General features: G+C 43.7%; 1 protein-coding gene across 3 annotated transcripts; it reads left to right on the top strand.

The window, feature by feature from the left end:
- Positions 1–43,648: 43,648 nt before the first annotated feature.
- On the top strand, positions 43,649–203,805 carry LOC309551306 (cytochrome P450 2C18-like). Of its 3 annotated transcripts, none has more exons than XM_082251839.1 (10): positions 43,649–43,762; positions 49,325–49,521; positions 52,800–52,962; positions 67,308–67,457; positions 74,564–74,724; positions 78,031–78,207; positions 79,736–79,877; positions 97,817–98,001; positions 114,889–115,030; positions 118,038–118,463. In XM_082251839.1, the coding sequence occupies exons 2-10, from the start codon at positions 49,339–49,341 to the stop codon at positions 118,214–118,216; spliced, it is 1,482 nt and encodes a 493-aa protein (XP_082107965.1). In that variant the 5' UTR covers positions 43,649–43,762; positions 49,325–49,338; the 3' UTR covers positions 118,217–118,463. The 3 variants fall into 3 exon arrangements, with proteins under 3 accessions (XP_082107965.1, XP_082107964.1, XP_082107966.1); XM_082251838.1 differs by lacking the exons at positions 49,325–49,521; positions 52,800–52,962; positions 67,308–67,457; ... (4 more) ...; positions 114,889–115,030; positions 118,038–118,463 and adding exons at positions 155,705–155,901; positions 175,365–175,527; positions 180,700–180,849; ... (4 more) ...; positions 202,522–202,663; positions 203,493–203,805 and having other exon boundaries at positions 43,660–43,762; XM_082251840.1 differs by lacking the exons at positions 43,649–43,762; positions 49,325–49,521; positions 52,800–52,962; ... (5 more) ...; positions 114,889–115,030; positions 118,038–118,463 and adding exons at positions 149,974–150,051; positions 155,705–155,901; positions 175,365–175,527; ... (5 more) ...; positions 202,522–202,663; positions 203,493–203,805.
- The last annotated feature ends 12,037 nt before the right edge of the window (positions 203,806–215,842 follow it).

Here is a 215,842-nt window from a genome sequence, read left to right as displayed (position 1 = left end):
TGGATGAAAAAATCAATGAAGGGAAGTCCATGCATGCAGTCCCAGAATATGAGGAGATGATGTCAGTGGGTGTATCCTTACAGACCCCCAAAAAAGCCTTCACCACACCACTGTGTGCACCCTATAGTGGGGACACTTACCAGAACCAATCTGTATAAAAGCAGAATATAGTAAGCGGGAATGCCTTTAACACCTTGCTCCTCTGCGTAGAAAACACCAACAGGGACCGCCAGCAGGTATCTCATGTAAATCCCCTCATCGGCATATATAACATATGTATGGGAAATAAAAAAGCAACATAGCGTAGTCCAGCTAAAACATGTATGCCTTTATTCCCAACTACAACCCTTCAAATAATGCACTTACAAAATTACAATTTCTTTAAGCATGTCAGCAAACATGTTTGCTGACATGCTTAAAGAAATTGTCGAGTCCATGGTACCCGCCACTGGGCTCCTGCTGTGTATGATCATAGTAGGAGCGAGCTGGCGGTGGTGCGTATGCGCATCCCCTACTTGGAAGAGCCAGATCCCATATATATATATATATATATATATGTGTGTGTGATCCAGTGCAGAGGTGCCACCCTGTAGCAGTAAAGCTTCTATGAGTAGAGATGGCCTTGCGGTTCTCCCGGCGGTCGGTTCCCGGCGAACTTTGCTTGTTTGCTACCCACCAAATTTTCGGACACATGGCGTCGTTCGCGGCGGCCATATTTGTTTACATTGGGGAGAACTTTGACCCATGACACAGCCGTCAGGTGGAACGGGGCAGCCAATTGAAACATTCCAGCACATGGACAGTCCCCCTACCCTATAAAAAGACCTGACCTGGTGGCCATTTCACATTCCGTTTTCTGCCAGTGTAGGGAGAGGTCTGCTGTGCTCATCAGGGAGAGTTTGCTAGACACATATAGTGCTGTGAAGATCCACAAAAGTCCTTTCCAGGGCTGGTATTTCGGTATAGGTCTTCTACAGTCTCTTTTTAGGTTAGGGACAGGTATCCAGTGGTTGCTTTAGGGGCAGTTAGAGATCGGCTTCAGTCACGAATCGCTCTGTCAATGTCCACAAAAGTCCTTCTCAGGGCCGGTATTTCGGTATAGGTCTAGTATATTTTGAGCTTAGGGAGAGGTATCCTGTGGTTGCTGTAGGGGCAGTTAGAGATCGGCTGCAGTCGCACAGAAATCGCTTTGTCAATGTCCACAAAAGTCATTTAAAATGCTCCAATGTCGTTTTAGGGTCTATTACAGTCTCTTTAACATAAGGGCCAGGTATCCTGAGGTTGCTTTAGGGACAGTTAGATATCGGCTGCAGTAGTACAGAAATCGCTTTGTCAATGTCCACAAAAGTCATTTAAAATGCTCTGATGTCGTTTTAGGGTCTATTACAGTCTCTTTAACATGAGGGCCAGGTATCCTGTGGTTGCTTTAGGGACAGTTAGATATCGGCTGCAGTCACACAGAAATCGCTTTGTCAATGTATGGGAAATACATTTTGAAGAGACAAAGCAAAACCTGGCTGGCTAAACCGTAATGTTAAAAAATGTATTAAGGGAAAAAAATTGGCCTTCAAGAATTATAAATCAAAGGGCACAGTATCGGCTTTCAAGCAATACAAGGAGGCAAATAAGAAATGTAAATACGAAATCAAAATGGCTAAAATCAGCTTTGAGAGACAAATAGCGGAGGATAGTAAAAAGAACCCAAAGAAATTCTTTAAATATATCAACAGCAAAAAAACTAGGGCAGAGCATATTGCACACATAATTAACGATGATGGGAGGATGGTTACAGAGGACACTGAAAAGGCAACCGTGCTGAATGCCTTTTTCTTGTCAGTTTTTACTCAGGAAAAGGAGGGGTACACTGACCATGACTGTATGGTTAGTAGTAATACACAGGACTTGCCGCTATGGCTAACAGAGGGGGAAATTAGGGAAAGGCTGGATAAAATTAACACAAATAAATCACCAGGCCCTGATGGCGTACATCCGAGAGTACTCAAAGAACTTAGTAAGTCTATATCTAGACCACTGTTCCTGATCTTTGCTGACAGTATTATGACAGGAAATGTACAAGGGGATTGGAAGAAAGCTAACGTGATACTGATATTCAAAAAAGGGCAGAGACATGTCCTGGGAAATTATAGGCCTGTCAGTCTGACATCGATAGTATGTAAACTTCTGGAGGGGATGATAAGGGACTATATCGAAGAGTTTGCTAAAGACAACAACATCATCAGCAGTAACCAGCACGGGTTTACAAATGGATGTTCTTGTCAAACCAATCTCTTAACATTCTACGAGGAGGAGAGCTGTGAGCTAGATAGGGGGAGACCAGTGGATGTGGTGTACCTGAATTTCGCTAAGGCGTTTGATACAGTTCCCCACAAGCGCTTAATTTCTAAAATAAGGTCTGCAGGCATCGACCGCAAGGTTTGCTCTTGGATACAGAACTGGCTAAAAGGGTGTGTCCAAAGGGTGGTAATAAATAGCGCATACTCAGACTGGTCTGAGGTGGTAAGTGGGGTCCCCCAAGGCTCAGTCCTGGGACCAACCCTGTTCAATTTATTCATAAATAGCATTGAAGACCGGATCAGTAGCTCTATATTAGTTTTTGCAGACGACTGGAAAAAATTGGGCAGGGCAATAACTGCACAGCATGAAGCAGATATCCTACAGAATGACCTGGACAAAATAACAGAGTGGGCAACGACATGGCAAATGAGGTTTAATATGGAGAAGTGTAAGTTTTTACACTTAGGGACTAAAAACATAAAAGCACAATACACTTTAGAGGGGGAACCTTTGGGGCAATGAAAAATGGAGAAGGATCTGGGAGTCCTGGTAGAGGATAGACTAAGCAATAGCATGCATTGTCAAGCGGCAGCTGCCAAAGCCAGCAGAATATTAGCATGCATAAAGAAAGGGATGTATTCCAGAGATAAAACTATAATCCTACCACTTTATAAAACTCTGGTCCGACCAAATCTGGAGTATTCTGTCCAGTTCTGGTCGCCGTTCCTCAGGAGGGATGTGTTGGAGCTGGAGAAGGTCCAGAGAAGGGCAACTAAACTAATTAGGGGATTGGAGGACCTTAATTATGAAGAGCGTCTGCAATCGCTTGATTTATTCTCCCTGGAGAAGAGACGCCTGAGAGGGGACATGATAGCAATTTATAAATATCTCAATGGTGATCTCAGCATAGAAAAAAAGCTATTCAGTTGGAAGGACTGCATGAGGACTAAAGGGCATACAATGCGTCTGGAGGAGAAGCGTTTTAACGTCAGGCAATGAGGGGGGTTCTTTACTGTTAGAGCTACAAGATTGTGGAATTCTCTACCACAAGAGGTGGTTTCTGCGGGAAGAATGGTGGCTGTCAAAAGACTCTTAGACGTACATCTCAAGAATCAGAACATCCAGGGGTATGCAAGATGATTACGGCCACACACACCTACACAGGTTGAACTGGATGGACTATTGTCTTTATTCAACCTCACCTACTATGTAACTATGCAATGTCCACAAAAGTCATTTAAAATGCTCCAATGTCATTTTAAGGTCTATTACAGTCTCTTTAACATTAGGGCCAGGTATCCTGTGGTTGCTTTAGGGGCAGTTAGATATCGGCTGCAGTCGCACAGAAATCGATTTGTCAATGTCCACAAAAGTAATGTAAAGGGCTGCAAATTTTTTGTTATTGCTGTGCAGTGCACTAAAAAGGGGGGGGGGGGGAGGGGGGGGTAATCCACAGTATAATATACTTAGTAGAAAGCATATTATAGTGGATTAGTACTATTATTGTGCACTGTGCAGCATTGTGACAGGTGTGGTGGTGAGACTGAGCGTTTCTGCAGCAACACTACACACAGTGACAAAAGCACTTATAATGTATTATAACTGGTGTGATAGACCAATCCCCCCTCCCCCATGCCACATATTGAAGTGGGGTGTTATCTAAATAAACTTTTTCAAGTGTATGTGTGTCATGCAACAATATTGCCTAGTTTGCTGAGTGAAGTCTGGTACACACTGCGCCAAACTCACTGGCCAATTTTTTGAACTGCTACACCAATGCCACATATTGAAGTGGGGTTTTATTTAACAGTATAACTTTCTAAGAGTGTATTTTAGTCCTGCAAACATTTGGCCTCTTTTGCTGTGTTAACTCTGCTACACACATTGACAACAGATACTGGCCAATTATTTGTAGAACTGGTGTAATAAACCTGTGTGCCCCCCCCAATGCCACATATTGAAGTGGGGTGTTCTCTGAGTAAACTTTTTTAAGTGTATTTGTGTCATGCAACAATATTGCCTAGTTTGCTGAGTGAAGGCTGGTACACACAGCGCCTAACTCACTGGCCAATCTTTTGAACTGGTGTGCTACACCAATGCTCCCCCCAAATGCCACATATTGAAGTGGGGTGTTCTCTGAGTAAGCTTTTTCAAGTGTATTTGTGTCCTGCAACAATATTGAGTAGTTTGCTGAGTGAAGTATGGTACACACAGTGCCAAACTCACTGGCCAATTTTTTGAACTGGTGTGCTACACCAATGCTCCCCCCCAATGCCACATATTGAAGTGGGGTGTTATTTAACAGTATACTTTTCTAAGATTGTATTTTAGTCCTGCAAACATTTGGCCTCTTTTGCTGTGTTAACTCTGCTACACACAGTGACAACAGTTACTGGCCAATTATTTGTAGAACTGGTGTAATAGACCTGTGACCCCCCCACCCCCCAATGCCACATATTGAATTGAGGTGTTATTTAACAGTATACTTTTCTAAGATTGTATTTTAGTCCTGCAAACATTTGGCCTCTTTTGCTGTGTTAACTCTGCTACACACAGTGACAAGAGTTATTGGCCAATTATTTGTAGAACTGGTGTAATAGACCTGTGACCCCCCCACCCCCCAATGCCACATATTGAATTGAGGTGTTATTTAACAGTATACTTTTCTAAGATTGTATTTTAGTCCTGCAAACATTTGGCCTCTTTTGCTGTGTTAACTCTGCTACACACAGTGACAAGAGTTATTGGCCAATTATTTGTAGAACTGGCAGACTGACAGACCGGCAGTTAGGGAGGAGAAGCAGGCAGAACTTGCATTGCAGAAGAGGTAGAAAGCAGACTGCAAATGTATCAGGAGCGAGCCATCAACCATGTACAGTCACATCTGGCGCTCCCAGGACGCGGGCACATGGCTCCGCAGTGTAGGCTTTTATTAATGTGTCCGTTGCTGACACCAGTGTTGCCATCTGCAGCCTTTGCAGTCAACACATAAGTCGCGGTAAGCCCAACACTCACCTAGGGACAACCGCCTTAAGAAGGCACCTGAAATCCCATCACCAAGCCCAGTGGGAGCAAAACTGTCAGAACCCACAAAGCCACACTCCATGCTCTCACCGCCCAGCCTCTTCTCATTCTCCTCCCCCTTCTCCTTCTCCTTGTCCTGTCTCCTCACAGTTGTCCAACACTCCACCTTCCATGATGCAGTCGTCACGTTTTTCTGGAAAAAGGCAGGCTTCTGTGGCTCAAATGTTGGAGCGTAAAAAAAGGTGTCAGTTCAACCTATGTGAGCTCATGTTTGCGGCCTAAACAGCCCGCCACCAACTTGTGTATACTGTGAACGCCTACAGTACCTCTAGCAATCATATACTACGTTCTTTACTGTCAGTTCAACCCATGTGAGCTCATGTTTGTGGCCTAAACAGCCCACCACCAACTTGTGTATACTGTGAACGCCTACTGTACCTCTAGCAATCATATACTACGTTCTTTCCTGTCAGTTCAACCCATGTGAGCTCATGTTTGCTGCCTAAACAGGCCGCCACCAACTTGTGTATACTGTGAATGCATACTGTACCTCTAGCAATCATATACTTCATTCTTTGCTGTCAGTTCAACCCATGTGAGCTCATGTTTGCGGCCTTAACAGCCCGCCACCAACTTGTGTATACTGTGAACGCCTACTGTACCTCTAGCAATCATATACTACGTTCTTTACTGTCAGTTCAATCCATGTGAGATCATGTTTGCGGCCTAAACAGCCCGCCACCAACTTGTGTATACTGTGAATGCCTACTGTACCTCTAGCCATCATATACTACATTCTTTGCTGTCAGTTCAACCCATGTGAGCTAATTTTTGCGGCCTAAACAGCCCGCCACCGACTTCTATATACTGTGAACGCCTACTGTACCTCTAGCCATCAAAAACTAAGTTTTTTGCTGTCAGTTCCAACCATGTGAGCTAATTTTTGGAGCCTATTTGAGTATACTTTTACAAGTGTATTTGTGTCCTGCAACAATATTGCCTCTTTTGCTGAGTGAAGTCTGATACACACAGTGCCAAACTCACTGGCCAATTTTTTGAACAACTGGTGTGATAAACCAGTGGCCCCCAATACCACATATTGAAGTGGGGTGTTATCTGAGTATACTTTTACATGTGTATTTGTGTCCTGCAACAATATTGCCTCTTCTGCTGTGTTAAGTCTGGTACACACAGTGCCAAACTCACTGGCCAATTTTTTGAACAACTGGTGTGATAAACCAGTGGCCCCCCAATAGCACATATTGAAGTGGGGTGTTATCTGAGTATACTTTTACAAGTGTATTTGTGTCCTGCAACAATATTGCCTCTTCTGCTGAGTTAAGTCTGATACACACAGTGCCAAACTCACTGGCCAATTTTTTGAACAACTGGTGTGATAAACCAGTGGCCCCCAATACCACATATTGAAGTGGGGTGTTATCTGAGTATACTTTTACAAGTGTATTTGTGTCCTGCAACAATATTGCCTCTTCTGCTGAGTTAAGTCTGATACACACAGTGCCAAACTCACTGGCCACTTTTTTGAACAGCTGGTGTGATAAACCAGTGGCCCCCCCAATAGCACATATTGAAGCTGGTGTTATTTAACAGTATACTTTTCTAAGATTGTATTTTAGTCCTGCAAAAATCTGGCCTCTTTTGCTGTGTTTACTGTGCCACACACATTGACAGATACTGGCCAATTATTTGTAGAACTGGTGTGATAAACCTGTGGCCCCCCAATACCACAGATTGAAGCGGGTGTTATTTAACAGTATACTTTTCTAAGATTGTATTTTAGTCCTGCAAAAATCTGGCCTCTTTTGCTGTGTTTACTGTGCTGCACACATTGACAACAGATACTGGCCAATTATTTGTAGAACTGGTGTGATAAACCTGTGGCCCCCCAATACCACAGATTGAAGCAGGGTGTTATCTACACAGACACATGTATAATTCCATATATATATATATATATATATATATATATATATATATATATATATACATACATACATACACACACATACATACATACATATACACACACACCATAGTGAGAAATATTATGTCACTATAGATATAGGAACAGGTTCACATACAGGAAGTTTATAGAATAGGCGAACTGACATGTACTAGGCAGGAAGTGCACGTGTGGGAAAGAACTAAAGAACACTCAACTTGGACACCAGCTAGATAGTCGACAGACCCCCACTAGCTAACTGAGAGATCGCGCATATTCAAATGTGTACATTTTCACACACACACACGTTACCTTGCAGATGAACACCACAACAGCGGGAGTATAAAGTGATGGTGCCATGTTGCTCAGAATTGCGAGAGGAACTGTACACATTCCGGAAACGTGTGCACCGGATAATAGGGTCGTTTCCGGTTGATTTTGGAAATGGGAGCACGCATTTTAAAATGTTAGCAAATTCGCAAACTAAAGTAAACATTGCCTATACACAATCAGCATGTCTAACAAACATTGCAAAAAAACATAACATACATTTGTGGAGACCAAAATACATTATTTATACACATAATCAATGTTTTATGAAGACATTTGAAACATGCCCACCCACCACCATCAATGTTTATTAAAAACTGAATACACAGCTCAAACATTTCCCAGGACATTTTTTTTGCCCATTATCAAAGCCTGAAGCCACACAAATGTTACATATTTTATAACATTAACTTGTTAGAAAATTTACAGCATATACATCAACAAAGATCCAAGAAAATTCAGATACATGTGCAGATTGACTAACCAATACACAATTATGTTAAAACAAACAAATACTTAAAGAGATTCAAGTATTAATTCCCACAAATACAGGCCTGGGCTATGTGTCTTTAGACATAACAGACAACACAGCCAAATCCCACCTCCCACCTAAAAATAACAAAGGCCACCAAATTTTTAACATAAAGCATGTCCCACGCACAATATATTGGACCTGTTGCCAGGCCAAATCTCCTCTTATGTCTGAGTGTTTTTGGATACTAGAAACCACACACCCAGGAGAAAATTTAACTGTGTGTGTCCTGGAAGCAAAACAACATAAATGCAAATGCTATTTCGAGGAGGATGTAAGAGGAAGGATTTGCCAAGCTTTGGAGCATGCGTGGTTTATCCAAACACACACTAAATCGTTTAAGTGTTCAAGCATGCTCAGTTGAAAAAAAAAAAGGGAAATAGAGAGAGAGACATAAAAAATATATATGTGTATGTATGTATGTGTATATATGTTTATATAGAGGTATGGAGGAGAGGGAGAAGAAGGAGGAGGAGAGGGAGAAGAAGGAGGAGGAGAGGGAGAAGAAGGAGGAGGAGAAGAAGGAGGAGGAGGAGGAGAAGAAGGAGGAGGAGAGGGAGAAGAATGAGGAGGAGAAAAAGGAGGAGGAGAAGAAGGAGGAGGAGAGGGAGGAGAGGGAGAAGAAGAAGGAGGAGGAGGAGGAGGAGAGGGAGGAGAGGGAGAAGAAGAAGAAGAAGAAGAAGGAGGAGGAGGAGGAGAGGGAGGAGAGGGAGAAGAAGAAGAAGAAGAAGAAGGAGGAGGAGAGGGAGAAGAAGAAGAAGGAGAGGGAGAAGAAGAAGAAGGAGGAGGAGGAGGAGGAGGAGAGAGGAGAGAGGAGGGAGGAGGGAGGAGGAGGAGATATTTTTTTGTTTAAAGTTGAACAAAACATTTCGGCTTTGAAATTATTTGGGGGGTGGGGGCATTTCTTTGGGAGTTCAAAGTTGTTGTTTCAATGAAGATTGAACATACAGCTAAGCCAATAATCATGCTCATCACTCATAAACATCCTTAATAATATTGGCGTTGCTATTACAGGCGTTTTTATGGGCGTTTATGCTGGCGTTTTACAGGTGTTTTTACAGGCTTTTTTTGTGCAGGCGTTTTTAGATTGAATAGAGACCAATGAAAAACGCCTGTAATCTGCCCAAAAAGAAGCTCATGTACTTTTTTGAGCATTGGACGTTTTGCTCATGGCGTCAAAACGCTAAGATGTGAACAGGGGCCATTGAAATGCATAGGATTTGTCTTGTTGGGCGTTTTGAGAGCTGATCCTAGAGCAGAAAAACTACCCCAAAACGGCCAAACACGCCTACATGTGAACGTAGCCTAATAAGTTTTGAGTTGTAAGGACTGAGAAATAGCACAATAATTAGAGAGTCTGCCTTCCTGCTGTAGGTTTGTGAGTATGAATCCAGAATGAACCCCCTGTATGGGCAACAATCGGAGGTCTTCAACCCTCCAAATGTTAGCATCAATACTTTTGCTATTGTTTGACATAGGCATGTGTATCACCAAACTCTTAATATAAACATTACCTAAATAAAAAAATTGCCACATAAAGTCAATATCTAGCAATATTGATAGATAGAGCTATATTTGTTTACCATATTTTGCTAATTAGCCAAGTATGGGGATTAGGGATGATCGAACAGTTCGGGTCGACCATCGGTTCGACCCGAACATTGACTGTTCGAGGTTCGGCCGAATTTAGAACTTTTTGCTGAAAAAGTTCGGAATTCGGCAACCAGAACCAACCAAAATGCAATGGGCCAGGAAATGGGCTTTAAAAGCCCGTGATTGGACCAGAACCATCAGTAAAAGCCAATTGAGGGGGCAGGAGAATGCTAGGAATGTGATTGGAGTGACTAGGGGGTCCAGAGGCCAATCAGTGAATACGCCCCCCAGTATATAAGATAGCCCCCGGCAAATTTCTACCATTTTAATACAGGGACATGGAAGAGAGTGGTAGCAGTTCTGTTACTTCTGCGTCAAAGTGTCATTTAGCAATTATTAGTGTGAGGAAAGGGATATCTAGTGTAGTAAGGGTGCTATTTTCCACTTTAGTTAGCTTCAAAAATAAAGTTTCTGTACGGAAAGTGTTAAGTGTATGGGGACCATAGTGTAGTGTAGGGTTAACTGACACTGACTGCTATGGCAAGGTGACAAAACCCTTCCATTTCAGGGTGACCGCTATAGAGAAAAGATCGTTTTCTCTTATGTGACTTACAGAGCAGTGATATGGCTTCTCCCCTGTCAGCCTGCTTTTTGCTGCAGGCGTTTACAGGGCTTTTTTGAGGACATGTTTGGAGTCAGGCATGACATCTTAACTTGTGTATAGGGGTATATATACACACAAACACATGTATGTATATATACACCTACACATATATTTGTGTGAAAATAGCAGAACCCTATGCTTGCTCTAATGAAATAATTAACAGGCATATGGCTCCGCTCCTATCACACCTATATGTGTGTATGTGTATAATACATATAAGTGTGTGTGTATATATACCCCTATACAGAAGTTCAGATGTTTTGCCTCCCTCCAAAGACCCCAAAAAATGCCCAAAAAAACGCCTGCGCCAAAAAAACGCCCAGGTGTGTTATTGCAGGCTTTTTTTTGGCCATGTTTTTGGGGTCTTTGGAGTCAGGCAAAACATCTGAACTTCTGTATAGGGGTATATATACACACACATTTATGTATATATACACATATATAGGTGTTATAGGAGCGGAGCCATATGCCTGTTAATTATTTCATCAGCGCAAGCATAGTGTTCTGCTATTTTCACACCTATATAAGTGTAGGTGTATATATACATACATGTGTGTGTATATATACCCCTATACAGAAGTTCAGATGTTTTGCCTGCCTCCAAAGACCCCAAAAAAATGCCCAAAAAAACGCCTGCTCCAAAAACAAAACGCCCAGGTCAGTTATTGCAGGCTTTTTTTAGGGCATTTTTTGGGGTCTTTGGAGTCAGGCATGACATCTGAACTTGTGTATATTGGTATATATACACACACATGTATGTATATATACACCTACACATATATAGGTGTGAAAATAGCAGAACACTATGCTTGCGCTATTGAAATAATTAACAGGCATATGGCTCCGCTCCTATCACACCTATATATGTGTATGTGTATAAATACATATAAGTGTGTGTGTGTATATATATATATACCCCTATACAGAAGTTCAGATGTTTTGCCTGACTCCAAAGACCCACAAAAAATGCCCAAAAAACGCCTGCGCCAAAAAAAAAAAAACGCCCAGGTGTGTTATTGCAGGCGTTTTTTTTGGGCATTTTTGGAGGCAGGCAAAACATCTGAACTTCTGTATAGGGGTATATATACACACACACTTATATGTATTTATACACATATAGGTGTGATAGGAGAGAAGCCATATGGGTGTTAATTATTTCATTAGCACAAGTATAGTGTTCTGCTACTTTCACACCTATATATGTGTATGTGTATATATACATATAAGTGTGTGTGTATATATACCCCTACACAGAAGTTCTGATGTTATGCCTGCCTCCAATAACCCCCAAAAAATGCCCAAAAAAACACTTGCTACAAAACCGGCAAGGTGTGAAAATAGCAGAACACTATGCTTGCGCTATTGAAATAATTAACAGGCATATGGCTCCGCTCCTATCACACCTATATATGTGTATGTGTATAAATACATATAAGTGTGTGTGTGTATATATATATATACCCCTATACAGAAGTTCAGATGTTTTGCCTGACTCCAAAGACCCACAAAAAATGCCCAAAAAACGCCTGCGCCAAAAAAAAAAAACGCCCAGGTGTGTTATTGCAGGCGTTTTTTTTGGGCATTTTTGGAGGCAGGCAAAACATCTGAACTTCTGTATAGGGGTATATATACACACACACTTATATGTATTTATACACATATAGGTGTGATAGGAGAGAAGCCATATGGGTGTTAATTATTTCATTAGCACAAGTATAGTGTTCTGCTACTTTCACACCTATATATGTGTATGTGTATATATACATATAAGTGTGTGTGTATATATACCCCTACACAGAAGTTCTGATGTTATGCCTGCCTCCAATAACCCCCAAAAAATGCCCAAAAAAACACTTGCTACAAAACCGGCAAGGTGTGAAAATAGCGGAGCCATATCCCTGTTCTATAAGTGACCTAATACAAAACAAACTTTTTTTTTTCTGTTTCTGGACATGCTACAGAGCTGAAACTTCACAGGTACACTTTTTAGACCCCACAGACACTAAATCCAAAGAAATCTCATTTTTTTTTCAATAATTTTTTCAATAATTGGCTCTCTATCAAAAATGACAATTTTTAAGAACTTTTTTTTGTGTGATTAATAGTCTCTGGGGCATGACCCAGAACCCTAGGCACTTTTTAGGGGCATTTATTGGGTTTTAGGGCTTCAAATGGGGTTTTCTGATTAACAAAGTTCTGGTCCCATTGATTTCAATGGGGTTCTGAAATCCGGGCCGAACTTTCTGAAAGTTCTGGTGTTCTGGTCGAACCGAACTTTTGAAAAGTTCGATCATCACTAATGGGGATATACCTGCAGTAAAATGTGTTATAAAATGCTAAAGCTTTGCCATACGTCTTTCCCAATTAAATATTTTGTGGGATACCCTAGATAATGTGGAGGTTCGATGTAAGATTGTTCGAGTGAAATATGGTTGAGCAGGAAAGGTGTCTAGAACGTGGTAATGTGATGGTGTTTACTAAGGAATCACTTGCTAGAAGTATGTGCATGTTTTTCAAATCCGCCAGTTCATTCCATTTTACATGGGCGATACAGCGGATTTTACGTTCGCATTCAACATACCGCGTGCTCAAGTTTGTGAAAGCGTAACTTTTTGAGCCTAGTTGGCGTTGCGCATGCGCATATGAGCTCTCTTGCAGCTCGGGACTTGTGTAGCTATTTTTACTTTCTACACTTTTGCAGAAATCTCTCTTTCTAGGTCAGTTTTTGACACAGTTTAAAATCATTCATCACCAAATGATCTCCCACACCTTCCACAGTGATTTGGGATTTTTGGGGGTACTCAAAAAAATTTGGCAAAACATTAGACCAGCTTTTAGCTGACCTGTTTTTAAGTCGCGCTCTGACATTGTAGCATCTTAATGAATCTAACACTATACATTATTGGCCGCCGGCGGTATGTTGAATACCAATTTCATACGTTAAAATTCGCCAGTTCGCAAAATCCCAGCGTTAGCCAAATAGCGGTACTATGAATTAGGCCCTTAATCTCTGAATACAGAAAGGTTTCTTCACAGTAAGAGCTGTGAAAATGTGGAATAGACTGCCTCCAGAGGTGGTTCTGGCCAGCTCTGTAGATTTCTTTAAAATAGGCCTGGATTCTTTCCTAGGTGTACATAATATAACTGGATACTATAATTTATAGAGTTGATCCAGGGAATATCCGATTGCCTCTAGGGGGATCAGGAAGGAATTTTTTCCCCTGCTGTAGCAAATTGTAACATGCTGTGCTGGGGTTTTTTGCCTTCCTCTGGATCAACTTTGGGTACGGGATTGTGTATATGGGATTGTATGTTTTTTTTTTTTTTTTTCTTTTGTTGGTTGAACTGGATGTACTTGTGTCTTTTTTCCACATTGACTAACTCTGTAACTATGTAAAATGCAAGCATTTGGGACCCATTGGGACACTTCTTTAGAGATTTTTTTTATAAGGGAAGGGACCTCATTTGTCAAGAAAGCTGAAATCTTTAATGACATAAAGTGTTACTAAACCCAGGAGCCTGCATTCACTATATCTCCCACAGTACACAGAACATGAAAATGCAATTATTTTAGTAAATATAAACTTCTAAATACCTTTTCTAATCAGCGGTATATAGCAGTCTTGTGACATCTATCAGTGTCTGGTAAAGCTCGTAGGAGGAATTTTCATTCTGCTCTGACTGTCCTTTGAGGCTGCATGACCCCTGAATTTCTTTCCAGACAGTGCTGATTGGCTCTTTGCTGGTCACATGCAACCTTTACCAAAAAATCTCTAGCAATACATACCAAATTGAGCAAGTGCAGATTATCCCCAAGGCTCTGTTCTATCAGGAGATGTATTGGGGACTGTGGAAGAAGGGGACGATCATAGAAGACAGGATCAAAAAGCCTTTTTTTAAACACAATGTGCAAGAATAACTCCTTGGGTACCACGGTGAGTATACCAAGCATGCTTAACTGCATATATAGACTGATTTTACTGTTGTGGATTAGTAACACTTTAGATTAACCAATAAAGGGTACCCATTAAAAATCCAAGCTTTATTTCAAACAGTGTATTAATACAGCTAAACTTTGTTTGTATGTTTTTTTCAAATACATAACTACTTATCAAACAAAGTGTTGAGGGTTTTCCTGCCTGCTACTTCATTATGTTGTGATCATATTTTAGTAGAGTTTTATGATGACTTTTTGTGTATCAGATTAATGGAATTAGAAGCCTGGCTATGGGAAAAATCACAGAGTGTTTAGGCCATTTATTTGCTCTGCCTGCTTATCAGGGGAGTGGCAGGCAAAACCTAGTTGCTCTTCTGACTGGTGGAGTAGACGGCAGAGCAACTCTGGAAAAACAGTGTCCGTGAGTACAGGGAAGCTTGCCAAGGGGTCTGCCCAGGAAGAGGACCACTCCAGTGGATAGAGTCAGTGGACGGGTGTCAGCACACACAGGCAGTGAAAGTAAAAGGGGGTGCCAAGTTAGAACCCTGAAGAAAATAACTAAAGCAGGAACCTTTTAAACTATCTTCACTTCAGTGGCAGGGTGAAGGAGCGGCCTTGCCGCACACTACAGATAGTTGTCTTCAAGATTGTGCATAATTCATAGTTGGAGTACCCTACTCATCCCATCTCCTATCCCAGTTCTAAATAAAAACACAAAAACCAACATCCCCTGGATTGATTATTGACTGAGCCAAGGACTTTCAATGTTGTTTGTCTTCTACCAGTTGCTAAGCGTAATCCATAAAGTGTAATTCTCAGCAGTCCTCTAGGAGGCAGTGCTACAGATATACTGTGAGACACATGATGCACATGCCACCATTGGACCTGTAGCAGCTCTGGGCCTAGCGTGTGCTGAATTTGGTGGTGCAGAGGTTCCTTAGAAATTACCCCGATATGTCAGAGCTGCTGTAGAAAGTGCGGGCCATCTGTGTGAACTTTCGGCGTTCTCACCCTGCTGCTGCTCGCCTATCAGTGCTGCAGCGTAACTTCGGCCTTCCCGCTCACCGCCTCATATGTGACGTGCCCACAAGGTGGAAATCCACCTTGCACATGCTGGCCAGACTGTGCGAGCAGCAGCAGGTCATAGTGGAGTTTCAGCTGCAGCACGCATGCATGAGTCGCTCTGCAGAACAGCACCACTTCACCACCAGTAACTGGGCCTCCATGCGAGACCTGTGTGCCTTGTTGCGCTGTAACATATGCAGACTAGGCTGCAATGTAATCTTTTTTCCCTAAATGGGTGTTTATTGAATAGTGGAATAGAACAACAGTATCCAACGAGTGTATCTCACAGTAAAATATGCAGACTAAGCCGCAATGTAATATTTTTTCCCTAAATGGGTGTTTATTGAATAGTGGAATAGAACAACAGTATCCAATGAGTGTATCTCACAGTAAAATATGCAGACTAATCCGCAATGTAATATTTTTTCCCTAAATGGGTGTTTATTGAATAGCGGAATAGAACAACAGTATCCAACGAGTGTATCTCACACGTACAGATACAGACTAAGCCACAATTTAATATCTTTCTGTCCCCTAAATGTTTTTTTTTTTTATTGCAATGCGCAATACAACAGTATGCAATGGGTGTATCTCACTGTAACATATGCGGACAGGGCCGCAATCAACTTTTTTTGTCCCTAAATGTTTTTTTTTTTATTGCAGTGTGCAATACAACAGTATGCAACGGGTGTATCTCACTGTAACATATGCAGACAGGGCCGCAATCAACTTTATTTGCCCCTAAATGTTTTTTTTTATTGTAATGCGCAATACAACAGTATGCATTGGGTGTATCTTACTGTAATATATGCAGACAGGGCCGCAATCAACTGTTTTTGCCCCTAAACGTTTTTTTTTTTTTTTTATTGCAATGCGCAATACAACAGTATGCAATGGGTGTATCTCACTGTAACATATGCGGACAGGGCCTCTATCAAATTTTTGCCGCTAAATGTTTTTTTTTATTGCAAGGCGCAATACAACAGTATGCAATGGGTGTATCTCACTGTAACATATGCGGACAGGGCCTTTATCAACTTTTTTTGCCGCTAAATGTTTTTTTTATTGCAAGGCGCAATACAACAGTATGCAATGGGTGTATCTCACTGTAACATACGCGGACAGGGCTGCAATCAACTTTTTTTGTCCCCTAAATGTTTTTTTTTATTCCAAGGCGCAATACAACAGTATGCAATGGGTGTATCTCACTGTTACATATGCAGACAGGGCCACAATCAACTTTTTTTGCCCTTAAATGTTTTTTTTTATTGCAGTGCGCAATACAACAGTATGCAATGGGTGTATCTCACTGTAACATATGCAGACATGGCCGCAGTCAACTGTTTTTGCCCCTAAACATTTTTTTTTTTTTTATTGCAATGCGCAATACAACAGTATGCAATGGGTGTATCTCACTGTAACATATGCGGACAGGGCCTCTATCAAATTTTTGCCGCTAAATGTTTTTTTTTATTGCAAGGCGCAATACAACAGTATGCAATGGGTGTATCTCACTGTAACATATGCGGACAGGGCCTTTATCAACTTTTTTTGCCGCTAAATGTTTTTTTTATTGCAAGGCGCAATACAACAGTATGCAATGGGTGTATCTCACTGTAACATACGCGGACAGGGCTGCAATCAACTTTTTTTGTCCCCTAAATGTTTTTTTTTATTCCAAGGCGCAATACAACAGTATGCAATGGGTGTATCTCACTGTAACATATGCGGACAGGGCCTCTATCAAATTTTTGCCGCTAAATGTTTTTTTTTATTGCAAGGCGCAATACAACAGTATGCAATGGGTGTATCTCACTGTAACATATGCGGACAGGGCCTTTATCAACTTTTTTTGCCGCTAAATGTTTTTTTTATTGCAAGGCGCAATACAACAGTATGCAATGGGTGTATCTCACTGTAACATACGCGGACAGGGCTGCAATCAACTTTTTTTGTCCCCTAAATGTTTTTTTTTATTCCAAGGCGCAATACAACAGTATGCAATGGGTGTATCTCACTGTTACATATGCAGACAGGGCCACAATCAACTTTTTTTGCCCTTAAATGTTTTTTTTTATTGCAGTGCGCAATACAACAGTATGCAATGGGTGTATCTCACTGTAACATATGCAGACATGGCCGCAGTCAACTGTTTTTGCCCCTAAACGTTTTTTTTTTTTTATTGCAATGCGCAATACAACAGTATGCAATGGGTGTATCTCACTGTAACATATGCGGACAAAGCCTCTATCAAATTTTTGCCGCTAAATGTTTTTTTTTATTGCAAGGCGCAATACAACAGTATGCAATGGGTGTATCTCACTGTAACATATGCGGACAGGGCCTTTATCAACTTTTTTTGCCGCTAAATGTTTTTTTTATTGCAAGGCGCAATACAACAGTATGCAATGGGTGTATCTCACTGTAACATACGCGGACAGGGCTGCAATCAACTTTTTTTGTCCCCTAAATGTTTTTTTTTATTCCAAGGCGCAATACAACAGTATGCAATGGGTGTATCTCACTGTTACATATGCAGACAGGGCCACAATCAACTTTTTTTGCCCTTAAATGTTTTTTTTTATTGCAGTGCGCAATACAACAGTATGCAATGGGTGTATCTCACTGTAACATATGCAGACATGGCCGCAGTCAACTTTTTTTGCCCCTAAATGTTTTTTTTTATTGCAATGCGCAATACAACAGCATGCAATGGGTGTATCGCACTGTAACGTATGAATGAAAAACTGAAAAATAATTGTCCCCTTAATTTGTGCTTGTTGAATAGCAGATCTGAAATACAGTGTCTGTCTAAACGCTGTAAGTCACAGTAAAATATAAAGAAAAAACGTTTTTTCCTTTTTAAAATACAGATTAAGCAGACACATATGCACTGAGGTTGCAGGAAATGCCCGCTACACACCGCACGCCTAACAGGTTGGATACTGTTGTTGTTCTATTCCGCTATTGAATAAAATCAAAAACTCATTTGAATAAAAAACTGAAAAATAATTTTTTTACCCTAAATTCTGTAAAATAATTATTTTCCCTCGCATTGGCGCTTTTTGAAGAGCAGGTTAGAAAAGCAATGTCTGTCTGACATACAGTCTTTAAAGTTAAATATGAAGGAAATTTTTATTTTTAAATGCAGATTAAGCAGACACATATGCACTGAGGTTGCATGAAATGTGCAGCACCGCATGCCTAACAGACTGATAACATTTTTTGGTTTCTCCTTTCTCCTCCTCACTTGGCTCAGGTCAGGGCATAAAGATCGTGCACTGCACCCCCACACAATACAATCAATGTAGATCGCTGTCTAATTAAAGCAGATTTTTCCCATCCTATGCTTTCCCTACAAGCAATCTCTCCAGCCTGGCCCTACAGTAAACTCGTATCTCTCCCTTCGGGCAAAAAGATTGTGCACTGCACCCCACACAATCAAATCAATGTAGACCACTTTATGATAAAGCAGATTGTTCCTATGCTTTCCCTACAAGCAATCTCTCCAGCCTCGCCCTACAGTAAACTCCAATCTCTCCCTCAGCAGCGGCAGCAGTCAGGAACCTGTCCCTAGTATAGTTATAGCAGAGTGACGCGCGGCGTTGTGTGACTCCAGCTTATATAGAGTCTGGGTCACATGCTACACTGGCCAATCACAGCCATGCCATTAGTAGACATGGCTGTGATGGCTTCTAGGGCACACTAGTTAAACGCTTGCTGATTGGCTGCCTTGCACCTGTTGAAAGCGCACCAATAAAACCGCCCCAAAACATAAAATAACGTTACCGAACAACGGACAGTACCCGAGCATACAGTGAAATGTCTGGGTTCTGGTCCGGGTACCGAATACCCAAAAGTCCGGTATGAACACGAACAATACAGTCCGGGTTCACTCAACTAATGCGTCTCTACAAATTTTGAGGCCAGAACAAGTACAGGCGATAGAAGATTGGGTTGCTGACAGTGCCTCCAGTTCCTTCACATTGTCTCCCACCCAGTCTTCTGCTGAAAGGTCAGAGTTGCCACCTGCAGCCGATGTCCATCAATCTTTTATCTCACCCCCTTGCAAATCAGCCAAGCAGTCTGAGCCCCAAGTCATGCAGCAGTCTCTTCTTCTTTTTTTATATAAATCTTTTTATTAAATTTTCATCACAGAAACATTGACAACAGGGGAATACAATTCCCAAGGTAAACAAGGAATGCAAGTAATACTGTATCACATAACAGATGCAAACATAGCATTAGTTGAATTAATAACAATGAGTAGAAACGTAACTATATTCATGAACCTGTAGTCATAGGACTTCTTTCAAGGGAACCAGATAACACACAAAGTAAAAATCATCCTAGCTGCCACTATATGTCGTCAAAAGCATATCACAGTAAAAGTATACCCCTTTGTTAGATTAAACACTTCCGATACCCCCACGACCCAGGAAAGGACACCCCCATTGGGATCCATACTGTGTCCAAGCCTGGGCCGCCAGGGCCCGGCCTGCTAGACTTGAAATTCTTCAGTAGATACGGGGCGGGTTTATGATCTATCAAGCCAAGAAATCCAAGGTTGCCAGAGCTTAGTCATACGGGCAGTGGATTGATTTTTCAGGGATAGAGATCTCTCGTAGGAGAAATTGGTAGAAACCGTGTCAATCACTCCCTTGAATGGTGGCGTCTCTGCCAGTCTCCAAGATCGAGCTATTAGTAGTCTTGCCGCCAGTAAGCAGTGGGTCACAGTATGTCGCAAATCATAGTGAAGGTGCTCACCTCCTATGGATAGGAGGGCCATACCCGGGTCTGGGTTGATACGAGTGTTAGTCACGTCTGAGATTAAGGAGAAGGTGGCCTGCCAAAATGGTTGTATATGGGGACATTGCCAGAAGATGTGGAAGAGAGTACCTACTCCTCCACATGCTCGCCAACATTTACCGTCATTATTCACGTCAAATTTATGAAGCCTGTCTGGTGTGAGATACCAACGAAGCGAGAGTTTCAGAGTCAGTTCCCACAGGTTGGAGTTACAAGTCGATGAATATATTAATCTCAGTGCCTCTGTCCATTGTTTGTCCGTGAATTCCATCCCCAAGTCCCTCTCCCATTGAACATGGGGGAGTGACCTGGAGAAAACCGATTTTTGTTGTAGAATATTGTAGAAAGTAGTGATGCCCCTGACCCTGGGGGGTGAGACAGAGGAAAGAAAGTTCCAAGCCTGAGTCTGGATTTTCAATGGCCATTGTGGAATAGAAGACAAGAAATGGCGTGTTCTAAGGTGTAGGAAGAAGTCAGCATCGGGGAGGTGATATCTAGCTTGCAGGATATGGAAAGGGAGAGCTATACCGTTGTCATAGAGATCATTGATACTGTTTATGCCTCGGGATTGCCAAGATTTGAAACAGGAATCCGGTATTAATGAATGGAGGGCCGATATAGGTATTGGAAGGTCTACAGTATCTAGGCCTACTTCGTTTTGGGATACCAATATTTTCCAAGCGGTAGCCGAAGCCACCATAGGGGGAGGAAAATGGGAAGGAATTTTTGTCCCTAAGGACGTAGCCATCAGCCACGCCGGGAGGTCCGATCTGCTACAGTAAGAGGCCTCCATAGTCCGCCATAAAGTATGAGATGAGGGATCAAACCATTCATGGAGCTGAGTCAGGATAGAGGCTAAATAGTAGTCGTAAATATCCACCATTCCAGCCCCCCCCTGAGATCGATGTTTAACGAGTCTAACATGAGCGCATCTAGGTCTCCTACTCTGCCAAATATAGGAGGAGATAAGTGATTGAACTGAGCGAAAGAACGTTTTTGGGACTGGGATCGCCACGGTCCTGAAAATGTAAAGGAGTTGTGGAAGGTACATCATCTTAAACGCTGCTAGCCTCCCTAGCCACGAGAAACAATGAGATTGCAAGTGTTTAAGGTCAGCTTGAAGTCGGTCACGAGCAGGGATGTAGTTATGTAGGAAGAGTGTTTTCGGGTTCGCTGTTAGTTTAATGCCGAGGTATGTGATAGTGTGTTCTGCCCACAAGTAAGGGAACTGAAGTTGCAACAGTGCACTAGTAGAAGCATCCACACCAACATTAAGAATATGCGACTTGGTTTCGTTGACCTTATACAAGGATACTTCCCCAAACCATTGAAGGATCTTTTGGATTTCAGGCAGGGAACCAGTAGGATTAGCGATCATGAGGATAACATCGTCTGCAAATAGACTTATTTTATGTTGAACACCCGCTATCTCAATCCCCGATATACGAGAGTTTGATCGAATGTGTTCAGCTAAGGGTTCCATAACCATATTAAATATTAGGGGCGATAGCGGGCACCCTTGCCTGGTGCCGTTGGTGATTGTAAAAGGGGTGGAGATCGCATCCGGAGTGCGGACCATTGCCGAAGGATTCGAGTATAAGGCCATTATGGCGCCATACAGGAAGCCATGAAATCCAAATTTGCGCAGGACTGCTGATAAAAAGCCCCAGTGGACCCTGTCGAACGCCTTCTCTGCATCCAAAGACAGGAGCAGAGAAGGTGTTCCGTTGTTCCGAGCGTGGTGAATGGCATTGATAACCCTCCTTGTTGCGTCAGAAGCTTGGCGACCTTTAGTAAAACCTGATTGGTCCTTGTGAATAATTGTCGGGAGGATATGAAGTAACCTGATAGCAATAATTTTAGCGTACAATTTTGCATCCATGTTCAGGAGTGAGATTGGCCTAAAATTTTGTGTCTGAGTGGGTTCTTTCCCAGGTTTAGGTAAAGTCACTATCATGGCGCTAAGCATTTCCTTTGGGAAGGAGGAGGAGGTAGCAGCAGAGTTGAATACTTTAGTCAAAAGTGGCGTGAGTAGATGAGAGAATGGTTTGTAATATTCCGCCGTGTACCCGTCCGGGCCAGGGGATTTCAGGTTGGGAAGGGATGAAATTGCTGTACCAATTTCCAGCTCAGTGAATGGCTGATTAAGGACCTCCAATTTGTCGGGGGGAACTGTGGGAAGATTTATAGTACCAAGAAAGGCGGCAATATCTGCCGGACAAGGTTGGTGACTACCCGGATCAGCCCGGATATTGTAGAGGGATTCATAGTACGCGCTAAATGCGTTAGCGATAAGATTGGGCTTAAGAAGCTTTTCTTTAGAGTGGGGATGGTAAACGAATGGTATTCTAGCTTTAATCCTCTGTCCCTTAATCCGAAGGGCCATGGCTTTAGAAGCCTTTTGCCCAGTGGAGTAAGAAGTCGTTTTCCATTTCTTAAGGGAGTCGCTATATTTTTCTAAAAGCATGGTTCTTATTTCCTGTCTAAGTGAGAAGATTTTATTGGTGAGGTATCCTGAAGGGTTTTGCTGGTTTTGGGAATCAAGAGAAGAGAGTTGTTTTGTCAACTCGTCCATACGCTGCGACCTCCTTCTCCTCTCTCTAGCACCTATTTGCATAAGCACCCCCCTCAAAACTGCCTTGTGGGCATTCCACACTACCAGCGGGTCTGAGTCATCCAGTAAATTATCCGATAGGTAATTCTGCAAGTGTTGCTGCACTTCTGACAAGTAGGTGGGGTTTTTTAGTAGATGATTATGCAGCCTCCAAACAAATGGAGATTGGGCATGCTGACCTAGGGTCAGCGTGGTAGTCAAAGGTGAGTGGTCAGACCAGGTAGCAGTGTGAAGTTCCACCGAGGACACATATTCCAACATTTTTCTGTCTGTTATACACAAATCTATACGTGAGTATGTGCCGTGACGCGGGGACAGGAACGAAAAGTCCCTCTCCGACGCATGACAGCACCTCCACACGTCATACATTTCCTGAGACCAAAGATATTTCGACAGAGAAGCATTAGGACGTTTAGGTTTGGCCGTTGAGTCCATGTTACTGTCAGGAGTGAGATTAAAATCACCACATATGAGGAGATTCCCAAAATCAAGGGCCTTAGCTTTGGCCACTACTGATCTAATGAACGAAAGTTGGTGTTGATTCGGGGCATATAAGTTCACGATGGTAAAACGTTTACCCAAGATCGTGCACTGAAGTATGATGTATCTCCCCTTGGGGTCAAGAATATCGGCATGGTGGTGAAAGTCTATGGAGTCTTTGACCGCAATAAGAACTCCCTTCCGCTTCTTCTTGCAAGATGCTAGGTACATGTATGGATAATTTTTATGGGTGCACTTCGGTGTAGCATCCTGTGCAAAATGTGTTTCTTGAATACAAAGTATGTCTCCCTTCAGAGATGAGGCCGTAGCCCATAGAGATGACCTCTTGGCAGGGTGATTCAGACCACGCACATTCAGTGATACTATGTTAATGGACATGGTAAGTGATGAGGTTGCAATAAGACTTCAGTGTGAGAAAGGCACCAGTGAGCACGTTATGTGGAGAGGGTGATCTCCAAAGAGTTGACAGTACCTGAAGGTCCAGTGCTCATGTAGAGGCGGCAAGCTACTTGGATGTGAACTTTTTGCGGTCCAGGAAAAAAGCAGCCACTGGCGGGTTTCACAGAGGTTCGGTATCTCTGGGTTATCTGGTGATGATAGAAAATGTCTCAGATGTAACGACCAGCAGGAACTTCCGATATGTTCAGATGAGGATGGAAGATGTCTCTACTCTGCAATAAAACACGTAGGGAGAGAAAACAACAGAACAAGTGGAAAAAATGTGAGCTTGCGTTCAAAAATGACAAACTGGTAACAGGTGAGAATCAGCAAGTGGTATCCTGGGTCAGGCTTGCTGATATAAACAGGGGGTAAATCCACCTCTGGTGGAAACAAAGGTGCACAGAAATCATTCAAAAGTGGGCCGGCCGGGCCATGTGTTGCTCAGTATGGGGAACTCAGTAGAGTCACGGTGTGAACCTTTGCCTGGAGCTGCTATGATGATGCCCCTGGGATGGAGGCGGGGTACGATGTGGGAGATCCGGAGGGCCCCTCGGAGGGTCGGGGATAATACCCCAGGAATGGAGCAGTTTCATCCCTCCTTCCATCGTAGAAATAGTATGAGGTATCCCATTGTACGTGACCAAAAGGGTAGCTGGGTGGCGCCATTTATAAGTAACTTTGTGGTTCGCCAGGGCCTTGGTAAGTGTTTTAAGCTGCCTGCGTTGTTGCAGCGTGTGCTGGGATAAATCGGCGAATAGCTGTATTTGCGAGTAGGGGGCTGGAAGAGTGCCCAGTGCTCGGGACGCTTGCAGGATTTGCTCTTTTGCAGGATAGAAATGAACTCTTAAGAGGACATCCCTGGGAACTGAGGCTTCCAGAAACTTGGGTTTAGGCAGTCTATGTATCCTGTCAATAGTGAGCTCAATAGGGGTTAGTGCAGGCACTAGAGAGGAGAACAGGGCGGTAGCATATTGCTGCAACTCTGCAGGGGGAATATCTTCAGGAACTCCCCGTATTTTAACATTATTGCGGCGAGAGCGATCTTCTAGATCTGCCAGCTTGTTTTTGATCCATATATTGTCATCTTTCTGTTCAGTATAAGCGTCCACAAGATCGTTAATAGTATCTGTACAGTCCTCCATTCTCTGTTCCATGTAGTGCACCCTGCTCCCCACACTCTTCATTTCCAGTGTAAATCTATCCATAATAGAGGATAGGTTAGTCATCATTGAGGATTGAAAAGAGATAAGCATGCTCTTTAGGGTAGTGTCCATGACAGGTTGCCCTGTAGTAGGGAAAGCTGATATGGAGGACTGCAGGGATGATAGGGAGTGAATGGAGTAAAGGCTGTTACTCACTGTGGATCCTGAGCTGCCATGATCATCCATCCTCATCCTCGTTTTGGCAGGACTCCCCGAGATCGGCGTCGCTGTGGCGGAATCCGGAGGGGAAGGAGGTGGGGGTCCATCTGCCGATGAAGCGGGGTCAGCATCAGGGAGATCTGTGTACGCCGCCGGATCGTTGCGGCCTGCTGGCGCGGCGGCGCCATCTTGGATCCTTCCTGCCTGTGAGGGCGGCCTGGAGAAGAAGGCCGTGAGCTTCGTGGGGCCCCGATTTTCTTTCCTCTTCCTGGTGGACATTGTCCCAGGGCTTCGGGGTATCAGAAGAGGTAAGTGGTAGCGCTGTGGCGATCGATAACTCCCCGTTTTTTAACGAATTCCCGGCCGGTCCCAGAGAGCTATCGGCTCAAGCAGCCATTCAGCAATGCGCGCAAGCCACGCCCCCCGTCTCTTCTTCTTTTTGATGACTCTGTTAGCTTGGTTTCCTAGGGCCATCCACCTAGCCCTGCCTCAGAAGTGGAAGAGATTGAGTGCGCCGATGCCCAACCACTTATGTCTCAAGATGAGTACAGGAGCACAAACCAAGCCATGAAGTCCAAGGAATTGTATATAAACCTCCGAGACGGGATTGTATTGAGGCACAGATCTAGGGGGAAGGGTACAGAAGCATCTGTGGCCTCCATTATTCGTAACTGGACCCACCAGGACTCTTCCTAGAGCTGGCCGCCTAGCTAAACTGCATGATTGGGTAAGAGGGGCCATTGTCAGGTGACCAAGAACCTAATGATCACTCTGACAGAGCTCCAGCCTTTCTCTGTGGAGAGAGGAGAACCTTCCAGAAGAACAACCATCTCTGCAGCACTCCACCAATCAGGCCTGTATGGTAGAGTGGCCAGACGGAAGCCACTCCTCAGAAAAAGGCACACGACAGCCTAGAGTTTGCCAAAAGGCACCTGAAGGACTCTCAGAACATAAGAAACACAATTCTCTGGTCTGATGAAAGATGAACACTTTGGCCTGAATGGCAAGGGTCATGCCTGGAGGAAACCAGGCACCACTCATTACCTGGCCAATACCATTCTGACAGTGAAGCGTGGTGGTGGAAGCATCACGCTGTGGGGAATTTTTTCAGCGGTAGGAACTGGGAGATTAGTCAGCATTGAGGAAAAGATGAATGCAGCAATGTACAGAGGCATAATTGATGAAAACCTGCTCCAGAGCGCTCTGGACCTTAAACTGGGGTGGAGGTTCATCTCCCAAAAGGACAATGACCCTAAGCACACAGCCAAGATAACACAAAGCAAGGTCCATAAAGACATGGGTCAGCGAGTCTGGGGTGGAGGAACTTGACTGGCCTCTACATAGTGCTGAATTTAACCCGATAGAACACATCTGGAAATAATTAGTGCGGAGACTGCAAGACAGTCCTTCTTGTCCAACATCAGTGCCTGACCTCACAATAGCACTTCTGAAAGAATGGTCAAACATTCCCATAGACACACTCCTACACCTTGTGGATAGCCTTCCCGGAAGAGTTTAACCACTTTAGCCCCGGAAGGATTTGCCCCCTTTCTGACCAGGCCCTATTTTGCTATTCGGCACTGCATTACTTTAACGGATAATTGCGCAGTCGTGTGACACTGTACCAAAACAATGTATTTTTTTCCCCCCACAAATAGAGTGGTATTTAATCACCTGTGCGATTTTTATTTTTTGTGCTATAAACAAAAAAAGAGCGACAATTTTGAAAAAAAAAAAAATCAATATTTTTCACATTCTGCTATATATTTAAAAAAAAAAATTAAAAATCAATTTTTTTTTAGCATTTTAGGCTAATTTGTTTTCTAATACATATTTTTGGTAAACAAAATTACAATAAGCGTATTTTGATTGGTTTGCGCAAAAGTTATTGTGTCTACTAACTACGGGAAAGATTTATGTAATTTTTATTGTTTTTTTTTTTTTTACTAGTAATGGCGGCAAGCTGCAATTTTTTGTGGGACTGCAACATTGTGGCGGACAGATCGGACTCCTAACTCACATTTTTTTACACTTTTGGGGGGACCAGTGACATTACTACAGTAATCAGTGCTGAAAAATATGCACTGTTACTGTAATAATGACACTGGCAGGGAAGGCGTTAATACTGGGGGTGATCAAAGGGTTAAATGTATGCCTAATGCTCACTCACTTGTGTGTTTGTGGTGGGGGGGGAGGCGAAGCCGCTTCCCCTCCAGTCACGTAGTACTACATGACTGCACCCAGGGGAGCCGCACTGCCGCGGTAATATTACTGTGGGTGGTCGGCAAGCGGTTAAGCTGTTATAGTTGCAATGGATGGGCCAACTCAATATTAAACCCTACGGACTAAGACTGGGATGGCATTAAAGTTCATGTGCGTGTAAAGGCAGGTGTTCCAATACTTTTGGTAATATAGTCGTTTTTTTTGTTTTTCATTTTTTTACATTTGCAAAGATTTCAAACCATCTTCTTTCCCATTGTCATTATGGGGTATTGTTTGTAGATTGAAGAAAATAATGAATTTAGTCCATTTTGCATAAAGGCTGTAACATAACAAAACAAACATAGGGTCAACCCAGTAGTACTGCCAGAAATGCAGCTGTACAGGCCATAGACTGTATTTTCACACTACCTGTTTGCCCTAGCTGGTATTTAAGTCCAGAATGTTTTGCTAAAGACTCTAAAAACTGGTAAAAACAGTCATATATATTATGATACGGTCTATTAATTATCACTATGTTAGAGTTGTTTACTTATGTCGAAGATGTTAGGTGTTATTTTCTGTAGTTAACAAATGGAAATTTCTTGCACTCTCACTGCAGATTTTCCAGGTCAAGCAAAAATAGCTTCACGTGATGGGACTACTAGGTAGTTAAGGTAAATTCGGCCGACAACAAAAAGGTAGAGTATTAGGTGGTTATGCTGTATTTATTGATAACCTACCATGGGTATTCCACCTTAAAAAAGGACTGAAGTAATAAGATGTTCCCTAGTTCTCCATCAACCCTCATCTTCTCAATAACCTTCACAAACCTGCGTTGTAGAGATTTACTAATTGGTTGGCTATATGCAACAATATCTCACCAGGTGCATGAGCGCTCTGGACCTGGTGGGAAACTGTGACATAACTGGGAGTAGATGTCGCAGGGAGGATGGTTCCTCCAGTAATTGGATTACTACTTAACCTTGGCTCCCAATGGCTATTGTGAGATGGGGAATGGAAATGGTTCTAATACTAAATCTGCATATGTCGGGGACGACATAACATTTTGTGGGGGAGAGTGTAAGGGAAGTCAGGTACCCCATAAAAAAAAAACGTAAAAAAAAAAACGAACTAACCACCAGTAGATGGCAGCAAATAGTTCAACTGCAAGCAAGGCATGGGAGGAACTACAAGTTAGACTTTTTGTTCGTGGGGGAACAGAATAACAGTTGCTGTGCTGTGTCTCTGAAGACTGAAGGTTATTCCATGCCATTGCAGGTAAGAGGGAGTATATTTAGGGCTGTAAACAGGGCAAAATTAATTTAATTTACATCCCTGTGATTAGTAAAGGATGCTGTCACTACTGTGTGATTAAATAACACACTGCACAAATGTTAGTGCAGGCATGTCCAACCTGCGGCCCGGAACCTCAGGCAATGCGGCCCACTGCCCCCTGACAATTTTTGCTGGGGAGGAAGGAAGTCCGGTCGGGGGCAGGGCCACAGCAGCTTCCAACTAACGGTAGGCAGAGGCTGCCTCAGAGAGGGGGGGGGGGCATGTGCAGTGTTTCTGATTCCTACCACCATGACCACTTCAAATCACTGAAGTGGTCATGGTGGTTAGAGTGTTCCTTTATTATCACTCAGAAGAAGTAAACCTCTGTATACTGATTCCATTTCATTTGATCATCCTCTAGTTGTGTTAAATTAGTGCGGGGTCCGCGGTGGCGCGGGAAGGGCACGGCAGCATTTTTTTTACTTATATACCTTAACTATAGTATACATTTTATATGCGGCCTGAGAAGATTTCTCTACACTCAATGTGGCCCAGAGAAGCCAAAAGGTTGGACACCCATGTGTTAGTGGGTCACACTGTAGCATCACATGACTACAGTGTACCAGGAATGTGGTTATTATGGTGTTATGTTTTTATATCTCATATTAGATTGTACTATGAGACCACTGTGATGCAGAAGGATTAACAACATATCAGCACATGTTTAATTGGTTATTATTTTCTATGAGGACGTTATTCCTGTATATCAGAATGTTGATATTATTATATATATAGATATGTAATAGTATGTATGAACAGAATAGCACTTGCTGTTCTGTGTCTCTCAGACCAAAGGTCATGCCTCATGTCATGTCATTGCAGAAACGTTTTCAATAAAAATAATTCTGGTTTCACCCAGTCCGATCCCTTCGCACATTGGAATTATTGACCATACTTTCAGCATATGTGCAACATATAGAAAACCTGAACTGACAGCTCTTTGGATCGTATATTGAGAGTTGACAGCAACAGATTGCAAATGCAAATAGCACACTTGAAATGAACTCTGGACCTTTTATCTGCTTCCTTGTAAATGGGATAATGAGGGAATAACACACACCTGGCCATGGAACAGCTGAGCAGCCAATTGTCCCATTACTTTTGGTCCCTTAAAAAGTGGGAGGCACATATACAAACTGTTGTAATTCCTACACCGTTCACTTGATTTGGATGTAAATACCCTCAAATTAAAGCTGAAAGTCTGCAATTAAAACACACCTTGTTTGTTTCATTTCAAATCCATTGTGGTGGTGTATAGAGCCAAAAAGATTAGAATTGTGTCGATGTCCCAATATTTATGGACCTGACTGTATAACTAGAATTACCACAGTAAGAGGTAGAGTGAGTTTACTTCAACACATTAAAATACGTTACAATATGTTTTCTATTTTAGAACAAACTTTAGGGTCCTTTCACACGGGCTTTGCAGCCGGCGGACTCCGTTTTGCTCAGCGGGGATCGATCCGCTGATCCCCCTGAGCAGGCGGATGACATATCTATCTCCGCTCTGTGTGCAGAAACAGACCTGTCAGATCCCTGCTCTCCTCTATGGGAGATTGGATGAAAAGCAGACCGCCTGTCCATTTTCATCCGATCCAATATGATCCTCAAGACAGATAGAAAATAGGGTTTCCATCCATCTGGGTTTCACGGACAGGATCGGATCGGATAGCACCGGGTGTCAGTGGACATGTCACCGCTAAAATCCACTGCTCTGTAGGAGTGCATGGAGCTTCCGATCAGGTCCCCCTGAAAAACTGACAGGCGGACCTGATCGGAAAGCCTGTGTGAAAGGACCCGTAGGCAGATAGAAAAGACACAAATAAATGCATCACTTTATTTATCAAATGTATTTTTATATGCAAGCAATAAAGTATCTGAATTTTATTTATATTCACCTTCTGCAGTCCCTTGTGCAGCAGATCTTAGACTGGTAGAGGGAGAATCGGCACAAGGTGCTAATGGACATGCTGATAGGATTAGAGAACAGAGTGACATAGAGATGAGCTCATCAGTCTGCTGCTTCTCTTTTCACTTTCCATTCACAGGTTTGGGAAGGTACAAGATCTGTAAGTGTTACCTAACTACAAATCTGCATGAACACACATATATTGCCTTTGGTAGTGTCAGGAAAGGAACATTCATGTGCAAATCTGCACAAACCTAAGTAGGCGCACATGCACAAGTGGGTTCCTCAACACCTATTGGCACCAGAAGGGCTATTTAAACTGCACTAGTGCGCTGTGTCAGTGATGTTTGGTCTACTCTGTTTCTTCGATCGCGATCCTACCTTTGACTCTGTCTGAACGCCACCTGTATTGTCCCCTGGTTTGTCTCTGGATTACGCCCCTACCCGCTCCTTCTGCTCATCCATTCTGCTTTTACTTACCTTGGCTTGACTCCTGACTACTCTCCTCCCTGCCTCCTGAACCTGATCTTCTCACTAGTTGCTGACCCGGACTGTCTGACCTACCAGCAAGAGACTTACTAGGCACTCGTGCCACTCTGAGCTCCGTTGTTCTCTGTCATCTTACCAGGGACTCCAGAGCCAAGGCTTTAAGAGACGCCTTTCTCAACATTTTAGGCTCCACCACCAGGTACGTTACAGGTAAGCAATACAAATTCTATTTATGTGTTTAGCAGTTTGCCTTGAATTCAACTCTAAATGTAAATCATAAATGACGCACAGATATTTCATGTACTGTATGTGTAAGTATAAAATTAAAAAAAAAAATGTAAAAAAAAATAATTTTTATTTGCTCCCTTACCCTGGGAATAATAACTCAGCAGGAAAGTGGCTTTTTCAGCTGTTGTTCCCACCCTGATTAGTGAATTTTGCTCTGAAGTGTAAAACTCTGACATGGAAAATGAACAAAGCATAGCCTTAACCACTTTACCACCGGAGGATTTTGCTGTCTTCCGTCCAGGCCACTTTTTGCGATTCGGCGCTGTGCGACTTCAACTGACAATTGCGCGGTCGTGCGATGCCGTACCCAAACGAAATTTACGTCCTTTTTTTCCCACAAACAGAGCTTTCTTTTGGTGGTATTTGATCACCTGTGCGATTTTTACTTTTTGTGCTATAAACAAAAAAAAAGCGTTTATTTTGAAAAAATAACAATATTTTTAACATTTTTTTATATGAAATTCCCCCCAAAAAAGATGTAAAAACCAATTTTTTTAAAAATTTTTGGCCAATTTGTTTTCTGCTACCTATGTTTGGTAAAAAAAATCGCAATAAGCATATTTTGATTGGTTTGCGCAAAAGTTATTGCGTTTACTAACAAAGGGAAAGATTTCTGTCATTTTTGGTGTTTTTTTTTAACGCGTAATGGCGGCGATCTGCGATTTTTTTTGCGGGACTGCGACATTGCGGCGGACAGATCGGACCCTTGACTGACATTTTTGACACTTTTGGGGGTACCAGTGACATTACTGCAGTAATCAGTGCTATATATATGCACTGTTACTGTAAAAATTACACTGGCAGGGAAGGGGTTAATTTTATTGGAGAGGGAGGGGTTAATGTATGCCTGGTGCTTACTGACGTGTAGGGGGGGAGGTGACTAAGTGAGTCATGGACAGATCGGATGTCCAGCTATGCTGAACACTCCGATCTGTCACTCCCTGTCACTATGGAGATCCGCCCGCTTGTGTTTACACAGGCGGGCGGATCTCCACACTAGATCCCCGGCGATCGGGGCAGAGCAGCGGCGATCGCCGCTGCTCCTCCCCTGGCCCGACTCCCGCTGTGAATGAAAACAGCGGGAGCGAGCCTCCGGCGGCGCGCAAGCGCCGCCCAGAAGGGGGAGTGTCTGACGACGTAGTACTACGTCGTCAGACGATAACGAGCCACTCTGCCGCAGTAATATTAATGTGGGCGGTGGTAAAGTGGTTAAAAAGTGTGTATTTTGCCTCTATTTAAATGCAGAGTGTGATTTCTGTCTGCTCTGTCATTCCTGTGCTATTTGCATGAGCCACTTCTAAAGCCTAGTACACACGCAACGAATTTCCGCCGACCGGTCGTCCGTTTTTTGTCCAGAGTGTGTGTCTGTTGGTTGGAATGTGCTCTAGACTGCACACAAATTTTCCCGCACGACAGAATTCTACTTCAGAAGTGATGTCATGTGTTGGTTTGCTTTCTTTGTGTTCTTTCTTCTCTGAGCATGCCCAGTCTTGCTCATAAGATTTTTCCTCATCGAAATCTGTACTAACTGCATGAAAATCGGATGTGTTTTGACGGAGGACAAAAATTTTATAGCCTGCACACCAGGATTTTTTTGGCCGAAAAGTCGGAGTCGGTTGTCGAGAGCACCATACTAACAAGCCGAAAATCGGCAGATCGGTCGTCGGACGAAAATTCCCGGCCAAATTTCCACTCGTGTGTACGGGCCTTAACAGTCTATGTTGACCCCATGCAATCCTAGGAGATGGCCTCGCCCCTTCTGCAACAAATGATTGATAGCCTTAGCTGTGCACATCTATCAAAATCTGTAGGGGGATGTCCATTCCCTCCATTTAATTGTCATATTACACTCAGCTCTTTGCTCCGTGCTGTGCAGAGCTTGACACCAGATCCCCACCCCTGTCTTTTGAAGCTAAGAAATACTGTGTAAATTCCTGGACCTTGAACTGATGTAGAGAATAAAGATAGAAAATTAGAAAATAGAGAAGTAGAGATAAACTGGTACAACTTATGCTGAAGAGTTTGTTTCATCAATGTATATCACCTGAAGCAAGCCACTGCAGTGGGTATATGTACAGTAAGGATTTACAACCACTTTAACAAAACATCACATATTAAAGAATGCTGAAGTCCCCTATATTGCTTTTTCTATGTTTAAGAGGTGACATAGTCCATTTGTCTAGCCTGGGATCTGTGGTGCCACAGAGCACTTGTGTATACAATGCACTAAACCGTATATTCCATTTCAGCTATCAAATAGTGCATCAGTGTATTTTAGTTAAAAAAAAGTGGTCATCCTGATCCACCAAGCCTATTTTACACCGCCAAAATATATATTTGACATTTCTGGGGTGAAATAGAGAATCCGTGTAATTTTGGGGGAAAAAAACGTATTTCTTGTCCACAAAACAGTTCTGCATACACCGTCCAAGGACACATTTTATATTTCTGCAGGGAAATAGTGCTTCTTTGTTTTTTATAGAAACAAAAATTGAATTCAAGGTCCACCAAACAGTCTGAAATACCCATTCCAACCACCTATTTTACATTGCTGCTATGAAATACAGCATAAGTGTATGTTTTTTGACCAAAAAGTGGTAATCCTGATCCACAGAGCATCTTGAAATACACCGCTTAAATACAGATTTCACATTACAGCTGAGAAATATTGCTTTATTCTTTTTTGTTGGAAAAAAGCAATATTCTTGCTTCACAAAGCAGTTTTACATACACGGTATAAATATCTAATTTAAATTTACAGCAGTAAAAAACTGCATTTTGGGTTTTTTATTTAAAAAAGCCGTGTTTTAGGCCGAAAAAACAGTTGTGCATCCGGCGTTTAAAGAATTATTTCCAATATATAGCAGTTCAATACTGCATTTGCGAATTTTGGTGTCCAAATCTGTTCTCTGGGTCCCCAAATCTGGTGTCCATACATAGTATAAATGTATACTGTTAATGTACAGCAGTTAAAAACTGCATTTTGGGGTTTTTATTTAAAAAAGCCGTGTTTTAGGCCCAAAAAAACAGTTGTGCATCCGGCGTTTAAATAATTATTTCCAATATATAGCAGTTCACTACTGCATTTGTGAATATTGGTGACCAAATCTGTGTTCTGGGTCCCCAAATCTGTTGTCCATACATAGTATAAATATATACTGTAAAGCCCCGTACACACGTACCGATGGTCGGCATACAAATGTTCCTCTTTTCTCCCCGGGATGTCGGTGTCTGTTGAAAAGTGCAAAGACAGCACAAAGACAGCACAAGAATTTTGTCTGCAGACTTCAGCTGACTGCAGAAGTGATGTCATGTAATGGTTAACTTTCCCTGTGTTTTTAATTTTCTGAGCATGCCCAGTCTTGCAAATCTGCGGTCTGTCGGCCGAATTGTGTACTGACAGGCGAACAATCGTCCGTTCTGGTGTCGGCATACAAAAATTTTCATGTTTGCACGAAAGACTTTTGTCCGCGGATTGTGCGCAGACATCTGTCGGAGGCACCATACTAACACGCGTACAATCGGCAGATCCTTCGTCCACCGACGTTTGTATGCCGACGATCGGTACGTGTGTACGGGCCTTTAATGTACAGCAGTTAAAAGCTGCATTTTGGGGTGTTATTGAAAAAAGCTGTGTTTTAGGCTGAAAAAACAGTTGTGCATCCGGCGTATAAATAATTAATTTCAATTTACAGGAGTGAAATACAAATTTTCTGTATTTTATTACAAAAATACTTGTTCTTGTTCCAAAAACCACTTGTGCATACAGTGTACCAAAACATTTTTTACATTTCCGCATAGAAATTGAGAATCAGTGTATTTTGGGCACAAAAAACATTATTCTGGGTCCACAGAGCATTTTTATGACACGGGCACTGCCTTAGCGAACGCAATTGTCGACTACTGCCAGGTAAATTGACACCGGAGAGAGACCAATCTTTCAGCTTGGTGGGTGAACGCAAATAATGAGGAGAACATCAAATAAGGGACGTGGGCATGGTCGTGGTGGTGGAGCTCCTGTTGCTGGTAGAGGATGTGGCCGTTCAACGTCAACTATGGCTCCAAGTCAAACACCTTCCTCTGGTGCGAGTAGGCGTCAGAATCTGCAGCGTTATTTGATAGGCCCAGAACATGTACACGCGATAGTAGATTGGGTGGCTGACAGTGCCTCCAGTTCCTTCACAGTATCTAACACCCAGTTCTCTGCAGAAAGCTCAGGGTTGGCACCTGCAGCCTATGCCCATCAGTCTTCCACCTCACCCCCTTGCAAATCAGCCAAGCAGTCAGAGCCCCAAATAATGCAGGAAAGTCTTATGCTTTTTGATGACTCTGTTGGCAGGGTTTCCCTGGCCCATCCACCTAGCCCTGCCCCAGAAGAGGAAGACCTTGAATGCACTGATGCTCAACCACTTTTGTTACAGGATGAGGACATGGGAATACCGCCAAAAAACGTCTCTGATAATGACGAAACACAGGTGCCAACTGCTGTGGCGTTCTGCAATGTGCAGACCGACGAGGAGGGCAGGGGTCATGAATGGGTGGAAGATGATGTGGAGGATGATGAAGTCCTAGACCCAGACTGGACTGAAGGTCGTGCTAGTGAGGCGTGCAGTTATGAGGAAGAGGTGGTGGTCGCACAGAGGCAGCGCCTGCTACTGTCCACTGCACCCAGGCATTAAGCACACCAAGGCCTGCTGCAAGGAGTTCATTGGCGTGGCAGTTTTTCACACAATGTCCTGATGACAAGATACGAGTGGTTTGCATGTTGTGCCATCAGAGCCTGAAGCGAGGCATAAACGTTCTTAACCTGAGCACAACCTGCATGACCAGGCATTTACATGCAAAGCATGAACTGCAGTGGAGTAAACACCTTAAAAACAAGGAACTCTCTCATGCTCCTCCTGCTACCTCTTCTGCTGCTGCCCCGGCCTCTCCCTCCACCTCTGGCGTCACTGTGGCACCTGGCAACCAGCAAACAGAGGATTTTCCACCAACACCACCACATACAACACCATCACCAAGCATCTCCACCATGTCACATGGCAGCATTCAGCTGTCAATCTCCCAAACATTGGAATGAAGGAGGAAATACCCACCTACCCACCCTCGAGCCTAGGCCCTGATTGCCAGCATTTCAAAATTACTGGCCTTTGAAATGCTGTCATTCCATCTGGTGGAGACAGACTGTTTCAAACAGCCGATGGCGGTGGCTGTCCCCCAGTACTTTGTTCCCAGCCGCCACTACTTTTCCAGGCGAGCCGTCCCTTCCCTGCACAACCAAGTGGAGGATAAAATCAAGTGTGCGCTGCGCAACGCCATCTGTGGCAAGATCCACATAACCACAGATACGTGAACCAGTAAGCACGGCCAGGGTCGCTATATCTTCCTAACTGCACACTGGGTAAACATAGTGGCGGCTGGGCCCGAGGCGGGTAGCGGTGTGGCGCATGTCCTTCCACCACCGAGGATCACAGGGCATTAATTGTTGCCTCCTGTTGCTTCCTACTCCTACTCCACATCATCCTCCTCCTCCTACTCCTCTTCTACCTCCCCCACATCTGGTCATCGAAAGAACCTCACCCCCAAATTCAGCACAGCCCAGGGTAAACGTCAGCAGGTGATTTTAAAACTCATGTGTTTGGGTGACAAACCCCACACCACACAGGAGCTTTGGAGGGGCATAGAACAGCAGACTGATGAGTGGTTGATGTCGGTGAGCCTCAAGCCCGGCCTGGTGGTGTGTGATAATGCGCGAAATCTCGTTGCAGCTCTGGGACTACCCGGTTTGACGCACATCCCTTGCCTGGCGCATGTGCTGAATCTGGTGGTGCAGAAGTTTCTTAAAAACTACCTAGACATGTCACAGCTGCTGCTGAAAGTGCGGTCCGTATGTGCACGCTTTCAGCGTTCTCACCCTGCTGCTGCTCGCCTGTCTGCGCTGCAGTGTAACTTTGGCCTTCCTGCTCACCGCCTCATATGCGACATGCCCACCAGGTGGAACTCCACCTTACATATGCTGAAGAGACTGTGCGAGCAGCAACAGGCGATAGTGGAGTTTCTGCGGAACAGCACCACTTCACCATCAGTGACTGGGCCTGCATGCAACACCTGTGTACCTTGTTGCGGTCCTTGGAATACTCAACCAACATGGCCAGTGCTGATGACGCGTTGTTAGCATGACAATACCCCTTCTATGTCTCCTTGAAAAAAATATTACGGCGATGATGGAAAAGGATGCGGCACAGGAGGAGGAGAAGGCGGAGGAAGAGGGGCCATTTCACAGGGTTTCAGGCAGGTCATACAGAAGTGGCTCAGAGGGTGAGTTCCTGCACCAGCAGAGGCCAGGTACACTTGTGGACAGCCAGGGCACACTTCTGGAGGAGGAGGAGGATGAGGTAGAGGAGGAGGAGGAACCAGTGGCACCCTACGCAGCTTAGGGCCATCACTGGAGCGTGGCTGGGGGGATACGGAGGACACAGACGATACACCACCTACAGAGGACAGCTTATCGTTACCTCTGGGCAGCCTGGCACACATGAGCGACTACATGCTGCAGTGCCTGCATAATGACCGCAGAGTTGCCCACATTTTAACTAGTGCTGACTACTGGGTTGGCACCCTGCTGGATCCCCGATACAAGGACAACGTGCCCACCTTAATTCCCGCACTGCAGCATGATAGGAAGATGCGCGACTACAAGCGCACATTGGTAGACGCGCTGCTGAGGGCATTCCCAACTGACACAGGGGGACAAGTGGAAGCACAAGGCGAAGACAGAGGCGGAGGAGGAGGAGGAAGAGGTCGCCAATGCAGCTGTCTTACGTCTGGGCCACTTTTTGCGATTCGGCACTGTGCTACTTTAACTGACAATTGCGCGGTCGTGCGATGCCACACCCAAACGAAATTTACGTCCTTTTTTTTCCATAAACAGAGCTTTCTTTTGGTGGTATTTGATCACCTGTGCGATTTTTACTTTTTGCGCTATAAACAAAAAAAGAGCGTTTATTTTGAAAAAATAACAATATTTTTAAAATTTTTTTATATGAAATTCCCCCCCCCCCCCCCCCCAAAATGTAAAAATCTAATTTTTTTTACATTTTTGGCCATTTTGTTTTATGCTACCTATGTTTGGTAAAAAAAAATTACAATAAGCGTATTTTGATTGGTTTGCACAAAAGTTATTGCGTTTACTAACAAAGGGAAAGATTTCTGCCATTTTTGGTGTTTTTTTTTTTAACGCGTAATGGCGGCGATCTGAAAATTTTTTTTCGGGACTGCGACATTGCGGCGGACAGATCGGACCCTTGACTGACATTTTTGACACTGTTGGGGGTACCAGTGACATTACTGCAGTAATCAGTGCTATATATATGCACTGTTACTGTAAAAATGACACTGGCAGGGAAGGGGTTAATTTTATTGGAGAGGGAGGGGTTAATGTATGCCTGGTGCTTACTAACGTGTGTGGGGGAAGGTGACTGTGTGACACAAGGACAGATCGAGGGTTCAACTATGATGAACCCTGCAATCTGTCACTGCCTGTCACTTAGGAGATCCGCCCGCTTGTGTTTACACAAGCGGGCGGATCTCCACACTCTATCGCCGCTGCTCCTCCCCTGGGCCGACTCCCGCTGTGACTGAATACAGTGGGAGTGAGCCCCCGGCGGCGCAGAGAAAGGGGAGTGTCTGGCGACATAGGTCTACGTCGCCAGACGATAACTAACCACTTTGCGGCAGTAGGCTCAACGTGAGCAGACGGCAAGTGGTTAAAATCAGACTCCTGAGAGTCAAACACGCTTTTGGGAAAATCACAGCTGCCTGATGTTCCTTCCTGTCACCGCCTCCACACACTCTCCAGATATATGAGGAATCCCGTGTGAAAAGAAAGAGATATCTAGTGCTCTCTGCTTTAAAATAGGCTATTTATTCTCATAAAACAGATAGACATCCACTCACATTTCAAAGCACTTTCAAAGCAGTGCAGGCTTTCAGCACATCAATAACCTCGCCTGTAGCCAGGCTCCATCCCCGTACGCGTTGCGTCAGAGACTTCTTCAGTGGGGGAAACGCAAAATAGGGCCTGGTCTTTGAGCAGCCAAATCCTCCGGGGCTTAAGTGGTTAAAAGGAAGCAGGCATGGATTCCACAGGACTTGTCCGTACCTTGTGCAGCATAGATATTTATAACTGCCTCGCCCTCAACCATACATTCTTGTACTCCAGGGCACTTATTTATTGAATCCTCTTTTTTTAATTGTATCATTATTTTGGGGGCAACCCCAAGTTGAATGAACCTCTCCTCTGTCTGGGTGTCAGTGGCCTAAAATTCAGTTAATCGCTTGCTGCTTTGGTGCGTGACATTAACCTCTTTTTGCTGTCAAATTACCTCTCCTCTGTCTGGGTGTTAGGGGCCTAAAATTCAGTTAATCGCTTGCTGCTTTGGTGCGTGACATTAACCTCTTTTTGCTGTCAAATGACCTCTCCTTTGTCTGGGTGTCAGGGGCCTAAAATTCAGGTATTCTTCTGCTGCTTTGGCGGGTGACATCAAGCCTGATTTTCTGCTATGGGACCTCTCTCCTCTGTCTGGCTGCTGGGGCCTAAATAACTGACAGTGGCCTTTTCCATTGCTGGGTGACATAAAGCCTGATTTTCTGCTATGGGACCTCTCTCCTCTGTCTGGGTGTCAGGGGCCTACATAAATGATAATGGCCTGTTCCATTGCAGGTTGACCTGAGGCCTGTGTTGCTGTTACGTGACCTCTCTCCTCTTTGCGGGTGCCATGATCCTGAATTAGTGAATGAGGCCTGTGGCACTACTAGGTGAAATCAATACTGTTTTGGCATGATTGTAACTCTCCTCTTTGTGGGTGCCATGGGTCTGAATCTGTGAATGAGGCCTGTGGCATTGCTGGGTTAAATCAATACTGTCTTGGCGTGATTTTAACTCTCCTCTTTGTGGGTCCCGTGGGCCTGAATGTTTGAATGAGGCCTGTGGCCCTGCAGGCAGACATGATTCCTTCTTGGCTGTGATGACAACTTCAACTCCCCTGTATATTTGCCATTGGCCTGAGTCTGTGAGTGTGGTCTGTGACACTGCTGGCAGACATGAATCCTTATTGGCTGTGATGTGAGCTTCAACTCCCATAGCATTCCCACCTGACGCCACCCCAACCTCCTATTCCACCTCCTCCTCCAAGTTGCTAATTGATATTGGTTAATTTTTATTTATTTTATTTTATGTAATTTCCCTATCCACATTTGTTTGCAGGGGATTTACCTACATTTTGATGCCTTTTGCAGCCCTCTAGCCCTTTCCAGGGCTATTTTACAGCCTTTTTAGTGCCCAAAAGTTTGCGTCCCCATTGACTTCGATGAGGTTCGGGATCAAGTTCGGGTTGAGTTCAGATCCCGTACCCGAACATTTTCGTGAAGTTCGGCCAAACTTCTCGAACCCGAACATCCAGGTGTCCGCTCAACTCTAGTTGTAAACCCTTTTATATACCCAGTGAAATGAGTGGCCTTTGGTGATATAGAGAAATAAAACAAATCCTCCTACATAAGTTTTGTCTGTTTATCTTGAGCCATTTCTCCTGTAGAGCCTTCTAAAGCACACAGATCAAAGGATTTTTCTCAGCTCCAGCAGATAGTGGGTGAGGATATGACCTCACACACACTACTTAAACAAGGCTCCTTTCACACATCTGGTCCGTTCAGTTCATCAGTTCAGTCACGTCAAAATGTATCTGTTTTCCATCTGTTTTTCATCCATTTTTCATCTGTTTTTCTTCCGATTTTCGTCTGTTTTTATCCGTTTTTCATCCATTTTTCATCCGTTTTTCATCAGTTTTTTTTACATCCTCTACCAATGCAAAAACTGATGAAAAAATGGACCGTTTGTCCGTTTACATCTGTTTTTCGTCCGATCCGTTTTTTTTGACGGATGAAAAATAGGGCATTCATCCGTTCCAAAAAACGGACATTGAGGGAAGCGGATGAAAACGGATGTTAACGGATGATCATCTGTTGTTACATAGAGATGCATTGATGTCCGTTTTTCATCTGTCAACGGATGGATGAAAAACGGACAAATGGACGTATGTGTGTACGTATGTGTGAAAGGGGCCTTAAAATTCATGGAGGTCTGGTCAGTAAAATTTTCTTCCAGCAGAGGTCCTGATCACATGTTAGTGCTATGATCTTGACCCTTCACATCACACCCCCCTTCTCCTTCTAAGGTAAGTTCACATCTCTGCAGTTGGGGAATATGTCCCAAATCACTCACGTTCCCCCATGGCACCCCCATGCATTGGCACCTGCGGTGCACTTTCACACTTTTTGTAACTGCTGACTTTTAATAAACACAAAAACGACTGGAACTCCAGTGGTGGTAAAGTGATCAGAATTTATTTAGGCTCCTTTCACACGCAACTTTTTTTGCCGTGATTTGCTGCGATTTTGACACAACCTTTACTGGACTTGAAGCAATGCCTGGTCTATGGACCTCAAGTCAAATCAAAGTTGGGCCAAAGTAGTACAGGGACTACCTTGAAGTCGCTGTGACTTGAAGTCACACAGATATGAATGGTACTCTTTGGAAATTATGGGGTACGACTTGTCATGTGACTTTGTAGTCCCAATTCACAGGACAAGTGTGAAAGGGGCCTTATTCATGCAAAACCTTTATCTTAAAAGGAAAAAAAAATTCTCTAACGTTTATGAAGTGTGAGCTGGAGTTTTACTTCCATTTGTAAGTGGTACTTAATCTGCTAGTATATTTAACAGTCCACTACCCTCCGACAATGTTGTCTGCTGGGCCTTCTCTGCTCAATCCTCCAGAGTTGTATCTCACTAATACCGGAGGTGTGTTACTGGCCTGATCACCAGGTAAAAACAGAAGAAAAAAAGCACAAAAAAAAAAAAAAAACTAATGCAGCCACCACACCTAATGACTGGTAAGCATTTTTGGTTCTGAGTTTAACCACTTACCGCATAGTAACGTACCGATACGTCGGTACACTTTGCGGGGTTATACCGGGATGATGCCTCTAGTTAGAGGCATCATCCCGGTACCTTGGTTTGAAGCCGATGGTCGGCTTTCCGTCGGTAACGACCGATGCGGCTCGGGAGCCGCTCGATCGTTACCCGGGGGGGGGGGGGCGGGAGGGGACGTTCCCCCCCCTCCCGCCGCCCACCGGGAGCCCCGAGCACCCAGCCGGCATGTCCGCCGGCTGGATGGAGTCCCGATGAATGCCGGAAACGGCATCGATCGGGGTCTCCGATGACGTAACCCGGAGGCGGCGTCCATGACGTCACTTCCGGGTTACTGTGCTGAAAAAGGCGGCAGTTTTGAAAAACGGCTGTATGCAAAAATGCCGTTTTCGGCATTTTGCATACAGGGAAGTGCAGTGGAGGGGTCTAGGGTCTTTTAGACCCTCGATCCCTCCATAAAGTGTACCTGTCACTACATATTGGTGTCACAAGGGATGTTTACATTGCTTGTGACAGCAATAAAAGTAATACGATTTTTTTTTTTTTATAAACTGTAATAAAGTTTAAAAAAATAAATAAATAAATAGGAAAAAAAAATTTAGCCGCCCCCGTCACTGTTAGCTCGCGCACAAAAAAAAACGTATACGCAAGTCGAGCCGCGAATTAAATCGCTGTTCAAACCCCACATCGCCGCGATCGTCAGAGCGTGGACAATAATTAAAAAAAAAAGAGCTACACTCTACCTCTAAACTGGTAACCGTTAAATAAATTTAAAGCGTCGCAGATTGAGATCTCTATTGACCGTAGTTTGTCGCCATCCCACGGGGGGGCGCAATTTTAAACCGTAACATGTTGGGTATCTATTTACTCGGCGTGACATCATCTTTCACAATATACAAAAAAAATGGGCTAACTTTACTGTTTAGTATTTTTTAAATGCAGTGAAATGTGATTTTTCAATTTTTTTTCCATAAAAATTGCGTTTTAAAGACCGCTGCGCAAATACCGCGTGACAAAAAATTTTGCAATGACCGACATTTTATTCTCCAGAGTCTTTGCTAAAAATATATATATATATATATTGTTTGGGGGTTCTAAGTAGTTTTCTGGGAAAAAATACTGGTTTTAACTTGTAAACAAAAATTGTCCGAAATAGGGCTGGGGCTTAAGTGGTTAATACCATCCTAATAAAGTGAACACTGTTAGATAAACTTTTCAGTAGCAATACAACATACTTGTGTTGTTTTTGAACTCGGTTGACTTTACTCTTCTAATCTGAGGGTGGAGCAAAGCCGTGACCTGTGCTATTAAAGCCAAGTAACAACCGACTTCAGCTCATTGCAGTTTAAGCATTCAACCAGGCTAATGAAAACGAATAACTGGCTCTGCCACCAAAGAAGAGAGAAGACCACAAAACTGACACAGTAAGTAACTGCTGAATTTTTAGGACTTATTTTTGACTCTGATGTTTTTTTTTTTTTTGGGGGGGGATTAATTATTTAAATCTGAATTCTAAGCAAACAGCTAAAGATACAGAAGAAATATGAAATACATAGACTATATTACGAAAAGTATTGGGAAGCCTGCCTTTACATGCACATGAACTTTATTGGCATCCCAGTCTTATGCCTCGTACACACGCATCGATTATTGGCCGGGAATTTTCAGCCAACGTCCGATCGGCCGATTTTCGGCTTGTTATTCGACAACCTGCTTTCGACAACCAGCTCCGACTTTTCGGGCTGAAAAAAATCTGGTGTGCAGGCTATAAAATTTTTGTTGGCCGATTTTCGTGCAGTCAGTACAGATTTCGGCAGACAAAAATCTGATGAGCAAGACAGGGCATGCTCAGAGAAGAAAAAACACACGGAAAGTAAACCAGCACATGACATCACTTCTTAAGTTGATTTTTGTTGGCCGAGAAAATTTGTGTGCAGTCTAGAGCACATTCCAACCAACACAACAACACTGGACAAAAGACGGCCGATCGGTCGGCCAATAATCGTTGCGTGTGTACGAGGCATTAGTCCATAGGGTTCAATATTGAGTTGGCCCACTCTTTGCAGCTATAACATCTTCAACTCTTCTGGGAAGGCTGTCCACAAGATTTAGGAGTGTGTCTATGGGAATGTTTGACCATTCTTCCAGAATCACATTTGTGAGCTCAGGCACTGTTGGAGACAGTGGCGGCTGGTGCTCAAAATGTATGGGGGGGCGCAAACAAAAAAATGTAATAGGCATTGCTTTGCGGCAAAAAACGCGGTAAAAAAATTGTGTGACTTTGAGGTCACACAAGTGTGAAAGGGGCCTTCAGTAATCAAGGTACAGTGCCTTGAAGAAGTATTCATAGTCACCCCTTGAAATAATCCACAATTTGTCATGTTAACTTACAACCAAAAATGTAAATGTATTTTATGTGATAGACCGGCACATAATTGTGAAGTGGAAGGAAAATTATAAATGGCTGATTCTGGGCAGTGTCCCCCTCCCCCCCCCCTTTGAGGGTACAGTAGTAAGGGAGATAATGCATATGGAGATGAGGGACGTATAGATATGGGGGGGGGGGGGTTGTGATTTATATGAAGATAAGGGAGTGCAGTAAGGGAAGTATGGAGATTGGAAGGTATATAGATATATATCACTATATCACTATATCACTAAGAGGTTAAGGAGTTGTATATTGCAATGAGGGGGTGCAGTGAGGGGTAATGTATGGAGAGAGCTGTAAGATTAATGTATGACAATAGGTGGGGGAAAGAGCAGGAGTTAATGATGTACACAGATGGGGGGTGGTGCAATAAGTGGTAATTCATGGAGATGGAGGTGAGTAAGGGGCTAATGTATATAGAGGTGCAGCAAAGGGTTAATGTTGTACACAGATGGAGGGGGTGCAATATGTGGTAATTCATGGATTTGGGGTGTGAGTAATGGGTTAATGCATTGAGGGGGGTGCAGTATTGGGTTAACGTCATAGGCGTGCACAGTCTATTGCATTAGGGTATGCACCCCAAACACACATGCTTGTATGTATATATATATATATGTATATATATATATATATATATATATATATATATATTTATGTATGTATATATATATATATATATATATATATTTATTTATTTATTTATATAAATATATATATACACACTATATTGTCAAAAGTATTGGGACACCTGCCTTTACACGCACATGAATTTTAATGGCATCCCAGTCAGGAGTGTGTCTATGGGAATGTCTGACCATTCTTCCAGAAGCGTATTAGTGAGGTCAGGCACTTGATGTTGGACAAGAAGGCCTGGCTCGCAGTCTTCGCTCTAATTCATCCCAAAGGGGTTCTATCAGGTTGAGGTCAAGATTCTGTGCAGGCCAGTCAAGTTCCTCCACCTCAAACTCGCTCATCCATGTCTTTATGAACCTTGCTTTGGGCACTGATCTAAATTATTTGGTGGAGGGGGATTATGGTGTGGGGTTGTTTTTCAGGGGTTGGGCTTGGCTTAGTTCCAGTGAGGGGAACTCTTAAGGTGTCAGCATACCAAAACATTTTTGACAATTTCATGCTCCCAACTTTGTGGGAGGAGTTTGGGGATGACCCCTTCCTGTTCCAACATGACTGAGCACCAGTGCACAAAGCAAGGTCCATAAAGACATCTACTTAGCATGGGTGGTGGAAAATGAACTTCAAGTGCAATAATTTACATTATAATAGTAACTAAAACATATACAATTAAGTGTAACAATCTAAAAAATAAAAATTCTAAAGTTCTCTACTGGTGTGAACCTTTCAACTAAAAAGTTTTTGCACTTAAGTTAAATTGTATGGCAAATAACTGTAGATAAGATTTGAAAAAGATATATGCCTTATTTTCCTTTTGATGTGTATTACATGTGAAATCACATATCTCTGGAATTATTGCACTTGAAGTTAATCTGTATGGCAAATATCTATAAGAGGAGTCTCCACCTTGGTGTTTATGTCTTGTTTTCAGTTTGATGCGTGTTTTATGTGCAGTTACATATTACAGAGACAGGTATTATGGTAATATTTAACTTTATTAAGACTTCCATACATTAGAGCAGGGGTGTCAAACTCATTGTGGGCTGCATCAGCAGTGCGGTTGCCCTCAAAGGGCCGGTTGAAGCTGGGTCGCACTATGTACAGAGTGCAGAGTTCAGGTTTACATCAGGATTATTCTACGTACAGAGTGCAGGGTTCAGCAGCGCGCTATGTACGGAGGGTAGGGGTGCCCTACGTACAGAGAGAAGGGTTCAGGAGTGCGCTGCATATGGAGTGTGGGGTTGTGTACGGAGTGCAGGGTTGCATGCAGAGTTTTGGCGTGCGCTGGGTATGGAGTGCGGGGTTCAGGAGTGCGCTGCATATGGAGTGCGGGGTTCAGGAGTGCGTTGCGTGCAGATTGCGGGGTTGCGTGCAGAGTGAGGGGTTGCGTGCTGAGTTTTGGCGTGCGCTGGGTACGGCATATGGAGTGCAGGGTTCAGGAGTGCGCTGCGCATGGAGTGCGGGATTCCGTGCGAAGTGCGGGGTTGCATGCAGAGTTTTGGCGTGCGCTGGGTATGGAGTGCGCTGCATATGGAGTGCGGGGTTGCGTGCGGAGTTTTGGCATGCGGGGCTCAGGAGTGCACTCTGCTCCCATCCTCCCACCTGCCTCCACAGCCCTAACCACCCTACCCCTGCCCCCCCATAAAAAAAGCAAAAACTACTCGCAACTGTGTTTTCTCATACCTTCCTATCGGTCCCCTCTCTGGTACAACCCCTGCCTGTGTATTGGGCAAAAAGCCCGCTCTCAGGGTGCAGCTCGCTGACAGAGAAAAAAAAAAAGGCACTGACACTAATGGCCGGCGCCGCTAGAGGGACTGAGGAGAGAGCAGGAGACTGGCCGGCCGGGCGGGCATGCGCACAGCTCAATCATCCGGGAGCGTGAGACGTCTCCTTGCAGACCGGCCGCGCATGCGCACAAACACAGGTGGCACCGCTAGGAGAGGGATCGTGAGATGTCTCCTTGGAGACCGGCCGGCCGCGCATGTGCTAAGAGGGTGCCGGAGGATGTATTATTTGCTTGACAGTGACACAGAGGTGGCAGGCAGCCGCGGGCCGCATGAAAAGGCCCGGAGGGCCGGATTTGGCCCGCGGGCCTTGTGTTTGCCACCCATGTATTAGAGGCTCCACCATTAGTGTGTTAGCGCTGCACATTTTTTTTTTGTGGTGTGGGAACACCTAATAGTGCTTAGCAGAAAGCCTTTTACTGACACTTTTTATTTTACCAGTAGTTTTTTGTAAATGGTTGTGTGGTAATTACCAATTATACAAAAGATTGGCATGTGGCATTAATTAACATCAACCGATTTCCATTGTGCCCAACCAGGCTAGCCCCCCCATGGACAATGTGCTTGGTTACTGAGTTCATCTCCTCATCCCTGCACTCAGTGCACTCATGGGCATTGATAGGCAGCACTGTTGGGCACTGAGTGGCAGCACTGATAGGTGACACTGATAGGGACTGATAGGCAGCACTGATGGGCACTGGTTGGCAGCACTGATTGGCACTAATGGGCACTGATTGGCAGCACTGATGGGCACTGATGAGGCTGCACTGATGGGCACTGATTGGCAGCACTGATAGGTGGCACTTATTGGCAGCACTGATGAGAACTGATAGGCGGCACCGATAGGCAGCACTGATTGGCAGCACTGCTGGACACTGATTGGCAGCCCTCCTGGGCACTAATAGGCAGCATTGGTTGGCACTGATTGGTGACACTGATAGGCAGCACTGATAGGCGGAACTGGTGGGCACTGATAGGAGGCACTGGTGGGCACTGATAGGTGGTACTGATGGGCACTGATGAGGTGGCACTGGTGGGCACTGATAGGTGGCACTGGTGGGCACTGATGAGGCCGCACTGGTGAGCACTGATAGGTGGTACTGATGGCCACTGATGAGGTGGTACTGATGGGCACTGATGAGGTGGCACTGATAAGCGGCACTGGTGGGCACTGATAGGCGGCACTGGTGGGCACTGATAGGTAGTACTGATGGGCACTGATGAGGTGGCACTGGTGGGCAATGATAGGCGGAACTGATAGGCACCACTTATGGACACTAACAGGGGAGAGGGGGAGTTTCACATTCAGCATATAGTGAGGCTTGCAAGAGTTGCTCAGTGTGTGTGATGCTGTCATGTAATGTAACTGCTTGCAGGGAGAAAGACCAGCTGTCAAAACTCAGCGGTGATGTCGGGGGTGTGCGGGATCGAGCAGCTGTCAAACACCAGCCAATGATTGGGCTGCTTAAGAAAGGGGCAGAGCCACATAAACGAAGCTGCCACCCAGACCCCATCCCATTGGCTGGTGTTTGATAGTTGCTCGATCCCGCCCACCCCCGACATCACCGCTGAGTTTTGACAGCTGGTCTTTCTTCCTGCAAGCAGTTCTACAACCTTCTAGCTGCCAGTGTCCTAACAACCAATGAATTCAGTTGGTAAGGAGCACAGCACAGCATCCTTGTTTGCCCCTCACCTGTTCCTTTTCATCAGCACTGGGTTCATATTAGATGAGTGAGGGAGAGAAACTGAGGGAGAAGAGAAACACTGGATACTAGTCTGTACCAGTGTGCAAATGTATGTTTGCTTTGGAAGAACAAATTACCTCTAATGTTGGGTGTCCTAGATGTCCTACATTTTTAAATGGGGTACCTCGAGATTGTGCATAATATTAAATGGTGCCTTGATTTAAAAAAGGTTGAGAATCACTGGGTTAGATTATGCTATGAGATGAGAAAAGCACTTGATCATAAATGAAAATTTTTACAGGTTTCTGCTTGAACTTGGGTATTTATTGGAGGGGCTTGGGTTGATCATAGGTAGGGTCTATTTCTTCAAAATCTATTTAACCCAGCAAATATTACCAACTGTGAGAAAACCTTCCTTGTAGCACTAAATATGAATGTTTCATTTGTTTTTTGCTTCAGATATCGCCAGAGACATGTTTTCCTTGGACCCTGTGACGATTCTTGTCTCTGTCGTGGTCATCCTATTCTTGGCCAAAGTTTACAATGACCAGAAGCAAGAAAAAAGCAAAAACCTCCCTCCTGGACCCAGACCTTTCCCCCTCATCGGAAGTATGCACCTAATTGACCTAAAGAAACCCCACCTATCCTTTATGGAGGTATTCTGTTATTTCTCCCTAAGGTCTTAGTATCCTGCATAAAATTCATATTTATATGATCAAAACACCTTGTCATGCTTGACTTAAAGGGGCTCTGCCAGAGGGGTATAAAAAATGACATCAGCGCTACCTGGGAAAGAGGAAGGTTTGTACTTACTTGTCTGGTTTGTATAAAAAAAAAAAATATTCCCCTTGCTAACTTTAACCAAACGTGAAACCAAAACCCGTGTTTATTTATTGCCGTTATGCAACGCCATGTGTTCACACATTGAATAAATATATATATATATATATATATATATATATATATATATATACATATATATATATATATAGTGCAGCACAATAACCTAAATCATATAAAATAAATCAGTGTCAATTATATATACTGTAAATAATTATAGTCACACCCCAATAGAAAATATCAACAACTTAATTTAAAACTACCAACATAAAAAAAAATCATAATTACAACTCCTGTGTCTACATGAGGGAGTCACAATGCATGTGACAAAATGGGTAGTAGCGATGTCATCACACATGAACCTGAAACCAGAAGTATATCGTTTTTAATACCGATGTGATGTTGCGTAGGGATGATCGAACGGTTCGAGCCGACCATCGGTTCGACCCGAACATTAACTGTTCGAGGTTCGGCCGAATTCCGAACTCTTTGCTGAAAAAGTTCGGAATTCGGCAACCAGAACCGACCAAAATGCAATGGGACAGGAACTGAACTTTAAAAGCCCGTGATTGGACCAGAACCATCAGTAAAAGCCAATTGAGGGGGCAGGAGAATGCTAGGAATGTGATTGGAGTGACTAGGGGGTCCAGAGGCCAATCATTAGTGAATACGCCCCCCAGTATATAAGATAGCCCCGCCAAATCTCTACCATTTTAATACAGGGCTGTGGAAGAGAGTGGAAGCAGTTCTGTTACTTCTGCTCTCAAAGTGTCATTTAGCAATTATTAGTGTGAGGAAAGGGATATCTAGTGTAGTTAGGGTACTATTTTCCACTATAGTTAGATTTAATAATCTAGTTTCTGTAGGGAAAGTGTTAAGTGTAAGGGGACCGTAGTGGAGTCTAGGGTTAACTGACTCTGACTGCTATGGCAGGGTGACTAGACCCTTCCATGTCAGGGTGACCGCTATAGAGAAAAGATTGTTTCTCTTAGAACTCTTATAGAACCGGATAGTGGCTTCTCCCCTGTCACCCTGTTTTTTGTTGCAGGCATTTATAGGGCTTTTTTGACATATGCCTGTTAATTATTTCATTAGCGCAAGCATAGGTTTCTGCTACTTTCACACTTATATATGTGTATGTGTATATATACATACATGTGTGTGTGTATATATACTCCTACACAGAAGTTCAGATGTCATGCCTGACTCCAAACATGTCCTCAAAAAAGCCCTATAAACGCCTGCAACAAAAAGCAGGGTGACAGGGGAGAAGCCACTATCCGGTTCTATAAGTGTTCTAAGAGAAACGATCTTTTCTCTATAGCGGTCACCCTGACATGGAAGGGTTTAGTCACCCTGCCATAGCAGTCAGAGTCAGTTAACCCTACACTACACTACGGTCCCCTTACACTTAACACTTTCCCTGTGTGTGTATATATACCCCTACACAGAAGTACAGATGTTATGCCTGCCTCCAAAGACGCCCAAAAAAACACCAGCTACAAAAACGCCCAGGTGTGTTTTTGCAGCAGGCGTTTTTTTGGGCATTTTTTGGGGGTCTTTGGAGGCAGGGAAAACATCTGAAATTCTGTATAGGGGTATATATACACACACACTTATATGTATTTATACACATACACATATATACACATACACATATATACACATATAGGTTTCTGCTACTTTCACACCTATATATGTGTATGTGTATATATACATACATGTGTGTGTGTGTGTGTGTATATATACCCCTACACTGAAGTTCTGATGTTATGCCTGCCTCCAAAGACCCCCTAAAAATGCCCAAAAAAACACCTGCTACTAAACCGGCAAGGTGTGAAAATAGCGGAGCCACTATCCTGTTCTATTGCAATTCTAATACAAACAAACTTTTTTTTTCTGGTTCTGGAAATGCTACAGAGCTGAAACTTCCCAGGTACACTTTTTAGACCCCCCGACACTAAATCCAAAGAAATCTCATTTTTTTTTTTCAATATTGTTTTCAATAATTGGCTCTCTATCAAAAATGAAAATTTTTAAGAACTTTTTTGTGTGATTAATAGTCCCTGGGGCATGACCCAGAACCCTAGGCACTTTTTAGGGGCATTTATTGGGTTTTAGGGCTTCAAAATTGTGTTTTTTGATTACCGAAGTTTGGGTCCCATTGATTTCAATGGGGTTCTGAAATCCGGGCCAAACTTTCGGGAAGTTCGGATGTTCTGGTCGAACCGAACTTTTGAAAAGCTCGATCATCCCTAATGTTGAGGAGACCTATTAAGGTGGGAATGCTGTATTCAAGTATTCTATTATTTTTTGTGTTAATGTGCACTTTAGTTGTGAGGTTTTATTTTTTTTTGTGGCAATATGTTTTTTTTTTCTTAACATACTGCACAATTAATTTTTTTTTTATTTTTTTCTGAGCAATATTAATTAACAAAGTGGTGTTTGACATCCTTGCATCTGATTTACTAAGAGAAGTATCCTTTACACATCTGGAGATGTTTGTGGATTTGTGGTGCCCGCGTTAAAGGGCATGGTGCACACTGATCTATTTAATGTATAGGTCCATATTTTGAGGTAAGCAGGTGGTGTGATTGGTGACGGAGCACTTGTAGGTGGTTTGCAGATTCAGAAATCATGTTTATTGCACTTTACTGGGAATATAAACGCATGCCCTGTACTGCATGTCTATGTCATTTTTAGCACCTGTACAGGATTTATACTTTGCCATCCTTTCACTATCCACAAACAAGAATTCAACCTTTGCTTGCGCATGCTTAGCCCTGCTGTAGGGGAGGAATTTTTACTCTTTCTGGAGTCAGGCTTTAAAGTAAAAACTTCACATAGAGGATTTTTTTCAGCTTTGGATTTGGGAAGAATTAGAATGTTTGGCAGATTCTTATTACCGTCTGTAGAGCTCAAAATTAAAAGATATGCGGTGCTGATGAAGCTCTTAAAAAGAAAGTAAAGCCCCATGACTTGTAATGATGTAGGTTAGCCATTTAATGACAATTTATTTGCTTATTTTTGTAATTGATATGTTTATTTTTTGTAATGTATTAACCCCATTTCGTATTCTCTGATGTACTTGCAGTTGTCAAAGCAGTATGGTCCAGTATACACCATCCATTTAGGAATGTCAAAGATGGTTATCCTGTGTGGATATGATGCTGTAAAAGAAGCGCTAATCGACCACGCAGATGAATTTGCTGACAGACCAAAAATGCCATTGTTTTATAAGTTGGAAAAGGATCACGGTAAATATTTCTCATTTTCTTTAAATGTAAATTTTGTCTTAGAGGATCTTGTTCAAAAGCAATGTAAACATTTTAGTAGGATCTTATTTTTAATAATATTATAATAATTATTATTATAATACAGGATTTATTTAGCACTAAACAGTTTGGGCAGTGCTTACTAATCTGAAGGGAGACAGTACAATAACAATAAAAAAAAAAATGCAAGAGGGTTACGAGGGCCCTGTTCATAAGATCTAATAGGTGGGGAAAATGGTAAAAAAACTTTACAAATGTGGGTGTTGAGCTTATGGAAGAGTTAGAAGTTATAGGCTTCGCTGTAGAGATGAGTTTTCAGGAATCACCTAAAGATAGCCAGAATAGGAGATAGCTGGACAGAGAGTTCCAGAAGATGGGAGAGGCCCTAGAGACATCCTAGAGAGGAGCATGGGAGGAGGAGACAAGATAGATTGCCAGCAGTAGGTCTTGGGAGTAACAGAGAGGGCAGGTTGGGTGATATTTGGAGACAGGATTGGTATTTAGCTTGGGGCACAGCTGTGAATGGCTTGTATGTTGTTGTTAGTATTTTGAATTTAAATCACTGGGCAATTGGAAGCCAGTGGAGGCACCACTGCATTGTATGCAGTTGGGGGACATTTGTAGAGTGGCCCCATTTACTTGAATAATACAGAAAAACTGGGCTAACTTTACTTTACTTACTTTTTTTTTTTTTTAATTCATAAAAGTGTTTTTTAGTTTCAATATTTCTTTATTAATGCATTTAAAGTGATACAATAACAAAAGGATGAGAAGAACAACCAAATGTGAAGCAATAACGATGGCTGAGATTACAAACAAGTATCAGTGTATCAAGTATCAGTGACATGTCTGCATATCAATATACCAGTTAGTGCGTTTAACTGCATATAATCCATGGTAACTAACCGAGATTAACAAAATCACCTGTTATAGATCATAATAGGCTAGGTAAGGCCATCAAAGTGATAAGTAGGTAAAAACAAAGTGAGGAGGTGGGGAGGCAGGAAAGAGGTGGTAAGGAGGGTGGGGGGGCAGAAAAGGAGAAAAAAAAAGAGGGGGTAGAATGAGGGGGGTTAACCCAGTCAATAAGGGAGTAACAATCGTAATCCTATGATGTTATATTGGTATTACAAAAATACACAGCAGTCTTACAGTATAGAGGGATCATAGATATCCTTTAATAGAGTTTGACTGTACATGTAGTATTGATTAGTCAGGAGTTTCATTTGTCTTAAGGTTTGTGGCGGCTAGTATTTTTTCCATCTCACATTGGTGGTTGAGGGTGGTGATAGTGTCGCTAGGGGAGGGTGGATTCTGATAGTTCCACAACCTAGTAATGGTAAGTTTTGCCGTTAATAAAAGTTGTGTGATCACTAGGGATGATCGAAATTTTGAAAAGTTCGGTTCGACCAGAACACCCGAATTTCCCAAAAGTTTGGTTCGGATTTCAGAACCACATTGAAATCAATGGGACCTGAACTTCGGTAATCAAAAAACACAGTTTTTAAGCCTAGGGTTCTGGGTCATGCCCCATTAACTATTAATAACACAAAAAAAGTTCTTAAAAATTGTAATTTTTGATAAAAAAGCCAATTATTGAAAAAAGAAGAGAGAGATTTTTTGATGTTGTGAAGTTTCAGCTCTGTAGCATGTCCAGAACCATGAAAAAAAAAAAAAAAAGATAATTTTTCAGTAGAACAGGGATGTGGGACCCTCCTTTAACACCTATATGATCTTTTTTTCTGGTTCTGTACATGCTACAGAGCTGAAACTTCACAGGTACACCTATTAGACCCACCAGACACAAAATCACACAAAAAAAGTTCTTAAAAATTGTCATTTTTGATAAAAAAGCCAATTATTTAAAAATTAAAAAAAAAAAAAAAGAGATTTTTTGATTTTTATTTATTAGTGTGAGGAAAGGGATATATAGTGTAGTTATAGTGCTCCTTTACACTTAAGTTAGCTTCAAAAATTTAGTTTCTGTAGGGAAAGTGTTAAGTGTAAGGGGACCGTAGTGTAGTGTAGGGTTAACTGGCAGTGACTGCTATGGCAGGGTGACAAAACCCTGCCATAGCAGGGTGACCGCTATAGAGAAATGATCATTTCTCTGAATTGCTTCCGCACACCCATATGGCTTCTCACCAGCCAAGCATTTTTTATGCTGCAGGGGCTGCCACTGCCAGTGCTTTTTTGAGGACATGTTTGATGTCAGACATGACATCTGAACATGTGTATAGGGGGTATATATACACATATATGTCTGTATATATACCCCTAGATATATATAGGTGTGATAGTAGCAGAAATAAATTCTTGCGCTAATGAAATCATTTACTGTAATATATTTCTGCTACTATCACACCTATATATGGCTAGGTGTCTATATACATATAATTATGTGTGTATATATACCACTATACACAAGTTCAGAGGTTTTGCCTGCCTCAAAAGAACCCAAAAAAATGCCAAAAAAACGCTAGCGTCAAAAAAAAATGCCCAGGTGTGTTTTTGCTGGCATTTTTTGGGGGGTTTTGGAGGCAGGCAAAACATCTGAACTTGTGTATAGTGGTGTATATACACACATCCATATATTTATATACACACCTAGACATATATAGGTGTGATAGTAGCAGAAATATATGCTTGCGCTAATGAAATCATTTACAGTAATATATTTCTGCTACTATCACACCTATATATGGCTAGGTGTCTATATACATATAATTATGTGTGTATATATACCACTATACACAAGTTCAGATGTTTTGCCTGCCTCAAAAGAACCCAAAAAAATGCCAAAAAAAAAGCTAGCGTCAAAAAAAAAATGCCCAGGTGTGTTTTTGCTGGCATTTTTTGGGGGTTTTGGAGGCAGGCAAAACATCAGAGCTTGTGCACAGTACCACTATACACAAGTTCAGATGTTTTTCCTGACTGCAAAGAACCCAAAAAAATGCCTGCTTTGAAACCGGCAAGGTGTGAAAACCGAGGAGAGAAGCTAACCCCCTGAGCTGAAAGTTTTCTAATACATACAATCCTTTTTTTTTCTGGTTCTGGACATGCTACAGAGCTGAAACTTCACAGGTACACATTTTAGACCCCCCAGACACAAAATCACACAACATTTTTTTTCTAAAAATTGTCATTTTTGATAAAAAGCCAATTATTGAAAAAAAAAAAAAAAAAAAAAAAAGATTTTTAGATTTTTACTTTGGATTTCAGATCTGGGGGGTCTAAAAAGTGTACATGTGAAGTTTCAGCTCTGTAGCATGTCCAGAACCATAAAAAAAAGATTGTTTGTATTAGAAAACTTTCAGCTCAGGGGGTTGGCTTCCCTGCTGTAACACCTTGCCGGTTTAATAGAAGGCATTTTTTGGGTTCTTTGCAGTCAGGAAAAACATCTGAACTTGTGTATAGTGGTACTGTGCACAAGTTCTGATGTTTTGCCTGCCTCCAAAAACCCCCCAAAAATGCCAGCAAAAACACACCTGGGCATTTTTTTTTTGACGCTAGCGTTTTTTTGGCATTTTTTGGGGTTCTTTTGAGGCAGGCAAAACATCTAAACTTGTGTATAGTGGTATATATACACACATAATTATATGTATATAGACACCTAGCCATATATAGGTGTGATAGTAGCAGAAATATATTACTGTAAATGATTTCATTAGCGCAAGCATATATTTCTGCTACTATCACACCTATATATGTCTAGGTGTGTATATAAATATATGGATGTGTGTATATACACCACTATACACAAGTTCAAATGTTTTGCCTGCCTCCAAAACCCCCCAAAAAATGCCAGCAAAAACACACCTGGGCATTTTTTTTTTTGACGCTAGCGTTTTTTGGCATTTTTTTGGGTTCTTTTGAGGCAGGCAAAACATCTGAACTTGTGTATAGTGGTATATATATACACATAATTATATGTATATAGACACCTAGCCATATATAGGTGTGATAGTAGCAGAAATATATTACTGTAAATGATTTCATTAGCGCAAGCATTTATTTCTGCTACTATCACACCTATATATGTCTAGGGGTATATATACAGACATATATGTGTATATATACCCCCTATACACATGTTCAGATGTCATGTCTGACATCAAACATGTCCTCAAAAAAGCACTGGCAGTGGCAGCCCCTGCAGCATAAAAAATGCTTGGCTGGTGAGAAGCCATATGGGTGTGCCGAAGCAATTCAGAGAAATGATCATTTCTCTATAGCGGTCACCCTGCTATGGAAGGGTTTTGTCACCCTGCCATAGCAGTCACTGCCAGTTAACCCTACACTACACTACGGTCCCCTTACACTTAACACTTTCCCTACAGAAACTCAATTTTTGAAGCTAACTTAAGTGTAAAGGAGCACTCTAACTACACTAGATATCCCTTTCCTCACACTAATAAATAGCTAAATGACACTTTTAAAGTAAAATGAACAGAACTGCTTCCACTCTCTTCCATGTCCAGTATAACAATGCTAGGAATATGGCAGGGGCGATCTTATATACTGGGGGGCGTATTCACTAATGATTGGTCTAGGGACCCCTAGTCACTCCAATCACATTCCTAGCATTCTCCTACCCCCTCAATTGGCTTTTGCTAATGGTTCTGGTCCAATCACGGCTTTTAATGCCCATTTCCTGAAGCATTGCATTTTGGGCGGTTCTGGTTGCCGAATTCCAAACTTTTTGGGCAAAAAGTTCTAACACCAAAAAGTTCTCGAACACCCAATGTTCGGGCCGAACCCATGGTCGACCCGAACCGTTCGATCATCCCTAGTGATCACTACTCTCGATATGGGTGGTATCTCAAGGATAGTCAAGTGCAGGATGGCTAGTTCAGGGTTAAGAGTAATGTGGCGGGCAGAGATCGCAGATATTATAGGGGATCTTTGTTTTTTGAAAGAACGTATATATTGAGGTTGGGAGCTCTAAATATAAAGGCAAGGGACATTTATGTAGAAATGATCGGATTTGGAGATATGTAAAGTGAGCAGTTGGGGGCAAGTGATATTAAGAGCTAAGATATTCAAAGGGGTGCAAGGATGCATCTTGGAACAGATCTTTTACTAAGGCGATCCCTTTGTTTAGCCATATCTTTATGTCAATACAAGGTATGATATGAAATGCTGAATTACCGAAATAGGGGTAGGAATTTTACACACCGCCCCTGTGTTAGTAGTGACAAGGGGGAATTCTGACCAGATCTTGTATACGGCTTGTACCGTTGGGGTAGTAGCGGTAGGAGGGGTGGCCCCCAGTTTGGTTGCTATCAGAGAGGTCTTGAGGTCACCCTGAGAAATGCAATTGGCTTCCATATCTGCCCATATTTTATGTTGGGAAGGTGTCCACCAATATTTTAATTGGTCTAAAATGCAGGCTTTATAGTAAGTCATAATATTGGGGGACCCCATTCCCCCATATTTCCTATGTTTAGTCATAATGGTGAAGGAGGATCTGGGAGGTTTCTGGTTCCATATATATTGAGTGAAAAGTTTTTGGACATAGGCAAGATATTGATGTGGTAGGGGAATCGTCAGTGTACAGAATAAGTAGAGAAGCTTACAGAGGAGTAACATTTTCAGAGTTGCTATTCTTCCTGCAGTGGAGAGATATTGGGTTTTCAATTTGGATAATTGTTGGGGTAGGATGTCCAAGAAGGGCTTGTATTTGTATTTGTAAAGTTGGGATGTATGCAGGGTTAGATGGATGCCTAAAAATGGTAGGGAGTGAGGAAACCAACAGAAAAGATAATTCTTTATTAGGGAAGATTGCATGGGTGAAGGGACATTAATACCTAGGATTTGCGATTTTGTGGCGTTTAGTTTATAGTAGGACAAAGCACTAAAATTATTTAATACTTTTTGTGTCTCATGTAAAGATGTTAGGGGGTTAGAAAGCATAACCATGACATTGTCAGCAAAAATACTTATTTTGTGTTCTATACCCATTATAGAGAGACCCATAATTTTAGAGTTGGTTCTGATGCTTTGCGTCAATGGTTCCATAAGGAGTGTAAAATTAATTGGGGATAGGGGGCAGTCTTGTCTAGTAACATTTGTTATATTTATTGACTTAGAGGAAATCCCTGATGTGAGTACACTGGCTGATGGGCTAGAGTAGAGGGATAGTATGGCCGTCTGTAGCCATCCTCCAATCCCAAACTCGCAAAGTACCGCCTTAAGATATCCCCAATAAACCCTGTTGAACACCTTCTCCGCATCCAGAGACAGGAGCAGAGAAGGCGTCCCAGGGATCCAGCCCTTAAGATGATGTTAATAAGAAGCCTCATGCCATGAGGGGCCTGTCGTCCCGAGACAAAGCCCACTTGATCAGGGAGAACGAGTTGTGGCAGGATGGTTTGTAGTCTCATTGCTAGCAATTTGGCAAAGATCTTTACGTCTGTGTTGAGAAGGGAAATAGGTCTGTAGTTCGTAGGATTATTGGGGTCTTTGTTAGGCTTGGGGATTGTTATGATTATGGCTCTCAACATTTCAGAAGGGAAGGCACCAGAGGAGGAGGCAAATTTAAAGAAAGATTGTAAATAGGGGGCGACTTCTGCACAAAGGCATTTATAAAATTCATTGGAGAAACCATCATCTCCAGGAGATTTATGGTTGGACAATTTATTGATGACTGAACAGATATCTTGCACTAAAAATCGTTGGGATATTGAATTTAGTTGGTCCTCTGTAAGTCTAGGTAATTTGATTTTGTTTATAAAATGTGTAATGATCTCTGGGGAGGGTTGGGGTTTAGAGTCATCAGTGCAGAGGTCATAGAGGGACTGATAATAGTCCTCAAAAGCATTGGCAATATCTTTTGGAATGAATAAGGTGGTATGGGTGCGGGGGTGAATGAGGGTAGCTATTTTCTGTTTAATTTGGTTAGCCTTGACTCTTTTGGCCAACCAGGCTGTTACCCAAGCCATAATTATTGGCTTTAAGAAACTTGAGGTGATTCTCATACTTTTACAACAGTAGGGACCTCAACTCTTGTCTATGTTGAAGGATATCTTGAGTAAGCTGAGGAGTCAGGTTGGTCTTGTTCACATGTTCTTTTAAAGTGATAGATCTGAGCAAGTCTTCTATCTGCCTCTCCCTCTGTTTGCTAGCACGAGAAGCCATTTTAATCAGGACTCCCCTCATATACACTTTATACGTATTCTATAAAGTAAACATGTTCACCTCTGGGGTATCATTATACAGGAAAAAAATGTTATGATCTTGCACAATATTTTGGTACAATTGATTGTTCTCCAGTAGGGAAGTGTTTAATTTCCAATGTAGAGGAGGAGACTTGCAAAGTTTATCGTCAAATTCCAGTGTAACCGGGGCATTTTGTAAGGATCTTTTGTCAGTTGAGAAAAAATCTGTGGGGAGGAAAGAAAGGTGTAGTCCCTTTCCGACCCATGAAAACAGTGCCAGACATCATACAACTCATTTTTTAGAAGCAGTGGAACAATAGAATGGATAGGCCTCCCAGAAGGGTTAGAGAATTTCCAAATCAGAGCTTAGTACCGTGTTGAAGTCTCCTCCGATAATCAAGGTTCCCTTTTTTTCCTCAAAGGTCTTGGTTAGCAGCAGTGCCAGAAATTTTCCCTGTTTGTATTTGGAGCGTAAATATTAAGCAGTGTGAAAACCGAATGTTTTTTTTTTCACAAATAAGAAGTATGATGTACTGTCCTTGTGGATCTTGGATGATGCGTATGAGAACCCTGCATGCTTTTTTAGGGCCGTTGGCCAGGTAAAGATGTGGAGAATTTCGGAGATTGAAACGCGGGCACTTCTGAGCGGCAAAGTGGGTTTCCTGTGCAAAAAGTATTTCTGCTTTTAGAGAACTAGCTTCCTTTAGAAGTGCTGCCCGTGTATAGGGACTATTTAGCCCCTTAGTGTTCATAGAAACAATCTTTAGAGGCATGGTAGGTGTTGGGCATCTGTTGAAATGTTGGTGTGGTGAAGAATCTGAAGGAAAGACAAATAAGAGCAAGGACACCTATTCATTGTCATCAAAGCCGGTAGCCATAGAGTAGAGTTGCAGTCCATCCTGATGTGCGTAGGGGACCCAGCTGGCAGATCTGTTAGTAGAGACGATGGCAAGGTCCTAGCTTGAAACCAATCCTGGTAGGTCTGCGTCCAAGATTATTGACTGGGGGGAAGAATGGAAACTGGGAGAAAAGGAAAGCAAAAATTAGAATGTCCTAAAAAATTCCTGACAAATTGCAGGCAAATGGGCAACTAGGGCTGCTAAGATGTCATGGGGGGTAGAACAGGGTGACAGTGCAGTGCACTGAACCAAAGAACACTTGAATTAACTGTTGAGCTCTCTGTGCCTCACATCATTACAAATCTTGTAGACATGGTAGGGAGAAGCCTACTGGAAAGTGTAAGGACCAGGTCAGGTCCATTCTGATGGTAAACGTTCCGGTGGCGGAGTATTAGGAGGTTGTGCATTGGGGGGGGGGGGGGAAGCAATTGCCACTGCTTAAAGAGGTGGATGCCCTTTTCCACACTATATAGGATGTGTCTAGTCTTACCATTCCAGGTGACAAGTAGTTTTGTGTCAAACCCCCAATTGTAAATGATATTGTGGTTGTGCAAATTTTTTGTAAGGGGCGCAAGCTTCTTTCTATTTTGTGCCGTCTGTTGCGAAATATTGGTGTAAAGGGATATCCCCATAAATTCACCTGGTACTGCTGGATTTTGTTTTCTTTCACGTGACAGTAGTGAATGTGTGCTAATGTATCCCTAGGCGCTGTATCTGGTAGAAATTTAGGTTTGGGTGTGCGATGGGCCCTGTCTACACACAGTTCAATATCACTGGTATAAGATGGTATAAGGGCCTTCATGAGACATTGGACAAAATTAGTCATCTCACTGGGGGGCAACCGATTCGGGTATCCCCCTAAATTTAATGTTCCACCTTGAACGGTCCTCCAGGTCTGCTACTTTATTTTGGAGGTGTTGTAGCTCAGACTCTTGGTCAACATAAGCGTCCACTAAATCATTATGTGCAGAATACAGATCTGGCATTTTTGCTTCCAAATGTTGAATTTTATCAGAGTGGGATTGAACAGTATTGGTTAACGGGGTAAAAATACCAGATATATCAGTGAACAGTGTTCTCCTGAGGGAGAGGAGCATATTTTTCATTGTATTTTCGTATATGGTATGATCAGTAGCTGGAAATTCCCCTATCAATGGCTGCAGTTGGTCAGCCTGCAATGAGGCCTGAAAAAGTGCACAGCCCAGAGGAGATCTCTTCTCCCTCCCTGCATTGCCTGGTTTTAGCTGGACTGTGGACAGAGGGGAGATCTCCCCCATATCCTGATGGCTGTTGGACTGCCCCCCTAGTGCTGCATGAGCAAGCTGTGAACGGGCTGTGTCGATGGAGCTGGGGCCCGCGCCATCTTGCCTACCTTGTAGTGAGGTGGCCGGGAAGAAGTCTGTCAGATGCTGAGGTGGGTTATTAGCCTTCCGGCTAATAATTACACTCTCCAGAAGAAGCGCTACAGCGCGAACCATGTAGAGAATCCTGTAATTTCCTAGTGAATACACCGCCACCACTGGAACTACACCATCAAAAGCCTGTATTACCGCATGACTCTAGTTCAGGCTAAAGGGCTTCTAGTGGTTTTCAGCATATTGGTACCATGTGGTATGATGGGGTTCACCTATGATCAATTGAGCTTATTGTTTGTTGCATATTACTTTTAAAAAACAATGCTCATTTGCATATGTATTCTGTGGAAAATAATTTTTAAGCTGTTTTGAAATACAAATGTATATATTTTTAAGACATAGTGTCCTAATGTTGTGCCAGTAAAGTCAATTTTTTGTGCAATAGCATTTTTTTAGTTTCCCTATATGATAGGATGTGGCACGGTCACATGTTGGTGTCCATAATGCCATCTTGTGGTGACACCGGATACACACACTTTCTGCTCCTAAGGTTGTTGGGGACTGAAAACCATCTCTCAAGGCTTGACGTATGTCTTCCTCTGCTTCAATGCCTCCAAAACTGCCAGAATCCTCCACCTCTTTCTCCCTCTCCTCTTGTGTGTTCTGTGGTGTCTCAAGAATGGTGTCTGCATAAAGCAGACCTTGAGGAGAAAGGAAGTCCTCCTCTTCCTCCTGCTATTCTGCCTCAACTGCCCTGTCCATAATGCTCTGCAGAATATGCTCCAGCAGGATAGGAAGAGGGATAGTGTCACTGATGCATGCATTGCTCATCATCCTTATCACCTGTTCAAATGGTGACAGTACAGTGTCTGCATCCTTTATCAGCAGCCATTGGCGTAGGGAAAAAAAGCTGCACTCTCCTGAGCCTGTCTCTAAGCCGCCATACTCACACAAGTACCCGTTGATGGCCCTCTGCTGCATGTGCAGCTGCTACAGCATTGCCAAAGTCAAGTTCCAACTGGTGGGCATGTCACAAATCAGGCAGTTTACAGGCAGGTTGAATTCCCACTGAATTTCAGTCAGCCGGGCCTACCCCTGCAGAGCTGAAAGTATCTCTGCTCCAGTGTGGCTCTTGACTCCTAAAGAGACCAGCTGAATCACAGCATGACATCTTTTAGCCTGACTCATTGAATACCCCCTGAATGTTTAGGGAGTGCTGGTGGTTCATAGGACAATTCAGCAGAGGAGGGCATGGAGGAGGAGGGAGAGGAGCTGAAAGATCTCACATCATCACCACCAGCTGTATGGAGACATGGTGGAAAAACAAGCTCCAGCATTGAGCCCTGTCCTGCACCCTCCCTAATTGCAAGCAGAGTAACCCAGTGTACTGTGAATAAAATATATTATGACCATGCTTGCTGGACCAAATGTCAGCAGTAAGGTGGACCTTGCTGCAGACAGCCTTGCCCAACGATGCCAAAACATTGGCTTCCATCTGGTGGTAGAGAGCTAGAATGGCCTTCTGTGCAAAGAAATAGCAACTGGGAACATGCCATTGTGGTACAGCATATTCTGCATAATCACAGAAGGGGCAGAATCCACCAGATGGAAAGGCAGGTGTTGTAAAGTCAGAAGTTTGGACAAGCTGTAATTTAGATACTAGGCATATGGGTGTCAGGGAGTGTATTTCTTTTTTTTTTGTAGCAGCATCTTGGGCTGATAAATTAGCCTACTATACTCTACAACTGGTAGTGTGTTGCTGGCACACCTGGTGCAAGGACCTGTGACACCCTTTGCTATGCTATCATCCCTGTCATTGGAGGCTGCTGAGAGGTCGACATGAAAGGTGAGGAGTGAAAGGAGAAGAACTGTGTCTCTTTTGTGTGGCTTTCAGGTGCTCTTGCCAATGGACTGAGTGGTGGGAGGTTAAATGCCATTGCAAGCATGTGGTACCCAAATGGCTGGTGTTTTTGCCACGCTTGATCTGCTTGTGGCAGAGATTGCAAATGGCATCAGTGCGATCAGCTGAACATGTGCTAAAAAAAGCCCACACAGCTGAGCTGTGGGAAGTGTTGCCTTGTCGCCTCCTCAAATGGTGAAGTACAGTGCATGCCTCCTTTATTAGAAGCCATTGGCATGGGAAAACAAACCCAAACTCCCCTGAGCCTGTCCTTGTGCCATACTTACATAGGTACCCGTTGATGTCACTCTGCATGTGCAGCCTCTGTAGCATTGACAAAGTTGAGTTCCACCTGGTGAGCATGTCACAAATCAAACAGTTTATGGGCAGATGGAATTACCGCTGAATTTCAGCCAACTAAACACTTGGATGTGCATGACCACCTAAAATGGCTAAGGGCTTTTCTGGGCCAAAGATAACAGCTCTGGAAGCGGCCCGTGAGATAACAGTTCTACAATACTGATGGAATAGGGCACCTACTCTTTACTGTTCCATGATGGCTGCTTCGGCAGGACATCCTGCCTTGTTGGGGTTGTGGCTCCCCCTCACTTTCCTCCTCTACTCTAATCAGTACCAAAGTCACTTCAGTGACCTCATCATCATCATCCTCCCCTCCATCCTCATCATCACTGGAGCCAACTTGTCCATACTCTGCTGCTGGGGGAACACGAATGCCAAATTGGTGTTCATCAGTGTTCTTCCCTCTCTGTAGGCTCATATTACTTCCTTCCTCAACCTCAGAACCAACATCAGAATCAAGTAATGCAGGTACTGCAAGTATGGAAGGAGTATCTGTTGAAAAGGAGGCAGAATAAGCCGCTCTGGCAGCTGCAGTGGACTGCACACTAGTCTCAACTTTGGTGATAGAGAATGAGGAGGATTACGATGGAGAGGCTGCTGGCCCCATCATAGTGGAATTGGAATGTCTGCCTCTCCTTGTTGGCCTCCTAGACATGATGGGGGGGGGGGGTGTTATTACCCAAATTTAATAGATACTGAGAGTGTGCAATTGGATGCACTTTATTCAATGAAAAGTGGTGTTTGGTGCACTTTAAATTGAGGACTGCCACTGACAGAAATGTAAAAACTATAAAAAAAAATGTAAAAATAAAAAAAGGGGGAACAACAGCGTTGCAATCAGAAAAACTGCAGCTGAAAATTTAAAAAAACGGGGCAGGCACCGGATGACAAAAAAAAAAAAAGGGGGGTATACAGCACTAACTGTTATGTAATGTTGTGTTAAAAACACTGCACTACACTAACACTACACTATGCTCACAGTATACTGACACTACATTAACACACTGTACTATACTTACACCATACTCAAACTACACAAACCACAAACACTGCACTGACACACTACACTGACACTCACAGTATATGCTCTATCTATCGCCACTCCAACAACACACTTCAAAAGGTTCCTGTGGGAAGGAACCTTTTATAGAGTGGGGTGGGACTATGAGCACTGAGACATGATTGGGCAAAGTCTTCATGAATCTGTCCAATCATGGTTCTGACTATGCTCTTTGCCCTGATTGGGCAAAGCCTTGCAGCTGTCCAGCAGTCAGGTGGATCGCTTTATCCAATTAAGGCCCTAGAATGTACTGTGCCGCACGCAGTGAATTGTGGGGCTCTCAGCGGGTGAATATCCCACCGAGCGTCTCGCAAATTTGGGTGTTCGAGCCGAACATTTGCTCTGATCGAACTCTATTTTTAACACTTAGTTTCGATTTAAGCTAAGTTTGTATGTGTAGAGGGTACTTGTTTATAGCATGGTATTTTGTTCACTGTCTATATTTTTTGGCACAGTTTGCATTTTTGATTCTGAACAGCTATCATGTGACAATGTGTCAGGTAGGATAGTGCAAAAGTGATTATCACAATTTACATATAGGGCACCAGTAAGCAAAGATTCACTTTGTAATTCCCCAGTATATAATTAGGAGAGTTCTCTGGCCACTCTCCTTTTATAACATAGGTATTGTAATAACAATGCAAACAAGAGTTACTTTTAACAATCTAATATAAGCTTACTTAAAAACTTAATGTTGTGAGTGATGCATGTCTTCTGGCAGTCCACAACTTTCTGGATTCCCTGCATGCTTTACAGCTTCTCCTCTGCTGCTTAATTTAAATTTGAAGGACTATATATCCCATGGTACCTTTCTGCCTGCAAGCAGTGATTCCTGTACTAACTTCGCCTCCTGATATTCCTCCTCCTAGCATCTCTGTAGTTCAGAAGGCAGGCTCTATGAAATGTGTGACACAGCAGTGCATACTTACAGGGCATAGTGACTACAAGTTACAGAATTTAAGGAAGTAAATGAGTGAGGATATTCACAAAGTAAGTTTACAAACTTCAAAATTGTTTAGATTGATAGGAGTAGGCTAGAAATAATCAAAATATAATGTGGAAATAAATAGACGATTTTACATTTTACCTGTAGATACACGTTCATAGGAATTACCAAAGTGAGATTTTATGGGACAGATCCTGCATCACATAATCTTTTATATATTTACAATAGGATGAATGTACCCAACAGCTGTCAAATACTATATGGACAGTATCAGTAAAAATCTGATTTAGTCTGCTGGAAAATTTGCTGCAAAGAGCTCTCCATTCTTTTCTTACAAAGTGTAAGCGTTACAATAGAAGTCATTTTCCTTTTTAGGAACAATTGTGGCCAAATGTCAAAGAATGTTGTTTTCAATGTGTGAATCGTGGATGAATTTTCAGTAATTTGACTTGATGCATTGGGTGAATGGTAACCAAAGAACTGTTGGCACAATATGAGCAAATGAATAATCAAATTGATAAAAATACCCCATATTGTTTCTACACATATTTATGGATTCACAAATTTTGGTGGGAGGAGATGTATGATAACACAGCACTCTATTAAACTTCTAGGTAGATTATTCTCATATGTATTGACTTCTTTAGGCATCGTCTTTTCCAATGGAGAAAACTGGAAGGCAATGAGAAGATTCACTCTATCAACTCTACGAGATTATGGAATGGGGAAGAAAGGTATAGAAGACAAGATTAACGAGGAAGCTGAATGCTTAGTGCAAACTTTTAGATCCTATGGAGGTAATTTATTCTTATGTTCCTCTCGATTCAATATATATATATATATATATATATATACATACATACATACATAATATATATAATATAGTATCTCACAAAAATGAGTACACCCCTCACATTTTAGTAAATATTTTATTCTATCTTTTCATGTGACAACACTGAAGAAATTACACTTTGCTACTATGTAAAGTAGTGAGTGTACACAGCTTGTATAACAGTGTAAATTTGCTGTCCCCTCAAAATAATTCAACACGCTGACATTAATTTCTAAACCGCTGGTAACAAAAGTGAGTACACCGATAAGTAAAAAAAAATGTCTAAATTGGGCTAAAAGTGTCAATATTTTGTGTGGGCACCATTATGTTCCAGCACTGCCTTAACCCTCTTGGGTATGGAGTTCACCAGAGCTTCACAGGTTGCCACTGGAGTTCTCTTCCACTCCTCCATGACAACATCACAGAGCTGGTGGATGTTAGAGATCTTGCGCTCCTCCACCTTCCGTTTGAGGATGTCCCACACATGCTCAATAGGGCTTAGGTCTGGAGACATGCTTGTCCAGTCCATTAACTTTATCCTCAGCTTCTCTAGAAAGGCAGAGGTCGTGTTGGAGGTGTGTTTGGGGTTGTTATCATGTTTGAATACTGCCCTGCATTCCCAGTCCCTTAAGGGAGGAGATCCTGCTCTCTCACACTTTTCTTTGTACTCCTCACTAGTGGATGAACATCTGATGGGACGGTTCGCGAACGCGTTTGCTCAAACTCGCTCAAAAGATTTGCGGTGGGTCCCATTCATTTTGATGGCAGGCGAACATAAAAAACCTCCAGGTCATATTTGAAGCCACAAAATACTTACTAGCTGTGCACACATAGTCCCACAACATGGACACTGACATACCAGAAGTATTAAGTGAATCTGCGATCGACAAGCATTCTTTTTTATCTGCAAAATTTAGTCAATTCAGGAGTGCATGAAGGCCATGGAGGAGAGGCAACGCTAGGCTATGAAGGGGGTGCAGGAGATGATCCTGCTATTGGAAAAGTTGCCATAAAAAATATGTTTTTTTTTTTTATAAGTTATATAAATTGTTTATAGTTATAACGTGTATTTTGTTTTTTGGAATATTGCTCGGTTTTAGTGTAATAGCTAGTAGGGATGATCGAACGGTTCGGGTCGACCATCGGTTTGACCCGAACATTGACTGTTCAAAATTCGGCCGAATTCCGAACTTTTTGCGGAAAAAGTTCGGAATTCGGCAACCAGAACCGACCAAAATGCAATGGGACAGGAACTGGGCTTTAAAAGCCAGTGATTGGACCAGAAACATTAGTAAAAGCCAATTGAGGGGGCAGGAGGATGCTAGGAATGTGATTGGAGTGACTAGGGGGTCCAGAGGCCAATCAGTAGTGAATACGCCCCCCAGTATATAATATAGCCCCGCCAAATCTCTAGCACTGTAATACAGGGGCTGTGGAAGAGAGTGGAAGCAGTTCTGTTACTCCTGCTGCAAAAGTGTCCTTTAGCAATTATTAGTGTGAGGAAAGGGATATCTATCTAGTGTAGTTAGGGTACTATATACCACTATAGTTACAGTAGATTCAATAATCTAGTTTCTGTAGGGAAAGTGTTATGTGTCAGGGTGACCGTAGTGTAGTGTAGGGTGAACTGACTCTGACTGCTATGGCAGGGTGACCAAACTCTTCCATGTCAGGGTGACCGCTTTAGAAAAAAGATTGTTTGTCTTAGAATTGCAGTAGAGCAGGGATAGGGCTCCCCTACTTTCACACCTGGCCCTTTTTGTTTCAGGCATTGTTTGGGCTTTTTTGTGGACGTCTTTGGAGGCAGGCATGACATCTGAACTTCTGTGTAGGGGTATATATACACAAAAACATATATGTATATATACACATACACACATATAGGTGTGAAAGTAGCGGAACCCTATGCCCGCGCTAATGAAATTATTTGCAGGGATGGGGTTCCGCTCCTATCACACCTATATGTGTGTATGTGTATATATACATATATGTGTGTGTGTATATATACCCCTATACAGAAGTTCAGATGTTATGCCTGCCTCCAAAGACGACCAAAAAATGCCCAATAAACGCCTGCAACAGGCGTAAGTAAGTAAGTGTAAGAAAAGAAGTAAGTGTCGGCCAGTACAGGCCCCAAAAAATAGCCAACAGGCGTTCACCTGATAGCAAAAAACGTTGTATTCTGTGGCTGGAGGTACATTAGGCATTCACAGGATACAGAAGTAAGTGTCGGCCATTACTGGCCCCAAAAATTAGCCAACAGGTGTTCACCTGACAGCAAAGAACTTTGTATTTTGTGGCTGGAGGTACATTAGGCAGTCACAGGATAAATAAGTGTCGGCCATTACAGGCCCCAAAAATTAGGCATTCAACAGACATAAAAGGCCTTTTATGCCGCTTTATTTACCTAACACAAGGACCATGAATTGTTATGGGCTGTGGCAGATATTTGTGGCCTGTCATGAGGAATTTGAATCAAACATGGTCTACTGGTCACATGTGTTGAATGTGAGGTAGTCAACACTGTCATGAGCTAGGCGAGTGCGCTTATCGGTCACGATGCCCCCGCTGCACTGAACGTCCTTTCGGACAGGACACTGGATGAGGGGCAAGCCAACAGTTCCATTGCAAATTGTGCAAGCTCTGGCCAGAGGTCAAGCCTGCCCACCCAGTAGTCCAGGGGTTCATCACTTCTCAGAGCATCCACATCGGCCGTTAAGTCGGACATGTAGTCAGACACCTGAATAGGACTAGGAGAATCAGCGCTATGGAGAATTGAAATAACACGGCTGCTGCCTACCTCAAAAATAAAGACTGTGAAGTCAGTATTTAAATATGTAAGGGGTGGTGAGGTACTTGGCGCTGCCAAGAACTATATATGATAATGCAAGGCGATTCTCACAATCTGATTGGCGTAATAAATATACAGAGATATACTGTAAATATATGTGACTGATAAAAATGAGGACTATAAAAATAAATATATATAAAGCACACTCAATATCAATACTTCATATGGATGTAAAACAACTAAAAGTCACCATAAAAACATAAATGTCAATATAAATATAAAATACAATAGTTCAAATCCAAATCCATATAAAAGTATAAAGTGCAATAGTGTTAAATAGATAGGTGGTCACAACAAAATATATACATATATATAAGAAAAGTGCTCCGTAGTGAGGATGGCCAGAATTGGCCTGAAAACTTTATATAGTGGCCCGGAAGAATATTGTATAGATAATATCGTAATTCAACCAGGTGAAAGTGATGCCAATAGAAAGCAATAAGTGATATCAAAACAAAGGGAGTAGAATCTCCACAAAAAAATTGTTGACAGTGCAGGTCCTAGATTGGACCTGTGAAATAAATAATCACAATAGTAGTGATGATGGTGAATATAAAACAGAAAAGTGCTGAGGTGCTAAGGGTCCAGGCTAACAGTAGTTAGTCATAAGGACCTAGGAACCATATAAACCGTGTATATGGTCCCAAAAAACGAAAATTTTAACACAATAAAACTATCAGCTAAAAAAATAAAAGAAATATATAATAAGCATAGTTCATATGAGTAAAGTTCATATAAAGGTGGAAGTGCAAGTTCAACAGGGGGTTCTTGTAGTGATCCAGGTGTCTCTGTGCTGGACATCCTCCCTCAGTCTCCATGCTGGGTGAGGAAGAATGTGCTCCCCCTTTTTCCTATCTTTCCCGCACTCACCGGAAATCGGCACCCCTGCAGGGGTAACCCACGTATAGGTAGCAGAATATGCTCTCAAATAGAGATCAATCCTATTAAAGCATTATCATATATAGTTATTGGCAGCGCCACGTACCTCACCACCCCTTACATGTAGTCAGACACCTGTCGGTCTTGGCGTTCCCTGATGCTGGATCCGGAGCACAGCTGTCGATGAGTCAGTTGAAAGAATGATCTCATATCAGAAGTGACCAACACATCTTCAAAACGCCCTCTTCTTGCAGGCGCTGTTGGATTGGTACCCGCAACTGTTTCTCTGTGAGTGGAAATTCCTCTGCCAGCGCACGCAAAAGCAGAATGCAGCATTTCTCGAAGCAAGGCCTGGAAGTGCTGCATTCTGACAGCCCTCTGTGATGGTGGTAACATTTCTGCCATTTTTTGTTTGTACCGGGGGTCTAAGTACGTTGCCACCCAGTACTGGTCCTTGCCCTTTATGCTTTTTTTACGGGGGTCCCTCTTAAAACACTGGAGCATGAAGGCCCCCATTTGCACTAAACTGGAAGCGGTGCAGTGGCCTGCCTCCAGCTCATCATCCAGGATAATGTCATCCTCGTTCTCCTCCCCCCATCCACAGACAACACCAGGGATCCCAGAAAGGTTTAAAGCATGCTCTTCTTGCTCCTCCTCATCTTCCCCCGGCACCATCCTCCTCTGACTCCTCTTCAGACTCCTGTTGTTGACTTGCTTCAGATGGAGTAGTCCCCCCGGGAATTCATCCAGCATTGCGACTTCCTCATCTTCCTCCTCCTGCTCCTCAACGGCTTGATCAATGACATGATGCAATGCACGATCCAGAAAGAAGGCATAAGGTACAATGTTACTGATGGAGCCCTGGCTGCGACTGACCAGTTTGGTGATCTCATCAAATGGCCGCAGAAGTCTGCATGCGTCCCGCATTAGCAGCCACTGGCCCGTTGGAAAAAACCAAGCTCCCCAAAACCTGTCCTGCCACAGAGTTCGTACAGGTAGTCGTTAACTGCACGTTTCTGCTGGAGCAGCATATCAAGCATATACAAGGTTGAGTTCCAACGTGTCAGACAGTCACAAATAAGACGTCTGACGGGCAGGTTGTGTCTCCACTGAATGTCAGCAAGGCGAGCCATGGCTGTGTAAGATCTTCGGAAATGGGTCGAGATTTTCCTGGCCTGCCGCAAGACTTCCTGGACCCCAGGGTATTTGACAACAAATTTTCCCAGTAACGTTTGTTACTGTTTAGCAGAGGGAACGCAGCAAAACAGGCAGAATTTCTGTAGTACCCAAATACACTATTATGAAAGTATATTGTTAAATAACAACCTGCTTCAATCTGTCATTTTAGGGGGCCACTGGTCTATCACACCAGTTATAATACTTTTTTCCAGTAACGTTTGTCACTGTGTGTAGCAGAGGGAACGCAGCAAAACAGGCAAAATTTATGCAGTACCCAAATACACTATTATGAAAGTATATTGTTATATAACACCCCGTTTCAATCTGTCGTTTTGGGGGGCCACTGGTATATCACACCAGTTATAAAACTTTTTTTCCAGTAACGTTTGTCACTGTGTGTAGCAGAGGGAACGCAGCAAAACAGAAAAAAAAAATCTGCAATACCCAAATACACTATTATGAAAATATATATAACACCCAGCTTCAATCTGTCATTTTTGGGGGCGACTTGTATATCACACCAGTTATAATACTTTTTTCTAATTGCATTTGTCACATTTTGTAGTTGTAGTATCGCTGCAGAACCGCTCACCAGTCACAATGCTGCACAATACAAATCCACTATAATATGCTTTCTATATTAGAAAGTATATTATAAGTGTATTACGTCCCTATATACTGCACACCAAACAATAGTACACCTATACCAGTCCTTAAAAGGACTTTTGTGGACCTATTAGCTAGTGATTTGTGTCACTAACAGTCTGTCCCTGCTCCACACAGCAACCTCTCCCTACACTGACAAAAGACAGAATGTAAAATGGCACTCAGATCAGGTCTATTTATAAGGTAGGGGGTATGACCATGTGCTGATGGATGTGTCATGGGTCAAAGTTCTTCACAATGTAAAAGAATATGGCGGTCGCGAATATCGCCATAGGTTGCGAACGAGCAAAGTTCGCCGCAAACCGACCGCTGGGCGAATCGCAAGGCCATCTCTACTCCTCACCTGGTTGCTGCCACACACACTTGACACCATCTGAAACAAATAATTTTATCTTGGTCTAATCAAGCCACAGGACATGGTTCCAGTAATCCATGGCCTTAGTCTGCTTGTCTTCAGCAAACAGGATTTTGAGAGAGATGATCCCCAAGCAAAACATGACTTAGTACTTGGTGGACAAGGACAGTGGTAATACGTTTCTTGTAAATGGTTACCAGGTTTGCACACATCTCAGGATGGATTTTGGGCCATTCTTCTTAAAAGATCTTCTCTAAATCCTTAAGGTTTCTTGCAAGATTTTGGCCAAATCCAAGTTTCAGCTACATCCATCCATTTTCTATAGTATTGAGGTCTGGAGACTGAATAGGCCACTCCATGATCTTAATGGCTTAATGTGCTTCTTCTTGAGCCACTCCTTTGTTGCCTTGGTGGTATTTTTTGGGTCGTTGTTAAGCTGAAAGACCCATCCACAACCCATCTTCAGTGTTCTGTCTGAGGGAAGAAGGTTCTTATCCAAAATTTTACAATACATGGCCCCGTCTATTTGCCCCTCAATGGTCTGTTACTTTAGAAGAGAAACTGCCCCAAAGCATAATGTTTCCACCTCTGTGCTTGACTGTAGGGATGGTATGTAGGCTTATAGTTCGCATTTTTCTTCCTCCAAACACGGTGATTCCCCCTCCTCAAGAAGGCACATGTACAGTCATGCCAATGAACTTCTAAATGATTCAGAGAAGGATTGGGAGAAAATGTTGTGGTCAGATGAGACCAAAATTAAGCTCTTTGGTATTAACTCGACTCCCAGCATTAACCATGCACACATAGGTTTTTATCAGCGTTTTTTGACAGGGGTGCTTTCCTTCTGGATAAAAACTCTCAGAACTAATGGGTTTGAAGAGGAGTTTGTTAAGCTGTAAAAATGCTCTAACCCTGAAAAACGCTCACAGAAAGCGTGGCTATTCTGTGTTTATCTGTATTTTTGAGGCATACGTTAATGTGGGTGTATAGTTTTGCTAAAAACACAAATGCTAAAAAGTGCTAATGCAAAACGCATCAAAACTCACATTTTAACACCGCATTCTACAGCTAAAGCTTCTGCCATGTCCAGTTTGCATGAGGCCTTAATGTTGTTCATTTTTCTTTTCTCCTTTTATTTTAGGGAAGCCTTTTGATAATCAGATCATCCTTAATGCTGCTGTAGCTAACATAATAGTTTCCTTGCTGCTAAATAACAGGTTTGAATACAACGATCCAACCTTGTTGAACCTCATGAACCTTGTAACCGAAAATATAAGACTCTTGGGGACACCTATGGCCAGGGTAAGCTTTTTGCCTATTCATATACTGTATTTGTGTCCAGGGGAGGTCACCTACACCAGTTGAAAGTATTGTATCATGAGGATGGAAGAACAAAATACATTGTAGTCAAGCACACAGGATGGACACCTTAGCATTAGGTGTCCTGGATTAGAATGTTGCTATTATATGTAGCACTGCTCCTGTAGGAACTGCTGTGTATGTATCTACTTTGGGTGTCCCTCCGATTATCCTGTTGCCAGATACTGGGTATTTTCACACGCTACCAGGTGCGCACACACACACTTTCGCTCGTTGTCTTCAATGACCAGTTTAGGGGATTTGTTTTGTTGTTTTTTTGGAGAACTTGGATAGGAGAAGGGATTAGTGGGATACTCCAAATTTAACTATGTACAGGTGAGGACAACTCTCACTTGGCCTCATTTATAGGAACTGAATAGCAGATCTTCTGCTGGCCCATACAGCACTTGCATGGAAGAATATGTCCTTTGCTTGTGTTAGCAGCAGACTCAGTGAACTCTGTATCTTCAGGACACTAGCTAGTATCCCCTTTAGCTTACACTCAGCCCGCTTACTTTCTAGCACCCAAAGGGGGATTTTAACAGCAACAGTCTCTAGGATCCCTGTGGGAAGTCTGTACTCGCAAGGCCCTGTCTGCAAGTCACCATCCTCTGTAGTACCAGACGAGATCCATGGACATCCTCCCTCAGTCAGCCCTCAAGAGTCCCTGGGTTTCAGCCTCTCTGTTTCTTGCCCTCAGGTCGACCACCTGGGGCCGCATAACAGCCTACGCTGGGGAGAGGCAACATCCCCCTTCCCACCTGGACTCTGCTCTCCAGCCAAATACCAGGAGCCACATGTGCACCGCAAATATAAGTACAGTCACCCAGCATGCACCAGTGCACCTCACATGCTTATTGGCCAGGGCTGTACAGATATCCCCTGCTCTCATCTGCATGTTTTTTTCCCACTGTCCAACAAACTACACTACTATTGGATCAGTATGAAACATCAAACCAGGATGAGCAGCATCAGAGCACACTAGGCAGGTCCTATCTAAGAATCACACCTATCTCTTAAGCAGACAGTTCCTAGATTTACTCGGCTGTCCTCCTGTTAAGCATGTAGCAGGATTTCCAGGTATTCGGCCTGATGTGGGTCTGCCGTGGTTTACCGGAAACGCCAGCAGCCCCTTTAAGCTGAATACCCAAGTGTGAGATTTGAGTCAAAGACCAGTCCGGCATCTTTGGTTTGTTTTGTTTATTTTATATTGGGGATGGGAGAAGGGAATGAGTGGGATACTCCTCTGGCTCAACTAGGTACAAATGGGACACTTTGAAGAAAAATGCCTTTCAGCGCTGTCTTGACGCCAGCTGGATGCTGACCAACACTTGCTGGCGCTTGAAAAACACTGACTTGCTGAACTGTACTTGAACTGACACTCTGGTTAGCTCAAAAGTCCCGAACACTACTCCCTCCAGTCCTTGCTGACTGAGGTAGCTTCTGTATACTGCTTCTGCTGCTGCAACTCTCAACACTGTACACTGCACGCTGTACACTTTAACACTTTAGGGCCCAACCACTGGCGCCCCCTCTACACTTCAGGGTCCTCTCACTAGGCACCCCCTCTACACTTCAGGGTCCTCTCACTAGGCACCCCTCTACACTTTAGGGTCCTTTCACTAGGCACCCCCTCTACAATTCAGGGTCCACACACTGGCACCCTGTTGGCTCTTCAGGGTCAACACTGGCACCCCCTTTACACTTGCTCCTGCACCGGCTAGCTAGCTCCTGGATCCCTACGACTTCTCTCTAGGCAGGCCCCCAGGGGCAATTTGCAGTACTCACGAACTGGGAATGCATTCCTGAAACTTGACCCCTCTCAGCTCCGCTGGTCCTCTGGACACCGGATCCTCTTTGCAGCTCAGCTCAGCCCTCGGTCCCCACAGGCAAGCTGCCCGGGACACCCGATTCTTCTGACAGGAGGAGAGACAGCCGTACCCTCCCTCCTGGGACTCTGCTCCCCACCAAAGACGCTGCGTCATGTGCTCCCCTCAGACTTATACCCACTCCCAGAATGCTGTGCGGCAGAATCTGTCTTTCTGGGGTAGATACAGGCATGAGTGTGCCATTTGCTGGGTTTCCTCCACTGTCCAATGAAACATTGCAAGAAGGTTGGGACTTTGAATGGAAGACATGGCTTGATATAACAGATTAGTCACATTTATTGATACATATAAAAGAAGTTTTATTTTTTTCTTTTATATGTATCAAGTTTTATTTTATACTTCTTTTATATGTATCAATAAATGTGACTAATCTGTTATATCAAGTCATGTCTGTCTCTCATTCAAAGTCCCAACCTTCTTGCAATGTTTCAATTGATATTAGGGATGGAGGCGCACGGCCAATCCCACCGTGCGCTTCATCTAAAGTCCCGCCCTCCCCCCCTTCTATACCACTGTCCAATGAGAACCCTCTCATGGAGCACAGTGGGGAGACTCCCCAATCTCAACAGCCACACCTGGGAGACATGACAGCCCAGCTGAAAATCATGGCCCTGCTGATAAGCAGACAAGGCCCACTATACTTTACCTAGCACCTACCTTGTAGGGTGCTACAAGCATAGAAAACAAAAACTACGTACACCTACCTAGCACCTACCTAGGAGGGTGGTACATATAGATAGGGTGAATTATCATACCTCTATGCCTCAAAAATATCATCTCTCATTAAGGTTTATTTTTTTTTGCCATAAGCATTAGACATCAGGCACATCCATAAAATTCAGTTTGCAAAGCATACTCAAGTTTCTAAAAACAGTTTCTAGCACTGCCGGCATGCTTGAAGCGGCCCTATGTAAATTGAGACAGAGGTGAAAAGGAGGGAGTATTTCTCTTTGTAGCCATTCAGCAGTTTGTGCAATGCGATCTCGCTAGCATTCGTTGCCTGTTTCACAACACAGAAGATTTTTTTCTTGCTTTGAGTTTACTACCTGTTTGCTTCAAGTTATACATATGAAATATTCACAGGTGATATTGTACATTTACATTTTTAAAAGAAAAAAAAAAAATAATATATATATATATATATATATATATATATATGTATATATATATATATATATATATATATAAATGTGTGTGTGTGTGTGTGTGTGTGTGTGTGTGTGTGTGTGTGTATGTATATATATATATATATATATATATACACACAGTATATGTATAAATAAATATGTACAAGGACAATATTTAAACATTTAAAAGCGCTATGCATTCCCTTTAAGGTGACCTTCTCTTTCTTTTTCAGCTGTATAACATGTTCCCTATGTTGATAGAGCCTCTACCAGGAGCCCACCACACAGTTACTGAAAACGCTGAACAACTGCATGATTTTATTAGACAAACATTTACCAAGCAGAGGAAAGACCTTGATGTAAATTATCACAGAAATCTTATTGATGCTTTTCTGGCAAAACAGCAAGAGGTGGGGATGACAATTTTTTTTTATTATGAAATGAATTGCAGGAGGGCACATGCATGCTTTTGATGGGAAATTGCAAAGGTGTTGGTGCCAGGCGCTACCACACAGATTAAAAATGTGCGTTTAAAACTGTAAGGTAAAAATGTGCTGTGCGTTTTAAACCATAGGTGCTGTGCGTTTTAGACAATGCGTTTAAAATCATAGGATGGGCATAAAAATGTGTTGTGCGTTTAAAAACATAACATCATAGAAGGTGCATATAGTGCATTCAATAAAACCATATAGTGTCGCCACTTGGGTTTGTACAAAGTGCTTAAGTGCTTGCTGTGAGCCAGTGCAATGAGTGCTCAGTTAAATACTACTGTAATAATGTTAACTGAGCACTCATTGCACTGGCTCACAGCAAGCACTTAAGCACTTTGTACAAACCCAAGTGGCGACACTATATGGTTTTATTGAATGCACTATATGCACCTTATATGATGTTATGTTTTTAAACGTATTGTTTTAAAACGCACAACACATTTTTATGCCAACACCTTTGCAATTTCCCATTTATACACTGCCTCAGAGGCAGGTTGGCAGCAGCTTACACCACCATTTTATAGCTTACTATTCGTACTGAAAACTCCGTAGCGCTGGCATAATACTCACCCCCTACATGCATGCTTTCAACTAGAATGGCATATTCTAGGTCCATTCTGTACTACCCAGGCAAAACTTCTTTCTGCTCCACCCTGCTAATCAAATAGGAAATTTCCCACCTATGCATCTGCAAATGGACATAAGAAAAAGCAGAAAAAACTACTTTATGGAATGTGACTCATTAGTCACGCGGCCCTCCAAAATACTGCCCAATCCACCATCTACTGCAGTACCGGGGTACCGTGCTTCTATTGAAGACAGCATGCTCTAACTCCTCTTGGTTCTGTGCACCCTAATAGTTGGTAACCTACTACTGAAATTCAAGACCATAGTTTGAGAAGAGGTGTGCGCAGCCTCCTGCAAGCAAACCTCCAATGGAATGCCTTGAGCATCTTGGCTCCTCCAGATCTTAAAGCATAAGTTCACCTTTTGAAGCATGTTAAACTTTAAACCCATGTTTAGGGTGTAAGGTGTAACAAGCTCCAGCAGTCCCCCTGCATTCCCTTAGCCCCCACAGACACCCAGTGGCATTCAACCTGGAAAACAAAGGATGCACTGTGTTACCAATGTATCATGGGTATGGCGCCCTGCATTCATTATGTAATGGTGTGAGATCAGTGCTGATGTCATCACATTAGTATCGCTCCCACCATCACTGAAGAACACCTAAAAGAGAGAAGAAAGGAAGAGGACCCTGTGGCTTTACATGACTGAACTGAAGACTTCTAGTAGAGATACGTATAATATTAAATAGCATAAAATACAGCATGTGGAGTCTTTTGGAGGGGTAGGGGCAATGAGCATGGAGTTGGGATTTGAATGTACATGCAACTGATAAAGGAATAAGGCAATAAATGCTCAGATATATTTTTTTTCCATATTTCAGGGAAAGCCAGAATCTACACTGTATTATCATGATGACAACCTAATTGCCCTGGTGGCCCAACTGTTTGCTGCTGGAATGGAAACTACATCCACCACTCTCAGATGGAGCATCCTGATCATGATTAAATACCCAGAAATTCAAAGTAAGAAAAATGAATATACTAGTGGCTCTGCTAATTCTTTGATCTGTTCGTGACTATTTTAAATTCATAGCATTCAAGGCAATTATGATCTTACTGATTTATATAAAAAGTCACGTATAATTATTTTTATATATTTTAAAAAGAATAAGCACATAGGCTTGGTGGGGTGGGCTAAGTGAATAGAGCCCAAACCTACTAAAACTACCACTAAAGGCAGAAGGTTTTTTTATCTTAATGCATTATGCATTAAGATAAAAACCTTGTATACGCAGCAGACACCCTCAGCCCCCCTAATACTTACCTGAGCCTCAGGACTCTCCCTTCAATCAAAGTTAGTGAGCCAATGAGTAGAGAGAGGGGGCGGGGCAATGTCTGAATGGACACACAGAGCAGTGATTCAGCTCCAGTGCCCCAATAGCTAGCTGCTTGCTGTGGGGGCACTCGGTAGGAGGGAGGGGCCAAGAGAACCGGCAGAGGACCCGAGAAGAGGAGGATTGGGGCTGCTCTGTGCAAAACCATTGCATAGAGCAGGTAAGAATGACATGTTTGTTATTTTTATACAAAAAAAAAAACAGGACATTAATATCACTAAAATCACAGTAGAGCCTTCTTAGAACAAATATGTCTACATGTGTTTTTTCATCATAAATTCTGAAAAGAATGGGTTAATTCCTCATTTTAGGATACAAAAAGTGCTCACTTCCGTGGATTTTTTGACACTCATTTTAGGATAGTCGATCTTAGAAAGACACTGGGGTTGATTTACTAAATGCAACTGGACTGTGAAGTTTGCAAAGTGCAGTTGCTCCAGAGCTTAGTAAATGCATGAAGGCTTCCCTATGCAAAGAATACCCAATCACATGCAAGGAAAACTATAAAAACAGCATTTTTGCTTGTACATGATTGGATGATGGAAGTCAGCAGAGCTTCTGCTCATTTACCAAGCTCTGGAGCAACTGCTCTTGAAGAGTACAACTGCACTTTACAAAGTTCACAGTCTATTTGCCTTTAGTAAATTAACCCCACTATCTCATGGCTCTCTAAAACCTACTCCATAGAAGCTATGCATTGCACTGGTGATGGTCATCTAGCCTAAAGCAGCTATGTGCAGTTTGAAATAAATGGCTCTAAATTATTAGTCTGTATCTGTATAATAAATAAGCGGTCCTGGATGTACAGAAGTCAAGGGCTATAAAGGAATTGGTTACATAGCTTTTGCAACTCTCATAACATGAGGGAAAAAAACATAGTTTTAGGGGTTTGTAATGGTGAGACATGTACTGTAAATGCCTTCTGTATTAAAGCGGAACTACTGTATAGTGCTTGCTAAATGGGGAGTAATATTACTTCAACTTTAGGAAGACAAGACTCTGATGAGATTTGATTATTTTTGCATATATGAATATGGAGTAGTTGGGAAGGCAAGGACTTTAATGGCACAAAAGTATTAAAAAAACAATTTCATTAATAAATTCTTAAAAAAGGGAAGGGTTTGTACAATAAAATGTAAACATTAAGCCTTGAGCAAGGCACAGATAAATCACTACAACAGTGGTGTTGATTGATATTTGGTACAGTATAGCAGAATATACACAAAACTCTTAATAACAGAGTATGAGTGGATACATCACATCAAAGAGATCTGGTGAAGGGTGACAGAAGATGAGACTGCTGTCCATCAAGATCGGTTGATGCTGTATTCAAGTATTCACATTGCTCATATTCACATTGCTCGACATGTTTTGCTACAATTAGCTTCGTCTGGAGCTTATAATAAGGTATTCTGTGTAATAAAGATAAATAATTAAGAAAACAGCATAGTGTGCATTCAGTACATATCTGTCAATCTTTACATAATAAGGTTATAGCCATACATTTATACATATGCTTAGATACCACATGATCATAACACAGAGATTTGCCATATAATTTTGCCAGGACCAACAAGGGAAAATGGGCTGGAAAGCACGAGGGACCTGAATGAGGTCATATGTGGGGGTCCACCCAGTAAGAATTTATATAGACCATAAACTTGGCCATATCAGCATCTGGAAGTGCAGACACAATTCAGACCTGATAGGGTGGAAAGTGATAAATATTTCACATACCTGTATGATACTGTAGAGGACAATGGCGCTGTAGCGCAGGGTAGAACTAACGAGGAGGGTGACGTGAACCGAAACAGGAGCAGGTAGAGTATGCAACAGTATAAGACCTTCTCCACATGGAAGATCGCATCTAGGGGTTAATAGATGCTTAGCTGACATCTACATTGAGAGATACAGATGTATGAGTTAGTAATCAGGTGCGTAATAAAAACGCATGGGAGACACCCTGGGTGTGACTAGAACATGTAGAAAGTTTGATGAGTACCAAACAAAGAAGGGGTTAAAAATATCATGCAAAAGGGTCAGCCTCAGAACAGTAAGATATAATAGCCACCGAATAGTGCCTAAGTAGTAACTCAGGTAGATACCCAGGTAAGCCAGCATTTGATGAAAAGTAAGACAGCTTGAAAAAACAGCAAAATGAATTGTTGAAATATAACAATTTAACGCTCACCAGCCAGCAACAACAGAGTAAGTAGAGGAAGCAAATACAAGCTAGAGATCCAATTTAGATGATAACCACTAAAGGGAGGATACAAAGTTATATAGAAGGCATCAACAGGGGTTTTTTGAAAACAAAGTTATATGCCAATGCGGGCAAATCATTAGGATATCCTTCCCATGAACAAAATGTGTCCTACCGTGCATAGGCTCCTGTGGAAAAACGAACACCCTCCCCGGATGGGGAACCGCCGCTAATACTGAGAACAGGTAATGCTGGCCCTTAAGTAGCGTGGATCCCGGGCGGCTCGTCAATGAATGATGTCACCGCCCCGGCCGCTCCAGTCACGTCAGGCGCAGGGTGCACCCACGGGACTAGCGGGCGGCAGCCGAAGTGGATACGGGCAAACACTCTAGGGCAGAAAGTGTCCCAAATGTCCACCCACATGCCACAGGAAGTCCCGACTCAGAAAAGCGGAACTATCCTGCGGCTTGTCTGGCCGCACATAGACCAAAAAGAAGAGGCCACTCTAGCCATCCCACACAGCGCCCCCAGAGGTCCCGACAGGCAATTACATGAAAAATTGTACATAAGCAGACTATAAAGTGATGTATACATATCAAAAGTAACCTGAAAACAAGAGACAAAAATAAACATTAGTGTTGTACATCTTTGGAGGGGGCCATGGATATGTATCAATAACCCATCCATCAAGTAAGCCTGACTACATACTTAGGTCAGTTCGCACAATGAAAAGGAAGATAAAAGATAATCCCAATAAAATGAACAAACGGCATGGGAGGAAAGGGGAAAAAAAAAAAAGACCAAGGAACGCAACCTAGCCTAAAATAGGCGATGATTTGTTGCAAAGTCAAGCTAATGGTGAAGTGATACTTCATATAGTGAAAAAAATAGATACATACGGTTCAGGGGTAGTCTGAACTGAATATTATCAGGGTGGTACAAGAAAAGCTCTCTACATGAAGAACACTGATTCGGACCGGGCCTAATAGGTATGGAATTTACAAAAATGGCTTATAGGTTTGAGTTTCATTGATCCCAGGTCGGTGAGTGGCATTGAGGCGCTCAATCCAAAGGGACTCCCTTTGGAAAATGCGTCGGTCCCAGTTGCCTCCCCGGGGATCTTGTGGAACAATTTCAAGTACAAAAAAGCTGGCTTTTTTGGTATTGAACCTATGGTAAAGGTGCAAATGTCTGCTGAATGGGGTGATCATCTTACCGCCAGCTGAAAAGTAGACATGGTCATTGATTCGTTGGCGGAGCTGGCGTATGGTCTTACCCACATAGAATGTGCCACAGGCACAGTACATCAGGTAGACCACCCCTTATGTGCCACAGTCAGCTCTGAATTTGGGAACCAATTTCTCGCCATTGGGAAGTGAGAAACTGGTTCCTTCTACCCAGGGACATAGGGCTCAAGTGAGGCATTTATACGTCCCCCTGGTAATGACCTGGTGGATTTTACTCGTTCATAATGGCTCGAAGTAAGTTGGTCTCTCAAAGAGGTCGTACGTCTAAAGACAATTTGTGGGGACTCGTGGATGTATTTACTGATGATAGGGTACTCACACAGGAGGTGCCAATGTCGTCCTAGAATTGTTCTGAGTGTGCTTTGATGGCTGGAGTATTTGGTGACAAATTTCACCGTAGAGTGTGAGGGATTCGATCAAATTGTAAAGAAAAGATTGTTCCTGTTCTGTGCTAGAGCGCGGTTATATGCTTTCCGAAGCATGCTTTTCGTGTACCCCCTAGATAGTAGGCGGTCACGAAGTAGACATGCTTGTGTTTTGAAATCTTTTTCAGAAGTACAATTACGTTGAAGTTTAATGTACTGTGCGTACGGTATACTTCGGATAAGTGCGGGGGGTGGGGTGGGCGCTGGAGGCATGGAGGATTAGCACTCTTTATCTTCCCCTTTATGTGCTCAGATTGCTGCTATCTGATTGCACATTTTCTCTCAATGTTTGCATATATGACAACTGATAAAGATTTACATTCCCTATATTACATTATTATTATTGTTGTTGTTATTATTATTATATCTTTTTTTTTAATATATATTTATACCAGATAACTAATAGATAAAAAGCCTGAATTTAGTCTTTAACTCTGACATGTCTCGCCCTATTAGATGAATAAAAAGACAAAGCCAGGGCAGAGTGACAGTGTCTACCAGTAGCACACTACAATCCCCCCCAATCACACACACACAAAGCACGAGTGAGCCAAAAATCACCTGCTATAGAGTAGCATTCACCATATGAGGACTGGTTGACTCTATTGAAGCTCAATACCTTTTGTTTTAAGGTGGGCGGCAATTGCACACAGTGGTGGATTGCCCTTGGGATTGAGCAGCAGCTTTTCACTACTGTTTTGAATATCACTGGATCACAGCACTTTATATATAAAGTGTTTTTCCTGACAGACTCCATTGCAGCATACGTTCAGGTAGCCCTGCCTCCTCTCCTACCCTATAGGACCCCACTCCCATAAATCTTTGCTCCTTTTCAGCATCCATGATCCATGATCCTTTTTCGTCCTCCTCTGGAAGCACATGGAGGTGCGTTCCTACCTTTTGGATTTCATCGGGTCTGGCACTGTGTGACCGCGGACCGTGGGTCGCTGTTCCTCCACTAAGCCTTTTGCTCTTAGCAGGGTATTTTGGTCTTGTTTCCCCCTTGGTGAAGGCCGTAAGGGAGGCACTTGACTGGGAGGACCCCGTGGTCTCTCCCCCTAAACAGAGAAAGTTTTCAAACAATTAAGTAAGGGACATTTGAATTTCCCGTTCTTGGGAGAATTGGGTGAGATCATCACCGAGGAGTGGAGCAAAGTGTCGATGAAAAACTCCATGCTCTCCAAGATGTCGAAGCTCAACTTGTATAAACAGGAAGAAGTCAAGCATCTGGAGTCACTGTCTTTGGTGGATGTGGCGGTGATGAGGCTTGTTAAACATGTGACTCTCCCTCTGGAAGATATGGTGTCCTTCAAAGACCCCTTGGAGAGGAGAATTAATTCAGATCTCAAACAGATCTATCTTACAGCGGGTATGGCCTGCAAGCCAGCCCTGGCTCTAGCTACAATGTCAAAGGCTATGGAAGTCTGGATCGACGGCCTCAATGAACCCTTCAAGGAGTTCTCAGAGGAAGCGGCTAGGTGCTCCCCGATTCAAGAACTTAGGATGGCCACAGGATTCCTGGGGGAGGCATCCATTGACATCATCCGCCTTCTGGCCCGAGTTATGTTATCTTCTGTCACCGCCAAGCATGCCCTCTGGCTTCGGCCTTGGGTGGCTGACGCTGTGTCCAAACAGGTATGGTGTCGGATTCCCTTTGAGGGTTCTTCCCTCTTTGGGACTAAGCTGTATGCCGCTATAACTTGGGCCACGGGTGGTAGGTCGGGGTTCCTTCCTCAGGATAGGCGCCCGGGTACTCAGAAGCGGGCTCCCCCAAGTTGTTCTAGGGAGGCGCGTAGCTACAAACCTGGCAAAAGCTTTGGAAGAAGCTGGAAGTCCAGGCAGTCCTCCTTACAGAAAGCCTCTAAAGGAAATGCATCCAGCGATAGGGAGGCTACTAAGTCTTTTTGAGATTGGGCCCGGCCGGGCATCCCGAATGGGAGCTCATTTGCTCTACTTTCGGGGTGTCCGGACGGCCTCAATCCAGGATCCCTGGACCATCAGTACGGTCTCTCAGGGGCACTCCTGGACCTTCAACAACTTCCCCAAGTTCAGGTTCATTCCCACGTCTCTTCCTTCTTTGGCAGAAAAAAAACAAACTCTCTTTCTTATGTAGAATCCCTGCTAATCCAGGACATCGTGGTCCCTGTGCTGGAAATTGAAAAGGGACAGGGTGTCTATTCACCTCTCTTCATGGTCCAGAAAAAGAATGGCACCTGGAGGCCCGTGATAGACCTTACATACCTCAACATTCGCAAAGAAAAGTTCAAAATGGAATCTCTATTTACGATCCAGCAGTTGGTCCAGCCGGGAGATTGGCTAGCGTCCATAGATCTGAAAGATGCCTACTTTCATGTTCCAGTTGCAAGGACTTTTCAGCAGTTCCTCCGCTTCGCCATCAGACGAGCCCACTTTCAGTTCACTTGTCTCCCCTTCAGGCTTTCAACGTCGCTGCGTACGTTTTCAAAAGTATTGTTGGCGGTAGTAGCCTTGATCAGGGTCAAGGGCATCCGGCTGCATCACTATCTGGACGACCTGCTCCTCCTGTCTCAGGACAGGTCTCAGCTTCTCGAACACTTGAGTCAAGTGATCTCTGCTCTACAGGAGTTGGGGTGGATCCTAAACTTTGAGAAAAGTCACCTGGTGTCCACACAATCTCTTGTGTTTCTAGGGGCACAGTTCAACACGGTGGAAAGCACTATCTCCCTGCCCGCAGAGAAAATCCCAGTGATTCAGGACAGGGTTGTTGGTGTTGATCTGGCTCCCTTTTCCTCCCATCTCACTGTCCGGCAGTGCCTGAGGATAGTTGGGACCTTGGTAGCCACAACCCCCATAGTGAAATGGGCGTTATGGAAATTGCGGCCCTTCCAGAGAGGTTTTCTCCAGCAGTGGATGTCAGGGGACATGGCTCAATTAATCTTTCTAACTCCAACCATGAAGGGGTGCCTCCCCTGGTGGTTGCTACGGGAGAATATCCTCAACTGTCATTCCATAGCCCCTGTCTCATGGGTCACAGTAACCTCGGACGCCAGCAATATTGGGTGGGGAGCCCACTGCCTGTCAGAAGTGGCACAGGGCAGATGGCCTGTTCCCCCCCCCCCCCCCCGTGGAGTAGTCTCCAATGTCTTTGAGCTTCGGGCTGCCTTTGAGGCAGTACAACCCTTTCGTCATCTGATTCAGGGGACTTCGGTGATGCTCAGGCTGGACAACACAACCGTGGTGGCCTATGTGAAAAGACAGGGAGGAACTGTCCTTGCTCCGGTAGAAGGAGCCAATTATGTCCTTGGCACAGAAAAACCTGTCCAATCTATCGACAGCTTATGTTCCGGGAACACAAAATGTGGAAGCAGACTTTCTCTCTCGGATCAGACTCGACAACAACAAGCGGTCTCTCCATCAGGAAGTTTTCGAGTGGGCTCTGTCTCTGGGGTTCTCTCCGGAGGTGGACCTCTTTGCAGCCCCTTGCAACAAGAATCTTTCAAGATACTACGCAAGGTTTCTGAGATCCCCGGTCCTTCGGGGTGGATGCTCTTACAGACCGCTGGGAATTTCGCAGAGCCTATGCCTTCCCACCAGTCCCAATTATTCTTCAGTTTCTCCGGAGATCAAGGATGGAAGCGGTGGAGGTCCTAGTGATAATCCCATACTGGCCCAACAGGCCCTGGTTCCCTCTGACACTTCTCAGCTAACAGGATCTGATCTCCCTACCTCCCAGGCTGGATTTGTTGTCTCAGGGTCCTACCCTGCATCCATGCCCAGCGCGTCTGCACCTCAAGGTTTGGCTCTTGAGAGGGGGAGGTTGGAGGCCTTGGGATGTCCAGTAGAAGTGATTCCCATGCTTCTGAATGCCAGAAGGTGCAGCACTAACAGGGTCTATGAGAGAATATGGTCCAAGTTCTCTAGCCATCATCCTCCTAGGCCCGGCCCTGGGGAAGTGCCTATGATCCAGGACATATTGAGTTTTTGCAGTCCGGCCTGGATCTGCCGCTGTCAGTCAGCTCGCTTCAAGTACAGGTGTCGGCCATTTCAGCATTTATGGGAGTGTCGTGGGCCAAGCATCCGCTAGTCCGACAGTTCTTTAAAGGTGCAATTGGTCTTAGACCTTTTGCAGGGCGCAGGAATGGGACCTGCTGCTAAAAAGCCATACAAATTTGAAATTGCATGTACTTGTCATGCAGGTTCCAAAAATTGGCCTTTGGTGTTGTTGGTGCCTGAACACCATAACCAACCCCTCAGTTACTCTTGCTGGGCGCAGGAATGGGAACTGCTGGTAAGAATTCCATACAAATTTGAAATCGCATGTACTTGTCACTTGTCATAGAGGTGCAGAAAAATTGTGCCTTGGGTGTTGGTGGAGCCTGAACACCGCAACTCCTCACAGTTACTCTTGCTGGGCGCAGTAACGGGCCCTGCTGGTAAACATTCCATACTAATTTGAAATTGGCAAAGATCAAGTGTTCTATGTGTTCTTATCAGTGATCTAGTGGGGGCGCTGTGCTGTCATCTGACCTGGCCGAGGTTGGGTGGCGGCTATGCAAACTGGCTGGAGAGATAGGGCCCTAGAAGGTTAGTATTGGCAGAAACTGAAACTGAAATTGAGCCTTGGTTGCTGGTGGTGTCTGAACACTGCAACCCCTCGCAGTTACTCTTGCTGGGCACAGGAATGGGACCTGCTGGTAAGAATTCCATACAAAATTGAAACTGCATGTGCTATACAAGTGCCAAATATTGGGCCTTTGCCGTTTGTGGTGCCTGAACACCATAACCATGCTCTCACAGTTACTCTTGCTGGGAGCAGGAACGGGACCTGCTGGGAAGAATTCCATACAAATTTGAAATTGCATGTGCTATACAAGTGACAAATATTGGGCCTTTGCAGTAGGTGGTGCCTGAACACCGTAACCAAGGCCTCGCAGTTACTCTTGCTGGGCGTAGGAATGGGACCTGCTGGTAAGAATTTCATACAAATTTGAAATTGCATGTGCTATACAATTGCCAAAAATTGGGCCTTTGCCGTAGGTGGTGCCTGAACACTGTAACCAAGGCCTCACAGTTACTCTTGCTAGGAGCAGGAATGAGACCTGCTTGTAAGAATTCCATACAAATCTGAAATTGCATGTGCTATACAAGTGCCAAAAATTGGGTTTTTGCCGTATGTTGTGCCTGAACACCGTAACCAAGGCCTCGCAGTTACTCTTGCTTGGAGCAGGAACGGGACCTGCTGGTAAGAATTCCATACAAATTTGAAATTGCATGTACTACACAGATGCCAAAAATTGGGCCTTTGGTGTTGGTGGTGCCTGAACACCGTAAACCCTCACAGTTAGCAGGGCACAGGGACAGGGCATACGACATTTAAATTGTATGCACCTGTCATACAAGTGCAGAAAAATTAGGCCTTGGGGGTTGGTATTGACCTAAACCAAAAACATTGTTGGAAGCTAGCAGAATCAAGGTAGAGGAATTGGTTCATTTTGATGAAAGTCCGCTGGTCAACAGAGTCTGTGGACAGACGCACTCTTTTGTCCGTCACAAAACCTCCAGTAGCACTGAACATCCATTCTGAAAGCACGCTGGAAGCAGGACAGGCCAGTAGCTCCATTGCATATTGAGCAAGTTCTGGCCAGTGGTCCATCCTCAAGACCCAGTAAGCCAGTGGATGCGCAGCTGGAAAGGTCTCCAAGTCTGCACTTGCACCTAGATAATCATGCACCATTTGATGGAGACACTGGCGAGGGTTGCTTAAACCTAACAACGTTCTCCACCGCTCCTCCTTTGGCTAAACGATGCCTCAGAAACACGTTCGGAGAATGTTGACCTCCCTGTGTCTTGAAAGGCGGTACACACATTTTTTTTCAAGGCCTCCTTAAGATGTTTCATCCTCTGCTCCCTCTGCGAAGGCAAGATGAGCTCTGCAACTTTGCCCTTGTAACGTGGATCAAGAAGGGTTGCCAACCAGTAATTATCCCTCTCCTTAATAGCACAAATCCTCGGGTCCTTTTGCAGGCTTTGCAGAATCAGGGAGCCCATGCAACGTAAGTTGGAGGAGGCATGAGCTTCTGAGTCCTCTGGGTCACTTAGGATGACATTGTCAGCACGAGCAAACTCTCCCCAACCACATACAACTCCTGGGGTTTCTGGGGAATCAAAACCATCCCTGGAAGACTGCTGTATGCTATCCTCTTCCTCTACATCCATGCTGCCGAAATCCTCATCCTCCTCCAGGGTCTTTTGTGGCCCTGCAGGAATGATATCTGCATAAAGGGGGCCTTGTGAGGAAAGGAAGCCTCCTCTTCCTGACGCTGTTCTGCTTCGAGTGCCCTGTCCATGATTCCATGCAGCGTGTGCTCCAGCAGGTAGACCAGCGGGATAGTGTCACAGTGATGGATGCATCGTCCCGCCTCCGCCTCCTCAAATGGTGACAGGATAATGCATGCATCCATAATCAAAAGCCACTAGTGTGGCAAAAAAAAGCCAAGCTCCCCCTGACCCTGTCCTTCTGCATATTCACACAGGTACTCATTGATGGCCCTCTGCTGCGTGTGCAGTGGCTGCAGCATTGTCAATGTTGAGTTCCACCTGGTGGGCATGTCACAAATGAGGCGGTTGGTGGGCAGGTTGAATTCCCCTTGAATGATAGATAAGCGAGCACTGGCAGTGAACGAACGGCAGAATTGGCCACAGACTATTCTGGCCTGCCTCAGGAGATCTTGGAAGTATCTGGTCAAGAAACGCTGCACCACCAGATTCAGAACATGTGCCAAGCATGGAACATGTGTCAAGTGTCCCTATCGGAGGGCGGAGAGAAGGTTGGTGCCATTGTCGCATACAACCATTCCTTGCTCAATCTTTCGTGGCATCAACCATCTCTGAGCCTGCCCCTGCAGAGCTGACAGAATCTCTGCACTGGTGTGACTGCTATCCCCTAGACAGACCAACTGAAGCACAGCATGGCTTCTTTTAGCTTGCGTAGCCACTTGAACGCATAGGGAGCACTGCTGTGGCAGAACCAACACTAGCTTTTTGGAGGCGTGGTGACAAAACAAGCTGCAACACTGAACCCTGTCCTGCATCCTTCCCAGCAGAGTTACCCAGTGCACCGTGAAAGAAATGTAACGTCCCTGTCCATGCCTGCTGGACCAAGAGTCAGCAGTAATGTGCACCTTCCTGCTGACCGCTTTGTCCAACAAGGCCAAAACACTACCTTCCACATGACGGTAGAGAGCCGGAAGGGCCTTACACGAAAATAAATGCCTTTTTGGGACCTGCCACTGTGGTGTAGCACATTCCACAAATTTGCGAAAGGGAGCTGAGTCTACCAGCTGAAAAGGCAGCAACTGTAATGCTAGCAATTTGGCCAAGCTAGCATTAAGACGCTGAGCATGTGGATGGCTGGGACAGTATTTCTTTCTATGGTTCAAATATACTGGGGTAGTGAAGTTTGCCTGCTGCTCAAATCAAGCAGTGGTGTACTGCTAACAGATTGGGTGCAAGTATCTGTGCCATTCATTGCTATACCATCATCCCTCTCAATGCTGGTATTTGAGAAGGCATGAGGTATAGTAGGGTTAGATATCGTAGATGAGGAGCAAGGTGATGTATGCTTGTTTTCATCTGGTGCCTCTTTCAGGTGCTGTTGCCAATGGACTGCATGGCAGGTCATCAAATGCCTTGTCAAGCATGTGGTGCCCAAGCGGCTGATGTTCTGGCCACGCTTGATCCGCTTTAGACAGATTTTGCAAACAGTAACACTGCGGTCTACTGCACAGATGCTGAAAAAAGCCCACACTAATGACCTTTTGGAGTCCACAGGGATTTTCCAGCACCCTGCACCTGTGGAGCTCTGTGATGTGACGCAATAGGTTGGCTACTGCTATGGCGCAATAGGTTGGCTACTGCTATGGCTCAATAGGTTGGCTACTGCTATGGCGGCCCCTGGAGCACATCCTGCCTCATTGGAGCTGTGCATCCTCCTCATCCTCCCCCTCCTCCTCCTCCTCCTCCTCTATTATGTCAGGCACCCAGGTACAGTCAGTGAACTCATCATCCCCTCCCTCCTCGTCAGTGGGGCAAACTTGGCAATATGCTTCAGCTGTGGCAACATGACTGCTGGTTTCTTGTCCGTCATTGTCACCCCCTCTCTCTAGGCTCATGTTATTCCCTTCATCAACCTGGGAACCAACATCACAGCTTTCAAATTGCTGCGCATCCTCCAGGAGCATGTCATTGGCACTATGATTAAATAGTTCAGGTGACTCCTCCATGCATGATGGTGGGGCAACTGAAGGAGTAGCTGTGGAGAAGGAGCCTGTGGAACGAGCCACTTTGGCAGCTGCGGTGGAAGGCAAACTACTGGGAGTGTGGGTGTCAGAGGAAGAGGAGGATGAGGACGGCTTATTGATCCACTCCACCAACTCTTCCTCATGTTGTGGATGAATAGCACGGGCAGCACCGGAAATAAAGGACGGGCGTGCCTTGTCTGCAGAGGATGCACTATGTCAACTGTGATCACTTTTCACAATGGACACAGTGGCCTGTGAATGTCGGTCTCTCCTTTTCAGCCTTTTGGACATGATGTTGATACAGATCAATATAGGGTATACGCAACTGACCAATAGATACTCAATGACCTGATATGATGTAATTGAGATAGCCCTATAGATGAGCTGTGGTGGTTATAGATGTATGCAAGTGACCAATTATCAATACTCTCACTGATATCTGATGTAATTTATAATCCTATAGATGGATGATCTGTGATGCCTATAGAATGTTCCACAACTGAGCAATGGTTACTCTGGCTGATATCTGAAGTGATCTCTATTCCTAGAGGTCTGTGATGCCTATAGAAAGTTTCACAACTGAGCAATGGTTACTCTGGCTGATATCTGAAGTGATCTCTATTCCTATAGGTCTCTGAATATTATAGAATGTTGCAAAAACTGACCGATGAACAATACTGTGACTGGTATCTGATGTAAAAAAAGAAAGCTCTCCCTACCTCACACAGGAACCTGGCCTTCCCTACACTGCTGCTCACTCACTGGCGCTATACTGTCTAATATGATGTAAAGGAATAAATCTCTCCCTACCTCACACAGGAACCTGGCCCTCCCTACACTGCTAGGAATGTCTCTCTGCACTGTCTGACTCAAAAAAAAACCTACTCTCTCCCTGCCTGAATCGCCTTCCTGTCCCTGTCTCATCGCCCGCACAATGACACTACACGCTGCGACTGCGCGAGCAGCCTTTATGTAGTGTGGGGCGTGTACTTGGCCCCTGAGCCACGATTGGCTAAAGGCAGCCTGCATTTAGTCCAATCATGGCAGAGATCATTTGATTGGCCAAAGCATGAGGTCAGGGTGCATGCTTTGGCCAATCATATAATGCGCTGCACACGCGGCACGCGTGCAGTGCATTATGGGAAAATCGAATTTCCCACTAAGAAGCACATTTGTTCGTCATTCGAAGAACGATCGAATGACAGATGTTCCAGTCGAACATATGCTCGACACAAACTCGAAGCTCATCCCTATTTACTATCTTTACTCTGGAGTTTGATACATTTTTTTACTGTGGAGATTTGTAAAGTGTTCACAGTTTTTTTTCTTCTTTGTTTATATGTGCATTTTTTGTGCTGATTTTGTTTACACTGTATATATATATTAGCATGTACTGTATATGTTATATGGATTTTTATTTTTCAGTGTGATGAATATTAACCACTGCCGCACGACTATTTACGGCGGCAGTCAGCCCCTCACAGGCAAAGTGACGTAGGGGTACGTCACTAGCCTGTGAGGCTCTAGGGGGCGAGCGCACGCTGTCAGAGACGCGCTCCCGCCCGTTCACGGACCACCCGTGCTTGTGACCGGTGGACCCGATGTCTTCCGGCCACTCGCGATCGTCCGCTGTGAAGGAAGAAAGGCAGGCGGCTAATGTAAACAAAGCCGCCTGTCATTCTCCCCTGTGTAACTGCAGAGATCATACGGTCCTGCTATGCAGGATCGTATTTCTCTGTTGTTACACAAACAGCCACATCCCTTCACAGTTAGAAGCACGCCCCTAGGGACACACTTAACCCCTCCTTCTCCAATAAAGTTAACCCCTTCCCAGCCAGTGTAATTTTTACAGTAACAGTGCATATGTATAGCACTGATTACTGTAGTAATGTCACTGGTACTCCCAAAAGTGTCAAAAATGTCAGTCAAGGGTCCGATCTGTCTGCCGCAATGTCGCAGTCCCGCAAAAAAAATCGCCACCATTACTCGTTAAAAAAAAAAAAATGCCAAAAATCTTTCCCTTAGATAGTAAATGCAATAACTTTTGTGCAAACCAATCAAAATACGCTTATTGCGATTTTTTTTTACCAAACATATGTAGCAGAAAACAAATTGGCCTAAAATGTTAAAAAATTTAGATTTTTACATTTTTTTGGGGGGAATTTCATATAAAAAAATGTGAAAAATATTGTTATTTTTGAAAAATTGTGGCTCTTTTTTTGTTTATAATATTCACTTTATTACCTCACCAGATTGAGCGCCGTTCCATTTATCTGTATTTCGGTACAAAGCAAGGTATATTCATCAATCAATTTGCACCCCTTCTCCATGTCCCCGCTCTATTAGATCTCTCGCTCACTCTAACATTCTGTTAATATACAGAACCAGAGAGGTCCAGAGTCCCCTTAGTTATATGTATAATCTTGCTGCTATGGGAACTGCTGCGATCAAAGTGTTTGACAGATGTTCCTTCCTACAGCTGCCGTTTTGGATGCAGCTATAATGGGGACATTGGCTTACTTTTATATGCTTCTAAACCTATGAGTAGGCCTTTAGATGTAAACAAAGCCTCTGATTGACAGGCTTATTGCCAGCAAGCATACAATCAACAAAGCCGAGATTGGACAGACAGACCAAGTAGAAGTCCCATACAGGTCTTTGGCATTCTTCCAGACTATTGAACAACCTATCTGACATGTCTCTATTGACTTCAGTTATTTTCAGATTCAGGTTCAGATTTTTGACAATTTGTGGCATTTTCAGCCAAACTACTGCAGACAAGTGAGGACAGTTTGAACAATACAAATTCCAATTCCGCATGTACCATTTTTGCTTTCAGGACTCCTCTTGTGCTGTCCTCTTTATCTGAAATTTAGTTAATATGTCTTCAGACATTCATAGACAAGCCACGTTTCTAAGCACATTCATAAGAACCAGCTTTGTATAAGGCTGGGTTCACACTGATGCAAATTGGATGCAGGTTTTCCCCGCATCCAATTTGCATGACAGGATAGTGTGACTGGCTCTCAATGGAGCTGGTTCACACATTAGGAAAGGGTCCTGTGCGTCTTTGGTCCCATTTCAGGTGCAAATTCAGGCAAAAATGTGGACTTGAATCGATGAACAGGGGCGCACCGGACCCCCTGCTGTGACCCACAGCTGCATTAGTGTGAACCCAGCTTAAAAGGCTATACGCTTGATAATACACTTTCCCTCCTACCAGTTCATCCATCCAGAAATCTCCCACTGATACAGAATTTTTTTACAATTTCTGCATCAAAACCTCCTCTTTCCCCATTGTATCCATCTGTTTTCTTTTAGATCATGTGTTTTCATTGCTTGGGTTCCCAATTCTGTTATATACAGTATCTCACAAAAGTGAGTACACCCCTCACATTTTTGTAAATATTTTATTATACCTTTTCATGTGACAACACTGAAGAAATTACACTTTGCTACAATGTAAAGTAGTGAGTGTACAGCTTGTATAACAGTGTAAATGTGCTGTCCCCTAAAATAACTCAACACACAGCCATTATTGTCTAAACTGCTGGTAACAAAAATGAGTACACCCCTAAGTAAAAAAGTCCAAATTGGGCCCAAAGTGTCAATATTTTGTGTGGCCACCATTATTTTCCAGCACTGCCTTAACCCTCTTGGGCATGTAATTTAGAAGAGCTTCACAGGTTGCCATTGGAGTCCTCTTCCACTCCTCCATGATGACATCACGAAGCTGGGGGATGTTAGAGACCTTGAGCTCCTCTACCTTCCGTATGAGGATGCCCCACAGATGCCCAATAGGTTTTAGGTCTGGAGACATGCTTGGCCAGTCCATTACCTTTACCCTCAGCTTCTTTAGCAAGGAAGTGTTTGTCATGGAGTTGTGTTTGGGGTCGTTCTCACGTTGGAATAATGCCCTGCGGCCCAGTATCTGAAGGGAGGGGATCACGCTCTGCTTCAGCATGTCACAGTACATGTTGGTATTCATGGTTCCCTCAATGGACTGTAGCTCCCAGTCCTGGCAGCACTCATGGTGCCCCAGACCATGAAACTCCCACCATACTTGACTGTAGGCAAGACACACTTGTCTTTGTACTCCTCACCTGGTTGCCACCAAACATGATTGACACCATCTGAACCAAATAAGTTTATCTTGGTCTCATCAGACCACAGGACATGGTTCCAGTAATCCATGTCCTTAGTCTGCTTGGCTTCAGAAAACTGTTTGCGAGCTTTCCTGTGCATCATCTTTAGAAGAAGCTTCCTTCAGAGATGACAGCCAAGCAGACCAATTTGATGCAGTGTGCTGCATATGGTCTGAGCACTGACAGGCTGACCCCTCCACCCCTTCAACCTCTGCAGCAATGCTGGCAGCACTCATATGTCTATTTCCCAAAGACAACCTCTGGATATGACGCTGAGCAGGTGCACTTAACTTCTTTGGTGGACCATGGCAAGGCCTGTTCTGAGTGGAACCTGTCCTGTTAAATAGCTGTATGGTCTTTGCCACTAGGCTGCAGCTCAGTTTTAGGGTCTTTGATATCTTCTTATAGCCTAGGCCATCTTTATGTAGAGCAACAATTCTTTTTTTTTCAGATCCTCAGAGAGTTCTTTGCCATGAGGTGCCATGTTGAACTTCCAGTGACCAGTATGAGAGAGTGAGAGCGATAACACCAAATTTAACACACCTGTTCCTCATTCACACGTGAGACCTTGTAACACCAACAAGTCACATGACATGGGGAGGGAACATGGCTAGTTGGGCCAAAATAAGGACATTTTCACTTAGAGGTGTACTCACTTTTGTTGCCAGCAGTTTAGACATTAATGGCTGTGTGTTGAGTTATTTTGAGGGGACAGTAAATTTACACTGTTATACAAGCTGTACACTCACTACTTTACATTGTAGCAAGGTGTCATTTCTTCAGTGTTGTCACATGAAAAGAATTAATAGAATATTTACAAAAATGTGAGGGGTGTACTCACTTTTGTGAGATACTGTATGTATATCTGTTTTAACTATTTGCAATAAAAACAGAGGTTTTGGTTGAATACATTTGCAAATATATGTGGAAAGCTCCTCTGCAGTGTAGTATCTAACTTTAATTTAACATAGCTCCCATCTTAAGACAGAGCAAAGAATAAATTGAAAGCAGATATTCATGGAAGGGAATGTACAGGCCTAGAAGCCCAGTGTAACTGATGTTTTTATAGCATAAATTTGCAAATAAATGTGGAAACCACACTGCTTTGTCAAGGTCCCTCTTCTTTTGTTTTGTTTGTTATGTATTATGTATGCCATGATGTTGATATTGTTACCAATGTACTGTATGTCTTTTTGTTGTAAACTGTTGCAGAACACATTGTCAGTATACTAATCAATTCTAATCATTTATTTTTTTAATATTTAACAGAAAAAGTGCAAAAAGAAATTGAAAAAGTTATAGGCACAGCACAACCAAAGCTAGAACACAGAAAGCAAATGCCCTACACTGATGCTGTTGTGTGTGAAGTTCAGCGCTTTGGTGATATCGCCCCAGCTAACGTTCCACATGCAACAGCTTGTGATGTCACATTCAGAGGCTATTTGATTCCAAAGGTGAGTTACTAAAATATGTTGTGTAATATGTGTCTTATGGTAATAGATGTGAGTCAGAAAGAGTTGGGAGAAACCAGCCCTTTAGCTACATATGAAAAAACAAAGGAAGAGGTTAATCGAACCCCACATATATTGGGCTTTAAAATGGGACCCATAAAAACAAATGTAGCACTGCCTCCATGGGAGCTGCTTAGATTGGATTCCCCTGGGTTACCCATAGCAACGACTTGTAAATTCTTAGCACTTTAAGTCCTTGGCTCAGTCAGTAAACAGTCCAGGGGATTTTTTTTTTTTGTGTGTTTTATTTGAACTTGGATGGGAGAAGGGATGAGTGGAATACTCCGACTTGAACTATGCACAATGCAAGGCCGCTGCTTCACCTTATCACAAAAGTGAAAATAAATTGACTGTTCCTGTTTGAATATTCTCTTCAGGGTTTAACAACTCAGCACCCCTGTCATGTACCTGGGTGTCCTTGAACCGGGAGCTTCCCTGTTCCATAGCTTGCAGCCTTATCTGCTGTGTCACAAAGAAGCTCTGGAGTTTGTGCAGTGATTTTCCAGCCTGTTGCTTTACTTTTGGACTCACTAGCTCCACTTGCTGCAAACAATGTACAATTTAACCCGCTGTGATCAATGTACCATTTACTCAGCTTTCAAAAAGCAGCACTTCCTGTTTCTCAATGCCTGTTTGTTTGGAATATCTTCCTGTTCCTGGGTGTGCTGCTTGCTCTTTGATAGACTTTCGTGTATGAACTTTTGCCTGTATTCTTGACAGTTTTGGGGTAGTTACTCAAAAAATTTAACTAGTTACTTCTGTAAATTGTAAAGAGATAACTTTACTAGTTACTGCATTTGGAAAGTAACTTCACTACTTATTACTTTACTGTCCTCTTTCTTAATTGACCGTGTAGAAGAAGATACATGACACTCTTTCTGCATAGAGTTTATTGTATAAACACAGGCTTTGGGAAACATGAGAACAAAACCTGAAAAAACAGAATAAAACATAAAGTGCAACAAAAAGTCATAAACTTCATCTCTCTCTATTCTTCGAAATGACAATTGTATGGCACGGCATGGGTAACGCAGGAAAGCGCGCTCCTATAGCCTAGTAAAGTAATTTAGTTACCTCCTATAGCCTAGTAAAGTAGTGTAGTTACCAATATTAGTATTGTAACTAGTTACATTACTTAGTTACCAAAAAAAGTAATGTAGTTACTGTAATCAGTTACTTTGTAACTAGTTACCCCCAACACTGATTCTTGACCCCTCTTCAGCCTGCCGAATCTGTACTTCACCGCCAGCTTGTGTATGACTTCTGCCTGCCTGACCATTCTTTGGATTACGTTTGGATACCGATTTGCCCGATCTGTTGCCGGGCCTGATCCCTGACTACGTTTTCGTCTGAATCCTCAGCACTCAAACTCCACTTCGGACTTTACTTAACAGGTACCTAACATAACAAATGGGCCATAATGTCAGTGGACCCTGCTGAGATTGTTAAGGCGCTTACGCATCAGGGACAATTGATTGGAGCTCATGAACAGCATATTTCTTCTCTGGACGCTAAGCTAGATGAACTTTGTGCTATGCTAAAATCCTGTTTGCCTGGCTTCTCTGTATCTGTCCAGACTCCTGCTCCAATCCAACCCACCTCTTCTGTGCCCCTCAAACTTTCCTTACCTGAAAAGTTCGGTGGTGACACCGAGGACTGCAGAGGTTTTTTAAACGTTTGCCGTTTGCACTTCCGCAACAACCCTGGGGCTTTCAGTACTTCTTCTGCCAAAGTGACATTTGTAATTTCATTGTTAAAAGGGAAAGCCCTAGCATGGGTCTCTCCTGGAACGCAATGATCCTGTGCTGCAAGATGCTGATAGATTTCTGGCTTCTCTTCAGACAGTATTTGACAAGTTGGATAGAGCTTCTGCAGCCGAGTGCTCACTTTTGGACATACAACAAGGTAACAGGACTGTGGCACAGTATGCTATTGAGTTCCGTACCCTGGCGGCTGAGACCAAATGGGACTCAGGGGCATTACGTGCAGCTTTCCGTAAAGGTCTTACAGATCGCATTAAGGATGAATTGGTCTATAAGGACTCCCCAGAAGATCTTGAAAAATTCATAGAGTTATGTGTTCGTCTGGATCTCTGGTATCATGAAAGGTGCCAGAAGAGACTCAGAACTCGTAAGCATCCAAGGCCGGTATATCGCTTGGCCCCTAACTTCCAAGCACCACCTCAGCCTAAACCTGAAATTTCTGTTGAATCCAAGTCGCCTGTGGAACCCATGGAAGTCAGCCATCTCCACCTCTCAGAATCGGAGAGACAGAGGAGGCGTGCATTGGGCTTATGCTTATACTGTGGACTTAAAGGACATTTGCTATCTGGTTGTCCAGCCCGTCCAATAAAAGGCAGGGTCTAACCAGTGTCGGAGGAGCTGGGTTACACCTTACAAATACTTCCTCCAAAACCAAGATTACTGTACCCTCAACTTTCCACTTAGCCTCTAAACTTGTCTCCTGTGAGGCTTTTGTAGATTCGGGAGCCGCTGGTATATTATTCTTGGATTACAATTTTGCTAAAGAAAATAACATCCCATTTGTTTCAAAGTCTAGACCCCTGAGTATTCCCACCCTGAATGGACAGCCGTTGGGAGATGGCCTTGTCAAGTTTGAGACCACCACTATTACCCTTCAGGTAGGCGCACTCCAGAAAGAGGAAATCATTCTGTCTCTTATTGATTCCCCACTTCTGCCTTCTCAGGAAACTATCAATATCCTGGCTAATCAGCGAATTTGCGCATTGGCGCGAATGAGCATGCGCGCCCAAACACGGGCAAACGCAGTCAGGAATGTGCGTGCGCCAATGCGCACGCGCGTACGCCATGTGTAATGGCGCTTGCCGCCAAACGGCCTATTTAAAGCCAGCAGCCACAACAACTAGTTGCTGGATGATCAACAGCCTCCCGTTTTCCCTGTGCCTTATAAACCTGCTGATCTTGACTTCCTGTTGCCGACCCGGACTGTTTGACTTGCTTCTCCTGGCTCCTGACCCCTTGGCTTGCTCTTGGATTCCTGTTGTCTTCTCCAATACTTGACCTCGGCTTGGCTCCTGACTTCGCTCCAGTATTCTCCCAGTCTGTTCCTGTTTGTACCTTGTAACTGCCTGGCTTGCCAAAGTGTTCCGGACCTGCTTGGGACTTCACAACTAGTTGGTTCCTGCTTTCATCTGGTCATCTCAGCCGGTAACCCGTGCTACTTCGGGCACAGCACTCCCTGTCCCACTTCCAGGGGTGCTCTGCACCTAGCCGCAAGGGGGAGCCCTCTCTACACTCCGGCTTCGGATCATGTACGTGACAGTATCATCCAGCCATGACAGAACCCGAGAGAGGTGCCTCCCCGCTGGAAGCCCTGTGCCAGCAGGTTACAGCATTAACCCAGGCGGTGAAGAATCTTCAAGATGGTTACTTCCAGCTGGAAGGTCGTCTACAGTACCTGACTACACCATCTCTGGCAGCAACTCCAAATCCACCCGCTGCAGTCTCCACCTCCGCTCCTTCAACTCAAGGACAGTCAGCTCCCACTCCTACTATGATGGCTCCACCTCCTGAACCAAGAGTTCCTATACCTAGCCGCAAGGGGGAGCCCTCTCTACACTCCAGCTTCGGATCAGTTACGTGACATGCCTGTTATCCTTGGCTACCCTTGGTTACAACAACACAACCCTTCCTTTGATTGGGTAAAGGAACTCTTGGCGGTCTTCCTGTTATTTGAACTGTTTATCTCGACCCACAATACTTTCTGGTTGTCTGTTGGCTTCCGCGGCCATCCCTCCTACCTTGCCTCATGAATACCATGAATTTGCAGATGTGTATTGCAAGAAAAAGGCGGAGGTTTTACCTCCACTTCGTTCTTTTGAAGGTGCGATTAATCTGATCCCTGGAGCACCTCTTCCCAAAGGAAGGGCCTATCCCCTGTCTCTGCCTGAACAAGAGTCCATGGAGGAATATGTAAAGGACAACTTGGAAAGAGGTTTTATTCAACCCTCTTCTTTTCCAGTAGGGGCAGGTTTCTTCTTTGTCGAAAAGAAGGATGGGGTCTCCGACCATGAATAGACTATCGAGGGATAAATCAGATCACTATAAAGGACTCCTTTGCCTCTTATTCTAGAGTTATTTGATATGCTTAAGGGAGCCGTTCTCTTCACCAAACTTGACCTCAGAGGGGCTTATAATCTGGTTCGAATTAGAGAGGGGGACGAGTGGAAGACAGCTTTCAACACCCGCAATGGACCCTATGAGTATCTGGTTATGCCATTTGGACTCTGTAACGCTCCTGCTGTCTTCCAACGTTTCATGAATGACATTCTTCATGACTTCAGTAACCGTTTTGTGATAATCTATCTGGATGATATCTTAATTTTTTCCAAGACTCACCTTGAGCACCGCTCACATGTAAGGCAAGTATTACAGCGGCTGAGAGAAAACCACCTTTATGCAAAGATTGAGAAATGCAGTTTCCATCAAAACCAGATATTTTTTTCTTGGATACTTCATAAATAGTGTCGATTTCCAAATGGACCCACAGAAACTCTCTGTTGTCTTGGAATGGCCCCAACCAACCACTTTGAAGGGACTCCAAAGCTTTCTGGGGTTTGCAAATTACTACAGGCGTTTCATCAAGTGTTTTGCCTCCATAGCTGCCCCCCTTACTGCTATGACTAGGAAAGGCACCAATTGCAAACTGTGACCCTCTGAAGCAGAATCAGCTTTCCAGCTTTTAAAGGCAAGGCTCCAATTCTTCAGCATCCAAACTCTGATCTCCAATAGGGATGATTGAACGGTTCGGATCCACCATCGGTTTGGCCCGAACATTGGGTGTTCGAGGTTCGGCCGAATTTAGAACTTTTTGCCCAAAAAGTTCGGAATTCGGCAACCAGAACCGACCAAAATGCAAACTGTCCAACCTGTGCTGCTAATAAAGTACCTCGCACATTGCCTGCTGGGCTATTACAACCGCTTCCTGCACCTCGCCAGCCTTGGACCCATTTAACTATGGACTTCATTACAGAATTACCCAAATCTGATGGCATGACTGCTATATGGGTTATAGTGGATCGCTTTTCAAAGATGCCCCATTATGTACCACTCTCTGGATTACCTGAAAGTGGAAGCTCTGTCTACTGTGGGGTTGATTAGCTCTGTGGTGGGCGTGGATGACCCCTTGGGGGGATTCATTATACAGGGAGATAGCCGAGAAGTGGTTGCAAACAACAGTATGGTTTATTCATGCAATTTTTCTTCACCAGACTGCAAGCTTCAAAAACAGTATAATTCAAAATAAACATAAATAAAATAAATTCTTGCCACTGTGGGCGGCTACCTTCTCACATACAGGAACCTACCTACGGAGTCTGTCTCCAACCTACTGTTGGGCAAACTTTGCTGATCCTACAGCAAACACTCAATAGTCCATGTTTTTTCTTCACACAACAAATGTCCATTGAACATGTCCCTTTTCCTCTTCACATTGAACATGTCCCTTTGCTTGTCTCTTCACATAGCAAACAGTTCATTTATTTCTTCCACATAGAAATAGTTCATTTTCTCACCTTGAGAAGTCTTCAATCTTGATTAATTTCCCCTTCACACAGGAAATGTCCATTGGTTTCTTTTCACAGAGAAACGATCCAAAACCTCACCTTGAGTAGTCTTCACACTTTTTTACCCTCCTCAGCGCACATCGCTCCAGGAGGTCTTCCCCTCCTATGCTCACACAGCTTCAGGGGGCACCCATCTAATTGTCCTCCGCTACCCACACGGCGTCAGGAGGCAGCAATCCTTCTCCCAGGCTCTCACAGCGTCGGGAGGCACACATCTGACTGTCCTCCTCTCCCCAGCCCACACAGCGTCAGGAGGCAGCAATCCTTAGACTTCCTTTGGACAAATTATAGAGGCCTTAACTTCCTCATTCCGAACAGCTGAAGGCCTTTCAACTTCCTTAAGCCGTTCTGGCTATCTCTGCAGCCGACACCCTATAGTAATTGGTGAATTTTCTAAACCAGGTGGAAATGTATCTCCTGTCTGTGACTACATCCACAGATTTACCTGATTTCCTGTCACATACCCCCCCTCTTGTTTCAACCCTAGGGTTGGGACACATATTTCCAGGCACGCATGTGTCAGGCACTGCTCTTGCCTCTCACTGATAAGCCTCTTAGTATCTTCAAGCTTCAGGATGAAACTGTTTCTGTCATCTTCATTGACAGATTTCTCATAAATGCCACACAGTTTGTCTCTTATCTCATATACATCTTCTTCAACTGCGTTTTTGCCATTTCGTTCCTTCTCAAGTTTGTCCTGCATAACCGTCTGTCCTATCCGCCATGGAGGACCGTGATCCATAGGCAACTCAATTGTGCTAGTCTTAACCGCCTTAGCGGTAAACCCGAGCGTGACTCGGGGTAGGAATTTTCTGCTATTAGCGGTATCCCCGAGTCACGCTCGGGGTCAATGGGCAGAGCGTGCAGACAGCGCAGCGGAGCTTCTCTTACCTTATCCTGGCGATCCAACGATGAGCTCTCATTGCTGTGACCGCCAGCGAGATCTCCGCCGCTCGTCTGTCGGTAGGAGGACTTCCTAGTTCCGTTCCCTGCAGCAGCAATGCTGCATGGGAGCGGAACTAGGGAGGGAAATTCAAAAAAAAAAAAAAAAAAAACGTTGCACAAAACACATAACACATTTTATATTATATATATGCATATATGTATATGCATATATGTATATGCATATATATATATATATATATATATATATATATATATACATATGCATATATATATATATATATATATACCTATATACACACACACATATATATATATATATATATATATATATATATATATATATAAAATTATGTTATTGATTCGATTATAATTCATGCGTTAATATAGCGCATGAATTATAATCTAATCAATAATATAATTTTATTATATATATTATATATTAAATAATAAAATAATATTATTGATTCGATTATAATTCACTTGTTTGTGTTTCAAATTTATCACATCTGGGATGTCTACTAGAGACTTGTTTTGGTCAGGTTTAAGTCAGTAATTACTAAGAATTGTAGGCCTATAATACATAACGCCAAATTTCCATGAAAAGAATTGTACCGCTTTTGGAACAGAATTCCTGACAGAATCATACCGCCAGGGAGGTTAAAGTCTTCAACATTCTTGAGCCGCCTCTCTCTGCAATCAATAAATGATTTCCACAAAACTTTGAGAACCTCTGCTTCACTTGTCTTTGTTCCAAGAAATGCCTTCTTGAGCTTGGCTTGCTCTAAGATGCTGTGCAGAAGGCCTTCCATTTGCGACAACAGGCGGTCACACATTTCTTCAAAGTGACCCTTGTTCCTTTTTCCAGAGACATCATCAACTTTCCTTCCACCAACACATGGGTCAAAGGCACCAACACAGTCTATTACAGGTTTCTTCAATGCACCTTCTGCTATTGCACTACTTTTCCCTTGTAGCTCCTTTTCTTTATCTGAACTCCACATGGAATGTATCTCAAGATCACGATCAAACTTCTGCCACCTGTCTTTTACCAGTTCCATTTTGGAAATATTCCCTGAAAGGCACTTATTCATTTGCTTCACGTTTTCACCAACAGCCTTAGTTTTCTCCACTAGGTGGTGTTTGCTTTTTTCTCCAAGATTTATATCACTTGCCTTAGTTTTCTCCACTAGGTTTTCAGCCTGAACTGAGAAATCATCACATTTCTTACACAGCTCCTTTGTTTGCTGAAGCTCTAATGATACATTTTCCAGTGCTTGAAGTTTTTGAAGGAACTGTTTATTCCAGAGGGGTGATTCAAGCAACATGTCATCAAATTTCTGATACTCACTCAGGACAGACCCCAAAACATTGATCCTTTTAAAAACTGCATCAGGCACACTATCCCCTCTTTGGGACAGATCCTCTGTTGCCTGGAATTCCTCTTCAAGTTCTTCCAACTGAATCTTCACCTCTTCTACTTGCTGTTCTAAGGCTCGCTTAGACTTTTCTAGCTCCTGAACGCTTTTCACAACATCATCCTTGGAGCTGACCAAATCTTCCATTTCTGTACGCAGCTGTTTGTTAACTCTTTCTAGTTCAACCTTACACTCTAGAGCTTCCTCCAAGGAGCGAGCCAAGAACAGGGCTTTGCTCTCTTTATCACGCGCCTCCGCTTCTGCACGGTCGCGTTCTTCTGCATATTTTGCCGACACAGTCTTCTCCTCACGAAGCATCTGATCAGACTTCTTTTTCACATCTTCAACACACTCTAATGAACCAACGCTTTCTTCCATGCATTTTTTCATATCCGCTATCTGAGCTTGCAATGTTGCAACTTGCTCTGATAGGTTTTTCTTTGCTTCCTCCTCCTCTTTTAATTGTTCCAGGACACCATTTTTCTCATCTTCCATTTGTTTGAGCTTTGTGCTAAAACTCAGCCTTTGACACCTCTCTTCCTGTAAGAGTTCCTGAGTGTCTTGCAGCTGCGATTCCAAGATAGAGAAATCTTTGGCAATTTCTCTAGATTTGCTGTCTGCTTGAGAAAGCTGATTTGTGACATTGTCCAACTCAACCTGCAGTCGGTTTACCTTCTCTGACAGCTTAGCACACAATCGGTCACCTTCTGACACCTTGACTTGCGATTCCTGCAGCTGTGCCTCTACTTTTTTTTCTTGTGTTCAGAATCTCCTTTTCCCTGCATAAGAGCCTTCACCTCATTGGCTAGTTCCTGGGAATGAGAATGTAATTCTGCCACACAGGCTTCTTTCTCCTTTAACTGCTGCTGGACACGTTGGGCTTCATCTTTCCAACTTTCACAGTCAGCACGTAATTCATCTACCACATTGCTCAAAGTGGTGAGCTCATGCACAGTACTCAGTAATTTAGCCTCTCTCTCGTTTTTCTCCTTGTAGCTGAGAGACAATGTCGTTTTCAGAGCGACATTCTGTTCCTGCACATCCTGCAGGTCTATTTTTGTAGCTTCCAAAGACTGAAGACTTTTTTCCAGCTGATTGCGCAACTCCAACATATCACCCTTACTTTGTTTCTGCAAAGTCTGAATTTCAATTTCCTTTTCCATGAGGATTGTATCTTTCTCCATTATAGTCTCTCCACGTTTTTGCAACTCGGAAAAAAGAAGAGCAGTGGATTCTTCCCACTGTAACACCTGAACCTGCAAGTTTCTATGCTCCATCCTAAGCAACTCCAGGGTGTGTTCCTTTTCTTCCATTTTCCGTTGCAAGGCATCCATCTCAGCCCTGCACACATACTCGGTTTCCTCCAAACCGATGGCCTCCATTGGCTGCTGGTGTCTGTTTCCAGCCTGCCATGCTCTCTTGGTGAGCCTTTTGTTGAGCTGCAAAGCTCCGCTGAAATATCCGCATTTGCCTCAGTGTTGCTAGGGACAACAACCTTTCTCTTTAGCAGATTCTGTTCAGGCATGGGCGGGGCCCGTTCAGGTGGTAACATCCCCTCCATCCATAGAATTCGGTCTCTCATTTCAGCTATCTTTGCATCTTTCAGGCGTTTTGACCGCCCCATCTTCAATAACTCCACAATAAATTTTTCACAGTCCAGCAAAACATTTTGAGACCACTGTCTCTTCAAAGCAAGTAGCTTTTCTCTTTCTTGCAGGATCTCCTTTCCTGCGCACACAGTTTGTGCAGTCTCATGCACCAGACAAAGTTCATCAAAAATTTTGAGACCACTGTCTCTTTAAAACAAGTAGTTTTTCTCTCTTTCAGGATCTTCTCTCCTGCACACACAGATTTTGCAATCTCATGCACCAGACAAAGTTCATAGAACATATGCACTTCTTTGCAGGGATCTCTGCTTCTGCCCTCATCCTCCACCATATGTGGGGTTGATTAGCTCGGTGGCGGGCGTGGATGACCCCTTGGGGGGATTCATTACACAGGGAGATAGCCGAGAAGTGGTTGCAAACTGGTTGTTCATGCAATTTTTCTTCACCAGACTGCAAGCTTCAAAAACAGCATAATTCAAAATAAACATAAATAAAATAAATCCTTGCCACTGTGGGCGGCTACCTTCTCACATACAGGAACCTACCTATGGAGTCTGTCTCCAACCTACTGTTGGGCAAACTTTGCTGATCCTACAGCAGACACTCAATAGTCCATGTTTTTTCTTCACACACAAATGTCCATTGAACATGTCCCTTTTCCTCTTCACATTGAACATGTCCCTTTGCTTGTCTCTTCACATAGCAAACAGTTCATTTATTTCTTCCACATAGAAATAGTTCATTTTCTCACCTTGAGAAGTGTTCAATCTTGATTAATTCCCCCTTCACACAGAAAATGTCCATTGGTTTCTTTTCACAGAGAAACGATCCAAAACCTCACCTTGAGTAGTCTTCACACTTTTTACCCTCCTCAGCGCACATTGCTCCAGGAGGTCTTCCCCTCCTATGCTCACACAGCTTCAAGGGGCACCCATCTGATTGTCCTCCGCTACCCACACGGCGTCAGGAGGCAGCAATCCTTCTCCCAGACCTTTCCTTTTCCACTACTTCAGCCTTCATCTGGTGTACCAGCAGCAGATCAACGGGTGAAGAATATCTTGCTACACTGGAAAAAGATTTGCTTATTGCTACGGAAGTCAGCAGGCAGATATGAACGTTTCTCCAACAGACGACGACGTCATATACCTCCATATGCGGTGGGGACAGAGTTTGGCTGTCTACCAAATACATAAGACTGAAGCAACCCTCTACCAAATTAGACCCTCGATTCATTGGTCCTTTTAGGGTAATTGCTAGAGTCGGACCAGTCTCCTATCGTTTGAAATTGCCCTCCTCACTCCGGATACACCCTGTGCTCCATGTTTCTCTCCTTAAAAGGGCAATCTTCAATCGTTACTCCAGAACTCAAAAACTACCTCCTTCTGTTCTTGTTGATGGACAACATGAGTTTGAAGTCTCTAAGATTCTGGATTCTAGAAGGCGGGGTTGTGGCCTACAATATCTGGTTCATTGGAAAGGATACCCCATCACAGACCGTTCCTGGGTTCCAGCTAAAGATTTGCATGCCCCTGCTCTCATCCAAGACTTTCATGCCTCTTTTCCTTCTAAGGCTCGCTAAGCCCCCGGAGGGGTCCATTGGAGAGGGGGTCCTGTCAGGTACCTAGGTGTCCTTGAACTGGGAGCTTCCCTGTTCCATAGCTTGCAGCCTTATCTGCTGTGCCACAAAGAAGCTCTGGAGTTTGTGCAGTGATTTTCCAGCCTGATGCTTTACTTTTGGACTCACTAGCTCCACTTGCTGCCAGCTGTAAACAATGTACAATTTAAACAGCTGTGATCAATGTACAATTTACTCAGCTTTCAAAAAGCAGCACTTCCTGTTCCTCAATGCCCGTTTGGAATATCTTCCTGTTCCTGGGTGTGCTGCTTGCTCTTTGATAGACTTTCGTGTATGAACTTTTGCCTGTATTCTTGACCCCTCTTCAGCCTGCCGAATCTGTACTTCCCCGCCAGCTTGTGTATGACTTCTGCCTGCCTGACCATTCTTTGGATTACGTTTGGATACCGCTTTGCCCGATCTGTTGCCGGCCTGATCCCTGACTACGTTTATGCCTGAATCCTCAGCACTCAAACTCCACTTTACCTAACAGGTACCTAACAACTCCCTTTACTATCACTGCCCGTGTGCTGAAACCCGTCCGCTGACTCTAGGCACTGGAGTGGTCCCCTTCCTGGGCAAGCTTCCCTGTACTCACGGACACTGTTTTTCCAGAGTTGCTCTGCCTTTACCTCCTCAGTCAGCTGCACTGGACCTCTAGGTTCAGCCACACCACTGATTTACTAGGCCGACTGCCTGTGACCACCTTTCCTTCCTTGCAGGAGGAGAGACAGCCGTCAGCCTCCTCCTGGGACTTCCTGCCAAAGACGCCCTGTCACATGTGCCCTTTGCTTTTATGCCCAATCCCAGGATGCACTGCGGTTGTGCCCTCCCACTGGAACAGCCACAAAAGCCTGTGGGTCACTGTCTGGATTTCCTCCACTGTTCAACAGGCTCCCTTATTGGATACAGTGGGGACACTCCCCCAGACCAAGTGAATCATACATGGACACATGCAACAGGCAAAACTAGAAATCCTGCTCCCTGATAAGCAGACAGAGCAACTATGGTTTTCATGCTGCTTTCCTGTTAAGCAGAAATGCCAAAACCATATCTACTATCTAGCACCTGACTAGGAAGGTGCTACACATAATACATACAGTGATATAAATAACGGATAAAAAGTGCATAATGTGCCAACATGTTTTGCGGCCTATATATTCCGCTTCTTTGGGGCTTCTGCCATCCGTATACACTTCACAGACATCTAATACATACCTTTTATCCTTTATACATTATTGATGTCATTGTATGTATTATGTTTTTATGGGCCCCATGTCTGCTCATGGCCCTACATACTAGGAGGTTGTTTATATATGACTATGGATAAATGCATTTTTGTACTTTTCTAATAAGTTATTGATATGATTGTTCTTTCATTTGGGAGTCGCCATTTAAAAGCCCAATATATGCGGGGTTAGATTAACCTCTTGCTTTCCGGTTTTTCATATGTTGTGTAATATATTGTGATAGGACAACAGGCTGACATACAGTAGTAAATTTAACCACTTGCCAACCGCCACACGACTATTTACTGCAGCAGTCAGCCGCTTACAGGTGAAGTGACGTAGGGGTACCTAGCTCGCCCACGAGCCTGTAGGGGGCGAGCACGCGCCGGCGGCAGCGCGCTCCCACCCCACTGGTTCCCCGGGGAGCCAGCGCCTGTGACCGGCGGCTCCGATGGCCGCCGGCCACTCGTGATCTCCCACAGGAGAGGGTGAAAGACAGAAAGTAATCACAGAGGCTATGCAATCCTGCTATGTAGGATCGTATGTCTCTGTGAATACATCACAAGCCATGCCCCCCGACAGTTAGAATAACGCCCCTAGGGACATACTTAACCCCTTGATCACCAGTAAAGTTAACCCCTTCCCTGCCATTTTGACAGTAACAGTGCATATTTATAGCACTGATTACTGTAGTAATGTCACTGGTACCTCCAAAAGTGTTAAAAATGTCAGTTAGAGGTCCGATCTGTCCGCCGCAAAGTTGCAGTCCCGCAAAAAAAAATTGCAGATCGCCCCCATTACTAGTTAAAAAAAAAAAACAATAAAAAATTACATAAATCTTTTCCGTAGTTAGTAAACGCAATAACTTTTGCGCAAACCAATCAAAATTATGCTTATTGCGATTTTTTTTTTTACCAAAAATATGTAGCAGAAAACAAATTGGCTTAAAATGTTAAAACATTTTGATTTTTACATTTTTTTTTTGAGAATTTGAAAAATTTGAAAAATATTGTTATTTTTTCAAAATTGTCGCTCTTTTTTTGTTTATAGCGTAAAAAATAAAAATCACAAAGGTGATCAAATACCACCAAAAGAAAGCTCTGTTTGTGGGAAAAAAAGGATGTCAATTTCATTTGGGTACGGCATCGCACTACCACGCAATCGTCCGTTAAAGTCACGCAGTGCCGAATCGCAAAATAGGGCCTTGTCTTTGAGCAGCAAAAATCCTCCGGGGCTTAAGTGGTTAAAAGTAATACCGGGGAGTCATTTTTGGTAGAAAAATGGTATCTGAAGGCTCACAGTGAAGGAAATGAAGTAAGCTTTAAAGTAGAACTATAGGCAAAACTTTTTTATTTTTTATTTTGTATAGAGCAAGGAAGTTATAGCCTTTGTAAGATTTTTATTTCCTATCTGTGTCCCATTGTGGAGATTTCCCTTCACTTCCTGGCCCATAGCCAAACAGGAAGCAAGTGGAAATTACTGCAAATTAACCACTTCAGCTCTGGAAGGTTTTACCCCCTTAATGACCAGGCACTTTTTTGTGATTCCGCACTGCGTTACTTTAACTAACAATTGTGTGGTCGTGCAATGCTGTACCCAAATATAACTTATGTCCTTTTTTTCCCACTAAATAGAGCTTTCTTTTGGTGGTATTTGATCACCTCTGCGGTTTTTAGATTTTGAGCTATAAACAAAAAAAGAGCGACAATTTTGAAAAAAAAAACAAAACCATTTTTTTTACTTTCTTCTATAAAACATTCCCAATAATTTTTTTTTTTTTAATCTAATTTTTTTTATAAGTTTAGGCCAATTTGTATTCTGCTACATATTTTTGGTAAAAAAAATCCCAAAAAGCGTATATTAATTGGCTTGAGCAAAAGTTTTAGCATTTCCAAATTATGGGATAGATTTTTGGACTTTTTATTTTTATTATTTTTTTTTTGTTTTTATTAGTAATCAGCGATTTAATTATTTTTTTAGCGGGACTGCGACATTGCAGCGAACATATCAGACCCCTAACTGAAATTTTTAACACTTTTCGGGGAGACCAGTGACATTACCCCACTTCTGGACCGGAAGGATTTACGCCCTTAATGACCAGGCCGTTTTTTGCGATTCGGCACTGCGTTACTTTAACGAACAATTGCGCGGTCGTGCGACACTGTACCCAAATAAAATTGATATTTGTTTCCCCCACAAATAGAGCTTTCTTTTGGTGGTATTTAATCACCTCTGCAATTTTTATTTTTTGCGCTATAAACAAAAAAAGAGTGACAATTCTGAAACGAAAAAATATATATATATATATTTTTCACTTTCTGCTATATAACATTGTTGATCAAGGGGTTAAATGTAAGCCTAAATGTGCTTGCTAACTGTGGAGGGCTTTGTGATATATATATATACATATACTGCTCTAAAACAATGAAAGGAACACTTTGTAAACACCTCAGATTTCAATGTCTATACTGATATGGACTGTGTAATGTGTTAGGAACGAAAGGATGCCACATCGTTTGATGGAAATTAAAATGATCAACCTACAGAGGGCTGAATTCAAAGACACCCCAAAAATTAAAATGAAAAAAATGATGCAGCAGGCTAGTCCATTTTTCTGAAATTTCATTGCAGCAACTCAAAATGGTACTCAGTAGTTTGTATGGCCCCACGTGCTTGTATGCATGCCTGGCAATGTCGGGCCTGCTGCTAATAACACAACAAATGGAGTCCTGGGGTATTTCCTCACAGATCTGGACCAGGGCGTCACTGAGCTCCTGAACAGGCTGAGGTGCAACCTGGCAGCGCCGGATGGACCGAAACATACTGTCCTAGAAGCGTTCTATTGGATTCAGGTCAGACAAGAATGGGGACCATGCATACTCTTGCCACATAGATCTGGAATTGTCGTGCAATGGGAGGAACCCAGGATCCACTACACCAGTGTAGGGTCTGACAATGGGTCCAAGGATTTCATCCTGATACCTAATGGCAGTCAGGGTGCCATTATCTAGCCTGTAGAAGTCTGTGCATCGCTCCATGGATATGCCTCCCCAGACTGTCACTGACCCACCACCACCCCGTAATGCTGAATGATGTTACAGGCAGCATAACATTCTCCACTGCTTCTCCAGATCCTTTCATGTCTGTTACATGTGCTCGGGGTGAATCTGCTCTCATCTGTGGAAAGCAGGGGGCGCCAGTGACAGACCTGCCAATTCTGATGTTCAATGGCAGATGCCAATCAAGCTCAACAGTGCCGAGCAGTGAGCACAGGGCCCACTAAAGAACTTTGGGCCCTCAGGCTACTCTGATGAAGTCTGTTTTTGATTGCTTGGTCAGAGACATTCACACCAATGGCCTGCTGGAGGTCATTTTGTAGGGCTCCGACCTTCTATGGCCCTATCCAGCTCTCCAAGAGTAACTGCCTGTCTCCTGGATTCTCCTCCATTCTCTTGAGACTGTGCAGAGAGACACAGCAAACCTTCTGGCAATGGCACGTATTGATGTGCCATCCTGGAAGAGTTGGACTGCCTGTGCAACTTCTATAGGGTCCAGGTGTCGCCTCATGCTACCAGTAGTGGCACTGACCCTAGCCAAATGCAAAACTAGTGAAAAACAACCAGAAAAGATGAGTAGGGAGAAAAAATGTCAGTGGCCTCCACCTGTAAAACCATTCCTGTTTTGGAGGTCGCCTCATTGTTGCCCATCTAGTAAACCTGTTGTTAATTTAATTAACGTCAAAGCAGCTGAAACTGATTAACAACCCCCTCTGAAACTTAACTGACCAGATCAAAATTCCAGGAGTTTAATTAACCTTCCTTGCGGTATTCCCGAGTGTGCCAAGAGCGGTAACCCCGAGCCACACTCGGGGTACCGCTAGGAAGATCACTGGATCCTGTAAGAGAGGGTACTCACCTTGTCCCCGGTATCCAGCGATGTATCCCGGCAGTGTGCGGTGGCTGGAGCTTCCTCCCGATGCTCTGTGCCCCGGCTTCTGTCTCCTGCAACGTGACGCTCGCAGGGGGCGTGGAACTGGCGGCAAATTCAAACAGTAAAACACACAAACACACTGATATATTTCAAAACAAAATAAATTCACATATATATATACACATACTTGAACTTATTTATAGTCATTTATTATATTATAATTTATGATTTTGTGTTTCAAACTTTATTATACTCGAGATGTTATAAAAAAGAACGCACAGTAAAAAAAAAATCATATGTAAATAGTTGGTTTGGGCTGCTCATTCTTAAGAATTACATGCAAAATAATGGTACCGCTTTCAGCACCTAAAATCGGAAAGAATCATACCGCCAGGGAGGTTAGCTTGATGCTATACTCTGATTAAAAAGTGTTTCTTTAAATTTTTTTGAGCAGTTTATATAAATAATATATATATATTTTTTTTTTAAAATTAACATCTAGTTTGTAATTACTTTCTTCTAGGGAACCACTATTGTTCCATTGTTGTCCTCCATATTGAGAGACAAAGCTTACTTTGAAAAGCCTGATCAGTTTTATCCAGAACATTTTCTTGATGCCGAAGGAAAGTTTAATAGGAATGATGCATTCCTACCCTTCTCAGCAGGTAACTTACAACAGAACTTTCCAGACAGAAACATAGAATGAACCTTTAAGGATAACATATAGGGTTTGTCATTCCAAGCTGTGTGCAAATGTGCAGTCTCTAGAGTTCTGTATTCTATTCTGGCTTCTCTATCTAGTGAGTCAATGAAGAAAGTGTACAATTCAGAGTTTTCTCACTTTACTGGCTGATGGTCCTAAAAACCTGCTTAACCACTTCCATACCGGGCCATTATAAAATGACGCCGGCAGGAAGTCTTTACCGATCCGGGCGGACGTCATATGATCTGGGGTGAGGCTCGTCCCTCGGACTGAGCCCATCCCCGATCAAGGTAAGCAGCCAATGAAATTGGCTGTTTACCACGTGATCGGCTGTCAATCACAGTCACTAGCCGATCAAAGTACCTGTCATTAGCCCATCAAAGTATCTGTCACTAGCCCATCAAAGTATCCAAGTACCTGTCATCAGCCCATCTGGTACTCTGATGACAGGTTCTCGGGTACTCTGATGGGCTGGTGACAGATATTTGGGTACTCTGATGACAGGTACCTGTCATCGGAGTACCCAAGTACCTGTCATCGGAGTACCCGAGTACCTGTCATCGGAGTACCCGAGTACCTGTCCCCAGCCCATCAGGTACTCTGATGACAGGTACTCAGGTACTCTGATGGGCTAATGACAGGTACTCGGGTACTCTGATGGGCTGGTGACAGGTATTCGGGTACTCTGATGGGCTGGTGACAGGTATTCGGGTACTCCGATGACAGGTACTTGGGTACTCTGATGACAGGTCCTCGGGTACTCTGATGACAGGTACTCTGATGGGCTGGTGACAGGAACTTGGGTACTCCGATGGGCTGGTGACAGATACTCGGGTACTCCGATGACAGGTACTCAGGTACTCTGATGACAGGTACTCGGGTACTTTGAGTACCTGTCATCATAGTACCCGAGTACCTGTCATCATAGTACCCGAGTACCTGTCATCAGAGTACCCGAGTACCTGTCTCCAGCCCATAAGAATACCCAAGTACCTCTCTGAAGCTCATCAGAGTACCCAAGTACCTCTCTGAAGCTCATCAGAGTACCCAAGTACCTTTCTGAAGCCGATCAGTGTACCCGAGTACCTGTCTGCAGCCCATCAGAGTACCTGAGTGCCTGTCTGCAGTCCATGCCTCCTAGATTATGTGTTGGGGTGTTTGCTTTCCAAAATGGTGTCATTTTGTGGGGGTTTCCATTGTCCTGGGGTTCCAGGGCCTTCAAAAGTGTGATTGATTGTAATGAAATTATATTATGCCCCTAGAACATGAATGTTGAACATGAATAGAATGTGGTATCACCATACTCAGGAGGAATAGCAGAATGTATTTTTGGGTGTCATTTTTGCTATGTACATGCTATGTGTTAGAAATATCTTATAAATTGACAACTTTGTGTAAAAAAAAAAAAAAAAAATTCTTTCCACATTTTCCAAAAACCTGTGGAAAAAAATGACATGTTCAAAAGACTCATTATGCCTCATAGAATATACATTGGGGTGTTTGCTTTCCAAAATGATGTCATTTTGTGGGTAATTCCCTTGTCCTGGTGCTCCAGGGCCTTCAAAAGTGTGATGGGTCGTTAGGAAATTATATGTGTAATTTATGCTCCTAGAACACCTGACGGTACTCCTTGCATGTTGGTCCTCTGTATGTGGCCAGGCTGTGTAAAAGTCTCACACATGTGGTATTGCCATATTCAGGAGGAGTAGTAGAATGTATTTTGGGGTGTAATTTCAAGTATGCATATACTGTGTGTGAGAAATAACTTGTTATTTTGACAATTTTGTGTTAAAAAAATAAATACAATTATTTCTTCATTTTCCCAAGAATTGTGGGAAAAAATTACAGCTTCAAAAAACTCACCATGCCTCTTACTAAATGCCCTGGAATGCCTACTTTCCAAAAAGGGGTCATTTGGGGGGTATATGTACTGTCCTGACATTTCAGGGCCTCAAGAAATGAGATAGGCCGTCGGTACATCAGGTGTGATCAATTTTCAATGATTGGCCCCATAGCTTGTAGACTCTATAACTTTCACAAATAATAACCACTAATTTGGGTTATTTTTACCAAAGATATGTAGAAGTATAAATTTTGGCCAAAATTTATGAAAAAAAATACTTATTTGCAAAATTTTATAATAGAAACTAAAACAATTTTTTTTTCAAAATTTTCGCTCTTTTTCACTTATATCGCAAAAAATAAAAAACCCCGTGGTGACTAAATACCACCAAAAGAAAGCTCTATTTGTGTGAAAAAAATGATAAAAAATTTGATTGGGTACAGCGTTGTATGACTGAGTAATTATTATTCAAAGTGTGAGAGCGCTGAAAGCTGAAAATTGGTCTGGGCAGGAAGGGGGTGTAACTGCCCTGTATGGAAGTGGTTAAGCACCTTATTGCATACTCATTTAAATAGGCATGGCCATTAAACCCATGGTGTCTGTATGAACATTATGTTTGGATAGCCATCCTCTAAGAAGTGTAGTATAGTCACACCTCGCCTATGATAGTGCAGACACTGGAGTTGCCTATCCAATGTCTCTGTTGATTTTCTCATTTGACCCAAAGTACCACTGATCTGTGAATGTTTACAGCATATGTAAAAGTAAACATTTCACAAACCTGGACAATTAAAACAAACCATATGGTGAAAAAAAATTACATAAACAGAGATAGCCTTAAAAAAAACTGCACTACAATACTTGAGATTGGTCCCACACCCTTTTTGAGCCTCTATTGGTCAGGGAGACTGGCCATTACAGTAAAGGACCAAAAGGAACGTTCCAGAGGTGGGATGGCATGGTCCAAGTACAAATTTTACATTAAAATTTGTGATTTTTTTGGGTAACATTCAGCTGCCTGTATTATGTATTTATGTGTAGCATGGCCAGCATGAAGTACACATTGCAATTTTTTTTTTTGATCAGAAATGTTTTCAGCAAGTCTCATTTATGTTTTTCTTCTTAGGTAAGAGAAGTTGTGCTGGGGAAAGTTTGGCCAAAATGGAACTGTTCCTCTTCTTCACCACACTGCTGCAAAACTTCACATTCCAGGCTCCACCTGGAACTATTGTGGACCTCACTCCTGCACTGAGTTCTACAAATGCTCCTTTGCCTCAGGAAATCTGTGCTATACCCCGAAACTAAAATCTTCCTCCAAGACAATTTGTTGGCGTGCTTCTTCATCCACACAACAGGAGTGACAGCAATATCGTCATAACAAATGGTGTGAAGTATCCAAAAACAAGACTATGTTGTCTCTCTGGATATTGTTGTACATTACCAGAACTGTTTTTTGGAAAATATGATTGTTGCAATAATTATTGGATTTGCTGTGGACTGTTGTCATACTACAGCATAGCTGGACAAATTTTGGAAACTGGATGGCCAATGCGTCTGGAAAATACCAGCTGATGCCTAACTTTTTTAACATTTATTATTAGCTGAAAGGTCACACAGAAGATGGAGAGAAATGTATAAGATAATAACATCTTAACAACTTAAACAGTACACTTAAGCATTGACATTTTTGTTTTATGTTTTGTAAATATGTGTTTTTATTATGAGGACGTGCTTAATTCTCAAAATCTCACCTAAATTAAGGTGATGCTATTCTTCACCACCAGCCCTCTAGGAAGCACACCATACATCCAAGAAGGCTGTAGGGCCATAGGTGCCAAACTCTTGCACTATTTGCTGTTTGCCTGACTGCTGCTGTTATGTCTAAGGCGCCTGAGCAAATGTCATCAGCTTCAAGAAAGCAGTAAGAAAAAGCTAGTCATTGATGACATAAAAAAGTAAATGGTGGCACGGGACTGGAAAGCCAGGAGTGGACAGTGAAATGGGATCTGGAATTGTTTTTTACTACTGGGCCAGTATTAAGTCTTTAAAAGTTAATAGATAAAAGTGGATTTCATAATCCCAGATAGCAAGCAGTTTCTGCTGCAAGTTTGAAAATGACTTGCTAAGCTATTGTTAGACTTGCCAGGCTTCACAAGTTTGTGGCACAATTGCAGCAAGTCTGCATTGCATGACTCCAGATCAACTTTCTTTGCAAAAATTCTGCAAGTTCTGATTCAGTTATGTTGTACTAAAGTCATCCCACCACAGGGGTCACTATGACTGAATTTTCATGCTGTAGACTTGCAGAGCTCTTGGTGTAGACTCATCACTGCAACTTTGCTCTTGCAAGAGACTTGCCGTGAAAAGTTGCTAATTGGAAAAGTGTAATCTAGAACTTGTGCTTCAAATGCTCTGCAAGTGCACAATTGTGCCAGTGAAAATTTGCAGCAAGTTAACAGACTTACATTTCAACACTGTCCCAAATGTGTTATCTGCGATGCTGGCATTTAAAAAGAAGTGTAGGTGGAAGGTACTGTTTAACCTTGAAGATGCAGAAGAGACAGGCTGAGAAATGTTAATTATATTTCCTTTTACCCATCCACAGTTTATAACACTAGAAGGATTCCATGGGATTTTCTGCCCTCTGAGATATATTTCTCTCTCTCTCTCTCTCTCTCTCTCTCTCTCTCTCTCTCTCTCTCTCTCTCTCTCTCTCTCTCTCTCTCTCTCTCTCTCTATATATATATATATATATATATATATATATATATATATATATCACACTTGAGACCTTGTAACACTAACGAGTCGCATGACACTGGGGAGGGAAAATGGCTAATTGGGCCCAATTATGACATTTTCATGTAGGGGTGTATTCACTTTTGTTATTAGTGGTTTACAGTGGCGGCCGGTGCGTTGGGGGCGCAGGGGCGCCGCCCGCCCTATCCATGCGTCCGGCCCCCTAATCTACATGCGGGGCACCGGACGCATGAACTTCAATGTTTTTTTTTTTTTTCTGAAGCACGTGATTAGAGCCAGAGGCTTTAGTAGGCTTCAGAAAAGGGTGGACCCGGGGCGCAGAGCAGTGCGCCCCGAGCCCACCCATTGTGTGACAATAGCGAATGAATATTCGCTATTGTCACATGGATCCTCCTCCTGGCCAATCAGGAAGCGGGTCCGAGACCCGTTTCCTGATTGACCGAAAGGCGAAACCTTTGACATTGACCAAGTCGGAGGACTCTGGAGACGCGAAGGACTGAGGAGAAGCCGCTGCTGCATCAGGTAAGTGCACTGACTGGTCTCCCTGCACGCTGTGGTCTCCCTGCACGTCTGCATTGAAGGGGCACGCTGTGGTCACTCTACATTGAAGAAGGCACGCTGTGGTCACTCTACATTGATGAGGGCATGCTGTGGTCACTCTACATTGAAGGGGACACGCTGTGGGCACTCTACATTGAAAGGGGGCACGCTGTGGTCACTCTGCATTGAAGGGGGCATGCTGTGATCACTCTACATTGAAGGGGGCACGCTGTGGTCACTCTACATTGAAGGGGGCACGCTGTGGTCACTCTACATTGAAGGGGGCATGCTGTGGTCACTCTACATTGATGGGGGCATGCTGTGGTCACTCTACATTGATGGGGGCACACTGTGGTCACTCTGCATTGAAGGGGGCACGCTGTGGTCAATCTGCATTGAAGGGGGCACGCTGTGGTCACTCTGCATTGAAGGGGGCACACTATACTTTGATAACTGAAGGCCCCTTTCACAATTTTGTGACCTCAAAGTCATGCAATTTTTTGCCGCAAAGCAATGCTTATTACATTTTTCTGTTTGCGCCCCCCAAAATTTTTTTAGCACCAGCCGCCACTGGTGGTTTATACATTAATGGCTGTGTCTGGAGTTATTTTAAGGGGGACAGCAAATTTACACTGTTATACAAGCTGTACACTCACTACTTTACATTGTAGCAAAGTGTCATTTCTTCAGTGTTGTCACATGAAAAGATATAATAAAATACTTACAAAAAATGTGAGGGGTGTACTCACTTTTGTGAGATACTATATAGATATATATATATATATATATATATATATATATATATATATATATATATATATATATATATATATACTTATATACAGCTGCACCCTTTGGAATGATATGGATTTCTGCACAAATTGGTCATAAAATGTGATCTGATCATCATCATCTAAGTCATAACAATCACAGTCTTCTTAAACTAATAACAAACAACAAATTAAATGTTGCCATGTTTTTATTGAACACACCATGTAAACATGTTCCCCAGGTCAGGACCCAGACCCCCATACACTTTTTTGGGGCAATAACTTGCATTTAAGCATTCAAAATGAGGCCGTTTGATTTTCGATGTTCGAATCCCATAGACTTCAATGGGGTTCGTTTGTTTGAACAAACTTTTCCTCTGTTCGCGGTGTTCTTGTGCGAATCAAACCGGGGGTGTTCGGCTCATCACTACTCTTCATAATAAAATGATAATAATTTCAGGCAAGGCATAGATGAGGTGCTACTGAATTAGAGGTACCCATAGGCAGTTTGAAGATGCTGCTCTTAGATACCACTCTTAGTTTTAGATAGTATGGAAGGAAGGTTCACTTTAAAGATCCATTTACACTTTGCCATTCTTGTCGATTGCCTTAATGCACATGCAGGAATGTGAGCTGTGTCATGCATTAATATGCATTGTGATAAGGCAGCTTATTAATTTTTGCTAACCGCCATTCCATTTTGCTAACAACCAAAACAGACAAAAAATTACATGCAGCATTTTTCCCGACACAATGCACTGCAACAGACATTGGTGCCTTACAACCCGCTGTGGTGTGCTGCAATGCGCGTCAAAGCTTCATTGCCTCAAAATGAATAGTGCTGAAAACTGCAAATGCATGTAACTTTACAACAGTGCATCATAAAAGTGGGATTTGGTCTTAAGTGTCAGTTGAATCGTGCATGAACCCATACTCGAAGATATGCACATGCACACATACAATACGTTAGCATACAGACATTTTTGTGCCTATTTGTCTATTTAAAGCTGTGCAGGAGTCCAGAAGATCACTAAGTGGTCACCTGTTCCTGTTACCTGTGACCTGATTCCATGCATGTTTCTGTATTCTGACCCTGCTTGTTTGATTCCCCTTGCACCTCAAACCCTGTTGCTGACTCTGGCTTGTGACCCAACTTCGTCTCCTGCCTGCTATTCTGGTATCTTTTCGGTTTGCTGAATACTGACCTTGGCCTGGTCCTGACTCTGCTTTTAGTGCCCAAATTTATACCTCTGCTGCCTGGTTGTTGCTGACTTCTATCTGCTTGACCACACATCTAATATCCTGCATGTGCCAGTTGCCAGTTTTCCTGCTTCACATTCTTCAGTTATTCACCTGCTACAGTGTCTCCCGGCAAGGATTTCCTTCAGGCACTCTGTGCCCTGTTATACCCTGTAATAAATTCCAGGGAAAATAGGACAGGAGGTGTAAGGGAATAGTGATCGACGAACATCGGCCTGGGCGGTTCGCGAACGTCAGCCGCAAATTTTCTCAAAAGTCCGCGAACCGCAAGTTTGTGGCGGGCCCCATTGACTATAATGGGAGGCGAAATGTAAAAACCTTTAGGTAATATTTGCAGCCACAAACGACGTACAAGCTGTGCACAAATAGTCCCAGCACATGGACAATGTCATAACAGAAGTATTGCAATTGAAAAAGTTGCCCTAAATTTTTTTTATTTTATTTTTTTTTTACAGCAAAAAATTATTATTTTTTTTTCATAAATCAGCCAGAACTGACAGCAGCCGGTAAATACATGTCTAATACATATAGGGTCCATTCACACATCTGTAAAATGGGTCCGCATTCATTCCACAATTTGGCAGAACCTTTACAGACCCATTGTTTTTCATTTCCAGTCTGAAAAATTAGGCATTCACAGGATACAGAAGTAAGTGTCAGCCAGTATTGGCCCCAAAAATTAGCCCACATGGGTTTACCTGACAGCTAAAAATGTAGTATTCTGTGGCTGAAGGTACATTAGGCATTCACACAGGATACAGAAGTAAGTGTCGGCCTGTATAGGCCCCAAAAATTAATGAAAATGCCTTTTATGGCGCTGTATGTAGCAAAAGGACCAGGAATTGCTGTGGGTGGATGGCGGTCTGGCGGATATTTGTGGCCTGGCATGAGGAATTTCAATGAAACATGGTCTACTGGTCACATGTGTTGAATTCCTCAGAGATCCATGCCTGATTCATTTTTATAAATGTGAGGTAGTCTACACTGTCATGAGCTAGGCGAGTGCGATTATCGGTCACGATCTCCCCTGCTGCGCTGAACGTCCTTTCGGACAGGACACTGGATGGGGGCAAGCCAACAGTTCCATTGCAAATTGTTCAAGCTCTGGCCAGAGGTTGTAAGAAGAGGCTTGCTGTTCAGAGTTGTGTTTCTGTTCAATCCCGCCGGGACTTGGCGAATGCGCGAACGCGCGCACGCGCGCACGCACGCACGCAAACATGCAACATGACAGATGCTGGCGCCAAATAGGCTATTTAAACCCAGCCTTTGCTCAGCTCCAGTGCTGCTTTGTCTTCAGCCTTGTTGACCTGAACCTGCTACCTGTATCCTGTTTACCAGTACCAGACCCGGCTTGTCCTGACTATCCTCTGATCTCCGCCTGCACCGACCTCGGCTTGTCCCTTGACCTCCGCTCCAGTCTGCTCCTTCTGGCTCCTGTATGACCGTTTGGCTTCTGACCCGGCTTGTCTCACTACGCTCCTGCCACCAGCACCTGTTGCCTGCATACCTGCTCTGGACTTACCCGGCTATCCTTGTCTGTGGACTTCAGCCTGCTTCCAGCTACATCTGGCACTCGTGCTACTCTATACTCGGCACCTCCTGTCTGCACTATCAGGGGTCCCGAGTCAGAGGCGTAAGAGAGGCCTTCCTCACCGTTCAGGCTCACCTCCAGGTACGTGATAGAGGTCAAGCCTGCCCACCCAGTAGTCCAGGGGTTCATCACTCCTCAGAGCGTCCACATTGGCCGTTAACCCGATGTAGTCGGACACCTGACGGACACCTTTTTTTACTTGCAAAAGTTTTTTATTTCCAAATTAGGAACAAAAAACAATCAAGAACGGGTAACACATTCCAAACAAAGTGATAAAATAATAAATGTCCAGCCCCCCCCTTGTGGTAAGAAAACGACATGAGCACAAGGACGTTACAGAAAAATAAATAGATCTCAATGAAGAATAAACCTAGTGAGCCCATGACCAAGGTAATTGTCCAAGGGCCCTCTATATCAAATAAGAGCATAACAACAACAGTGAGTGAAAAGTCTTCATTGCCCGCTGTAATCACATTAGGGTGGCATCCCGCACTCCAACACTAACTGGTTGGTTCGGGCACCATAGGACTGGGCATAGGTGATACCTGTGAGATAGAAGGATAGCACGAACCAGGCAAGATACAAGTAAGGAGGGAAAGAACAGAAGAAACTAAGATAAAGAAGGAGTAAAGAATGTAGGAAAAGAGAGAAAAGTGTGATGCCGGAGTGGAATTAGAGAAGGGGGAAAAGAAGAGAAGACCCCAAAAAGAAAAGGAAGGAGTCCCCCCCCCCAGAAAATGTAGCTATGGTGAATGTGGGGTGATATACAGACATCAGGGCTCCCAGATTGTGTCAAATTCAGCCTGCTTGTCCCGGAAAATGCAAACTATCTTCTCCTGGGTCATGATCCAGGAGATCTTTTTCTTGGCTGCCGCCACAGAGATCGAGGGTGACTTCCACGCTCGTGCTAAGGTGAGTTTCACTCCCAACAGCATAAAGTGAAGCAGTTTCAAGCTGGGTTTCGGACCCTTCACTAGAGCGCTATTAAGCAAAGCAACTTCCGGAGATTTGGGAATTGCCAGCCCAGTAACTTTACGTAGCATGCTAAAAATGTTATTCCAAAAGCCTCGGATACGAGGGCACTCCCACCAAATATGAAGTAGGGAGCCCTGAAGTCCACAATCACTAAAACACAGGGAATCTGTTCCCGGGTACATTTTAGCTAGGCGGGTGGGTACAAGATACCAACGGGTAATAATCTTAACATTTGCTTCTATCAGAGACATGTTCAAATATACCTGTAAATGCCCTCTTAAAGATGGAGTTCCAGACGTCTGGCTCCCACGTCAACTCGAGATCCCGTTCCCATGACAGGGCATACTGGGGCTTCTCAGGCGAATCGATTAGGGCCCTGTAGATCAGCGAAATACCACCTCTCTGGACATGAGCTTGCGAGCACCAGCCTTCATATGATGTGGCCTGGGGTTCAGTGTCTGAACCTGCGACCAGGGAGGATAGAAAGTGTCTAATTTGATGAAGCCTGAAGTTCTCCGTAGGTGGCATGCCTAGTTTATTAATACAGTGTGTGACTGACAACGGCCCGCTGGGAGACAGGAAATGTCCTATCCTGAACAGCCCCTTGTCAGTCCATCATTGTAAAGCTTTTATGTTCATTCCCAGTGGGAAATCTGGATTGTTAAATACATGTGTCAGGGGTTTGTGAGCCGAAATGAGGGAGGGGTGTTTGTATAAGCTGTCACAAAGAGCAATAGAATGAGACAGGGTGGGTGACAATATAGGGGGTCTCCAACGAGGAGGAGACCAAACTAGGTAGTCTATGGTGTGGTTGGGGGTTGCTTGTCTTTCCATGTCAACCCAGTCAGGTCTACCACCCATGGCGTAGATGACCGAGAATTGCGCCAGTTGGGCCGCATGGTAGTACTTCCATAGTAGTGGTACCCCCAAGCCCCCCTGAAGTCGGCTTCTGATGAGGACCGTCCTCGGAATTCTGGGACCCTTATTACCCCAAATAAATCATGTGATGTTAGACTGAAGCTTTTGAAGTTTTGCCTTAGCTAGAGGTATGGGGAGGGAGCAAAATAAGTACAAGATCCTGGAGAGGAGGTTCATCTTGACCGAATGAACTCTTCCCAGCCAGGAAATGTTCCATCTACTCCAAAGTTCCATTTCATCGGATAGTTTTTTGAAAAGAGGAGGGTAGTTGGCTTGATATAGGGAATCAATGGAGACAGTTAAATTGACCCCAAGATACGGGATGGAAGAGGTGGCCCAATAAAAAGGGAAATGTTCCTGGAGAGTGTTTAATAGAGCGGGAGGAAGACTGACGTTCAGTGCGATGGACTTTGATAGATTGACCTGCAGGCCTGAGGCCTTCCCAAACTTCTCTAAGAGCCTGAGTAGGTTGGGGGCAGTAATAAGCGGGTCAGAGAGGAAGAGGAGAAGGTCATCTGCAAATAAGGCTCACTTGTGCTCCCGACTGCCACAGGTGATGCCATGAATTTTGGGATTACTTCTGATTGGAATAGCTAGCGTTTGGATAGCTATCGCGAAAATTAGGGAAGAAAGCGGGCAACCCTGTCTAGTACCTCGAAAAATCGGGAAAGCTTCCGAATAATGACCCTGCAGATTTACCTGTGCCTTAGGAGTGGAGTAAAGGGCCGCTAGAGTGTTTAAAAAGGAGGGTTCGAAACCCCATCTGTCTAGAATATCAAACACGTATGGCCACTCTACGGTATCAAATGCCTTTTGGAGGTCCAAGGAGAGGAGGAAGCCCTGCTGGGCTTTCCCACCATCCCAAGGAGCCCCCAAAAGAGAGATGATGTCCACAGCCCTGCGGATCTGATCTGGGCCCTGCCTGCCCGGCATAAATCCCACCTGGTCCTTATGGACATAGCGACCTATAAAGTCTGCAAGCCTATTGGCCATAACTTTCGTCATGATTTTTAAATCATTATTGATCAAAGAGATTGGTCTATAATTTTTAACATCGGAGGTGTCATTGCCAGGTTTTGCGATTACTGAAATGTACGCTGTGTTGGCGGAAGCCTCTATTTGCTTTCCCTCCCGGAGGGAATTGAAAAAGCGGGCCATATGCGGGGCAAACACCGGTCCAAACGTCTTATAATAGCCAGAGGAAAATCCATCCGGGCCAGGGGCAGATCCCTTTTTCAAATTTTTGATCACATCCAAAATTTCAAGATCAGAGATAGGGGATTCCACACTAGCCCTGTGGGCTTTAGATATAGTAGGGAGTGTCAAGCCATCCAGGAACCCTGTCCTGGCCTGATGGGACTGTCCCTGTTTAGATGTGTATAGCTGGGAGTAGAACTCATTAAATGCTGTCATAAGTTTTTGTGGGTTCTGAGTCAGGATGCCCTCCGAAGTCCTATTTTTAGGGAAAGCAAAAGTTCTAGGACGGGGAGATAATTTGGCTGCTAATCTAGGTCCTATGTTGTCATTATGGTAGTAAAATTGAGCGTTAGACCATCACAGGCTTTTTTCAGCCCTCGTGGTAAGGGCCATATTAAGGGATAAACGACTAGCCTCCAGTCGCTAATGTGAGGCTAATGTAGGCCTACTCCTGTGTGTCCTAGATAATTCCTGGAATTCCTGTTCGAGTTTGGAGACATCAAATTGGTTCTCCCGTTTGAGTTTGGCTGCCAACTGTATAAGCTTCCCCCGCATAACTGCCTTGTGTGCCGCCCATAAGGTCTCAGGAGATACGTCTCCCAAGTCATACAATTGGAAATATTCAGCAATATCTTTTTCCAACATGTTGCAGAGAGAGGGATTGCTGACTAATGATTCGTCCAGACGCCATCTAAACACCCCCATCCCGGTCTTGTGAGGTTAAGAAATCCAAAAGAACCATGGAATGGTCCGAAAGTGGGGAATCTTTAATAGACGCCTTCACTGCAAGGGGAACGTCTACTGAGGACAGGAAGATGTGATCAATCCTGGCAAATGTGCCATGAGGGGCAGAGAAATGGGTATACTCCCTGGAGGAGGGATTAAGCTCCCTCCATATATCTATGAGTCCGAGCGAGTGAAATTGTTTGGCTATAGTGAGACCGCGTTTGGGCGGACAAAGGTCACGTGCTCGCCTGGGGCTGGATTTGTCCAGCATTATGTCAAAGGATGTGTTTGAATCCCCCCCTAAGACAATTTTGCCCACAAGGTATTGAGCAAGTGTAGCCCACATGGAGACGAAGAACTGGGATTGTCCCTGGTTGGGAGCATAATATGAAACAAAGGTGTACTGAGTCCCTTCCAAAGTCCCTGATACCAGGATATATCTCCCTTCCGGATCCCTGACCTCTGACGTGGGTGAGAAGCCCATATGTTTAGAAAAAAAAATACCTACCCCCTTAGTCTTAGTCCCTGCGTTGGCCAGGAAAAATTGAGGGAATTTAGAATGAATGAATTTAGGTGTGTAAGACACAGGAAAATGGGTTTCCTGAAGCAGAAGTACGTCAAGTTTTTGGGAGTGGGCGTGTTGAAAATATTTCATTCTTTTAATGGGAGAGTTCAGGCCCTGAACATTGTAAGTGGCTATCTTAAGGGGAGCAAGAGAAGATTTACTTACAGCCATGTGTCCAGAGAGGAGGAAAACGCCATAGGAAACACTGACCCACCTGTTGACATAATCAGGAACACCGACTTGACCATCAGCAAACCATCAAACCTATTAAGGGATTCCACTCCAGCATCTAAGGAAAGAAGAAGCAGATGTGAGAAAACAGAACAGAGAAGAAGAAAAGGGGAAGAGGCTAGCCAACCCAAGGGCCCCTGGAGTAGTAAAGCCAGGGGGACCCCCTCAACCCCAGAGTCCTGGACAGGCCAGCCTAGTCCCAGACAATACGTGAGAATTTCTGACCGCATTGAATGCGGACAGACGTCTGACTCCGCACAGGGCAAACTGCACTGCATGGGGTCAGAGGGAAGCGCAAAGCTCGCGCCCCAGACCATTCCAGGCTCCAAACACAATATAACATTAGAAACAAAAAACAAGCATAACAGTCGACCCCCAACCTCTGCAACAAGTAAAACCTATAAAAGTAAATTGACAACCGGGCACAGAGGAGAGTGACGGTAAAAGGTGTCCCCTCCGGTAAACCCGTAGAGTTGAGGGGGGGGGGCCCCGGGTGGAGATGAAATACCCCTAAAGGGGGCAGCCGCCAAGCGCACCCGACCCCGGAACCACCCATCAACTCCCCGCCTTAGGGCGATAGTAAAGTAGGGACAGGGGGAGGGGGGGGGGCTAGCCGCATAATATCCTCCTTCACCTTGTAAAAGTGGGGTTTACCCACAATATCCCTGGGAAGATTATCTTTCCTGGGCGAGTGAAGGGCCCTGTGAGCCCTGTCCAGCTCAAGCCTATGTTCCGGAATGTTAGGAATGAGTGAGGCTATGAATTCCTGAACTGCAGCGAGGACATCTTGAATAGATTCGGGTAGCCTCCTGATGCAAAAATTGTAGCGCCTGGAGCGGTTTTCGAGGTCATCAATTTTAGAAATTGCTGCATCCAGGCGGTCATGAAGATCCTGAATACAGTCTCTGTTTTGGTTGGTCCTAGAAATCGTTTGATCCATTTTGGACTCCATGATTTAAATTCTGGTGCCCAGGTTTTGCAGGTCTGCTTGAATGGTGTGAGTAATTTGTGAGGCTGTTTGAGAATAGCCATCTGAAAGCATTTTAGAAAAGGCTGACATCATGCCATTAAAGTCCATAGAGGAGGCAGGGGGTGTGAGGCCTGAGAATGTAGAAATAGCAGGGCTTCCCTGTAGGCCTCGGGCAGGGGTGTGCAGCATGTCCCCCATCGATATTTCAAGGAGTGACTCCATGGAAGCTGGCGACGGGGCAACTTGTGGGATAGTACTCACAGACCCAGCAGAATGTGGATGGGCCGATGGATGTCTCCCTGTAGAGCTGTCCTCCATCCCCGCAGATCTGGACTCCTGGTCCTCCGGTGTGTGTGGCGCCATCTTTGATAGGCCCGAAGCCTCCGCTCCGAATCCCGGGGTGCGGGAGAGGTCCCTGCGGGCCTGTGAATGCCTAATGAACCTTCAGTCACAGAATACTACGTTATTAGTTGTCAGGTAAACGCATGTGGGCTAATTTTTGGGGCCTATAGTGTCCGACACTTACTTCTGTATCCTGTGAATGCCTAATGAACCTTCAGCGACAGAATACTACATTCTTAGCTGTCAGGTAAACGCATGTGGGCTAATTTTTGGGGCCTATAGTGGCCGACACTTACTTCTGTATCCTGTGAATGCCTAATTAACCTTCAGCCACAGAATACTACGTTCTTAACTGTCAGGTAAACGCATGTGGGCTAATTTTTGGGGCCTATAGTGTCCGACACTTACTTCTGTATCCCGTGAATGCCTAATGAACCTTCAGCGACAGAATACTACATTCTTAGCTGTCAGGTAAACGCATGTGGGCTAATTTTTGGGGCCTATAGTGGCCGACACTTACTTCTGTATCCTGTGAATGCCTAATTAACCTTCAGCCACAGAATACTACATTCTTAGCTGTCAGGTAAACGCATGTGGGCTAATTTTTGGGGCCTATAGTGGCCGTCACTTACTTATTTATCCTGTGAATGCCTAATGAACCTTCAGCCACAGAATACTACATTCTTAGCTGTCAGGTAAACCCATGTGGGCTAATTTTTGGGGCCTATAGTGGCCGACACTTACTTCTGTATCCTGTGAATGCCTAATGAACCTTCAGCCACAGAATACAACGTTCTTAGCTGTCAGGTAAACGCATGTGGGCTAATTTTTGGGGCCTATAGTGTCCGACACTTACTTCTGTATCCTGTGAATGCCTAATGAACCTTCAGCCACAGAATACAACGTTCTTAGCTGTCAGGTAAACGCATGTGGGCTAATTTTTGGGGCCTATAGTGGCCGACACTTACTTCTGTATCCTGTGAATGCCTAATGAACCTTCAACCACAAAATACTACATTCTTAGCTGTCAGGTAAACCCATGTGGGCTAATTTTTGGGGCCTATAGTGTCCGACACTTACTTCTGTATCCTGTGAATGCCTAATGAACCTTCAGCCACAGAATACAACGTTCTTAGCTGTCAGGTAAACGCATGTGGGCTAATTTTTGGGGCCTATAGTGTCCGACACTTACTTCTGTATCTTGTGAATGCCTAATGAACCTTCAGCCACAGAATACTACGTTCTTAGTTGCAGAGATGTATAGTAACTAAGTAGAACTACTTCACAACTGTACTTAAGTACCGAAAGGCGGTATCTGTACTTTCCTAGAGTAGAATTTTTTTTATCCTACTTCCACTTTTACTTCACTACATTTTTTCAATGATTTCAATACTTCTACTCCGATATTTTTTTTTAGTGCCGCATAGTTACTCGTTACAATTATAAAAATTACCACTGCCAGAACAGTAGATGGCAGGTTTCATGAAGCTCAAAACGTGTGTATTATCAGCGCATACGAAAATAAAAGCTACTGTATGTATAAATAAAAGCTGCATTTGAAATAATAAAAAACAATATGATGTTCAAACTTTTGACTTCTTTCTTTAATAACTACATAGCACAGTACTTTTACTTTTACTCTCAGTACTTGAGTAGCAAAATTTAAAAAAAAAACTACTTGCAATACTTAAGTACAAAAAATGTTGAATACTTTAGTACTTCTACTCAAGTCACTTTTTGATCAAGCACTTCCACTTCTACTCAAGTCACTTTTTGTTCGAGCACTTGTACTTTTACTCAAGTATGGGTTTTGAATACTTTATACAACTCTGCTTAGTTGTCAGGTAAATGCATGTGGGCTAATTTTTGGGGCCTATAGTGTCCGACACTTACTTCTGTATCCTGTGAATGCCTAATTAACCTTCAGCCACAGAATACTACGTTCTTAGCTGTCAGGTAAACGCATGTGGGCTAATTTTTGGGGCCTATAGTGGCCGACACTTACTTCTGTATCCTATGAATGCCTAATGAACCTTCAGCCACAGAATACTACGTTCTTAGCTGTCAGGTAAACGCATATGGGCTAATTTTTGGGGCCTATAGTGGCCGTCACTTACTTCTGTATCCTGTGAATGCCTAATGAACCTTCAGCCACAGAATACAATGTTCTTAGCTGTCAGGTAAACGCATGTGGGCTAATTTTTGGGGCCTATAGTGTCCGACACTTACTTCTGTATCCTGTGAATGCCTAATGAAACTTCAGCCACAGAATACTACGTTCTTAGCTGTCAGGTAAACGCATGTGGGCTAATTTTTGGGGCCTATAGTGTCCGACACTTACTTCTGTATCCTGTGAATGCCTAATTAACCTTCAGCCACAGAATACTACGTTCTTAGCTGTCAGGTAAACGCATATGGGCTAATTTTTGGGGCCTATAGTGGTCGTCACTTACTTCTGTATCCTGTGAATGCCTAATGAACCTTCAGTCACAGAATACAATGTTCTTAGCTGTCAGGTAAACGCTTGTGGGCTAATTTTCGGGGCTTGAAATGGCCGACATTTACTTCTTTATCCTGTGAATGCCTAATTTTTCAGACTGGAATTGAAAATCAATGGGTCTGTAAAGGTTCCGCAAATTGTGGATTGGATGTGGACCCATTTCACAGATGTGTGAATGGACCCTATATGTATTTGACATGTATTTACCGGCTGCTGTCAGTTCTGGCTGATTTATGTAAAAAAAAAAAAAAATGTTGCTGTAAAAAAAAAAAAAATTGTTTAGGGCAACTTTTCCAATTGCAATACTTCTGTTATGACATTGTCCATGTGCTGGGACTATTTGTGCAGAGCTAGTAAGTGTTTTGTGACCTAAAGGTTTTTAAAGTTTGCCTCCCATTAAAGACAATGGGGCCCGCGACAAACTCGCGGTTCGCGTACTTTTGAGAAAATTTGCGGCTGACATTCGTGAACCGCCCCGGCCGATGTTCGTCCATCACAAGTAATTAGTGTTAAAAATATGCACTGTTACTGTAATAATGACACTGGCAGGGAAGGGGTTAATACTGGGGGTGATCAAGGGGCTAAATGTATGCCTAATGCTTACTGACTTGTGTGTGTGTGTGTGTGTGTGTGTGTGTGTGTGTGTGTGTGTGTGTGTGTGTGTGTGTGTGTGTGTGTGTGTGGGGGGGGGGGGGGGGGTTCTGTGACAGGCACAGAGATCGCAGTTTCAGCATAGCTGAAAATGCTGATTTCTTTCTGTCTGTCTCTGAGAAGATCCGCCTGCTTTGTTTACATAAGCAGACGGGCCTTCTCTACGTTTTCCGGACGATCGGGGGAGGAAGGCAGCAATCTAAACACAGCGGGAGCGCGCCGCCAGAGTCGCTTCCCCTCCAGTCACGCAGTACTACGTGACTGGACCCAGGGGAGCCGCACTACCACAGTAATATTACTGTGGTCGGTTGGCAAGTGGTTAAGCTGTTATAGCTGCAAAGGGTGGGCCAACTAAATATTAAACCCTATGGACTAATACTGGGATGCCATTAAATTTCATGTGCGTGTAAAGGTAGGCGTCCCAATACTTTTGGTAATATAGTCCTTTTTTTTTGTTTTTAATTTTTTTACATTTGCAAAGATTTCAAACAAACTTCTTTCCTGTTGTCATTATGGGGTATTGTTTGTAGATTGAGGAAAATAATGAATTTAGTCCATTTTGCACAAAGGCTGTAACACAATAAAACAAACATACCATAACAACAGCATAACAGAATGTGGAAAAAGTGAAGCACTGTGAATACTTTCCGGATTTATTCTGTTCACCAGCTTGCATCACTGGAATATACCTTTAGTGATTGGCCAATAAATATTACCCCCCACATTGTATCTTCTTACACTATTACTGGGAACACTCCCAGCAATGGAAACAACAAGAGCAAGCAAACTGTCCTGGGCTTAGGAAAAACTAAACAACCCCAAAAAACATAAATAAAGCTCAGGCTTGTTACAGCTTAGTGGTAACCACTAAATTTAGATTAGGGCATTAATGGCGAATCTTAGCACCACAGATGTTTTGGAACTACATTTCCCATAATGCTCACCTACACTGAAAAGTGCATGAGCATCATGGGAAATATAGTTCCAAAACATCTGTGGTGCCAAGGTTCGCCATCACTGGACTAAGGACACTCCAGTTTAAAGTGATTGTAAAGGCAGAAGGTTTTTTTTATCATAATGTATTCTATGCATTAAGATATAAAAACCTTCTGCACAGCCCCCTCAGCCCCCCTAATACTTACCTGAACCCATCTCTATGCAGCAATGTTGCAGGATTCTCTTACCTGCCCGGGACTCCCCTCCTGATTGGCTAAGACAGCAGTGCGGCTTGATTGGCGCCTGCTGCTTTAAATCAAAATCAGTCAGCCAATCAGGAGAGAGGGGGCGGGGACGGGTCAGGGCTCCATGTCTGAATGGACACAGGGAGCTGTGACTCAGCTTGGGTCCCCCTATAGCAAGCTGCTTGCTGGGGGTGCACTCAACAGGAGGTAGGGGCCAGGAGCTTAGAAGAGGGACCCAAGAAGAGGAGGAGTCAGGCTGCTCTGTGCAAAACCAACTGCGCAGAGCAGGTAAGAATAACATGTTTGTTATTAAAAAAAAAAAAAAAAAAAATAGTCTTTAGAGTCCCTACATCTTATTACTTTCAACAGGAACCATATATCTTTTGATGTTTATGCAGTCTTGAATAGGGTGAACCTATGGCTGGGTTTGAACCTAGGTTCAGGCTGAACTTTGGGATTCAGATGAACTTTAGCCCATTTAGCTTCCTGCTTGGTGGTATTTTTTTTTCCCCATAAGTATTTGTATTGAAAAATTCAATGAACAGCGTGCAAAAAAAACCCAGCCAGTACAGAAGGTGTCAAGTCATCAATAACAATAGCACGGTGACAAAGTACAGTAAAGCATTCAACCTGTGTAAAACAGACACACAAAAAAGAAAAAAAGAAAAAAAAAAGGAGGGAAAACCAGCAAATTTGGGCATGGTCAATTGGTCATACATCCAGGCGATGGAGACAACATACACGATGTAGCAAGACAGGATATCAAGGATCGTAAATGGTGGTAGGGATGCAGAGTAGAGAACCCCACAGCCAACCTACTGAATAACGAGTAACAGGATTTATGTGCCACAGAGGCACAATCAAAATGTAAAGGTTAGCCAGGTTGATCCAGTACTTTGGAGAAATACGATCGCTATGAAGCGGTGTGCCTAGAGTGTGGGAGGATCAGACCTTGGAGTAGCCTGCAAAGTATAATATGAACCCAAGGATGAGGCACAGAAGAAACATAAAAGAGAGAAGAAAGAAGAGTAAGAGAGTTAAAGAGAATCTGCAGATGGAGACATGGATAAAGGAAAGAGAGAGGGAGGAAGGAAGGTACAAGGGAGAAAAGAAAAAAAAAAAAAAGGGGGGGGGGGGAGGGTTAAAGCAGGAGGTAAGATTGGGAAGCAGGAAGGAGTGAGGACCCCCCTCCTCCCCCCAACCGCACAACAAGCAGGAGCACCCAAGTCCGCACAAGGCCACAAGTCAGGTTGAGGGAGACAAAGACTCAGTTCGTTAGAGGACATTACAATTTTGTAAGCATCCGCTTCTTTGAAACTGATCCAATTGAACCATGTGACAATAAAGTTTGAGAAATCGCCATGAGAGATACTAATCAGTTCCTCCATATTTTCAATATGGTTTATTCTCCGAAACAATTCCAGCAGTGATGGAATCGATTGCGATCTCCAATGACATGGCACGCAGAGTTTCGCTGCATTCAGCACGGGTTAGGGGAGGCTTGGTGGTATCTTTACCACTTGTATATATGACAGCTTCCCGCTGTCCCTGGTTCTTAAGGAAACCATGGGTGCATGTCCACAGTGTCTCTGAGAATCACTAAGGACACAAGGAATTCCTGCTCCTTTTAAGCAAGGGGGCGGTGACATTGCTGGCAAAATTTAGACAATGATGTCACTATTATCCCCTTCCCTTCTCTTATATAGCTGATGACTTCTCTTTAGTGTTGAGCGAACACGGACTGTATTATTCGGGTCCGTACCGGATAATTGGATTTTTGTTACCCGGACACGGACCCAAAAACTTTACTGTATGTTCGGGTTTAAAATCTGTGTTCGGTAATTTTATTTCCTGTTTTGTATGTAATGGCGTGGTTTTAATGGCGGGCTTTCAACAGCCAATCAACAAGCGTTTAACTGGTGTGCCATAGAAGCCATCACAGCCATGCCTACTAATGGCATGGCTGTGATTGGCCAGCTGAAGCATGTGACCCAGGTCTTTATAAGCTAGAGACACAGCGTGCTGTGCGTCAGTCTGTTCTAGTGTAGGGAGAGAGCACACACAACGGTGCTGGCTGCTGCTGATTAGGGACAGACAGGGAAAAAAAACATTGTGCCCGAAAAGAATGCAGGGACAGGTCGGAGTGTAGGCAGGGAAAGATAGAAAAGCATTTTAGGGACAGGCTGGAGAGAGGAGGCAGGGAGAGATTAGGAGACACAGGACAGAACAGTCGTCCGTTAGCGATCTACATCGATTTTGCTGTGTGGGGGGTGGTGCAGTGAACGATATTTTTGCCCTCACTTGAGCCAACTGAGGAGGAGGAGGGAGAAAAAAAAATATTTTTATCAGTCTGTTGTGTGCAGCGTTCAGCTATATTTTACTACAGAGTGCTGTTTTAATCTGCTATTTAAAAATTACAAATTTAAAGGGGAATTTTTTTATTTTTTTCCCTTCATTGCCTGCTGCTGACCGTGACATAAAACATAAGACACTGCTGTGTTCACATGTGCTTTTGAAAAATCACCAATTTTATATACTTTTTTCTATTCCGCTATTCAATATACACCTTTTTGGGGTGAAAAAAATTAAATTGCGGCATAGTCTGTATCGGTACGTGTGAGATACACCTTTTTATATACTTTTTTCTATTCCGCTATTCAATATACACCCTTTTGGGGTAAAAAAAATTAAATTGTGGCATAGTCTGTATTGGTACGTGTGAGATACAGTTTTTTATATATTTTTTTCTATTCCGCTATTCAATATACACCCTTTTGGGGTGAAAAAAATTAAATTGCGGCATAGTCTGTATTGGTACGTTTGAGATACACCTTTTTATATACTTTTTCTATTCCGCTATTCAATATACACCCTTTTGGGGTGAAAAAAAATTAAATTGCAGCATAGTCTGTATCGGTACATGTGAGATACACCTTTTAAATTTGTTTGGCGCATCTTCCACCGCCGAGAATTGCAGGGCGCTTCAGTTTGCCTCCTGTTCCGAACTCCTCCAACTCCTCTTCCTCATCCTCCCTTCAGGGTACAAAAAATTGTAATCGGGGCCTAGTCTGTGTTTGTACGTGTGAGATACACCGTTTTATATCCTTTTTTCTATTCCGCTATTCAATATACACCCTTTTGGGGTGAAAAAAATTAAATTGCGGCATAGTCTGTATCCGTACGTGTGAGATACACCTTTTTTATATACTTTTTTCTATTCCGCTATTCAATATACACCCTTTTGGGGTGAAAAAAAATTAAATTGCGCCATAGTCTGTATCGGTACGTGTGAGATACACCTTTTAAATTTGTTTGGCGCATCTCCTTCCACCACCGAGGATTGCAGGGCGCTTCAGTTTGCAACCTGTTCCGAACTCCTCCTACTCCTCTTCCTCATCCTGCTTTTAGGGTACAAAAAATTGTAATCGGGGCCTAGTCTGTGTTTGTACGTGTGAGATACACAGTTTTATATCCTTTTTTCTATTCCGCTATTCAATATACACCCTTTTGGGGTGAAAAAAATTAAATTGCGGCATAGTCTGTATCGGTACGTGTGAGATACACCTTTTTATATACTTTTTTCTATCCCGCTATTCAATATACACCCTTTTGGGGTAAAAAAAATTAAATTGTGGCATAGTCTGTATTGGTACGTGTGAGATACAGTTTTTTATATATTTTTTTCTATTCCGCTATTCAATATACACCCTTTTGGGGTGAAAAAAATTAAATTGCGGCATAGTCTGTATCGGTACGTGTGAGATACACCTTTTTATATACTTTTTTCTATTCCGCTATTCAATATACACCCTTTTGGGGTAAAAAAAATTAAATTGTGGCATAGTCTGTATTGGTACGTGTGAGATACAGTTTTTTATATATTTTTTTCTATTCCGCTATTCAATATACACCCTTTTGGGGTGAAAAAAATTAAATTGCGGCATAGTCTGTATTGGTACGTTTGAGATACACCTTTTTATATACTTTTTCTATTCCGCTATTCAATATACACCCTTTTGGGGTGAAAAAAAATTAAATTGCAGCATAGTCTGTATCGGTACATGTGAGATACACCTTTTAAATTTGTTTGGCGCATCTTCCACCGCCGAGAATTGCAGGGCGCTTCAGTTTGCCTCCTGTTCCGAACTCCTCCAACTCCTCTTCCTCATCCTCCCTTTAGGGTACAAAAAATTGTAATCGGGGCCTAGTCTGTGTTTGTACGTGTGAGATACACCGTTTTATATCCTTTTTTCTATTCCGCTATTCAATATACACCCTTTTGGGGTGAAAAAAATTAAATTGCGGCATAGTCTGTATCCGTACGTGTGAGATACACCTTTTTTATATACTTTTTTCTATTCCGCTATTCAATATACACCCTTTTGGGGTGAAAAAAAATTAAATTGCGCCATAGTCTGTATCGGTACATGTGAGATACACCTTTTAAATTTGTTTGGCGCATCTCCTTCCACCACCGAGGATTGCAGGGCGCTTCAGTTTGCAACCTGTTCCGAACTCCTCCTACTCCTCTTCCTCATCCTGCTTTTAGGGTACAAAAAATTGTAATCGGGGCCTAGTCTGTGTTTGTACGTGTGAGATACACAGTTTTATATCCTTTTTTCTATTCCGCTATTCAATATACACCCTTTTGGGGTGAAAAAAATTAAATTGCGGCATAGTCTGTATCCGTACGTGTGAGATACACCTTTTTTATATACTTTTTTCTATTCCGCTATTCAATATACACCCTTTTGGGGTGAAAAAAAATTAAATTGCGCCATAGTCTGTATCGGTACATGTGAGATACACCTTTTAAATTTGTTTGGCGCATCTCCTTCCACCACCGAGGATTGCAGGGCGCTTCAGTTTGCAACCTGTTCCGAACTCCTCCTACTCCTCTTCCTCATCCTGCTTTTAGGGTACAAAAAATTGTAATCGGGGCCTAGTCTGTGTTTGTACGTGTGAGATACACAGTTTTATATCCTTTTTTCTATTCCGCTATTCAATATACACCCTTTTGGGGTGAAAAAAATTAAATTGCGGCATAGTCTGTATCGGTACGTGTGAGATACACCTTTTAAATTTGTTTGGTGCATCTCCTTCCACCGCCAAGGATTGCAGGGCGCTTCAGTTTGCCTCCTGTTCCGAACTCCTCCTACTCCTCTTCCTCATCCTCATCCTGCCTTTAGGGTACAAAAAATTGTAATCGGGGCCTAGTCTCTGTTTGTACGTGTGAGATACACCGTTTTATATCCTTTTTTCTATTCTGCTATTCAATATACACCCTTTTGGGGTGAAAAAAAAATAAATTGCGGCATAGTCTGTATCGGTACGTGTGAGATTCACCTTTTAAATTTGTTTGGCGCATCTCCTTCCACTGCCGAGGATTGCAGGGTGCTTCAGTTTGCCTCCTGTTCAGAACTCATCCTACCCCTCTTCCTCATCCTCATCCTGCCTTTAGGGTACAAAAAATTGTAATTGGGGCCTAGTCTGTGTTTGTATGTGTGAGATACACCGTTTTATATACTTTTTTCTAATCCGCTATTCAATATACACCCTTTTGCGGTAAAAAAAATTAAATTGCGGCATAGTCTGTATCGGTACTTGTGAGATACACCTTTTAAATTTGTTTGGCGCATCTTCCACCGCCGAGGATTGCAGGGCGCTTCAGTTTGCCTCCTGTTCCGAACTCCTCCTACTCCTCTTCCTCATCCTCCCTTTAGGGTACAAAAAATTGTAATTGGGGCCTAGTCTGTGTTTGTACGTGTGAGATACACCGTTTTATATACTTTTTTCTATTCCGTTATTCAATATACAACCTTTTGGGGTGAAAAAAATTAAATTGCAGCATAGTCTGTATTGGTACATGTGAGATACATCTTTTAAATTTGTTTGGTGCATCTCCTTCCACCGCCGAGGATTGCAGGGCGCTTCAGTTTGCCTCATGTTCCGAAGTCCTCCTTTCAATATACACCCTTTTGGGGTGAAAAAAATTAAATTGCGGCATAGTCTGTATCGGTACGTGTGAGATACACCTTTTAAATTTGTTTGGCGCATCTCCTTCCACCGCCGAGGATTGCAGGGCGCTTCAGTTTGCTTCCTGTTCTGAACTCCTCCTACTCCTCTTCCTCATCCTCCCTTTAGGGTACAAAAGATTGTAATCGGGGCCTAGTCTGTGTTTGTACGTGTGAGATACACTGTTTTATATACTTTTTTCTATTCCGCTATTCAATAAACACCCTTTTGGGGTAAAAAAAATTAAATTGCGTAATAGTTTGCATATTTGACTGTGAGATACACCCGTGCGATACTGTTGTTGTTTTGTTCCGCTATTCAATAAACACCTTTCTAGGGCAAGATCATAAATTACAGAAATATGAGGAGAACGTCAAATAGGGGCCATGGCCTGGGTCGTGGTGCTGCTGGTAGAGCTCCTGTTGCAAGGAGAGGACGTGTTCGATCTGTGCCAGCTACACGCACAAGTGAAACACCTTCCTCAAGTGTGAGTAGGCGACAGAACCTGCAGCAGTATTTGGTAGGGCATCATGTGCCTCTACAAGTGTCGAGGCAAGAACAAGTACAGGCGATAGTAGATTGGGTTGCTGACAGTGCCTCCAGTTCCTTCACATTGTCTCCCACCCAGTCTACTGCAGAAAGGTCAGAGTTGGCACCTGCAGCCGATGTCCAACCGTCTTTCACCTCACCCCCTTGCAAATCAGTCTGAGCCCCAAGTCATGCAGCAGTCTCTTCTTCTTTTTGATGACTCTGTCAGCAGGGTTTCCCAGGGCCATCCACCTAGCCCTGCCCCAGAAGTGGAAGAGATTGAGTGCAGCAATGCCCAACCACTTATTTCTCAAGATGAGTACATGGAAGGACCATCGCAGCACATCTCCGATGATGACGAAACGCAGGTGCCAACTGCTGTGGCACTCAGAATTGTGGAGACCGACAAGGAGGGCAGGGGTGAAGACTGGGTGGAAGATGATGTGGAGGACGATGAGGTCCTCGACCCAACATGGAATGAAGGTCATGCAGGTGACCTGAGTAGTTTGGAGGAAGAGGCGGTGGTCGCACAGAGCCACCAGCACAGCAGAAGAGGGAGCAGGGTGCAGAAGCAGAGCGGCCGTGCCCTAGACACTACACCTGCTACTGCCCAATGCAGCAAGGGACCGAGCACACCAAAGCCAGGTCAAAGGAGTTCTCTAGCGTGGAAGTTCTTCAGACAATGTGCTGATGACAGGACACGAGTGGTTTGCACGCTGTGCAATCAGAGCCTGAAGCGAGGCATAAAACCTTCTCAACCTGAGCACAACCTGCATGATCAGGCATCTAAGTGCAAAGCACGAGCTGCAGTGGAGTAGACACCTTCAAAACCAAGAAAGGTCTCTGGCTCCTCCTGCTTCCTCTTCTGCTGCAGTCTCGGCCTCTTCATCCACCTCTGTAGTGATACCGGCACCTGCCACCCCGCTAACAGAGGATCTGTCAGCAACACCACCACCTGGGTCACCAACCATCTCCACAATGTCCCGTGGAAGCGTTCAGCTTTCCATCTCCCAAACACTTCAGAGGAAGAGGAAGTACCCCCCTACCCACCCGCGATCCCTGGCCCTGAATGCCAGCATTTCAAAATTCTTGGCCTTTGAAATGCTGTCATTCCGTCTGGTGGAGACGCACAGTTTTAAAAGCCTTATGTCAGTGGCTGTCCCACAGTACATCGTGCCCAGCCGCCACTACTTTTCCAGGCAAGCCATCCCTTCCATTCACAACCAAGTGGGGGAAAAAATCAGGTGTGCACTGCGCAACGCCATCTGTGGCAAGGTCCACCTAACTACCGATACGTGGACCAGTAAGCACGGTCAGGGCCGTTATATCTCCCTAACGGCACACTGGGTAAATGCAGTGGTGGCTGGGCCTGGGGCGGATAGCAATTTGGCGCATGTCCTTCCACCACCAAGGATTGCAGGGCGCTTCAGTTTGCCTCCTGTTCCTAACTCCTCCTACTCTGCTTCCTCATCCTCTACCGCCTCCTCATCCGGTCAGCGTAACACCTTCACCACCAACTTCAGCACAGCCAGGGGTAAACGACAGCAGGCAGTTTTAAAACTTGCCTGTTTGGGGGAAAAACCACACACTGCGCAGGATTTGTGGAGGAGCATGAAACAGCAGACCGATGATTGGTTGCTGCCAACGAGCCTCAAGCCCGGCCTGGTGGTGTGTGATAATGGGCAAAATCTCATAGCAGCTCTGGGCCTAGCCGGTTTGACGCACATCCCTTGCCTGGTGCATGTGCGTAATTTGGTGGTGCAGAGGTTCCTTAAAAATTACCCCGATATGTCAGAGCTGCTGCAGAAAGTGCGGGCCGTCTGTGCGCACTTTCGGCGTTCTCACCCTGCTGCTGCTCGCCTGTCATCGCTGCAGCGTAACTTCGGCCTTCCCGCTCACCGCCTCATATGTGACGTGCCCACAAGCTGGAACTCCACCTTGCACATGCTGGAAAGACTGTGCGAGCAGCAGCAGGCCATAGTGGAGTTTCAGCTGCAGCACGCACGCGTGAGTTGCTCTGCGGAACAGCACCACTTCACCACCAATAACTGGGCCTCCATACGAGACCTGTGTGCCTTGTTGCGCTGTTTTGAGTACTCCACCAACATGGCCAGTGCCGATGACGCCGTTGTCAGCTTAACTATCCCACTTCTATGCCTCCTTCAAAAAACGATTCGGGCGATGATGGAAGAGGATGAGGCACAGGAGGAGGAGGAGGAGGAGGAAGAGGGATCATTCCAAAGCTTTCAGGGCAGTCATTCACAAGTGGCTCCGAGGGTGGGTTCCTGCACCCACAAACGCCAGGTACACAATTGTCCAGCAGGGGCACAGTTCTGGAGGATGAGGAGGATGAGGAGATGGAGGAGGAGATGGAACCATGTTCACAGCAGGGTGGCACCCAGGCCAGCTCATGGCCATCACTGGTGCGTGGCTGGGGGGATACAGAGGACACAGACGATACACCTCCCACAGAGGACAGCCTTTCGTTGCCTCTGAGCAGCCTGGCACACATGAGCGATTACATGCTGCAGTGTCTCCACAACGACCGCCGAGTTGCCCACATTCTAACTTGTGCTGATTACTGGGTGGCCACGCTGCTGGATCCCCGTTACAAGGACAACGTACCATCCTTAATTCACTCACTGGAGTACAAGCGCACGCTGATAGACGCTATGCTGCTGGCATTCCCACCTGACAGCCGCGCCACAGTGGAAGCACAAGGCCAAGGCAGAGGAGAAGGAGGAAGAGGTTGCCAATGCAACCAGGGCACCGCCAGCACCTCAGAAGGCAGGGTTAGCATGGCCTAAATGTGGAAAAGCTTTGTCAGCACGCCACAACAAACAGCAGCACCAGCAGCTCGTATGGAATGTCTTAGCAGGAGGCAGCATTTCACCAACATGGTGGAGCAGTATGTGTGCACACGCCTACATGTAGTGAATGACGGGTCTGCCCCCTTCAACTTCTGGGTCTCCAAATTGGGCACATGGCCTGAGCTTGCCCTTTACACCTTGGAGGTGCTGGCGTGCCCTGCAGCCAGTGTATTATCTGAACGTGTATTTAGCACGGCTGGGGGCGTTATCACAGACAAGCGCGGCTGCCTGTCCAGAGACAATGTGGACAAGCTCACATTCATTAAAATGAACCAGGCATGGATCCCACAGGACTTTTCCGTACCTTGTGCAGAATAGAGATGGATACCGACCTTACCCAGCCATTGTTAATATTTTTGATCTTTCTCACTATTTTGGTGTGTACCCTAATTTAAAATGACTAAAAAAAAAGAAGCAGTGTTGGCTACCTCCTCCTCCTCCACAACCGCTTCCACCTACACCGCCACATCCACCGCCACCTCAACCTCCCTCCCAATGGTGTATTTTGGTTTGGTGCTGCCCAAGGCAAGAATAAAAATGCCCCCCCCCATGTAAATCTGCCCCACTCCTTTTTTAACGGATGTGACTCCCTCCAAAATTGAAGGACTACAAGTCCCAGCATGAACCTCTGAGATCTCATGAGAGGGGGGGTGCGAGGGGGTGGGAGAGGGAGGTGGGTGAGGGAGAGAGAGAGGGGGTGGGTGAGGGAGGGAGAGAGAGAGGGGGGATGATAGAGAGAGGGGGTGAGGGAGAGAGAGGTGGGGGATGAAAGAGGGAGGGGGTGAGAGAAAGAGTGAGAGAGGGGGGATCAGAGAGTGAGAGGATGAGAGTGGGGATGAGAGAGAGAGGGGGAGATAATAGAGAGAGGGGGGATGAGAGAGAGAGCGAGAGAGGGGGGTGAAAGAGAGAGAGAGAGAGAAAGAGAGGGGGGATGAGAGAGAGGGGGATGAGAGAGAGAGGGGGGATGAGAGAGGGGGGATGAGAGAGAGAGGGGGGTGAGAGATGGGGATGAGAGAGAGAGCGAGAGAGGGGGGGTGAGAGAGGGGGATGAGAGAGAGAGAGAGAGAGGGTGATGAGAGAGAAATAGAGAGGGGGTAAGACAGAGAGGAGGGGAGAGAGAGAGGGGGGTGAGAGAGGGGGGGGGTGAGAGAGGCGGCTCTAGCAACCAGTGGACAATAGAGTCTCAGGTGGAGTGGGGGTGGCTTTTTTGCTGCCCCCCTGAAAAGTGCTTCCCTAGGCCTGGGCCTTGTTAGCCTAGGCCAAAATACAGCACTGCTCCCTCCTACTCCATATGGGCCTCGTCCTTCACAGATGAAGAAAATTGTTTTATTTTTCTGTTTGTTTTGTTGTTTTAAGTTATTTCCCTATCCACATTTGTTTGCAGAGCACTTGACATGGTCTTAACTACATTTTGCTGCTATTTGCAGCACTCTAGCCCTTTCCATTGGTTTTTTTAGAGCCATTTTAGTGCCTGAAAGTTCAGGTCCCCATTGACTTCAATGGGGTTCGGTGTCCGGGTAAAGTTCGGAAAAAGTCCGGGTCACGGACCTGGATTTTTTTTTTCAAGTTCGGCCGAACCCGCCGAACACGGACATCCAGGTGTCCGTTCAACTCTACTTCTCTTATATAGCTGATAACTAGCTTGGGGAGCTGTCATTCAGCTAGTGTTACCATCAGGAATGGTCGCATACACCGGGCCATTGGGTGGGGGGTTTTGCTGAGTTGGTGAGTGATGGGCTTTGTGATTGAGAAGGGATTTACAATGAGGGAGATTTTTAAATAAATGACTTGTCAAACTTTTGGGTTGTCTTTGTTTCTAGGTTACAACATTTATTTCTTTATTTTTGTGAATGAGTAGGGATACCATGTACCTCCTACTCATTCACGTGGGGGGTAAGTATCTAAGGCACCCTTAGTATTACAGAGGGCTTTAAGATTCCAATATGCCCCCCACTCATAGACCCCCCATAACCACCAGACAAGGGTTGTTGGGTAAGATAGATGCCCTTGACCTCATCCACATAGTAGACATAGTCTGATATAATTATTCAACAAAGATAAAACACGGAAAATATGAACTGCATGGAAAACCCTAGAGTACTGGGTTAATTTAGAGTTCTGTTGGTCAATGGAAGAGTTCTATACACGTCTTGTCACTGTGTGTTTAGCTATGAGGCTGGATTGGACCTCTAAAGTGTCAGTGGACCTTTATAGAGTCATGTATAGAGAACCTGAACTGACTGAAGTTTTGCATTTTGTGGACAGCAAACTGAAAAGAAAAAGGAGAATAACACAAGTCCCGGTATGTTCTGCCAACTGATGATTATCAGCCTGAATATTGGCAGGACAATTTTGCTGTCTTAATTGCCCAATAAAAAAGGCAGAAAAGAGTTCAGGCGAGTTTTTGCTGATGATAATATATAACTAGAATTACCACAGTAAGAGGTAGAGTGAGTTTACTTCAACACATTAAAATACCTTACAATATGTTTTCTATTTGAGAACAAGGTTAAAGCCAAACTTTAGGGTTCTTACACACGGGCTTTCCGCCCAGGCGGACTCCGTTTTGCTCAGCGGGGATCGATCCGCTGATCCCCCCCTGAGCAGGCAGATGACATATCCATCTCCACTCTGTGTGCAGAAACAGACCTGTCAGATCCCCGCTCTCCTCTATGGGAGATTGGATGAAAAGCAGACCGCCTGTCCGTTTTCATCCAATCCGATATGACCCTCCAGGCAGATGCGCGAGTGGGTTCCTGAGCGCCCATTGGTGCCAGAAGGGCTATTTAAACTGTACTAGTGCAGTATGTTAGTGATGTTTGGTTTACTCCGTTTCTTCGTTCCCGATTCTACTACCTCTGACTCTGTCTGAATGCCCCCTGTACTGACCCTAGGCTTGTCTCTGGATTACGCCCCTACCTGCTTCTTCTGCTCATCCGTTCTGCGTTTACTGACCTTGGCTTGACTCCTGACTACTCTCCTCCCTGCCTCCTGAACCTGATCTTCTCGCTAGTTGCTGACCCGGACTGTCTGACCTACCAGCGAGAGACTTACTAGGCACTTGTGCCACTCTGAGCTCCATTGTTCTCTCTCACCTTACCAGGGACTCCAGAGCCAAGGCTTTAACCACTTAAGCCCCGGAAGATTTTACCCCCTTCCTGACCAGGGCCTATTTTGCGATTCGGCACTGCATGACTTTAACGGACAATTGCGCGGTCGTGCGACGCTGTACCCAAATGAAATTGACGTCCTTTTTTTCCCATAAACAGAGCTTTCTTTTGGTGGTATTTGATCACCTGTGTGATTTTTTGATCATGCTCTATAAACAAAAAAATAGCGTCAATTTTGCAAAATTAACAATATTTTTCACATTTTTTTTATATGAAATTCCCCCCCCAAAAAATGTAAAAATCAAAATTTTTTAACATTTTCCGCCAATTTGTTTTATGCTACCTATGTTTGGTAAAAAATCGCAAAAAGCGTATTTTGATAGGTTTGCGCAAAAGTTATCACATTTACTAACAAAGGGAAAGATTTTTGTCATTTTTGTTGTTTTCTGCTACCTATGTTTGGTTAAAAAAATCACAATAAGCGTATTTTGATTGGGTTGCGCAAAAGTTATTGCGTTTACTAACAAAGGGAAATATTTCTGTCATTTTTGGTGTTTTTTTTTTAACGCTTAATGGCGGCGATCTGCGATTTTTTTGCGGTACTGCGACATTGCGGCGGACAGTTTGGACCCTTGACTGACATTTTTGACACTTTTGGGGTTACCAGTGACATTTCTACAGTAATCAGTGCTATATATATGCACTGTTACTGTAAAATTACACGGGCAGTGAAGGGGTTAACTTTATTTGAGAGGGAGGGGCTGTGTGTGTCCCTAGGGGCGTGATTCTAACTGTGATTGGCTGTGGCTTGAGCTGTAGGAACAATGATCAACGGTCCTACATAGTAGAACCGTATGATCATTGTTTCTACACAGGGGAGAATGACAGGCGGCTTGTTTACACTAGCCGCCTGCCTTTCTCCCTCTCCCCCGACGATCGCTGAGTGACCGGCGGACATCGGGTCCGCCGGTCACACGCGCGGGGGGGTCCGTGACCGTGCGAGAGCGCGCCGGCGGCGGCACGTGGAAGCTCCCCAGAGCCTCACAGGCTAGTGACGTACCGATACGTCACTCTGCCTGTGAGGGGCTGACCGCCGCAGTATATGTACTTGCGACGGTCGGCAAGCGGTTAAGAGACGCATTTCTCAATGTTTCAGGCTCCACCACCAGGTACATTACAGGTAAGTAATACAAATTCCATTTATGTGTTTAGCAGTTTGCCTAGAATTCAACTTTAAATGTAAATCATAAATGATGCACAGATATTTAATGTACTGTATGTGTAAGTATAAAATAAAAAAAAAATAAAAACACTACTTGAATTAAAATTCATGGAGGTCTGGTCAGTAAAATTTTCTTCCAGCAGAGGTCCTGATCACATGTTAGTGCTATGATCTTGACCCTTCACATCACACCCCCCTTCTCCTTCTAAGGTAGGTTCACATCTCTGCAGTTGGGGAATATGTTTCAAATCACTCACGTTCCCCACCCACAGAGAAATATGCTGCACTTTAGCAGACACATAAGGTTGCCATTAATTCCTAATGGCACCCCCATGCGGTGCATTTTCGCACTTTTTGTAGCTGCTGACTTTTAACAAACACAAAAACAACTGGTACTCCGCTTTAACACTGGCAGGGGTGGTAAAGTGATCAAATTTTATTTAGGCCCCTTTCACGCGCAACTTTTTTGCCGTGATTTGCTACGATTTTGACATGACTTTTACTAGACTTGAAACAATGCCTGTGTAAACTTGATGTCTATGGACCTCAAGTCAAATCAAAGTCAGACCAAAGTAGTGCAGGGACTACTTTGAAGTCGCTGCAACTTGAAGTTGCACAGATATGAATGGTACTCATTGGAAATCATGGAGTACCACTTGTCATGTGACTTTGCAGTCCCAATTCACAGGACAAGTGTAAAAGGGGCCTTATTCATGCAAAACCTTTATCCCAAAAGGGAAAAAAAAAATCCTGTAATGCTTATGAAGTGTGAGCTGGAGTTTGGCTTCCATTTGTTAGTGGTTCTCAACCACTTGCCGACTGCTCACTAGAGCTCTACTGTGGCAAAGTGGTTTGTTATCGTCAGCCGCCTGGAGGCTCGCTCCCGCTTTATTCAGTCACAGCGGGAGTCGGGCCAGGGGAGGAGCAGCAGCGATCGCTGCTGCTCTTCCCCGATCGTCGGGGAATCGAGTGTGGAGATCCGCCTGCTTGTGTAAACAAAGCGGGCGGATCTCCTAAGTGACAGGCAGGGTCAGATTGCAGGGTTCAGCATAGCTGAACATGCGATCTGTCCCTGTGTCACTCAGTCACCTCCCCCCACACACGTTAGTAAGCACCAGGCATACATTAACCCCTCCCTCTCCAATAAAATTAACCCCTTCCCTGCCAGTGTCATTTTTACAGTAACAGTGCATATATATAGCACTGATTACTGCAGTAATGTCACTGGTACCCCCAAAAGTGTAAAAAATGTCAGTCAAGGGTCCGATCTGTCTGCCGCAATGTCGCAGTCCCGCAAAAAAAATCGCAGATCGCCGCCATTACTCGTTAAAAAAAACCCACCAGAAATCTTTCCCTTAGCTAGTAAACGCAATAACTTTTGCGCAAACCAATCAAAATACGCTTATTGTGATTTTTTTTTACCAAACATAGGTAGCAAAAAACAAATTGGCAAAAAATTAAAAAAAATTTTGATTTTTACATTTTTGTGGGGGGGGGGGGAATTTCATATAAAAAAATGTGAAAAATATTGTTATTTTTTCAAAATTTCCGCTCTTTTTTTGTTTATAGCGCAAAAAGTAAAAATCGCACAGGTGATCAAATACCACCAAAAGAAAGCTCTGTTTGTGGGAAAAAAAGGACGTAAATTTTGTTTGGGTACGGCGTCGCACGACAGCGCAATTGTCAGTTAAAATAGCACAGTGCCGAATCGCAAAAAGTGGCCTGGACGTAAGACAGCAAAATCCTCCGGTGGTAAAGTGGTTAATCTGCTAATACATTTAACAGTCCACTACCCTCCGAAAATGTTGTCTGCTGTACCTTCTCTGCTCAATCCTCCAGAGTTGTATCTCACTAATACAGGAGGTGTGTTACTGGCCTGATCACCAGGTAAAAACAGAATAAAATAGCACAAAAAAAAAAATGCAGCCACCGCACCTAATGACTGGTAAGCATTTTTGGTTCTGGGTTTAATACCATTCTAATAAAGTGAACACTGTTAAATAAACTTTTCAGTAGCAATAAAACATACTTGTGTTGTTATTGACCTCGGTTGACTTTACTCTTCTAATCTGAGGGTGGAGTAAAGGCGTGACCTGTGCTATAAAAGCCAAGTAACAGCCAGTTTGAGCACATTGCAGTTTAGGCATTCAACCAGGCTTATGAAAACGAATAACTGGCTCTGACACCAAAGAAGAGAGAAGACCACATAACTGACACAGTAAGTAGCTGCTGAATTTTTAGGACCTCTTTTTTGACTTTTTTTTTTTGGGGGGGGGGGGTGTCTTCTTATTGGCTCACTGACTTTGATTGACAGCATCAGAAGCCAATGGCACTTCACTGCTGTCTCAGCCAATGAGAAAGGAGAGTCCCAGAGAGCCGAGCATCTCATTCAACATTCTTGGATCGAGATGGGGCTCAGCTAAGTATTAGGGGGGCTGAGGCACGCAGAAGGCCTTTTATCTTAATGCATAGAATGATAAGATAAAAGACCTTCTGACTTTGCAACCACTTTAAGTGAAACGTATAGGTTTTATTCCTCCTCCAGCTTGTGACTGGACAGTGAAAGGAAAAGCAGCACACAGATGATTTCTCTCTCACTCTGCTTTCTCCTTCAATCATCATGCTCATTGTAAACACATGAGCACTACATTACAACTTACTGGCCTTTTCTGCTGCTTCTCCCTCTTCCAGACTGAGCTCTGCTGAACAGGGGTTTTCAAGAGGCTCATACCAAGTCAAATTCAAGTACCTAAATAGATTAATTTAAAAAAAAATACATTAAATGATGTATTAATGAATACAGTGCTCCATTCATTTGTGTTCAAAAGGAAGCTACAATGACGCGTATTTATTTTCATTTAAGCATTGTTGTTGTGCTTTGTTCTGTGTGTTTTTATTGCTCACCTTTTATCTTGTGGTGAAAGGGCTGCTTCAAAGGATTTACTGTGTGTAATTCATTTTCAATGTTATCCAAATGAAAATACCTCCCCGTTGTACAGGTTTTTTTTTAGTTTTTTTTGCTTTTTTTTTTTTGTTTTTTACTTGCTTTTGCAGTCACAAACATATCTTGTTCCAATTAACATCCTAGTTACTACTGTATACATATGTCAGATATTTTGTGCAGATTCTAATTTTTTTCCCCTTTATGAAAAGTCTGAGCATTTAATTAATTTATTGTATGGTTGTCGTTCAAAATGTTGCTTTTCCATTGCTGCCCTGCAACCTGTAGAGATCAGGTTTACTGTAAGTCTGTATGTGTTACGTCACAAAAGAGGCTTCGGCCATGGGTTATATTCATTGCTTTGTGCTGTGCAGACCGAGGTACTCACTTCTATCTGAATATGCATCTGGGGCCTCAAGCATATATAACCAGTGGTGGGATTCAAAAATTTTAGTAACCAGTTCCGACTTTCCCAGCAGAATGACCAGCGTGCCCCCTTTCAATGCACAGTGACCAGCGTGCCCCCTTTCAATGCACAGTGACCAGCGTGCCCCCTTTCAATGCACAGTGACCAGTGTGCCCCCTTTCAATGCAGATAGACCAGCGTGCCCCCTTTCAATGTACAGTGACCAGCAAGCCCCCTTTCAATGTAAAGTGACCAGCGTGCCCCCCTTTCAATGCACAGTGACCAGCGTGCCCCCCTTTCAATGCACAGTGACCAGCGTGCCCCCCTTTCAATGCAGAGAGACCAGCGTGCCCCCTTTCAATGCACAGTGACCAGCATGCCCCACTTTCAATGCACAGTGACCAGCGCTGAGTGCCCCCCTTTCAAGGCACAGTGACCAGCGTACCCCCTTTTAATGCACAGTGACCAGCGTGCCCCCCTTTCAATGCAGAGAGACCAGCGTGCCCCCTTTCAATGCAGAGTGACCACAGCATTGCCCCCAATTATTGCAGAGTGCCACAGCATTGCCCCCAATCATTTCAGAGTGCCACAGCATTGCCCCCATTCATTGCAGAGTGCCCATAGCATTGTCCCCAATCATTGCAGAGTGCCACAGCATTGACCCAAATCATTGCAGAGTGCCATGGCATTGCCCCCAATCATTGCAAAGTGCCCACAGCATTGCCCCCAATCATTGCAGAGTGCCCACAGCATTGCCCCCAATCATTGCAGAGTGCCACAGCATTGCCCCCAATGATCATTGCAGAGTGCCACAGCATTGCCCCCAATGATCATTGCAGAGTGCCACAGCATTGCCCCCAATCATTGCAGAGTGCCACAGCATTGCCCCCAATCATTGCAGAGTGCCACAGCATTGCCCCCAATGATCATTGCAGAGTGCCACAGCATTGCCCCCAATCATTGCAAAGTGCCCACAGCATTGCCCCCAATGATCATTGCAGAGCTCCACAGCATTGCCCCCAATAATTGCAGAGCGCCACAACATTGCCCCCAATGATCATTGCAGAGCACCACAGCATTGCCCCCAATCATTGCAGAGCGCCACAGCATTGCCCCCAATCATTGCAGAGCACCACAGCATTGCCCCCATTAATTGCAGAGCGCCACAGCATTGCCCCCAATGATCATTGAGTGCCACAGCATTTTTCCCAATCATTGCAGAGCGCCACAGCATTGCCCCCAATATTTGCAGAGCGCCACAGCATTGCCCCCAATAATTTCAGAGCACCACAGCATTGCCCCCAATCATTGCAGAGCGCCACAGCATTGCCCCCAATAATTTCAGAGCGCCACAGCATTGCCCCCAATAATTTCAGAGCGCCACAGCATTGCCCCCAATAATTGCAGAGCGCCACAGCATTGCCCCCAATCATCGCAGAGCGCCACAGCATTGCCCCCAATAATTCCAGAGCGCCACAGCATTGCCCCCAATAATTGCAGAGCGCCACAGCATTGCCCCCAATCATTGCAGAGCACCACAGCATTGCCCCCAATAATTGTAGAGCGCCACAGCATTGCCCCCAATAATTGCAGAGCACCACAGCATTGTCCCCAATCATTGCAGAGCGCCACAGCATTGCCCCCAAGGATCATTGCAGAGCGCCTACAGCATTGCCCGGAATCATTGCAGAGTGCCAGCATTCCCCCCGCGAGACCAGTTTACTTACCTCGCGGACGGTCATCACGGCAGCTTCTTTTCAGTCCCGCCTCCCCAGGTCTCCTCAGTCCTCCTGCCTCCTAGGCCAATGGCACAGCGTTTGCCTTTCGGCCAATCAGGAAGCGGGAGGACCCGCTCCCTGATTGGCCAGGAGGAGGATTTTCATTCACTATTGTCACAGAATGGGTGGGCTCGGCCTCAGGGCGCACTGCTCTGCTGCTCCCCGGCCGCCAGCTTAGAGGGATCAGCCGGTTCTGCGAACTTGCAGAAAGTTTGCAACCGGTTCCATAGAACCGGTGCGAACCGGCTGAATCCCACCACTGTATATAACCACTTCTGGACTGGAAGGTTTTCCCTCTTAATGACCAGGCCATTTATTACGATTCAGCACTGTGTTACTTGAAAATTGGGTGGTCATCTGATGCTGTACCAAAATAAAATTGTTGTCCTTTTTTTCCCACAAATAGAGCTTTCTTTTGGTGGTATTTGATCCCCTTTTGCGATTTTTATTTTTTGCGATATAAACAAAAGAAGAGCGACAATTCTGAAAAATAAAAAACAATATTATTCACATTCTGCTATATAACATTCCCAATAAAAAAAATGTCAAAATCTAATTTTTTCATCATTTTAGGCCAATATGTATTATGCTACATATTAATATTTTTACATATAAAAACAAAATTCCAATAAGCATATTTTGATTAGTTTGTGCAAAAGTTATCATGTCTACAAACTAGAGGAAGGATTTATGTCATTTATAATTATTTATTTATACTAGTAATGGCAGCAATCTGCGATTTTTAGTGGGACTTCGACATTGCGGTGGACAGATCGGACCCCTAACTGACATTTTTGACATTTTTGGGGGACCATTGACATTACTACAGTAATCAGTGCTATAAATATGCACTGTTACTGTAATAATGACACTGGCGGGGAAGGGGTTAACTCAGGGGAGATTAAAGGGTTAAATGTGAGCCTAGGGGGTGTTTTTTAACTGTGAGGGGGATGGGCTTGTGGGATCAACACAGAGACCTGTGTCCCTAAATAGGAGGATCACAGGCGCTCTGTGCTGATTCCTGAGAGGACAACGGTCTGCTGTGTTTACAACAGCAGACCGCCGCTCTCTCTCTATGGGGAGAGATTGCGGATGCGCGGCAGCAATCACGGCCGCTGGCCACCATGAGTCAGCTTTCCTGCTGGCTAATGGGGTGCTAGCTCGATTCGAGCTGCGTGCATGCGCCCCCAGGAGTGCTCACGCAATCTGCCAGCCTGCTGCAGTATATCTGCAGCCAGTGGTTGGCAAGTAGTTAATTAATTTATTGTATGGTTGTTGTTCAAAATGTTGCTTTTCCATTGCTGCCCTGCAACCTGTAGAGATCAGGTTTACTGTAAGTCTGTATGTGTTACGTCACAAAAGAAGTGCCAGACATAGGTTATATTCATTGCTTGGTGCTATGCAGACTGAGGCACTCACTTCTATCTGAATCTTCATCTGGGGCGTCAAGCATATTTAAAGAACACCTGGTGCTTTGACCTGCATTGGTTGATTCAACCTTTTTGTACCAGGATGCCTTGAGGCTTCTTCAGGGGTGCCTTGAGGCTTCTTCGGGGGTGCCTTGGCAAAATGCCTAAAAATTGCACACAAACCAGTGGGTGGATTGAGCCTGCCTTTCAGTTACACAAAACCACAGGTTTTCATTGTGCACCATTACAACCTTCTACAACCTTCTAGCCGCCGCCATCCTAACAACCAATTAAGAAGTCAGTTGACAAGGAGCACAGCATCCTTGCTTGCCCCCCCCCTGTCCCTTTTCATCAGCACTGGGTCCACATTAGCTAAGTGAGGGAGGGAAACTGAGGAAGAAGAGAAACACTGGATACTAGTCTGTACCAGTGTGTAAAGGTGTGTTTGCTTTGGAAGAACAAATTACCTCTAATGCTGGGTGTCCTAGATGCCGGGCTGCTATTAGAAACTACCTGGCAGCCCCCCCTCCCTGAATTTATCAAGACAATATTTTCACTAAAAATACACTAAAATATTATTTTTTTTTAATGTTAAAAATGTTTACAATTATTTTATTTTACAATTTTTGTTAATTATTTATTACAATGTTTAATTGTTTTATTTTTACAATTTATTATTTTTTTACAGTACAGGGAAGCCAGTAGTGCTGCGGGGGGGGGGGGCTTCACAGTGAAAGGGGGGCACATGGTTATGGGAGACTCAGAAGCAGGCAGAACAGGGAGGGGGGTGGGTGTTAGAGAAGCAATTACAGGAATGATGCCCTGTGTCTGTGTCTCTTCCTGCAGCAGGTGAAAGCTGGCAGGAGGGGGCGAAACTGGCTTTCAGCTGCTGCAGAGAGCTGCACAGGGTTTCCTTCTGTAATTTCCCCTCCTCCCGACAGCAACGATTCCCTGCGCTGTTGGGGCCCCCCTGTGTGCCTGGGCCCCCTCTAAGAGCACTGGTTGGTCCACCCCCCCCCCCCCCATCAGCGGCCCTACCTAGGTGTCCTACATTTTTTAATGGGGATGCCTTGAGATTGTGCATAATTTTAAAGGGTGAAAAAAGGTTGAGAAACACTGGGTTAGATTATGCTATGAGATGAGAAGAACACCTGATCATCAATGACAAACGTTTACAGGTTTCTGCTTGAACTTGAGTATTTATTGGAGGGGCTTGGGTTGATCATAGGTAGGGTCTATTTCTTCAAAATGTGTTTAACCCAGCAAATATTACCAACTGTGAGCACACCTATCTTAGTAGCACTAAATATGAATGTTTCATTTGTTTTTTGCTTCAGATATCGCCAGAGACATGTTTTCCATGGACCCTGTGACGATTCTTGTCTCCATCGTGGTCATCCTATTCCTGGCCAAAGTTTACAATGACCAGAAGCAAGAAAAAAACAAAAACCTCCCTCCTGGACCCAGACCTTTACCCCTCATCGGAAGTGTGCACCTAATTGACCTAAAGAAACCCCACCTATCCTTTATGGAGGTATTCTGTTATTTCTCCCTAAGGTCTTAGTATCCTACATAAAATTCATATTTATATGATCAAAACACCTTGTGATGCTTGACTTCAATGGGCTCTGCCAGAGGGGTATAAAAAATGACATCAGCGCTACCTGTGAAAGAGGAAAGTTTATACTTGTCTAGTTTGTATAAAAAAAAAAAAATATTCACCTTGCTACCTTTAACCACTTCTGGACCGGAAGATTTTCCCGCTTAATGACCAGGCCATATTTTGCGATTTGGCGCTGCGTTACTTTAATGGACAATTGCGCGGTCGTGGGACACTGTACTTAAATAAAATTGATGTCCTTTTTTTTCCACAAATAGAGCTTTCTTTTTTTATAGAGGAGAAGTCCTCTGCGACTTGCTCCAGCAACGGTACATAGTTATGTTGATAGAGGTTTTCGGTTGGCGTAGTCAATTGGATACCCGGGAACTTTATGGATGTCGAGCCCCAGTCGCAGGGAAACACGCGTTTGAGCATCTCCAATTCCACAGAGGAGACATTAATTTGGCAACGCTGAACATTTACTGGTATTGATCTTATATAACGAGACTGCACTATACGTTGCTAAGATTCGCTTAGTCTCCACCAGGGAATCGGAGGGATCAGATAAGGTGAGGATGATATCGTCCGCAAACAACCCCAATTTGTGTTGCAAAGGACCTATAGTAATACCTTTAATCAATGGCTTGGATCTAATGGTTTCTACTAGGGGTTCAATAGCCAGGGAAAACAGGATAGGCAACAGTGGGCATCCTTGCTTAGTATCGTTAGAGAGTGTGAATGGGTTTGACAATAGTCCGTCCGAATACACACATGCCGTTGGGTTCGAATATAGTGACATAATGGCCGAGAGTATCTGGTCTTTAAAGTCAAACTTACTAAGCGTTCGGGAGAGGTAACCCGAATGAACCCTATCAAACGCCTTTTCGGCTTCTAAGGCTACAAAAATGGAAGGAACGCGTTTAAGTTCTACATGTTTGAGGAGATTTATCATTCGACGTGTGTTGTCAGGGGCTTGTCTGGCCTTAACAAAGCTTACTTGATCTAAACCTATCAGAAGTGGGGTAACTTGGAGCAGTCTATTGGCCAGTACTTTAGCGTAGATGTTAAGATCCACGTTAAGGAGGGAAATAGGCTGGAAATTTTGAGGGGAATCCGGAGGTTTACCAGGTTTGGGTATCGTAACTATTACTGCCTGGAGCATTTCTTTAGGAAAGTAACCTAATTGGACTGCGGTATTAAATACGCTGGTTAAATGAGGCGCAAGAGTATGAGCAAAAGTCTTGTAGTATTCCGCCGAGAAACCATCAATCCCCGGGGATTTGTGTAAGGGTAGAGAGCGGACAACATCCAGGACCTCCTTTTCAGTGAATGGTGCGTTAAGGGCCATAAGGGAGTCCTCCGTCAGGGACGGCAAATTTAGATTATTAAGAAAGATGTCAATGTCAGGTATCGTCGGTTGGTTGTCAGGGTCCGAGTCTTCTAAGTTATATAGGGATTCGTAGTAATCCTTGAAGACATTTGCAATGTCTTTAGGGTTTGTGTAGATTTTTTTAGTCAGATGATGGTGCATATGGGGAATATGCGACTTCAGGTGCTTTGCCTTTAGTTGAGAGGCCAAGAACTTTCCGGCCCTGTTTTGTTGTGAGTACCATGAGACTTGGAGTCTCCTATAATGAAAGTTGTGGTCCGCTACTAGGAGCCTTTTGAGTTCATTTCTTTTGTCAGTAAGGGTCAATAATAGGGATGAGGAGGCAGTCGGAGCCTGTTTGTCTTGTTTCTCCAATTGGAGGATATCTGCTTGGAGTGACTGAATGCAGGATGATCTAGTTTTCTTATCCCTGGCCGCCATTTGGATCAGCAGACCCCTCGCGGCGGCCTTGTGAGCACACCAGACCGTGGTTGTGGGGCAAGAGCCATCGTTGTTCACATCAAAGTACTCCGCAATCTTCTGTTGTAAGTCCGCAGAATACTTAGGGTGAGCAAGAATGTGCATATTATTGCGCCACAAGGGTTTAGATACTGTTTTAGAGCCATCCAACACATCAATGGTAAATGTCGATTCTGGAGTAACTATTATGTACCCTAGAGTAGAAAGAATAATCTTGTTCAGTGGTGTGGAGACATCGCCACGGGTCGTAAAGACCCTCCATGAAGCAGAGAGAACCGATGTTAGGCCTGCATCTCCGCCCCACTGAGGAGCAATCAACATTAGCATTCATGATAGAGTTAAAGTCGCCACATAAAATCAGGGAACCTTTTTGGTGCTGCTTAACCATGGCAATCATTTTACGAATAAATTTAGTTTGTTGCTGGTTAGGAGCATAAATGTTTAAGATCGTGTAGATGACCCCATTACTCTCCGCCACCATGAGAATATATCTACCAGAGTCGTCATGTAAAACAGTGATCAAGTTAAACACAACTGTGTCCCTAATAGCTATCAGGACACCTTTGTTTTTAGCTGGACCAATGGCACAATATACATACGGGAACTTGCAATGGGAACATCGGGGTGGGTTGGATTGCATAAAATGCGTCTCCTGGACACAAAGAATGTCACTCTGCGAGTCCAAAGCTGTTTTCCAGAGACTGTTTCTTTTTGCAGGATGGTTGAGTCCTCTGACGTTGATGGACATCCATCTAAGAGACATCAAGAATTGAAGAGAGGCAGAAAAGGCAAGGGGAAAAACAAAAACAAGTAACTGGCTCCTGTTCAAGAAAGGGCCCAAAGACTCGGGCAACACTGCTGTATTAGCCACAGCATACTGTATGGAGTGATGCCAAAACAAAAAAGCATCATCGCTCGGATGCGAGAAATCTCACAATTCTGTCCGGGGAAGAAGAACATTACAAACCAGACAACGGGAATGATATATTCCATCCGAAAGTCCTGCTACCGAAGGCGGGATAACTTGGACACTCAGCGTGCATCTCTGCTGGTACCCTGTCTGCCAGTTGATCTAGATGTAGAGGCCGATGAGTCTGCATCTCTAGGGATTAGGCCCATCCTCCGCAGAAGTTCCAGACCCTTTTCCAGGGAAGTTATGGAGTGAGAGGTGTTGTCCAGAGTCACCATCAATTTAGCAGGGAAGCCCCATTTATATAAGATCTTGTGGTTTCTCAGAATCTTAGTAATGGGAGTGAGATAGTGTCGCCTGAGACAGATCCGTAAAGAGGGATATTCCTGCATACGGATCAGGAAGAGCAGGATTTTGGCGAGAGAATCTCATGAGTCTATCCTTTATGTGGTAGAAGTGGATTCTAGCAATTACGTCTCTTGGCACATTTTCAGGGATGTGGGCAGGTTTTGGGAGCCTATGAGCTCTATCTATGATTACATCGTTGGCAGTGAGGTCTGGGAGCATTTTCAACATAAGTTGCTGCAAAAATTCAGTGAGATCAGCAGGTTTGACATTTTCTGGCACGCCTCTAAATTTAACGTTGTTCCTGCGTGACCTATCCTCAATATCTGTTACTTTGAATTTAAGCATTTTCATTTCATCCTCCAAGTCTACATGAGCATCTGCAAGCTCATTATGTGCCCCTGAGACATCATCTAGCCTTTGCTCCGCGTCATCCACTCTATCCCCCAAGTCAGCGATCTCTTTCTTTGTAGCTATCATAAATGCTGCCATGTCCTTCTGAAGGGCTCCCCGCAGTGTCAATAGCATGTCTTTCATAGTCACATCTGTAACAGTCTGCCCTGTGGTTGGGAAGACATCTAATTGCTGGGAGATGGTATCTGACTCCTCCATTTCCTCCCCCTCCCATGGATTAGTGGAGGCTGTGTTGTGAGACATGTTAAGTCTCCATCTTTGCTTCACATGACCCACCGGTGTCCGTGAGGTTTGATGGTGGTGGATGCTCCGACCGGGTGCTGATGAGAGACCGTGTTGTGGAGTGAGCCGGCGCCATTTTGGCTGCCCCGGCCTGCTGTGGAGGAGAAGAACTCCGTTAGCTTGCGGGGCCTCTCCCGCTCCTTCCGCTTCCCTGCTGTCGCCATCGGGATCTCTGCGGTCAGAGGAAGGTCAGTGGCTATTTTCGGGCTCCGGATGTTGGCTTGTGAACGCTGTGTAGGTCCCGTTGTAGAGAGCGGCGGTTTCACATAACCATCCACTCCAGCTGCCGGCTCCGCCCCCAATAGAGCTTTCTTTTGGTGGTATTTGATCACCTGTGCGATTTTTATTTTTTGCACTAAAAAAACAAAAAAAGAGCGTCAATTCTGAAAAAAAAAAAAAAAACAAACAATATTTTTCACATTCTGCTATATAACATTCTCAAAAAAAAAAAAAAAAAAATCAAAATGTTTTAACATTTTAGGCCAATTTGTTTTCTGCTACATATTTTTGGCAATAAGTATATTTTGATTGGTTTGCGCAAAAGGTCTAGCATTTACTAACTACTTTTTTTGTTTTGTTTTTTTTTTACTAGTAATGGCGGCGATCTGCAATTTTTAGCAGGGCTAAGACATTGCGGTGAACAGATCAGACCCCTAACTGACATTTTTGACACTTTTGAGGGGACTAATGACATTACTACAGTGATCAGTGCTAAAAATATGCACTGTTACTGTAATAATGACACTGCCAGGGAAAGGGTTAACATTGTGGGTGATCAAGGGGTTAAATGTGAGCCTAGAGGAGTGATTCTAACTGTGGGGGACGTGGCTTCTGAAATGACCATAGAGATCTGTGATCCTATATAGAAGTATCACAGGGGCTCTATGATCATTCCAGGGAGAAGAACGGTCAGCTATGTTTACAACAGCCAACCGTCCTTCTCTTTCAGCAGGGAACGATCGTGGGTGTCAGGCGGCAATCCGAACCACCTGACAGGTGCATCAGCTTCCCCACTGCTGACTGAGGGTGCTCGCAGCCGATGTTTGCCTGGGGGAGCCACACTGCCGCAGTAAATACACAGCATGTGGTCGGCAACCGGTTACCCAAACGTGAAACCAAAACCTGTGTTTATTTATTGCTGTTATGCAACGCCATGTGTTCACACATTTAATAAATATAAAATATACATATAGTGCAGCACAATAACCTAAATCATATAAAATAAATCAGTGGCAAATATATATACTATATATAATTATAGTCACACCCCAATAAAAAATATCAACAACTTAATGTAAAACTACCAACATATAAATAGTCCATAAGTAAAAGTCCTGTGTCTACATGAGGAAGTCACAATGCATGTGACAAAACGCATCAAGGGCGGAGTAGCGATGTCATCACACACGAACTGGAAACCAGAAGTATATGGTTTTTAAAACTGATGTGATGTCAAGGAGACCTCTTAAGGGGGCAATGCTGTATTCAAGTATTCTATTTTTTTGTGTTGTGAGTAGAGTTGAGCGGACACCTGGATGTCCGTGTTCGGCGGGTTCGGCCGAACTTTAAAAAAAAGTCCGGGTCCGTGTCCCGGACTTTTGCCGAACTTTTCCCGGACACTGAACCCCATTGAAGTCAATGGGGACCCGAACTTTCAGGCACTAAAACACCAAAGGAAAGGGCTAGAGTGCTGCAAATGGCAGCAAAACGTAGTTAAGAGCATGGCAAGTGCTCTGCAAACAAATGTGGATAGGGAAATATCTTAAAACAACAAAAAAAACCCAGAAAAATAAAACAATGTTCTTCATCTCTGAAGGACGAGGCCCATATGGAGTAGGAGGGAGGTTGAGGTGGTGGTGGATGTGGCGGTGTCATAGGCGTGCGCACAGGGTGTGCCGGGTGTACCTGGGCACACCCTAATCACCTAGGGCACATTAGCATTATCGCTCTGTTTGCCAGTGAGGAGATGGGAAAGATCTCCCTCGGACCTGCTCTGCTCTATTTCACTTTGCCAGCAGGGAGAGTAATGTATCGGGGCCATGTACATGTAGGCAAACACATGCATGTGTATTTCAACTTTGGGGTGCACACCCTAATGCAATAGGCTGCGCACACCTATGGGCGGTGTAGGTGGAAGCGGCGGTGGAGGAGGACCAGGGCCGGATTAAGAGCATCATGGGCTTGGTGCTGAGGATTTTGAAGGGCCTTAAGGGCCGTGCCTTGGCATGCACCCAGAGGAGGAAGGGTGCAGCCATGCATGCCTAATTCAACATGGGATGCTGTCTCTGAAGCCCATAAACACATCCATGAATCGGCAACTGTCCCTCCTTGTCCGGCCTTCGTGCTGTGTGGGGAGGTTCTGAGGGAGCTGCCTGGGGAAGCGAGCATAGAAGCCAGACTTCTGTGTTTACAAGTGACAGAAGAGCGGTAACAGTGAATATGGCCAACCCGGGGCCTATATAAAAGGTAGGGGCCTGGAGCTGCAGCTCCAATAGCCCCTACGTTAATCTGGCCCTGAGGAGGACGAGGTAGCCAACACTGCTTCTTTTCACAAATTTTAAATGCGGGTACACCCCAAAAGAGTGAGAAAGAGCAAAAATGGAACAATGGCTGGGTAAGGTTGGTATCCATCGCTATTCTGCACAAGGTACGGAAAAGTCCCGTGGGATCCATGCCTGGTTCATTTTAATGAACGTGAGCTTGTCCACATTGTCTCTGGACAGGCGGCTGCGCTTGTCTGTTATAACGCCCCCAGCTGTGCTAAATACCCGTTCAGATAATACATTGGCTGCAGGGCACGCCAGCACCTCCAAGGCGTAAAGGGCAAGCTCAGGCCATGTGCCCAATTTGGAGACCCAGAAGTTGAAGGGGGCAGACCCGTCATTCACTACATGTAGGCGTGTGCACACATACTGCTCCACCATGTTGGTAAAATGCTGCCTCCTGCTAAGACGTTCCATCTGAGCTGCTGGTGCTGCTGTTTGTTGTGGCGTGCTGACAAAGCTTTTCCACATTTGGGCCATGCTAACCCTGCCTTCTGAGGTGCTGGCGGTGCCCTGGTTGCGTTGGCGACCTCTTCCTCCTCCTCCTCCTCCTCCTCTGCCTTGTGCTTCCACTGTGGCCCCGCTGTCAGGTGGGAATGCCAGCAGCATGGCGTCTACCAGCGTGCGCTTGTACTCGCGCATCTTGCGATCGCGCTCCAGTGAGTGAATTAAGGACGGTACGTTGTCCTTGTAACGGGGATCCAGCAGCGTGGCCACCCAGTAATCAGCACAAGTTAGAATGTGGGCAACTCGGCGGTCGTTGTGGAGACACTGCAGCATGTAATCGCTCATGTGTGCCAGGCTGCCCAGAGGCAACGAAAGGCTGTCCTCTGTGGGAGGTGTATCATCCGTGTCCTCTGTATCCCCCCAGCCACGCACCAGTGATGGCCATGAGCTGGCCTGGGTGCCACCCTGCTGTGAACATGGTTCCATCTCCTCCTACAGCTCCTCCTCCTCATCCTCCTCATCCTCCAGAACTGTGCCCCTGCTGGAGAATTGTGTCCCTGGCATTTGTGTGTGCAGGAACCCACCCTCAGAGCCCCTTGCGAATGACTGCCCTGAAAGCCTTGGAAATGTTAAATCCTCATCCTCCTCCTCCTCCTCCTCCTCCTCATCCTGTGCCACATCCTCTTCCATCATCGCCCGAATTGTTTTTTCAAGGAGGCATAGAAGTGGGATAGTTAAGCTGAGAACGGCGTCATCGGCACTGGCCATGTTGGTGGAGTACTCAAAACAGCGCAACAAGGCACACAGGTCTCGCATGGAGGCCCAGTTATTGGTGGTGAAGTGGTGCTGTTCCGCAGAGCGACTCACGCGTGCGTGCTGCAGCTGAAACTCCACTATGGCCTGCTGCTGCTCGCACAGTCTTTGCAGCATGTGCAAGGTGGAGTTCCACCTTGTGGGCACGTCACATATGAGGCGGTGAGCGGGAAGGCCGAAGTTACGCTGCAGCGCTGACAGGCGAGCAGCAGCAGGGTGAGAACGCCGAAAGTGCGCACAGACAGCCCGCACTTTCTGCAGCAGCTCTGACATATCGGGGTAGTTTTTAAGGAACTTCTGCACCACCAAATTCAGCACATGCGCCAGGCAAGGGATGTGCGTAAGACCGGCTAGGCCCAGAGCTGCTCTGAGATTTCGCCCGTTATCACACACCACCAGGCCGGGCTTGAGGCTCGCTGGCAGCAACCACTCATTTGTCTGTTTTTCCATGCTCCTCCACAACTCCTGCGCGGTGTGTGGTTTGTCCCCCAAACAGGCAAGTTGTAAAACTGCCTGCTGTCGTTTACCCCTGGCCGTGCTGAAGTTGGTGGTGAAGGTGTTACGCTGTCCAGATGAGGAGGTGGTAGAGGATGAGGAAGCGGAGTAGGAGGAGTTAGGAACAGGAGGCAAACTGAAGCGCCCTGCAATCCTCGGTGGTGGAAGGACATGCGCCAAATTGCTATCCGCCTCAGGCCCATCCGCCACTGCATTTACCCAGTGTGCCGTTAGGGAGATATAACGCCCCTGACCGTGCTTACTGGTCCACGTATCGGTAGTTAGGTGGACCTTGGCACAGATGGCGTTGCGCAGTTCACACCTGATTTTTTCCCCCACTTTGTAGTGCAGGGAAGGGATGGCTTGCCTGGAAAAGTAGTGGCGGCTGGGCACGACGTACTGTGGGACAGCCACCGACATAAGGTTTTTAAAACTGTGCGTCTCCACCAGACGGAATGACAGCATTTCAAAGGCCAAGAATTTTGAAATGCTGGCATTCAGGGCCAGGGATCGCGGGTGGGTAGGGGGGTACTTCCTCTTCCTCTCAAGTGTTTGGGAGATGGAAAGCTGAACGCTTCCATGGGACATTGTGGAGATGGTTGATGACCCAGGTGGTGGTGTTGCTGACAGATCCTCTGTTTGCGGTTTGGCAGGTGCCGGTATCACTACAGATGTGGCTGGAGCGGCCGAGACTGCAGCAGAAGAGGAAGCAGGATGAGCCAGAGACGTTTCTTGGTTTTGAAGGTGTCTACTCCACTGCAGATCGTGCTTTGCACTTAGATGCCTGATCATGCAGGTTGTGCTCAGGTTGAGAAGGTTTATGCCTCGCTTCAGGCTCTGATTGCACAGGGTGCAAACCACTCGTGTCCTGTCATCAGCACATTTTCTAAAGAACTTCCACGCTAGAGAACTCCTTTGAGCTGACTTTGGTGCGCTCGTTCCCTTGCTGCTTTGGGCAGTAGCGGGTGTAGTGTCTAGGGCACGGCCGCTCCGCTTCTGCACCCTGCTCCCTCTTCTGCTGTGCTGGTGGCTCTGTGCGACCACCGCCTCTTCCTCCAAACTACTCAGGTCACCTGCATGACGTTCATTCCATGTGGGGTCGAGGACCTCATCGTCCTCCACATCATCTTCCACCCAGTCTTCACCCCTGCCCTCCTTGTCGGTCTCCACAATGCTGAACGCCACAGCAGTTGGCACCTGCGTTTCGTCATCATCGGAGACGTGCTGCGATGGTCCTTGCATGTACTCATCTTGAGAAATAAGTGGTTGGGCATCGCTGCACTCAATATCTTTAACTTCTGAGGCAGGGCTAGGTGGATGGCCCTGGGAAACCCTGCTGACAGAGTCCTCAAAAAGAAGAAGAGACTGCTGTATGGATTGGGGCTCAGACTGCTTGCCTGATTTCCAAGGGGGTATGGTGAAAGACGGTTGGACATTGGCTGCAGGTGCCAACTCTGACCTTTCTGCAGTAGACTGGGTGGGAGACAATGTGAAGGAACTGGAGGCACTGTCAGCATCCCAATCTACTATCGCCTGTACTTCTTCAGGCCTCATCACGTCTAGAGGTGCATGATGCCCTACCAAATACTGATGCAGGTTCTGTCGCCTACTCACACTTGTGGAAGGTGTTTCACTTGTGCGTGTAGCTGGCACAGATCGACCACGTCCTCTCCTTGCAACAGGAGCTCTACCAGCAGCACCACGACCCAGGCCACGGCCCCTATTTGACGGTCTCCTCATATTTCTGTAATTTATGATCTTGCCCTAGAAAGGTGTTTATTGAATAGCGGAACAAAACAACAACAGTATCGCACGGGTGTATCTGACAGTCAAATATGCAAACTATGCCGCAATTTAATGTTTTTTACCCCAAAAGGGTGTATATTGAAAGCGGAATAGGAAAAAGGATAAAAAAACGGTGTATCTCACACGTACAAACACAGACTAGGCCCCGATTCAAATTTTTTTTTCCCTAAAGGGAGGATGAGGAAGAGGAGTAGGAGGAGTTGGGAACAGGAGGCAAACTGAAGCGCCCTGCAATCCTTGGCGGTGGAAGGAGATGCGCCAAACAAATTTAAAAGGTGTATCTCACATGTACCGATACAGACTATGCCGTAATTTAATTTTCTTACACTCCAAAAGGGTGTTTATTGAATAGCGGAATAGGACAAATTTTACAAAACGGTGTATTTCACACGTACAAACACCAACTAGGCCCCGATTACAATTTTTTGTACCCTAAAGGCAGGATGAGGAAGAGGAGTAGGAGGAGTTGGGAACAGGAGGAAAACTGAAGCGCCCTGCAATCCTCGGCGGTAGAAGGAGATGCGCCAAACCAATTTAAAAAGGTGTATCTCACATGTACCGGTACAGACTATCCCGCAATTTAATTTTTTACACTCAAAGAGGGTGTATATTGAATAGCGGAATAGGACAAATTTTACAAAATGGTGTATCTCACACGTACAAACACAAACTAGGCCCCGATTACAATTTTTTCTACCCTAAAGGAAGGATGAGGAGTAGGAGCAGTTCGGAACAGGCAGGAGGCAGACTGAAGCACCCTCAAATCCTCGGCAGTATGAGATGCGCCCCAAAAATTGGAAAGGTGTATCTCACACGTACCGACACAGACTATCACGCAATTTAATTGTTTATACCCAAAGGTTTTGATTAAATAGCGGAATAGAAAATATGATCCAAAAAAAAGTGTATGTATATCACACGTACACAACCACACTAGGCCCCAATTACTATTGTTTGTACCCCTAAACGCAGGGTGAGGAGTAGGAGGAGTTTGGAACAGGCAGCACCATCAAATCTTCAGAAGTATGAGATGAACCCCAAAAACTTGCAAAGGTGGATCTCACACGTACCAACACAGACTATCCCGCAATTTAATTGATCCCCAAAGGTTTTTATTGAATAGCGGAATAGGAAATATGATCAAAAAAAGTGTATGTATCTCACAAGTAAAGAAGCAGACTAGGCCCCAATTACTATTGTTTGTACCCCTAAAGGCAGGATGAGAAGTAGGAGGAGTATGGAACAGTCAGCACCCTCAAATCTTCAGAAGTATTTGATGAACCTCAAAAACTTGGAAAGGTGGATCTCACACGTACCAACACAGACTATCCCGCAATTTAATTGATCCCCAAAGGTTTTTATTGAATAGCGGAATAGGAAATATGATCAAAAAAAGTGTATGTATCTCACACGTACACAACCACACTAGGCCCCAATTACTATTGTTTGTACCCCTAAAGGCAGGATGAGGAGTAGGAGGAGTATGGAACAGGCAGCACCCTCAAATCTTCAGAAGTATGAGATGAACCCCAAAAACTTGGAAAGGTGGATCTCTCTCACACGTACCAACACAGACTATCCCCCAATTTAACTGATCCCCAAAGGTTTTTGATTAAATAGCGGAATAGAAAATATGATCAAAAAAAGCGTATGTATATCACACGTACACAACCACACTAGGCCCCAATTACTATTGTTTGTACCCCTAAAAGGCTGGATGAGGAGTAGGGGGGAGTATGGAACAGGCAGCACCCTCAAATCTTCAGAAGTATGAGATGAACCCCAAAAACTTGGAAAGGTGGATCTCTCTCACACGTACCAACACAGACTATCCCCCAATTTAACTGATCCCCAAAGGTTTTTGATTAAATAGCGGAATAGAAAATATGATCAAAAAAAGTGTATGTATATCACACGTACACAACCACACTAGGCCCCAATTACTATTGTTTGTACCCCTAAAAGGCTGGATGAGGAGTAGGGGGGAGTATGGAACAGGCAGCACCCTCAAATCTTCAGAAGTATGAGATGAACCCCAAAAATTTGGAAAGGTGGATCTCTCTAACACGTACCAACACAGACTATCCCCCAATTTAACTGATCCCCAAAGGTTTTTGATTAAATAGCGGAATAGAAAATATGATCAAAAAAAGTGTATGTATATCACACGTACACAACCACACTAGGCCCCAATTACTATTGTTTGTACCCCTAAAAGGCTGGATGAGGAGAAGGGGGGAGTATGGAACAGGCAGCACCCTCAAATCTTCAGAAGTATGAGATGAACCCCAAAAACTTGGAAAGGTGGATCTCTTTCACACGTACCAACACAGACTATCCCCCAATTTAACTGATCCCCAAAGGTTTTTGATTAAATAGCGGAATAGAAAATATGATCAAAAAAAGTGTATGTATATCACACGTACACAACCACACTAGGCCCCAATTACTATTGTTTGTACCCCTAAAAGGCTGGATGAGGAGTAGGGGGGAGTATGGAACAGGCAGCACCCTCAAATCTTCAGAAGTATGAGATGAACCCCAAAAACTTGGAAAGGTGGATCTCTCTCACATGTACCAACACAGACTATCCCCCAATTTAACTGATCCCCAAAGGTTTTTGATTAAATAGCGGAATAGAAAATATGATAAAAAAAAGTGTATGTATCTCACACGTACACAACCACACTAGGCCCCAATTACTATTGTTTGTACCCCTAAAAGGCTGGATGAGGAGAAGGGGGGAGTATGGAACAGGCAGCACCCTCAAATCTTCAGAAGTATGAGATGAACCCCAAAAACTTGGAAAGGTGGATCTCTTTCACACGTACCAACACAGACTATCCCCCAATTTAACTGATCCCCAAAGGTTTTTGATTAAATAGCGGAATAGAAAATATGATCAAAAAAAGTGTATGTATATCACACGTACACAACCACACTAGGCCCCAATTACTATTGTTTGTACCCCTAAAAGGCTGGATGAGGAGTAGGGGGGAGTATGGAACAGGCAGCACCCTCAAATCTTCAGAATTATGAGATGAACCCCAAAAACTTGGAAAGGTGGATCTCTCTCACACGTACCAACACAGACTATCCCCCAATTTAACTGATCCCCAAAGGTTTTTGATTAAATAGCGGAATAGAAAATATGATCAAAAAAAGTGTATGTATCTCACACGTACACAACCACACTAGGCCCCAATTACTATTGTTTGTACCCCTAAAAGGCTGGATGAGGAGTAGGGGGGAGTATGGAACAGGCAGCACCCTCAAATCTTCAGAAGTATGAGATTAACCCCAAAAAATTGGAAAGGTGGATCTCTCTCACACGTACCAACACAGACTATCCCCCAATTTAACTGATCCCCAAAGGCTTTTGATTAAATAGCGGAATAGAAAATATGATCAAAGAAAGTGTATGTATATCACACGTACACAACCACACTAGGCCCCAATTACTATTGTTTGTACCCCTAAAAGGCTGGATGAGGAGTAGGGGGGAGTATGGAACAGGCAGCACCCTCAAATCTTCAGAAGTATGAGATGAACCCCAAAAACTTGGAAAGGTGGATCTCTCTAACACGTACCAACACAGACTATCCCCCAATTTAACTGATCCCCAAAGGTTTTTGATTAAATAGCGGAATAGAAAATATGATCAAAAAAAGTGTATGTATCTCACACGTACACAACCACACTAGGCCCCAATTACTATTGTTTGTACCCCTAAAAGGCTGGATGAGGAGAAGGGGGGAGTATGGAACAGGCAGCACCCTCAAATCTTCAGAAGTATGAGATGAACCCCAAAAACTTGGAAAGGTGGATCTCTTTCACACGTACCAACACAGACTATCCCCCAATTTAACTGATCCCCAAAGGTTTTTGATTAAATAGCGGAATAGAAAATATGATCAAAAAAAGTGTATGTATATCACACGTACACAACCACACTAGGCCCCAATTACTATTGTTTGTACCCCTAAAAGGCTGGATGAGGAGTAGGGGGGAGTATGGAACAGGCAGCACCCTCAAATCTTCAGAATTATGAGATGAACCCCAAAAACTTGGAAAGGTGGATCTCTCTCACACGTACCAACACAGACTATCCCCCAATTTAACTGATCCCCAAAGGTTTTTGATTAAATAGCGGAATAGAAAATATGATAAAAAAAAGTGTATGTATCTCACACGTACACAACCACACTAGGCCCCAATTACTATTGTTTGTACCCCTAAAAGGCTGGATGAGGAGTAGGGGGGAGTATGGAACAGGCAGCACCCTCAAATCTTCAGAAGTATGAGATGAACCCCAAAAAATTGGAAAGGTGGATCTCTCTCACACGTACCAACACAGACTATCCCCCAATTTAACTGATCCCCAAAGGCTTTTGATTAAATAGCGGAATAGAAAATATGATCAAAGAAAGTGTATGTATATCACACGTACACAACCACACTAGGCCCCAATTACTATTGTTTGTACCCCTAAAAGGCTGGATGAGGAGTAGGGGGGAGTATGGAACAGGCAGCACCCTCAAATCTTCAGAAGTATGAGATGAACCCCAAAAACTTGGAAAGGTGGATCTCTCTAACACGTACCAACACAGACTATCCCCCAATTTAACTGATCCCCAAAGGTTTTTGATTAAATAGCGGAATAGAAAATATGATCAAAAAAAGTGTATGTATATCACACGTACACAACCACACTAGGCCCCAATTACTATTGTTTGTACCCCTAAAAGGCTGGATGAGGAGTAGGGGGGAGTATGGAACAGGCAGCACCCTCAAATCTTCAGAAGTATGAGATGAACCCCAAAAACTTGGAAAGGTGGATCTCTCTAACACGTACCAACACAGACTATCCCCCAATTTAACTGATCCCCAAAGGTTTTTGATTAAATAGCGGAATAGAAAATATGATAAAAAAAGGTGTATGTATATCACACGTACACAACCACACTAGGCCCCAATTACTATTGTTTGTACCCCTGAAAGGCTGGATGAGGAGTAGGGGGGAGTATGGAACAGGCAGCACCCTCAAATCTTCAGAAGTATGAGATGAACCCCAAAAACTTGGAAAGGTGGATCTCTCTCACACGTACCAACACAGACTATCCCCCAATTTAACTGATCCCCAAAGGTTTTTGATTAAATAGCGGAATAGAAAATATGATCAAAAAAAGTGTATGTATATCACACGTACACAACCACACTAGGCCCCAATTACTATTGTTTGTACCCCTGAAAGGCTGGATGAGGAGTAGGGGGGAGTATGGAACAGGCAGCACCCTCAAATCTTCAGAAGTATGAGATGAACCCCAAAAACTTGGAAAGGTGGATCTCTTTCACACGTACCAACACAGACTATCCCCCAATTTAACTGATCCCCAAAGGTTTTTGATTAAATAGCGGAATAGAAAATATGATCAAAAAAAGTGTATGTATATCACACGTACACAACCACACTAGGCCCCAATTACTATTGTTTGTACCCCTAAAAGGCTGGATGAGGAGTAGGGGGGAGTATGGAACAGGCAGCACCCTCAAATCTTCAGAAGTATGAGATGAACCCCAAAAACTTGGAAAGGTGGATCTCTTTCACACGTACCAACACAGACTATCCCCCAATTTAACTGATCCCCCAAAGGTTTTTGATTAAATAGCGGAATAGAAAATATGATCAAAAAAAGTGTATGTATATCACACGTACACAACCACACTAGGCCCCAATTACTATTGTTTGTACCCCTAAAAGGCTGGATGAGGAGTAGGGGGGAGTATGGAACAGGCAGCACCCTCAAATCTTCAGAATTATGAGATGAACCCCAAAAACTTGGAAAGGTGGATCTCTCTCACACGTACCAACACAGACTATCCCCCAATTTAACTGATCCCCAAAGGTTTTTGATTAAATAGCGGAATAGAAAATATGATAAAAAAAAGTGTATGTATCTCACACGTACACAACCACACTAGGCCCCAATTACTATTGTTTGTACCCCTAAAAGGCTGGATGAGGAGTAGGGGGGAGTATGGAACAGGCAGCACCCTCAAATCTTCAGAAGTATGAGATGAACCCCAAAAAATTGGAAAGGTGGATCTCTCTCACACGTACCAACACAGACTATCCCCCAATTTAACTGATCCCCAAAGGTTTTTGATTAAATAGCGGAATAGAAAATATGATCAAAGAAAGTGTATGTATATCACACGTACACAACCACACTAGGCCCCAATTACTATTGTTTGTACCCCTAAAAGTCTGGATGAGGAGTAGGGGGGAGTATGGAACAGGCAGCACCCTCAAATCTTCAGAAGTATGAGATGAACCCCAAAAACTTGGAAAGGTGGATCTCTCTAACACGTACCAACACAGACTATCCCCCAATTTAACTGATCCCCAAAGGTTTTTGATTAAATAGCGGAATAGAAAATATGATCAAAAAAAGTGTATGTATATCACACGTACACAACCACACTAGGCCCCAATTACTATTGTTTGTACCCCTAAAAGGCTGGATGAGGAGTAGGGGGGAGTATGGAACAGGCAGCACCCTCAAATCTTCAGAAGTATGAGATGAGCCCCAAAAACTTGGAAAGGTGGATCTCTCTAACACGTACCAACACAGACTATCCCCCAATTTAACTGATCCCCAAAGGTTTTTGATTAAATAGCGGAATAGAAAATATGATAAAAAAAGGTGTATGTATATCACACGTACACAACCACACTAGGCCCCAATTACTATTGTTTGTACCCCTGAAAGGCTGGATGAGGAGTAGGGGGGAGTATGGAACAGGCAGCACCCTCAAATCTTCAGAAGTATGAGATGAACCCCAAAAACTTGGAAAGGTGGATCTCTCTCACACGTACCAACACAGACTATCCCCCAATTTAACTGATCCCCAAAGGTTTTTGATTAAATAGCGGAATAGAAAATATGATCAAAAAAAGTGTATGTATATCACACGTACACAACCACACTAGGCCCCAATTACTATTGTTTGTACCCCTGAAAGGCTGGATGAGGAGTAGGGGGGAGTATGGAACAGGCAGCACCCTCAAATCTTCAGAAGTATGAGATGAACCCCAAAAACTTGGAAAGGTGGATCTCTCTCACACGTACCAACACAGACTATCCCCCAATTTAACAGATCCCCAAAGGTTTTTGATTAAATAGCGGAATAGAAAATATGATCAAAAAAAGTGTATGTATATCACACGTACACAACCACACTAGGCCCCAATTACTATTGTTTGTACCCCTAAAAGGCTGGATGAGGAGTAGGGGGGAGTATGGAACAGGCAGCACCCTCAAATCTTCAGAAGTATGAGATGAACCCCAAAAACTTGGAAAGGTGGATCTCTCTCACACGTACCAACACAGACTATGCCCCAATTTATCTGATCCCCAAAGGTTTTTGATTAAATAGCGGAATAGAAAATATGATCAAAAAAAGTGTATGTATCTCACACGTACACAACCACACTAGGCCCCAATTACTATTGTTTGTACCCCTAAAAGGCTGGATGAGGAGTAGGGGGGAGTATGGAACAGGCAGCACCCTCAAATCTTCAGAAGTATGAGATGAACCCCAAAAACCCCAAATATCATTCAGCTCTGCTGCAGGCCACAACTTAATTTTTTTTTAACCCAAGGCTGTATATTGAATAGTGGAATAGAAAAAAAGTGTATGATTTTTGAAACCACTCAATATTAGCACATGTGAACTGAACACAGCAGTGTATGATCAGTCACTCAGCACAGCACAGCTGAAGGAAAAAGGCTGCACACAGTGCCTGATAGAAAAATACTTTTCTCCCTCCTCCTCAGTGGGCAAAAAAGATTGTGTTCACTGCACCCCAAAAAGATTGTGTTCACTGTACCCCAAAAAGATTGCGTTCACTGCACCCCAAAAATATTGCGTTCACTGCACCCCAAAAAGATTGCGTTCACTGCACCCCAAAAAGATTGTGTTCACTGCAGCCCACACACAGCAAAATGGATGTGGACCACTGACACCTGCCTATCTCCTATCCCACACCACACAGCAATATCGATTGTAGTTTGTAGAACACACTTTCCCTAAAAATCAGCAGACTCTATCCCTAACAGGATTGATAAGATCGTAGATTGGGTGACTGCAAATCCCACCCCACACAGCAATGTCGATTGTAGTTTGTAGAACGCACTGTCCCTAAAATCAGCAGACTCTCTCCCTAAAATGCCTACAACTCGCCCTGCCTAACACACTCCGACCTGTCCCTCAATTCTATCCGGACACAAATGTTTTTTTTTTCCTGTCTGTCCCTAATCAGCAGGCAGCACGTTGATGTGTGCTCTCTCCCTGATCTAAACAGCAGAATGACGCCGCAGCGGCGCTGCCTCGAACTTATAAAGACTTGGTCACATGCTTCAGACGGCCAATCACAGCTAATGATACATTTGTAGGCATGGCTGGGATGGCTTAGGCACACCAGTTAAACGCTTGTTGATTGGCTGTTGAAAGCCCGCCATGAAAAGCGCGCCAAAGCATGCAAAACCCAGAAATAAAACGACCGAACACGGATTTTTACCCGAATATACAGTAAAGTGTTCATGTCCGTGTTCGGGTAAAAAAAATCAAATTATTCGGTACGAACACGAATAATACAGTCCGTGTTCGCTCAACCCTAGTTGTGAGGTTTTACTTTTATTGGTGCAATATATATATATATATATATATATATATATATATATATATATATATATATTTTTTTTTTTTTTTTTTTTACTTACTGCACAATGAGGATTTATTTTTATTTTTTCTGAGCAATATTAATTATCAAAGTGGTGTTTGAAATCCTTGCATCTGAAAAGAAGTGTCCTTCACACATCTGTAGATGTTCATGGATTTGTAAGGGCAAGTTGCACACTGACCTATTTAATGTATAGATCCATATTTTGAGGTAAGCAGGTGGTGTGATTGGTGATGTAGTACTTGGAGGTGGTTCACAGATTCAGAAATCACATTAACATGAACTGTTCACATTGCTTGCACTTTGGTGGGAATATAAACGCATGCCATGTACTGCATGTCTATGTCATTTTTAGCACACACACAGGATTTATACTTTGCCATCCTTTCACTATCCACAAACAAAAATGTAACCTTTGCTTGCGCATGCTTAGCCCTGCTGTAGGGGAGGAATTTTTACTCTTTCTGGAGTCGGGCTTTAAAGTAAAAACTTCAGATAGAGGAATTTTTCAGCTTTGGATTTGGGAGGAATTAGAATGTTTGGCAGATTTTTATTACTGTCTGTAGAGCTTAAAATTAAAAGATATGGGGTGTCGATGAAGCTCCAAAAATAAAAAGTAAAACCCCATGACTTGAAAATTATTTAGGTTAGCCATTTACTGGCAATTTATTTGTTTATTTCTGTAATTTATATGTTTAGTTTTTTGTAATGTATTAACCCATTTCATATTCTCTGATGTGCTTGCAGTTGTCCAAGCAGTATGGTCCAGTATACACCATCCATTTAGGGATGTCAAAGATGGTTATCCTGTGTGGATATGATGCTGTAAAAGAAGCGCTAATCGACCACGCAGATGAATTTGCTGACAGACCAAAAATGCCGTTGTTTTATAAGATGGAAAAGGATCACGGTAAATATTTCTAATTTTCTTTAAATAGAAGTTTTGTCTTAGAGGATCTTTTTCAAAAGCAATGTAAAAGTGTCAGTAGGACCTTATTAATAATCAGGGGGACTGGGCCAAGCGGCAGCAGGCAATTGCTCCCTGGGCTGCTCTGATGCCCCTTAAAAGTGGCTGCCACACTTCTGCCAAAGTCATGCCTAAAGAATTCCTGGTGAAGAGAAGTAAAAAGTCCCTGCTGCTGACCTACTGAGTGTGGGTTGAAGACAAGGACAGAGCGCAGACCTCATCCTACCTCCCCCCCGCCCCCAGCATGGACGGTGTAAACTGTGTCTTAGCAGAGGCCAGTTCCATGCCCCACTGGAGACTCTCCTCCCCCATCTAGCCCCGCTGGTTAGGACAAGAGCCCGGATTCTGTCTCAGAGAGCAGAGTACCTGGAGTGTTAATGATACTATTATAATTATTAATACAATAAAGGATTTATATAGCACTAAACAGTTTGGGCAGTGCTTACTAATCTAAAGGAGGACAGCACAATTACAATACAAAAAAAAAAAATACAAGGGGGTTAAGAGGGCCCTGCTCGTAAGAGCTTACAATCTAATAGGGGGGAGGATAATGGTACAAAACTTTATAAATGTGGGTGTTTTGCTGATGGAAGAGTTAGAAGTTTATTTTTTGGAGGTGTGATAGGCTTCCCTGTTGAGATGAGTTTTCAGGAATCGCCTAAAGGTGGCCAGAATAGGAGATAGCTGGACAGAGAGTTCCAGAAGATGGGAGAGGCTCTGGGGACATCTTAGAGAGGAGCATGGGAGGAGGAGACAGGAGAAATTGCAAGCAAGAGGTCTTGGGAGTAACAGAGGACAGTTTGGGTTATATTTGGAGACAGGATTGGTGATGTAGATTGGGGCACAGTTGTGAATGGCTTGTATGTTGTTGTTAATATTTTGAATGTAATTTGCTTGGCAATTGGAAGCCAGTGGAGGCACCACTGCATTGTATGCAGTTGCGGGACATTTGTAGAGTGGCCTCATTTACTTGAATAATACAAAAAACTTTACTTCTTTTTTGTTTTTTTAATTCATGAAAGTGTTTGAAAAACCGCTGCGCAAATACAGTGCAACCTAAAAAATTGCAACACACACCATTTTAATCTATATGGTCTCTGCTCTGCTAAATATATATATATATATATATATATATATATATATATATATATATATATATATATCTATCATGTTTGGGGGTTCTAAGTAATTTTCTATAAAAAAAAGGTGATTTTTACATGTAGGAGCGAAGTGCGAGAATAGGCTTGGGAAGAAGGTGGTTAGAGAATGAGCCCATGCACCGCAAGTTTGCGGACACATGAGAAGCAGAGACCTCGGGGTCACTGAGGATTACAATATCTGGAACTGCCTCCTCCCATCCACGTACTTCTCCAAAGGTTTTTGGGGACTGAAAACAATCTCTCAAGGTTTGACGTATGTCTTCTTCTGCTTCAATGCCTCCAAAACTGCCAGAATCTTCCACCTCTTTCTCCCTCTCCTCGTGTGTGTTCTGTAGTGTCTCAAGAATGGTGTCGGCATAAAGCAGGCCTTGAGAAGAAAGGATGTCCTCCTCTTCCTCCTGCTATTCTGCCTCAAGTGCCCTTTCCATAATGCTCCACAGAATATGCTCCAGCAGGAACGCAAGAGGGATAGTGTCACTGATACATGCATTGCTCACCATCCTTGTCACCTGTTCAAATGGTGACAGTACAGTGCCTGCATCCTTTATCAGCAGCCATTGCCGTGGGGAAAAAAAAAGCAGCGCTCCCCTGAGCCTGTCTCTGAGCGGCCATACTCACGCAGGTACTCGTTGATGGCCCTCTGCTGCATGTGCAGCTGCTGCAGCATTGCCAAAGTCAAGTTCCACCTGGTGGGCATGTCCCAACTCAAAGAATCAAGGAGAAACAAATCACCGCTCAAAAGGCTGTCAGCTGAACCAAAAGGAATCCCAAGCAGCTGTGGCAGTCCTGCAAGACTGGGTGCTCACCTTGGTCCACAACCTGAGAAATCCATGTATTGTGTAGCAAAGAATGCGGCACTTCCAGTCCCAGGAAAGTAGAAACTTGAGTTTATTTGTTCAAATCAAAGGTCCAACATCGAACATGTAACAAGACAGACAGGATAGCAGACTGTGGGAAGGAACCTTTTATAGAGTGGGGTGGGACTATGAGCACTGAGCCATGATTAAGCAAAGTCATCATCACTTTGTCCAATCATGGTTCTGACTTTGCTCTTTGCCCTGATTGGGCAAAGTCTTGCAGCTGACCAGCGGTCAGGTGTAATGCTTTATCCAATTAGGGACCTAGAATTCACTGTGCAGCACGCAGTGAATTGTAGGGCGCTTGGCGGGTGAATATCCCAAATTGCAAATGTGTGTGTTAGTGCTGAACTTTTGCTTGGATCGAACTCTATATTTAACACTTAGTTTTAATTTCAACTAAGTTTATACGTATAGAGGGTATTTGTTTATGGCATGGTATTTTGTTCACTGTCTATATTTTTTGGCACAGTTTGCATTTTTGATTCTGAACAGGTATCATGTGACAACATGTCAGGTAGGGAAATTGTTGTGTGTCACCGCAGGATGACGCTGCAGACACCAGGGTAGTAGCCATGCCTCGTCCTAATATTGAATGTCAAGAAAAGAATGGGGGTAGTTGGACTTTGTTGGCACAACGACATGACAAAATGTCATAAAAAGTTTAATTTTATTAGAAAATTTGTTAAAAATATATGAAGCCAAAAATAATTTTGTAAATATATAGAATCCACATCTATACAGACATAAATTATAAAATCAATGCTGACAATATATGGACTAATATCATATGAATATTCCATACAACCACCTAGTTGGAGTACAACACAAAGGAGAAAATGTTATATAAAAATATAAACAGTGATTAAACCATTGATACTCAGAAAGAGGCCTTTTGGTGGTAGAGCAAGTGGAATAATGTGTTCCAACAGTGGCGATGGGTTCATTCAATTATAATGATGGAATATTCATCTCAATTCATGATAATGCTCTCTACATGTTTCGCGCGAGTGCTGAAGCCAGAGGGGATGGCACCTTGATGTGATTTTGAATCTCCCGCCCTACTATTTGGCACTTTTAATGTCCCGGCCTGCAGCGCTTAAGGTGCAGTCCACCCTAGTATTACTTGGAAAATATTTTGATGTTTTGGCATCCAACAATTCTTCCATCATACCTGATTGTACAGCATACGTTTCTTGTGCTGCACAGTGGCACAATTACATTATTCATATTTTTACCATCAAGTGTTCTGGGGATACACCTATTCTCCTTATACACACTGTGAGGAAGTTTATATTGCTGCCTTCTCCTGTCTTTCCGTGCCTTATGAGCCTTTCTGTGGAATACCCTTCTAACTGCTCAACATGTAAACAAACTTTAACAATCTTCATCATTTTTGATTGATATTTTTTTACCTTTAATATCCCCCCACCTCCACACATGGTTTTGGACCACAAGCCTCTGCTGATCCGCTACTGTAGTTTTTAGTAACTGCTGATATATTGTGGAAATTTTCCCTGCTTTCTACAATCAATATCTAACTATATGATTACTTAATTAATTTGTATAACGACACTCTCCAGAAGAAGCGCACTCGCCCGAAACATGTAGAGAACGTTATCATGAATTGAGAAGAATATTCCATCATTATAATTGAATGAACCCATCGCCACTGTTGGAACATATTACTCCACTTGCTCTACCACCAAGTATCAGTGGTTTAATTTACTGTTTATATTTTCATATAACATTTTCTCCTTTGTGTTGTACTCCAACTATGTGGTTGTATGGGATATTCATATGCTATTAGTCCATATATTGTCAGCATTGATTTTATAATTCATGTCTGTATAGATGTGGATTTTATATATTTACAAAATTCTTTTTTGCTTCATATATTTTTAACTAATTTTCTAATAAAAATTAAACTTTTTATGACATTTTGTCCTGTCGTTGTGCCAACAAAGTCCAACTACCCCCATTCTTTTCTTGACAACATGTCAGGTGGGGTAGTGCAGAAGTGATCATCACAATTTACATATAGGGCACCAGTAATCAAAGATTCACTTTGTAATTCCCCAGTGTATAATTAGGAGAGTTCTCTGGCCACTCTCATTTTATAACATAGGTATTGTAATAACAATGCAAACAAGAGTTACTTTTAACAATCTAATATAAGCTTACTTTAAAAAATTATATCTTAATGTTGTGAGTGATGCATGTCTGCTGGCAGTCCACAACTTTCTGGATTCCCTGCATGCTTTACAGCTTCTCCTCTGCTGCTTAATTAAAATGTTTAAGGACTATATATCCCATGGTACTTTGCTGCCTGCAAACAGTGATTCCTGTACTAATTCCGCCTCCTGATATTCCTCCTCCTAGCACCCCTGTAGTTCAGCAGGCAGGCTCTGTGAAATTATTTGACATGGCAGTGCCTACTCACAAGGCATAGTGAACAGAATTTAAGGAAGTAAATGTGTGAGGATATTCATAAAATAAGTTTACAAACTTCAAAATTGTTCAGATTGATAGGAGTAGGCTAGAAATAATTAAAATATAATGTGGAAACAATAGACAATTTTACATTTTAACTGTGAATACACTTTTATATGAATTACCATAGTGAGATTTTATGGGACAGATCCTGCATTACATAATCTTTTATATATATTTACAATAGGATAAATGTACCCCAGGCAAATGTAGCTGCCATTGAACAGCTGTCAAATCTTATATTCTTTTCTTATATTCATTCTTTTCTTATATAGTGTAAGCGTTACAATAGAAGACATGTTCCTTTTTAAGAACAGTCGTGGCCAAATGTCAAAGAATGTTGTTTTCAATGTGTGAATCTTGGATGAAATTTTAAGTAATTTGACTTGATACATTGGGTGAATGGTAACCAAAGAACTGTTGGCACAATATGAGTAAATGAATAATTTAATTGATAAAAATACCCCATATTGTTTCTACACGTATTTATGGATTCACAAATGTTGGTGGGAGGAGATGTTTGATAACACAGCACTCTATTAAAACCTTATGTAAATGAGTATGTAGATCATTCTCATATGTATAATACGTATTGATTCTGTCAGGCATCGTCTTTTCCAATGGAGAAAGCTGGAAGGCAATGAGAAGATTCACTCTATCAACTCTACGAGATTATGGAATGGGGAAGAAAGGTATAGAAGACAAGATTACCGAGGAAGCCGAATGCTTAGTGCAAACTTTTAGATCCTATGGAGGTAAGGTGTTATTCTTGTGTTCCTCTCAGTTCAATATATATATATATATATATATATATAGATAGAGAGAGAGAGAATCAGAGAGAGACTCTCTAAAAACGCTCGAAAACGCTGAAAGCGTGGCTATTCTGTGTTTATGTACGTTTTTGAGGCATACGTTTTTGTGGGAGTATAGTTTTGCTAAAAGAAACGCTAAAAGTGCGAACACTAAAAAAACGCTAATGCACAACGCAGCAAAACTGGCATTTTTAACACCGCATTCTACAGCTAAAGCTTCTGGCGTTTTTTGTTTTATAATGTCCAATGTGTATGAGGCCTTAATGTTGTTCATTTTTCTTTTCTCCTTTTATTTTTAGGGAAGCCCTTTGATAATCGGATCGTCCTTAATGCTGCTGTAGCTAACATAATAGTTTCCTTGCTGCTAAATAACAGGTTCGAATACGACGATCCAACCTTGTTGAACCTCATGAACCTTGTAAATGAAAATATAAGACTCATGGGGACACCTATGGCGAGGGTAAGCTTTTTGCCTATTCATATACTGTATTTGTGTCCAGGGGAGGTCACCTACACCAGTTGAAAGGATTGTATCATGAGGATGGAAGAACAAAATACATTGTAGTCAAGCACACAGGATGGACACCTTTGCTTTAGGTGTCCTGGATTAGAATGTTGCTATTATATGTAGCACTGCTCCTGTAGGAACTGCTGAGTATGGATCTACTTTAGGTCTCCCCCTGATTATCCTGTTGCCAGATACTGGGTATTTTCACACGCTACCAGGTGCACACATACACTTTCGCTCGTGGTCTTCAATGACCAGTCTAGGGGATTTGTTTTGTTGTTTTTTTTGGAGAACTTGGATAGGAGAAGGCATTAGTGGGATACTCCAAATTTAACTATGTACTGGTGAGGACAACTCTCACTTGGCCTCATTTCGAGGAACTGAATAGCAGATCTTCTGCTGAACTATACATCACTTGCATGGAAGAATAAGTCCTTTGCTTGTGTTAGCAGCAGACTCAGTGAACTCTGTATCTTCAGGACACTAGCCAGTATCCCCTTTAGCTTACACTCAGCCCGCTTACTTTCTAGCACCCAGAGGGGGATTTTAACAGCAACAGTCTCTAGGATCCTAGTGAGAAGTCTGTACTCACAAGGCCCTGTCTGCAAGTTACCTTCCTCTGTAGTACCAGACGAGATCCATGGACATCCTGCCTCAGTCCTCAAGCCCTCAAAAGAGTCCCTGGGTTTCAGCCTCTCTATTTCTGGCCCTCAGGTCGACCACCTGAGGATGCATGGCAGCCTATGCCTGGGAGAGGCAACATTCCCCTCCCCACCTGGACCCCGCTCTCCAGCCAAATACCAGGAGCCACATGTGCACCCTAAATATAAGTACAGTTACCTAGCATGCACCAGTGCACCTCACATGCCTATAGGGGATATATACAGGGCTATACAGATATCCCCTGCTCTCATCTGCACGGTTTCCTCCCACTGTCCAAAAACTGCACTACTATTGGATGAGTGTGAAACATCAAGTCAAGATGAGCAGCATCAGAGCACACTAGGCAAGTCCTATCTAAGACTCACAGCTATCTCTTAAGCAGACAGTTCCTAGATTTTCCTGGCTGTCTCCCTATTAAGCAGAGAAAACAAAAAATAGACACACCTGCCTAGATCCTACTTAGGAGGGTGCTACATATAGATAGGGTGAATTATCATAATTCTATGCATCAAAACTATCTCTCAGTAAGGTTTACTTTTTTTTTTGCCATAAGCATTAGACATCAGGCACATCCATAAAATTCAGTTTGAAAAGCATACTCAAGTTTCTAAAAACAGTTTCTAGCACTGCCGACATGCTTGAAGCTGCCCTATGTAAATTAAGACAGAGGTGAAAAGGAGGGAGTATTTCTCCTTGTAGCCATTCAGCAGTCTGTGCAATCTGATCTCGCTAGCATTTTTTGCCTGTTTGAGTTATGTTTAAGTTATCTGAGCCTCCAGAAAGATTTTGTTTCTTGCTTTGAGTTTACTACCTGTTTGCTTCAAGTTATACATATGAAATATTCACAGGCGATATTGTATTATTTAACTTTTTAAATGAAAATATAAGAAAGAAAAAATATATATACAGTAAATATACTAGTGATCGACCTATATCGTTTTTTTTTATTGCCAATACCGATATTTTGGTCATCGCATATCAGTATCGGCCGATATTGGCCAATAATTTCGTACATTAAAAAAATATATATTTTTGAATGCTGAATTTGGCGCAGAGTACCCGGAAATGATCATCACTTCTGGGTTTTTACATGGAGACCCGATCAGAGCTGAATGCGGCTTTGATCGGGTCCTCTCTTCGGCGGGCATGCAGGATGGTTGGTGGGACGGGAGACCCGGGTGAGCAGCGGAATGTGGCAGGAGGGGGGGGGGTTTCCCCTCCCGCTCCTTGTAATGACAGCCGAGCGGCTTCTCAGCCGCATCGGTTGTCATTACAAGACAGCTGACCATCGGCTATGGATGCCGGTACCGGGGTAATGCCTCTAGCTGCAGGCATCACTCCAGTACAAGCATTTCCCAAAATATCAGCAATATCGGTAACCTCAGGGGCCGATTCCTATATATCGGGGAAAGTGCAGATCGGTCCCCGGTCTATCTCTAATATATACTATATATATATATACACAGAGTATGCATAAATAAATATTAAATAAATATGGACAAAGACAATATTTAAACATTTGAAAGCGCTATGCATTCCCTTTAAGGTGACCTTCTTTCTCTTTTTCAGCTGTATGACATGTTCCCTATGTTGATAGAGCCTCTACCAGGAGCCCACCACAAAATTGCTGAAAATGCTGAAAAACTGCATGATTTCATGAGACAAACATTTACCAAGCAGAGGAAAGACCTTGATGTAAATTATCACAGAAACCTTATTGATGCTTTTCTGGCAAAACAGCAAGAGGTGGGGAAGACAATTTTTTATTATAAAATGAATTGCGGTGGGAGGGGGCACATGCATATTTTCAACTAGAAGGGAATATTCTAGGTCCACTCTGCACTATCCAGGCAAAACATCTCTCTGCTCCACCCTGCTAATCAAATAGGGAATTTCCCACCTATGCATCTGCAATTGGACATTCTGATAAGAATAAGCAGAAAAACGACTTCATGGAATGTGACTCATTAGTCACGCGGCCCTCCAAAATACTGCCCAATCCACCATCTACTGCAGTACGCGGGTACCGTGCTGCTATTAAGGACAAAATGCTCTAACTACTCTTGGTTCTGTGCACCCTAATAGATGGTAACCTACTTATAAAATTCAAGACCATAGTTAAAGAAGAGGTGTGCACAGCCTCCTGCAAGCAAACCTCCAATGGAATGCCTTGAGCATCTTGGCTTCTCCAGATCTTAAAGCATAAGATCACATTTTGCAGCATGTTAAACTTTAAACCCATGTTTAGAGTGTAAGGTGTAACACGCTCCAGCAGTCCCCCTGCATTCTCTTAGCTCCCACAGACACCCAGTGGCATTCAACCTGGAAAACAAAGGATGCACTATGTTAGCAATGTGTCATAAATATGGCGCCCTGCATTCATTATGTAATGGTGTGAGATCAGTGCTGATATAATCGCATTAGTATCGCTCCCACCATCACTGAAGAACACCTAAAAGAGGAACGAAAGAAAGAGGACCCTGTGGCTTTACATGACTGAACTGAAGACTTCTAGTAGAGATAAGTATAATATTAAATAGCATAAAATACAGCATGTGGAGTCTTTTGGAGGGGTAGGGGCAATGAGCATGGAGTTGGGATTTTAATGTACATGCAACTGATAAAGGAAAAAGACAATAAATGCTCAGATATATATTTTTTCATATTTCAGGGAAAGCCAGAATCTACGCTGTATTATCATGATGACAACCTAATTGCCCTGGTGGCCCAACTGTTTGGTGCTGGAATGGAAACTACATCCACCACTCTCAGATGGAGCATCCTGATTATGATTAAATACCCAGAAATTCAAAGTAAGAAAAATGAATATACTAGTGGCTCTGCTAATTCTTTGATCTGTTCATGACTATTTTAAATTCATAGCATTCAAGGCAAATACGATCTCACTGATTTATATAAAAAGTCGCAAGCACTCTGCAGATATGCCAACCTCATGGCAGCTTTTTTCACTAAGTGCAGGTATAATTATTTTTATTTTTTTAAAAAAGAATAACCACACAGGCTTGGTAGGGTGGGCTAAGTCAATAGAACCCAAACCCACTAAAACTACCACTAAAGGCAGAAGGTTCTATGCATTAAGATAAAAAAAAACCTTGTATATGCAGCAGACACCCTCAGCCACCCTAATACTTACCTGAGCCCCATCTCGATCCAGCGATGTTGCACCAGAGCATCTGCTGTCCAGGATTCTCTCTCCTGATTGGCTGAGACACAGCAGCTGGCGCCATTGGCTCCCACTGCAGTCAAAGTTAGTGAGCCAATGAGTAGAGAGAAGGGTCGGGGCCATGGACACACAGAGCAGTGACTTGGCTCCAGTGCCCCTATAGCTAGCTGCTTGCTGTGGGGGCACTCGGCAGGAGGGAGGGGCCAAGATCACCGGCGGGGGACCCGAGAAGAGGAGGATCTGGGCTGCTCTGTGCAAAACTATTGCATAGAGCAGGTAAGAATGACAAGTTTGTTATTTTTATACAAAGAAAAAAAAAAACAAGACAGTAATATCACTAAAAGCACAGTAGAGCCTTTCACAAATTCTGAAAAGAAGGAATTAATTCTTCATTTTAGGATAGTTGATCTTTGAAAGGCACTGGGGTGGATTTACTAAAGGCAACTGGACTGTGAACTTTGCAAAGTGCAGTTGCCCCAGAGCTTAGTCAATGAAGTAGGGCTTCACTTTGCAAAGAATACCCAATTACATGCAAGGAAAATAAGAAAAACAGCATTTCTGCTTGTACATGATTGGATGATAGAAGTCAGCAGAGCTTCTGCTCATTTACCAAGCTCTGGAGAGACTGCTCTTGCGGAGTACAATTGCACTTTACAATGTGCACAGTCTATTTGCCTTTAGTAAATTAACCCCACTGTCCCATGGCTCCCTAAAACCTACCCTGTAGAAGCTATGCATTGCACTGATAACGGCGTTCAAGCCTAAAGCAGCTATGTGCAGTTTGAAACACAATCCAATTCCAAAACGTTTGGGACACTGTACAAATTGTGATTTCCAAAGGAATGGACTAATTTACAAATCTCATAAACTTATATTTTATTCACAATATAACATAGATAACATATCAAATTTTGAAAGTGAGCCATTTTGAAATGTCATGCATAAAATTGGCTAATTTTGGATTTCATGAGAGCTACACATTCCAAAAAAGTTGGGACAGGTAGCAATAAGAGGCCGGAAAAGTTAAATGTACATATAAAGAACAGATGGAGGACCAATTGGCAACTTATTAGGTCAATTGGCAATGTGATTAGGTATAAAAAGAGCCTCTCAGAGTGGCAGTGTCTCTCAGAAGTCAAGATGGGCAGAGGATCACCAATTCCCCCAATGCTGTGGCAAAAAAATAATGGAGCAATATCAGAAAGGAGTTTTTCAGAGAAAAATTGCAAAGAGTTTGAAGTTATCATCATCTACAGTGCATAATATCATCCAAAGATTCAGAGAATCTGGAACAATCTCTGTGTGTAAGGGTCAAGGCCGGAAAACCATACTGGACGCCCGTGATCTTCGGGCCCTTAGACGGCACTGCATCACATACAGGAATGCTACTGTAATGGAAATCACAACATGGGCTCAGGAATACTTCCAGAAAACATTGTCGGTGAATACAATCCACCGTGCCATTCGCTGTTGCCGGCTAAAACTCTATAAGCCAAATAAGAAGCCATATCTAAACATGATCCAGAGACGCAGGCATTTTCTCTGGGCCAAGGCTCATTTGAAATGGACTGTGGCAAAGTGGAAAACTGTTCTGTGGTCAGACAAATCAATATTTGAAGTTCTTTTTGGAAAACGCCATGTCATCCGGATTAAAGAGGACAAGGACAATCCAAGTTGTTATCAGCGCTCAGTTCAGAAGCCTGCATCTCTGATGGTATGGGGTTGCATGAGTGCGTGTGGTATGGGCAGCTTACACATCTGGAAAGGCACCATCAATGCTGAAATGTATATCCAAGTTCTAGAACAACATATGCTCCCATCCAGATGTCGTCTCTTTCAGGGAAGACCTTGCATTTTCCAACATGACAATGCCAGACCACATACTGCATCAATTACAACATCATGGCTGTGTAGAAGAAGGATCCGGGTACTGAAATGGCCAGCCTGCAGTCCAGATCTTTCACCCATAGAAAACATTTGGCGCATCATAAAGAGGAAGATGCGACAAAGAAGACCTAAGACTAGAAGCCTGTATTAGACAAGAATGGGACAACATTCCTATTTCTAAACTTCAGCAACTTGTCTCCTCAGTCCCCAGACAGTTGCAGACTGTTATAAAAAGAAGAGGGGATGCCACACAGTGGTAAACATGGCATTGTCCCAACTTTTTTTGAGATGTGTTGATGCCATGAAAGTTAAAATCAATTTTTTTTCCCTTAAAATAATACATTTTCTCAGTTTAAACATTTGATATGTCATCTATGTTGTATTCTGAATAAAATATTGAAATTTGAAACTTCCACATCATTGCATTCTGTTTTTATTCATTGTACAGTGTTCCAACTTTTCTGGAATCAGACCTGTAAATGGCTCTAAATTATTACTGTAGTCTGTATCTGTATAATAAATAAGCAGTCCTGGATGTACAGTAAGTCAAGGGATATAAAGGAGCTTTTGCAACTCTCCTAACATGAGTGGGAAAAAAAACATAGTTTTGTGGGTTTGTAATGGTGAGACATGTACTGTAAATAAAAAAAAAACAATTTAGTGAAAGAATAATCAATAATCTATATTGAGCATAATTTGCCCCAACATTAGTAGCACTAAAGTTCATACATCCCTCAGGATGTGAACATGAAAGAATAAAAAGTTCACTTAAAAGTCCACCACGTGATGAATATTAGTGATGAGGCAATGACACCGCTATGTTGTCTGGAAGTTTTACAAGCTGTTATAGATGAGTGACACTTTCACCACATCACGTAACTCCATCTCCCCATCAGCAAACAAACTCACCAGATAGCAATCAATAAGTGCCTCGAGTAGAAAGCATGGATTTCACTTCTCAACCTCCACCACTAGACCAATGCCCATATAAAAATATATATATAATATATAGCAACACATAGCGTAATCCTGTTTTTAAAATGTATTAATAAACCTCCCATTTGAAATAAAGCTCACATGATATATAATCAAATCGCATGTATAAAATCACATCAAGGTCCTCAGTCATTCAGTATCTCTCCCCACTCTCGAAACCTTGAGCCAAGTCACTACCAGACAACATAACGGTATCATTGCCTCATCACTAATTTTCATCACATGGTGGACTTTTGAGTGAACTTTTTATTCTTTCATTTTCACATCCTGTTGGATGCATGAACTTTAGCGCTACTAATGTTGGGGCAAATTATGCTCAATATAGATTATTGATTATTTTTCCAATAATTTGTTGTTTTTAATTGATGTTGTGCGATAGTGGCAGCTAGTGTCCCATTTAATATAGTTATCAGTTGCACTGGGTGTGATTTTATATTTACTGTATTATCACTATTTTGTATTATGTACCGTAAAAAACCTTCTGTATTAAAGCAGAACTACTGTATACTGCTTGCTAAATGGAGAGTAATATTACTTCCACTTTAGGAGACTGATGAGATTTGTTTTTTTTTTTTGCATATATGACAACTGATAAAGATTTGCATTCCCTAAAATATATATATATATATATATATATATATATATATATATATATATATAAAAAACAGTATCTCACAAAAGTGAGTACACCCTCCACATTTTTATAAATATTTTATTATATCTTTTCATGTGACAACGCTGAAGAAATGACACTTTGCTACACTGTAAAGTAGTGAGTGTACAGCTTGTATAACAGTGTAAATGTCTAAACCGCTGGCAACAAAAGTGAGTACACCCCTAATTCAAAATGTCCAAATTGGGCCCAAAGTGTCAATATTTTGTGTGGCCACCATTATTTTCTAGCACTGCCTTAATCCTCTTGCGCATGGAGTTCACCAGAGCTTTACAGGTTGCCGCTGGGGTCCTCCTCAACTCCTCCATGACGACATCACGGAGCTGGTGGATGTTAGAGACCTTGCGCTCCTCCCCCTTCCATTTGAAGATGCCCCACAGATGCTCAATAGGGTTTAGGTCTGGAGACATGCTTGGCCAGTCCATCACTTTACCGTCAGCTTCTTTAGTAAGGCAGTGGTCGTCTTGGAGGTGTGTTTGGGGTTTTTATCATGTTGGAATACTGCCCTGCGGCCCAGTTTTCAAAGGGAGGGGATCATGCTCTGCTTCAGTATGTCACAGTACATGTTGGAATTCATGGTTCCTTCAATGAACTGTAGCTCCCCAGTGCTGGCAGCACTCATGCAGCCCCAGGCCATGATACTCCCACCACCATGCTTGACTGTAGGCAAGACACACTTGTCTTTGTACTCACCTGGTTGCCGGCACACACACTTGACAGCATCTGAACCAAATAAGTTTACCTTGGTCTCATCAGACAACAGGACATGGTTCCAGTAATCCATATCCTTAGTCTGCTTGTCTTCAGCAAACTGTTTGCGGGTTTCTTGTGCATCATATTTAGAAGAGGCTTTCTTCTGGGATGACAGCCATGCAGACCAATTTGATGCAGTGTGCGGTGTATGGTCTAAGGACCCACAGGCTGACCCCCCCACCCCTTTAGCCTCTGCAGCAATGCTAGCAGCACTCATATGTCTATTTCCTAAAGAAAACCTCTGGATTTAACGTTGAGTGCACTCAACTGCTTTGGTCGACCATGGCGAGGCCTGTGTAACCTGTCTTGTTAAACCGCTGTATGGTCTTGGCCCCCGTGCTGCAGCTAGGTTTCAGGGTTTTGGCAATCTTCTTATAGCCTAGGCCATCTCTATGTAGAGCAACAATTCTTTTTTTAGATCCTCAGAGAGTTCTTTGCCATGAGGTGCCATGTTGAACTTCCAGTAACCAATATTAGATAGTGAGAGCGATAACACCACATTTAACACACCTGCTCCCCATTCACACCTGAGACCTTGTAACACTAATGAGTCACATGATACCGGGGAGAGAAAATGGCTAATTGGACCCAATTTGGACATTTTGACTTAGGGAAGTACTCTTTTTTGTTGCCAGTGGTTTAGACATTAATGGCTGTGTGTTGAATTATTTTGAGGGGACAGCAAATTTACACTGTTATACAAGCTGTACACTCACTAATTTACATTGTAGCAAAGTGTAATTTCTTCAGTGTTGTCACATGAAAAGATATAATAAAACATTTGTAAAATGTGAGGGGTGTACTCACTTTTGTGAGATACTGTATATCTCTATTGACTTCAGTTATTTTCAGATTCAGGTTTTCAGCCAAACTACTGCAAATACATGAGGACAGTTTAAACAATACTAATTCCAATTCCGCATGTACCATTTTTGCTTTCAGGACTCCTCTTGTGTTGCCCTCTTTCTCTGAAATTTGGTTAATATGTCTTCAGACATTCACAGACAGGTCAAGTTTTTAAGCACACCAGCTATGTATAAGGCTGGGTTCACACTGATGCAAATTGGATGCAGCTTTCCCTGCATCCAATTTGCATGACAGGATAGGGTGACTGGCTCTCAATGGAGCTGGTTCACACATCTCCGGGGCAGCCACACTCTACATTGGAAAAGGGTCCTGTGCATCTTTGGCCTCACTTCAGGTGAAAATTCAGGCAAAAATTTGGACCTGATTTGCACCTGAATCATTGAACAGGGGCACACAGGACCCCCTGCTGTGACCCGCAGCTGCATCAGTGTGAACCCAGCCTAAAAAGCTATACGTTTGATAATACACTTTACCTCTTACCAGTTCATCCTCTCAAAAGTCTCCCACTGATACAGAATTTTTTTTTACAATTTCTGCATCAAAACCTCCTCTTTACCAATTTTATCCATCTGTTTTCTTTTAGATCGTGTTTTCATTGCTTGGGTTCTTATTTCTGTTACATATATATATATATGTTTTAACTATTTGCAATATGGTTGAATACATTTGCAAATATATGTGGAAACCTCCTCTGTGCAGTGCAATACCTAACTCTAGTTTAACATAGCTCCCATCTTGAGACAGAGCAAAGAATAAACTGAGAGCAGATATTCCTGGAAAGGAAGGTATACACCTAGAAGCCCAGTGTAACTCAATGGAACCTGAAGGCAGAGATTTTATAACATACATTTGCAAATAAATGTGGAAGCCACACTGCTTTGTCAAGGCCCCCCTTCTTTTGTTTTGTATGCCATGTTGATATTGTTACCGTTGTATGTCTTTTTGTTGTAAACTGCTGCAGAACAAATTTGTCAGTATATAAGCCAAAACTAATCATTTATTTTTAAATATCTAACAGAAAAAGTGCAAAAAGAAATTGAAATAGTTATAGGCACAGCACAACCAAAGCTAGAACATAGAAAGCAAATGCCCTATACTGATGCGGTTGTGTGTGAAGTTCAGCGCTTTGGCGATATCGCCCCAACTAACCTTCCACATGCAACAACTTGTGATATCACATTCAGAGGCTATTTGATTCCAAAGGTGAGTTACTAAAATATGTTGTGTAATATGTGTCTTATGGTAATAGATGTGAGTCAGAAAGATTTGGGAGAAACCAGCCCTATAGCTACATATGAAAAATCTGATTCAATTTAAGTAGTGATTCTTAAATATGGAATTGGATGTATAATGAGGCGCTACTACTGGTACGTAAGCACATTAAGGTACATATAAAGTACAGGGTATACACTTCTTGCAATCTTACATAGGTGACTCCACCTCCTGTGCTGGGTGAATGTGATTTGTTAATCAAAAGTGACAACAAATAAATAACAATAAATATTTAAAAAATAATAAAGTGCTTGTGACAGACCATGCTGTTTTCACAATACATGCTGAATATAAATAATAATAAATAAATAAATAGATCAATTTAAATAAGTAGTGTCATGCACATACCAGGTGCCAAAAAAATCAAAACTTTCAATGGTATTGGTGCTGTATATGAAGTGTATAAAAACTTGATTTATAAAGTAAGACCGTGACATAAAGTGCTCAGTGCAATATCAAAAGTACCATGGAAAATAAAAAAATAAATATTCCTTATAATTTAGTGCAAAATAGCAATACATACTGTATATTATATAACATATATAAAATGAGTGTCCATGAAGGTAGTGCCAAATAATGTGTTATCCTTCTTCCCTTGGTGCAGTTCAATAGTACAGCAAATTTCTGATCCTCCACCTAGTAAGCAATGGCCACTCACCAGAAGCACTCAGGGCTCTGGAACCTATAGTGCCTGTAGGACTTCTCTGTATTTGGGAACCACTTCCTTCTGGGTATTGGTGGTCAGTCTCACATCTATCCAATTTAGATCTCAAGAAAATGCGGAAAAATCTCTCATGGTGTAGTAAGTTTTATTATACAATAAATTAAGAGTAAAAGTAGTGCACTCACATTAGAAGGTGCTTCAAATGGCACTTGCTGAAAGCCAAAAACTGACAGTTATCTAGGAACCGCCGCTCTACAAGTAGTGTGTGTTCCACTGTGCGTGTCACCCCGCTCCGACCAGCCGCAAACTGGAAGTGATGTCGTACTGGAACCTCAATGCATTTCACCAGGAAGTGGCGTTATCAGGAAGTATTATATATATTATTATATATATTATATATTGTATTATATATTATGTATAATACTTCCTGTACGTGATTATGTACAGCCGAGCCGCCCTGCCGCAGTAAATCTGCGTGGGGCGGACGGTAAGTGGTTAAGGGAATTTCTTGGGGACCCCCAGGTCACCAGAACTAGTTTCCCAATTGAAAGATTTGCCCTCTATTACTTTTCTGGGGATAACCCAAAATTTTGGATTTTCTTTTGCTTTCACCTTCAATGATAACGTTAAACAGAACCAAGAGAGAGGGTGAATCTCCTTGACCGGAGAACAGACAGCAATAAAAACTGACAAGCATTCTAATCCCTCTCCACTCTATCCAAAACAAAAAAAAATTGTCTTTAGGTATACTTTAGTCTAGGCTCTGTAGAAGGAGGTATGTGCCAGTCTAGAGTCAGGCTCAGAGACCAGTAGCTATAGCAGTAGAGAGGCACCCACTGACAAGCTGAAAAAGTAGAGAAGCAGGTCGCCATGGCCGATGATACGGGCTCATCTGAGGTACGGAGTCTAAGTACTACAAACATTGATTGTTAAAGGGGTTCTCAAGGATAAAAGGCACCATATTCAAAAGTATTCTAAAACACACTACAGGAAATAAAAAAAAAATACTTTTGAAGTGCCCCAAAGAGTTCACAAGATACACAATATAAAAATGTGGGGGCATAAACACCCCTCTTACATCTTATTGATACATAAATTAAAAAAAAAAAAAAAAAAAACAGGTCAACAGGCTTGTCAAAAAGATGGCAATTTTTATATTCATCTGTTCAGCCAATACCCCTCAACCATATAAGAGTAACACATACATTAGATATTGTTATAGCATATTGGGGAGTTAAGCCCCTATCTCTGTATATATAAACAAAGGTCTAGATTCCGCAAAAGGTTTTGTAGGAATTTTAAACCCGCTTCCTCAGGAAGAAAATTCAGGGGAATAAGACTGTCAGCTTCCCCGAAAATATGAAATGAAAAAAATGCAAGATAATACCACATATACACACAGGGCTTGATTTACTAAAACTAGTGAGTGCAAAATCTGGTGCAGCTCTGCATAGAAAACAACTAGCTTCCAGGTTTTTTTGGTCAAAGCTAGACATGTGCATGACTACAATTTTTTTTTTTTTATTTTGTATAGATTTGTTAATTTAGTTATTTAGTTTTGTTAAATTTGAATTTTTTCAAATCATATTCGGAATTTGTATTCTAAATTCATATTCGGAATTTGTTCTATGTATTTAATTTTCTTCAAATTTACCATTTTTTTTTTTAAACGTTCGAATCGATACATTGCGAATCGGTTGAATCTAAAATTTTAGATTGGTATTTATACACATTGATCTTGTTTGTATTAATAACAAGTTTATTCAAAATATGCAAAGTGTTCTAATTAATAAAAGTAGTATCTTACTTTCAACATTTTACTATGTACAATACTGTGCAGAAGTTTTAGCCAGCTGGGAAAAAATTATGTTGAGTACAAATGCTTTAAATATTTATATTTTACTGGTCAATTTTTGTCAATTTTACACTTGTAAAGTGAATGAACAAAAAAAAAAAAATGTTCATCAAATGATTACAATGACTGGAAATGGTACACTTTTAGCACAAACAGTCTTTGATTTCAACAATATGTTTACAGTTTGAATTTGAATGGAGTTCGATGTAAAATTTGAGTTGAATTTCAATTTGAATTTCTGAAATTTGGACAATTTGTCAGAATTTTTATCTGGAACTAAATGAACCGCACATGTCTAGTCAAAGCTTAACAGAACAAGCTGAGGTTACAAGCTGATTGGCTATCATGCACAGCTGCACCGCTGATTTTATACTCTGCAGTTTTAGTAAATTAACTCCACAATGTCCTTTATCACAAAGCATTGTGTAAACGTTTAAGACATTTGGAACCCTAAAGAGGGCTGAATTCAAAGACACCCCAAAAATTAAAGTGAAAAAATGATGCAGTGGTCTAGTCAATTTTGCTGAAATTTCATTGCAGCAACTCAAAATGGTACTCAGCAATTTGTATGGCCCCCTCGTGCTTGTATACATGCCTGACAATGACGGGCATGCTGCTAATAAAACAGATGGAGTCCTGGGGAATTTCTTCCCAGATCTCATCCAGGGAACATGAGGTCCTGAACAGATTGAGGTGCAACCTGGCAGTGCTGGATGGACTGAAACATAATGTCCTAGAAGTGTTTCTATCAGACGAGCGTGGGGACCATTCAATGGTATAAATTCCTTCATCCTCCAGGAACTGGCTGCGTAGTCTCGCCACATGGACCGGGCATAGTTGTGCACTAGGAGGAACTCAGGATCCACTGCACCAGTGTAGGGTCTGACAATGGGTCCAAGGATTTATCCCAAAACCTAATGGCAGTCATGGTGTCATTGTCTATTCTGTAGAGGTCTGTGCATTGCTCCATGGATATGACTCCCCAGACCGTCACTGACCCACCACCACTCCGTAATGCTGAACGATGTTAAAGGCAGCATAACATTCTCCAAAGCTTCTCCAGACCCTTTCATGTCTGTTACATGTGCTCAGGGTGAACCTGCTCTCATCTGTGAAAAGCACAGGGCGCCAGTAGTGGACCTGCCAGTTATGATGTTCAATGGCAAATGCCAATCAAGCTCCACAGTGCCGAGCAGTGAGCACAGGGCCCACTCGAGAACTTTGGGCCCTCAGGCCACCCTCATTAAGTCTGTTTTTTTTTTTTTTTTCCATTAAAGATCTTTATTAAATATTAGGGCAATACAAAACATAATAACATACAGCATAAGAAAAGTTCAGAATAGCATGAACATGGACATCAAGTTGCATTGTTATACAAGGAGGTACATTCAAGAACCCGAGGTGCTGCAAGTGGGAAGTGAATCATTTGACATAACAATAGTCTTCAGGAAGAGGGGCAAAGAAAAGGAGGAGGAAGACGAAGGACAGGGGTGGGAGGGGAGGGGGGGATTTGAGGAAGGTAGTTGGAGGAGTGTTTCCGGAATAGGGAAGGGATGAGGGAAGAAATTAAATGGCAAAGGGTGAAGTGGGGGGGGGGAGGGGGGGAGGGAGGGGAAGAAAGAGGGGAGGAGAAGACGGAGAGAGAAGAAGGAAGGACGGATGGGAAAGAGGATGGGAAATGAGGAGGGGGGAGGGGAGGAGGAGGAAGGGAGGAGGACGGGAGGGAGTACGGGAAGAGGAGAGAAAAAAAGAAAAAGGGGGGGGAGAGGGAGGAAGGGAGAGGAATAGGAAGAAGTAGGTTGGAGGGGGGGAAGGGGGTGACCTGGAAGGAGGGAAGGGGAAGGAGGGAGAAGGGAGAGGTAGGGAGGGAAGTAGGAAGTAGAGGGGGAGTAGGAGGAAAGGTTAGGGGGAGGAAGAGGTATAGGGATAGGAGGAGGAAGAGGAAGGGAGGGTGAGAAGAGAAAGGAAGGAAAGGCCTGAGTGAGGGGAGTAGGAAAAGGGGAGGGAAGAGCATAGTATTCATGTTTAAGGGAGTGGGAAAACATGTCAATAACCATATCCAGTATTACCAAAAAAAAAAAAAAAAAGGTGGTAGGTGAATGGAAAAGAAAAGTATAACAACTAAACAACATAACAACAGCTGGTCAGCTGATTGATCAACAAATCAGTTTCATACTATTCAGTGTTAGATTTTACCCTTGAGCCAGGAGGACCATCTAGACCAATCTTTATCGAACCTGATACCACGACCCGCCTTGTGGGCGAGTAGGTGCTCATACGCGAAATTAGTTTTGACCTTATCAATAACGTCCGAGATATGGGGCAGAACATTAGACTTCCATTGCTGAGCTACTAGGCTACGGGCAGCCAAGAGGATATGGGTAACTATGGAGCTGCTTTCGGCAGGGAACCTCTCGATCCCCACATTTAATATCGCCAGTGCTGGAGAGGGTTGGGTCGGCAGCCCGGAAATATCCGATATTATAGAAAAGAGAGTGTTCCAGAACCTAGTAAGGTGTCTGCAAGACCAGAAGACATGCATGAGATGGGCTACCTTTCCACAGCCCCTCCAGCATAAAGGCGAGTGATCAGGTACAAATTTGGATAGTCTGTAGGGTGCAAGGTACCAGCGCAAATTGATCTTCTGGGATAGTTCCCAGTGGTTGGTGCAGGAGGAGGTCTGTCTGATGGAGCGGAAAGCTGTTTTCCACTGTTCAGCTGTAAATGACTCCCCCAGATCCACCTCCCATTTCGTGAAGGGAGCAGTTGTGCTAAAATCCATTTTGCCTTGAAATAAGTTGTAGAATAGGGATGTTCCCTTGGCTGAGCGTAAATTGCCCAGCAGGAACAGCCAACCCCTCGAGGGCAGGTGGATATGTGGGGATGCCAAAGAGCGGAGAAGATGCGCCACTTGCAGGTATCTATAGTGTTACGAGGCCGGGAGTTTAAACTCCATCTGCAGATCTCCGAAGGGTTTGAGGGTGTCACCCAACAGGATATGGTCAACAGTATTGATGCCCCTGCTCTTCCACACTTTAAAGGACAAGTGGGGTATAGCCATTTCCAACACCCCCAAAGGCACGGGGACTCGCGCCTTCAGGGGGGCCGGGAGCTCCTGCTTTACGAACGCCCTCCATGCCAATAACGAGGCCCTGACCGAAATAGGCAGTCCCTCCAGTGGCATGGGGTTCCATATATCCGCTAAGAGCACCATCCGCAGAGGATGGGAAGGACAGACATCCGCCTCCATGGCGCTCCATACTGTATGGGACCCGGGATCCACCCAGTGTTTCAGCTGGGTCAGATGAGAGGCAAGGAGATAATCCCCGATGTCAGTCATACCCATCCCCCCCGTGGACCAGTGCTTGATAAGAAACAAGTGGGCGCTCCTAGGTCTCTTCCCCCTCCAAACCAACCCCCCAAGTGCCCTTTGCAGGGAGATAAGAGTACTACGAGAAACTGGGACCACCAAGGATCGAAAGATGTAGAGAATTGGGGGTAGGAGAACCATCTTGAACGAGGCAAGGCGGCCAGACCATGTGAGCTCAGTTTTCACTATTCGCTGACATTCCTGCGAGATCTTGATCAGCAAAGGGGGATAATTGGTTTCAGCCAGCTGATCCACTTTAGGGGTCAGCAAGATACCCAGATAGGGTATATAATCCCTTTTCCAGGTGTAGGGGTACTTCTGTTGCAATTTGCGACAGAGTGGTTGGGGAAGACCCAGAGGCAGGATCAGGGACTTTGTAAAATTAACCTTGTAATAAGAGATCAGACTGAACCTCTGCAGCAGTGAGTGCGTGGCTGCCATTAACCCCCCGGGGTCCGTCATGAAGATGATAACATCATCAGCAAAAAGGTTAATTACGTGGGAGCCCGAGGAGGTCACAAGGTCTTTGATGTGGGGGGAAGATCTAACTGCTGCCGCCAATGGTTCGATAAGCAAATTAAAGATAGAGGGGGATAATGGGCAGCCCTGCCTCGTTCCGTTAGTTATATCAAATGCCTTTGATAACATGTTAGAGGTGTAAACCTTCGCTGATGGGTTGGAATATAACGCCAGTATTGCGTTCAATATGGGACCTCGAAAGCCAAACCGCTGCAGCACTGCAGTCATATAAGTCCAGTGAACCCAGTCGAATGCCTTCTCCGCATCCAACGAGAGCAGCAGAGAAGGCACCCGACCGGACCCCGCCCTGTCAATAAGTCCTATGACCCTTCTAGTCGCATCTGAAGTCTGGCGGCCCCGTACGAAGCCGGATTGGTCTGGGCTGATAAGATCAGGCAATATGGGATGAAGTCTAAGAGCTAAGATCTTGGCATATAACTTTGCATCAGTATTTAACAAAGATACCGGTCTAAAGTTGGGAGGGGACACCGGCTCCTTCCCTGGCTTAGGCAGCGTTACCACATGTGCCTGAAGGATTTCCCTAGGTAGAGAGGCAGAGGACACAGCGTCCGCATACATCGAGGCTAAGTGTGGGCTGAGGATTTGTGCAAATCTCTTATAATATAAATTGGGCAGGCCATCTGGTCCAGGGGATTTTACAGAGGGGAGTGTATGTATAGCCCGTTCTACTTCAGCTTGTGTTATTGGGGCATTCAAGGCTTTTAGCTGGGAAGGGGCAAGTGCAGGTAGGTCAATAGAAGCTAAGAAATCGGAGATAAGCTGGTCTGTCGGCTGGGGGGTGGATGTGTCATCCTTTAAATTATACAGAGATTCGTAATAGCTAGCAAACGTGTTTGCTATATCTTGAGGGTTTACAATTTTAGCCTTAGTCACAGGATCCAGGAGATAGGCTATCCTGTTCTTGACCCGCCTAGCTTTAAGCTTGTTGGCCAATAGCTTCCCGGCCTTATTGCCCGCTGAATAGTGGGAAAGTTTAAGGGCCCTAAAATATTTGTCCTGTTGTGCTATTAACATACTGCGCAATTCAGATCTGAGTTTGGTCAATTGATGGGACAAAGTAGGGTTCGGGGAGGTCTTATTCATAGGTTCCAGCCTGCGGATCTCAGCCAAGAGTTGGTCCAGCTGCCGCGTCCTCTGCCTCTTGAGCCGTGCACACAATTTGATAAAAATCCCTTGAATAAAGGCCTTATGGGCACACCAGACTACAGTTGGGTCAGAAACTGAACCCGCATTGTGGGAGAAGTATTCCGCAAGGTGCCGCTCCAGGTGAGAGGCACATTGAGGGGAGTCCAGGACCTGAGTGTTTGCTCTCCAAATATACACCATGCCTGGAGAACGAGCCTCCTGTATCATTATGGACACAGGTGCATGGTCCGACCAGGCAATGTCGTGAATGGAAGAGTTCCTAGTCATTTGCAGCAGGTGTTTGTCAACCAGAATCATGTCGATACGAGAGTACATATTGTATCTAGAGGAGTGGAAAGAGTAGTCTCGTTCCCCCGGGTGATGGCATCTCCAGACATCAAACATCTCCACCTCGTGCAACAGGGATTGGAGGGCAGGAGGGCGACGTTTGGGCGAGGAGGAGATGTCCAAGGAGGGGTCTGCCGTCATATTAAAGTCCCCACACACAACCGTAGATCCGTATCTATGTTTGTCCAGCAGGCGGAACATTTTCCTCCAGAAGCGCGGTTGGTGTGAGTTGGGGGCATAGGCGGACAAGATTGTAAAGGGGGCATTGTTGAGATCACATTGCAATAAAAGGTAGCGACCGTGGGGATCAGGAACTTCCTTATGTAATGAAAAGGCCACTATGTCCTTGACGGCTATGAGGACTCCTTTGCGTTTGCAGTTAGCTGAGGCCTTGAATATGTGTGGGAAACTCCTGTGAGACAGTGCAGGGGTTGCAGAGTGGTGAAAGTGGGTTTCCTGTATACAAAGGACATCACTTTTGAGTTTTAGGGCTTCTCGCCACATTGATGCCCACTTGGCGGGGTGGTTTAGGCCATGTACGTTCAGGGATGTAATAATCACAGTCATTTTGGAAAAATGGAAGAGTAGAGGACGTTACCTGGATCAGTACATCTGAAGAACGGAGACCGGGACCTCCATCCGGTGATCCGCTGTAGACAGTCAACGTAGAGGTCTCCGGCTGTAGGCAGGGTTTTGTGTTGTACGTAGTACCAGGTACATTTCGGCTGACCAGAAAAAAATAACAAGGTGAAAACAAGGAACATCAAAACAAAGGAGCTTACTTGAGTAGCACTAGCAGTGGGTGAAAAAATGAGACAAGTCTTGTAAGCAGGTATACTGCACAAAATCATGGGGGGGGAGAGTAGTGTGGACTCCGTGGCCAGACTCAGGAAGAGGATTTATGCGGTACAGCCTGAGATGGCTGTCCCTTGGCCTTTTTCTTCCCCTTTTTTCCGTGTGTGACTGTTTGCCAATCCTCAGATAGAGGAGATATGCGACCAGAGGGTTCCTGCGGGGTGGGATCTTGATCAGGGAGGATGCCCCATGTCTGGAGCAAATCCAGGCCTTCCTGCATGGAAGTGACATTGTAGGTTTTGTTGTTGTAGGTAACTGTTAGCTTCACGGGGAACCCCCACCTATAAACTATGGAGTGGTTTCTGAAGATTTTTGTCAGCGGGTGCAGGGTTCTCCTTTTTTGTAGGATATATTGCGATAAATCCGCAAACAGTTGGAGTCTGGAGTATGCATCCGGTATAGGGGCTCTCCTCCGGAACACTGACATAAGATTGTCCTTCACATGGTAGAAGTGCACCCTCATAATGACATCCCGGGGAATCTCCTCAGGGAGGTAGGATGGCTTAGGCAGGCGATGGATCCGGTCGATAACCAGTTCAGATATAGGGGTGTTAGGGAGGACCGCCAGGATGAGGGCACGTGCATAACTATCCAGGTCATTGGGGAGCACTGACTCCGGGACCCCTCTAATTTTAACATTGTTCCGTCTGGAGCGGTCCTCCATATCAGCTATTTTAGATTGAAGCTTCTCAATCTCATCCTCATGGGTGTAATGAGCATCTATCAACTCATTATGGGAGGCGGCAAACTCCCCCATCTTGGATTCGACTCTATCCATGCATCCCCCCAGGGCCTTCGCCTCCACTTTGAATGCTCCAACACATTCCATGAGGTCTGCATGCATGGATGCCCGCAGGGACATCATCATGTCCTTAAGCCTAGCCTCAGAGACCGGCCTCTCACTAGCAGGGAATTAATTGATATTAGGAGAAAGTTCCCTGGTGGAGTCTATGGAAGATAGATCCCCCTGGCTTACCTCCACCGCCGGTATCTCTCCCGATAGCCTGGGTTTGCTCTTAACAGGGCTCCTGGACATCGGAGTGGAGGCTGCTGGCGACCGGGGTTGACCCGCTTTCTGAGCCGATGTGTGTGGAGGGCTGAGCGAGGATTGGGACGTCCAGCTAGTTGAGGCCGGAGATCCGCTGCCGCCGCCGCCATCTTGGCTGCGTGGCCTGTCTTGAGGCATGAAGAAGTGCTGGAGCTGCCTTGGCTGGCCGGTCTCCTTCTTCTTTCTGGCCATCAGGGAGGAAGGCTAGGGTGTGTAGCAGTCGAGCAGTGATGTTCTGGCTGGAAAACTATGCTTTGGGGCACCGATGGATGCCGATGTTCTCCCTGGTCTGGCGGAGCTAGTCTCTCAGACGTCCATGCAGTCTCGCGGCGGCCACGCCCCCCATTAAGTCTGTTTTTGATTGTTTAGTCAGAGACATTCACACCAGTGGCCTGCTGGAGGTCATTTTGTAGGGCTCTGGCAGTGTTCATCCTGTTCCTTCTTACACAAATGAGCAGATACCGGTCCTGCTGATGGGTTAGGGACCTTTTACTGCCCTGTCCAGCTCTCCAAGAGTAACTGCCTGTCTCCTGGAATCTCCTCCATGCTCTTGAGACTGTGCTGAGAGACACAGCAAACCTTCTGGCAATGACACGTATTTATGTGCCATCCTGGAGGAGTTGGACTGCCTGTGCAACTTCTATAGGGTCCAGGTGTTGCCTCATGCTACCAGTAGTGATACTGACACTAGTCAAATGCTAAACTAGTGAAAAACAATAAGAAAAGACGAGTAGGAAAAATGTCAGTGGCCTCCACCTGTAAAACCATTCCTGTTTTGGAGGTTGCCTCATTGTTGCCCATCTAGTGAACCTGTTGTTAATTTCATTAACATCAAAGCAGCTGAAACTAATTAACAACCCCTCTGCTTGACCAAATCAATATTCCAGGAGTTTAATTAACTTGCTGCTATACTCTGGTTAAAAAGTGTTCCTTTAATTTTTTTGAGCAGTGTATATAAATACTTTTTTTTTTTTATTAACATGTAGTTTGTAATTTCTTTCTTCTAGGGTACCACTATTGTTCCATTGTTGTCCTCCATATTGAGAGACAAAGCTTACTTTGCAAAGCCTGATCAGTTTTATCCAGAACATTTTCTTGATGCTGAAGGAAAGTTTAATAGGAACAATGCATTCCTACCCTTCTCAGCAGGTAACTTAAAACAGAACTTTACAGACATAAACATTGATTGAAGCTGTAAGGATAACATATAGGGTTTGTCATTCCAAGCTGTTTTTAAAATGTGCATTCTCTGGAGTTCTATTTTCTATTCTGGCTTCTCTATTTAGTGAGTCAATGAAGAAAGTATACAGGGCAGAAGTTCAGTTTTCTCACATCACTGGCTTCATGTCTGTTTCAAATCAGTTACTCACTGGGTAGGAAAGAATGACGGTCATGAAACCTGCTTAAGCACCTTATTGAGTCCTCATTTAAATAGGCCTGGTCATTAAACCCATGGCGTCTGTATGAACATTTTGTTTGGATAGCCATCCTCTAAGAAGTGTAGTATAGTCACACCTTGCCTATGATAGTACAGACACTGGAGTTGCCTATCCAATGTCTTTGTTGATTTTCTCATTTGACCCAAAGTACCACTGATCTGTGAATGTTTACAGCTTATGTAAAAGTAAACCATTCACAAACCTGGAAAAACCATATGGTGAAAAAAGTTACATAAACAGAGATAGCCTTAAAAAAAACTGCACTGCAATACTTGAGATTGGTCCCACACCCTTTTTGAGCCTCTATTGCTCAGGAAGACTGGCCATTACAGTAAAGGACCAAAAAAGGAAGGCTCCAGAGGTGGGGTGGCATGGTCCAAGTGCAAATTTTACATTAAAAGTTATGATTTTTGTGTAACATTTGGCTGCCTGTATTATGTATTTATGTGTAGCATGGCTAGCATGAAGTACATTGCGATTCTAAAGCTTTTTTGATCAGAAATGTTTTCAGTAAGTCTCATTTATGTTTTTCTTCTTAGGTAAGAGAAGTTGTGCTGGGGAAAGTTTGGCCAAAATGGAACTGTTCCTCTTCTTTACCACACTGCTGCAAAACTTCACATTCCAGGCTCCACCTGGGACTATTGTGGACCTCACTCCTGCACTGAGTTCTACAAATGCTCCTTTGCCTCAGGAAATCTGTGCTATACCCCGAAACTAAAATCTTCTTCCAAGACAATTTGTTGGTGTGCTTCTTCATCCACACAACAGGAGTGACAGCAATATCGTCATAACAAATGGTGTGAAGTATCCAAAAACAAGACTATGTTGTCTCTGTGGATATTGTTGTACATTACCAGAACAAATTTGTGGAAAAGAGATTGTTGCAATAATTATTGGATTTGCTGTGGTCTGTCATACTACAGCATAACTGGATAAATCTTGGAAATTGGGTGGCCAATGCGTCTGGAAAATACCAGCGGATGCCTAACTTTTTTAACATGTATTATTAGCTGAAAGGTCACACAGAAGATAGAGAGAAATGTATTAGATAATAACATCTTAACAACTTAAACAGTACACTTCAGCATTGACATTTTTGTTTTATGTTTTGTAAATATGTGTTTTTATTATGAGGACGTTCCTTATTCTCGACATCTCTCCTAAATTAAGGTGATGCTATTCTTCACCATCAGCCCTCTAGGAAACACACGTACATCCAAGAAGGCTGTAGGGCCATAGGTGCCAATGTCTTGCACAATTTGCTGTATGCCTGACTGCTGCTGTTATGTGTAGGGCGCCTGAGCAAATGTCATCAGCTCCAAGAAAGCTGAAAGAAAAAGCTAGTCATCGGTGACATAAAAAAGTAAATGGTGGCACGGGACTGTAAAGCCTGAAGTGGACAGGGAAATGGGATCTGGAATTGTGTTTTACTGCTGGGCCAGTATTAAGTCTATAAAAGTTAATAGATAAAAGTGGATTTCATAATCCCAGATAGCAAGCAGCTGTGCTGCAAGTTTGAAAATGATTTACTAAGCTATTGCTAGACTTGCCAGGCTTCACAAGTTTGTTGCAAAATTGCATCAAGTTCGCATTGCATGACTCCAGATGAACTTTCTCTGCAAACATTCTGCAAGTCTGCTGCAAGTTCTGGTTCAGTTATATTGTGCAAAAGTCATCCCACCACAGCGGTCACTGTGACTGAATTTTTATGTTGTAGACTTGCAGAGCTCTTGCTGTAGACTCACCACTGCAACTTTGCTCTTGCAAGAGGTTTGCCATGCAAATTTGCTGCAAAATGTAAAAGTGTCAGCTAGAACTTGTGCTTCAAGTGTTCTGCACGTAAGTGCACAATTGTGTCTGTGAAAATTTGGAGCAAGTTAACAGACTTACAATTCAACACTGCCACAAATTTGTGGTCAAGTTATCCTTGCTCTCTGGGATGCTGGCATTTAAAAAGAAGTGTAGGTGGAAGGTACTGGGTAACCTTGAAGATGCAGTGACAGGCTGAGAAATTTTAATTATATTTCCCTTTACCCATCCACAGTTGATAACACTAGAGGGATTCCATGGGACTTTCAGCCCCCTGAGTTAAATTTGAATTTATAGATATATATATACATATACAGTATATATATATATATATATATATATATATATATATATATATATATATATATATAAAGCTATCAGGATATATATATAAAGCTATCAGGGTGTTGTAAGTGTGCCTAAACTTACTGCTACTTTGATATGATGGGTACAACCTCTAAGAGAGTCTCCAAGGTGGCATCCATAGAAGGTGTCCAAACCACCTTATTTGGTATGCTTCAGTTCAAAGTCATTAACTTTTCTCCAAAGCACTTTAACATTTTTACATTCCTAACCCCGTTCATGCAGAACATAAAGGTATCTAAATTATAAAAAGTATCATGAAGTTTAGAGAAAAGCAGGAGACAGATATTTCCTGCTGTTGTGTCTCTGAGACAGGAAGATAAGAAAAAAATGTACTGATGGGACCCAGACAGGACATAAAAACTGAGGACTTAACTAAAAAAAAAAAAAAAACAACTTTTACATGCAATGCAAAGTTGTGGGCATGTCACAATTTTTTTTTCAAAGCAACTGACCCAGTTATAAAAGAGTAATTGACATTTTCATGTAGCAAATTAGCTGCTATTTCATTGGAAGGTGAAAGTTGGTTCTGTTTACGCTTTTTCTTAAGTAACTAGAGTAAACTCCTGTGGTATTTTCATCATGTACATTACTGTAATTACATTTTAATAGTGTTGGTATGTTTTAATGTGTCTTGTGGGATAACAGTAAAACGTTTATTATTGTTTTACAGTTCTATGCTTTACATAAACGCTTGCTACTTGTCTGTATATGAAAATATGATGCCCTGTGTACTGTACAACTAGTAAAAAAAATTCCACAAAAAATAATTAAAAAAACAAAAGATATGCTTGGACTTTCGGTGTATTATGGATCTCCACTCATATCAAAATTCACAGGAAACATCTGCAAGCTATAAATAAAGTGTGATGGCAACACAATCCATTGTGTGACAGCTGGGCCTAATTCCTCTTTAAACATCGATCTGTTAATGGTAAACCCAACTTTTTGCAGTCTGTTACTGCCGGTTCACACTTATGCGATGCGGGAAGGCTGCAAATTCGCAGCCTGTTCCCGCATCGCACACGCACCCCAGGCAGTTCACACTGCCATATGCGATACGCTGGGGGTGTCAATGTAATCTTAACGACACCCCCAGTTTGATCGCATATTGCAGTGCGATCGTGCAGTTCGCACAGGATCGGATCGCACAAGTGTGAACCGCTGTGCGATCCGATCCTGATGCGGCTGCAAAAATGCCTCCTGTGCGTGTTTGCTGCGGGTGCGATGCGAATTTAGCCATACAAACTGTATGGCTAAACTTGCACCGCACAGCCGATCGCATGTAATGTCGGAAGAAGTGCGCTCCGACATTACATGCGAACCCCGCACACGCAGAAGTGTGAACCGGGGCTCACTGTTTAACCTTGAAGATGCAGAGGAGACAGGCTGAGAAATTTAAATTTTATTTCCCTTTATATAACCTCTAAGAGAGCATCCAAGGTGGCATCCATAGAAGATGTTCAAACCACCTTATTTGGTATCCTTCAGTTCAAAGTCATTAACTCTACTCCAAAGCACTCTAACATTTTCAAATTCCTAACCTCTATCATGCAGAACATAAACGTATCTAAAATATAAAACGTATCATGAAGTTTAGAGAGAAGAGCAGGAGAGAGATGTTTCCTGCTGTTGTGTCTCTAAAACAGAAAGATAAGAAAAATTTTACTGATGGGACACGGCCAGAACATAAAAACTGAGGTCCTAACTAGAGTTGAGCGAACACCTGGATGTTCGGGTTCGGCGGGTTCGACCGAACTTAAAAAAAAAGTCTGGGTTCGTGAACCGGACTTAACCCGAACTTTGTCCCAATCCCGAACCCCATTGAAGTCAATAGAGACCAGAACTTTTGAGCACTAAAATGGCTCTAAAACAAACATGGAAAGGGCTAGAGGGCTGCAAATGGCAGCAAAATCATCTCAAGAGCATGGCAAGTGCTCTGCAAACAAATGTGGATAGGAAATAACTTAAAATAACATAAAAAACAGAAAAATAAAAAATAATCATCTTGTTGATGTAGGAGGAGGACGAGGCCCATATGGAGTAGGAGGTTGAGGTGGCGGTGGATATGGCGGTGGATATGCCGGTGTAGGTGGAAGCGGCGGCGGCAGTGGAGGCGGAGGACGAGGTAGCCAACACTGATTTTGGCTTTTAATAAAAAAATGTTTTAAATTCGTGTACACCCCAAAAGAGTAAGAAAGATCAAATCCAGCAATGGCTGGGTAAGGCCGGTATACATGTCTATTCTGCACAAGGTACGGACAAGTCCTGTGGGATCCATGCCTGGTTCATTTTAATGAACGTGAGCTTGTCCACATTGGCTCTGGACAGGCCCCTGCGCTTGTCTGTGATAACGCCCCCTGCCGTGCTAAATACACGTTCAGATAATACACCCGCTGCAGGGCAGGCCAGCCCCTCCAAAGCGTAAAGGGCAAGCTCAGGCCATGTGCCCAACTTGGAGACCCAGAAGTTGAAGGGGGCAGACCCGTCATTTAGTACGTCTAGGCGTGTGCACACATACTGCTCCACAATATTAGTGAAATGCTGCCTCCTGCTAAGACATTCCATATCAGCTGCTGGTGCTGCTGCTTGTTGTGGCGAGCTGACAAAGCTTTTCCACACTTCGGCCATGTTAACCCTGCCTTCTGAGGTGCTGGCGGTGCCCTTGCAGTGGTGATGACCTCTTCCTCCTCCTCCCCTGCCTTGGCCTTGTGCTTCCCCTGTGCCCCCGCTGTCAGGTGGGAATGCCACCAGCAGCGTGTCCACCAGTGAGGGAATTAAGGACGGTACGTTGTCCTTGTAATGGGGATCCAGCAGGGTGGCCACCCAGTAATCAGCACAAGTTATTATGTAGGGAAACTCGGCGGTCGTTGCGGAGACACTGCAGCATTTAATCGCTCATGTGTGCCAGGTTGCCCAGAGGCAACGAAAAGCTGTCCTCTGTTGGAGGTGTATGCTCTGTGTCCTCCGTATACCCCCAGCCACGCATCAGTGATGGCCATGAGATGGCCTGGGTGCCACCCTGCTGTGAACATGGTTCCATATCCTCCTCCATCTCCTCCTCATCCTTGTCATCCTCCAGAATTGTGCCCCTGCTAGACAAATGTGTCCCTGGCATTTGTGGGTGCAGGAACCCACCCTCGGAGCCACTTGCGAATGACTGCCCTGAAAGCCTTGGAAATGTTACCTCTTCATCCTCCCCCTCCTCCGCCACATCCTCTTCCATCATCGCCAAAAGTGTTTTTTTCAAGAAGGCATAGAAGTGGGATAGTTAAGCTGAGAACGGCATCATCGGCACTGGCCATGTTGGTGGAGTACTCGAAACAGCGCAACAAGGCACACAGGCCTCGCATGGTGGCCCAGTTATTGGTGGGGAAGTGGTGCTGTTCCGCAGAGCGACTCACGCGTGCGTGCCGTAGCTCAAACTCCACTATGGCCTGCTGCTGCTCGCACAGTCTGGCCAGCATGTGCAAGGTGGAGCTTCACCTTGTGGGCATGTCACATATGAGGCGGTGAGCGGGAAGGCCGAAGTTACGCTGCAGCGCTGACAGGCGAGCAGCAGCAGGGTGAGAACGCCGAAAGTGCGTACAGACGGCCCACACTTTCCGTAGCAGCTCTGACATATCGGGATAACTTCTAAGGAACCTCTGCACCACCAAATTCAGCACATGCGCCAGGCAAGGGATGTGTGTCAAAAACGGCTTGGCCCAGAGCTGCTATGAGATTTTGCCCGTTATCGCACACCACCAGGCCGGGCTTGAGGCTCGCTGGCAGCAACCACTCATAGGTCTGCTGTTCAATGCCCCTCCACAACTCCTGCGCGGTGTGTGGTTTTTCACCCAAACAGGCAAGTTTTAAAACTGCCTGCTGTCGTTTACCCCTGGCTGTGCTGAAGTTGGTGGTGAAGGTGTTACGCTGACTGGAAGAGGAGGCAGTAGAGGATGAGGAAGCGGAGTAGGAGGAGTTAGGAACAGGAGGCAAACTGAAGCGCCCTGCAATCCTCAGTGGTGGAAGGACATGTGCCAAACTGCTATCCGCCTCAGACCCAGCCGCCACTGCATTTACCCAGTGTGCTGTTAGGGAGATATAACGTCCCTGACCGTGCTCACTGGTCCATGTATACGTAGTTAGGTGGACTTTGCCACAGATGGCGTTGTGCAGTGCACACCTGATTTTGTCACCCACTTGGTTGTGCAGGGAAGGGATGGCTTGCCTGGAAAAGTAGTGGCGGCTGGGCACGACGTACTGTGGGACAGCCACCGCCATAAAGCTTTTAAAACTCTGCGTCTCCACCAGCCAGAATGACAGCATTTCAAAGGCCAGGAATTTTTTCAAATGCTGGCATTCAGGGCCAGGGATCGCGGGTGGGTAGGGGGGTACTTCCTCTTCTGCTCCAGTGTTTGAGAGATAGAAAGCTGAACGCTTCCACGGGACATTGTGGAGATGGTTTTTGGTGACCCAAGTGGTGGTGTTGCTGGTTGATCCTCTGTTTGCGGCACTACAGAGGTGGATGTAGAGGCTGAGACTGCAGCAGCAGAAGAGGAAGCAAGAGGAGCCAGAGACCTTTCTTGGTTTTTGAGGTGTGCACTCCACTGTAGCTCGTGCTTTGCACTTAGATGCCTGGTCGTGCAGGTTTTGCTCAGGTTGAGAAGGTTTATGCCTTGCTTCAGGCTCTGATTGCACAGCGTGTAAACCACTCGTGTCCTGTCATCAGCACATTGTCTGAAGAACTGCCACGCTAGGGAACTCCTGTGAGCTGGCTTTGGTGTGCTTTGTTCCTTGTTGCGTTGGGCAGTAGCAGGCGTAGTGTCTAGGGCACGGCCACTCCGCTTTTGCACCCTGCTCCCTCTTCTGCTGTGCTGGTGGCTCTGTGCGACCACCGCTTCTTCCTCCAAATTACTCAGGTCACCTGCATGACGTTCATTCCATGTAGGGTCGAGGACCTCATCGTCCTCCACATCGTCTTCCACCCATTCTTCGACCCTGCCCTCCTTGTCAGGTCTCCAATCAACTTTTTTTGCCCCTAAGTGGGTTTTTTTATTGCAAAGCACAATACAACAGTATGCAATGGGTGTATCTCACTGTAACATATGCAGGCAGGGCCGCAATCAACTTTTTTTGCCCCTAAGTGGGTTTTTTATTGCAAAGCGCAATACAACAGTATGCAATGGGTGTATCTCACTGTAACATATGCAGACAGGGCCGCAATCAACTTTTTTTGCCCCTAAATGGTTCTTTTTATTGCAATGCGCAATGCAACAGTATGCAATGGGTAGTGATAAAAAGTGAGACAGCGCTCAAATGAATGATTAAATAAATAAATACAAATACACACTGTAAATCACAAAGCAATAAATAAGATGAAGTATAAAATATATAAATTATACAAGAGGGGCTTTCTTTTTTAAAACCCTTAAAGTGCACATATATTAAAGTGATTGTGCATATATTAGCATTTCAAGTATATTAAAGTGATTGTTCATGTATTAACAGTCTTTACAGTTCCAAAGTGCAGGTGCAAAAACGTGTAGCAAAAAACAATTATTTAAGGTGCTTTATGTGCAGTGAAAAGCATTTCTTCATGCAGATGGGGAATCCTTCACCTAGTGCTCAGCCCACTTACCAGACAACCCCTTGGGGATTAACGTAGGTAAATGGTGTCTTTACTCCCAATGTATCCTATTTCCCCGCTGGAGTATGGCCAAGGTATCCTACGGCTGGTTACAAGGGCTGGCTTTGGGTCCCAGTGTCCGTCCAATTTCAGGCATAGGGTAGTATCGGCATTGATATAAAGGATGCAAAAAACTCTCATGGTGTAGTATGCATTGATTGTAGTTTAATAAAGAAAAGTAGTCACTTACAGTTTGAGTTTCATACAGCCAGCTGAAGGACAGCGCCACGGCCGGTTTGCGTTCCGGCTGCATTCCAGAACCCAGAAGTGACTACTTTTCTTTGCTATATATATATATATATATATATATATATATATATATATATATATATATATATACATATACATATAAACTGCTAAAAAAAAAAAACTAAAGGAACACTTTAAAAACACATCAGATCTCAATGGGGAAAAATATCATGCTGGATATCTATACTGATATGGAATGGGTAATGTGTTAGGAATGAAAGGATGCCACATCATTTATTGTAAATTAAACTTATCAACCTACAGAGGGTTGAATTTAAAGACACCCTGAAAACCAAAGTGAAAAAACTTAGGAAGCAGGCTAGTCCATTTTGCTGAAATTTCATTGCAGCAACTCAAAATGGTACTCAGTAGTTTGTATGGCCCCCATGTGCTTGTATGCATGCCTGAAAACGTCGGGGCATGCTCCTTTTGAGACGACGGATGGGGTCCTAGGGTATTTCCTCCCAGATATGGACCAGGGCATCACTGAGCTCCTAATTAGACTGAGGTGCAACCTGGTGGTGTCAGATTGACTAAAACATAATGTCCCAGAGGTGTTCTAATGGATTTAAGTAAGGCGAGCGTGGGGGCCATCCAATGGTATCAATTCCTTCATTCTCCAGGAACTGGCTGCATACTCTCACCACGTGAGTAAAGAACAGGGTATGGAGAGAACAAGAATCCCCCCAGAAAAGGAGTCAACTAAGGACACCGTTATGCAAATTAAACAAAAATAAACTTTATTAGGCACATGTGCCAGTGCAAGGTAGCAAAATCAGTGTAATAAGGTGTGACACAACATAAGTAAAATCAGATTAAAAACACAATATCATCCAAGTGAAAAACGGATAAGATCCAGCCGTACGGTGCCCGATGGTCACGATGGTCAAAATTCAATTGGAGACAAGCTGATGACGTCTACGCTGACATGTTTCACTGGTGCCTAGCCAGTTTCCTCAGAGCTAGCGATGGAAGGAAGTGCACAGACATTTATAGAAGCCAGTTCAGTTTTCAGGTGTGGTACTGATTAGATGAAAAATAAAGTGCAATACGCAATTTTGGCCACAAGATGCCCTCGCACAAAGGCGAGGATAAATCAATATAATCCTCCCACCAACGTCAATACTTTCTCACTAGAAACGTACATCTCATGCAAAATGGATATCCATTTCTAAGGAGAGATACAGCATATATGGATCAAAAATTGAGCCACTTTATATAAAAAAGATTAAAACACATACAGGAAAACACATACATACAAGAAAAGAAGAAAGGTTTTGCTGTAAATGATGCATATATATATATATATATATATATATGTGCGTTTTTCCACCAAAGATTATTTTTTACACAGAAAAAAAAAAAAAAAAAAAGCACAAGATAGAACAAGAGCAAGAAAGGGATACTCTCCTGACTTTGCAGGCGTTAAAAGCCTTAGTAGAGGTGTAACCATACACAGACAGCATATCCAAAGATTTTGAACATATCCCCACGTCATATAGGTAAGGTCCCTCTACATACAATTAAAAAGTCAATAGCCCCACGTGGGCAGAGATATAGATTGTGAACACCCTGATGGATAGGGATATATAACGTACACATTTCTACAGAATACTTATATCTATATGACGTGGGGAGAGGGTATATACCATTTCTGGTGAGTATATAGAAAAGACACCACAATATATCACATCTTTTGGAACTGCCCAGAGATAAAGAAATTTTGGTCAGCGATTGGCGACATAGTCCAAAAAGTAACAGAATTTAAAATCGAGGGAGAAGCTGCCTTCTGCCTCTTACAGATATCAGGGCAGACAGAGAGGAAATATGTAAGATCAGTACTGCCACATATGATGAATGCCGCAAGAGCATGCATTCCCCAACACTGGAGAAAAAGACAAGCTCCTTCGTTGCTTGAGTGGGTAAGAAAACTAGAACACATTAATAAAATGGAGGATCTTGTGCTCTCTTCACAACATAAACAGGAACAATATAAAAAGACATGGAGAACATGGAATTTATTTATATCTTCGGATATGGGCAAACAATTGTTGGTACCATCATCTCAGAACGCGGAAGTTAGGTGAGAGGGAAAGCGCCTCTAACCCCGTTTGAGGGGGAGGAGAATTATTTTGAATGTTTTTTCCTTTTTTTTTTTCTCTTCCTGGTTTGTTTGGGGATGCGGGGTGTTTGATAGTGGGTATGAATGAGGGGAGGGGGGGGGGGGGTAATACAGAAAAGAAGAGGGAAAAGGAAGGGAATGAACAGATAGAAAGAAGAAGGGGAAACAAGGACAAGATCAGAGGCTAAGGGTCATTTAAATTAAAGCATAACGAAGTAAAGAAAGGCAAGGATTGAACGAATAGGAACAGAGAAGGAGACTTGCTGTCTTAACAATATCTTGCCTCAGCTGAATATTTGATAAATGACTATATATTAATGAGTTGGAAATCTCGGGAGGATTCTATTAGACCTCGGAGATGAGAAAACTGATGTGGATAATGTCTTTGTAAACCATTGATTTAATATGGTGTTATATATTCTGTAATGATTTTTCTGAAAACTCAAATAAAACGATAAATATAAAAAAAAAAAGAAAATACACCAGTACATGCTAAAGAGCAGGTTGATTCCCTATAGGTAACAGCCATTCCCAAAGATGGTAGAAGGGGGACGTATTAAGATTCCAGAAAAGGTTGTAGACTAAATTCCACATTTAATCCACAGGGCACAAGTGACCCCATTCTGTATATACAATACTTCTCCTTTTGTAATAGAATTTTATCGAAATCTCCCCTTCTAGGTGGGAGTTTCAATACATAAATGCCTCTTATTTTAAGGCCATCTGGCTTGGAATCATGATGCTCTAAAAAATGTAACGGAATAGTCTTGTTATCAACTTTTTTCCTAATGTCAGTCAGATGTTCAGATATCCTCACTTTAAGTTCTCTTTTTGTTTTCCCTATGTAGGATTTGTTGCATGGACAAATCAGCTGGTAAATGACCCGTGTGGTTTGACAATTAATGAAACTATTTATCTTAAAATTAGTCGACCCATCCCAGCTAAGAAATCTTAGGATAAGGATCTTATCCGTTCCCCCGCCCCCTACGTCCGGCGTGATGTCGGGCTGCCATTGACGTTCCTGTTCCAGCCATAGGGAAGCGTGCAGAGGGGAGCCAGACACGGGGAATGCTTTTGCCAGGGTGCACTGTCTACAGGTCATTTGGGTCAACATCTCCCGTGAAGACGTCCATGGCTTACACTCCAGGATGGTAACTCACTATCTCTCCTATAACAGTCTCTTTATTTGATATGGTTTGAGAGAACTCATTATCCACACAACGCTGGGATTACCTGAGAGTTTGTGTACATCAGCAAATCGCATCTGCCTGCCATTCAGTTACCAACTACTTGGCTCTTGTTGATTCCAGGTTCTTCATATAGGACCCTATATCACTCACATCTATTCACCCATGGTGGTGAGCCCTTACTTGAGGAATTACATCGGCTGAACTGTATATGGGCAGTACTTATGTGATTGATTCTTTGACCCTGGGATTGCTTGATCTCATTCACCCCCCTGGTTTATGTAACCTGATATCCCTCATCATCATCATCACTATGATTATTATCATCAGTATTACCATCTAATTATGTTTGGAAGCTCATTTATTCAACCCGGGTTAATGTTTTTCATTTGGATGATATTGTGTTTTTAATCTGATTTTACTTATGTAATGTCACACCTTATTACACTGATTTTGCTACCTTGCACTGGCACATGTGCCTAATAAAGTTTATTTTTGTTTAATTTGCATAACGGTGTCCTTAGTTGACTCCTTTTCTGGGGGGATTCTTGTTCTCTCCCTACCCTGTTCTTTACAGCACTGCTCTGTCAACGGCCACCTGTTGTGAATTTGGATTTCACCAATTTTTTTGGTGCTCCCGTTCACTGGGGCCTTTGGGTATATGCTCTACTTTTGGTCTCACCACATGAGGCCTGGCATTGTCATGCACCAGGAGGAACCCAGAACCCACTGCACCAGAGTAGGGTCTGACAATGGGTCCAAGGATTTCATTCCGATATCTAATGGCAGTCGGGTGCCATTGTCCAGTCTGTGTGTCCCTCCATGCATATGCCTCTCCAGACCATCACTGACCCACCACCAAAACGGTCATGCTGAACAATGTTACAGGCAGCATAACGTTTTCCACGGCTTCTCCAGACCCTTTCATGTCTGTCACATGTGCTCAGTGTGAACCTGCTCTCATCTGTGAAAAGCACAGGGCACCAGTGGCGGACCTGCCAATTCTGGTGTTTAACCACTTAACGACCAGCCACGTAGATCTACGTCGGCTGACTTTGAGTGGTTATACCGGGATGATGCCTCTAGCTAGAGGCATCATCCCGGTACCATTGTTTGAAGCCGGCGGTCGGCTTTCCGTCGGTAATGATCGATGCGGCTCGGGAGCCGCTCGATCGTTACCCGGGGGGGCGGGAGGGGACGTCCCCCCCCCTCCCGCCGCCTTCCGCGGCTTTGCTCGGGGCTCCCGTCCCACCGGGAGCCCCGAGCACCCAGCCGGCACGTCTGCCGGCTGGATGGAGTCCCGATGAATGCCGGAAACGGCATCGATGGGGTCTCCGATGACGTAACCCGGAGGCGGCGTCCATGACGTCACATCGGGGTTACTGTGCCGCAAAAGGCGGCAGATTTAAAAAACGGCTGTATGCAAAAATGTCGTTTTTGGCGTTTTTGCATACAGGGAAGTGTAGTGGAGGGGTCTAGGGTCTTTTA

Source organism: Pelophylax lessonae (assembly GCF_965119305.1).
Source record: "Pelophylax lessonae genome assembly, chromosome: 3".
Classification (NCBI taxonomy): domain Eukaryota; kingdom Metazoa; phylum Chordata; class Amphibia; order Anura; family Ranidae; genus Pelophylax; species Pelophylax lessonae.
Note: the sequence above shows the minus strand (reverse complement) of the source record. Positions and strands in the feature narration are given on the sequence as shown.

Bases quoted from the DNA above. Each gene is read 5' to 3' on its own strand.
- LOC309551306 (XM_082251838.1), top strand. From the start codon at position 155,719: ATGTTTTCCATGGACCCTGTGACGATTCTTGTCTCCATCGTGGTCATC. The intron at 181,367-183,646 runs GTAAGCTTTTTG...TCTCTTTTTCAG, and splicing joins TGGGGACACCTATGGCGAGG to CTGTATGACATGTTCCCTAT. The intron at 202,664-203,492 runs GTAACTTAAAAC...TTTTCTTCTTAG, and splicing joins ATTCCTACCCTTCTCAGCAG to GTAAGAGAAGTTGTGCTGGG.